A 254,867-nucleotide genomic window follows, 5' to 3' on the forward strand; every position below is an offset into this window, starting at 1 on the left:
TTCATGAACCTGCTCAACCGGAGCTCTTCCTCACTTTAATCCCGTCCTTCCTGGTCACACAATGAAAATCTCATTATCTTCAACTGTTCCAACTCCAGTTGCACCTCCTGTTTAATGATTTAAAAAACACTTGTGAGAATTTTCAATGCTGAAATTCACGGTAAATTAAAAAAGTGAGAACTAAGGTCACTATAGTTCATCCACAAGCGACCCAAAGCAGCATTTGTGGTAAAAAAAAATAAAATGGAACAACAGCGCCACCGTGTGCATGGAGTGACAATGCACTGGACAGTGACACAGCAGGAGGCGGAGGGAGAAGGAGAGGGAGGGGGCAGCGAGCCAGACCGGATCCTTCATGAGGGAAGAGGCCAGGGAGAGCCAGCCAGCCCCGGCTTCTCTTCTCTTCACTCATATTATTTTGCATTGCAAGGCGAAGGAGCCCGAGCAAGGGGCTGCGCTAGGATGTCCCGTCATGAAGGTAAGAAGGTGCTTTAGCACGGAGGTGGAAGCAGAGACGGGATTTGCGATTAAAAACGATGACAGCTCACCGCTAGCTAATGTTAGCTAGCCGAGAATTCCTTAGTTTGCAGCTCATCCTAGCTAACGTAGGCTAGTGTTAGCAGCGAGGTTGCAGTGAAATTTCGTGGGGGCACATTATGGCTGCCGGGAGAATTGGTGTCTAATCATAACGGACTCTTGGAGTTGGTCTTCTCTCTTCAGAACATATGCACTACTCTGTTTTAACTGACCAAAACAACGCTGACATATAAGCGGAAGGAGCTCCGTATCTTTAGCTAAGTGTGCTAGCTAGCCTGGGAGATGGGTAATGTAGGTTAACCTTAACGAGCCGGGGAGCGAGGGGAGTGTCGAGAATAGGAAACAGAAGCGTGGAACGCGACCCAGATGGCGTTATGGGTTTGAAACTTGTATGTCGTAAACGTTAGCTAGTTTCAGCCTCCTTCCTGGTCATTGCTGGCCTGCTGAATCAAGTTTCGCAAGCTAACATTTAGCAAACTAACATTCACGTCGTCCTTGTGGCCAACCTTGTTAGTTATTAGTGTTGAGTAGATGTCTTGCAGTGTTGTTAGAAGACGTTTCTGATCACAAACCGGCAAAAAATTGACTTGGGTAAAGTCTACCATTGATGACTTGCCTGTGAGCTAAGAGTTAAGTTGTTAAATTGTTAGCCGGTTGCGAAGGTTAGGCCGGGCGGCCTTTACATGCCATGCCTGTGTTGTTGTTGTTGTTTTTAACTTTGCTGTCAGTCAAGGTGTTTGTGCCTGAGTTATATCATGAAGGGGTTACCGTTATCACACTCGTTTATATACCTTTTTACAGCTTCATAGTTATGAATGGAGATATTAGGGGGGGTTACACAAACCAGTGTCATGCCATGCGTACACTGTGTCTGTACGACTGTCGTAGTCAATCAAAAAGTGCCCGGACTTGACCACAGTCCATCTCACATGGCGCATTACATGTATGTAGGTACTGAAATGAAGACAGTGGTAATTAGTAATTCACTGTTGTGAATGTAGTTTTTACTTAAACATTGATGGGACTTGGACTAAGTGTAACACAGTAACACTTTATTTATAAATTGTGCAATAAATAAACACTTGTAAGGAACATAGCCAAAAATCTACTCCAAGTCACCTATGCCCACCACAACACAAGCAAATATTGAACAAAACGCTTAGCCAACTACAACAAAACAAATGCACAAGAAAGTAATGCAATCCAGTATGTTACCACAAGAGTCGACTTCTCTCAAAGTCCCAGTTCAGACTAAACAGTGCTGTCTGTGCACTTAATATTTATTATAAATTATCTTAATGAACATTGAATTATCTCGATTGTGTTAGTTTTAATGTTGAGGCAGGAATTCTGCAGCGATCTGCGATATTCTGGCTCAGGACTGAAAAATCAACTGAATATCCATTACTTTAAAATCTTCCAACCAGACAATATGTAGTGGTAATGTTTCTGTAAATTTCCAATGTAGGTATGTTTTGAATATTATTCACTGCAGTTTAACTGAAGTGGACATACAAGGAAAAAAATATCAGTTGTAATCCAGTGAACCTAATGGTATCAGAGAAACTGTGATAAATTGTATCCAGTAATAAATCTGGCAATCCTCAAAAGATGAAGTTTTCAATTACTTGATTTTGAAAATTAATTAAAGTTGATTAACTGTCACATTTTCTAACTTTTCTCTCTTCTGTTCTCCTGTCTTCACTCAGGTGTGAGCTGTGATGCATGTTTAAAGGGTAACTTCAGAGGACGACGTTACAAATGTTTAATTTGCTACGACTATGATCTTTGCGCATCGTGCTACGAGAGCGGTGCAACTACAACCAGACACACGACAGAGCATCCCATGCAGTGTATATTAACCCGCGTTGACTTTGGTAAGTAAAGATGATATGCATGTCATCCATGTCAACAGACAGTCAGCTAAAAACCAGGAATGAGAATGGAGTGTAGTTGAATTTATGAACATTTCTCCATTAGTTGAAATACTGAGCCTCAAATTACAGACACAGTGCCTGTAAGCCAGTTCTCATAGAGGGTAATTGCCTGTTGTATTTCACTGTCGAGTCAACTGAGGGACTGTAAACTGTCAAGCAATCAAACATGAATTTATCAGCTGTTAAAGAGGGATGATGTGTGCTCATATGGTGTGTTGAGTGATAGTCCAGGTATGGGCCAGGTGTATGAGGGAAGGGGAGGGGGGGGGGGGGGGGGGGTGACAAAAGATGGAGAAATTATGAGCTGTTTTCAAACTTGGTGCAGTGGTATTTTTTTTTTCCTTTAAAATGTGACAAATGCTAAAGAACTGAATTGTCTTGGGATGGTCACGACTGCCAGTTAGGGCAGAGCGGTAATACTGGCAGTGTTTTTTTTTTTTTTTTTAAATTTTATAAACCTCCCTTCACTAGATTTTATAAGATTGCAAAAGTGCAATGTCGTATGTTATCTTTTCCTGGCACTGGCTTTTGTTTTCAGATGGGAAGGCTGCTCCCAAATGGCTTAACAGTGATGGATTTGACTCAGCCTGAGGAGTTTTTGGGAGTGTGTTGTTGGCCTTCTGGGTTTGATTTATCACTGCATAACTGGAATATTTTATATTGGCAGCAGTAAGGATTAAACTTCTCCAAATCTTTTAATATTCTTAATTCTTTAATTAAGCATTCGGGTAAGCGTGGTACAATCCAAATTTCTTTCGATTAAATGGGCCATTTGTCTTCCTTTTGGACGACTGCTTCTGTTATTACTTCTTGTCTTGATGTTGTGAAATATGTTACCGTTCAGCTTTTCACACATTGAAGATGCTCTTTTTCAGCCTGGTGAAAAAACAAATACAAACAGCAACTGTTGCTGAAAACACAACAGAAGGTGCAAGCTTAATAAGAGGTTTTCTTTTTTTTGGCAGTGATATTTTATTGACTTTTTGCAAGCATTTTCAGTGAGCCTGCTGGTTTTCCACCAACTGAGCTATGTCTAAAAAAAAATAATTGATGATTAGAATTCTTTTGATTATTTGGGGAAATGAGACCCCTGCCATGAGTTGTTGTCATACATGTAGCTAGTAATAGGTGATTTCTTTCTCTTTAAAAAAAAAAAGCGATGTGAAAGAAAAGGTGTGCTATAAATTGGTCTCTGTGAAATGACCCGTATCAGCAGCTTTTCTCAGCACCTCTATAGAACTATTCAGGGTATGTGAACATTAAAATTTTCTGGTATAGTTTTAGCGTTGTGCTCAGTTTCTTTTTCTTTTTTTCAGAGCTGAAACTTTCACACCAGGTCTAGAGTCAAATCAAGATGGTGTTTTGTTTTTTTTCCCCCACAGATGTTTGTAAAGACCAAATTTAAAAAAGGAAAAAAAAGCTTCCATAATCAAGAAAAAGCGATGACTTATTTGCATTCAAATAATAATTCAAATATTTGCATCATTGCCAGTCTAACACAGGGCTAACACAGAGACAGGCTACCACACGCACATTAACACCTTCAGCCAATTTGTTTAACGTGCTGCTGCCCAATTCAGCCCAGTGATGGTTTTTCTTCCACTCAGTTTTTGAGTTTACCTGCAAATCAAACTGCCTAAAGCAGCTCAGAAGTACCTTTTTTTTTTTTTATTTATTTTTATTATTTAACCTATGCTCACATTAAGGAAGAATTTGAAGTAGCAGTGGTGTTGCTGGACAACACAAGTGTTGATTTTTAAAAAGATGGTATTATGGACTGTAGAATGAATATAGATGAGCATGCATCTATAAATGCATGTTTTCATTGCTTTTCATTGATTATCCCTGAAGACTCGTGGCAAGGAACACATCTTTAAATTTTTTAATTCAATAAATATCGGATCTTTAAGTTTATGATTAGTTGTGTTAAACAGTTGACATTAACCAATATTAATCAAGGTTTATAGATTAATGAATATTAACTGTAATAAACACCATTTTGAGGGGGGAGGGGGTTTGTTATTTGCGAGTGTTAACTATGAAAGTAGGAAAAGTGAAATTTGCACTTATATTTAACTCAAACATAACCCCAAAGTTAATGCTAATGTTGTTGTATGTGTTTTTTCTGTTGTTGTTGGTGGGTTTTGTTGTTGTTTTGTTTTTTTAAACAACTAATGGAGTGCTGAGTAGATCTCTCATTAGGAGCTAAATGTTCTTCTTAAATGGACTGTTGTAGTTTGTAACTATGTCTGTAGATGGCCTACTTGCTGATGGTTTCATGTGCATGGGTTTATTTATGTTTCCTGGTATATGTAAAGGGTAAAAATACTGTAGTTAACAGAGTATCTTTAATTGTGTTTACATTTTATAGCATACTTGTAGCTTTAACTTAAACTCTTGCATTTAAATGTTGCTACATAACTGACACTACATGGAATGTGGGTGTTTATTCCCTCCCAGACTTGTACTATGGTGGTGAAGCCTTCTCGGTGGAGCAGCCCCAAGCCTTCACATGTCCCTACTGTGGCAGAATGGGCTACACAGAGATGTCCCTGCAGGAGCATGTGGCTGCAGAGCATACAGAGACCTCCACAGAAGTGGTAAGTTGGTGCTCCATGAAATTAAACTTGATGTTTGTGCAGATATTAACAGCTGCATTTCCTTCAATATTATCTTAACTAAGCAAACTGAATCAGTGTCTGAGTGGGCCTCACATTGCAGGATCTTGTTGGGTTTGTCAGCATGCATTTATGTCATATTTATTGTCTTGGTTCACAGTATTATTGTTGAAAGTCCTTGAGTCAGTTTCTGAGTCTGAAATAAGAATCAAATTGCAAGTCATGGCAGACTTTGCAGCTCTATTTATAGCTTATTCTTTTTGTACAGTCAACAAAAACACCACCACCACTGGCTTATACAGCTGAGACTGCACGTGAGCTTTCCAAGCTGTTGACTTAAAATGATTTTTCAGTTATGGCTTTATATTTGTTTTCTCATTCTAATAAGGGGAGAACTAGTTTTCTATGTGTGCAATTTGTGAGAAAGGCGCACGAGCAGACAGGGAGACTGAGAAAGTACCGGGGAGGCACAATCTGTCCAGGAACACCAGATGAAAGTTAGTATATTAATTGTTAAAAGTCATACAGTCCCCTTAGATACCATATAAGGCCAAGAACATATGTAGCTAAAGGCGTTCTCAATAAGTTTTTATTCGAAAATGAATGAAATTTAACAGTATGTCTTCCCCACAGGTGCAGACAGCCATTGTGTAAAAACACTGTTAATGTCTCCTTATGTTTGCAAGTGACACAAAATCCTTGTTCTTTGAATATATGAGGAATTGCCTACCTGCTCTGGTTAAATCAACACTGCAGCTTAGCTTGGATAATTTGAATTTTCTTCCTTTTTAAATGTACAAACAAAAATTTATCACATTGTGGAAATTTCTAATGTGATTACATTAGAAAAAATTGTGAAAAACATTTCCCTGGGGAAAAAATGACAGCATTGAATAAACAGATTTTTATAGATAAATTTTAAAGATAAATATCACTTAACAAGTGAGGAAGATGGAACTGTGAACGATTAGCTGCCATTCTTTCTGTCATGAAACTCTCCCATAGATATCTCTCATTATAAAGTCTCAGGTGTCAGTTCCTGTCAGATGACGACGTGAGAAAGCACAGCAGGTATCAGTCTGTCACTACTGCAGAAAATTGGCATTGAAATAGTAGTCAGAGTTTACAAGGTATTAAAATATTGATGTTTTTATTAATGTCATTGTTACAGCCAGTGCTGTGCAGCATTCTGATGTTTTGATGGCAGTCTGTGCCTTTTAAATTAATTTCTGTTGGATATATTCCTTTCACATGCAGGTTTCACTTTACTGATATTACATTTCTTCGTGTTTAAGCACAGTGTTTGTTTAAGAGGATTTAATACCTCGTGGTGAATGTTGAGTGTGAGGTGAAGTGTGTGTGTGTTGTGAAAACTAATGTGCACACTCTGTTTTTCTGTCATTTAGATCTGCCCCATATGTGCAGCACTTCCTGGTGGTGACCCAAATCATGTGACAGATGACTTTGCTGCTCATCTAACACTTGAACACAGAGCACCCAGAGACTTGATATCCTTTTCAAGTACTTTAAGTACCATCTCTGCAGATATGAAGTGACATTAGCTGCATTTTATGCTTTGTGAAAGAAATGCTGAGTTTCATGTCATTGAACTAGCCTTGTCTATTTAAAGATCATTGCAACAAGGAGGCATCTGTTCAGTGGAACTGACATTTGTTGATATTTTGCTTACAGTATTAAAGCCTACTCTGCATGACAAGCCATTTTAACATTAACATTGTATTTATGTTAATAAAATCTTTAGCAGTTTGCTGGTGATCTGGTGCATAGACAATGCACGACAGTGAAGGCACATGGACTAATTATCATGCCTCAAAAACAAAAATATGAACACATGATTAAGTGGTAAATTAATAGCATGAGGAAATGTGGCTAAAACAGATCAGTGGCACTTGTGTTTTCAGCTTTTTTCCCTTCTTTTTTGTTATTTGGCTGTTTCAGGTTGTCATAGGGGTTTCCACTGATTTTGATGCCTAGTGGCATTGTCATTGATATTTGCTCAGGATTTATCAATACAATCTGGATCCTTATTGATACTGATATTGTAAATACTGTACTGTTTTCCTCTACTGGTTACTTTTATTATTTCTCATTATATATAAATCCATGGAGCCAAAAGCTGCAGTTTTTTTCTACTCTTGGCTCTGTAAGATGCCAGAAAAGAGATGAAGAAAAAAGTGCTGATGGACAGAAACATTACAGTAGACTTGTTTTATGAAAGAGGAAAAAAATGTATAATGGAAACACTGATTTGCATTGTTTTATCACCTGATTTAGATTTTTGTTGATGATATAACTGCAGAAGGCAGTAACATGTTAGTGGTTCAGAAATCAGTGCAGGAAATAAGACCTGAGTATTTCATTCACTTAAGCATTATCTGGGAAATTTCTCTACTCAAAAAAAAAAAATTAAGTAGTCTTAGGAGTGCTCTTATCTGATCCGTTACTTGATTGCTATTAAACTTTGCATAAACCCAAGGCTCTGTCAAGGCGTTTTAACTAATTAGATTCCAGACATGCATGCTTATCTCCTTCATTCCTTTGAGGATAAAAATGCAGACACATTGTAACTTAAATGAGTAAATGACCACTTGTGCAAAGGTTAAAGAAGCTTCACCTTCTCCCAAAAAAGGGACATTCATTAAATTGAGCTAATTGTCTAAATGGCTAAAATGTGATTGTCTACTTAGCCTGTCAGAAATCAGCTGAAAAGCACACTCGTGAATAGACTCGGACTGACAACAGCAGTCTGGTTGCCTATTTATAGCGTACTTTGAATGGGTGCAGTGAAGAAAACCACAAATGCAAAAATATAGTTGAATGAAACGTAGCTCAAACAAGTCCTTTGACAGCTTCACTGACAGAGCCATAACTTTTGATTGCGAGTCAGCAAAGTTCTTTGTCTTCTGTGTTTATGTTGACATGAGAGCTTTATGCAGGTATTGATTGCAGATGGCTCATTAAAAGTCCTGGGAAGCATTTAGAGGCGTGGCAGCGATAGTTTTGAGCTACATCTCGCTTATTAACTGTTCGTTTTTTAAAAAGCAATTTTATAAGCAAGAAATATCTGTTATTCACAATCAGGCACATTTTGAGGTTTATGGATTATTTTTAATTGTACTTTTTTTTTATTATTCATTAATTTTTGACTTTTAGTTGTATCAATATTATGCTCTTGTTTTGTTCCTTGACGGCAAGCATCACGATGAGTCCAGTGGCGTGCGGCATGTGAGGAGGATGTTTCACCCCGGGCGCGGGTTAGGGGGCCCGCGAGCCCGCAGGTCTAACATGCATTTCACCAGCAGCACCACAGGGGGGCTTTCCACCAGTCAGAGTTCATCACAGAGCTCCAACTACAGCAGAGAGGCCATGGACCCCATAGCAGGTTAGTCACACATACACTCAAAAAAACTTTTTTTAAATTTTTTTTACTGGATTCAGGAAGTGCCTGATGATTTCTTCAGTATGAGTGTATGCAAGAACGGTTCAATAAAGTACCCAAGCCATTTCAGGGTAATTTTTAGTTCCTCTTCCATGATAGGTAATCTCCTATCATGGACAGCACGACAGTAAACGATGAGTGACGTATGTTGCGCTGACTTGAAATGTAAATGCCGCACCAGAAAGTGTTATTTAAAAAAAACAAAACAAAACAAAAAACGGGGAAAATATCCTGGTAGCTCTGTAAACGATGGGTTTTAACTTTACGAAAACCCTTGGAAATCCAGGCTTTATTGAGCTTAACTTTAGTACATTTGATGCAGTTTTTAAATAGTCTGAACCCACCAACCAGTAATGTCACCTCACCAAGGTTCAAATGCTGCTCCCCAGTGTGTAGTTTTCCCTTAGTCCCCAGTCCCAAAGCACCTGTTATTACAGGCTTCCTGTGGGGCACATAATTGTAGAGCAAGAAGCTGCAGAGCCAGGTGCAAGTCAGACAACAAATTATTACAGTAAGACACTAAAGGATTAATTTATCTTTATTGTTATATGCATTATCATATAGGTCTGACAGGGAAAGAAAAAGTGCGCTCAATACTAAATCAGGTGTAGCATGTTTATTAGGTTTTCTTTAGTATATTTTCCTCCTCACAAAAAAGGGTAAGCTAACTGCTGTAGCTTGGGTATTACAAACCATTGCTACTTGTGTCTGCATGTACTTAAGTGTTGTGTAGATGGTAAAGAAATGTGTGGGTAGAGTTGTTGCTGTAGCAATTCCTTGATTATCCTGTTCCCAATTTGAATCTGGTTCAGTGCTTGGCATTCGCCATGTCAGCTCCAGCTGTGCCATAATGAGGGACCCTGTTCAGTCTGCCTCACACACGGGTACCAGCCGCCTCTCTAATGACCCACTATACCTGCTGAGCCCTTGATCCAGCTCATCGAGTTTTAGCCCTGAAAATCACATTTGTCTTTTGATTTGGTGTGCTGGTGACAGTATAACTAATCAGTGCATATTTTGAGGGATAAAACGCTTGACCGACTTGATATATTATTTTGAAAATAATAAAATATTGCTATCTTTTAAAGAAATGTATTATTGAGCTATCATCTGTAGTTAGTATGATCAGCTTTAATGCTTTACACTGACCACTGTTGTTTTCTGTTCCTCCAGAGCTTCTGTCTCAGTTGTCGGGGGTACGGCGTTCAGCAGGAGGTCAGCTCAGCTCGGGCCCGTCTGCCTCCCAGCTCCAGCAGCTTCAGATGCAACTCCAGCTGGAACGCCAGCAGGCCCAGGCAGCACGTCAACAGCTGGAGACTGCCCGAAATGCCACCAGAGGTGGCGGCCGAGCCAATGCTATTCTAAATACCAATTCAGCCACTGCAAACCCCAACCCAAGCGCCAACCATAATACCAACCCAAGCCCTAACCCGGGCCCACCCGAGCCCAACACACAGCATACTGCACATAGCTCCCAGTTTCTACTCAGCAGGTGTGCCAGTTTTAAATGTTTTTATTTTCAAGTCTCTTTTGTTTTTCTTTTTTAAATGTATTTTACTTATTACCTGTGTTTAGAAATTCTTTCTGTGCAGAGAACGTGGAAATTGAGTGGAAAAATTAGCAACAACCACGTGCATGCTCGTTTGAGTATGTATGTGTGATCCACTCATTGGTTCACAGCTTAACATGTGATCAGAAACTCCTTTTAAATCTTAGTTTAAGGCAGTTATCTGCAAGCATTACGTTTGGCCCCTTTGTGGAAATTTAAAAACCTCTAAATCTTGTGTCCAGTAGTAGACGTTTTGGATTTTTCAGTGCGGAATAAGTAGTTACAGGATTTTTATGTTACAAATAAATTTCTTATTCTCATCACTCCTTCTGTCTCTCTCTGTGCAGGCTGAACGAACCACGGCTGTCTGAGGCAGAGCGCCAGGCGTGCGAGGCCCAGTGGGCCGACAGGAGCCTGTTCGTGACGGAGCTGCTGCTGTCCACACTGTTACCAGACGAGGACGCCTCAGCCTCCTCCTCCGAGGACGAGGATGACTGTCACGGTTCGTTGCGGAATTTCGCTGACTTCGAGGCCATGGGTTGTGTTGAGGTCATGACCTTAGACGTGGCGCTGGAGAACCTCAACCTGAAGGAGACGACCCCAGCTACCAAGACGACGAAGACGACAACTAAAACGGCACCAACGAAGAAAGAGCCTCCTCCGCCGCCTCTTTGATGACATGGCCCTTCCCTCCCCTCAAAACCACCATTGTAACTGGCTGACTGCGGCGTCAGTCCAACTGCCAATGGATGACAAAAAGACTGCAGTTCTTCTTGGCTTTTTTTTTTTTTTTTTCCTCTCAGTGATCATCTGTCAGTGATCATGTCATTTCAGCTCTGTTGCTCCCCACTCCACCCCATGTTTTATGTTGTCCATTGAATAAAAGTAGTGAGACGAGAGAATGTGAAAGCAAGAGTGGTGGCTGCGTGAGAGAAAGGAAAAATAACTATATAAATATATTATAGAAAAATCTATATGAAAGTTGATAATCAAATCCACATAACCCGTGTTTCCTTTAGCAGATGAGTAAAGCGTAGTTAGCCATTTTAAGAGAAACTTGTCACACACTCCACTCACCAAGGGAGAGGAGCAGACAGAAGCCTCTCTGGTAAAAACGCTGCTGTGTATTTATAGTTATAAATTAAAGAAGTGCTTGGATGGTTTACCACAACTTAAGCATGAGCTTAAATCACCATGTGCCCATTTTTAACTGCACAGTCACTAGACGGGGAGGTCTTTCTCTTTTTGTTCGTACACCTGAGTAACTGTACATTAATGGTGCTGAGTGCCGCATCGCCGGCACTTCACCGCACACACTAGACACACACACGAACACAGACTGATGACGGCGTTTGGTTACCTTCAAGTCCAATCTCACCCTCCTCCCTCCCCTTTGTGTGACATTACCTGTTTTGGGTCATGTGACCTTGCTTTCTATCAACTGTGGGCACTTTGGTTTTGAATTGCATATCCAGTGTCCATTTGTGTACACTACAGATGCTCTACATAAAAGCGATACACAACTTGGAGGCAACCAGAGATGAAACTATCTCAGCAGTGTGACCGTTTTCAGGCCTTTTCTAACATGGAAGAAACGCGACCCTGTTCTTCATGTGGTTGTTTTTTTTTTTTTTTTGTTTGTTTTTGTTTTTCATCTTCTCCCTCCTTTCTCTCTTAATGAAGATCAGATGCTACTTTCTCAAGCTTCCAGTGATCTGAGATTAATCTTCTCTCCATTACTCATGAATGCAAAGATTACTCATCATGTGACTTGAAGGAGAGAATCCTGTATTGCTCTTTCCATTAATTTCTCTCACTCAAAACGATCTTTGTATGCCTCCACTGCTACCTGAGGAAATGCAATGTATGTTTTTTGGCTTATCAAAGAAGCCAAATCACAGGGTAAACCTTTCAGTTTGGAGGACAATAAAAAATGTTTTTGGATGGAAATGAACTAACTCAATCCTGCTCTCTGGTTTGTTTGTTTGGTTTTTTTACTTTTTTTTTTTTTTCTCTCAGTTGCTAACTTCTTGGCGAGCATGTACAGAACATGGTTACAAGAAAAAGAATAAACGCCTATCTTACAGGTCAAGGCATTCTCAGTTGGTCTTCTCCTGTCCTCATTCACAGCAGCAGATTGACACACTGGACTAAACTGAGTGTGGGTTATTTTTTTAATAACAATAACAAAAAGATTTCACCTTGAGTTCTGACATTGTGTAACTCACAAAGAGTGAGGCACATCTGTCAGTGTGGAATGGCTTTTATTACTGAGCTCTCTCTGACAGAAATGAGAACAAGGGTATGAGTCTCTTCGGTTATCCTTGAGATTATAGTGGCGCTAATGAACTTTTGGTTTTATGCCCTGGTTTTTGACTTGCAGGCCAGCTCGGCTGTTCTTGTATTTTCACAGTTAAATTAAGTTTGGGAGAAATAAACAGCATGATAATCTCAAATTTACAAAAATCATCTTTGTAAAAGTTGATTTCCTTGACAACCACTGGACTAACTTGGGTCATTAAAATGTAGTGGAAACTTACCTGGGGAAAATTTCCACAGTTTTTCTGTGCACAGTTAGGAAAAACAACAACACATTAACTATTAAAGGCACAAATACTCCAGTGTTTTTTTTGCTCACATTATGGCAGCTGCACTTTCCTCCTCACATGAACACGCACAAATCCAGACGAATATCTGTTATGCTTCACTGTGAACTTATGCAAATCTGAACACACGAACGCCACATGAATACCAATATAGAACAAAAATAGCCGTATCTCCGGCCTGTCTGCCATGTGTCATGTGAGCAGACCATCTAGGGCCAAAGAATCTCAAACATCAATGGAACAGTGGACAATATGTCTGGAATAACACACAAAATAAACACGTCTTGGTTTTTAAAGCACATAGGTGTCATTCTTAACCTTTGTTTCTAAATATAATGACGTCACTGCTGCAGAATGGAACAGTGGACAATTTTAGCATCTACAAATTCCAATCGATGGCAATGGCAGGACTGGGACTTTTTAAGAATCATGTAGTTGAAAATTAAGGCTAATTTTTTACAGCTTTACTGAAAAGACTGCAAGGTCTTTTGTGAAATACTTTCATCATCGTCATCTGGAGACATACCGCGTTTCAAGAACAACTTGAAAACAAGGTCTTTATAGAAAATTGATTCACAGAAAGACACATCTGCAACATACTACAAACAAATTAGACTTGGTGTTTGAAGTTAAGCATGCAAACCGGTGGTTGCAGACAAAGGAGGAGGTCAGGGGCTTAAAATGAAGTGAACCTCCACCCTGAACCCTGATGAGATTTTTACTGCAGTGCAGGAGCCACATTTCATCACAGCTGAAGGGTTGTCTGTTGTCAATTAAGATGAGGACGAGAACCACACATAAGTGGACAAATACCATTCACAAAGCACGCAGGCTGTGTGTTACTGAAACACTGCAGAGAGGTTATGGTTTCCATTTCTTGTTGGTTACTGATTTAACCGATGTGAAATGGAAACCATTATCCCTCTGAACGCAAATGGTGTCACTTGCTGTGTGCCAGCATCAAACCAGCATTTTTCACCGTTACTGTAGAGATGTATTAAATGAAACCCAGCTCAGACAGCAATGCTGCTGAGAACTTAAAGTGCAATCTGAGCCAAGTCAGTGAATTATTATTTCAGCTCAAAACCCTAAATAAGAGCAGCCTGAAAAGATCTGGCAGATTCATTTGGTCTTTAAAGAGGTCGGTTGCTGCAGGAAACCAAATGCATGCAAAGTGGGGGGAAATGAGAAGAGACGCAGCATGAGCAGAAGTTCATATTAGATGCAGTGGAAACTACACACTGTATAAAGCAAGTTGCCGTTGTTGGGTTCATAATACCAGAGATTGGACTGGATTTAAAAAAAAAACAAAAAAAAACACTCGGACTGTATATCAAAAGTTGGTTTTTTTTGTCTCTTTATTGACTTAAATAAGCTAAATAAGGGGTGGGGTGTTATTGTTTTTACCTTGTGAGTTTTATACTGCAACAGGAACTGCCACGGAGGTGTTTTTTGAATACTTTATCAGGTGTTTCTGTCTCTGTGGTTACATTTTATCAGCATGCCTCAATAACGCTGGACCTAAAACCAGTCAAAACTTTACAATGTTAACTACATTCCTGTAATCACGATCGAGAGGTTGGGTGTGGTCCAACACTACTAAATGGAAGTAGGGGCCCAAAGGTCCTGTGGCTCCTTTCCACTGTTGGATTTTTAATACATGCATAACTCCTAACATGAGACATCTTTATCTTGTATAAAAGGAAACAAAATGGTGTGGTTCAAGAACTCGCTAGCATCAGCGATGGTCTGATCCCATTGCCAGATGTTCTCTAGCTTACCCATAATGCAAAAAAAATAAATAAACACTATGTGAAATAAACAATGTGGTAACTTGTCTTAAATATCTGTCTCTTGTGCCTACTATGCAATAAAGCCTCAGTGTTTAATTATACACTTTCCCAGCTTTCCTTATGCAGCATACAAACACATACCACACACCTTTACAAAAGTAAGACACAACTCAGTGGATTTTAGGTACTCTTTGTAATTTTAATTCCCATAATTTAGTTTAAATGCAGACATTTTCTCACTAAATCTTAAATAAAACATTACAGTACGATATATGCAAATCAGAAGAGCTTTAAGATTTTGTAGAAGCAGGCTACAGTTTCTTTAGATTTTTTTTATTTCTTTTTTAATTTATTCATTTGTATTCATATATATATGCATCTTATTTCTGAAGGACCGGACAGTTAAGTAGCAGTAAACAGTAAAGAGACATCACAGAGCTGTAAAACCTGCAGGCCAGCCAAGGAGCACATTCTATTACAAAACAGACCCGACAACTAGGAGACAGCACGCCACATCCAGATGAAAGTCTGAGCTGATGCTGCTCCGCCTTTGGGAGGCGGTGCTAGTCCCACACACACAGGAGAGGGCGCTATTACACCAGGGCAGGTGGAGCTACACACGACCACTAAAGTGACGGCAATGTAGTTGCACCTTCACGAGAAACGGCTTGTATTGCACATTCAGGGAGAAAGAAATGGCACATTCTGTTTTTTTTGTTTCGTTTTTTGTCTACAAAAAGGTTGATAAACAGTTGAAATGCGGCAGAAGCACAGCAGCTCCCTCAATGGCAATTCAACCAATCGTTGAAACAGTCCGTCTAAAATGCTGTCCCTCTCTACGGGGAGGGAACGTGTCAAACTGCGCCCTCTAGGGGCCGTGGTCATCCCTACGCCCAATCTTTTTTTGCGTTTGTGATCAAATTTTGAAAGTGTTCGGATTTTACAGGGAACCACGTTAGATGTATATATTTCCTGTTGCCGGCTCAGGATGTAGCCCTTTCTCTCAGATACTTAAAGCTGCCAGCAGAAGGCGATTTTCACTTTCCCTCCCCATCTTGAGCAGTGCATCCCTTTTGGCCTATCAGGACTGAGAATGCATGGAAAACAATATAGAAAATGACAGTGTGAGTTACAAAGGGGGGCTGCAGCAGAGGATGGTGACACTGCACAAATCAAACACGCGATGCATGCCGGCTGACCTCAGTCCATTCACAAACAAACCTCCTAATGCATGAAGGAAATAAAGTTTTTTCCGGCTCATTATATTGTTTAGTAAATCTTGCACCAGAGCAACAAACTTCCACAAGCCTCAGAGTAGAAAGCTGGCAAATGAAAGAGTCTTTCTTCAGCTTCTGACTTCATATTATGAATATAGATTTTTAAGGTTTAAACTGCTTTTATTTCAGCAGTTATAAATGCCATAGTATAAAATAGAATCCAAAGAAATAAAATAGCACAAAATGCTATCCTCACGACTGCATGAGAGATTTAAAAAATTTTGAGGCTACCGTCTGCTTTTACTAATTTTTGTCATTTTTGTGCCATTTGCTTGAGGCCAGAGCGCCTCAGCTGTTTAGCAATTAGAAGTTGGCCGTAACACTGGCTTGCTTTAAAGACAAAGGGGAAAAAAACATCCATGAAAGCTTCAGATCTCTGCTGCATATTTTCCTGGGTGGGGGGGGGGAGGCTAAATGTTTTGTGTCATCACAAAATTCCTTCTAAATATTCTTCCTCCGGGCATCAGAGAACAAACACAAGAGGATTTGAACACACCGGCTCTGTGCAGCCCCATTGAACAACACACAGCCTGTGGAAAAGTAGAAGGCCATGAGCTTCAACAGCGCTAACCTGCCAAAAAACAGGGAAACAAATTTCCTCACAATCAAGTTTCCAGATACCACTCATTGCATTCATCTTCATCAGGTCAGTCCTACACAATGGTTTTCTGGCACGGTGCTGTGCTGCTCTTGAAGCTCGTGGCCAAAGCAGTAGGGAAACAAAATTACAAAGTGTTTTCATCAAAAATTCAAAAATAAAAATGGTAATTTAAAAATCTGATCTACTGGCAACCGACACATCAGTCTATATGTTAGAGGAACCCACCGGGCTGAGAGGAAGTGTGGCACATGGCACCCTGAAATAAGACCATTTCTCAGTATTGCTGTGATTACAGTCTTACAACAACTAATCCCAATTGGCCAGATTTTACCATCAGCCCCACAGTGTCCTCCAAAGTGTCCGGAAGCTCATCCCGGTTAAAACTCAGATATGGTAGAAAAATATAGTTCTGATGAAATTTCTCTAGTTATCCTCTTTATTACTGAATTGCACCCATACATGTAGTGTTAATGCATTGTAGTAGCAGTGTAAGGTGACGGGGGTCAGGATCAGCACTACCGCTACAAGAAACAAAATGAAAAACGAGTCACTGCGCACACACTTGCTCTCGCTCTCTTTCTCTCTAGACACTTCTGGTTATTTTTTTAAAAAATTTTTTACTTGCACTTAAAAACTCACGGTTAATAGTTTGTCTTTCATTGGCATCATTAGGCAACAGTTGTTTTTTTGTGGGTTTTTTGTTTTTCAGATAACTCTACAATATGGTTACGATGTAAACACCACAGTACATAATTAGTTTACTTTTTCTGCACAAAGTAAAACACAAAGTTACAAGGCAAGTGGCTACGTAAGCATAGATTTGTTCATGAGAGAGAGAGAAAACAAACAAACAAACAAACAAAACAAGAAATGAGGAAACACACCACAAGAACAAAAACAACTTGCGACACCTGGCATCGAGTTTGTTCAAATTAAAAGAAAAAAAAAAAAAGACTTTGTTCATCTACAGGTCAGGTGACCGTTTTAAAAAGCTGGTGATGATCAGTTCTACCTCCGAATACAACCTTAAGTCCTAAGACAAAAGTCTTGTGATATTTTTGTGGCATGAGCAGCCTTGAAACCCTCACCGGGCTGTGATTCACACACCTCATGACATGGCGCTTAGACTGAATCAGATGTGATTGAGAGACTAAATGCTTCTCTGCTCCAAACAACACCTGCCCATTTTGAGGAGCTACTCGTGTGGCTTGGATTGAGTCCTCTTCCTTTCGACGTCTGCATAACGCTTTACAATTTAAGTATTCGATATGACAGATCACAAGGCCTTAGCTTTTTGCATGTCTCACTCTGTTAGATTTGAAACCTGGACTCGGATAATCTCGGATAACCGCGGTGCGAGATCTGAGATGATCTGAATATGAAAAAATGTAAAGGTTCATCAGTGGGCAGGGAGCCTTTGATATAAGGAAATGACTCCTGCTTTATCCAAAGTCAAAGGCATATGGATGATGATATGCAAACATTTTTACTAAACTTAATCAGTGCTTTATTTTTTGTACATCTGATCAGTTTTGGCATCTGCTGTACCTCATTTATCTGGCATACAGACATGGTGACAACAACTTACTTTGGCATGGTTCTGCTCTCTAAAGAGCAACCTCACTGTCCCTCGCTATCTGCGTATCTCCTCGAGGAGGGAGCCGTTAACAAAAGAACCTTCTGTCAATACTGTTCAATTCACCCAGGCAATAAAACAGTGAATGCAACGGCAACTCTCACTTCCTCTGCTGTGGATGGGTTTGGTAAAGCAAAACACTTTGTTCTAATCAATATTCTTCTGCCAACTTCAGAAAAACCTGCCAAGTGTTCATCGGTGGGAGTTTCCCATGAGCCGCGGGGGTTGAAACTAACCGTGAATTCTGACATCATTATGAGGTGAAGAGGGCCCCCCCCGCCCACCCACTTTTCTGAAACCATTCACACTCACACGCACGCACGCATCCCCAATCCCCCATCCCAGACCCCCACATCCAAACTCTTAAAGGACATTATTTACAGTACAAATTACAGTATAATACATCATTAAAAAATATGAGATCTCTAAAAACATACAGGAGCTCTTGACAAAAACAAAAAATCAACTCTTTAGTAAATTAGGTTCCTATGGTATCATGTGAAAAATAATAATAATAATAAAAAAACAAAAGCAGAGTGACAGTCTCACCGCTCCTCTCTGAGGCGTCCGTTCCGTTTGGCCCCAGTTGTACCGGCTAGCATGTTGAAAGTGAGATGACGGATGGGTTTGGTTGACCACGCGCACATCTTTTCTTTTGTTTGAAAGCAAGCCGCAATACAACGAATCACACTCGACCCAATATCACAATATGTACAGTTTTGTTTTGTTGTTGTTTTTTTCACCCCTGGCATTTTGGAACAATGATAACGATAATAAAAAGTAAGCACTTGACCGATTGTGCTGCCTAGAATTTCAGGCAGAAGGATATGGATTTACTGCAGGCGAGTCTGCTGGCTTATGTTAGCAGAATAAACTGCTTTTTGATCATTTTTATTTCTGTATTTTTTATATTTACGTGGTTTTGTTTTTTAAGGAGACTGTCACGTGTTTTGTTAGAAGTTACCAGTAAGTCCCCTGTTATTGTCTTATGTACAGCAGATTGAATGGTACACTAGTTACACTTTTGTTTTTTAATCAATCCCACCAAAAAGAAAGAGAATAAATAAAAACCGATTGGGAACTCAAATGAGTCAAAAAGATCTCTGGACTACGGAGCCAGGCAGCATGTGAACCAAACCTCCTCACATCTACAGTACAACCAAGTCCACCTGTAAACCATCCTCCCTTCTTCCTCGTCACCCTTGTGCATCGACTCTCTTCCTTCTCTTCTATCAGCAACCCACACATTCGAGATATGACATCTACCCAAGTTTCCCCCTCTCTCTCTCTCTCTCCCCGACTCTCTTTTTCCTCCTCTGCTCTCCCTCCCGGCGCTGCGCCCTCAGACGTAGGGCAGGATGCCGTAGACAAACAGGGCCATGACGGCGGCGCTGAACAGGCCGGCCACAGGCACCGTGACAAACCACGCCAGGAAGATGTTCCTGAAGAGGCGCCAGTCCACTGCTTTCTGGGAGCGGATCCAACCCACAGCCACAACTGAGCCCACCTGGAGGCCGCAGCAAGGAGGGAAGAAAGAAAAATAATCAGCAGCAGCACAGAACAAAACGTTCAACGCAGCAAAGCCAAAGTCAGTATAAAGAGCTACAGGTTGTCCACGCTTTTCTCTTGATGGAAGTTTCTCCAAGATTGTTTTGCAGTCAGATTACGTCAGCTATTCTTAAGGCATGTTTTGCAATGCTTAACTCTTCTCTTGTGCAGTAAGTGGTTAATTGTCTAATTAACCCTATTGGACAGAAAAGATAACAGCAACAGCTGATTAATTAAATTGCAGATGGTGATTGGTGGAAATTATGTGTTAGTCTCCTCTAACAGTATCAGTCAGCACTTGAAGAAGTCCTCAAATTCTTCTGCAACAACAATAATAATAAGTTTAATATTAAATATTCTATTTAAGGGCTCCTTTTATGGTTTTCCTAATTTGCTCCCACATAAAACACTGCATGCTTATTTAGAACACGAGCAAAGTTTCAAAAAATGAGGACAGCGTATGTAAAAGTAATCTCTATGAGCTAAAGCTCAGGCTTCAGACTACGTTTTTTTTCTACTCGCCCCGAGATGACATCACCTCGGCATGGATGTCCTTACATGGTCATTTTAAGCACAAACAGAAGCACTAGGTTGAAAACATGGGGCTAAAAAGAATCAAATTCCTGTTTGTGGAAGTCAGGCAAGAAGAAGCCAGTTAGTAGAGTGTGGTCAGCAACTTTTTAGACAGGGGGTGAGCTAACATGCTTCACAGAGGGACAGTATAAGAAAAATATGTACATACATACTCAAGTCCATTTTCGTACTATATGGACTCTTACAAAAAAATACTTTGATACTTTGAATTTAATGTAATTGATATTGAAACTGGTAGTAATTGGTATATTAACTGTATCTAAAACTTGTACTGAGCAAAAACAAAAAAAACTTCCACCAAAGAGTGCGGCCAGAAAGACACACGAACAAAAGGTGATAACATATCAACAGGTCAGCAGAAAGGCCACGTGCAACCTGCAGCTCTTCAAAATCAGATCAGTTTTCAGTGTCTGCGTTAGTGACTGCAAGCAGATTATAGAGGTTATCACAGCATAAATTAAATTTGGTATCCGTGGAAGCCTGAAATCAGCAGCTCCAGAGTAGCAACAGTCTATTATTTACTTAATATTAGGCTGTAAATATCAAAAAGCACTAAACTAGAGCTAGTTAGCTTTTACAAATCTGTCTGCAAATTTCAGACTTCCACTTCTTTCTTTTGATAGAAATAACTTCAGAATACAAAAGAGATTGTTTTCTAATCCATGTTCAAAGACTCAAAGCGACACACCTGAGTGTTGGAGTAACGTGCAGTGAGTGGTTTCAGCTCTTAGTGACGCTACAGGTGGGCGGGAGTTAAACCGCGTTTCCCTGCTCTTATATGGCCGCAGCAACATGAGACACCGTCTGTCACACGCTGACTAAATGTGGAAGGTCGGGTCAACAGAGTCCAGCCTGTTCTTTTGGTTTATTAGTCAGTCTTAATAAGACTAAGCTCTACTAGACTCACAAAAATATCTCCCAGAAAAGACATTCAGGTCATGTAGCCTCTCTACTTAAACGCAAGATACTTTAATGTAGCATTTCTTGGATTCTCCTCTTTCCAAAGCAGGGTGTGCATGTGTTGAACAATATTTAACTCAGTGGTCACATTGTTTGTTTGATGGTTTTAGTACCTGAAGCACGGAGCAACAAATTCTGAACTCGGTGTGACCTCAGTGTTCGTATTGCTTTTGAGTTTTTGAAACGAGTCACTGCACATTACCATACCACACCGACCCACACACCCATCCATTCGGTTTAACTTCCACACCCACACACACAAAAGACCTGAAAAGAAAAATTATCACTCATACACAACAGAACTTCACTGAAACCGAATGGATGCCAGTGACACAGATACAGACACACTCTCTCTCACACACGCACGCACGCACACACGCACACACACACTGAAGATGTTGAGAGATGTTGCTGGCTACTTTCTGAAAACCAAACAATTTAAAATGTCAAAGAGCTGCAAGTCTTGCTAGTGGTTTTTTTTTTAGTCCAGCATCATCTGTGGACCATCTCCACATTTAAAATAAACAAATAAATAAGAATCACTAAATCATTCAAATCACCACCACGATTATATACCTCTAACCATCAGTAGATTTAGCATTTTAGCAGAGCAGTTGATTATCCAAGGTTTTTAGGAAGGAAACGCGAAGGCATTTGGAGGTGAGAAATGAAGATAAGGTATGGATGGCGATGATATTGATGTTTAGACAAATAGATCACCAGTAACTTAAACCCAGTTTTGAGTCTTGTGCAGTTTCCCTTCAGTGGAGCTAACATTTTTGCATTCCTGTTTTCACTGATTATTGCACGTATGATCTTATATAAGCTAAAAACAAACATTTCGGGTGTTTCATCCAGCTTCAGCTTTACAAGTAGCTAAGAGGCTAACGGCAATAGCTTGATATTTAGTGATATCAATATTATCATCAAACTCTCTACTTGTGTATTTGTTTAGCAAATATTCCTAGTTTTTCATCTATTAAAAAAAACTTTTACTACTAATTTAATAAACAAAAAACAATAAATAAATAAAGATGATATCTATGTATTTGCTGTATGTCTAATAAACATGCACGTAACTGCCTGATAACATTCTTTAATCTTACAAAGCTACCTTTCAGTCAAACTTGGGGTTGTGTTGCTGAAGGAAAACTGCACGAGAAATCAAAACGTCAACTTCGGGAGTTGTGATTGGCTTTGGCGATTGACAGCTACAGGTGAAGCGATGAAGGCGAGCTCCCGGAGGGCTCTCTAGGATGACTTCACTACCAATACCTTGCAGTGGGTGGAGCTTATTGGGATGCCCACATTTGATGCAACAAGCACTGTTAGCGCACTCATTACTTCAATGCAAAATCCGCTGTGAAGATAGATGAGTAGAGAGACAGACAGAGAAAGATGGAGAGGTAAAAAAAAGTGGAAAACAAGTGTGACAGGTGGGTTTCGGGGGGGGGGGGTGATAGGTATTTGGGAGGTTGAGGTCTGCTTGCGGACAAGCACGGCAGGGTCGAAAACCCACACACCAAACCATGCCAGTGCTAAGAGGGCAAAATGGAAGAGACTTGGTGGAAATGAAACAGAGAATGAGACACCGTGTTGATGGGGGCGGGCAGGGGAGGACTGGGACTGGTGGGGTCCGTCTCGAATTCCAGCCTCGATCTGCTGTTCCTGAAAAGAACAGGGGAGAGGGGCTGCACACTGCTGCCTGGGGCTGGTTGTAGCGGGCTGGACATGGATTCGTTTTGATCTTCTCATGCACCTCAAAGATTGGTTAGGATTATCAGTTCCTGCGGAGGATAAGTCTCGTTTATGAGAAAATGAGTGGTATTTACATCGTTTTGACAACGATTTCTACTAACGATGCTGTTACTGTGATCACTGTGGGAAACACTTTACCAAACTGGAAATATTAGGGTTCATTTTTCATACTCATGAGGATGGAAATGATAGAAATGGCAAATCGGACCAAAAACAATTGAGCAGAGCTTCTTCTGCTATTTGAAAAGCCGCCTGGAGCGCCCTGTAATAATTAAAGGCAACTCAGACTTACGAGAATTTTTATCGCCTGGATTTCAGTAAATCAGCTAGAGGATAATGTTTAAAGAGATTTTAATGATAAAATTAAAATGTAACTGTAAAACTGGTATTAGGAAATTTAACCGAGTCAGGCTCCCTGCTGATTTCCACAGGAAAATACTTTCTTGCTTTTTTTTTCCCCCCCACAACACACCCGACAGTAGGGCCCGTGTTACTGACTTTGTTGGACTAATGATGTCGTGCTCACGGCTTTCGGCCTAGCTTGTACAAGTGATCACAACAGACAGAAAAGAAGGTCAAAACTAATAAATAAGACCCACGTTTTCATAAACTGCAATTATCCTTTTTTTTCTCTGCCACAATAATCTGAGCTTTGATTTCTGTGGAGAAATTTAACTAAGAAGCAGAGCACTTGTAGGGAGGTAGGCATAAAATTATAGTAAACTAAAACAGATTTTAGCTAATTATCTCACGACATGACTAAGCACTAATTATAGCTAAAGCGGTGTGTGTGCGCGATTCTAGCTCAGTCCAGCACGGCGGCCTGGGAGGCAGTGTGAGCTCCCTGTCCCCTGGAAATGCCTGAAAGGGAGTTGAGAGGCCAGCTGGAAGGCCACTCAGTCATACCTTGCAGTGTGTGGTACTGACAGGGATTCCGATATTGGAAGCGAACACGACTGTGACTGCAGAAGCCAGTTCAATAGTGAATCCACTGTGGAAGGAAGGGAAGGGAGAGGAAGGGAAGGGGGGAGGGAGCAAAGAGACATTCTTCATTGTGATGTCTTGGATGATGCTCATGATGGCACGATCTCACTGGCATCCACATATAAAACCATTGCAGAGCATTCAGCAGTTCTTTAAAGTATACCCAACACACATTTGAAAAACAGAAATAATATTAAATATCTGACACACACACACACACACACACACACACACACACACACACACACACACACACACACACACACACACACACACACACACACACACACACACAATAAACACAGCATTTCTACCAGGTATTACACACTAGTGTGTTATTCATAATGGACACAGTTTCAGTATGTGATATACAAACAGGCCTTTGTGTTGGTGTGTTTCTGTGCTGCCTTGTGCTTACTAGAAGACAGTTTCTCTAAAGCCACCAGCTGCTTTCAGGACACACACAGAGAAGACATTAGACATTAGAATAAACTTCCAAATCATAAAAGAGGGGAAAAAAATTAAACTAAATGCATGAAAATGCAACTTAAAAGGAGAAAAATGTGGCTTTTTTCTTACTAGATGGCAGCCAATAACATTCGTCAGAAACACTGAGCTAAGGTTCCAGATGAAGATACGACTGAAATTTAAATGTCACTGCAGGCGGAGTGTGGAGTGGTCGAGCAGCAGGAGCCAATCTCTAAGACAGCAGAGCACCAGCGATGTCACCTGATTAATTTTGAACCCATTTGTAAATGGCCACTTGGCCCCAACTCATGGCCTACAGAAATTGATAGCCATTAGGCAAATGTTAACTGTATTACTTAGACCTGTGCTTTCCCCCAGCTCATGTCAGAATGTAGGAGTAGAGGGTCTTGCAAGAAAGCTACAGAAAAAACTCACACCATTCGCTCCACCTCTCAACAGCAACAATAAACTATACACAACTGGACAAGTGTGCCATATCGACTCATCACAAAGAGATATGATTGTTTGTGTTTCTCTGAGTTCTGCTGGTTATGCTTTGCAGAGCCTGGTAGATCTGCAGCAATCTGTCCCTGTGGTGCTTCAACAGCAGAGCTGGGCAGAAGGATGAAAATCCATACTTCAAGTTTCAAAAGTCTTTTTACTGCTGTGATACATTGCACTTTTTAGGTGTTCGCTGCGGCTGCTAAAATATATTCCCGGGCACATAGACCGCAGACACACATATAAACACTTCTGTGTCCTTGCCCCAAACAAACTTCTTTTCAGAGTGATGCATGGAAACAGACACTGGAGGAAATCAAGTCTTTAGAACGGTGAACCAGTGCAAATTTGTCTTTGGGTCCTGGCAAAAAGTCTAAGCTGGTGATGGAAGGAGGGAGATTAAGAGAGAAAGGAGACAGACAAAAAAGAGAGAGCCCAAACAAAAAGAGGAGAAATGAGGGAAGGGAAAATAATGAGATGGCGTGGGCGTGAGCGTGAGAAAGAGACTTTAGGGAAAAGGGGAGAGACAGAGAGAAAGCTCTTTAGGTGAGACGTAAAAAAAAAAAAAAACAAGATGTAAAGGAATGAAGAAAAAGAAAAAAGCAGGGCGCTGAGAAGAAGAAGAGGGTTAACCACAAAAATAGTGATTTACAGGAGTGGGTAGGAAGGAGAAAGGAGGACGGGGGGGGGAAAGAAAAGTGCAAGAGTCAGACTGGCGTCCCTCCCTGCGGTTGGAGAAGAGAGGCTACGGTTCCCACTGTGGCCCTCCCTCACCCCTCCTGCTCTACTTCTCTTCACCCAGAATGCCAAACAGCTTCCTGCAACCCTGTGTGATGTTCCTGCCAGGCAACAAAACACAGCCACTCAAACACACACATGCACGCACGCACACACGCAAACCTCAAAACGCCTTGCTGGAACAATTAGACCCTAACGTGCATGCATGCTCGGACACATACAGTACATTCAATGCACAGTGACTTGCAGAGTTCGGTTTCCTCAGCACACAAACAACTCGGTGGTATGCACAGACACACGCGGGCACGCACGCACGCACGCACGCACGCGCACACACACACACACACACACGCGCAAACTCTTCATCTTATGCGTGGGAAGAGAAGAGAGAGAGGAAGGAGGAGACTGAAGTCAAGGACAGAGCAACAGCACGGGTTTGTGGATGTGAGACGTCTACTGCTCAGGTTATCAGACAGCCAGTGTCCTCAGGCTTTGTTTGTTGTGGTCCGAAAGTCTACTTGTTTATTCAGAATTTTTTATGTAATAGGTCAAAAAAATCTGAGAAAAAAAAAAGCGCTACTATTTCACTCCCTAGGCACCACTAAGATACTATTATTAAAGCAGATTTCTGTAAAAAAGTAGTAAGAATTATTTCTAGAAAAGTCTGGGATGATTCCCAAAATCATAAATAGTGTGCTTAATGCTGAGATCAAGATTTATTTATCACCAAATTTTTATTTATACGTTTATAGCAGGAAAAAGTAATAAAAAAAATCCATTCAGTCTTTGTATTTTACCTAATAAACTCAAATGTAATGGATTTGAACACACAGATCTTTTCACTTAAACGATCTGTCTGACCTCTGATGATAAACATGAGTGCACATCAACACTGTGTGTGCAGGTCACTCCCTGGCAGAGAGTGAGGGAAAATCAGAACATTCATTAGTTACACAACAGACAAACTGCTTTATGCATTTTGCTGTCTGCACATAGATTACTAAGTACCTTCTGATTGTTCATTTGCACTTTACTGCCCTTAAGACATTGTGCATAAGCATTCTAATACGGCTGTGGGAAAGTAAGTACTCACCATGGAGGCTGGGAGCCCTCTATGAACTTGTTTGTGTCAGCGTGTTGAGGCTCTATGGAGCGCGTAAAACCAAAGCATGGTGGATAGTTCACCTCTGCAGCACAACTCTCCTTCAAACGCACCCAACCGCATCCACAGACATGCACATGTGCACTCACTCTCCTGTGAGGCGACTTTCTCACCTTGAGGGGGTAATGGGAGTGAGGTCCTTCCCCATGGTCTGGATGACGCGGCGGCCCCATACCCACAGGCCGGCACAGATGCCTATACCACCGTAAAACAGCAGCCAGATAGGAGTGGCAGCATCCTGCATCACACCGCCCTGTTCATAGATCATCCACAGTGCCACCAAAGGCCCAATGGCATTACTACAAACAAGAAAGTAGATAAAAACCTTATTCAGGCATTATATACTCAAGTCCAAAGAGCAGCGTGAAGATGATTTTTTATATTTAGTTGACAGAGAAATGTACTCTGGACCATAAAGGTCGCTATCTGTCATGCAACACGTAGGGGGCAGCACCTGACATCGTTGCCTCCGTGGGCGAAAGAACCGAAGCAGGCGGTGAGGATCTGCAAGAAGTGGAAAAGCAGAAACACCTCAGGTTTGTCCTTCTCCTCCTGATCCTCCAAGTCGTCCGGCCCTGGAGGTGCAGCCCCTTCTTCCTCCACCCCTTCCAGGTCTGTGGCAAGCTTCATCTCCACTCCGCCCTCCTCGGCCTCGATCTCAGCCTCGGCCACGGCGTTACAGTACGATGAGTAGCTGTCGTAGCGTATCCGCTTTTTGGAGTAAGACACGCTGTTGCTCCTGCCGCCTCCCTCACCAACCAGCTTTTCACTGTCCTCGCGTGATTCGGAGCGCATCGGCTGGACGGGCATGCCGCATATTGCCGCTGTGTAGCAGGTGTAGCTGTTGTTGCGGCGCAGCAGGCGGTAATTGTTGTCAGACGGGCCGGCGTTGGAGCGCTCGTTGTCATCCATGCGGCCCAGGTGGATTTTGTGAAGCAGGTCTTTGTACAGACCCGAGTCTTTGTGCACCGTGTGGTACACCTGGCCATCGCTACGCATGTGGCCATCGAAGCTGAAGCTGCCGTTAGAGATGGGGGATTTGAGGCTGCCGTTCGTCATTGAGTGTGTCCGACCTGGAAGACAGACGATTAATGAAAAGTCTGCGTGGGAGCAGGATATTAATGATGATGACCGACGAGTTTGATCTCCATTAATGGCAAATTTATTTATGCTAATAAGTATTAACGCATAAATAAAGCTATAGTTACTCTCCTCTTATCAAATATTATTATAAATGTCCAGTTGTACCATACACCCTGCCGTTTGGCAGGATAGTGCCTCCATTCGCCAGGTTGGTGAGCTCGCTGCTGGATTCGCGGGTGCCCCGGTCACTGCTGCCGCCTGTGAGCGGCATCACAGCCTCATCTGTGCCCTTCGCCCCTGGTAACTCTTTGAAGACGGGGCTCTCCTCCTCCTCTTCAGGGATCTTATCCAGGCTCTCATCAGAAATCCTCGACAGAGCCTGCTCTTTCTTTAAACGACCTGGAGGAGATCAAGCAGCAGTTGAAAGAGCACCGAGTTAGGACATTTTTGCAGGTTGCTTTAAATCCATCATGAAAGGAAAGCCACAACTGTATTGTGGCAGCCTTTTATTATTAAAGGATTTCAAGGAAACCAATCTGGATGGCAGCCAGTTAAGAAAGCAAAACAATAGTTAGACAAAAAAAGGGAAAGAAAAAAAAAAGATTAGAATTTATTTGCAACTTTTCACGCTTAAAAAAAGCTGTTGCTTCTGCTTTCAGGTTCGGGAGACAAAACTTCTGACAAGAAACAGATTATCTAAATTATCCCAGTGCCTACCCGACTCTTTGAATACCCCAGTAGAGAAAAAAAAACCCAATCAGAGTTATGACCTGTTTTATTTAAGTGGATGCAGTAATATCCAGATTAGCACCAATAATTTTACCTGTAATCCTCGCAGGCATTAGGGGGTTCATGACACGGTCACACAAACCACGAGTCAATGGAAAAAAACATTCATTTTTTTGGCCTAAACATAGATATTATTTTTCATGGCCTATAAATACCACTCAGCTTCTTATTAAATTTTATTTATATTTCTTTATAGTGCAAAGCATTTCTGGCATTGATCAGATTTTTTGGATCAAGTGTTTGAGCTCTTACACAAAGAACCTTTTATTTATCCAGCACAAAGTTAAAATAAACAGAGCTGTGCCTTGTCTTTATCCACCACTGTCTACTTTTTCCAATGTTTTAATTTTCTGTGTCATGAGTTTTACAGCACTGCCTGCTTTGCTGTGGGCTGGTTTTCCCATTAGGGAAACAATTCCCAGCCCTGATCCTGAAAGCTTTCTACACTGCAGGCCACGATCTTAGCCTCTTTCATCTGACCAAGTAGCTCTACGCCCAAAAATCTAAGTGGAGCACTGGAGAGTTCACAGGGATTTTTCTGGTGGCTTTAGTGCCTCTGGCAGAGGCCAACAAGAAAGCACATGCCCTGGCTTCCGTTGTTTGGTGTCAGAGCGTTTTCACATGGCGTGAGAGAGACAGACTGGACACACACACACACACACACACTTGTATGGATATCCTTGTGAGGACATTCGTTTACATAAAACCAAATACCTAAACACAACACTTACCCTAACCCTAAACCAAATTTAACAGATACTTACTTGCAATCTTTCTCCTCATCCAGGGACAGACCAATATCCAGACCAGAGCTGCGCAGACCAGCGAGCCAGCTAAAGTGATGAGAAAGATGGCCCACACCGGTAGCATCTCCAACCCGAGCACTGCAGTTAATAAACACACATTAAAAAAAAAAAAAAATACAAAATCATGTACTGGCATCACACATTCAAGAGGAATTTTGAGCAAACTAACAAGCGCTTCCATCCCTGAGGTGATAATTTGATCATACACTGGTGTCAGGTTAAATAATCAGAGATATACTGGGAATAAGCACTTACATGGAGCTCCAGTATACATGATGGAGAATGTGTTGATACCAATGGTGGAGGCGTAGAAGAGGGGCAATGCTCGCAATCCGTTTGGAACAGAGTCATCCTGTGAAGTAAAAAAGGAAATGCAACAATAATGATAATAAATCATAAAACAAAACATGTACAACACAATAACATATTAGCGAAAATGAGAACATCTTCTGGCTAAAAGTTTAGCTCAGGTCAATTTAAAGGTGTGGAGTAATACAATTATTCCATCTTGCACAACCATGGCTTGCTTTTATCAGAAGGTTAATAATTAATATGACTAATGAGGCAGGTGAAATGTAAAATGACACTAAATGGGATGTGGATTTTACAGAAGTAACAAATCTCAACCCTGCAAACACAAAACAGAAAGATCGAATATTCTGATGCAAATAGCCCGCAGACGCAAAAATGAACTCATTCCTAATTTGACCCATCTATGCAGTAACACCGGCCCAAACGGCAAATCTTCCCGTGACTCACTCATATATAATCCTGCAGTCGTGACCCTCGGATGATCTGCAGCACTTCCTAGTCTGCCAGAGCTTTCCCATTACATAACAAATACGCGGGTGTTGCCATATCAAATGGGTTTTTATCTGTGCTCAAGTTCTTTCAGACAAGTTGGGCGTACACGTGCAAGTCTGTCTCCGATTTCTTATATTAAAATGACCAGATTGGCAGCTAAGTGTGAGTGCGGAGAGTGCAACGGCTGCAAATGCAAGGGCAGTGTCACAAAACTGAACACAGCATTAGTTGAAAGTGATGTGCGCCTACCTTGTTGAGGATGAAGTGTCTGATGAGCATAAAGAGAAGTCCAGACATGAGTCCAGAGAGCAAGGGGGAGATGAACCAAGACGCCACTGAAGAAGAATTGAAAAATGTTAATGAGGAAACGACAGGAGAGCCTTGCCAACTCTCTACAACTAGAAATTTTGTGTTTTAATAGTTTTTTGTGTTTTTAGCCATCAGTTCTCTTCCTAAAATGAATTCCAAGTCATTTCATTTATGCGTTATGTATTTAAGTATGAGAATAAATCCCAATAACCAGTTTTATGGTGACTAGGGCTGCCACGATTTGTCGACTAGTCACGATTACGTCGACTATCAAAATCGTCGACGACTGATTTAATAGTCGACGCGTCGTTTGAAGCTTTGTAAGATCCCAAAAGACGCAAGAATAAGTAGCAGGATTTAAGAGTGTAATAACGGACTGAAACAGAAGATGGCAGCACTGCATGTACAAGGATGCCAGCTGCCGTTAAACCCCGAAGAAGAAGAAGAAGAAGCAGCTGTGTCCCAGAATTCATAGCGCGGCCCAGCTCAGTTTCCAACAATGGCGGCAGCTAGTTAGTTTTAATATTACTCTTATTATTCTTTCTGGGTCACAAAATAAACGTTTAACATATTTTCAGCCGAGAATGTAGCTGTGTAAACCTCAAATATCGGCTCAGTTTATCAGGACACCGCATATTTTCAAAAGCGCTCCGACGTTTTCGGAGACGTCTGTTACCCACTAGCTCGATAGCTAGCCGGGGGCTAGGTCACTAGCGCGGTAAGAACACCGGACTCCCGGCAAATTGTTTTCAAACCCACCGCCTCTTTCGCTACTCAGGTTAAATATATATGAGTCACTTAGATAACTTAAAAATGTTGTTGGGCGGCTTTTTTTTTTTTTAGTATTTTATTTGTTCCTGAGTAAATCGGTTTGTCTGAGATTAAAGTTATAGTTTTTACACAGCTGAATAAACGTCAAGCAGACAGCTGATTATCAGAAGTGTGAGATGCTGGAGAATATACTCCGTTGTCCTGTTATAGATAGCAAGGAGTTTATTAAACTTCACCGAAACAATCTGCAAATTTCATTAAAATTGAATAAACTATCATCTTGTCTTTATTTTTAGTTAGCACCTTAAAAGCTTAAAGCTGTAAGCTAATGATAGTTATATAAGAGCAGATGCTGCTGGTGCAATAAGCTGTAGTTTTACGTCCAGTGGATGATGATCTGATTAGTCGACTAATCGCATAAATAATCGGTGACTAGTCGACTATCAAAATAATCGTTTGTGGCAGCCCTAATGGTGACGTGAGAGTTTATTCTTTAAAGTATGCATTATTATTGGATGCTGTATGATGTATGACAGAGGCTCTTAACAAGGAAGAAATAGGTTTATCTGTCTAAACTAAACTCAATAAAGTACTGGGTATAAAGTGAGTCATGTACTTGGAAACACAATCTGAAGATTGTTGTTTACTAAAAACCTAGAAACCTTTCTAAAAATCAAACTCCACTGGGCATATCTCAGAGTGGTTTCTATTCCATCAGGTTTCACTGGAAAATGGGGCAGTTATTATAGGCACACACACACACACACACACACACACACACACACACACACACTATGATACAATCTTCTGCCATTACCAATCTTGACAAGCTGCATCCACTGTACTCCCTTTGTGCCGATGGCTACCATAGAGAAGCCGATGGTGGCGCCAACGATGCAGTGAGTCCCAGAGATGGGGAGCTTGAGGAAGGAGGCGATTAGCTGCCAGACGGCTGACCCTGTGACCAAAACAGAGACAAAAATCTAACGTTTAGCTTGGTTTATTTATTTGTCCGCCTCCATGCACAAAAACAATCTCTTGGGAAAATTAGCAGTTAATTCCCATCTGCAGTTTGTGTGACATCATGTAACATCTTAAATGAGGGCCTGAGAGTGCCATTTGAAATTCCAAATGACTGCCTTAAGTTTGCAGTGTTTATAGAAGCTGAGACAAAAGTATAATCTGAAAACTACACTAGGCTTTGTTTATCCCTCCTTTAACAAAGACTGCTATTCAAAAATTGCTCAATGATGTGAGTAATTGCAGTGTTTTTGACATAGAAGATTATATATATTTAAAAAGAGGAATATTTTAAGATCCAGTCGTGAGAAAAAGTTTCGAAATAATCACTCAAATATGTCTTCTAAATCACTACATTCATTAGAGACAAATATTTTAACTAAACCAATAACACAGACAAAGTTCAACACAGAGAGTAGTTTCATGGCCCAAGCTGGAAAATTGAAAAGAACATCTGAGACTAAGACTTTAAAAAGCTCATTAAAATCAGGAAAAACTGGAAGTGTGGGTTTAGAGAGGTACCTCTCTCTATAAATAAAGTCATAAAATGTGTGTAGTGAAAGAGCACCCTGTCAAATCACTGAGGAAACAGTGAATTTGAAAATTACAAGATAACTTTAGGGGCAGCGGATCATGACCTGCAGCTCTGGAGATTTTGGGTGATGTAAGCAGACAATGACCCAAAGCGCACACAGTGAAACAATAACAACAGAGCTGCTGAAAAAAGAAAATTTGTTGCGGAGGCTAAGCCAGAGCCTTAACCTTAATCTAATTGAGATGCTGTGGCATGACCTGAAGGGGGCTGAGGACAGGAATTAAGAGGGGCCGAAACAGTTTTACAGCAGAGGTATTCTATGAGGGATGACACAACCTGCCTCCAAAGAGCCAATCAACAGCTGAACCAGGAAACTGCACTGACTCATGCACACAGCTGAGGTTCACAACAGTTTCAGCCGAGTGGCGCTAGGGAATGTGTATGTGTAGAAAAATGTGTACCATTTCTCTCGGCTTACATTTCCATAAATTGAGTTAGCATGGTGTCTGTTCAGTGCTCCGGTAAGTAGAGCTAGAAACACTCATCGAGTTAGCTGTTAAGTACTGTTTTGGGTGTACATAGTACACTTATAACCTGCAGGGGGGGGAGGCAACCTTTTAAAAGCTTATTTTGGCTGGAGATTTTATACATGCGGTTGTTTTCATTATCCTAGAGAAGCAGATAATAGGACAAATCATTGTCAGCCCTAAATTAGACTTTAAACTCCAGCAAAACACCAAAGCCTCCAGTACACAAGAAGCACTGGAGGAAGTTTTAACAATAGGTTAAAACTTCTTTAATTATGCATGAACAATATGCCAGTTAAAACGTTTCTCCAACAGTGACCTGTGGCAGCCAGCCACACCTGAATTTTCATCTCCTTGGGAATCCCCTGTGCATAATGCTGCCCTTTTTAAATCAACGTTTGCCAGCAGTCTGTCATCAAAATGGTATTGTCCTAATGGGAGACCCATTGTTTTCTGCTTTTACTGAAATGGTGGTGTGCGAGTCTCCAGTTGATACTCAACAATTCCTCTTTATGTTTCACTTCAGGAGTTTTGTTTTCCTGCGGCTCTTAGGAAATACTTACAATGCTGCAAGGTTAGCTAACATTTGCAAAGCCCCAATAAAGTTTGATCTGAAAATACATTAAAAAAAACAAAAAAAAAAAAACACTTCGTGCAGTGCCTTTCATGTACAGTAAGAAAGTGAGTGAGGTGCACTGCTTAATAACAGTAATTATGATACATACATGAGGATTGGTGCATGTCACAAGTACCAGCTGAGCCCAGGATAATATATATAACATTATTGTTAAATTCAAATTCATTTCTAAGCCTTTTATAAAGGTCTATGTCTGCATTAAGCTATGGATTTAGCAGATTTCGGGAGGATTAGCAGGGCCTAATTTGTGACATGGTAAATATTGAACAATACATATCAAAGTAGTTTATATGAGGTAATAAATAAGACATTGTTGAAGTTTTAAAAAATTGTCTTTTGGGCTGTTGGAAAGTAATTTTTTAATTTTTCTCTTATTTTACAACTTTACAGGTGATGGGGACAAAAAAAAAACTGAAGCATTTCCTCTTTAATATATACCATATATTACTGCAATGTGCAAATCTTTTAGGCATGTGAGAAAGATTTCTAATGTAAAGAGTTTTTATTTATTATTTTACTAGGAAAAAGCATGTGTTGTTGTAATCCTAGACGGACAGGATGATGTTGACATCAGGAAAACTGCTGTAGGAATACTTGATCGTGTGGCCGAATGGCTGAAAATAGATCTTTGGCTCTGTGTGACCCTTTGCTGGATAAGGATCGAAACTTGTAGTAGTAACACTGGAGTGATGGGGGGAGGGGGGCACCTTTGGTAACACATTTTTCATCTATGGAGTGGAAGTCGCAGGAGTTTCTCTTGGCTGCAACTAGCATCACAACTAATATTAGCAAATGAATCAACTTTTAAAGAGTCAAAAAATTTCAGGAAAAAAAAAATCGCCGAGGCAACAAAGTCAAATGTCTCTCTTCCATCGCGGCTCATTCAAAAGCCTTTTAACAGTCTTAGAAGACAGAAAAGAAAAATACACTTAAGCATCTCTAATAAAAAGCATTTACAGACTGTTTTCAGAGCTACTGACAACTATTATTCTTATTTCCAGTCTCATGGTTGTTTCCTGTTTGTTAACAGTTGTTTAGCAGCTATAACATCAAAAAGTCAAGCATGTTCTCCACTAATCGTGTTTGTTACAAGTTTTGATGAAGTCTGATGTGATTTGTAAAGGATAAAATAAAATAATGAATCCTAAATTTCATCGACATCCAAGTTTTTTTTGCACATTCAAGTTACTTCAAACTTCATTCAGACATGCGACAGGTTGCAAATTTAAAAAAAACAAAAACAAACAATCACTGGGTCTATTTAGTAGAAGTGCTGTTGTGGCTTTTACATCAAATTGACTCTGGTGCTTATTCCAGCATGGCCTAAAACTGTCCATCAGATAAACATAAGGATTTGCATGTCTAAAATGAGGCTTAAGACATTAGCGGCAACTGCGTCACTCAGTGGATGTAAGAGCAAATTCAACTTACCAACCATGGCGCTGACCTCGCCTGCCATGAGCACGGGCACCGTGTCATTGTAGAGGCTGACATCTATGATGCCCTTCCGAATCGTCTCTCCCACTTTGGCCCCGAGCAACATTGAACCCAGCGTCTCGAAGATGGATGCCAGGATGCAGGCCTGCTTCAGAGTGACCACGCCGGATCCCACTGCTGTGCCAAATGAATTGGCCACATCATTAGCTCCGACTGAAAATGCCAGGACGAAGGCAATGATGAAGCCAATAACCACCATCCACAGATACGACTCCAGATCCATCTTGATATGATTTCAGGTGAGAAAAATATGCAAAGAAACAAAAATCCTGCTTAAAATATCTACAAAAAAAGACGAAGAAGAAAAAAAAAGATGAAGTGCTCTGTGCGTTTTTAGCGGAGGACTTGGTAAGCCCACACCTTCTCTTCGTCCCCTGGTTATAAAGAGTCTGAGGGGAGAAGCACAGCCGCTAACTAAGCGTTTGGAGCTCAGTCCAAAGATTGGAGGTTAGTGATGGTGGGAGCAGAGAGCATTCCATAGCTTAGTGTGAGACAGTCGGTCTGCACGTTCTTTCACCTGCCGGAGAAAAGAGAGAGAGGAGAGACAGAAACAGATTAGTGTCATAAGCTATGATTACTCTTTTTCAACACCTCCTGACAACACCTCCCCGTGACTTCCTCAGAAAACCAAAAACAAAGAAGTCTGGGTGGGACTAGGAGAGAGGGGAGGGGAGACACACATAAATGAAAGATTCGGGATAGATGATGATGAAGCAGAACTGGCTTTGATGAAACAATGATAGCACTCCAGTGAGAAAAGCTGAGGACATCTCAGATATCTACAATAGGAAATCACAGTCTGCACTTCAAAGGAATCAAATCAGATCGTGCAGAGGGTTTGCTGTCAGCACTGACACTATAAAAAGATCACCGTTTCCAGAATGAGACATGAGCAATGCTCCGAACATTAGAAAGGCTAGTATCATTTTATCCCCGCGCACCAGGGCAGCTGACAACCTTTGCCACACATTCAGACAATCTCAGATAGGAGTTTATAATTTACTTAGTTTTAATGTTCAACCACACAAAAAAAGAAAAATCACACCATCTGTTATTATTTTAATCCGACCCAGTGATGCCAACAGTGATAACAGAGAATTTTTAAGTATTCTATGAAATGTTAAAACAGAAATGTTAGTCATAAAGTTGCTTCAGTGGCAGTCCCGTAGATGTTTTCTTGCCAGATTTACATTATAGCTGGTTTCCAATCTGTGCTCCTTTAGCCTCAGCGTCACTATAATTGTGCTTGCCGGGCGACACTGAAAGGTACACGAGTTTTGTAACCAGCTTTGGAGTACAAGTTCAAACAGAACCAAATGCTCTGGTGCAGTGCAAAAAAGAAAAACGTGGTGCGTTTAAGTTAAGACTGCAATGCAGCAACAGCATCTGCGCTGATGTTCTACTGCTGCTCGAGGTGGGATACATTTCTTGAGGGGACTTACAAGACTCTTCGTTTCTGATGTGAATAACTATAAAATAAAACTATTAAGGTAGCGCAATATTTTTTTTTGCATATGAAACCGGAGGAGTTGTACTTACATGTTATGCCATTAGCTTGTCCTAAGTCATGGTTTCCTTCCACATATAGCTTTGCAAAAATTGCATATAAAGCACTGGCAGCAACAAAAACATAATATATTCCACGCTTTGCCGATCCGATCAGCTGTTCATAACACTTCCTAGGTTGGAATAGACACCAGCGCGAACTACTGTATGTCCGCCATTACCTGCCCGAAACCGAAGTGACGTCATCTTCGTGGAAAAAGTAGTTTTTTACCTTCAGGGCCTTATAAGCCTTTGCTGGTGTTTTTAAAAGTCATGTTTGACTTTTCTGAATAGTTTCTGGGATGCTTAGGACTCAAATTGCACTGCTGGAAATAGTTTATTGTGATGCACATGCAGTTTTTTTTTGCAAATTTGCATTACAATATTTATTTTAGTTTTTCCTGCAGTATATAAAAATTGGTGTTTCTCAAAAATGAATTTTGTATTTACAGTTTTTAGGAATAAACCTCTTAAATTTCTCTAAATAGAGATATATATATAAAAAACAAAAACAAAAAACGATTTTCAATTTTTTTTTTGCAGTTTATTGCACTTTTTTGCAATTTATGTAGTTTCTATTGATTTAATGCATACATATTATTAAAATTTGGGCTATAATGGTTGTATTGATGTATAGCAACTTGAAATGCTCCCAAAAATGGCACTACAGCATGTAAAAATATAAAGATAAGCTCTGGCGGACTTGGTTCTATGGTAGGTCTTAAAGGGTTAAGAAAGCCTGCCTTGGAAAGTTCAGACAGTGTCAAGGGATAATGTTAGTCATACTTAATATTAACTTTCAAGGTTGATAGAATTGTAGAAACTCTGTTTTTGTCTTATTTATTGTATTTCTATGTATGTTTGGACATGTTTCAATAATTCACTGCACCTGTTTCCAATTTTCCTGGCAAAATATAGAGGAACGAAGGGGGACTAAAGACCTTTGCACAGAACTGTATGTTCCTATTTACACCTGGTATTAAAATACACCTTGAGATATCAGATTACAGTGGAAAGTGCTAAATAAGTGTAAATGACCACCCTGACTCATTTCAGCGCATGAAGTCCAAACACTTGCTGAAGTTGTCGCATATGACTACCTGGTGTATAAACTACAAATGCATCGTCAACATGGACATAAGAAGAAAAGATGTCCCGAGAAAGGACATGGTGGTCCTTCATCTTGTCCTCTACCCTTTTTGCAACCTGTGAATGACTTCAAAGAGAACCAAATGCTCTGGTGCAGTGCAAAAAAGAAAAACGTGGTGTGTTTAAGTTAAGACTGCAATGCAGCAACAGCATCTGCGCTGATGTTCTACTGCTGCTCGAGGTGGGATACATTTCTTGAGGGGACTTACAAGACTCTTCGTTTCTGATGTGAATAACTATAAAATAAAACTATTAAGCCCCTATTTCCTAATTTCTCTCTAAATTTAAAAAGTATTGTTCTTGGGGGGGGGGGGGTGTTTCACAGTTAACCTCAAACAGTCTGGAATGGTTTCATTTTTTCTCTCTTCTGTTTTTTTTTTTTTGCTGTATTTCAATAATTGGATTCGTTACACTACTAAAGTCATTTAAAAATAATTTTTGTTTGTGGATGATCAGGTGCTGAAGAAGGGGCGATCGTGGCTCAAGAGTTGGGAGTTCGCCTTGTAATCGGAAGGTTGGCGGTTCGAGCCCCGGCTTGCACAGTCTCGGTCATTGTGTCCTTGGGCAAGACACTTCACCCGTTGCCTACTGGTGGTGGTCAGAGGGCCCGGTGGCGCCAGTGTCCGGCAGCCTCGCCTCTGTCAGTGCGCCCCAGGGTGGCTGTGGCTACAATGTAGCTTGCCATCACCAGTGTGTGAATGGGTGGATGACAGGTTGTGTAAAGCGCTTTGGGGTCCTTAGGGACTAGAAAAGCGCTATACAAATACAGGCCATTTACCATGTTTACCTGTTTAAAAGCCGATCGCATCCACTAAAACCTCACCACTGTTCCCCAAGGCTTACACACAACACAACAACAACAGTGACATGCTTTAAAATCAGATGATGAGGCCACCTACTACGAAGCCTCCAGTGGTCTTTAAGAGGCCTCTATGCCGCAAATGACTTTGCTTGGGTTTTTAAGTTTGTATCTTCATGGGGACCAATGACAGCCTACTTCCTTCTATGGTTAAACCAGTGGGAAGGGGGGGGGGGGGGGGGTTCTTTTATGGGGAAGCATTAAATGTAAACAGCTCTTGGCATAAACCGACTGCATTCTCCTCGCGTGGGGGGCAAGCAGCTCCTTTCTAAATAGCCTGTGGCCAGTTATGGCTCCCTCCTCCCGACCGAGAACTCCATCTGGAACAGTCGGTGTCACGCACTCTTAGCCTTTATCCTTTGCAGAACCACAACAAACACATAAAAACATGATAATTTGTCTTTTGATCAAGACCTCCTGGAATAGGGATCCATTAGTGACACTAAAAATGATTACGTTGCTGCTGATTTGAAAAATAAGTGGACGCATTTCTTGGTTTTCTCACAGTAAAATCACAGAAGTGAAGGTGAGGAGAGCTCAGACGCTGCCAAATCTCAAACAGAATGAGTAAACAATGACTTGATGATGTACTGACCCCCGAGGTGAAATCCTCTCCAGTGAGAGAAACACATCTGAGCACAAGTTCAGTGCCTCTTGGCCAAATTTTTATGTATTATTGTAGGATCTACCTTACAATATAAAGTGCCTTGAAGTGACTGTTGTTGTGATTTGGCGCTGTATAAATAAAACTGAATTGAATGAATTAAAAAGTTAAAGAAACCAAGCTCGTGAACTTGTGTCCATCGCCATAACGAATGAAAATTAATGATGAACGATAAAAAAGACAATATAAGGCGGGGCATGATTTTATCTCTGATTACTTAATTGCTTCCCGACTCATATCTGCTGCTTGTAATTATGTCAATTCATAATAAAAGGCAGTTTAATAAAGGCCGCACCAATATGAAAAGCTACCCTAAACTGATTTCTCACCGAATCTTTATTGAATAAGTTAAAGAATCCATGTGTGGCGGCTTGTTTCATGCCATTGAGTAGCGCTCTCTAAAAATGTTTTCTGCAGTCAATGTATTGACTCTGGCAAAGTCTGAAGGACTAACAAGAGACTGTGTAAATGTTTATTCCGGGGAGCACTGCTGCCACAAGACGACCACATCACACACCACAGTCAAACACGAGCGTCCAGCAACACACAGAACCAGGCAATGCTCAGAAGAGATGTGCAGCCAAACACATCTGCAGCAAAAGCAGACTGAACGTCCTGTGCCTTAGGGTGACATGGAAGAAAGATAAGAAAGTGATTTGAGCGCGGGTGTGATCTCTAGGTCAGCTGGTCATAATTTTATTGAGTACGTCCTTGAACACAACTCAATAATCCTACCACGACCTGGAGTATGCACTGATTTGGATCCAGCCATTTAGCAAAGAGATTCAGTTTCATATTCATGTGTGTGATTCAAGCTAAATGGACTGTCTGGCTACATGACCTTCAGAATGAATCTTTACAGTTTTTGCCTGAAAGCAAAATAAGAACCGTTGCATGGTGTGTCATACAACCTATTATCTTTCCATTTTATTGCCATTTACCAAGAGCGGCCCTTCTGTAATTCACTTGTAACAATCAATGAATAATTCATGTAAAAGATGCGCTCAGTGTTAGCAGAATAAAATAGAAGCAAGGACGGAGCAGAACCACAATGCAAATTGATGCACTGCAAATGTAATTGCAATTGCTTTTTGCTACCTGGATAAGAATGAACTCCGTGATGTTTCTATTTTGCAGGTCGTTGGGATGCAGGGAAGTAATCAGGTGATGAAACAGTAGCATACAAAATTTAATTTGAAAATTGGCAGCAGAGAGAGGAAATCACGTAACTGTTCAAACAACTTAGAAGAAATGTTTGAGATAAGGTGCACACAGGAAGGAGTCTGACCCGCTTTGTTAAGGAAACTAATGCATAGGTGCCATTTCGGTAAAAACACTGAGTCAGTTAAAAAAAAACAAAAAAAACTTGGAAGTCCAGCTCATATTTATATGATGTGATTTTATCTGCCGAAATGAAGCATCCCGTTTCCAACACAGCTCAGGTGAATCATTTACAACCTTTAAAAACTGTGCCGCTGCCACTCTCCAAGGTGCTGATCCTGAGACCACCAGGGATGACTGAGGTGACTTTGATAGACTTTTTAAGAGCAAGAGCAATATTCAGGTCACGATTAATGTGCCTGAGAAATGCTGGAATTATAAGGGAAAATTCTGGATACAGTGGCCCTGAATAGTTTCAGATGAGTATGAAGAGTCGATTAACAGGCACCATTTCCACAAAGGATGTTGTATCATATTAGGGCTGTTCGATATAACGATATATATCGGATGACGATATAAAACAGTCTATCGTTTCATTTTACGCTATCGTTTGTTTCGTGGTGTCGCAAAATAAACTGTTTACGGCAATATTTTTTCATGGTTTTGATGGTCACTGTAGTGGCTATATTAATTTCTTAAAGTTCTCTCTTTCTCTTATATTTTATTTGACAAGCCCTGTTTTTATGGTTGTGATTAGCAACAACTACGGTAACAGCATCGCGTGTCTGCTTGTTTATGTTCCACATAAACCTTTCACAATAAAGCTCAAGATCCTGTTGAGACTTTTCAAAATAAACTGAATCACGTGAAAGAGCAGATTATTTAAGGATGAGAAGTAAAAAAGAGCCGCCAGGTGCTAAAAAAGAAACCTTAGACTCAAACGTTAGAACAGGCTTTTCCCCGCAGCACGCCGTGTAATAAATACGCAAAGAAAACGGCGGCCTTTACAACTTATGTCTAAAAGTGTATCGTTTCATGCATCGGTTAAAACACTCGACTGCAGCTACATGACGCGCAGCTGGAAACACTTCCCGCAAGTCGAGCTGCCCGAGATTCACAGAATTTACAGAAAATGTTACATTTTTGTGATTTATATCGTTATCGGACGATAGAATTCTTATATCGGGATATGAGATTTTGGTCATATCGCACAGCCCTATATCATATGTATAATACCTTCATTTTGTTTGTTTTGTCTGTTGAAATTTTATAATTTTTTGCATCAAAATGTTTCCAGTTGGTACATGGCCATACTTAAGCCTAGTTTATGGTCACCCACACTCACATTTACCTAAGGGCAATTTAGAATTACCAATTAACCTAACTCCACTAACTAAAGCCAGAGAACCCACACAAACACAGAAAAACTCCCCACACAAAGACCCTGCCCTGATGGTGGAAATGAACTGAACAGTTAGCTACAGTGCTAACCCCTGCAACACTTTCATACGCTTGAAGAATAAATGAAACTGAAATAACAAGGACATTGGTACATTTGGAGACACTGCCTTAATTTTCAAAAATACATCACAAACTAATAAGAGCTCAGATATTTTTCTGGATCCAGGGTCAGTCCAAGGAGATGAACCGGCAGTTCCTCCTGAACATGGAAAATTGGAAATTAATAGAATTTTTAAATATCAAGGTAAAATGTTCTTTAAAAAAATAAACCCCACACTCCACATCTTATTATAAACACCACCAGTTCTGCATTTCAATCGTCTGTTTAACCTTTATTTCCACAATCTGCTTGTAAATTGTGGGCCTTCCTTGTTTGTCCGCTAACAGTTTGAGGTTTTATCTTTGAGCGACTGTGTAATTGTTCCCAAAGAGCAAACCACGGCCTTGCACAGCAACGGTGCGCCAAGAGTACCTAAGAAAGCAACCCTAAATAAAAACACTGGAAAGTGACTCCGTAAAGCAACCTGCTCTTGAGGATTATTTCTGGCAGACTCATTTTCTTCCTGTGGATGTGGGTTGCCAAACAGTATCCATAATGAGAGCACTGACACAGACACACATGCACAAACTCAGAAATGACACAACATGGGCAAACAAGGCTAAAGTGGGTCTTCGTGTTGTCTGTGCAGAAGAAATTAAGCAAAGTAGAAACATTTAAACCTGAAAATGTTTTTTTCTGGAATGTTTTTTTTAAACCAGTCCAGCAATTACAGAGCAGCAGCATCATTCTTGGGGAGGCTAGATGCCAATTCACTCTCGCTTCGCTCCACTTCTTGGCCTCTATCAATTCTTGACACCTAATCTTACATTTGCAGGTGTACAGTGGGTTTCTATTCAATAGCTGCCATCTGTAGCCGAAACTGTACTCCTTCACACATCTGATACATTCTTATAAACATATGGATGATAGCTGTTTAATAAAATATTGATTTTTAGACTTTTTATTGACCCCAAAAAATGCAGAGACTGCCAGCTAACCTGTAACACTACTAGAGCGTTTCACCTGTTACAGCATCGGCCCCTAGCCGCACGTGTTGTGTGCCATGGACTGTAACACGAAGCCTCTGTGCAAACTACTTCCAGTGATTAGTTTAACTGTTTGTTATCACTGCTGAACAGTGATCATTAATCCGCCGGAGATGCCACTGCACCACAGCCACAGCTGGTGCAAAACACTGTGTCACGAGCTACAGTCTGCATTGACACGCGGCTCCTCTATCCTCACACTGATTCAGCCCCCTCCCCTTCCTCTCATCCTGTCTAGGCACATGCTGAAAGAAACAGAACTAGAACATACATCTAGTGTCAAGATGATGACTCACAGCAGCATCCTACTAGCCGGCTAATTGTTATACCTGAAGCATACGCAACTGCAGTGCCTTCAAGGACACCGGCTGCTCGCATCTACCAGATGGCTCAGTAAGTTAAGAGACGGAGAGAGATTATATTTAATAACACAAAACTATGAGAAACAGGAAGCCAAGTACAGAAAGATCAAATCCTTTAAAACAGCACCACTCACCTTCATGACACTTCACATCAAGAGGAGATGGGACAGTGGTGGAAATGAATAAACGTCAAAGACGAAATGTATTTTTTGAGGGGAGGTAGAGGGGGACAGAGGGAAATGGCAGTATGGAAAAGAAAACAGACTGGGAAATAGAGTGGCGAGTGATTGATCAGAAATAAAATTACGCAGAGAGACGGGAAGAAAACTGATGATGAACGAGGAGAGGGGAAGAGAAGGAGCAGAAGAGGTTTACTGAGGAATCGGCAGGTTGTGGTGGTGTTGCAGGAGAGAGGACGGCGCGAGCTAACCACCAAGAGCGAGGGAGATAAAGAGAGAGAGAGAGCGAGCAGCATAGCCAGCTGAGTCTAGACTGCCTCTTAAAGGAATTTATCTGCATTCACAGCACACATCAACCAATGACAAATGTCGTAGAAGAAGAGGTGTACCACTGACTGGTTATCTGAGTGCAGAGAGGATGGACAGACAGGGGGGAGGCGGCCAATGTCTGTGGAGGAGGACAGCCAGCAATGGGGGGGGAGAAGAAGAGGAGCTGAACCTGCGATGTGTTTTACAGCCAGGGAAAAGCATTCAGACAGATGAAGGGCATTCAGAGCACTTCCCTCTCCTTCATCACTCTGATCCCAACGCAAGTAGCAGACCGATTCATATAATAATAATAATAATAATATTATTATGCACACATACTAGAAAACGATGCACAGATGAACGCACACTGTCATCTCTAGCGGTTGTTATTGCAGAATAATCAGTATAATGAAATGAACTAAGACAGGACTACTTTTCTTTGTAATACAGAAGCCTATCACACAAGAGCGCACAGCATTTCAGCACCATTATTTGGCTGGAGCCCACCCATCACTTTCTCTGCCTTTCTCTCTCTGCCACAATTGTTCCTTTCAAAGACACGCCGAACAGTGCGTCTTTATGTCACTTGACTTGTGCGGGCAGAGATAGGGGCTCTCGTCGACACAATGAAGAGCCCAGGCCAGAGCTGATGTAGGCGACTAAATGCAAAGCCGCAGAGTTCGCATCTCTTCAGCAGTTCCTCAACACGTCACTGATAATTAAACAAGAAGAATGGCAAGAAAAATCCTATACTTGAGATGACTTTACAGGGAAACAAACTCTAATTGGCTACGACCAGCAAGGTTTTTGTTCTAAACTTATTGGAGATTTGGCTCGACAATAAACTACCTGCTTCCTAAAAAGTTTCTCTTTTAACCTTCACAAAATCTTTTGTGTGGATTTTTTTCTTTGTTTTTTTAAATCATTACTCACATGCGCCATTGAAGCCAAGAATAAGTCAGATGCCTCCACAGCACACTCTGGGTCCTGTTCCCTTCCTCCTCACATACTGTCCAAGGGCTAAAAACACGGTGACCTCATCTATCCAGTTCTGTTCAAAGGTCTGATGTTGTATTTGTTTGAGCTTTCTCTTCTATCGCCTCTCAGCTCATTCTCTCCCTTTCTGTCCCCCAAACTGGCCCTGCCTGCTAAAAGCCAATCTGCGTCAGCTGCACCTGCTGCCTCTGACTCTGTACTTCGCAGCAGGGAGGCGCTGTCTCTTAGAACCCAAACACGCACACATACACACACACATGCTACAGTCCTATGATCAGTCAGCGTCGATGGGCAGGAGGGGGGTCGCTTAAGAATGACAACAACAGCGCATGTCGCTCTCAGCACCATCTTCAAAAGGTTCACCAGACACACACACACACACACACTTTCATAAATCCTCTCACTAAGTCTATTTATTTTCTCCCCGCATTGCAGCACTAAGTCCGGTTGTTAAGAAGTGAATAACTCTTCAGATTGCTTCTGATGGAAACACACAGGCAATCTGTCAAAAATTTATGCGAGCACACAGCTAAATAAATAGTCTCCAGTAGGGCTGGGCGATATGACCCAAAATTCATATCTCGATATTTTTTAGCTGGATGGCGATATAAGATATATATCTCGATATTTTTTTTAAGCCATAAAGTAAGAACAAAAATAGTTCTTAGTCAAAGCTGTGTCCCAGATGTCACACAGGCACTTTTATTAACATACAGCACAGATGTACATGAAAAATTACTCAAAATTAAATTATGAGCATTCATTAAATAATAATGCTCCATAAATAAAAGAAAACAAGGTTGTTTTTGTGCTAAACAAAGAGCTCACAATTGTGCAGTCAAAATGTAAACTAAAAGACGCTGAGCGTAATAACAAAGACAGACAGATTTTACAGCTGCTCTGTTCCCAAGTTTTACTGTGTGACTGATAGCCTGGAGTTTGAAATCCGCTTCATAACCACCTCTCTTACAGGTGCCATTTATGGTCCTTATACACACACAATACGGTAATATTACGTTGATGCACAGTACGTATCACTCCGCGAAGCTCCTCGGTAGCCGTAATGCGCCGACAATCTATCAAGCGGTGCAGCTCCGTAGCTTACCAAAGTCGTACTCAAACATTTTTGACAGATTGCTGAACGCCGTGTACCACATAAAATCGGTTCGCGGCCACCAAGCACAACCAGAATTCATACATAAGGCGCGCTATCAACTTTTGAGAGAATGAAAGGATTTTAGGGTTAGCGCTGTTAGCTCGTTAGCGCGGTTAGCTCGTTAGCACGTTGACGCCGTCCAGCCCCACGCATGGGGCGATGCGCAGTAACTCATTAACGGAGATTTGCCGTGTCCGTCTTGTCGCTGCCTGCACGTGAAGCGATGGGGTAGGAGGGGGAGTTGTCTTCAGTGAAGGCGAGGCGGAGTAACGTTGCGTAGAGACAAAAGTGGACGAAAGAGAGGCAAACTTGCGGCTCCACAACTATAATTATAACGTAACATAGACTATATCGATATAAAGGATATTGTCACATCTTATATCTCGTATAAAAATATATCGATATGTTTTAAAAACTCGATATATCGCCCAGCTCTAGTCTCCAGTAGAGATTTTTGCTAGATTTACTTTTGTAGAGATTCTGCTATCTCTGCACAATGACTAAAGTCTCAAGATAGACTGCTTTGAAATAAAATCCCCTCTTAACTTTGTTTCTAAAAATATGTTCATTTTCTCTTTATTTCACTATTACATAAAACCTGACAGCATCGAGTTCCTATCATCGTTTCAAATATAAGTTAAAGATGCATTAATGCAGCTGCGTTGGTTAAAACTCGGTTACAGTAAAGTATTTTGTTGAAAGGGGGACTGCTTTTATGGGGCATTCAACACACAGCAAAGATGACTCATGAATGGATTTTGTGACATTAACACAGCATTGACACGAACAACAAAAAGTCAATAGTAATAAATCCCTCAGAGTTAACCTTTAACCTCAATTGAATGTGGATATCCGCTGCAAAATGTACCACAAAAAGATTACTCCAACGATTTAGCACATAGAGCCATTTTAAATGCTGATAAGCCTTTTTTTTAAAGTGCCAAAATTCTTACAGCAGAACCAAAGATTCTCCACACATTTCTTCAATGTCAAACTTTGGTATTTAGGTTTCCCGCAATGCAACCAGGAACATTTTCTGAACATTGGGCGGCCTATCCTCTAGCTAATGGCTGTAGTCTCAACCCACAACCATCGAGCAGAGATGAGGTGCATGCTAAAGAGGTCTGACAGACCTCTTTTTGCACTTGGTTTTAAAATATGTACGGGGTGACTGGATCACAAGTGGACAGCAGAGGCACATCGTCATTTAAACCTGTGCCACTTGTGTTTGGATCTCATTAATGTCAAAGGGTCCAGTGCACCATTGTTACATGCATCTGTCACCAGTGAAGAAACAGATTATATTTTAGCGAGTGCTAGCACAATGTTTCAAGGACCAATATACATGTATGAGGAGAATGACAGGGCAAAGTCATTCACAGGTTGCAAAAAGGGTAGAGGACAAGATGAAGGACCACCATGTCCTTTCTCGGGACATCTTTTCTTCTTATGTCCATGTTGACGATGCATTTGTAGTTTATACACCAGGTAGTCATATGCGACAACTTCAGCAAGTGTTTGGACTTCATGCGCTGAAATGAGTCAGGGTGGTCATTTACACTTATTTAGCACTTTCCACTGTAATCTGATATCTCAAGGTGTATTTTAATACCAGGTGTAAATAGGAACATACAGTTCTGTGCAAAGGTCTTTAGTCCCCCTTCGTTCCTCTATATTTTGCCAGGAAAATTGGAAACAGGTGCAGTGAATTATTGAAACATGTCCAAACATACATAGAAATACAATAAATAAGACAAAAACAGAGTTTCTACAATTCTATCAACCTTGAAAGTTAATATTAAGTATGACTAACATTATCCCTTGACACTGTCTGAACTTTCCAAGGCAGGCTTTCTTAACCCTTTAAGACCTACCATAGAACCAAGTCCGCAAGAGCTTATCTTTATATTTTTACATGCTGTAGTGCCATTTTTGGGAGCATTTCAAGTTGCTATACATCAATACAACCATTATAGCCCAAATTTTAATAATATGTATGCATTAAATCAATAGAAACTACATAAATTGCAAAAAAGTGCAATAAACTGCAAAAAAAAAAAAATTGAAAATCGTTTTTTTATATATATATATATATATATATATATATATATTTAGAGAAATTTAAGAGGTTTATTCCTAAAAACTGTAAATACAAAATTCATTTTTGAGAAACACCAATTTTTATATACTGCAGGAAAAACTAAAATAAATATTGTAATGCAAATTTGCAAAAAAAAACTGCATGTGCATCACAATAAACTATTTCCAGCAGTGCAATTTGAGTCCTAAGCATCCCAGAAACTATTCAGAAAAGTCAAACATGACTTTTAAAAACACCAGCAAAGGCTTATAAGGCCCTGAAGGTAAAAAACTACTTTTTCCACGAAGATGACGTCACTTCGGTTTCGGGCAGGTAATGGCGGACATACAGTAGTTCGCGCTGGTGTCTATTCCAACCTAGGAAGTGTTATGAACAGCTGATCGGATCGGCAAAGCGTGGAATATATTATGTTTTTGTTGCTGCCAGTGCTTTATATGCAATTTTTGCAAAGCTATATGTGGAAGGAAACCATGACTTAGGACAAGCTAATGGCATAACATGTAAGTACAACTCCTCCGGTTTCATATGCAAAAAAAAAATATTGCGCTACCTTAAGTGGTTCCAGTTCTACAGAGATTTAAAAATAGTTACGCAAAACGGAGCGTGCCCGCTCGGACCGGTTTTAAAGGGTTAAACTAGTCTTCATTAATAGTTCTCCAGTCTTCTTGAAGGACTTTAAAAGATCCCACAGTGCTTCAAAAATGTAGAGGTTCAAGCTCTGGTGAGGCCAGTCCATGGCTAAAAGTGCACCATTGTGTGTTTTTCTATCCAGGTGTGCTTTACTGCAAAGGAAGGGTGTTTGGGATCATTGTCATGCTGGAAAATAAAGCTGCTGTCAATCAGATGCTTTTCACATGCTATTGCATGTTGGATCGAAATCTGACGGTACTTTCATGTGTACATAACATAAATTTTGACAAGATCTCCAACAACATTGTTTGAGAATGTTGTTGGAGCCGCATTGGAAAGACCTGTCACCACTGATTTTCAGTCTTGTTCTTGCATAATTTGGGATACCTCAACCTTTTCTCTCCCTTCTTTAGGGATGCCTTCTTGATAGCGACCCTTCCACCAAGACCATTTTCTGAAGAGGCTTCAGTGAACACCAGATGGAGCAACTGAAGAGTCAGATACACCTGCCAGGTCCTGTGTCAAGTCTTTGCTATCTTTTGCATTTTTCATAGATTCGTCTAAAGAAATTGGAACAAATTTTGTGTTTTTGTGACTGACTGGTAGTAACAGAGTACCTAAAGATACAATTTGCGTTCTTTGCCAAGTTGTCTGCTATGTATGGACACAACAAAAGCCTGGACAACTATTACTCAGTGTGGTAGTACTGAGACTCTCAGACCAATTACCCCAAAAGTATCGAATACATTTCCTGGACTATCAGAGGAGAAAGAAACAAAATTTTCATCACAGTCTCTAATAAGGCCCCTGTTACCGTTGGATTTGCATCTGTGTTATGAAAGCTTTTGCCGCTTAATTACCTCTGGCTAACCCTCAGACAGCAATTATCTTCGAAACAGTTTTAAAATGACATTCTCATGCACCTAACAAATATCCAAGCCTTTATCAATGCTAAACCGAGCTCTGGTGCAAGAGCAAACAATTGAGCCCCCCTGTGGCTTTCAATGTTGTGTAAGGCTTAGGTTTAAATACTCTTAAGGTCAGCTCTCTCTGGTTTCAGTGGAGACTATGCATGGGTTTGACACCCTTACTGAGAAATGGCAAACCAAGTAAAGTGACTCATCCCTATTTAAGCGTCTGTATGACTGTTTTAAATAACAGCCAGACACACTGCACAGAACCTAACACTGCTCGCCCTTGTTGAGGTTTCTAAGGCATCCAAATAAGGAAATTAACTTAGATCAATAAAATCAGTGTATTTAAAGGAAATACTGACTGAATGCATAAAAAAAAACTAGAAAACGTCACAATAACTTCAATAATTATACTTTCTATACTTGAAGTTCATAAATTTGGGACTTTAAAGCCAAGGACACACACAATAACCCATGTACCCAATGCACAAAAACCACCAAGGCTAAAATAGCAGCTCACAAAGGATGGAGTGCTCAGAATAATGCTTTTAGGCAAGCAGAAACTATTAGTCACCTCTGAGAATAACCCATGCACACAAGTGGGATCTTAGTAGACCAATCAAACAGTGCCACAAAGAAGGAAAAAAAAGAGCCAACAATTTATTACTAACAATAAGAGGGCCAGTTATTCAGGCAAGCCCTCATATCATGTGACTGACACAATTAGGCTTGGTACCTACCAACTATTTGGGGCCTTTTTTGAGGCTGCAGTCTGGCTTTTTTCACTTTCTGCCATCTGTGTCCATGTTCCTCAGTGTAGGAGTCATCTTACCCCTGACCCTTTCTCCGTTTTCCCCTCCTTGCTCCCTCCCTTCCGTACTTAGTTTTGCCCGAACAGCTCCAGTTCTTTTCCACGAATCAGCATAGGTACCCAAAAGCAAAAAAACAAATCCCCTTCAGCCCTGTCCTTGCTTCCTTCTTCACTCCTGTGCCGACCCCCTGCCACCCTCTCCTCTTTTTAGATGTGGAAGCAGAACAATTTTGATCTGGCTCTGTACTCACATAGCACTGCCAGGACCTCCAGCCTACCTACTTTTTTCTTGACCGCTGAGACTGGTAATCTACTGCTGGCATGTTCTGTGGTATTAAACTGTGTTACTGGGACAAAGTGGGTGCCGGTATAAGTGAGTGCTGGAAATGTAGGGCAAAAATGGCGAAAGAGTCCAGTGAAAAATGAGACATACCAACATGATTAAATTATGTTTTGGTCCATGTTTACACCAGTGGGAATAAAGCATGTTGTCGCCTCAGTATTTTGTCTACACTAAAGCTGCCAAGTGACCCATGAAACTTCAAATGGTCTCCAAAGTGGAGATCTAAAACCTCTGGGATTGTTATGTAATGCGAAAAGACAAATATGAGGCCTTTTAAGCAAATGCTGACATAGGATTTCGTGGTCCTGAGTGCCACAGGATCCAGAACAATATTCACTATAAAGCTCTTTGCTTGGGAGGGGAGAATGATTTTTCCCTCCAATTTTGTTTACCGTTTATGTTTGAATTTCTCTTACTTTCTCTGTATCCTAATAAAAAGTATGAGAACATATGTGTAGAACACAAGCACAACAAAATGATTCACCTAACATGCTCCTATTTGTGATGTTTTTGGTAGTGCTAGCTGTTCGGGAACGTTCTATGTGGTGCTAGTGTCCCGCCAGTGGAACAGTGTGTGGTAGAAAGGTTAAAGGAGGACACTATTGGATACATAAACAGTACGTGTATGTGCAGATACTTTAAGCTGTGGGTACTTTTTTTTTTAGCAAAAGGATTATGAAAGCGCTTTGTTTTGTTTCACATTAAATCTATAGTATTTGTAGTATAACACACTTCAGTGACCTTGGATGGCTGCAGCCACCGCATGTGAGGTTAAACGTAAGTATAAGACAAAGCCAGAGAGAGAGAGACAGAGCAAAAAGAGAATGAAAGAGAATGGCTCCTCCTAAGCTGCATCTAGTGGCCGTGCCCTCTTGCTCTTAATCCTGGCTTCCAGCACATGACACAGCTAACACTATTACAGAAGTGCTTTGATTAGGCCTGCTGCTGCGCGCACGTAGTGACAGACGTAGCGGTGGCAGGGGTACGTGGGGTCCTGTACTTTGGCACCACTTTACAGGAATGCCAGGCCTCTGCATAGATGCATGTACAGCCACACAGTGTAATTAACTACATGTCGACCCAAGCGTACACGGCTTACACACAATCGAAGAAAAGGCACGAGGCCTGACAGATTACATCTGCAAGTCAGTGAATTGGTGTATTACCCCATTGCTGTTATTCTGAAAACTGAGAGTAATGCTCAACAATGTGTAGTTAGCATTAGCCATGGGTAATGTCTTTGTCCTAAGAATGAGTTGCAGTAATGGTACTTAGACTGTTTACAACAGGGAGGGGATTTTCACATGACAACTTCAGCAGCAGGCTTTAATCGCATCAAGGGGTTTAAAAAAACAAACAAAAAACTGTATTTTTATAAACTAAGAGGAAAAAAGCTAACTGAGGACGTAACTTAAGTTTGCAGACAGGAAAACAAATGCTAAATTAGAGAAAAAAGGTCAGTCCATCATCAGTCGTGAATTTGCAGTCAGATTTATCAAAATCAGCTTTCTTTATTTATGTCTGAATTTTTCGTTTTCTGTTTTTAAAATACATAAATTAAGTGTATCCTCACTAAAACCATGGCGATATATTAGTGACTGCACTGAATCTCAATTGTCTTAGTTAAGGGGAGCTGAGGACACAGCAGCTCCAGACTCAGACGTTTCTGAACTACAAATACTCTGTTTATCTCCTGGAATGATTGATGACAACAGAGACGGAACAGTCCACAGGCAGGCCGCTGCCAGTGAACAAATGCGTGCATAAACAAAATCACAATCACGAATCCAGGACTGTCAACTAGGGCTGAACGATTATGGAAAATAATCTAATTGCGATTTTTTGCCCCAATATTGCGATTGCGATGCGATATGCGATTATTTTTTAAGGTATTTGTCTTCTGTATTATTAAACAAAGACAAGCAATACATCATATAGTATGGCCAATACTATATTACATTAATTTTAAACTGTTCTTTCCTGGAAGACAGACCTCTGTTATGATGACATGAGGTGATGCATGAATTGATGACTGACATTTTTATTTAACTTCTTCAATCACAACAGTATATTTGAACATACACAATAGTTTATTTTTAGCTTACAAACATCTGAGCATAAAGTGCTGACAAGGAACCCTGGTGTAAACATTAAAATGAAAGTCAGTACAATGTGCAGATTGCAGAAATATACATAAAAAAAATCAGTGGCTTTACCACACTCAGTTTTTCGACATCTGTGAACTACTAGACAGTCATTCAATTAAAAAATAATATTAAATAAATAAAACTAATAAATAAAAAATACACACATCTTACTGATCTCTGCAGTCAGTAACATTACACATAAAGTGCAAACATAATAGCAATTGTATAAACACACACACAAACACGCCTTTAAAATTTAAAGGCGTGAAATTGGACGGTCTAGCCTTCTGATTAGCTAATCAGAAGGCTAGTTCTGATTAGCGTCACCGCTGTCTCGGTGGAGTTTAATAAACTCGGCCGTCTGCTTCTTGCTATCTAAAATATAACCAGACACTGGTGTAAATTCTCGACTGTCTCATACTTCTGTTTAATAAGTTTTCTGTTTGACGTTTAGTCAGCTGTGTGAAAACCAAGGAGGAACCCACCCGGGGGATTAATAAAGTTTTATTTTATCTAATCTAATAACTTTAATCTCAGCCAAACCGATTTACTCACGAACAAACAAAACACTGAAAAAAGCCCAACAATAACATTTTTAGGTTGTCTAAGTGACGTATATATTACGTTTAACCCGAGCAGCGAAACTCCGCGGTGATCTGAAAATGATGTGCCGGGAGTTGTGCCGTTCTCGGCCGCATCAGTAACCCTCGAGCTCCCGGCTAGCTGTCGAGCTGGTGGGTAGCAGACGCCTCTGAAAACGTCGAAGCACTTTTGCAAATATGCGATATCTTGATAAACCGAGCAGATATTTGATGTTTACACAACTACTTTCTCGCCTGAAAATATGTTAAAAGTTTATTTTGTGACCCAGAAAGATTAGTATGAGTAATTTTAAAACTTAGTAGCGGCCGCCATTGCTGGAAACTGGAGTTTGGCTGGGCCGCGCTATGAATTCTGGGATATGGTAGTAATTTGGACAGCCTTCGGCGCGTCGCTGTGACGTAATCGGTCTACAAATGCGGCCTCAGGAGGATGCAGCCCATGAATTGTATAATATAATCGCAGTATAATCGCAGCCTTTGCGGTTAGAAAATTGCACTTGATCATGTCGCGATATTATCGCAAATGCGATATATCGTTCAGCCCTACTGTCAACAGAGCACTGCATGGCAGGAGATGTTGGTCTACGTTGCTACGTCTGTGAAAGAACAAATGGCTTAATCTGAAAATTACACAGTAAACACAGTGTGGCCAGTGTTATCACATATTCAAGCTGCACCGCACATTCATGGCACATGGCGTCCACACACAGACACAATGCACTTTTCAACTTTAAGGAGGTGTGTTCAATTTTGCATTTGTGGGGCAAGCTAAGGTCACACCCAGGTGCTCAATACAAGTGTCCTAGCGTTCGGACTAAATGAAGAACCTGCAATCAAAACTGATAACAATTCTCTACACAAATGTGCAAATTATTTATCTGTCCTGATATGCGCAGCCTTGTCAGAATATTTCACACAATATTTTGATACAGCTGCCGTGCACACTCCTGGGAGTGATATTTTTGGGGGCAGCATCCTTGGAGGCTGTGTGTGACATGCGCTACTTTCTCTGTGTGTGAATGCTGTCACAGCATGCCTGGTGCTGAAGGAAAGCCGTTGTGACAAGTGGTCTGCTGGTGTTTCGGTGATGGAGGGTAGGATGGGGAGGAGGGCAGCTCTGCCTGGGTCACCTCTAATCTTGTTGGTATAACTCATTTCTTCAAGACTTTTCCATCCATGGCTCCAGATCAGAACATCATCTTGCCCAACCAGTAGGGGGTGCAATGAAGCTGAAATCCCCAACCCCCCCCCCATCCCCCCTCTACTCTCAGTTTTCTTGAGTAGGAGAATTTTAAATACTTTGAGTAAGTTTTTCAACTACTAGCTTCAATGGCAACTTACCATGCTTCTGAATCAGGGATTTCAGTTAAACAAAAGTCCTCTTGACTATACACTTGACTGAACAAATATAATTAGGTTATAAAATTGTCCAAGTAAGAACGCCAAAGTGCTGATAAGTCCCATTTCCCATTAACTGTTTAAGCAAACATCTCCCAAAAGCCAGCAGGACTCAAAAAGAGGGCTTTAACGGAGCTGATCTCACAGCCATGCTTTGATGTGTTTGCAAGTTTAACTCTGACATTCAGACATTTGTATCAGTGGTCTATTCCTTAAAAAGTTGCCTACCAGCTTTTAGGAAAAAAAATATAACCCTGTCTTTTATCAAAATCAAATATTCTTAAGCTCAAAATGTACTTTAAAACTCCTGAACTTAAGCTCAATAAGACACGATTCTATTGCGCAAGTTCAAATTATATTAGAGCTAAAGATGTGAAAACTCTCTGTTTTACAGGTTTTACAGATTATACACGGCCCTAGACACCTAGTAAACATTTTCTAATATCATATACAGTATTCTGAAAGATGCCGTGTTTATGTGTAAAGATTATGTAGACAGGTTTGTTGACTACAGTTCAGACTGGAGCTGGGTAAGCCTTCTAAGTATTAGTAGGCTGCTGGCCATAACGGTTACTTGCTGTATACCGAGGGCAGGGCTGGAATGTGATAAACATTATGAAGATGTCATCACCTGTTCAGTATAGGGAACCCTCCGAGTTGTTCAATCACATTTAATCCTAACCTCCTGTAGTTTACTGCAGCAGTCCCCAACCCCCGGGCCTCGGACCAGTACCGGTCCTTGAGTCGTTTGGTACCGGGCCGCGAGAGTTGAGGCTCGGGTGTGAAATGTATGGTTTTCACGGTTTTTATCGGTTTTCAGCGTTATTTTGTTATCGTTTATTGTTAACTCGGTTTCTTCTTTTTTCTTTTTTTCGGTACCGGTACTAGTTTTATTTTGTTGTATTTATCCGCGACACCTTAAAGGCCGGTCCGTGAAAATATTGTCGGGCATAAACCGGTCCGTGGCGCAAAAAAGGTTGGAGACCGCTGGTTTACTGGACTGATATCAGGTTTACTTCACAATAGGAGTGTATTCTGTGCCCACACTCTGTTCCAAAATTATCTCTTGTTTCTGTCACACATCTAAAGAAGACCCAATTATACAACTAACCATTATTAAAAATAACAGACTTGTATTAGACCAACAATCATATCCTCCACTCCGTTTGAATACTCTGATTAATTCGTCCGTAAAGTGTACAAAATGCCACCTAACATTGTAATAGGTAGTCTCAGCTTGTGAGAGCTTAATGGTATGATTCAGTGAAATTATATGTGATCACAACAGTACTCCCTCGGTACTATTTTAGACTTAAAAATTATGCATATGGCAGTAAATTGGTGCTTACCGTGGAACAAATCATTGAGTAAAATGACTGGATAAAAATATGATTAAAATTTGGGATTTGTTGATAATTTTTGTCAATACTAGAGTTGCAACATTCAGCTTGAGATTCCAGTTAACTCACACAAATTCTCATTGTTTTCTATACTGTACCAGTTCTTGGCATGAGCAAACACAGGAAATTTTGCATTTACCATCACGTGAATTAAATGCAAAACATAAACGGGAATCACAAGATGACAGCAAATCTTAATGGTACAATGTGCAAAATATCATTAATAGATGTCAGTTGACTGATCGGAATCAACTGAGTTCTATTTTCTAACATCTTACAATTCAAGTGCATAATTAGAATAAACAACTCTGGCCACCATTCATCTCAGTGTGACCGTCAGTCTGCTGTTTACCTCAGCTGTAAATATGCTAGGCGTACAGGTCTATTTATGCTGGAGGAGGCTGCAAAACCTTATGAAAGGAGCCCAATACGAGTCAATGAAGTTTACTTCTGTCCGATGACAATGATACCAAGGTGAACTGTGGAAGTTATCCTGAACTTTTGTGTCCATAAGAGCTGCCTTTTTTTGCCCCTTTAAGCTACTGTTAGCTATTGTTAGCTACTGTTAGCTATTGTTAGCTACTGTTAGCTGGCATTAGTGAAACTTTCTTTGAAGTTGATTCAACATCGTTTGATTTCATCTTCATTGGGAATCTAATCAAACTGTTTATCAGAGGGAAAGTGTGATTGTTAGGACACTTGACCCTAACCTTAGCTGGCATGATGTTAGTTTATAACCAGCTGTTTGTGTTTAGCTGGCTGTCAGCTATCGAGAGAGAGGAGGGTCACATCTTATCTGCTGACAATAAGTAATTACAAAAATATCGGGAATAAATAAGCATGTTTATGCATGTTTTCATGTATTAGAGCCTTGGCTTCAGTTCAGGAAATGAGGCTAGAGGTGAGAAAGAATAGAATGAAGTGGACATGAGGTAAAAGAGAGAGCAGTGGAGGAGGAGAATGACATAATGAGAAACACAAATCTTTTGTACAAATGTTACAGTCATATATAGTTTGAAAGATTGATTTTTGAGATTTAAATTTATAGTAACTCATAAGGTACTACTTATGTGGCCGGTCTCTAGCCACGTACATAAAGCCTCATTTGGCGCTTTACCATGGCTACTGTATTCAAGATAGCAACATGGTGGCTTCCAAACCAATGCCCCATGTATTGTTAATGGATTAGTTCTAAGCTTATGAGAATCCAGCTATTAAATGTAAATATTGAATCTAATATTGCTGTCTGTGAAAGACAGCAATGTTAGCACAGAAAGAAAGAAATGATGAAGCATCTATTAAGACATCACATTCAATACCACAACCTATCCAAGTGGCACTGAAGTTGAGAAATGACACTGAACAACAAACAGACTTAGATTCTGAAAGGTTTTTTAAGTAAGCAGCAGAACTGATCAATCACCTTATATCTTTACATCTTCCCAACAAGAACGTTGGATGTGTGTCAACCAACAATTCATGTGTTTATTTCCAGCGTGCCCAGTGACATGTGCAAACACTGTCTGACAAATTACAACTTTGTGGCAACAGTCTCAACCTGTTCCGACCACATACCTTTACTTCAGTCTTCTACTGAAGACATTCAATTGGCCATCAAGTCATGTCCTACCTAGCTTATCCCCATCCCACAAAGTGGCCTCTGGATAGATACCACTGGACTATGACGACTGCCCCCACCTTCTAACCTCACGGCTTCCTGAGGTGTCACGTATCCACCACTTGCTCTTGCACTTGCTGGAGGCAGCAGGGAGAAGGAATGATTTGGCTAGAAATAGCCGTGTCACATGAGCGTATGCAGTAACCAGTCTGCCAGCTGCTCAACCTTACATGGAGCCCTGCCTCATTCGTACAGTCAAATACAAATAAGTGGCAACATTATAGACACAACAGCAATAACCAGGACATGTACACGTTTCTCATTCATATCTGAGACCTCTTACACATTTCGCCACACAGCAGAGTAAAATGGAGAAAACTGCGATACGCTACCATAAGAGGTGACCTGTTTAAATCAAATACAATCTGCAATAAAATATAAATTATTTAAAATAAAATTGTGCAACCAACATAAATCTGCCAATTCTCAATAATTTTACCCAATTTGTCACAGACACATTACCCCAAAATAACAAAAATTGATTTCCCTAAGCGCTGTGCCAACAAACATTTTCCAAAATTTCAAACTGGCCTCTGGGCTTAGTGGCGAAATGATTTCACATTAATGTCAAGCAAGCCCCACTGTGCTCCTGAGAAACATACATGAGCGAAAAGAAGAGAAAAATGCATACTTTCCATAAATAGAACCGCAAGGCCTCACAGTTTAGCAGTAAGCCTGTCATGCTATGCCATTAGCATAGTTAACACAAGGCCAACATCCGAACAAGAGAAGCTCTGTGTGACGCCGCTTTGATACAGACCCTGCCGCTTACAGAAGGCCACCAGAAAGACTACAAAACCGCTCTTATGGGCAGAGTGGAGTGCACAAACAGGGCCAAAAAAGCACACAACAGGACTGAGAAAATAAGATAAGATAAGATAGAACTTTATTAATCCCTCGGGTGGGTTCCTCTGGGAAATTCGACCAGCTATCGATGATACAGCTATCGTAAAATACCAGAGTGTAATATATGGCTAATTGTTTTGTTGTTTGATGGAATGGCTTACATTTCTCATGGGAAGAATCTAAAGGTTCAGGAGGCAATAACTTCTTGTAAGCACCAGCCTTAACAATTTAAACGAGAGATTCCAGCTTTAAAGAAACCAAAACAGGAAAACTAACAGGAAACCTACGGCTGGCAGCACGATTAAAGAAGTGAGTCAGTAAATGCTGATATTTGTGAAGAAGACCGAGGAAACCTTCAAAAATACCACAATCGTCGTGTTACGAGTTCTCGGAAAAAAAATTTCAGCATTAAGAGCTATTAAGGTTAACTTATGGTTTCTAAGAATGAAGGTCTACATGACAGCAGTAAAGGCGGATAGATGAGCATTATGGCTCTAAACTTGGCAGGAGACAGAAGTTCCCTGAAACCAGCTGCATACATATACATGTGTACTAGCCACAAATATTTAAACGTATAATTGCAGCCTCAAGTATTTTGCGTCCTGATAGTTAAAATCTGGTTAAGTACTGAGGTAAAACCGAACTGATGGTTGTAAAATAGTCCAAGAGCTGAAATGGTTTGGGTTATTATCCCAAGCTTTAATGGCCCCCTGACCCTAAGGCACAGCTTAAATTAAACAATTAAAAAAAGGCAAATTTGAAGTTTGCTCGATCTGTTTTTGTCTTCTTTCTCTATCACTGATAGCTAGCAGATTCCCCTAAGTGTGTTTTGCTCTGTGTCCTCTTAAAACACTTGCATGCAAACCTTTCCGTCATCTTCTGTCCTATGCATGTTGTGACCTTAGCTAACAAAATAAGAAGACACGTGATTGATGATATGCTTAACCAGGTTTTCAGCAATAACATGGATTAAGCAATACTGGCATAAGCAGGCATGTAGCACACGCATACACACACACACACACACACACACACAGCATGAAGATTCTCGCTCTTTCAGTGGTATCATGTGATGTTGCCATGGCGAAGGAGGGTTCAGACATAACAGGGTGATTGTGCTCGGAGGGCGAGGTGGGCTGATCAGAAAGACAGACTGTTCTCTGACTGTGAAGCTGCCAGCCCCGGTGCCAACTGCCCTTCTGCCCACAGCGACGCAGACACACCCACTGGCAGAAGGGCCGGACTGCACGGTGGGCAGCCATAACTGAAAGGAGGCGAGCACCTTTTCCTATCATTGTCTTTTATTCCAGGTCATGTTGACAGACAAGGTCAAACTAATTTAGTCTTTTTATGTAAGAAAATCCAAATTAAATCTGAGATAATTCAGAATTCTGATAGCTGTGTGTAACTGCCATCAATGTATACAATATTAACACGGTACAGCTTTATTTTATTCTAGTAATAAGAAATTATAATTCCCAAAAATTGGGGTTAGATTATTTGTTTAAGAATTTTAATTTAAAGTTGTTTCCTTTGTCTTCTTTGACATCATCATAAAATAATAAAAACTGCTTGGTTTCAGGCTGCTATTAACAATGTGCCACTGGAGGCCCTGCAAAATTCTGATTCACTATCCTCTGCAATACATATGAGCAAAAACATTTCTTGGGAAAATAATCTGTAGATTAATTAATAATTCAAAAAAAATATTTTGCTTTAGTTGTACTCCAGCTGTAATATTGCTAATCATAGGGTGAGGTTCTTGGAAACACTCCTTATGACATTTTGTCAACCAGAGGACACTGACGAGTCTTAAAATGTCCCAGTTAAGACATTTATTGTTATTTAGTAGATGTTTTTCCACAAAGTAATTGTTAATGACATGTAAAATATGAGGATTTTGCTATTCTGAACACTTAAAAGTAACTGTTGGAGCTGAAACAAGCTGTCAGCACAACAGTGACAACTCTGCAGCAATTTGTATATTAACCAAGATCATTGTGCATCTGAAAAGCAGTCACTATTTCAACAAGATAAGACTTCACCTAAAAATTTTTAAAAACCCCACTTGATTCAAATTTAGTGCTTATCCCCTTCAACAATGCCTCCTTGTGCAGCCCTGCATAACTACCAGAGCTGCCACGACACTTAAATCATTCCCTGTAGGGTCACTGTTGACCTCAAATATGTACATAAAACAAAATCTCAAATGTTGTGTCACTCTGACCCAAATTTAATATAAAATGTCATCATTAGTGACAAGAATTGGGTCACCAGTTGGTGGCCAAACATTAGTAGAAGGATACTCAAAGTATCCAAGGTAAAAGAACACACAAGTCTTTTTCTACTGCGAATGTATCCACCAGGGTTGGACTGTCAGTACCGATTAACCTGTGACGCACTGAGGCATCGGACAGAGAACATTCAGTCCAAACAGCCTTAACTTTATCACATACCATTAGGCTTTTTTTGGCACAATTCCTCTGCTTTGGCTTCCTTTGACGGCACCTAGCTTCCCCAATGAAATGAAATGATTAGAAATGTTGTTTTGACACAGTTTACTCACATCCTGTGAATATCCCTGCAAGTGGGCAGAGTGGGACTTCAAGTGAGCGATCCTAACAAAACAGGAGCAATCTGAACGTGCATTTCTACGACATGGAAGGAACCTTGAAGGGAAAACCAGCCAAATTTAAATCAGGTTTGGTTTTTACTTTAAAAAACAAAACAAAAAACAATCTAACAAAAAAATCTCAGAGTTTTATCACACCTTCAATCAAAACACATGAAGGTCTCCTCCATGAAGAGAGACTATAATATGAAGTGCTGTAGCCTGCCTGCTGACAGAAAATATTTTTGTGTAATCGCGAGAGGCCTCAGGGGAAAATAACATTGAACCGGAACTAAAAGCAAAGTCGCAGAGGGCAAAAAGTTCTTAGAAACGACAAACTGTACTTTAAAAGTACAGCCACGAAAACCAGTCTGCTCACTCAGTGTACTGTTGAACATGAAAACATTACGCAATGTACACATACCTCTTCCATGCATAAAAACTCGGCTCACCCCCCGCCCTCCTCCACTGATGGCTAATTTCCACACAAAAGTTCTACTAAACAAGGTTTAGCTGCAAAGCTTAAATATGAGGTGCTCGGTGTCTGTCATGGAGCATTTGGTTAACCATTAGAAGAGAGACTATTGAGCATGTGGTCTAGGCTGTGGTTGCACCCTGTCGCCACGGAACTGGCAATTTAGTGTGAATCATTTTGGTTTGATTGTTTTTTTTTCTCTCAAAAAAGATTACACTCACAAAAGGCAGGTCAAAGTACAGTCAACCATAAACACAGTGGACCGTAATGTTTCCGTGAACGCACCTTAACTCGACTAGATAGTGGTGGAACTCTTTAATAAAAGCTTTGTCAAAAGAAGTCCAACCACACTAACATGTTTTCTTCTCTCCAAAGCTGTCAAGTAAATAAGTACAACAAAAAAAAGAAGCTGACGCTCAAACACAGAAGTTGAACTGAAATGTTCCCTGTGTCAGTAAATCAGACTGCTTTAAAGCAGCAGATTACCCACAGCCGAAGGTGTAAGGACTTTACGTTTTAAAATCCCTGCATAACTGCGTGAAAGCCAGTGAGTCCAGCTTAGGTAGACTGGCTACTGTTCATGTTATTAAAAAAGTTAATCCAAGACACAAAAATGGCCGGATGGTGTAAAGAGAAGCAAACAAATTCTACTACCATTTCATTATTACCACATGGGTGCAAACGCCCTGAACAGCAAGTACCAAGCCAAACCGTTACCTAACACCCTTCCCTGCTCTGTACCATATTTGTTAGCATTCTCCACCCTGTAGTTAAGAAAAACATATAAATAAATAAATAAATAAATAAATAAATAACTTTAGCTCACTCCAGGGACATTTAGGTTGGTTGTGCTTTTGTTTACAAACAGGATAAAAGTGTAGAAAGACAGGGAGGTCATTAATCTGCGTATCTTATCATTCTGCACTTCCATATCTGTCTTAATGCCGATAAAGCTAGAATAGACACAGCAATCAGAGCATTTTATTCTCCCAGGTTATAACCCCTGCTGTGCGAAGCACTGCTCTAATATTTTATTACCAAAACCATATAGGAGAAAAAGCAGAGAATGGAAAACACGTAAGGTAGTGACAGACCCTGATATTTTTGCCCCTTTCTCACCACTGCTTATCATAGCACGCAGACTAATGATTAACTAGAAAACTGCATCATGGGTCCATAAGTAATATGTGACTTCCACTTCCTATGCAAGCAGTAGCAACAGATATCATTAACGTAGTGAAATATTGTTAAAGAAGACAAGAGGACAACTGGATTTGCCTAGAATATGACAATCAGCACTTTTTATTAACTATGAAAATAGCTAAGTGCATACACTTTGGTGCCCAACTTAAGGTACTTGAAATTTACTTGTATTTGTTTTCACATACACTTAAAATAGTTCACGTAAAAAAAAAAAAAAAAACGAGCCTAGCCAAAATATATTACCAGGGACTTTTTATTTGGCACTCCTACCTCTGAGTATTTGCATAATGTTTGCTTACTATCTTACTTTCACTTGCGTGACATTTCAGTAATTTTGTGATGGCGTATTTTTACACTGTGATATTTTTGTTCTGAGTAAGCAGTCTGTAGCGTTTTGCCCAGTTCATTCTGTTGTTCTTCCCACAGCCCTGTGATATTTCTCTTTGGAAAATAGTCATCATGGTGACAATGAGGCTTGCCTTGAGCTACAGAGCTTGCCATCACAGATTCATTTCTGCTCGTGAATAACAGGATCTGCTTTATTTGCTTGTGCTGCCCGACTCACTCGCCTGAAGTTCCACTCAATAATCGTTCTGTCAACAAACCGGAGAAGCGACCCGATGCACTTTTGAGAGGTGCAGGACAGACTACTACTACTCTCAACTGATTAATATTATAGGTCAAAGGGGGCGGTAGTGCGCATGCCCAGTGGAGACCACCGTTGTCCTCAGCGTTTGGTCTGCTCACGAAAAGCCCTGGGAGAAATGCGCGCGTGTGATTAACAACTAAATGATTTATTAGGCACTGAAAGCAGCTCTCAAATTCAAGCCATGGCCGGCTACGGTGGTTCAGAGCGGACAGTGAATAAGAGCTGGTGACTCTCAGATGTGGAGTCACACACACGTGTAGCTTCATTCACTGGTTTTGTCGCGTGCGATCAGCAGCAACAACAGGAACGAGCGCACAGAAATAAAACAAAAATGTTGCCACTCACGGTAAAATGTGACGTTCACGGCGCTGTCCGTCAACGTAACAGGAGTACAATTCGGAATCACCGTAGCGTGCCCGTGAGCTGCTGCAGCCCATTTTAATGTACACACATGCCTCTTTGCCGCTATATTGCTACTTACCAGGCCTCTTCTTCCTTAAACGCAGCCCGCGGGGACGCAGACCACAACAAACGCGCAGGGAAAGTGGCGAAACGAGACACGAGTCCCGTGGAAGAGGAAAAGGCACATGTGCAGCGGTTTTTTTTAATGGGCAAAATGTACTTACCAACGAAATAGGACACCGCAAGAGGAGGGGGGAACGCGCCGCTCCTCTTCGCCTCCACGCCTCTGTCTCTGTCTGAATTTTTCCCACAGCGATCTTCGTGGGTTGCGTCGAAAATTTTCAGATTCCTGCACTCGCTGTCGTCCCCCACTGGACTGGTTGCCTTCCAGTCGGTCGACTCATGCGACTGTGTTGCCCTGAATGTCGCCTGCCGCTCTCATCCGGGCGTTTAGGGATTGAGCCGTCGACTCAGTACCGCTCAGGATGACAGCTTTTAGATGAAGGAGGGGGAATAACGTGAGACAGGGAAGGAAAGGGAGAGAGAGAGAGTGGTGGTCAGTCTAGTGGTGGTACCATATGAGGGGTGAGAGGGGGAATTACAACAATACGATTAATATGCGCATAATTTGCATCTCTAAATGTGGTTTAATTTTTTTTATTCAGAAGATATCCGAGTGATCATCCAATCGCATTCATTTTTTATTTTATTTTTTTAATTAACATTTTCAACGAGTGTATGAACTTTGCTTTAAATCAGTGTTTGCTCATTGCCCTCTTGAGATAAATGCCAGGAGGCCCATCGAATAATACCCGTTCAATGCATTTTTCCTGGTAAGGATGACACAACCAACAACCGGTCACGCTGAACTGAGTGTACCCTCAGATCGAGTTAAGAGCAAACACACTGTCCTGTTCAATCCCTGGATTCGTTTTTATGGTCGGGACTGAACGGATGAGTGCGAGCTCCTCGGTAGAAAATCGATTAATTGGCCACAGCGTTCATTGACCTCACTCTTATCCTGTGCCTTAGAGGTGAAATGCGGGCTGTTTGGTTTCAGGGGTGGATGGTAATGTTTAATCCGTCCACATATTGTCATTTATAATGACTGTAGCCACGTGCGCAAGGCATAAATGTGTTACATAACCGGCCGAGCCAGTCAACAACAGTGGGTGGAAGAGAGGGGGGGGTCGTTTGGAGGGTAATTAAACCTCAATTCAGGGATTTCTTAGACACATGGATATATTGAATATTTAGAAAATTGAAAAAAGAAACTCCTCCCAATTTGATCTCTTGCACCACACCTTCCCAGTTTATACCTTTGAAGAGTGCCTTCAAGGTTTTATAAAATCACACTCTGAATTTCCAAAATCCCTGTAGCCATGATGTCTGAGTAGCGGTGTGCATAATCTGAGAAATAATTTCTCTTTTCATTTATACAAATGCTGGCTCTTGCTGAAACATGCTTCTGCTTCATTCAACCTCTGTTGGGAAGGGACAACTGACTCTACCTTCTCTTCATTTTCACCCACACCTTGTTATGTCAGCGTTATTATTCCACCCATCTCATCTTAACCCCATATTAACTATGACAACCTACACAACACCACAGCCTGACAGACAAAACCAAAGCTTACTGGCCAGATCCTCCCATAGATACTCCTAAGGACACACAAAATGGGCTTTTCCTGTTTTCATCCTTTGAATTATATAAGGTCTCAGGGCAGCTTCACGGAAATGATAACACTTTTTTTTAATGCCTATTAAACATTAGCATACACCCATTTATTACTGCCAATATAGACTATAATACTCAACACAAGATAGAGATTAGATCAGATTAGACAGATTACAGTTGTCATAAATGAAACATTGTGGTCAATGTGATGAAAAGGTCATAGCACTGGATGGTGCTTTATAGGATAAAGCAAGTTATCTCATGTCTCACCAACATTTTACTGTAAAATTTTAAACATTTTTGTTATTATCCCTAGCATCCCTATTATATGGTGGTACTGTGGTTTGCAGTGTCACCTTACAGCAAAAAGCTCCTGTGTTTGACTCCAGACAGGGGCCTTTATGTATGGAGTCTGCATGCTCTCGTTGTGTCTGAGTGGGCTTCTTCTGGATACTCTAGCTACCTCCCACCATCCAAAGACACGTATGATTGGTTAGCTGACTATTCTAAATTGGTTGTAGGCATGAATGTCTGTCTCTCTCCATTACCCCTGCAACAGACTGGTGACCTGCTCAGGGTGTTCCCACCATGACCTTGAACAGAAGACAAAGAAATTAATGGATTAATTTATATATTATATTATATTATATTATATTATATTATATTATATTATATTATATTATATTATATATTTTTTTTCTTTTAACATTCTATGACATTCTAGTTAGATTTTTTAAACTTGTGGAACACCATCTTTTTTCTTCTTAATAAGCCACTTTCTTTTACCATATTTTATTTTAGTGAGTTATTCTATTTTATTTTATCTAATCACAGCAATTTCCCAGTTTAGGGGCAATTAAAATATATTTTATCTTTTAAAATGGAGTTCGTACTTCTTTTATGCATTGGATTAAGTTGTGTTTAACATGAGTCATCCCAGTGAATGATACCCATGTCTTGAGCCTTTGAACAAAGCAACTTTAATGTTGGGGTTATTTTCTTCATTTGGGTTCACGTCACAACTTGTCATCCTAATAAAAAGCAGTCATCCTCTTGTGCGTCAGCTGTGCTGTCTATTTTTTTTAACAGTCACATATCAAATATAATGTCTACATCAGAGTAATATGATAATTGAACCTTTTTGTTTAAGTTATATTTGGTTAACAACCAAACAGTCTCAGTTATTGCAGTAAAAAGAATATAATAGCAAACTTCAGGATTCGCAAACAGATCATGTACGTAAAAGCCAGCGATGAAACCACAGCTTAGCGTTTGTCACACTGGATATTGTGCACATTCTCACAAGTCTCATGTCCAGGCAGGCTTGGTTGGGTGTGGTGTTTACCACATTGTCTGAATTCATTCCCACCACTCGCATAAACCTTTGTGCTAAAAATGCGTCATGCGTTGTGTAATATTCATGTTTTCTCCAAATAAACAACCTGTTTTCGTAATATTAACAGTCATACTGATCAGTGTGACTCAAGACTGCACGTCATACATACAGCTATCTTTTGTTATAAGCCAGGACTTCCCAAAGTGTGGGGCCCGCCCCCTGGGGGGGCGCAGAACCATTGCGGGGGTGAAAAGGGAAAAAAAACAACGCTTGGACACTGCTAGCACGGGAAGGCCACACAAACGCAAAGCAGGAGATAAAGCATAGCTGAATATGTTTCCAAACCAACTTCATTCTAAGCCAAAGACTAGAAAATATGGTGAAGCATATCTTCCCTTTGGCTTCACCTGCACAAGTGCCAAGGTAGGTCTCCCCTGCATAATTGGTTTTCCCTTTGTTGGGAGCAGCGCTGGGCTCTTCAAGTCACGGACAAACAGTGTCCGACATTCTTGATTTTTAGTTCACAAACACTTGTTGTAATGACTAATTACTCCTGACATTTTGGAGATGTTAGCTCTTTATACAGTAAAGTTACAGTGGGATACAAATAATATCAGGCTCAGGGACGTGCAGAGGGGGGGGCTAGAGGGGCTTGAGTACCCGCCCCTTTCCTGATGAGTGTCCAAAGTGCCCTTTTGTTGAGGCAACTTTTAAATTTTTATTTATTTATTTATTTATTTATTTAATGTGTGTGTGCGTGCGGAGTCCTGTCTGTGCCCCTCAACAATAATATTTAACTATTAATCATAGTTTTGCTAAATAAAAGGATCTGGCTTGCATCAGTCACATGATCACATTTAACCAATGGTCGCCCTCGACGGCAGAACGCGCTGGTTACGAGCCGGGAACGAGCTCACAAAGAGCACGCGCATTTTTTGCGGTCCGGAGCTGTAGGAGAAACACAAGTTAACTCAGAGACACAGACTGATGCGACAAAACCAGTAAGTAGGTGTACAGCGCACACTGTAGTGTGTAGCACACAGGAGTATTAGCTTATTACGTACACGTTGGTAAGCTGTCTTGTTGCAACTGACGAACTGAAACAAACGAGCGTGCTGTGTGTGCAACAGCGCGACAAACATTACCTGTCCTTTTATTAACTGCACAAGTAGTGCTGGTCATAGCTGCTGGCTACCTGTGTAAGGCTGTCATGGGTCTGTAGCTCTGTCACCGTTTTAGGGAACATATTTAGTTTTAAAGTAAGTTTCTGGGCATTTCCTGCCTTTCTGGAGGGATTATATTTCACTAAAAAACGATCTAATATGCATGTCCACATAATAATTATTATAATTATAATATATTAAAAAACACACGCTGTATTTTAAAGAACATACATTAAGAAGCAGATTATATTAGATTTATATTTTAAATAAGACAAAAGTTGGATTTTACAGCAGTAAAATGATTGTATCTCTACAGTTTAAAAATGTAATAAGCTTTGCCCCTGCACAGAGTGGATAGTGAAACAAATGGAATCATCATAAATACATTATTTCATATTTATTACTTCCCCCTCCTCATTGCTTTATTATTCTAGCTCTAGTAATAAATAATAATGTAAGGATGCCCATAGTATATACAGTATTCTGAAGAAGGTCTAAAATGTCACTGTGTGTGCATGTGTGTGTTTTATTTAGCTGGATTTAAAAAAATATTACTCATGATATAACATTGTGCAGACATGGCTGGTAAGGACATGAGGAGGAAACAGTAGGAGCTGTGTGAGGCTACTAAAGGCAGTGCTATAACATTTTTCTGTCATCATTTTATTATAGATTAAGTGCAAGAGTTGTTAGGTGTGGATAATTAGATTATAGTTTATTGCAATAGCAAGTTGTGCCTTGTTCTCAGATAGACAGCAAGTGGAGAGTGATATATGAAATGATGGGAAGGAAGGAAGAAGAGAAGCAAAGAGTGATTCATAGGCAGAGCCGAGTTTATGTCACAGTTTTTCGTTGCCTTATGGTTCCAAGCGCTGTCACCAATCTTTGCATTTTGTTATTATCTCATGACACTTGTTTAATCAGCTACCATCTCTCCTGTGGACTTTTTAATGTCTACAGTCTCAGATCAACACAGCCCTGCCCTTCCCATATTAGATTCTTGATGAATGTGTGTTGTTGTTATTCAGCATGGTTCAATGTGCCCCTTTTTAACTTTGAGCACCCGCCCCTTTAAACCTCTCTGCACGTCCCTGATCAGGCTGATACTGCCACGATTTGTTCCCTCTGTCTAAATCACAGACAAACAGCATCCCACAGCTGTTTATGTTTTTAAACCCATTTTGCACAGAGAGGCATTTTTTGAATGAGCAATGTTGAATATTATTACACAGGGAAAAAAAACTACATGTAAAATAATCACACCGTGAGGCCTCTGCCTTTGTAAATAGAGGGACATTACAGTTTTTTCTGAATGCTTAAACCCTAACTGTGATTCCTGTAGCACAATCTCTAAAACTATTCAGACTTATAGCAAAACCACTCACTGAGTTTGCAAAACTAAAAGCACAAAAACTGCTTTGCACTCAGTTTGCAATTTTGTAACACACACTTTGCAAAACTGTAGGCACAATTCACTGCACAACACTCAATTACCAAATTTCCAACACAATCCTAGCAAAAGCATACACATGTATGGCTATCATTAACACTAATTTGCCAACTGTCTGGCACACTTTCACATGTGAAAACTTCTTTAGATAATTAGTTCACTTTGCAATCAGCCTAAGCACTATAATACAGGTAAACTGTGTGTGCGGAGTACAATGGAGGGAGCAGAAAGAGTGAGAAGTAGAGGAGGCCGAGGAAGAGGACGTGGAGGTGAAGAAGTAGGATGAAGAGGACGACAAGGACAAGGAGGAGCAAGAGGAAGACGAGGAGGGGGGAGAGGAAGATGAGGAGGGGGGAGAGGAAGGGTAGGAAGAGTAAGAAATAGAATTGCTGATGACATCAGAGCTACAATAGTGGACCATGTAATCAACCGTGGAATGACCCTGAGGGAAGCTGGCCAACGGGTCCAGCCTAACTCGAGCCGCTACACTGTAGCAAGTACCATAAGGACATCTTGAAATGAGAATCGGTTAGTACAGTCACTTCGCACAAAGATTTGTAGCACTGCCATATGCCAATGAGAAACACACCAATACCATTGATGTAAAAATACTGAAATTGTTACTTTACAGAATTGCTAGATGACCAGATGCTGGGGGCAGAGGAAGCATGTTCACTGCAGACCAAGTAACCCATATAGTCATTATGGTGATTGCAAATAATCCTATACTTGGAAATAAACACTTGTGTTTGTTTTGATGTGTTTGAATAAACACCAGTACTTGAAGTTTGGATCCCTCTATGCTTATGGATCTATGACAGAAGTATGAGCTCAAACTGACATAGCCTACCTTGTGCACAGAGAAAGCAAAGGCCAGATGTGTTTTGTATTCATACCATCAGTGTGCAGTTGGCGCATTGTGTGCTTAGTAGATGATGGCTTGTGTGTACTGTTTGATACGGAAACACCATTTTTACGAAGGTGTGAAGGGTTAATCTAGCTGTGTTTGCTTTTGCAAGAGAACTACAATGTTTTGATGATTGGGTGACAGGTTTTCTTATTTGTGTGAAGAGTTTTGCAAAATTAGCCAATAGTTACAAAAAATGTGCTTAAGCAATCAGAAAAAACTGTAACTGCGTGTGTATATGTAAGCATGTAAAACCTGAAGATAGTCAGATTAACAGTATTTTGTCTCTATCTGCCATTCTGCAATTCATCTCACGTAAACAATAACGTGGCGCACAGCTGACGTGAAAAAAGGCACATAAATTTGACTTTGCATGATTAACTCTGTATTCCTCGTCCACACATAAACCAAAAAAGGAGTTTTAAACAAATCTCCCTTTTCGGTGATTCGAAACGCCGTTTACGGGAGGACGAAACAGCTGCGTTTTCAAAAATACCCGTGTAGGTGTGGACATGGCGTAAAACAGTTATTTCTTACTACCTGTAATTTATTGCAGGTTACTTGTATTTGCGTAATTGTTTACTTAATGTTTGAGGTGTGAAATATACCGCAAAGTTTGGGAACCACTGTTATAAGCTATCTTTTGGTTACTTAAAAAAAATAATAAATGATAGTACCAACATGCTTGAATCCATTTGTAGTATGCGCACTAAAGTGAACTACATTTATTTGAATGGTTACCATAGTGTTGTCAGGTCACACACTGGAAAGATTATAATTTTTTTTTGTGTCTGAGTAACAACACAATAATAAAGTTACCTCTGACATGATACCAATATAAAGATGTTAAATAAGAGTAGCATCAAGACTATAGACTGGAAAATTGGTCACCTAATGTTGGTCTAAAGAGCACAGTTCTGAGTGAAAAATCACTGGAATATTATATGTTAAATATTTGCACACATCCATCATACATGTATGTAAATATTTATTCTTTGTGTTGTATTTTTGTATGCAGGAAGTTTTATGCATTTGTGGTCCTGGTAACGCTGAAGTGGTGTCTCAATCCTGCAGCAAGGAAGGTATATAATGTAGCTGCTCTTACTGTGGTGTGTTTGATGAGGATAACTGACATGAGACCACCACCATACTCCAATTTGGTCATTTAAGGTCAAAAGTTACACTGAATATATATTTTTATATGTAATTGTATTTGTAATTTTTTTTCCAGCAAGGCAAAATGTCATGGAAATTAGTACTGTCACATCACAGCAAGGAGGCCCTAGGTTTTAATCTGCCTCTCTTGTTTACATTGTCCCTGTATACTCCATCTTTCCCCCACATATGTAAATGGCCTGTATTTGTATAGCGCTTTACACATCCAGTCATCCACCCATTCACACACTGGTGATAGCAAGCTACGTTGTAGCCACAGCCACCCTGGGGCGCACTGACAGGCGTGGCTGCCGAACACTGGCGCCACCGGGCCCTCTGACACAACAGGTGAAGTGTCTTGCCCAAGGAAATGATGACCAAGACTGTCCAAGCCAGGGCTCGAACCGGCAACCTTCTGATTACAAGGCGAATTCCCAACTCTAACCCAACAGGTTACATGTTGGCTTAATTAAAATGTAAGTGGCTGTGCCGTCCAGGGTGTATTCCCCTCCCCCACATATGACAGCTGGACAGCTGGGATAGGCTCCAGCCCCACCATGACCCTGACTTGAATAAGCGCAAGAAAATGGATGGATGTGAAACGCTGACATATGCTAAACGTCCACTTCTCTGCTGTTTATGTTGCAAAACCAACATGTGCTTTAGGACAGCTGACAATTACGGTCTTGAATAAATACTGCAAAAAAGTAAACAGGAGCATAAAGCATGGGGGGGGGAAACCCTTAGTGCTGAAGTTATGTGCAAACACTGTACAATGAGCACCTTTATCTTAGCGTCCTCTCCAGGAAACATGTATGATTAAGAGCAGACAGTGAGGCTTTCTTCTTGACTACTATGGACTCTAGACACCTATCATCAGTTCTAGATGTTCATACTGTCAGGTACTGCACACAGATTGGACAATTTAATTCTTACATTTTTAGCTATTTTACAGTTTTTTCTGAATGCTTAAACCCTAACTGTGATTCCTGTAGCACAATCTCTAAAACTATTCAGACTTATAGCAAAACCACTCACTGAGTTTGCAAAACTAAAAGCACAAAAACTGCTTTGCCCTCAGTTTGCAATTTTGTAACACACACTTTGCAAAACTGTAGGCACAATTCACTGCACAACACTCAATTACCAAATTTCCAACACACTCCTAGCAAAAGTATACACATGACTCTTATAAGTACCTGGGTGTTCACCTCAACAAGAAACTGGACTGGACAACAAATACAGACGTCCTGTATAAGAAGGGCCAGAGTCGACTCCACCTGCTGAGGAGACTGAGGTCCTTCGGAGTCTGCAGGACTCTGCTAAGGACATTCTATGACACTGTGGTAGCATCTGCCCTTTTCTATGCAGTGGCCTGCTGGGGGAGTGGATGCACGGACAGGGACAGGAGCAGGATTGACAAACTGGTGCAGAGGTCTAGCTCCGTGCTGGGATGTCCCCTGGAGTCTGTGGAGGTGGTTGGTGAGGGGAGGATGTTAGTAAAGCTGACATCCATCATGAACAACCACATCACCCACTGCATGAGTATGTGAGTGGTCTGAGCAGCTCCTTTAGTCAGAGACTGAAACACCCTCGCTGCAGGAAGGAGCGCTTTCGCAGATCATTCATCCCAACAGCAGTTAGACTCTATAACTCCTCAATCACGATGTCATAAGTCACTGGACACTGTGAACATCCACGGTCACCACTTCATGCATAATGGACCTTCCATGACCTTCCAAGCTATATAGTTTATGTCTTCCATATTTCCAACCATATCCATAATCACATACTGTGTATGCTACCATTGTATATAGTGTATTATCTTACTTTTTTTCATTGATTGTACTTAATTGTATTTTTGTATTTCCTTCATATATCTGTACCTGAGCTGAGGTGACGCAAAAATTTCCCCGTTGTGGGATCAATAAAGTCTTATCTTATCTTATCTTATCTTATCTTATCTTATCTTATCTTATCTTATCTTATCTTATCTTATCTTATCTTATCTTATCTTATCTTATCTTATCTTATGTATGGCTATCATTAACACTAATTTTCCAACTGTCTGGCACACTTTCACATGTGAAAACTTTTTTAGATAATTAGTTCACTTTGCAATCAGCCTAAGCACTATAATACAGGTAAGCTGTGTGTGCGGAGTACAATGGAGGGAGCAGAAAGAGTGAGAAGTAGAGGAGGCCGAGGAAGAGGACGTGGAGGTGAAGAAGTAGGATGAAGAGGACGACAAGGAGGAGCAAGAGGAAGACGAGGAGGGGGGAGAGGAAGATGAGGAGGGGGGAGAGGAAGGGTAGGAAGAGTAAGAAATAGAATTGCTGATGACATCAGAGCTACAACCGTGGAATGACCCTGAGGGTAGCTGGCCAACGGGTCCAGCCTAACTCGAGCCGCTACACTGTAGCAAGTACCATAAGGACATCTTGAAATGAGAATCGGTTAGTACAGTCACTTCGCACAAAGATTTGTAGCACTGCCATATGCCAATGAGAAACACACCAATACCATTGATGTAAAAATACTGAAATTGTTACTTTACAGAATTGCTAGATGACCAGATGCTGGGGGCAGAGGAAGCATGTTCACTGCAGACCAAGTAACCCATATAGTCATTATGGCGATTGCAAATAATCCTATACTTGGAAATGAACACTTGTGTTTGTTTTGATGTGTTTGAATAAACACCAGTACTTGAAGTTTGGATCCCTCTATGCTTATGGATCTATGACAGAAGTATGAGCCCAAACTGACATAGCCATAATTTAACAAAGAGATAGATTAATATAGCAGATATTTGCTGCCATCTAGTGGAAAAACAGGACATATTTCACTGACGATGGCTATTACAAAAAGTTGATTCAGTTGGCTATGTTGTGTCCAAATAAACAGAATTAGCTTTTTGGGATTTCCTTCCCTGGGATGATTCAGCATGCATCAAGACTAACAATGGTTGCTTTTCTTTTTTGGTCATCATTTCCTTTATTGCACTATCTTCATAGCTGTATGTGTACAGTACCCGTGGAACCACACACCTTTCTTTTGACAAGGATGTACGAAATAGAGATTTGATCTATTCTGGGAATGTAGAGGCACTACAATGATTTTATAATTATGGTAAATGGACTGATTCTTAGATAGTGCTTTTCTACTCTTCTGAGCACTCAAAGCACTTTACACAACTTGTGCATTCACCCAAGCACATTTTCTTAGTGCTTTCTAACTAACATTCACACACACATTCATACTCCGATGGATGCATTGGAGAGCAATTTGGGGTTAGTATCTTACCCAAGGATATTTGGCATGCAGACTAGGGGAAGCCAGGAATCGAACCACCGATCAATAGATGACCTGCTCTGCCGCCTGAGCTATAGCCACCCACAATTAAATGATGCCTCACAGCAAGAAAGTCGTATGTTCGTATCCACTTGATGGCTGAGGTCTTTCTATGTGGAGTTTTCATGCTTTCTCTGTGCCTGTGCAGGTTCAGGACAGACAAAAGACCAGCTTTTCCATCATTTCCAGTCTTTGTGTTAAGTTAAGCTACTCAGGTGTTGATGGTAGCTTAATATTTACAATACAGACATGAACTTGGTATGGATCACTTCACCTAACAGCCAAGATGGGAAAAAAAAACCCAAAACAAAAAAAGGGTGTCCTTTTACTCATATTGTTTCATGCTTTGAATGTCCATGCAGAAAATCCTTTTATCCCTGTCCTACATGTTGAGACAATGTCCCACATTGTGATTCACTTTAACTGAACAATTGTGAACACCTGACTCTCTCTAGAAGCATGTGGTCGAAAACGAGATGTGCTGATTGATAGTGTGGAAGATGATTACCAGAGTTTGATCTGTCAAAGCTCTACATAAAGGGATCAGTGCTAACAGTGGTTAGCACTGTTGCTATCACTGCTGCCTCACAGGAACGAGGTCCTCGGTTCAAATCTGCCATGTGGAAGGGGCCTCTCTGTGTGGAGTTTACAAGTTCTCCCCCTAGCAGCATGGGTTCACTCCAGCCTCCTCCCACAGTCCAAAAACATTCAGTTAGTGGGGCTAAGTTAATTGCTGATTCTAAAACATCTGTCTGTGTGTTAAGCCTGTGGCAGACTGGGCTCCAGGACAGCTGGGATAGGCTTCAGGTCCCTGTGACCCTGAACTGTATAAGTGGAAGATAATGGATGGATGGAATATAGGAGTGTACAAAGACTTGAGACTATACATACTTTAGCTCATATGTGCTTATTGCAATCAGATAAATTACAGCATATTCGTTTTCCCTATACTTAAACTCTAACCTGTATAACTTTTGTGAGATTTTAGCCAAACATTTATCAAAATTTCAGACTACACACACCACTCCATTATGGCACAACCACACTCTTTGACCCTCATCTTGTTTATTGGGCTCTGGCCTCCCTGCTCACATATGGGCTGTGTTTGCCATTACAGTTGCAGCTCATTTCATGAATGCACTCCCAGGCAGTGCACACAACAAAGGAGGCCAGCTCTTCCTCATAAGCCAAAAGATGTGTAGTGTGTAATGCAGAGTATCATTCATCATCGTCTACACGCTTCCCTGCCCCCTCTCTCTCACACACACAAACACACACACACGCACACACACACACACAAACATGGCGGCCTCTGTTTCACCGCTACGCTCCTCCTTCAGGATTTGTAGCCCTTTAACGTTACACCATCACTGCTGCCGGGCCAAACTGCGGATGCACAGAAAATGCGAGAGTCAAAAGAGACATCTACACGAGTCGGCGACGAGGTAAAACGCAGCACGTCTAAAACAATGCTGGTTTTTCTTTTATTATACGGCATCACTTTGCGCAGGGCTGAACGACGCTTCAGGTCCGGCGAAGGCGTGCGCAGCGTCACGTGTCGGTGGGTGGTGATTGACAGCCTGTTTCGCCGTTCACGAAACCTGCGAGTGTAGATTACAGTACAAATTGCAACCATATTTAAAGGGACTATTTTTTCAAAAGACATGACAGAGTTACATAACCGGCTCACAGCCTCGCCGGCTGAACACAACGCGCTCTATGTAATGTGGACTGTAGCTGATGGAGAGGGCTGTCACCTATGGTTATACCATATTTAGTATATTTATAGCACATTTAAGAACACATAAAATTGTGGTCCCTAAATCAGACGCCTTAATAAAATCCTCACTGGACACTTGAGAACATCTTGCTATTAGTGAATATGAGCCATCTACTCTAATTCTTCCTGGCACAGATTCAAAAAAGTGTCAAAACAATAAGTAGAGATTTTGCTTCATATTGACCAGAGAGCATCACAGAGTTGCTGCACATCCATGATGCAACACTCCTCATCTCAAAGTTGCATTATTGGACTGAAAGCAGTGACTGTGGAGGCTATCTGGCTATCTGAGCACTGACTCGCTGTCATGTTCAAGAAACCAGTTTGAGATGATTAAAGGGTAGTTACGGATGTACATAGTCAGCAACAATGCTCTGGTTGGCTGTGGTGTTTAAAGAATATTCAGTTGGTGTTAAGAGGGCAAAGTTTGTCAAGGAAATATTCCTCACACCGTTACATCACCGGAAGCATTCTGAACTGTTGAGACGAGGCAGGATGGATGCATGCTTTAGTGTTGTTTATGCCAGGTTCTGACCCTACCATCGACTGTTTTCAGTCTACAGTTGTCCAATTTTGGTGAGCCTGTGTGAATTTCAGCCTCAGTTTCCTCATCTTAGCTACAGGAGAGAAACCGGCTGTGGTCTTATAAGCTTTGTTACTGGAAGTATTCACTCACTTAGCCAAATCACTGAATTCCGGTGTCCCTATCACTTTTGTGGCGACAAGGGTATAAAATGGCAGGTCATGGGTAATAGCTGTCAGTAATACAAATTTAAAACCAAGAATATCCAAAAGTAGATTCTGGTCATCTGGATGTAGCGTTTTCAGTGGGAGAAACATTTCGTCACTCATCCAAGTGAGTTCTTCAGTCTCAGCTGACTGCAGGTCAGCTTGAAAAGTGAATTTGTCACTGTTAAATTCATCTTTCATCTTTCCCGCAGTGTATTAGTGCATTAATTCATGTGTTTTCTCTTTATCTTTCCAGGCATGCCGCTGTGGTGATTTCCGGAACAGAGTTAGCTCGTCAGCTGCACAGAGAAATCCAGCGTGATGTGGAAGAGCTGGTAGCTCAGGGCAACATGAGACCACACCTAGGTGTGGTCTTAGTGGGTGACGACCCAGCCAGTCACACCTACGTTAAGAACAAGACCCGCGCAGCCAGCATCCTGGGTCAGATATGAGCAGCACATGCATTCTTAAACGTGTATTCATAAAGTATTTCATGCATATCTAAAAACAATAAAAATAACTAAAGTAGCACATATTTTATGCATACACAGATACATATGTTCAGACGCACTTGCTTAAGCAAAAGTAACATACATTTAAAATAATCAAAAATAAAACAATGTGTATTTAAAATAATCATGCAAAAGTACACAACTACATCTTCATGGTTTAGGTATATGTGTTTATGTGTTCTCCAGGTATTTCCAGTGATACAGTGGTGCGGCCCAGCACAGTGTCTCAGGAGGAGCTGCTGGAGCTGATTGACAAGATGAACCGTGACTGGAGGGTCAGTGGCTTATTGGTGCAGCTCCCACTTCCAGGTGAACAAAGGCACCACTGCTCCAGAGGTGTCCTCCATGACATCATGTTAACTGGTCTTTACAGTTGTGGTGATTCTGCTTCTATAGTCGATGGATATTGTGTGCATAAAATTTTATGCGTACAGAATATGTATTGGAGTGATTTCTGGTGACTGTGGGGCCCACATGACTGCAGTGAACTCATTATCATTTTTAAGAAACCAGTTTGAGATTATTTGAACTTTGTGATGTGACACGTAATCCTGCTTGGAAGCAGCAATCAGAAGAGGGGTTCACTGTAGTCATAAAGGGATGGTCAGACTACTCAGGTAGGCTATATAGTGTTTAAACAATGCTCTGCTGATACTAAGGGGCTCATGTCGAGTTCTGACCTTATCATCTGAATGCTGAACAGGCGTACCTAACAAAGTCACTTGTGAGTCTATTATGTTTCAGTTCTTTGTACAGTTCTTCACATGATATACAGTACCTGAGCTTATGTTCTGCTCCCTCTGATTTTAGAGCACATAAATGAGAGAGCAGTATGCAACGCCATCGCTCCAGAGAAGGATGTGGATGGCTTCCATATTGTGAACATCGGTAAGCTGTGCCTGGACCAGAGATCCATGGTGCCAGCCACTCCTGCAGCTGTCTGGGAGATCATCAAAAGAGCAGGTATGCCTCCCAGTATTCTCCAAAGCATTTACTCAACTTAATATCTATAAATGTTTGTCATGGCTATTTTTAGCCTTGCCATTCGCTCTGTTTTTTGAACCTACGATGGCATGATCCCTAAATTTGAACTGAATGTTCAGTTCCAAAGAATGTAAAGTTAACTCTAGAAGCAATAGCAGAAGTAGGTATTACATGTCCATTTCTATGCATCTCAGATCCACTAGGTGGCGCCTAATATCCTTTCTTCCATCTAAATCTAAATTTCATCTGTTCTTTGACTTTCATTAGTTTTAACATGAAATAAAAGTATAATGTTTCAGTTTTCTGAAAAAGTGTGAAAGTTATTTGAAGTAATGTGTGTAAAACTTTATATTTAACAGATGTTGTTATTAAAACATTATTTGAATAAAATAGTAGGACGTTAGTTCTTAAAATAAAACTATTCTTACTGTGATGTGAGAACAGTGTCTAGAATGGCAAGAAACCCCTTGGTTATCATACCAAAGGAGTGGAGGATTGAGGTGCGGCTAAGCCTTGGCTGCCTTTGAGGTTAGTTCAGTTGTCGTAGGAATGCTTAAGGGTTTTATATCATCATGAAATCAGCTTATCGGCTGTGACAGAACTTTTGGAATCCTCCATCCCACATAGTGCTGAAGCAGATATCTCTTTATAGATTACATTGAGAGCTGAAGGATGAAGGGTTTGGCGTAACTCACTTGTCTGTCTGAATGACTGGAATGTTTCAAACTCTAAGTTATGGAAATACACAATTCTGATGAACTTGAACACTATACACTATGTGTATATAATTATTTGAGCTTGGTTTTGGTTTCAAAGGTAAAAATGGTCCGAGAGAAGTGTGACTGAATTCTTTAAGCCTTGTAACAAACCTTTCTGCTGGCTCTATCGACCTAGCTAAGGCAATGCAAGTGAAAACAGATGCAAGTTTTTAATAATTACTGTATTCATAGAAGCTAAAATATTATCCAGTACCCCAAATCACCGGTTTAAAAAGTAATGGCTCCTGTTAAATAGTTATCCATAGAGTCATAAAAAAATAAGGTTTTCACAGGACTCTATGCTGTCATTAAATGTGGCATTGTGCATTTGCCATTATTCCAGAAATCTTGTGGTTTGTTGACAAGTAAGAGGCTTTCTCTTGATAAACATTCCAGACAAGCCAGGTATGTTCACTCTTTTGTTAACTGAAAGGTCATGAACTTTAACATTTAAATAAATGGTAAATGGCCTGCATTTGTATAGCGCTTTTCTAGTCCATAGGACCCCAAAGCGCTTTACACTACATTCAGTCATTCACCCATTCACACACACATTCACACACTGGCGATAGCAAGCTACATTGTAGCCACAGCTGCCCTGGGGCGCACTGACAGGGCAGCACAGTAACTAAAGTCTGTAGAGCCTGAAATGCAGGTCTTGAGTTTTTACAGTTTCTCTGAGCACTGCATGGTCTGACTATGGGGTGAATTTACTGGGATATCCACTCCTGTGAATAATGTGGTATTATACACCTCAATTCTGCTTTTATAGAGGTCATCACACTTGTTGATGAAGTGCATTTGATTAGGTACCTGTTTGCTATTTACCTTCTTAATTCCTATTAAACCAGTGGGGATGCATTTAGTTTATCACAGGACTGCATAGAGTCCTTCAGAAACAAGTCATACAATATCAGAGATGTAAAGCTTGAGTTTTTATATTCTTCTGAAAGGTTTTAGGGATTTCAAGATACATTATCGCAAAATTTGGAGAAGCCTTGAGGTTCCTCTGGAGTTAGTAGTGTTTTTACTTGCCAGCCTTCTGTGCACGTCATTTATGCCCAGTATCTGTTGGATTGTGGAGTTACCAAAAGAGATACTAGATGACACAAAGACCAAGGAAGGAAGGAAAAAATCCCATGAATCTTTTTCTTGTAACTTTTTTGACATCATAGGATGATTCATTGTTGTACTCTTTGGGATATTTTGAAACTCTGGAAGGATTTCAAACTTTATAGACTTATCTGGCTTAATATTCTTCTTCCTTATCACTTCTGAAATTTCTGGTCGTTACCACATATTGTGCTGCTGGTAATTCCTTTTAGGCAACTTCACACTTCTGAAAATTGCTTATATGCCATGGTTTCAGGCCTGGGTGTGTCCAGTCCAGCTGCAGCCGGTTATCAGCTTTTTTTTGGACTACAAGGGCAAAAATCTTTTTTTCTCACATATACTTTGTAATATTAAACACTCTTTCTGCTTCGATACTTAGATTTGTTATTTCAAACTATCACTACACAACAAGCATGCTCAGGTTGACTTTTTAAAAATTGGACAGAATTTGGTATGACATAAAAAACAAATAGAAAACAAGAAGGGTTTAGATCAGGTTTAGCAGCATAATTGGTATTTAATACAAATTTCATCAGCAAATTGTGATATTGGCCTAATTGATGACACCTATGTTAACGTCTTAATAGTTTTTGCTTGACAATTTAGCTTCAGGGAGAGTCAGTTTCTCTCTACTTGAGCAGTACAGTGAATCTAGCATATTTTATCATTTCTCTGTGCAGGTATTGAGACTGTGGGGAAGAATGTCCTTGTTGCTGGTCGCTCCAAAAATGTTGGAATGCCCATTGCAATGTTGCTGCATACTGATCGCCATCATGAGCGTCCTGGAGGTAAGAAAATGCATTTGGATGTCTGTGTGGCTTATCTGCAATCTGAGTCAGCATTGTAATAAGATTGGCGTGCTGCTCTTTGTAGGATTGGTGTTTCACCATTGTGGCTTTCCCTGAGGGATGTTTGATGTTTGAGCTTTTGCCAGGATGTGAGCAATAAATTAAAGCTTTATTGTTTCCTCACCTTTTTAATCAAACAAAAAACTGCTGATGAATGTCCTGCTGAGGAACAAAGAAAAAAATCTGGGAGTGTGAAGGAAAATCACAGGGTGAGACTTTTGGCACTGGAAGACAGATCAGCCCATCAGGGTGCAGGAAGAAGGGATTGGATTTGGAAAGGTATTGCATGTTCAGATGAAGCAACAAGATGTGCTTAACATTTCAAAGTAAAGTGTTATTGCAGGTCAGAACAACACAAATGGGAACATAACTCACTCAAAGCTGCATACCAAAGAAAAATTAGGAGATCAAAACACTGCAGTTGTCCCTAAAGTCATCGCTAAAAGGATAAAACGTTCTTTATTCATCCACATCAAATTAGGTCAGGGGACTGAAATATGCTATACAATTTCTGAAAGTAAATGATTGAGACCCAGTCCATGTTCTTCCAAACTATGTCGTGTGTACATATTGCAAATTGAGAACCATTTTTAAGTTTTTGAAATCAGTAAAAGAACACGCTATTTTGAAATTTGAGTCTTTTAAAAGCTCTTAATGGCTACTACTGACTTTGTAGCTGAAATTGGTTGCACTGTTAAAACATATGAGTTGTAATGAGTTGCTTGGAAACATCTATGCCAGGGTTTTAGTAATGCAGTATGCAAAAACAAACTTAAAGGCAGGTGTTATCTTTTGAAACTGTACATATTTGTTTAACTTTACCTTTTACCTTTAGAATCACTTGGAACTGCACCAATGCTATTTGTTTATTTAGTTAAACATAAGCATAATCCTAATTAATTTCAGGTATGTTGTGCCATCCTTATGTAAAAAATCTTTTAGTTTTACATTATATTATTATTGTAAAGCCCATAACAGAAAACTGTATTGTTTATTCTATTGGTAGCTGCGTCATCTATTACCAAGTTTTGTCAGTTTATTAATCATCAGTGATTCCTGGATGATGGATGGTATAAATAGTTAATGAGAACTTATAATCTATAAGAACTTGTTCTTACAGATACTTGGCAATCTTTAAGATTGAACTTATGAACTGGTGCAGCCAGTTCCAGGTCTTCTGAGCCTTACACCCAGATCAAGATTAACACATATTTGTGAGGCACGTGACATGGACAGAAGAAATAGAAAGTTCTTGGTCATAAGACGATATTAAGGAGAGGAGAGGAGAGCAAATATCAATGTATCAATAACTATTCATATGTCATAAACTCCAGCTTCCTCCCATGGTTCAAAGACAATTGGTCAGTGGGGTTTGGTTAACTGGTGAATCTAAATTGCTCGTAGGTGTGAATGTGAACGGTTGTCTGTCTCTATGAGTTACGCTTGTGTTTCTGTTTGTCAATCCGATCAATGAGTCTGGGTTTTGCGGTTGCGAGGAGAACGGTACTTGTCTGACTGCTTTGTGGTGTGGGATTGTTTTTCAGGAGTTGGGCTTGGCCACTTAGTTTCAGTGAAACGCTTTATCGTTTTGTGGGAACAGTTTCCGGATGGCTCTTTCCTGTTCCAGCATAACTGCGCACCAGTGCACAAATCAAGGCCCAGAAAGACATAGATGAGCGAGTTCGATGTGGAAGAACTTGAATGGCCTTCAGAAAGTCCAGACCTTAACCTGATAGAAGACCTTTGGGCTGAATTAGAGCAGAGACCCCAAAGTTGTCCTTCAAAATCAGTGTCTAGAAGCATAAATGTGCAAAAATGTACATGCACATACCTTCAGGTAACGTCAGGAATTTATAAATCATTTCAAAGAGTCAAAAAGAAGCGTGGAGAGGCTCAGAATCTAAGGTATTTGAGTTCCATTGGAACGTTTGCACAGTGTGGGATGACTTGAGTTTCCCTGTCTTACCTGAAACACAAAGAATCTTTTAAAGCATTGTCACAAGGAGGAAGAGACACATCCGGCGCAAAAAGAAACTGAAAGATACCACACGGATGCCTTAAGTTGTGGTAAAACACTCCCAACCAAATATTGAGTGCATAAATGTACAGATTTTTCAGAGGTTGGACATTTTTGTATTGAAAATGTTTTTTTAATGATCTTATTTTAATGTTCTAACTATTCTGATAATGCCAGATACTGGATTTTTGATGTTGAAGAGCTATAAGCCATAGTCAATAAAATTATAACAAAAACAGATTAATATATTTCACTTTCGAAGTAATGAATATCTGATAAATGAGAAAAAAAAATTTCTGAATCAAATTACAAGACTTCAAAAAGACTAAATCTGGTCAATGATCTACCAGAACTTTTTCTGTAACTTTAAAAATGTATTTCTTACAATTTAAGTCAGATTTCTTTCAGCAGCTTTTTGTTTACCATGTAGAAATACAGTTAAATATGTAATTTCTTTACACTGTCAGAAAGGGGAGTTTCACTGGCCTGAAACACTTAAGATCAAAGTCGGCTATATGTGGCCCACGATGTAAGATGAGTTTTACGCTCCTCTTGTACTTGTTATTTCAGGTGTATGGATTTTATCAGAACGTGACACTAAGGTGGACTACCTAGTTCTTGAAAACTAAGTTTGCAAAGAATGGCAACTGAATGTGTGCTTTGTAACTGGATATTAAACTGCAAATATACAATAAGGCTAAAAACAAACTTTCCTATTTTAAAAATCTTCAGTCCCCAGTAAGTGTTTTTTTTTTTATTCCAAAGGGAAGTTGAATAACGACATAGTTCATAGGTTTATTTCCCACAACACGAGTTGTACAGCTTCACACACATTTCTTCTGGTATGCGATATGCAGGTTTGCTGTGCTGTGACTTGCCTTTTCTTCCCTCTCGTTCTTATCTTCGCAGAATACCTCCGTGGATTACAGCAACAATACTGGTCCTAATACAGTTATGACTTTGCAAGTTGCTCTGACACACCTAAACGGAGATTAAAGTTACTATCACGCATGCTGCATTTCCTCATTGTGTAATGTCTGACTTAGGGTGTCCTTCCCCCACCACTGTCTCATTTTTTTTGTAAAGCTGTAAGAGAACAACAGGTCTCACAGTAATGAAGCAGAAAGAAGAGAATATTTACACTTTAAATGTATAAAAACACTGCTTAGCAGAATCAATATTCTTCATTCCCACAGGAGAACCTTAATTGAATTAATTAATTGAAGGTTAGGTTTTGGCCACATTAACTGTTTGCTGATTATTAACATTAGCACTAATACCCCCCAAAATGCACCACCTGTCAGTACCTGAAGAATGATAGACTGGGTAATAACTTGAAATATTCATATTGAGTAAAAGAAATCTTGCTTCTGGCACTTTGAGCATGTAGAGACACCAGCTTTAGAACAGTTTAAAGGAACGTCATTGACAGGATAACCTTCACTATCAGCATTTTTAGAAGTATTGAAAGATGTCCTTTCATGGTTAATTTGCCATGTTTTGGCTAAGTACAGTGGGGCAAAAAAGTATTTAGTCAGCCACCGATTGTGCAAGTTCCCCCACTTAAAATGATGACAGAGGTCAGTAATTTGCACCAGAGGTACACTTCAACTGTGAGAGACAGAATGTGAAAAAAAAATCCATGAATTCACATGGTAGGATTTGTAAAGAATTTATTCGTAAATTAGGGTGGAAAATAAGTATTTGGTCACCTCAAACAAGGAAAATCTCTGGCTCTCACAGACCTGTAACGTCTCCTGTAAGACGCTTTTCTGTCCCCCACTCGTTACCTGTATGAATGGCACCTGTTTGAACTCATCATCTGTATAAAAGACACCTGTCCACAGCCTCAAACAGTCAGACTCCAAACTCCGCCATGGCCAAGATCAAAGAGCTTTCGAAGGACACCAGGAAAAGTATTGTAGACCTTCACCAGACTGGGAAGAGTGAATCTACAATAGGCAAGCAGCTTGGTGTGAAAAAATCAACTGTGGGAGCAATCATCAGAAAATGGAAGACATACAAGACCACTGATAATCTCCCACGATCTGGGGCTCCACGCAAGAGCTCATCCCGTGGGGTCAAAATGACCATGAGAACGGTGAGCAAAGATCCCAGAACCACACGGGGGGACCTGGTGAATGACCTGCAGAGAGCTGGGACCAAAGTAACAAAGGTCACCATCAGTAACACACTACAACGGCAGGGAATCAAATCCCGCAGTGCCAGACGTGTCCCGCTGCTGAAGCCAGTGCATGTCCAGGCCCGTCTGAAGTTTGCCAGAGAGCACATGGATGATACAGCAGAGGATTGGGAGAATGTCATGTGGTCAGATGAAACCAAAGTAGAACGTTTTGGTATAAACTCAACTCGTCGTGTTTGGAGGACGAAGAATACTGAGTTGCATCCCAAGAACACCATACCTACTGTGAAGCATGGGGGTGGAAACATCATGCTATGGGGCTGTTTTTCTGCCAAGGGGACAGGACGACTGATCCGTGTTAAGGACAGAATGAATGGGGCCATGTATCGTGAGATTTTGAGCCAAAACCTCCTTCCATCAGTGAGAACTTTGAAGATGAAACGAGGCTGGGTCTTCCAACATGACAATGATCCAAAACACACCGCCCGGGCAACAAAGGAGTGGCTCCGTAAGAAGCATTTGAAAGTCCTGGAGTGGCCTAGCCAGTCTCCAGACCTCAACCCCATAGAAAATCTGTGGCGGGAGTTGAAAGTCCGTGTTGCTCGGCGACAGCCCCAAAACATCACTGCTCTCGAGAAGATCTGCATGGAGGAATGGGCCAAAATACCAGCTACTGTGTGTGCAAACCTGGTAAAGACCTATAGTAAACGTTTGACCTCTGTTATTGCCAACAAAGGTTATGTTACAAAGTACTGAGTTGTATTTTTGTTATTGACCAAATACTTATTTTCCACCCTGATTTACGAATAAATTCTTTACAAATCCTACCATGTGGATTCATGGATTTTTTTTTTCACATTCTGTCTCTCACAGTTGAAGTGTACCTCTGGTGCAAATTACTGACCTCTGTCATCATTTTAAGTGGGGGAACTTGCACAATCGGTGGCTAACTAAATACTTTTTTGCCCCACTGTAAGTTTTTATACATATTTTTAAAACCCTGATGTGGCATTTTATTCATATACATTGAATGTAGCAGGTGATGTAGGTGATAGATATCTCCGAGACCAAGAAGTGTAAACCAAGAAGTGGTGGATTAACCACAACATGTCCTTTTTCCTCTTAGGTGATGCCACAGTGACCATTACCCACAGATGTACTCCAAAGGAAAGGCTTAAAGAGCTAACCCGCCTGGCTGACATCATTATTGCAGCAGCAGGTAAACGTATCAGGACCACAGTAAAACATATCTGTCAGTTTTTTCCACAACTAAAGAACTACCGAAGTGACATATGTCATACCCAACAAAACGTCTTTCAAATGAATGGAGTGACACATGCAAACTAGTTCAGGCAGGCGGTTTGGGTTGTCCTGCATCTTGCATTCATGACAACCCTCACTTTCGTCACGTAATTCGTCGCCATTTACTTCATTCAATTTAAGCTGAAAAATTTCCAGTGTTACCCTGTGTTGTGTCCAGTGTTGGTCAAGTTACTTGAAAAAAGTAATCAGTAACTAATTACTGATTACTCCCCCCAAAAAGTAATCCCGTTACTTTACTGATTACTTATTTTCAAAAGTAATTAATTACTTAGTTACTTAGTTACTTACTTTTTAAAAACACGATTTACAACCTGAAGAGGTGATAAAGTGATAGATCTTTCAGCCCAATTCTACTTTTTCTGCATAATCATCATACAAAATGTAATCAAATGGAAAAGTCTCTTTTTTTAACTTGTTTTTATCAGTTTTAATCTTTTAACTTTATGCATCAAGCAAAACATTTAATTATATGCAACATTCTCTGACTTGAATAAATTAGTTTAACATTTAAACCTATTTTCTACACATTCCAGCACATAAAATAAAATATTTTTTGTGTTTTCACTCACTCTTTCAAACAGATGCAAGTAAAACACAGCAGAAAATAAATAAAGTCAAAGACTCAGCGGTCCTTTTGCTCTATTTTCACCTGTAAAGCAGGAGCAGGGTAGGCGGAGGGTTACCCTGGTGTAGGTGTGCTGCGGTCAGTTGAAGAATCCGCGCGAGTGTCTCTGTGAGTTTCCCATCACGTCGTAGCTACTCGGTGCTTGCTCGGAAGTTTAGGGGTTTTTTTCGCTGTAAAAAGAAGTTTTCTTCCCACGCACGATGGACGCTAATGTTTTTGTCACTTTTTATGGAATCAAACTCAAAGTAAGGTCAGTACTTCCACACTTTAAACGCTGCACGCTCATACTCTCTCCCGCACTCGATATATTATCCATTGTTGATCTGCACACAGCTGCTGTCACCAACGTCGCACTTGCTTACGTCACTGTCATGAGACATTCTCGCAAAAAAAATATCACGGTTTTAGTAACGCAGTAACGCAGCGTTCCTACGGGAAAGTAACGGTAATCTAATTACCGATTTTGCAATAGTAATCCCTTACTTTACTCGTTACTTGAAAAAAGTAATCAGATTACAGTAACGCGTTACAAGTAACGCGTTACTGCCCATCTCTGGTTGTGTCACTGACACTGCTGCCATGCATCACTGGCTGTTATTTCATCACCAGCGTCTAGCTGTAGGCTCCAATGTAATGTTTATGAGCTGCTGCTGTAATAAATCAACAGTTTCTGGTGTCAGTTGTCATACTAACTGTATTAAGTATTGCAAAACGATTCATAGGATTTAACATCACATCAACTGGCTGTACGGTTACAACCAACCATCACTGTCATAATTTGCTAATCTGCCAAGGCATTTCTCAGTCAGTGTTTTGGTTGAATAATGTCACTGTTTTTGAAAAATTGACATCAGTGATGTCATTTTTGTCCAAACAAGAGTCAAAACTAGGAACTTGGGATCACCTGATTTTCCTCAAACAATTAGTACATTTTCACTCATTATTCAAGTTGTGCTATTCGTTATTTTGCGACCGTGGCTCAGGGGTTGGGAAGCGTATCTGTAACCGGAAGGTCGCCGGTTCGATCCCGGGGCTCTCTGTCCTGGTCGTTGTGTCCTTGGGAAAGACACTTTACCCTACTTGCCTACTGGTGTTGGCCAGAGGGGCCGATGGCGCGATATGGCAGCCTCGCTTCGGTCAGTCTGCCCCAGGGCAGCTGTGGCTACAACCGTAGCTTGCCTCCACCAGTGTGTGAATGTGAGAGTGAATGAATAGTGGCATTGTAAAGCGCTTTGGGTGCCTTGAAAAGTGCTATATAAATCCAATCCATTATTATTATTATTATTAAAAAATGTTCAGCGTGTACTGCAAAGAAATGTATCTACAGTCATGTGAAAATTAAAGATTTATAGGATTTGCAATCCTGTGAGAAACTAAGTATGCCCATAGTGCTTCCACAGGAATTAGTACTAATCACTTGCTCATCATCAAGTGTGATCAGCTCTGTAAAAGCAGAATTGATGGGTGTAATAACAGTGCCGCAATCGTCACAGGAGTCCATGTCCCAGTAAATTCACCCCAAGTTCAGACCATGCACAAAAGAAACTGCAAAACACTACAGAGCTACACCTCAGACTCTGCAGGTCTCAGTTAGCATGTCAAATGTCATTGTTGTACAATTAGAAAAAGACTGAACAAGCATGGTTTGTTTGGAAGGGTTGCCAGTAGGAAGGCTCTTCTCCCTGAAATGAACATGGCTGCACAGCTTAGGTTTGCAAATCTGAATCTGAACAAACCAAAAGGTTTCTGGAACAATGTCCTTTGGACAGATGAGACTAAACTGGAGATGTTTGGACATAATCCACAGCAGAAAATTTAAAGAAAACCTAATTAGCACAACACCTCATATCAGGTAGAGGTCTGATGATTTTGGTTTGTTTTGCAGCAAAATGACCTGGGCACATTATAGTCCTTGAGATGACCGTGAACTTTCTATACCAAAGTATTCTAGGGTGTATGAAACCATCTGGCTGACCGCTAAAGCTTTGCCCAAACTGGGTATTACAATAAGACAGTGATCCCAAGCACAGCAGCATATCTACAACTGACTGAAAATGAAAATAATCAAGGTGTTGTGTGTGAATGGTAGTTAGAAAGCACTTCAAAGCATAGAAGACATTGCCTTTATGAATGGGTGAATGTGGCTTGTCGTAAAGAGTGCTTTGAGTAATCAGGGAGAATAGAAAAGTGCTATATAAGAATCAGTCCATTTATCAACTAAAGCAATGTTGTACATAAGAGTGGGACAAAATTCTGACACAACAATGTGAGAGACTGAGAGTCATTCAGAAATAATGACTTCAAGTTACTGCTACTGATTGTAGTTCTACGAGCTACTGAATCATGAGGTGTACTCACAGAACTGCAGAGAGTTCTATGAAAACTTTCCTTTTCACATACTGTACGTCGGCTTTTACTTACTTACCTAATCTGTAATAGGCTACTTGTTTGTATGCAGTCATTATTATACTGAACTAGGGTATCATTTGTTTTTGCTTTAGAGAAACTGGATTAACCCATTTTAAAAGAAGAGTTTAAAATATATTGAGAGCAAACATCCATATTTTGTGAATTTTCTTGTTAACCCTAGTTTTTTGGATAGAAAACCCTACATTAAGAAAAGCAGTGCCAGTTATATGGCATTACTAAAGAGGTTCTACCCTCCAGTGTGCATTCCTTTCCGTCAGTTTCAGATTACTTTTCCTGTGTTGGAACAGGTGTACGTAGATTTATGTTGGCTGATTATGCAAAAAGGAGGAGATGTTGTGAAAAGTGCTCACCAGCCCTTACTTGAAGCGAGCTTCTTGGAATCAAAATAATAAAAGGCGACATTTCCGCCTGTTACTCTACCCCATCTGTAGGCATTGATTAAAACTTTCTGGAAGAACAGTAGTGCTTTGTTTGTTTTTTGCGTGCTGGAACGTGCAGCCATTAATCAATACAGGGCTGTAATATTAGATGAAAGATTCTTTATTAACGCAATGCAGCGATGGGTGCCATGTCTTACTCTGTTTGTCATAAATGGGCTTTTTCCTGATGAGTCACACCTCAATTTCTTTTCATGCTGCAAATGCTTGGTTTTGATTTTGAAGTACTAACTGCATGTACATCATCTCTTTCAGCTGTCTTTGTGTCTTTTGGGAAACGGCACGTGTTTTGGTTGTGTTAAAAGCAAAACGTATGCTGAGGGATTAACTGGTTGTGTAATCTGTAGTAATTGCAGTTAATAGGCTTGGCATTTAGTTTTGTTATACCCTGTCTTGGAAGTTTTATGCTGGCTTTATATGAGCAGTTCTAGTTTAGCTAGACAAACCTGTTATTTAATTATTTAATTATCCAACTGAATTTGGGGCCCATTATTAATTAACAATAATAAATGTGTGAGGAGATCAAATTGATTGTTATCAAATATGATGTGATGATTATTTGAATATTTGTGTTTTAATTCAGTTTTAATGTCCATGGTCCACCCGACAAAAGAACAATCAACTGTGATTCCAAAGATTTTTTTTAGATTTCATGAATAATTGATCTGTTATTGAGTTCAGTACTTCCCCTAACACAAGAATAGGATTTAAAAAAACATTTTAAAGCATTTAAAGAAAACGTTTCAAAGTAGTTCTCGTTTGTCACCATAACCTTGGTTTCTTTACGTAGGTGTTCCTGAGCTGATCACAGCAGATATGGTGAAAGAAGGTGCAGCAGTCATTGATGTGGGTATAAATCGCATCAAGGATCCAAACACAGGAAAACTTCGGCTCATTGGTGATGTGGACTTTGAGGGTAAATGAAAAAGAAGTTAACTGTGTCACAGTTTCTTCTATACTGCTGACATTCTGAAAACAATGTATACCTGTCTGTCGACTTTATTTTTCTTGGGAAACTGTCTCCAAGTCAATTGTTGTGGCATGTTGTAGGAGTGAAGGAGAGAGCAGGTTTCATCACACCTGTCCCCGGAGGGGTGGGTCCAATGACGGTCGCCATGCTGATGAAGAACACTGTGACTGCTGCCAGAAACGCACTGATGCATTAAACACACACACACACACACCTACACCTAGACACACACACACGTGCACAAACAGTATAAAGATATTTATTTTAACAAGGGCAGACATCATGCAGACATGCAGATATAGATGCATACATTTATATAGGCACCCGCACAGGCAGACCTCCTGCCAAACATCTAACACAGTTTTATTTGAACATCTGTGAACTCAAGACTCAATACCTGCTGGGAAATCTACTTGATATGTATTGCGTTTATAATATTTATTTATTCATTTATTTATTAAGTTATTTATTTCAGCTTTCAATTTTTAAGAATTTATATTAATATTTTTTCTACTGATGTAAGTTTGGTTCATTTTGAGCATAATGAAATAAAAACATTTCAGTTCCAAAGTTTTTTTCTATTTAGTTTTTTCATGATTTCCAAAAGTATTTTGTTGTGTGTTTGTTCTGCTTTTGAGTGTAGTGAGACAGTAAAGCTCAACCATGATTAAGGGTTATGCATCTTAAACATTAGGCTGCTGATTCCTGATCTAACAGACAGCTTTTCATTTCCTTATCGCATCCTCTGCAATGCCTCAAATCCAAAAATAGGGAAGTTCTGAAAAATGAATGTAACCAGTGAAAAGATTCCCCAAAGACATTTCATCTTTTGATCATCATAATAATTAGATAATTAATCTATAGATTTCTGTATGGCTATCCATTTTCCTAATGATGGCACTGCTCCACTGTCTTAAGGCTAGAGGCAGGCCATCTTGGACTACTTGTCAGTTTTGCCCCTTCCTGATTTCTCAGTTTTTTTTCTCTCCATATTTGTCACACTTACATGTATCAGATGTTAACACGAATTTTAATAATAGTCAAAGATAACTCATGTAAATAAAAATTACATTTTAAAATGATAACTTCATTTATTAAATAAGAACAAAGCTATTTAAAGCTACCCGGCCCTGTGTAAACACATCTTCAGCTAATTCTGGACTCTATGGCGGATAATTTATATTTGAAAATGATATCTCATGCTCCCTGAGTCACTCTTATAATTTGAGCTAGATGAAGCAGCATTGCATCTAGAAATGTGCCTGTACTATAAAAGAAGAAAAGAAAATCTACTGATGGAAAAGCCTGGTGATTGAGTATGTTCAGGCAGCCGCCTGACCTCAATATTTGGGAACGTAATATAGGTAGCTGTGGGACAGTAAAATATAATGGTGGCTCCACACCAGTTTGCAATGCAATCCCCAAAGGATTTGTGTTTTCTCCCAAAAATGAAGCGGTTGTTCGGTTGTCAGGTGAAAGTGTAAACCATATCACTTTGGAGCCACCTCCTTAAGGTGATAGTGAAAAACAAAAAGCAAAAAAACAAACAAAAACAGTAAACACATAATTGAAGAGTTCATCTAGAAATGCTTGGCCCCCTATCAAATTTTTTGATAAAACTTTTAATTACATCTAATTCTAATGTGCTGTAACCTGTCTCTAACTAATTCTCTCTTCACGTGTTAAGAGGCCAAAGAAAAATAAAGCTTCCATTGTGATCACGCCAATGAAAAAAGAGAGGATTTCCCAACATCCGCTGTCAGTGAAGCAACTTTACTGGACTGTGAAACTGATTGAAAGTCACCCAGCCAGTGTTCTTCAGAAGCACTTGCCTCTGGGGATATCGTGCCTCCCCCATAGGCTTTGTCTCTGCATGCCTATGAAGTAAATGACTTGATTCAAGTCGAGTATCAAAAGGAAATACTTTTCATTTTTCAAAAGAAAAAAAGCCTTCAGTGTTTTGATTGGCTGTGCAAATCTGGATAAATAAGCTCAGCGCAGACCTGTTGGTCACACCTGTGCAGGCAGAAGGAGCTGAACACATCACATCACCAAAGGACAACATGGTCACACAAAGACAGACGTACCTGGAGAAACGTAAGTTTCCAGTTTGTTCTGTGATAGAGCCATGAAGCAAGAAAAAAAAAAAACCTTTTAAAATAAAACTTTCATAAAGCTTGACCTAGGTATTTTTTTAATGTATAAATGATAATAGTAAAGGAAGAAACTTGTTAGGAAAACTGAAAAATGCATAGAGTAAAAATAAATAATCTATATATTTAATATTTAATATATTTTCTACATTATTTTCTTTTTTTCTTTTACAGCGTTTCTGCCGGCAGTGACGGTGCTGGTGCTTTTGGCTGCAGCAGGACATTCTGCAGTGGTGAATGATAATCTCCAGACCAAAGCACCGCCTCTGTCAAACTCATCTCTGACCACTCAGTTTAGCAACAGTGAGTGTTTTAAGTTTGAGTTTTGTGACGGTGTAGAAACACATGGCATTACAGTGCTTTATCCCTGACATATATGAAATCTACAGAGCCCCAAATGTCCCCAGTGACGTCACGATATATGCTTGTTAAGTTGTGGGCACAAGGTTTAAGGTCTTATAAGCTTATCTGAAGACCGGTGTCAAATAATGCCGCCTGTTAATCAAGGAATTAATAATAAGAATGAATAATTAAAGTCATATATTTCTGTTAAATTTTTGTTTATGTTGATTGTTTTATTCTCCCTCTCTGCAGGTAGCATGGAGTTGCCTCAAGTCCTACCTTTACACAAGCCATGTAGAAGCGAACATGCTTCTTATTGTGTAAACGGTGGCAAGTGCATGTATCCGCAAGACAGTGACAAACCTTCTTGCATGTAAGTTCTGCAGTATCAGACAGTATCCACAGTAGATTTAGTTAATAATGATCTGTATGAAATTCTTCTACGTGTTTGTTCATGTTCACTTTTGGAATGCGCTCACATATTTTCTCTGATCTGCAGCTGCGAACCCTCGTACAGCGGGCCACGCTGCATGTTTGTGGAACCAATTCGTGGTGTTACTTTGCTTGATGTAGAGCAAGTCATTGGCATTATTTTCGGGGTGTTCATACTCATCATATTTTTGACGATCGCATTTTACTTCTTTGTCTACAAGAGGTGAGTATCCACAGGGTTTCGCGGTGTAATAAAGTATGCAGGAATAGTGGCAGTTCCATTTCTGATGTTGTTTTTGTGTTTCTGTTTTCAGGTGTACAGAATCGACGGTGCCAATAAAATATGCACCTGCTAAGACCTCGGTGTGAACTCTGCAGCTCACATTTGCTCATGCACCACCATCTTCAACATTTCCCCTTTCAAGAAAAGACAAACCACAGCATTTCATGAGAGTGAATCATTTGCAAGTCTACAAAACAAATAATATAATATATAAAAAGAAAAAAAAATCCCTTTGACAACATTTAAATGGAAACACTTGACTGTTACAAGAGGTTATTAACAAGGAAAGAGCAAGCTCTATCAAATCTAACGTTATTTTTTTAACGATTGTTTTATTTTCATGTAAAGAATAAGAATGAAAAATTGTATATATTTATTGCAAAATTATGTTAAGTAAATTATTATAAATTATTATTTTCTTGTATTTAAAGTTTATTTTTTAATTAATTACAAAAGATATTTGTGTTATTTGAATTTCACTTTTTGCTACAGCCTTTTTACAATAAATATATTTTTGCTTTGATAATTGTGCGTGCCAAATATTTGACAGGAGATACTCCATTACCATTTTGATAAGGTAAAGAAGAATTTTTAAAACTGCGTAATTCCTGTTTGAGTTTCACTTATTAAGCTTTTGAAACGATAATGCTCACTGATCCCCAGACAAACTGTAAATGAGCCATTTATTAAGCCTAAAAAGGCTGCCCAAAGTCTAATTAAACAACAGGTTAACTTGTAACACGATGCTGTGAAAGGCTAAACATGCTTGAACGGCATATTTAGCCATGAAATATGACGATAAACTGGTCCCATTCTTAAACGGAGTAAGTAAGCCCAAAGTACAGTAAAGGGTATAAGAAAAGTTCGGTAATTTTAATTAGCAGTGATTAAAGCTGAGATTAATATACGAGAACAGAAAAAAGAACATGAAGAATAAAACTATATTTGGACTGCATAGCTAATAAATGCTCAAACAGGCGACCTGGCCTGGACTTCTGCCAAATCAGTGTACCACCTAACTCCTTTACTCCAGATAATATATCTGCAATATATTTATAATGCAGCCTTCACATATGTATCCAGTTACCTATGCCATGTACGCTATATAATAGCCCTATCCCGGTCATGTTACAGAACAATTTTCCACTCACGCAAATAAGCTTTTATCAGTTTGGACGTTTCATAGGGTGTCTTACTACTTTTCAAATGATATGGGGTTTAAATGGTTTGCTGACAGCTTTTTGTTTAGTTTATATTTTACTGTGTCCACACTTTTGTCGATAATGGTACTTACAAACGCAGCAAGAGCCAGACTGCAGAAGAACAACATATTATAAGTGGGTTTTTTTTCTGCTTTGATTGGGGCTTTTTTTTTAAATTGTGCTGTTACTAGCTTTAGTCAGTTATCTGAAAATTTCTATTACAATCCGCCTTTTATTATCAACAATAAAAACTCCTGTTTTATGGAAACCGGTGAGGACAGACATTCTCGGGTCTGTCCTTTCATTGAAACCGCTGAGAGGTGAAATTATCTAAATTACATGAGTCTGACACCACACCCAAACCGCAGGAGTAAAAGCCCACTGGTTTCCTATTTTCAAAAGAAACGTCACCTGCACCTTTACCTGACAGTTATTACTCGTCCTGCTCGTCCTACCAGCGAACTATCGACTGAGATGGGGATCAGCAAACTGTCAGTGCTCCTGTCAATTATCGGTAAAGTGTGTGTGCTTTTCTTAATGTTGACGTCTTGAATATTATTTTTATTGTTTTATTATTATTATTATTTGAGTTTGACGCGTTGACAGTGAATGGCAGGTCTGTTCAGGTATGGATTGAATTTAAGTCATCTCAAGGAACCCGGAGCGATGATCCCCTTTAAATAGACGAAAAGCTCTTTCAAAGTTAAACTTAGCATCTACTGGAACGGAATGTTGAATTAAAAAAAATAACTAAATGCAGTTACTAATGGTTGTAGCCATGGGAACACTGTTTAACAGCGTCAGTGAGTGACTCCATACTGCAAGATTTCATTAAGGCTGATGTGAGCGTGTACCCATTTGCAGTCTGACTTTATCTGTATGTATTTTTAATTTGTAGTAGGCTACAAGTAGAGTACTTGCACTTTAGCTGATGTAGTTTGATATAGAGGGTAGCTAATTTAGTTAAATAAAAATGCAAGTTTGTAAGCTGGTCACCTGTTATGTGCAAATCATGAGTTCTGTTGTTTTTACTTTGAAATTAATTTTAATACATCTGTTAAGTACCATGTACCAGTACAATATGCTGCTATCCTTCTGGGTTTGACTGATTCTGATGGTGTTATAGATGTTAATAGCAGATAGCAGTTGAAAATTGAACAGAGTAAGGTCTATTAAAAGATAATAAGGTGATACGATGTTAAGTTATGTAAAATAACTTTCCATACTGATGATTACTTTCACTATTAAGACTTTAAGTACAAAGTCCACATACTATTTCTACTGCATCTTATTTATCATCTTAGATATGTCTTGGTGTAAGATGCAGTTAATATGAATGATTTCTTTATTCATACTCAAAGCTTGAAAGCATAATCACCGCAATATAACATTAAAATCTAGCATTTAAATAGTTTTAGTGTTGATCTTCAGATTTCCTTTGCTGCTAATATTTTGGCATTCTTACCAAACTGACTTTTAAACTGGTATTTGGCACTTGAGTCAAAAGCTGAGTTAACTCCAATTATAGTGTCTCTAAAACCCTTTTTTGGCACGCCCCAAATCAGCCAAAAATGTTTAAAAATTCAATAAAATTCACGTGATTTCCATTCCACTCAATTTTGGTCAGTTAATATCAGTAAAAAGGGATCCAGTGTGTATATGAAATCGTGGTAACTTAAATAATACGATCAAAACTCTTTTATTTCATTTGATTTACCTCAGTTTTTTTCCCCCTGCATGGCTATGCATGCCACACATGCAGTGGCTTTATGTCCCACTGGTGGGGCCCACAGTTCAAAAACCACTGGACTAAAAGTAATTACAGAAACCATCCAAAGTTTTTCAGACAAATGATACTCTGTGGCATCTGTAGAGCCTAAGGGAGGCTGAATTATTTTATGACAATTATTTTCACCTCAATTAATGTCTTGAGGTAGGCTGGTTGCTAGGAATGTGCAATTAGAGTGAGTCATTGGCTAATGATGTAAATGATCTGATTAATAGTGATTAATTAGTAATACGGGAAAGCTACTTCATCACTTCCACTGTACTTTACACCAGTCAACCATGTCAGAAACACCCAACAACCACCCTGAGCTCTCTAACTGAAAACAGAGAAAAATACCTCTGCAGCCATAACAACAGACAGGAACAGAAACCCAAAAAGGGAGCGATTTTATGGCGAGTATTACCAGATTCATAACCAGTCCTAACTAGACACATCTTGCATTCTGTTTGATGTGTTTTTGCATCCTGTCTGCTGGAATGTGGGCGGCTGCTAGTGCTGTCCATTATAAAGTTGTGCAGGCTAGTACAGGTATTTGATCCAAGTAACACAAGCTATACCTTCTTGTTATCACCTAAAACTGACAGGCATTCTCACAGTTTCTTTTATCCCCCTGCATATTTACAGTTTCTGAATTTTTCTTTAATGCTGGTGCTATGTAAATAAACTCATTCATCCCTTTTCTTAACCGTCTTCCTAAATCAGGTTTCAGGGCTGGAGCCTTTGCCAGCTTTCACTGTGTGAGAGGCTGGGTACACCCTGCAGAGAATGCTAAGCAAAACCAACAAAAACATGAATCATTTTGGGTTGTTGTGGAGTAATTAAAGGAACAGTCGTCCCTACATATAATTTAAAAAAAAATAAAATCATAAAACATATTGCTGACTGACTGTACATATCTTCTCTGCAAGTAAAAATAACATTTGCAGCTGTGAAAGTCTGTGTTTGCATGCAAAACTATATCATTCCCTGACAAACTGGATTAGGTTAAATATATAAGAACCTGGGCAGCACATTTTTAAAATGTCCATTTTCAAATGACTTTTTTGATTGTTTTACCTTCTCAAGGCCTCGCAAACGCTTAAATAAAAACACCTGAAAGTTGTTACCCTGTACAGGGGGTGGCATGTTCACCTTGAAGGTGCACAAAAAGTTTTTGACCAGCTATTCTTAAGGTTGTTAGAAATTAGAAAATGCTATTGGTCAGCATTCTTTAGGAAAAAACTCTTACAAAAGGGCTTGCGTAGCTCATTGTTCATATCAGACTTATATCCAGTGTGAATAACGAGGATTTGTTTTTATCTGACAGGTGTCATGATGATCTGGCCGTATGTACTCACCGAGAGTGCATCACCCAGAGTGCCGTCTGCAGATGGTGCTTCTTTGCCTGCAGGTATTCAGCTCTACAGCTGCTGTGAAGACATTTTATCAGCCTTTTTATAGCATAGTAAATCAGAAGATTTCAAAATTAAAATGAAACACTGAGCACCTGGAGTTGAAACAAAGTGGGGGCTATGAGGATGAGGTGTTATACAATTAGTCAGCTATTATTTTTTTTTTATTTTTAAATGTTTCCTTAAGTTACAATAAGGTGAATATATCTGCATCATTGACTGGTAGCACAATAAAACCACACAGATAAATGTTACTTTCTTTACACTTCATAGATAAAATGATTGATTAATGGCATTAACTGTCAATATTAACTGACAGATGCAGCCCCAAAATACTACTTATTTCATTTAATGTACAATTATTAATAGAAAGGATATAATGTTAGATATAATAACCTTCAGAAGCCCTTTACATTAAAAATAAGACAATGAAGTAAATTATTTAGATAAAACAAATGGAGGATATTTAAATCTAGTAAACAAATAAGCCACAGCTCAGGTAAAAAGTAACATCCACAGTACTTTTTACCTGAATGTACACCGATTCATGCAGGTCTTATTTTTAGGAAACGTTTCCAACGGCTTGTTGTTTGTTTCAGGCCAGGGAGAAAAGCAACAGCATGTGGTTAAGTGGTCGATGCAGAACTGTGAAAGCGCATATGACAACTACTGTTTGAACAACGGCCAGTGCATACTGCTCGTGGACATCAATGAACACCACTGCAAGTACGATCGTGTGTGTGTGTGTGTGTGTGTGTGTGTATGTGCAAGGGCCATGACAAATAATGGGAGGAATACCACTCAAACCAAAATTTACACACTAAAAAAAAGATAGTACTCCATGAGATGTGTCAATCATTGCTATCAGTCAGCATATCAGTAGTTGGATGGATGATTGAATGTTCAGGATGCATACTGTCATGTGGTGTAAAACCTAAAAGAACCAGGCCAAATCCAAACAAACAAATAACATAGTGCTGGATAAATGGAGCGATAAGAAAGAGAGCCCAAGCGCTGAGACAGCCAGTTCTTAAATGCTCCAGGTAGACTGACCAGGTGCTCTCAGTTACACGGATTAACCCCACCTACCAGGCACCTGCACACACACAGGGACAAACAGAAAAAGCAGCAGGCCATGGCAGAGGGCTGTCACATGTGGCTATGTGGGTGGGTAAGTGAATCTGTGCTACTTTGTCATCATGAGTAGTTATGCATGACTCGTCTGTTTGTGTTGCAGGTGTGAGACAGGCTTCATTGGTTCCAGGTGTGAGAAACTGGAACTTGTTTTGGGGCCAGAAGGTGAAAAGCAAATAATTATCATCATTTTCTTCATGATTCTGCTGATTATTGGATTGGCTGGAGCTCTGTACCTTTTCTGCAGATGGTAAGGCTTTGATATTGTCAAATGTTGCAGGGAAGGACTCAAGCGCAGACCGAAATGAGATATGAATAACAAAACAAGCCGTTTATTAAGGCAAGAAACGAGGGTACAAAATAATAGGGAATCGATGAAAACTAAACAATGACCTAAACTGGGTGAACTAAAACGAAACATACAAAACTCTAAACATAACGAACTGACAGGGATACCTGGAGCGGAGACATAGGAACAACGGAGCAGTACAACGGACAACCTGACAAAGAATGACTGAGAACACACAGACTAAATGGACACAGGAGGATAATGAGGGAAGTGGCAACACATGGGAACCCAGCTGACACATGAACATAATTACGTCACAGGGGGAGAGTAACTGAACATGATGAACACAGACACACCAGACCTCTTCACAATAAAACAGGAAACACAGTGAGATATAGACATGACAACCTGAACTGACAACATAAGCCACAGACATGAAATACATGAAAAGCAGGGGAGACTTAACATAGTGGGAACACGAGGGGTAAAATTAACTGGAAACAACTTGGCATGATAACGATGAACTTAGGAAACCTGAAGGCTACATAAACTAAACACAAAACGCTGGGTCAGCAGACCCAGGATCATGACAGATATGTGAATGTATGTGACTATACGTGTGGTTACTTAGTAGGCCTCAAACTAAAGCAATGAGATTTCTTACAAAAACTGAACGCTGAGAACAAAGAGGAGCCCAGAGCAGAAAAGAAACAGACTTTTGGCTCATGTGGATTATTTTAACATAAGCTGACCTCATTTGAAGCCATGTTGAATATGAGTTTTGACTGTTGCAGCAGTACATATGAAAAAGAAAATAATAACATTTTGTCTCCATGGAATATGTCAAAAGTAGGCTGCACATTAAGCTGCTAAAAGTCTACCACTAAAACTCTGAGGGTATTCGTGACACTACAGCTAAACCTACAGATCTACATTTTACTTTAAATATTGAAGTTCATGAAATAAAATCTTGCCCTCAGCATCCTGCTCCATGCACACGCACCAAACCACAAAGAACGGCTATGACCGAAATCCCATTTCAAGTTCCTCAACCTTCATTGTTGGTTATATTAAAGCATGAAATGGTGAAATGCTACATCACCGAGACAGGATTTGTGTATTTTGAAATAAAATCAATATGTGTTATTTTTGTAGGTATGAGAAGAATAATTTTCGACGTCAGCTGAAGCTGCAGGGTTACAAAGGAGACGAGATGGCTTAGAGCATTTCACGCTCTCTTGCAACATCCACTGCTGGAAAAGACAAATCAAGATTTCTCCCAGTTTTCTAAATGAAAATTTCAACATATCAAGAACATCCTGGCAGTTCAGTGGCTAGCTTAGTAAATTATTCCTGCCTCCTTTACACTGTACGTCACGTGGCTTTATCAAGCAGGCAGATCACCACAAAGAGGTTATAATGGTCAGCTTTGTGTGCGGTGGGATTGTTTTCCAGCTGCACTGGTTCTAAAGTTGCGGCACCTGTTACACTCAGTTTGAAAAGATGAATAGTTAGGCACACAAAAACAGTTTCTGTGGGTGACTCCGCCCACACGATACTGAAAAATTAATGGAAAATAAACAATTGTGAAGCGGTAACTATAGTAACTTGTAATGCAACAAAAAAAAAAAAATGTTGCTCCGAATTTGCTGATAACTAGCAGAATTGATCATAATCAATATAATAATGTAGTTTCCTCACTTTGGGATTTCTGTTTTTTGCTAGAATGCAAGTCTAATTTTAGAATATCAAAGGCTTTTCTGTGGTTCAGTGAGGCTGCGTTATCTTTTGAATCAACCCACTCTCAGATCCTAAAATAGAACTGGTTAAAGATGTTTTGTTTGTCTTCCAGTCCTGTCTACTCTGACTTAACATCCTAAAAAACAGATTAGGACTGTTTACACTGTGGTTTGAACTTTGCCTTTAATTTATGCTTGTGCCTAGCTTTTAGCTTTTATTAGATATCATTTTTTTGTCTTGCACAAAATCAAAATGGCCACTATTACTATTATGATGATGTCACTTTAAATTGGCCAATGAGTGTAAAGTTTTGAGCTTTAACGCTTGAAACTTTGTGTAGTGTGGAGGTTTCCTCATTCTTATAAGTTCAGTTGGCAATGTTTATATACTCTACAACCTCTGTCTGTGTTTGAAGCTACAAAGTATTTATTTTTTTTACTTTTACTTGTTTTTTTTTTATTCTTGTATCTTTCAATGTCTTCACTCATTCTTCAGGTGATAAGGCTGCAGCGGTGAGGCTTCAAATTCTTCTCAAGCCTTCCTGCAGTCTTCACATTTTTCTTACATGTCATCAATATCTCTCTTTAATATATATATATTGATATGTATTGTTTTTTTTAATTTATTTAACTTTTTTTCCCCAATTTTTTTGTCCTTTACATTTTATACACATGTAAGAATACTTCTTGCTGTACAGTTTGCAAAATAATCTTTCTTGGGCAGTGTTATCTGGACTTGTACCAGGGGAAACATTGCTGTGCTGATGGTGATGCTGGCTTTTGCACTGCTGCTTCCTTCTGCGGGTTTGCCACAGAAATGCTTTGCAAATGGAAACCAGGTGGTAAGAGCCTTGGTTCTTCTGATAAAACTCTGAGAACGCCATCTCCAAAAAGCTTTCCTTTGAATTGTTCTTCATTTGAGTCTAATAAAAGACTGACAAATGACTACAAGTTACGTGTACTGTGTGCATCCAAACCATCCCTATTAAACCCAAATAAATATGCATGTCTGTGGTCATCATCTGACCTACCGAGTGCAGTGTCAGATGTCAAGTTAATCAGTAGCTTCATTTTACACTCAACCTGAGCCAATGATCCATTTTAACACCTCGCCTGGATCCGCTTTACATGTTCTGTATACCAATGAACAGCGACGATGACACGTAAACATTAACTCACCTGCAGCTGCTGCTCTGTTAAGACATACTTAAAAACACATTAGCATGCGCTTACACACGCGATGACCCACAAACACACCCACTCTGTGGTGGCCATTTTGTTCTAAACATAAAACCCGTGGATAAAGATATTCGAAATTCAGGAACTGCTGCTCTAATCCCTGCACTGTGCTATTACTTATTATTGCATAAGTAATAGTAGGCTACTCATGCAGTGAGTAATACAGTGGGGGAAGCCCCACTAAGCTGCATCTTCGTGTGTTCTTTAACAAACAAGTCTCATGTCTATCACGTATGCGTTTGTTTTGCTTCTCAAGTCAGGTTTGTGTTTTAGTTTCTGTTATATTTGTATTATTCGCTGTCATTTATTCTCAAAGAGTCGCTTTCTAGATGGAAATACAGACTATTAAGGCTCCAGATTGAAAGTCCACATACATCATTTAAGGGCACTCAGCGGAGAGACATAATTAAGGTGAAATTGATAGTTTTCAGGAAGATGCTGGAGTTGCTTTTCTGCCATTAATACTAGTTGGTAAAGTTGCAAGAATTCATCTTCAAGGCAATAAATTTAAGAAGCCGATCTAAATAAACTGAGAACTGAATCAGCTACAAAAGGCACCATGTAGACAACAGTGTACATATACATTAAAAAACTTTAAGCTAATACTTCACATGGGAAATTATGCTTTTAACGGAAAAGTAGAGATTCAATATCGGCAGCTAGTAACATTGTAACAGTGTTGTGAAGATGCACAAAGACATCTAATTGTATTTTTGTGTTCAAGTTTTCATCCTGCGTGCCTTTAGCTTGACAGCAGTGTGTTTACTGTGGGTGGCTGTTATGAGGTGCTTCTCTCCTGGCTTGTGTCAGACTTTCCACACATCCATATCTCATATCCTCAATGTCATTACACATATCCAAACAATTCCATTGCATGTTTATCCTCAACAAAACGTGCCAGGAGCTCCAAGTCATTGTTACGGAATGAGATGGAGTAGTTCCCTGCATTCCTAGCAGGTTTGTGTTTGATTCCACTAGTGTATGACTGATGGGACAACCTGTATCTGCAGACACAACAACATAAACAACACACCCTTGTGTGCAGCTTCCCCACCCAAGCCTTAAGGTCTCCTCTTAGTTACAGTGTACAGAAATAGTAACACTGAGTATAATTTGATAAAACACACACATAATAATTCAGACAGAACCACAACCCGCCGAACAAAACGAAACAACAATAAAACAGAGAACGCTCATTGTCATAGGCAAATAAATAAAAACAGGTAACAAGTAATACACACTTAAAAAGATTATATTAAAAAAGTATCTTATATCTCAGAAAATAAGACACATTCAGAGGTGTATTTTCTAGAAGCCAGCCACAATTCCCATTTCATGACCCATTTGCCCATATATGTTTATGAAACCACTTACCGAAACAAACACTCATAGATACTCTTTTTATGACCCCTTATTGCTCTCACTGTAATGTAGCATTTTTTTATGTTATTTTTTATCTTTGTACCTTGACTAAAGTGTAGCTATGACTCGATTACAGAAAAAGGTGTGTATAGTTGCTGTCAATTAAGAACCCAGTAACTTTACTTTTGTGGTTTGCTTATGATTTTGTCTATCTAAGATTAGTCAACACTTTGGCCATTCAATAAATGACACATGATGGCCTAGAAAGTTGTTTTCAAGTTAATGTTGAAAAGCTTTATAATATCCTGGTATGTGTCTCTATCACTACAGAAGGTATAACTAAGGCCATATAAAGGCAGCCCTGCGGAAGTAATAAAAGTTACCAAACAGGTGATAAAAAGCCAAGAGCTTGGTGACCCAGTGTCGCCCACAATTATTATTCCCACCAGAACGTGAGGTGCAAAATGTATTGCCTGGGGCAGATGAATTAGTAGACACACATGAATAAGCCACACACACACAAGCACAATGCGTTTTTTACTCTCTCTCCTGTGCTCTCTCTTTGCTCTCTCTTTGCCTCATGCACACACACTCACAAGTGCACACACACACCCATCTGTTTCCTTCAAGTTGAGAAGCAGGCGTTGGTCTATAAAAGCTGCACCCAGTGGAGGTGAAGAAAGCAAAGCACACTCTTGATCAGCGGGGGACAAAGACACACTTCGACACCTACTTACACACACGTTAGTGCAGGACTATCATACACAAAACACTTGCTTCCTGGGATATGAACCCTCTCATCCTCACCTGTTTCCTGTGCTTCGGTAAGTCTGAACTTGTACTTAAAAGTGTCTGTGTGTTTGTGTGTGCGGAGATAGTTTAAATGACTGAAATGAAAAGAGAAATGCAAGTGGCATGACAGAAAGGCATGGGTCAGGGGAGAAAACTTGTATCCACAGGCGAGGACTTGTCAGAGAGGAGAGAGGTATTTGAGTTTTTTTTTGTTTTTTTTTGTCAGAGACGCTTCTAGAGACCAAACTATTACCAGACATTGTGCAGGAGACACACCAGACACACAGAAAGGTCATCATATTTTGAATACTTCATTATCCTTTCACTGAATCCTATTCATCACTGGTGCAATACAGTCCTCAATGTGGACTGGTTGTACTGGTTTAAGATTGTTCCCAGCAGAGGAAGGTGAAATAATGAGTCAGAGGTAAAGCTATATGAGCACAATTTCTAAAGAAAGTAACTCACACAAAGTTCATGGTAAGAAAAAAAAAGGAAAGAATGAAAAAAAATGACTGCCAAGACTGATTTCTAAAATAGTTTATCAGCAGATCGGCAACTATTCACGTCTTTTTTCTATTTATAGCTCTGAAAGAGTGTTTTTCACAATCCAAGATGTTGATCTGGATCAAAAGAAGTAAACTTTGATTTAATTGTGTATTTCTATGTAGATTTAATGTCTTATTCATTTTTGTTGGCTTTTTTTTGTAGTCTGCAGTGCTCTAAGTGCTCAGGGATCTACAACCACACAGTCAGGTGACCAAGTTGGAGTGACTGTCGACCTGGCCTCAGGGGAAGGCCTCCAGAATTTGCACAGCGATGATGATGAGTTGGAAGAGGACGGGATTTCAGGAGGAGATGATGAAAATGTCAGCTTCCTTGGTACAAGGGAATCTTTTATCTGAGTATATAACTGTGTGATTTGTATATGTTTCTTTTAAGAAAGATGAGTATATAAAATTGTATGAAAGTGAAGTTCTCTTGACTTTAACAGCTTCAATTGATTAAAAAAAATGTTTTCAGCCTTTAAGTCTAGGGAGTTAAAATGGCACCCTAAACAACTGCGGATGCTTCCTTTCCTCCTACAGACTTGCATCCCACCAGAGATGAGAAGAAGAAAAGGAAGGTCAAAGGCAAGAGGAGGAACAAACACAAGGGCAAAAGCACAACTCCTTTCAACCCCGAGCACATGGTCTTCACTAGTGGACACACATCCACTCTCAGGACCAATGAGGATCCCTGCAACACCTCCCACCTGGGCTACTGCATTCATGGATACTGCAAGCACATAGACGGCCTGCATGAACCAGTTTGTATGTAAGTACAATCCTGGCCCCATTGTATTTTTGCATGAGAAAATATGAGCTCTATGGTTGATACAAGCATGTGGCCTTCACTGAATCAGAACTAAATCATGTTTGGGATCATTTGCAATCATCAAAATGAATGATGTAGACACAAAACCCCCAAAACAATTATACTGTTAAAACCACTGCCTCACCTGAATGTGACTAATAGGCAGGTTCAGACAGATTCAAGTTATTGGAACAACTTGAAAAAATCATTCAAACACTCATCAATATCTGATATAAAAGCCTCTTCATTGAGTCATCACACTGATTTCTTAACTCTTTTTTTCTGCAGATGTATGAAGGGTTATGATGGAGAGCGCTGTGGGATCCAGACTCTGGGGACAGTGAAAAATGAGCCCACCGAGACCAACAATGCTGAGCTGGTGCAGACGGTCTTAGTGGTCATCGCCGTGGTTCTTTCAGTCATCAGTTGTACCGCCATACTGCTTATGACCTGTGCTTAGTGAGTTTGAAACTGTCACACAGCCAAACACACAAAAAGAAACACAACAAGACACACTATCTGGTGGTAAGGCTGTAGCAACCAAAGCATTCGTTTCTGGCTGAAGGATTTTAAAGTAAATGGATAAAATTCCAAACATGAAAAAATTAGTGGTAACATAATACATATATCAGAATATGCCAGTTGTTACATATGTTATATATAACAACATTTTAAAAGAAAAGAAAAGCCTCTAATTTGGCCTTAATTAATGATGCCAAAATTTAAAATTTAGCCCTCATTTAACTTTTGTCTTTTCCTAGATATAGATAGGTCTGGGTTAACCGAGTATTGTATTGTATTAGTATGAGTAACCCATCTTCAATTCACTGATGAACTCTTAATAGTAAACTTAAATCTTTCTTTTGTTCCCAGTTGTAAAAGCAGTCAAAATACAACTTTACAACTTGAAAGAAAATCCTCATAGTGGGATTTTTTTTACAGCAATAAACCCACCATTGTTCACTGAGGAGAATGAGGCGCAGAAAAAACAAAATGTAATGTCCCCACAAACTCATCACTATCAGACCCCAATATACCTGCTATCAGTGTGACCAGCTTCACCAAAGCTGGAACAACATTAAGACAAAGCCTGATTGTGGTGATTTTGTGAAAAAGTAATCTTCTTCTTTTTTACATTTAAAGTATTGTAGAGAATATTATCCAATAAACCATCCACACCCCATGAATCCCAACAGAACAAAGGTTACGCTTCCAAGATCCAGGCCAGAAACACTTCCTGGCATATGACCACACTGACACATCAAAAAGTACATTAACACACCCGAACACACCCAGACTTTAGAGTTATTGCTCACCACTTTGCCAAGATCAACTCAAATGACTTCTACAGCTCTAATGGTCATTCCTGTTCCTACAGCACCATCAACGGCGTCACCTCACTGTTGTTTTATCAGAAAGACTGTAAGGTCTTTTGTATTACTCGTACTTTTTTTGAATCTTGAATTCCTATGACAAGCAATTTATTACATAATCACAGTTTCTTATCAATATGTAATGAAATCAAAGGTATTATTTGAATTGTGGACAGAGTCAATAGTCCATGATGGTGCAAATAAAACAAGCAGACATGCAATTAAAGCTTTACAGCCACGGTTAGTTATAACTACTCAGTTGGAGAAAACGAGAGAAAGTAGGACTTATTTCTGTGAGTCTGAAACTTAAATAGTCATATGCTTTTTATGTGCACAGCCAATAGAAATGACAGTGAAAATGTCACCATAAAATGTATTTATCTCTATCAGACCATTACCATGTAGCTGGCACTGCAGTCCTGGTTTTCAAAATAGCTGATTCTTTCACTTATCTGAGCTGTTTGGGCTTTTGATACTAATGTTAATGTCTTGTGTAGTTACAGGTCACATAAAAACTTCCTGGCTTCCTACCTTGGAACCGTGTCAGAGCAGGAGAAGCTTCAGAAACACCCTGGTGACGTTGTCGTTTGAGGGCGTTAAGTTACAATGAGGTAGGTGCTCCTGAGGTTTTGACCTCCTTATGTGCAAACCAACACGTACTCACTGTACTTATTTTTTATACAACTCAGTGTTTATTGCACAATATAAAGCATCAAATTATCAGAAAAAGCAGTGCTACTTCCAAGTACTGCACTGTGTTCAGACCAGCAAGATCATGGAAACGTTTTATTTCAGACGGAGTTTGTAAACATATCGTTTAGTCATCACCTTACATGAGTGTTTTGAGTCACCCAACCCTGACCTCGAATAACCCATAAAAAATAAGAATAAAGATATAAAACAATACATACCATGAAAATGACAACTACGACCTTTACCAAGCTGGATAATGTGTCAGTGCTGTTGCAGTAATGCCATCAGTGCAGCAACATTGATATAATCTTCTCGTATTTCTGGCGCTGTATGGTTTCGTGATGTATTTTTCACCTATGGTCTTGCTTAACTCCTTAGAGGAGTGTGTCTAGCCACTGATCACATGAGTCTAAGCCAAACAGGAAGGAGTGGGCTCACTGAATGACAGGAGCGCACGTACGACTGTTGTTGTTGTTGAATACATGCATCATGCAGATCAAGAGAGATCCCTACTAGAGGTATTAGTCGGGATTAGTGAGGGGTGTCTCCACTTGTTCCATCAATGAAGTGAATAGCAGCGTAAAGAGAAACCACACGTTCATTTGTACACATTCATCTTTGTGTCCTGAACAATAAGAGTATTGACATACTGACTTTGCACGTGATGACCTATAAAGAGATAATTACTCATTAAATCTTACTGAGCAGCACATGCAAACATGCATGATGACTTTACATGTTTGGAAACAAAACACTTTAGTTTCAAGATATACACAGTGTGGACATGCCGTATTCTCTTCATAAGCTTTTTATTGTGGCAATTTAGGAATTGCTGAAATACGGGATTTCTGTTACACTGCCACAATGAAGCATGAATGAATGATGACAAAAATGAGTGACTAGAATGAGGGAAAGTAATTAAAAGGGACAGTAATCTGTCCAGATTATTTAACCCTGTTTATTTGCGGTTAAAAAAATATTTTTATTACTCTTTATTTGTCTTTAAAACCCCAAATGACATAAAAATCTACAGAAATTAAAATAAAACATATCTGCATCGTTATATTACTCAGTCATAGCAAAATCACCACAAAGTGCAATATCAGAATTGTAGAGTTTTGCTTTACATAGCTAAAAAAGGATTGTATGTAAGTTTCAAAATGAAACTATTGCATAGATTTCTACTAAAACATTAATTTATGTATTTTTTGACCTTGCATTTTTGTCTTTCCACAGCAATGCTAAACAGTTCAAAGAACTTGGCTCTGACCACCCGAGAGATGAGTGAATAGATGGCTTCAATAGATGCTGTGTAAAAACACTGTCCAGAATTTATTAGAATGTAATTTATTTAGTATGATTATTTATTGTTAACAACTATATACGTATCTGTATGTTGGACTACTATTATAATATCTTTTATCTGTGAATGCTGAGGATGCAGCCTTTTGATGTTCTCTAGTTTTGGTTTTATTTATTGTACTGCTTTTGTTATAGGTCAGAAAACACTCTTCATTTCACTCTGGAAAAGGGATGGAATATGATCACCAATAAAATGTCTCAGTGTTATGTGAAAATGATATTTGTTCGCTCATTTCTGCCTTAGATTTATATTTACATTCCTACCTCTGCAAGCATCCAGAGTCTCAGCAGCTTGTTTACATGAACAAGGGAGTCTTGTGGACAAAGTAGATAAGAATAAGCATGAAAGTACTTTTCCAAAAACTGACATCATCAAGGTAATCAGACACACATGAGGGCAATACAAAAGTAGGAGAGACTGGAGAGTTGCCTTTGGTATGTGTTTGTGCTACAAGCTCAGATTTACCATTTCAGTGGTAAATCTTGTAAGACCAACATATTTTTAATATATAAAACGAAACATATCAAATATAACCTTATTTCACTACACCTACAAGCATATGAAGCATTTCCTTTGCAAAATTTACAACTGTGAGAGAACTTTTGAATGAATGTTGAACGTGCTCGTGCACTGTCTAACTGATAAAAAGAAACAGGGGTGCGTCTAGTCTGAGCTATTTTTAGAGTGCTTGGGTAATTTAAAAGTCTCTCACAACACAAATGTAGGGAAAAAAAAACAAAAAAAAAAACATAATTATATGGTTCAGGACAAAGAAGACTAAAGCACATTGCGTAAAGAAAGACCAACTGTTTCACAGGCAGATTTGGCTGCAGTCACAATGCATTCATGTCAAAAGGACAAATGTTACACAAACTTATCTGGATAAGCAGAAAGTCGCTGGAGTTCATGCTTTATACTCAGCTTTAAAAAAAAAGAGAGAGTGTTAGTAATGATGACATTTTCAATTCAATCTCATCACTATAGTGACACCAGGTTACAGTGGTTACATATCATTTTTCCAGAAGCAAGCGAGTCTGATCACTCGCTCACTCGCCATCTAAATTAGACAATGAAATCTCAGGCAAAGGTTCAATGTCGTGAGAGTTTTTATTTAAACCTGAACCAAACAAAAAAAGTTACAAATTATAGTAAGACGAAGTACAAAAGAGAAAAATATTAGACACATTAGTATGTGACAAGTTGCTGTGAGAGTGTGTTGAGTTTGAACGTATGAATCTTGCGTCACTTGATTTGTTAGACAAAAACTATTTGTGGCATTGCTTTTTGAGATCACAATATCTGCAGCCCCATTAGGTTTTCCCCTATCTTAAAACATAGACTTCGTTTAGATTAAAACTACATACCTGTAAAGTTTTAGAACTAGATTTTGTAGTTTTTGTGGAACTTTGTTGACAAAATCTGCCCACAGACTGACAGAACTGATGTAATCACAGACCTAGCCCTGGGTGGCTGTCAGGGTTGAGACAGTGCAGGGTAAAGACTGTGCATTGAGTGGAAGATTTATGTTGTCACATTCAGCTCTGTTGGGTAATGTCTAAAAATGTTCTTGGCCATACAGCATGTATGAAAATGATTATACATTATACAACCTCAGTATGCAAAGCCCTTTTTGTGGGAGTTACCACTACAGTAGGTGTCTCCTGCAGGATGGCATTTTTCTGTGATGACATAAATACACACAAAGGCCGACAAAATGAAAAAGATAACAGGGCCATCATGGCAGGTAAATACTGCTCAAAAACATTAAAGGAATTCCAACTGGGCTCCACCTTGAGTGTCAGTGGCTACAGGGTGTTAGGTGACGGCTGTGTGCAAACAGGAATAGGACCCAAGATGCAGACTCCGGAGACAAACTTAAACCAAAACAGCTTTAATGCTGAACGCAAACATAACATAACTGGGAAAAACTGAAAATAAACTAACACCGGTGGACTGGAAAAACACACAGCAAAATAAACGGTAGATCACGACACAGACACAGAGAAACACAGGGCTTAAATACACAGAGGGAGCAATCAGGGAATGAGTAACAGGAGGGAAACACAGCTGGGACAAATCAGAACTGACGAGACCAAAGAAGCGTAAACTGAACACACTGAGATAAGACAGAGACCTTCAAAGTAAAACAGGAAACACATAACACAGACTCACATGCAGGCACTACAGAGGGAACAGAGACGTGGGACCAGGGCAGACACAAACACTGACTGGATGTGGGGATACAGCAGACAGGGAAGACAGCAACTATGGAACACAGACAGAAAACCAGAACACTAAAACTCTAACCAACCCCACCCAGAGAACCTAAACTAAGAATGATCCTAAAACCCATAAAGCAAAGCTAGAATATAATGAAATAACAAAATCAAAGAACCAAAAACACAAAACACTGGGTCAACGACCCAGGGACCCTAACACAGGGCCCTGTAGAAGACATTAGCCACCTTCATGAAGTCTGTTTTCTGGTTATTTGGTCAGAGAAATTCTTAACAGTGGCCATTGGCATGTATTAATATGCCATCCTGGAGGAGCTGGACTACCTGTGCAACATCTGTAGGGTCCAGGTATTGCCTCATTCTACCAGTAGTGACACTGATCGTAGCCAAAAACAGTGAGAAAAGAGGAAGAGGGAAAAATGTCAGTGGCCTCCACCTGTAAAACTACTCCTGTCTTGGCATTGTCTCATTGTTGCCCCTCTAGCTCACCTGTTGTTAACTGATCACATCAATATCCCAGAAGTTTGAATGACTTAATACTATACTTTGATCAAAAAGCGCTATTTTTTTAAGCTGCATATAACTTATTTATGCACCAGATAATAAACCTTGATGAAGGGAGTCATAAAAATATCACAACTTAAACTGAATGAGGAACTGGTGTGTACAGAGGCCAGTGTCCTATTGGCTGACCTACTCTGGTAATCCTTGTTGGTCAGACCACATCCATCTTTGGAACTTTGCCATTTGAGCTCAATTTTCCATCTGCAAAATTCTTACTGCGCTTGTGTGAAATTAATGATCAGTAAGCAAATATCATATAGACCAGTGGTTCCCAAACTTTGTTTTACAAGAAAAATCTTTGCGCCCCACCACCACCACCTAACACCCCCCACACAAACACAAACACATCCTCCAACCACAGACACCCATATTTTGTTTTAAAACTCCATTGCGGTTAATTTCACACCTCAAACATTCAGTAAACACAAATAAAAGTAAACTGCAATAAATTACAGGTAGTAATAAAATACACGACTAACTCTTTTACACTATGTCCACACCTACACAGGTATTTTTGAAGATATGCTTCACCATATTTTCTAGTCTTTGGCTTGGAAGGAAGTTGGTTTGGAAACATATTTGGCGATGCTTCATCTCCTGCTTTGCGTTTGTGTGGGAGCCCCGTCAAAACCTGTCCATTATGCTAGCAGTGTCCAAGCATTCTTTTTTTTTTCTTTTTTCTCATACCGCGCCCCCACTGCAATGGCTCTGCGCCCCCCTTGGGGGTGGGCCCCACACTTTGGGAACCTCTGATATAGACTATAATATAGACAGTGAGTTTAGTATGTCTGACGTTTGCATTCTAATGTGTTGCTTTCTCATTATAATTCGTTTTACAGATGGAAACTGTCAAGGAATCAGAGGAAGGAAAAAACAGAAAGTCCATGTGGCGGGGTGTCAGTTGCAAACACACAAGAACATGCGATTATAACAAAGTTAGTTTACATTTTGTGTTAGAACATTTTTTCTTTGTCAAAATTTGTAGCTTTTTTATGCCATATTATAGACGGACTTTAAATAACTTTTTACTGTTACTTAATTCTGGTACTTGTCAGCAGCTTCAGTGTTACATTGTGTTACACTTATATACAGGTGGCAAAAGTACAGGTATTCTGTACCTAAGTAGAACTACAGATTTGTGTTAAAATACTCTGGTAAAAGATAAAATACCGATTCAACTTATTTACTCATGTAAGAGTGAAAAAGTAAAGCCTCTGAAAATGTACTTAAAGCAAGAAAGTGAAACGTAGCTTTTTTGAGGATGTTTCTATCAGCTATTTTTGGCAAAGTGAACTGAAAAACATGCTATATTAAAATAATAACATCATATAAATAATTTTGAAGTTATGTTTGAGTAATTTTTAATTCTAGTTTATTTACCCTGTTATGTAGATTATGAGTTGATACAAATACAGAGAATCAAGAACACCAAAGCCACTGTGCACCACTACATTACTGGTAAATTTACCAAAATATGGAAAAATAACCTGTTTATACTGCACTAAATTTCATGCAACCTTTATATAACGCAAAGTTAGTACGCTTCAGTTTGTTTTGCAATATGTTTCACGATCTGAAAAATCAAACCTTCACATCACGTACAGATCCAATGTCTGATTTAAGAAAAAAATCAAACAAAGCAACAGAACATCCTTTACATCTTTGTAGGAGGGCACAGGTTTTAAAACGGACTTTAGTCATCTTATCTTTGGGCCATTGCGTCAAAGCACATTTGTTTGCACTTTAACTCAGAGATAAAGATGCTGAATCACCTCCTGAGATATACGAGCTTCCAGTTTCAGTTATAAAACAAGGCTTCACTCTATGCCTGCAGTGTTGCGTCACAAGTGAGAAAAGGCAAGGCAAGGCTCCTCCAACTTGGACATGTACCCAACTCTAGGTAAACATTTACTCTGATTTTATGTGTGTGGATGTGTGTGTATGAGACAGAGAGAGACAGTGATAGGGAGGGCTATTTAAAGGGGCAGGGATAGCTCAGTAGGTAAAGTGGTCGCCCCATGATCGGAAGGTCGGCGGTTCGAATCCACTTAACGGCTACCCTGAGGTACCCCTGAGCAAGGTACCGTCCCTACACACTGCTCCCCGGGCGCCTGCTTAGTGGGCTGCCCACTGCTTCACTGAGTGAATGGGTCAAATGCAGAGAAAAACAAGTAATTTCCCCATGGGGATCAATAAAGTATCCATTATTATTATTATTATAAACATGACAAAGACTTGCGTAAACACTGACAAGATAAGTTTGTATGGGTGTGGCAAACTTTGATAGTTTCACCCACATCGAGGTGGGCCTGTGAGCTTTTGTGGGTGCCCATGGAAACAGAGTAAACACAAAAGCAGGTGTCTGGTCAGTTTAATTCACCAAGAGCTCAAATAAAAGACATGATGGAATTTGATAGGTGTGGTATGTTTTCCCCCTTCACCTGTAAAGAAACAGGACTGATGCCAAGGTAAGTAGATTTTATCTCTTGTTTTTAATTTCTTACACAGACTTGCGTTTCAGGTAACGTTTTAGTCAACTGAAAAAAACAAAAAACCAAACGGATCAAATGAAATAATAATGACTGTGTTTTAACACAATACAGAGATTATATTTTGAACCTTAGTTTTGTGAATGTGTCCACATTCTTTAGCACACCCAGCACAAATAAAAATTGTTGAATGTGTACTGATAAGATATTGTAAACTAACTTAAGCCTAATAAACTAGATAACATGAAATAAAGTAAATAAAAATAATAATTAAAAAATGTGGCCATAGTACTAATCCTTTCCTCTTGGAAAGATTATGCTTAAAATTTGCAGGTAGTTTTAAAATCTATCTATAAGTAATTCCCTGCAAATTTTATGATGCTGCCAAGGGTGTAGATTTGGTTTTGGCATTGGTGGGGACGGATGATTCAACCGCCGAACCCTGCCCTGTTTCTTTTTTTTTTCCTTTTTGTCTTTGCTTCTTGATAAAAAAAAGGAGAAATTTACTTGCCTACATATGCTATTCTACATGCTTTTAAACCATTTAAAATTACAATTCATAGTTTTAAATGTGAATTATATAATGTTAAATTACTATTAAACAAATGACTGACTAAAGTATTTTAGGCTTTAGTTTACTTCAGCCATATTCCATATAAATCAGGTTTCATACAAAAATAAAAATAGCTTCAAATACAGTTATGACAATAAAAGAATATGACTTTAAGGACTTAACAACATTTAGTAATAATTACATAATGTTTTTAATACTTTCTTATATCCAGGTTCTTCCTTTTTGCTGCCATCCTCCTCTCCTCCTTGCAGGTCCTTGCAGCGCAGGCTTGCCGCTGCTAAAAGTAAACAGAGCTCCCTGAAAGGCACAGCCAATCACATTGGCCATATTTGTCGCATGACGTAGGACTCCAGTAGAGAACGTAATTTAACTCTTTCTGCACCGCTGGGTGAATGAGTTGACAGATCATTTTTCTTTCTGCCAAATCAAGTAAAGAGAACCACCCACTGAAAGTAGCTTTTATCTCTACTCGTGATCCCAGAATACACTCCACTTAGGAGCAAAATACAAGCCACCACAAAGGCGTGCAAAAGTGTCCTTGCGGGTATGAGACAAGGTTTGAACTAAGTTGGCTAAGTGCACACATCAAATGTTTTCTTCTGTGTACATCACTGTGTTGGCAATGTTACTGTTGACAAACATGTCCAGGCCTAGCCTTGGATGACAAAGGAAATTAGAAGTGACACAACTTTCAGACCTGGCAACCAAACCTTTTATAGCACAACTAGAGCCACCCCAAAAATAGCCATCAGAAAGGTATAGTGATCTTTAAAAAGAAGATCAAGGGGCTTTACTTGCCTTGGCAAATATTCAGTTTTATTTCTATAGCACTAAATCACAACAGTAGTTGCCTCAAGGTGCTTTACCTGTTGATGTAAAGACCCTACAGTAATAAAAAGAAAACTTCAACAATCAAAAAAACCTCTTTGAGAAGGCACTTGGCAACAGTGAGAAGGAAAAACTCCCTTTTAACAGGAAGAAGCCTCTGGCAGAACCAGGCTCAGAAAGGCCATCTGCTACGTCTGGTTGTGAGTGAGGGGAGGAAGATGGGATAAGTCTGGCAGGGCAGGCAAAACATCACAAGACCAACAAGTGTTCAGCTGGTGGTGTGCTCACCTATTTGGTAAAGGTGAGAGAGTTAAAGGGCTTCACAGAAAGGAGCTAGCATCCTTGTGATAACTACAGCCACACCTTCACAGTGCTAGAGCATAATGTAAGGTGTGCGGTTAGAGCTGTCACCCTCCTGCATGGAGTGAGAGGATGGGTACTGAAAGAATGTGAAAATCAGCTTACTGAGGCCTTCAAAAAGACATGAAAATCAGAAACTCCTTGGCTGTGCACTGCTGTTTTTGGAGGAACTTTTCAGTTTTTCCTGTCCCAGCAGAGCTGCCAATATCATGAAAGAACGTGCAAACCCAGACACGACCTGTCAAAGCTGCTGCTCTCTGGAAGACAATTCATGCTCATGAACAGATTCAAGAACAGATTCTAACCCCAGCCCATTTTCACTCCTGAGGCATAATATACTGATGATTTGTCACATCCCGCTGCGTCCCTGAGGAACAACAAAGTGTGACCTTCTGCATTCTTATGCTACATGCCAGGTTATGGATAAACCCAGTAGAATGACACTCCCAGAGTAATAGACATTCCAGCCATGTATTCCAGCCCTAACCCTAACCTTTTCCCTAACGTTAACCACGACTTTAATGATGTTAGATAGTGTTTTCCAAAGCGATTTAAGTAAAATGAACGTACATGTGTCGATTCATTCCAAATGGTTGTCATGTGTCCTTATTTTTCTGATCTCCTAATATAGGGACGTGTTGGGTGCCCAGAAGCGTAATATACCACCGATTTGTCACCTAGAATAAAATGTTTCGCTTTGGGAATGAGAACGTGTTGCTCACCCAGAGCCTTGCGAAAACTGAACAATTCCAAAAGTTTAGTTTGATGGGGTGAGGATGGTCTAAAACTTTTGACCGGTAGTGTAAATGTTCCATATTGTATATGTACAATATATCCAAATGCAGTAACTCAGCTGCTTCATTATACTGTATAGTATTATATTTCATTTTACTTGAATAAAATGCTTAGAAAAGTGTTCCACAGCTCTGAGGTCCCCCTCATTTTATTTGTGATGTTTTTCATACGGTGTTTGTACTACTACATTGAAAAATTCTTGTGGACTGGCATATTTGTTTAAATAGTTATGCAATTGGTTTATGTTTGTATTGAGGCCAGTGTGTATTTGTGATACGTGTTAACAGCCACTGCACTTTTTTTCTTGGTCTTCATGCAAAAACTATTCTGCAGTTTGAAGTGTGTTGTAAGGTGGTTGAAAGATTTATGCCTAATTTATGTTTCCATTTGTAGAGGGATTTGCCTATGGACAGCATACAGAGAGGGGTATTCAACTAATGCAAACATGCCCCTGTGCAGTCCTACAAAATCCGAACATTGCGTTGCTTGTTGTGAATGATCCTGTGCATTGATTGAATGCGGTCTGGATGACTAGTGGCATGCATTAGGGAAGGGCTGGATAGCTGAGCTTACCAGGAATGGGAGAAGAGGGAATCAAACACCATAGATCAAAAAATACATAATGAAAAGTACAAACAGTGACTACCAAGGAAACGTTTTGTTGTTTTTAACACTTGGTTTCACTTCAGCTGTTATAACTTTTCTCTTCTATTCAGCTAGCTGATTGACCAAAAGTAGTCTACAGACCAGTTGTACCACATATTTTTGGCACAGCCCCATCGGAAAACAGACACTCTCTGCAGGTAGAAGTCCATAGCTACCCACCAACTGCCAATATACTGCCAGTGTGCGATTCATATTTTGAACATTAGTTGTGTTGTTTTGCAGTGCATACACAACTCTACATCACTATTTTCATATGAATTCTTCTTAGTCACTTGCACTAAAGCCAGAGTGTATCCAAACAATGCTGATCATCTGTTGCTTTTGTTTGCTTGGCTTTTTGTTGTACATCTGTTTTTTTTTTTTACAGACTGTTTTCCTTTTCAGGAAACTGCAGCATACAGGAAACAACTGTGACTGGTGGCTGCAGGCACATGGTAAGGTGCTGATTGAAGGAGCACTTGATTTGCTTTTACTTTGCCCTTTAAGTAGTAGTATTGATCAAATCTTGCTAATTGTGGAAAATCCCAAATACTGACTAAATTTGATTTATTGTGCACTGCAGAAAAAGGTATTAATGTTGCCACAATAGTCAGTGTTGATCAAAAATAGCATTAATCAGTTTAACCACTTGTTCATATGTTTTTAAATGATTAGTTTTCTAGTTTCGTTTGCTAGGCTGAAGGCACACACTGCTCAAACCATATGGCAGAGAACACCATCTAGTGGTGTAGTATGGAAACTGAGAGCCAGTGTCACAGTGAGTGCAAGTTACCTGCATGTTTCATGTTATGAATCACTGTGATTAAACAGGCCACAAAAATTCAGAGCCCACGTGGTGTGACTGTCTCTGATCAAATTCCACCGCCCTCACTCTCTCCTGCGCTCGCTCTCTCAGTTCAGTTCAGTTCAGTTCAGTTCATTTTTATTTCAAACATGTGCCTTCACAATCATTACAAAATATCATTCCATTATTTGTTTGAAAAGGAGTAGGCAGAAGTATTTACTTATTTGTCCCTACCCCCTCTCGACTACGCAACTGGGTTAACTGGGAACCCACCTGCATATTGATTGCAGTGTGGCGTCAGTCCGTATAAAGTTAAGCCGGTGTTCTGAGAAACCATCCTACCTACTCTGACAAATCGTCCTACCCGTATTATAATTTGACGGTGACTTGTGACTAAACCTACCCCTACCCCTAACCCTAACCATAACCTTAAGAAGTATTCCGGATGGGTGAGCGAAAAAGAAGTTAATTCGGCATTGGTGTTGTGCGCATGCGCCGCGTCTGCGCAGAAACATTGGGTAGGATGTTTTTTGAGGTAGGATGGATTCCCAGAACACCGGCTTGTGATCAAGGTCTGGACAGTTGCCACCAGGACGAGTCAAAGTTTGACTTGTGGGGTGTAAGCCTTCCAGTTTGGTGTGTGTGTGTGCGTGCGTGCATTTGTGATTTCTTTTATTAAAGCTAATACAGATTGAAGTTTTAGTTTTTATGATATGTAGCAAGCCTAACGCTCAGTGTCATTTTATTCTTTTAATGTGTAGTTCTGTGTTTTATTTCAGTGAACGGAAGACGTGCCAGTGGCCCTGGGACCTCAGGTGGTGGGTCGTTTTCACACTTTCCTTTGTACACCACCGGGTGGACTCTAGTGATTTTCTTTTTGTGTGATTTTCTTTTGGGTCCACGGCTGCTGGTAAGTCCAAGTTCCATGATTGTTTTATTTTAACTTTAGGACACTGTCAACAATGACGCTACATTTTGTTTTCTAATATTTTATTTATTTTAACTAAATAAAACTGTATTAATATTGGAGCCAACCTGCCTCGGTGTGCATCCTTGAATCTGCGGCCTCTTTTATCTATTTTTCTTACATATATATTTCCTGGGGGTGAAATTCCATTAGGTGGTGTTGTCGTGTTTATTAGTTGTTTTTTTTTTTATCCAACCCTGCCGACCACTTGGTCACATTAGTTTCACCCTTGTTCCACCTTGCCTTGTCTTTTTTGTTTTTGAACGTCAGCCTGTGTCTGCTGTATATCCCGTGTCTGCTTTTGGGCCCACTGAATAAACACCCCAGCGTTCCCCACCGCGACAGGCTGTGCACATTTATCATTCACGCTGTTTTCATATATTAAATTATTATTCACGGTTTTTACACCTGATTAATAAATGTGGTCAGCCTATACATATGTGGCCAACAAATGCATCTAAAGGAACCTTTTTATTGACCATTGGGCTTTGATCAGTGGTTGTTGATCAAGGGTCATGAGAATTTGCATAATTATGATGAAGGAACTGACCTCTGTTATGGAATAAATATATATTCTTGGTGCTTATTTTCTGATTATATTGTTTTATGTAGTTTAATAATAAAGGCCTCTATAAAGCAAGGCCAGCTGTGAGAGAGAACTAGGTCAGAGGGTGATAGGTCGTCTTAGCAACAGAAGCTTACGTTAGTGGAAGTTTAAAAAACAGGAAGTTTAGTGCAGAGCTGCAGAGGCATATTAATAAAATACAGGAAACCAGACAGAAAGAGCGAAACTAGTAACTCAGAAGAAGTTGTTTTTATCAAAACTATGTGTGACGTGGAAAGGACCAAATTAACACCTATATGATACACATTTTGATTTCTAATGCTAGAGATTTTGCAACTGGCTTTTTGGGCTGTGCAGGTCTCTCTCTTCCGGAAGATGATTAAATAAAATTATAAATATTTTGACTGACTGAGTCGTGTTCTCTCTATTCAGTAAAAGAATGACAAGAACCAAATTTAATAGTTGGTGCTGAAAACCCGGGATTCTTTTACGGCTGAGAAGACAAATTCAGCTTAAGGTGAAATCGTAAAATGAAGCGAACGGAGAGCCGGCTTGATAATACAAAGGTAAGCACAGCCTGTTAAATCAAAATGTGCAGATTGGATGAATTCTAAATTATCTGTTCGCTGAGTTGATGATCTTCACTGTTAAATTGGCTCAGTGGTGTTGAAACATTATAACAAGAGATTTTTGCTAAGAACTGCAGGTTGATGTTTAAGTCTGCTGCAAAGTTATTTTAAGTGTCTGTGAAAAGTCGTTTTCACGTGTTGCCGTGGAAGTATAATAAATTTTACAATAGGTCAGCAGACGTTGGACGCCACAGTTACGGTCTTAAAGTTACCAATTTGATCCTAGTAAGAGAGCGCGAAGGTCAACTTTGGCAAGCCACCCATTCCTGGACGTGGGAGTGGACCCGGTTAGACTGGTTGCCCGGTAGGTATCCCGCGGGATTCGGCCCCCGTTAATTACAAGTGGTCTATTGTTTGGCATGCAAAATTGCATGCTTTTTCTTTTCTTTTCTTTTCTTTTCTTTTCTTTTCTTTTCTTTTAATTTAACACTTGTGGTCAAATGTATCATAATGAGTAAAAACTACGTGTGTTATTCAGGTAAAAAGAGGACCAGTTGAATCAAAATGAAACAGGATTTCTGGAGGTAAGAAATGATAATTGAAAGAGTGTTGGGGCATATACTGAGATTATGAACATAGTGCTGGCATGTCCTCTGAAAATGTGCACACTGAGTAAGTCATAGTCTAAGTCTCTATATAGAGACTTAGCATTTGTCTGTTGTGGTCTGCTCTGAGTGAGAGCTTAATCACATTTTTTTCTTTCTATGTTTTGCAAGTTAATATTCTCTGTGTTGACATTACATTAATTGTCTTATTTGTCTTTTCTTAGTCATTATAGTTATTTAATTTGAACACTAAAACCAAAGGACTGAAATATCAAGCTTTGATGGTAGAAGGTGTCAGAGTAAAAACAAAATGACACTTGGAAAGAGTTACAAACAATGAAAGATTTATTATATAGTAGAATGTTTATAAAAAATATCCTATGAGGGGTTTTAAGCAGGGATAGATGGAATGAAAAATCAACAAAAAAGAGCATGCTCAAAAAAATTCATCAAGCTAACAGAAACTGAAATATCAGAAAATAATGTGAATATGAAATGATAAAATGGCTAATGGTCATGTAAGCAGTCTACATTAAAGGCATGGACATTTATTATCAAAGAAAAGATTTGCTTCTTGCTCAGCTTGTATGGATTGACACCTGTGGGTTCATAAGATTTCTAAAGATTGCATTGTTTTTTTGATCCACTTGAGTTGTTTCTCTGAGAGAAACGAGTAGACTCCAGGTTTTTTAATGATACCACAACCTTCTCCGAAAGAAGTGACTCCAACCAGCACTCCATTGCACACGAGTGGTCCTCCTGAATCCCCCTGGCAAAAGAACAAATATATTAGTCTTTCTTTGACTAACTTACAGGTGTCACAATGTCAAAAGGGTGTTGAGTTGGATGGATATTTACTTCCTTACATACTTTCTATATACTTACTTGACAGGTATCAGCCTGTTTTTCACTATTTGAACCAGCACATATCATGTCACTGGTGATAACTGGGTTGTGGTTGTAATAATCACGAGAGTTGCATGTCCGTCTACCAACCACAGTCACATTGACAGACAGGAGAACATCTGATGTTTTCTTGTTTTCAGTTTCTCCCCATCCAGCAACCAGACACTTGCTTCCAGCTGGAGGGTCCTTGACAGTTTTGGCTAACTTTAGACATTTTACTGTCTTGGTTTGCTTTACTGGTTTCTTCAACTGAAACAAAATTAAAAAGAAAGATATTGATAATGACTATATTAACTTTAGAGAGCTGGCCTTAAATTTTGTATATATACAGCACTGTGCTACAGTCTTGAAACACCACTCATTTATTTTGTCATGGTCGGCCCCGCAAGGCTACATGTGTTTTGGTTTTGCTCTCTCACTGCTCTGCCTGGGTGGAGCTCACTCCAAGCTTCTGCTTTTGGACCACGCACCTGCTCCTAATCTCGGGCCACTTCTTAAGGCAGTGGCTCTGAGCTCCTCATCGCTGGACTATTGAGTTTGATACGTTAGTGTAAATCCAGCTCGGTGAATTCTAGTGTGCTTGTGTATGAACCTATTTGTGACTTTCGTCTCTCTGTGCTTAGACTTCCTGAACCGTGGAAACTTAAACGTGGATATTGGCAGTTTGGAGTGGCGTGCATGTGGAAGTCTCAAACAGAGCGAACGAGTGAGAAGGATCTGATTCTCTCCCCTAAACCTACCCGGTAGACCACTGGAACCCCTGGCTTTCCTTCCATCTGTATATATATTCTGCACCTGGTGTTTTGTGTAAATAAAAGAACTGCTAACTTGTGATTCCAGTCTGAGCCTGAGTCGGATCCATTTGCCGTGACATATTTGTACATTTTGCTTGGAAAATGTATAAATAGGCACAGTGATTTATTGATTTATCCATACACACACACAGAAATACATCATATAAGATTAAAAACAAACGTATTCACATAAATGCATCTTTTTTAAACTTGGTTTCAGACAATGAATTATCACTTTACCTTGAGCAACATGAGGTCATTCTCCCTGGATCCCTGGTAATAGTCAGGATGAGGAAAACGTTTATCAACCTTTTGGGCCTGCTTAGAAGCTTTTTCTTTTTTCTTCATCGAGTGTGCTCCCAGCGTCACTTTACTCATACTGTAGAAGAAAAAAAAATGTATTAGTGAAAGTTCACTTATAAAAAAGATTAATAGCTCAGATTAACCCTTTTAAATAAAACAATTATAACATTATCATAGCTGCACAGTTATTTCATTATATGTGTATTATTGTATATAGTTGGGTTATGGTTATTTTAGAGACATAGATAAAGCTGCATGGTGTCTTCCTCCAGGTGAATAAAGAATTTCAACGATATAACATTTTGCAGTTATGAAATTTCTGAGTGCAGTCTCTAAACAGTGATTACCACACTGTTTAGATAAACATTTAATCTTTTTTTTCTCATTTGGATTATGGCCAACATCAATATTTATGTGCAATGCAGACAAATCTACTTGTGTTTTACAGGCTTTTCTATAAAAACAACAGACAATATGTTTGATGCCAATTTGATTTGTATCTATGATAAGGAAATGAAGAAATTCTAAAAAATGTAAAAAAAAAAAAAAAATGACAATGACTAGTGCAAAATTCTCTGTGAAGATATTAATTACTACAAGAATATGGACAATCTATAAATAAAAAAATAACAAAAATTTTTACATTAATAATTATAATAAAGACTTTTTCCTTCTGATCTCTTGTGAAATCTCTTTATGTATTATCTTTCACACCGTCAGTTAAACATAAATATTACAATATTGTGAAGCATTCCTACTCTTTGCAGTGGGCAGCAGTCAGGACCCATTGTGGATGGATTAACGTCCCTCCACAGAAAGATTTTTTGCTTTCCACATAGGCCATGAAAGGCAACGAGTGTGGCTCGACTTCTTTCCCTCCAATAATCTCAGACCCACCACCTAAAACAAAAAGAAAATATCCATCACATAACAAATTCAGCAGATGATGCAGTCAAAAACAGATGAGTGAAACAAATACCCTTCACCAACTGCTTTTGTAATGCCGAGTATGCATTCTGCTTATTTAAATGAATGAGAAAATTGTCTACAGGTAAATTAAAGTACCACATAAAATATTAATCACCTGGCTGGATGATCACGAGGAGCATGCATGAAACGAAAACACTGAAATAACTCTGGCAGAACATTTTGCCCTTTGTCTCTCATAGATGTTGAATGCACTGAAACCGTGACGCTCAGCTTTATACAGAGAGCTGAAAGGATGTGGTCTGACAACTGAAATTAACAAGTCAGCAAAGTGGGCTCCTAAACGATTCTAAGGTTGTGATCAAATATATCATTACCAACCTTACCCCATTCACCATCAGCACCAATAACAACAACAACAACAAGAACACACACATATACTTACCCACTTTTTGACCGTGAGAAATTTGACTTGGTGTATTTCCCATGGATGAATACTTCATTGTCCTTGGCTTGACTGTTAAACTAAACTTAGATTGTTGTAATTTTCATTCTGTGCTTTAAAAACTTCCATATTTCATGACATAGTATCTGTGGTGAGGCATGGTTAGTGGTGCCGTGCGGACCCACCTGCACGGCATCCGCAATCACGCCTGCCGTGTTAAAAACACGGGGAAGCAGGGGTTGTTGTGAGTTGTGGTGTGATGAATGTGCGGCTGACAGCTGAGAGGTGCAGCCGAGTGTGCAATAACGATGGCTTTGCCTAACACTCTCTGGACCTGCCGTGTCTCTATCACACACCACTCATTCAAACTTATGGGACAATTGAGAGAAATGTGTAGGCTGAGACTTAATTTTTTAAAGTTACTATTCAAAAACCATGTTTGGACAATGTGTAAAGCAAACTAAAAAATAATTTGTTTATGTTTGTACTGTTTACTAATAATTGATCAACACTGTATTGCCAGCAGTATTTGTTTGTCTACCTTCACACACATATGAACTTGAGTGACAGTAAAACAGTAAAAATATGATGTCATTCAGTGGTGCATTTGGGTAATCTCAGTCTCTCACTGAATGTGCTCCTGTGATTAGCTAGCACGTTATGGAGTGGGTGCAAGGTATTGTCCAGCGTTGTCCTTATGTTGGAAAGCGTCTGCCTCTCTGACACCACAGTAAGAAAGTCCAGCTCCATCCCCATATCATTTCTGGCTTTGCCAATCAGTTTATTGAGTCTGTTGAACACAATAAATATGTCACAGTGGGGTACGCCGGTGTGTTTTGAATATAGACCCAAATGCAGACACTGAGCGAGGAAACAAAAGCGAGCCTTCATTAGGGCTGACGACGAAAAGTGCAAACAACATGAACAGTGACGAGAACTAAACTAACACCTAAACTGGAAAGAACTAATACTAACTATGAAAACAGTGAAAACTATGAAACCACAATGAAGACTATGAATACTAAGATGAGACGTGGATGGTAAACAGACAACCTGACAATCAGCAAAGGAAGACAGGGGACTTACATACACACAGGAGGTGATCAGAAGAAGTGGAAACACAGGGGAAACAGCTGACTAGAACGAACATAATGACGCCACAGAGGAAGTGAAACAAAAAACAATGACAAAGACACACAAAACTCTTTCAAAATAAACCAGGAAACACTGTGAAAATAACAATAATCAAAGAATAAAACGAAAACACACAAAACACTGGATCGCAAACCCAGTTCCGTGACAAAATAGACCGAGTGGGTCCGGGGTTCCTCCAGGTGAACCACAATGCCAGGCCTCATGTAGCAAGAGATCCAAGAGGATGAAGAAACTGATACTGGCCCCCAACGCCCGACTGACCTAAATTCAAAAGAACAGCTATGGGAAATTTTGTTTAGGTACATCTGACACCACCAGGTTACGCTGCAGACTGTCCATGAAACCAGTTATGCCCTGGTCACCTCTTGTAGGAGACCCCCCCAGGACACCCTCTGTCATCTCATTGGGAGCGTGCCCTAGCATACATAAAAGCACATGAGAGCAGGGCTCTAGACTAACTTTTTGTCACGGTTGCACTGGTGTGCCTAAAAGTTAGGCGCCCAAATTTTTCAAGCGCATCGCTTGACACCGCAGTTGTCAAGCAGGCCCTCTGACCACTGGTGGCGGTCAGAGGGCCCAGTGGCGCCAGTGTCCGGCAGCCTCGCCTCTGTCAGTGCGCCCCAGGGCAGCTGTGGCTACAATGTAGCTTGCCATCGCCAGTGTGTGAATGTGTGTGTGAATGGGTGAATGACTGAATGTAGTGTGAAGCGCTTTGGAGTCCTTAGGGACTAGAAAAGCGCTATACAAATGCAGGCCATTTACCATTTACATTTTACATGTGCACTTTTTGGGCCGTCCATACAGACAATATTGTCTGTAAATGATTAAATAACAATCTTGTCAACAAGTTACTGAAAAAGTGCTTGTGTTTAAAGTGCTTTGGGACTCTTTGGTAATATTGCAGACAATGTTAAACTTAATCATCACATCGACCTCCTCTGATGACCCGTTTGCGATGGGAAACTGTTCTTAAAGTACACTGCGAGAGAGAGAGCTGTGCATGAAGTATGATTTTAACGTGGTGGAAGCAAAACAGCAAAAGTAAGAGAGAATTAATGACGACATTTATCAAATGTGAAGCGTAGTTTGAATCTTCTTTTGCTGCTGGTTCAGGGAATTTTTGTTAAAGAGAGGCAAGACCTAGCGCAAAAAGGATGTAAACACAAAGCGCGCATCCGCGCTCTGTGTTTACGTTGCTGAAATCGTTTTGTGGGCTTTAATCTGAGATTCTGGCATTTCTGGCAAAATACATTTATATTTAAAAGTCGATTCAGGATTTAATGAATTGATTTCTCTTTATTCAAGCTACTCACCTCTATCTATCTGCCTGCACTTTCAAACGTACACACAAAGGACTACAGGAATATCTGGACTGCGGCTAATTAGAGAGGTCCCACCCCTGACTATCTCTGACTGGTTTAGACCATGATAGGGGCATAATATATGTCAGTTGTTGACCAGTGTTGGTCAAGTTACTTGAAAAAAGTAATCAGTAACTAATTACTGATTACTTCCCCAAAAAAGTAATCCCATTACTTTACTGATTACTTATTTTCTAAAGTAATTAGTTACTTAGTTACTTTTTAAAAACATGATTTACAACCTGAATAGGTGATAAAGCGATAGATCTTTCAGCCCAATTCTACTTTTTCTACATAATCCATCATACAAAATGTAATCAAATGGAAAAGTCTTTTTTTAAAAACTTGTTTTATCAGTTTTAATCTTTTAACTTTATGCATCAAGCAAAAATTCAATTATATGCAACATTCTCTGACTTGAATAAATTAGTTTAACATTTAAAGCTATTTTCTACACATTCCAGCACATAAAATAAAATATTTTTTGTGTTTACACTCACTCTTTCAAATAGATGCAAGTAAAACACAGCAGAAAATAAATAAAGTCAAAGACTCAGCGGTCCTGTTGCTCTATTTTCACCTGTAAAGCAGGACTGGGGTAGGCGGAGGTTTACCCTGGTGCAGGTGTGCCGCGGTGAGTTGAAGAATCCGCGAGTTTCTCTGTGAGTTTCCCATTACGTCGTTGCGCACTCGGTGCTTGCTTGGAAGTTTAGGGGTTTTTTTCGCTGTAAAAAGAAGTTTTCTTCCCACGCACGATGGACGCTAATGTTTTTGTCACTTTTTATGGAATCAAACTCAGAGTAAGGTCAGTACTTCCACGCTTCAAACGCTGCACGCTCATACTCTCTCCCACAATCGATATGTGATCCACTGTTGATCTGCACACAGCTGTTGTCACTAACGGCGCACTCGCTTACGTCACTGTCGTGAGACATTCTTGCAAAAAATCACGGTTTTAGTAACGCAGTAACGCAGCGTTCCTACGGGAAAGTAACAGTAATCTAATTACCGTTTTTGCAATAGTAATCCCTTACTTTACTCGTTACTTGAAAAAAGTAATCAGATTACAGTAACGCATTACAAGTAACGCGTTACTGCCCATCTCTGTTGTTGACCACATGGAGACTTTCAGAGTTGCAGCGGCTTTTCTTTCTTTTTTCGACACTGCAAAGAACTCTAACTAATGGTATAGTAAGAAACTGAGCGTCAGTGTCACATGAAGCTCATGGTCTTACAAGTAAAGATATTATTTATAATATTTTCGGACTGTTCATGTTACAGTAATGCTGAGATGTATTTAGAGGGCTAAGTAGATTGGTTACTTTCCCTTTAGGATCAATAAAGTTATTCTTATTCTTTAACTATTCTCAACTCGCAGTGCCGCTAATGGGTTGTCATCAGCAGACAGCAATGAAAGAACAGCATCATTTAAGGTAAAACGTCTAACTAACAAATTGAGACTGCCCCTTGTCATGGATGACACTTGTGGTATGTCGTGACATTTTGCACTCTTCCTGTGCAGGGTCTTAGCATTATTTTTTGTGGTTTGCTCTTAGTCAGAGGCTCATTATGCTTGTTCTTCTAGAAGTGAATGTCTCTTGTGTTGACATTACTACAGCTCTCTTTTGCAGGAAAGATTATTACAACCTAACCTACCTCAGGGGGGGAAAGAAGAAAGAAGAAAATAAATTACAAGATATCATCTTTACTGTGTAAGTGATTTAATTCCACAGCCATTCACTGGTATCTGGTTACAGTGACTCCAGAAATGCTTGCAAAAGTACGGGACAAGTTTGCCAATCATATGGACATATGTCACATGTCTGGAGAGAGACATATTAAGTTCAAGTACTGTATTTATAACTTTTATTAACTATGTATCTTAAAATGTAAGGTGGGCTCTATGTCCATTACTTTGAAGAATGTAGCATTCTAAAATCAGATACGTTTTTTATATGACATATAATGTGTTTGAGAAATTGGAAATTTGAAAGAGCTATAGTAAAAACAATGAAATAAACAGTGATTCCTTTTAAAATTTTGCTTTATTAGAAAGTAGAAAAAGAAGAAAGTGTAGTCAAAAAGCAATACAGAAAGTAAAGTAGAAACAATGCAGATTTAAGGCACTTTTACATTTGCTTATCTTTTCAGGTGTGAAAGCTATGTACCCATGTTTATGTATGGTGTGCAATGACAATTGCTAAAATACTGGACAGTCAATCTTTTCCTACACAATACTAAAAAGACTGGTTATAGATATCTCACCCAAGTTCCTGCAAGGGAAAGGGTGATGAACCCACTTCCAGTTATATGATGTTTAAACAAACGCCTGTTCATGTAATAGATGTGCTGATGCTTTTAATAGTCTGTAAAGATTATAGCAAGCAAGGAACCTACTCTATAAAAGATGAAACAGAAGCCATTAAATGAAAAATAATAGATCAAGTGGACCCAGCAGTGGCATGTTTAACAGCATCAAAGATTCATATTTGGCTGTTAGGTCATATCTGCATTGATGTCGGTATCACATTTCAGGGGCACCCATTGTGTTCTTGATCCACTTGACTTGTTTTTCTGAGAGAAAAGAATAGACTCCAGGTTTTTTTATGTTACCACACTCTTTAGGTCCAAAAGAAGTGACTCCAACTAGCACTCCATTGCACAACAGTGGCCCTCCTGAATCCCCCTGCAGAAAGAGCAATCGCTTTTGAATTATTTACAACTTTCAAGGTGGCAGCGGGTCTTCAAGCACAAAAAATATGCATGATCCTTACCTTACAGGTATCAGTCTTTTTTTTACCCTTTGAACCAGCACATATCATGTCACTGGTGATAACAGGGTTGCGGTTGTAATAGTCACGAGAGTTGCACGTTACTCTATCGATCACAGTCACATTAACAGACATAAGGACATCTGATGGTTTGTTTTTTTTAGTTAGTCCCCATCCAGCCACCAGACAGTTGCTGTCAGCTGCAGGGTCTTTGACATGTTTATGTAGCTGGAGACAATTCACCGTTTTGGTTTCCTGCACTGGTTCATTAAGCTGAAATAAGATTAAAAAGAAACATAACATAGGATATAAATTGTGTATACGTATCTTTACAAAGATTTTTCTTAATAAAAGAACTATATGCAGTAATTCAAAAACCGAAGCCTCCTTTCTCTACAATTTGCTTCAAGGAGTCAACGTGATCTTTTAAGCTTTATCAAAAAGGAAATCTTTAAGACTAACCTTAAAAGTAAAGAGGGGGTGTTGGATTGTGTGTCCACAGGTGTTTGTACTTTGCGCCGTAATAAAATGACGGTAAAAGGCTCCGCCCACTTCCCATCCAGGTTCTACCATGCAACGACTCTGTGAATGCACTGGAGAAGTGTAGTGGTAGAGTCCTCCGTCAGGAATGAGATATGTGTGTCGACTTTTTATTCTCCCTTAAGATTATCGTGCCATAACGCTGCCCAGAGCAGCTCTGCTAACAGGTTATGGGCCCAGAGCAGCAGGAAAGAGATCCTAGAGATCCTGTAACTGCCAAAGGAAGGGCAGCGTTTCCTGGAAAGCCGCAGGTTACCGGCAGGTGTTAAAAGTTTGGCACGATTGAGTGAGTAAGCGTTTTTGTGCATCATGAGCAGACGCACGGCAGAGTCGGGCAGTCGATATTCCCGTTTGCAGTTTGATGGAGATGAAAGGAAATATGAGATATGGGAAACGAAGTTCCTTGGTCATCTCAGACTACAAGGTTTGAAAGATGTCATCTTAAAGGCTGAGAGTGATGAAGAAGCCGATGGTGAAGATGATGACAAAAATGCAGAAGCATATGCAGAGTTGATACAATTTCTGGATGACAAAAGTTTATCGTTAGTTATGAGAGATGCAGTTGATGACGGACGGAAAGCCCTAAAAATTTTGAGAGGTCATTATGCAGGAGTGGGCAAGCCAAGGATCATAAGTCTGTACACCGAACTTACTTCTCTCACAAATGAAAAGAATGAAAGTGTGACGGACTATATTATCCGAGCAGAAGCAATTATCACAGCGTTAAAAAATGCGGGTGAGTCATTAACTGATGGACTTCTGATCGCAATGATAATGAGAGGTCTACCAGAGAGGTTTAAACCCCTGATTGTGCACGTTACACAGAGCGAAGCAAAAATCACATTCTCAGAGTTTAAAGTAAAACTCAGAAGTTATGAAGAAACCGAGAGAATGCGTGCGGCTGTAACTGATGACAACGTAATGAGGACAAAAGTGCAATTAGACCAGGATTCTACTTCATGGCGAGCAGATGACCGAAGATCAAAGAATAATGAGATTGTGTGTTTTAAATGTGGACTAAAGAGACACACTGCAAGAACGTGCCGATCCAGAGTATGGTGCAGTTTTTGCCGGAGTAGTACACACAAAGATGCGACCTGTAGAAGGAAGCTAAGACGGGATGAAGCGAGAGGGGTTGTGGAGAAGGACTACGCGTTCAGGACGGGCTCCGAACCCCAGAGGGTCCCGGACGGCGGCCAAGAGATGCTGAATAACCAGCTACTGGTGGATACGGGAGCGACGTCACATATCTTTACGAAGATCGAGAGTTTTAAGACTTTTGATGACACATTTCGACCCGAGGCTCATTGTGTAGAGTTGGCTGACGGAAGGCGGAGCAGAGGAGCTGCAAAGCGGCGAGGAGATGCTGAGATAAGTATGATTGACAGTAAAGGACGCAGTCACAAGGTAACATTGAAACAAGCACTCTACATTCCATCGTTTCCACAGGACATTTTGTCAGTAAAAGCAGCTACTAGTAACGGAGCCACTGTGGTTTTCAAACACGGGGACAGTTTTCTTAAACATGTTGATGGAACAAAATTCCCTATATATGAACACGAGAGACTGTTCTTTATAAACACTGTGCAAGAGTTTGAAGAGAAATGTAATGGATGTTTTGATATGCAAACGTGGCATGAAATTCTAGGACACTGTAATTATGAGGATGTTCAAAATCTGCAAAATGTCGTTGATGGAATGGAAATTAAGGGTAAAATCAACAAAGACATGCAATGTGAAGCCTGTATACAAGGGAAGTTTACTCAAACTAGGAACCGAGAACCAGATGAAAAGGCCAGGGCAGCATTAGAGTTGGTACATACGGATTTAGCTGGTCCGATTACGCCGAACTCGAAAGAAGGGTTTAAGTATGTTTTGTCGTTTGTTGATGATTATTCAGGTGCAACATTTGTATATAATCTGAAAAGCAAAAGTGATACAACTCAAGCAACTGAAAGATTTATTGCAGAGGTGGCGTCATATGGGAAAATCAAGTGCATTCGTTCTGATAATGGAACTGAATTTACAAGCAGACAGTTCAGAGATTTATTAAGTAGACACGGCATTAGGCAGGAAACTTCGGCGCCATATTCGCCTCATCAAAACGGAACAGCAGAGAGGAACTGGCGTACACTTTTTGACATGGCGAGATGCATGTTAGTTGAGAGCGAATTGCCAAAGTCTTTATGGCCATATGCAGTACAAACCGCGGGAGTGATTCGGAACCAATGTTTTAACAAACGCACAGGTCAGACAGCGTATAAGATGTTAACTGGAAAAAGACCTGATCTTTCTAGAATGAAAAAATTCGGATCATTGTGCTATGCTTATAAACAAAATAGGGGAAAGCTGGATCCAAGATGCGACAAAGGTGTTTTCTTGGGATATGACAAAAATAGTCCAGCATATTTGATCTATTTCCCAAAAACCGGGAAAGTTGAAAAGCACAGATTGATAAAAATACTAAATCCCGCGACAATGGATCAACAAACACAGAGTGATCAGATGTATGAAGATGAGGTTTATGAATCCAGAAAAGATGGTGAACCCAAACAGACGAAGGATGAGGATATTCCAGATGGTAGTGAAAGCAGTCAAACTGAGTCCGAGGTTAAAACCGATGATAAAGTAGATGCTGGAGCTACACGTTATCCATCCAGAATCAGAAAGAGACCTGATTATTTGAGTGATTATATCACGGATGTGAAAGAGTGTGAAAATGAACAGATGCAAACCAGTGTTGATTATTGCTACAGATTGTTGTGTGAAATACCCACATCATTTAGCGAAGCTATTGTGTCAAGTGAGTCAAAAGAATGGGAAAGAGCGATGAATGAAGAAATTCAATCCCTTAAGGAGAATGACACATTTACTTTAACCACTTTACCAGAGGGTAAGAAAGCAGTGGGGGGTAAATGGGTTTATGCCGTTAAAAAGAACTCAGACGGATCAGACAGATATAAAGCTCGATTTGTGGCTAAAGGTTTTAGTCAAACAAAAGGAGTTGATTATGAGGAGACTTTTTCACCGACTGCTAACTTATCGAGTGTGAGAGTTTTGATGCAGAAAGTGGTTCAGGATGATATGTTGGTTCACCAGATGGATGTAAAAACCGCCTATCTACACGCACCAATAAATGAAGAAATATATATACAACAACCAGAAGGTTTTGAGACAGAATCAAGTGAGACTAATAAACTGGTGTACAGACTAAAGAAATCACTTTATGGGCTGAAGCAATCGGGTCGTAACTGGAACCAAACCTTACATGACTATTTAAGCAGTTGTGGATTTAGACAAAATATTGCTGATCATTGTGTGTATTCAAAAGAAACTGAAAGTGAAAAAGTAATCATCATAGTGTGGGTGGATGATTTACTCATTGCAGCTAACAATGAAAATGTGCTTTCAGGCGTGAAAGAAATGCTCTCTTCTAAATTCCAAATGAAAGATCTGGGGAAACTTAACCATTTTCTAGGAATAGATTTTATTCAAGAAAAAGAATGTGTCAAAATGTCACAGAAAATATATATTGAGAACATTTTAAAGAGATTTAACATGCAAAACTGTAAGCCAAGGTTAACACCCTGTGAACAGAAATGGACTCATTCTGATAAATTCGAGACATTACCAGATGTGAGGAGATATCGTGAAGCGGTAGGATGTCTTATTTATCTGAGCTATTGTACGCGACCTGATTTAAGCTATGTTGTCAGCAAACTGTCACAACATTTCAATGCGCCAACTGTTGATGATTGGACAGCAGTGAAACATGTTCTGAGGTATCTAAAAGGTAGTCGAGGAAAAGAACTGTGCTTTAGGAAATGTTCAAGTGGAAAACTAGGTCTACAAGCATACAGTGATGCAGATTGGGCATCCGATGTTTCTGATAGACGCAGTATGACAGGTTATTGTGTAAGCCTAAATGAAAATGGTCCTTTGATATCATGGAAAACCAAAAAGCAGTCAACTACAGCACTATCAACTTGTGAAGCCGAATACATGGCATTAGCAGCAACAGTTCAGGAATGTATGTATTTGACTTATTTGATTCAAGATCTTGATGAGTTTGAGTATGAAATACCTATGATATTGGAGGACAATCAGGGAACAATCGCTTTGTCAAAAAATCCAGTGAACAGACAAAGATGTAAACACATTGATGTGAAATATCATTTTATAAGGTCAGCTGTACATGAAAGGAAAGTGCTCATTGATTACTGTCCAACTGAGTCAATGGTAGCAGATATGATGACGAAACCAGTTTCAAAGTCTAAGTTAGACAAATTCTCTGTATTTGTGTTTGGAATGTAAGATGTTTTTTCCGGAGGATTGTTTTTCCCCAACCTGTGTACAAGTGGGGGTGTTGGATTGTGTGTCCACAGGTGTTTGTACTTTGCGCCGTAATAAAATGACGGTAAAAGGCTCCGCCCACTTCCCATCCAGGTCTTACCATGCAACGACTCTGTGAATGCACTGGAGAAGTGTAGTGGTAGAGTCCTCCGTCAGGAATGAGATATGTGTGTCGACTTTTTATTCTCCCTTAAGATTATCGTGCCATAACGCTGCCCAGAGCAGCTCTGCTAACAGGGGGTTAATTGTGAATTTAGTGACATGAATTTAACCAGCCAGAGTCAGTGAAAAATGTTAAGTGTTTCCATTTTTTGACCTTAAGGGGCTTGAGTATGACTGGATGCTTTCAGGTAACCACTTGAAAAGCATGCAGTCTATGCAATGGCCAGATTAAGAATTCAATACCCTGTTTACTTTTCTGAGTAGCATCAAAGTGTCTACAATAGCATGAGGGCTTTGAAGGTTGAAGATCAACAAAACTGCTATTTTTTAGTCACAGCAGAAAGGAAGGATGTTTGAATGAATATGGGCTTTTTATAAAATTTGTCTGATACTCAGAATCAGTCACAGAACAGATTAGAATAAATTACAGTGTTTGCAATGAACCTTAATTACAGCTACTAAAAGTGTTGATATTGTTAAAACAACATAGGGACATGCGAGAGCCTTGGAAGAGTATAACAGGCACACAAAGTGTTTGATTAACAGCATTTTGAATAAACAGCAACTGAAAATAGAAGAAAAGAGACTTTGATTTTGTTTGATTTAGACCATTTCTTATCTGAAGCTTCAGATATGTTATTTTAGATTCCTTTTTAATTCACATTGCTGAATCTTTGCTCTGCTCACTGTTGGACATTCAATTATCACCTTACCTTCAGCAACATGAGGTCATTGACTTTTTTTTCTTCAGAATAGCTGGGATGACGAACACATTTCTGAACCTTTCGGACCTGCCTTAAACGTGTCTCTTTCTTTTTCTTTTTCTCGATGGAATGCACTCCCAGGATCACCGTACTTATACTGGAAGAGAAAAAAAACATCAACAACACTTTGTGGTGATGATAGTTTGTTTATAGAACAGGTTAATAAAAATTTATAGATCATTGTTTGGTTGTTAGTGCTTTATAAATAAAATTCCTTACAGCATCTCTGTGAAAGATCTATCTTTGTAAAATGTGTAAAATGAGATTGTTTAATACTATGCTGTTGATAAAAATAAACATCAACGTATGCACATTAGCTCTACAGTTTCTATATCTTTCATCTATAATACTGTAGACACACTGGTCACATAAGCCAAACAGAGTAAATATGATGTCATCAGAAAATCTGTCATAATTCTGTAACTCAGTGTGTGTCTACATGTGTATGTGTATGTGCATGTGTGTCTTTTTAAAAAGGTCTGATAGTTCAGTAAGAGATCAACTGTTTATTTAAAAGGTAGATATACTGAATGTGTGTGTGTGTTTCCATAATGAAAGCCAGATGCGGCAAAAATTGTATCTTTTGTAAATAAAGTCCATAAGCATCAGAATAATAAATATACTGTTGACTGGCATATACACAAAACAATTGTATTAAATTGCATTTTAACATTTTAAAGCTTGAAAATTGTAATAAAAGTACGATTTAATTTCCTACTTCGGACAGTGAGCAGCAGTCAGGACCCATGTTGGATCAATTAATATTCCTCCACACATTGTTCCATCACCCTTCAGCAGAGCCATAAAAGGCAGCGAGTGTGGCTTGACTTCTTTCCCTCCAATGATCTCAGAACCATGACCTAAAACAAAATAAAAATGTCCAGTCACTGGATGTTGAAGTCAAGAACAGATGAGCAAAAGAAAGAAGCACACTGCATCTCAACAAACTGCTTTGTAAGACTGAAAGACCTCAGTAATGTGAGTTTGCATTGTGCATGTTTACATAATGGAGCAAAAAGCAAATTCAAGAGAAAACACTGCTCACCAGACTGGATGATGAAGAGAATCACACATGTGATGAAAAGACTGAAATCTCTCGGGCAGAACATTTCTGCTTACCTCTCCTTATCAGATGCTGAATGCACTGAAACCTTGATCATAGCTGTAATGCACAACTTATGTTGAGCTGAAAGGATGTGGTCTGGCTGCAAAAGGTTCAAGCTTACATCATTTCAAGAACTCTGGTTGAATTTACCACGAATAATGACCATTTTGTTTATTTACTGTGCGATGGTGGGTTTCTTTACGTGATTCCGAGAACGTTGTCACTGGGTGCAGATATGTCAGTAAGTCACTGACACTTTCACATTTGCTTTCTAAAATGTCATCTTATTAACCAGAAGAAAAAATGATTTGCAGAATAAACAATGAAAAAAGACACACTGTTCACAGACATGTTGAAATCATAAAACCATGAATGGACTTAAACATAGTGAATAATTGCAAACAATGCTCTGGAACTGTGTAAAACAAAAACTCAGTAAAACATTTGAGGTTGTCTTTTTGTGAAGTTTACGTTAAGTCTTTTAAAAAATTCATTATCACAGAAAAAATAATCATATCACTGGTAATATTTGTATTTTAATATTATTTTACAAAAACAAGACAAGGACAGAATAGGATAGAACATAATGGATGTATTCAACTCTCTTCTGTGGTAAAGCTGGTATTTAAAAAAGAGGGAGAACAGGAGGAGAAAATAAATAAATAATTATTGTCACAGTCGGGGAAGTGGGGAATGAGAACCCAAGTGCCGGCCTCCTTATGCTGAACAGTGCGTTTATTTATAGTGCAGTAAATAATCCACAGAATAAATCCCCATGCACTCCCCTGACTCCCGTGTCGTGTCTTCTCCCAAAACATCCATGTTCTGTGCTCTCCACTCCCGTGTCTCTGCATTCCCCATGCCTGCTGCTATCTGACGTTCCACGCTCCTCCTGAGACACAATAGAAACAGCCATCAAGACACCACATAACTAGTCTTCAACACTGACTTGAAGACTGACTTGGAGTCTCACGCAATAATCCCACGCCAGAGGGAGCTCCATCATACTCTTAAATAGCTCCCCCTACGAGCCTCATCATCAGCAGGTGCATGGCATGGTCTTCAGGTGTGGTCAGCCCCCTACCAGGGCCACACCCACCAGGCCTGCAGGTGCCTGTCACCCAGCCTACAGGAAACAGTGCCAACCGCAGACAAACAAACATCCCAACACACACCTGCCTATTCCTACAACTTGGGACACAGCCGGCAGCTCAGTGCAGCTAAAACACACAATAATAATAATAATAATGATAATGAGTCCACACTGCTCAAGAACCCTGGATCCATCAAACCCAGATCCCTGACAATTATAAAGAGTGCATATACACATACAAGCAATTGTAGTAAAGAGCCTTCAATATCAATATCAGTATCTTGTGGATTTTGTGGGGTCCAGAAGAGAGATTTTGGATGCCTCCGTCTGCATTTTGGACCCTTCCATGGTCAGAGAATACCACCACAGCTACCCAAACAAGCCCGGGAGGCTCACCGAAGGACTCACCTTCACTAGAGTCCTTCGGGTGCTTTAGACCATCGAACTATCAAAAAAGACCACATCTGGTCTAATGAAACAAAGACTGGGCTGAAACTGGGCTGAATGCCAAGCATCAGGGTTGGAAGAAAACAGGTACTGCTCATCACCTGGCCAATACCATTCCTACAGCAAAGCACGGCAGTGTCAGCACCATGCAGTGGGGATATTTTTCTGTAAAAGGAAAAAAAGTGGGAGACTAGTTAGGATCAAGGCAAAGATAAAATCAGCAATATAGAAAGACATCCTTGATGATAACCTGCTCCATAGCACTGTACTTTGGACTTTGGGGAGAGTTCATATTCCAACAGGACAACGAACCAAAGCACACAGCCAGGATAACAGAGGATTGGCTTAGGGACCACTCTGTGAATGTCTTTAGTGGCCCAGCCAGAGCCCAGACTTGAGCCTGATTTAATATCTCTGAAGAAAACAGAAAATGGCTGTGGACCAACACTCCCCATCCAGCCTGATGGAGTCTGACAGGTTCTGCATACAAAAATGTGAGAAACTGCCCAATAACAAGTATGCCAAGCTTGCAGCATCTTACTCAAAATTACTTCAGGATATATTTCCTGCCAAAGGTGCTTCAACAAAGTATCGAGCAACGGCTCTGAATACTTAAATGCATGATATATTTTTGTTTTTTATTTTAATACATTTGCAAGAATTTCAAGCAAAGTTTGTCCCCTTTTTCATGATGGAGTACTGTGTGTAGAATTCTGGGAAAAAATGAATTTGATCCATTTTGGAATAAGGCTCTAACATGACAAAGGCTACGTTCACACTGCAGGCGAAAGAGCATCAAATCTGACTTTTTTGGTATGACAGTTTGAACAGCACAAATCCGATATTTTCAAATCCGACCTAGGTCACTTCGGTACGTGGTACTGAATCCGATAAATATCTGATGTTTTAGAACGCGACTGCTGTTTGAATGGTCATATCACATTAAATCGGTCTTTTACGTCACTGACACAAGACAGACGCCAATTATCAGCACTGGAGAAGACAAACAAGAAAGCATGGCGGCCATTGTTAAAGCACGGGCTCTCTTTTTTCTCAGTGTCCTTCTTTCTCTAATTAATTTGTCAAAATTCTGTCGGTTACGACTGTGCAGAAATTGATAGACTGCTGCAACAACACCTACTAGCTCTGTAGCCGCCATTTTTACTTTCGTAAACAGAGCGTGTTGTGTGTGACGTCTTCTTTTGTGCATGCGGGCCGCTTTGAGGGCCGTGAACGTTCACACTAGAGTGCGTTTGCTGTCACATTTTATTTGTAGTGTGAACAACCAGACAAAAAGATCGGATTTGATCAAAAAATCGGAATTGAGCATTAAGACCTGCAGTGTGAACGTAGCCAAAATGTGGAACAAGTGAAGCACTGTGAATGCTTTTCGGATACACTGTAGCTGGTTACTATTGTTTTGTGGAGCATGATGTACCAAGTCCTTCTTCTTCTACATGACGTTATCACACACACTGTCCAGCAAATTATCCCTGTGGATGAATTACAATATGGTAAATGGTCTGTATTTGTATAGCGCTTTACTAGTCCCTAAGGACCCCAAAACGCTTTTACGCACACATTCACACACTGGTGACGGCAAGCTACATTGTAGCCACAGCTGCCCTGGGGCGCACTGACAGAGGCGAGGCTGCCGGACACTGGCTCCACGGGCCCTCTGAGGCAACCAGTAGGCAACGGGTGAAGAGCACCAAGCCGAGGCTCGAACCGGCAACCTTCCGATTACAAGACGAACTCCCAACTCTTGAGCCACGATCGCCCCTCAATACAATAGAGCTCAAATAAAAGGCATGGAATTTCATAGATATGGTTGCCTTTTCCCTTCAACATTACAAGGTCCATCCATCCATCCATCCATCCATTCTCTTCCACTTATCGGTGTCAGGGTTGCGGGGTGGCTGGAGCCTATCCCAGCTACTTTACAAGGTTACTCAATTTTTTAGTTTTGTTTTAGCTTATCAAGCAGTTTTATATAACCATATAACCACAGCTCTGTAACAGGAGGAGTGGCCCAGGACTGAATTATCTAAAAGTAAAATAAAAAAAGTAATGTGCGGAAAAAGATTGGTCAGTGGTTTCTGAGCACAAGTAATCAGAATGAAAAATGAACAAATAAGAAAGCATGCTCAGTAATTTATCTACATCAAAACAAAATCAGTTCACAAGCCTCAGTTTCAGTTTCAGTATATAAAACAGGAGCTGGTGAATCTTTCTCACTGGCAGGCTGAATAATTTCACTTTGTTGCTTTACTTTCATGAGTTTTGTATGTACATTAAAAAAACAAAACAAAAAAAAAACATTTGTATGCTTTTATTGCAGAGGTAGCCTTCAAATGCAGCAAACAGGAGTACTCATATTCTTGGGGTTACTTGGGGATTGAAAAACAAAGAAAAGGAAAAGTTTGTGCAATGATAAGGACTAACAATAATAAGGATCTGTCATATATGTGCAGAGATCAAAAATAAAAATGTAAAAGAATGAAATGATAATATTAATAATGCTCAAGTCAGTGGTCTATAGGAACAGCAGTAACAGATTTAACAAGAAAGATTACAAAGATGCTCGTGTTCATTAAATTATGTGGACTGATTCCTGTGGATTCCTTAAAATTCAGATGACTTCGTTGTTTTTTTGATCCACTTGAGTTGTTTTTTGGAGAGAAATGAGAAGACTGCAGGCTCATTTATCTCGCCACACACTACAGGTCCAAAAGAAGTGACTCCAACCAGCTCTTTATTGCACAGCAGTGGCCCTCCTGAATCCCCCTGCAGCAAGAACAAATGTTTGACATTTTTGGGGGGTGTTTTAACTATTCTGGAGATTTAAAAAAGCCAAAAAGGTCTTGCGCTTTATTGCAATTTACAATTTCATATTACAAAGCAACTTACTAATATATACTTACATTACATGTACTAGCCTTAGCGTTTCCATTTGAACCAGCACATATCATGTCACTAGTAATAACAGGGTTGCGGTTGTAATAACCACGAGAGTTGCACTTCTTTCTGTCAATCACAGTCACATTGACAGACAACAAGACATCCGACCTATTCTTCTTTTCAGTTTTTCCCCATCCAGCCACCAGACAGTTGCTGCCAGCTGCAGGGTCTTTGAGAGTTTTGCCCAGCTTGAGAAATGTCACTGTTTTGGTTTCCATCACTGGATTGTTAAGCTGAAAAAAAGAAGCTTTACATATTGATAATGATTATCTATGTATTATGTTTATATAGTTATAAAGTAAGTAAATAAGACAGAACATAACAGCAGGGTGCATACATGGAACGCCCATGGAACTAAGCCGCTGGCTTAATATACAGGAATATTTGTGCTGAGTATGGCCTGGATGTCCCAAGGTCAAAATGGAATACACCCTCTAGGGTGGTTAAGAATGACCAAGCTAAGATCCTGTGGAACTAAGTAAAGAAAGAAGGCTGTAGTAATACATGTAGCTATATCAAGTGATAGCAACATCAGGAAGAAGAAACATGGGAAGCTTGGGAAATACCAAGGGCCGAGAGAGGAACTACAGAAGATGTGGAGGTTGATTCAAAAGTTGTCCATGAGGTAATTGGAGCACTTGGAGCAGCTCACCCCCAAACTAGGTTAAGCTTCCTACAAGTGTCATTATTACTAAAACTAGTAGTGTGGCACACTAAGCAGGAAAGTGCCAGAGGAACAGGGGATAAAGCATGATGCTATAGCAACATGGCTGAGAGCTAAGATAGAAAATCCCTAAAGATAAAATTAATCAATACTTTAAATATAATTAGCTGGTAATTTCAACAGTGAGTGTAGTGTCGTGATACTGGACTGCAGCGAGCCAACACCAAATGAGAGTCAGTTAATAAACAGATTGCTAATTTTTAACAGTCAGTTATTACTCATTGGTCAGTACTAGCTTACAATGTTTTGACTTTAAAAACATGTTTCAACTATGTAAGAAGAGTAAGTAAAGAAAAGAAGAAAAGTAAATGTTAGGTCCTGAGCTGCCTAACATTTCATATTATTCATATTGTTACATATTTCAATTGTCTTTTCACAAATAGAAATGTTTTATGTAACATAAAAAACATGTAATACTAAATCAAATCTCATGTGATTAAAAGCTCTAAAAAAATTGTGCACTTTAATTTACTGCCCCATTTTAAACAAATTCCTCTAAGTGGGTTTTCTTGAAAAAGCGTTTAAATTACAGGGTTGCGTCTTTGCTTCATTTAGTATTGTGAATTGTACAGTGAATATTGACCTTACCTTGAGCAACATGAGGTCATTGCCCTTTAATATATTACAAAAGTCAGGATGAGGAAATTGTTTCTTAACCTCTCGGAATTGTTTCGAATCTTTTTCCTCTTTCTTGATGGAGTGTGCTCCCAGGATCACCTCACTAATACTGTAAAAGAAAAAAATACAGAGTAAAGTTAACATATATAAAAGCTTCATAGGGGAGGACTACGATAAGATAAATTAACTCTATATTTTGTTATATGCATATTATTAGAGGTGGTTGCGTTATGGGTTTTACTGAAAAATTACTTTCATGGGTGTAGGGTGATGAGGGTTAGAATATGAACAGATTTTGTCTATTGTCATTTTTTGGAACGTTATCAACCTCTATTTTCATTAATGTGCAAAGCAGTCAAACATACTCGTGTCTTACAGGCTTTTTTCCTGAGAGCTGAGGCTTGTCCTTAAAAACGGCAGAAAAATCTGAGGGATTTTTAAAAGCAATGCTGTAGTGGGGCGAGGTGGACGCACCTGAGCGTCATCAGCGATCACGCTGCGCCTGCTTTAAAAGGGTGAACTAGGTCCTTTCTTAGTTGTTGTAGGGGAAGTGAGCAACTGCGAGGGGAAAAACTGAAGCAGGGTGTGAAAAGTGACAGCAACCGAGAGTAATAAAAGCAACACTGAAATGTGGTCGCTTCCGCCATGAGTTTATTCAAATACATTTTTAAGGAGATGCTGATTTGATTGTGCCTACTATTAACATGATAAGTAATTATGTAAATTATTTACACTGAAGATGTGAAGTTTTAGCATATTTGTACTCACAGTATCAGTGAAAGGATTACTGACAGTATTTTATATGTAGACATATGTTATATGTATATATTATTTTATATTATTATGTATATATTATAAAAATGTATTAAAAAAACACACAATGTGTTATTTTTCACAGTCTGTTAAAAATATTAAGATATTTTGATTTGATGTCAGAAGAGTAAGTCTGTACTTAGTGCAGTGGGCAGCAGTCAGGACCCATTGTGGATGGATTAATATCCCCCCACAGAAAGACTTTTTACTTTTCAAGTAAGCCATGAAACTCAGGGAGTGTGGCCTGACTTCCTTCCCTCCAATAATCTCAGAACCATGACCTAAAATTAAAAGAAAATATTCACTTAAATATCTAAATCACAAGATAATCAAGTCAAGAACTTAAAAATGAAAGAAGGAACAGATGAGTAAAACACAAGAAATGCCAGCGGCTTTGTAATACTGAAAGTAATGCCCTTGCATTCTGTGTACTGAATGAATGTGCAATAGAAAATATTACTCACTTGACTGGATGATGAAGAAAATCAAACATGAGATTAAAAGACTGAAATTCTTCAGGCAGAACATTTTGTCTTACCCCTCTTTGATTAGATGCCGAATGCCATGAAATTTACTTTGATGCATAGCTTTATACGCTGAGTTCGAAGGATGTGGTTTGATCATGGAAAATAATGAGTCAGCAAAACTGACACATGCCAGCTGATGAACTGGTGATATTGTTTCAAAGCAAGTGGTCAGATTTATCACAAATAATAACAATTTTCTGTAGTTTCTATATGAGAGAGGGGATTAAATTGAACTTCCATTGTAGTTTTAAGGTTTTTATTAAAAGTCAAGAATGGATTAACTGAATTCAATTTAATTTTATTTATATAGCTCCAAGTTAAAAAGGCACTTATATTGGTGCCAAAGTATAATTCAGTTTAATGCAGTAACCTGAATTGTCAATCAAAGCGACCAATCACATTAGGACCCCATTTTGTTTATGCTCTACCCCCCAAACAGTCAATAGTCAGTTGATTTCAGTTTCAAGGAAATCTTCTGCAGCGCTTCCAAAGCACACACTCTGGTGTGCGCAATGGCTTCTTTGTGGCCGTGGCTGCTGAACTCTTCACATATGGATTTTTGAATTTCTGCACAAGGAATTGTGTAAAGTATCAATGAATACTAGTGTTTGTAAAAACTAAATAATTTGCTTGTTATTTTGATTTTTTTCATACAGAACTTTTAACATAAATATAATTCCAAATCTTTACCTCCAGAAAAAGTGAGCACCGACAAACACTTGCTCCTGCGTCTTCACTCCAGTCACTTGACTGCTTTGGATGTCACTCACCTGCTCTCTGCTGTTCCACAGACTTTGCCTGCCTGCCTACAGTAACCTCTCCTCGTGCTCATTCCAACAGCATGACAAGAAGTCCCACTTTCACTCCATTCAGTACTTGTTGCCTTCTTATAACATTTACTCTTCAATGGAGTCTTACATGGTGAGCGTGTACATAGGTCATGGCGGTTGAGTGCATTACTTTTTGTTTTTCTTTCAAACAATTCTAACTACAGATTCCAGGTCTTTCTGTAGCTGTCCACAATTGGTTCTTGGCTCTTGGCTCAGTCCTATGTCTGAACTCTTGTGGGGAGCATCTGGTCGTGGTTGATGTGAAATTATGTTGTTTCATTTCCACTTCCAGATTATGGCCCCAGCAGTGCTCACTGAAACCTTCAGTAGTTCAGACGTTCTACTGTAACCAGTGTCATCAGTATGTTTTGCAACAATAAGTTTGCAAAGGCCACTGATTTTATCCATCATGACATGTTTCTTCTGTGACACCTTGCTAATGAGCCTCCTTTTGTACAGGCCATCAGTTGGGACTTACCCAGCTGAATTTGCCCTTTCTTTACATGCTCAATACTTTTTTTACCCTGTAATAATAAAATAATGGATTGCATTTATATAGCGCTTTTCGGGGGCCTCAAAGCGCTTTACAATGCCACTATTCATTCACTCTCACATTCACACACTGGTGGAGGCAAGCTACAGTTGTAGCCACAGCTTCCCTGGGGCAGACTGACATTCTGTGTCCTGTGTCCATTCTCATTATTACATAAAACATATGGACTTCTATGGTTTGATTTATTTGCATGTGTGGACTGGATGGATTTTTACTGATATCTGGCAAGAATTTCATATTCATATGCGCCTTTTTTTAGGAAATTGGGGAGATATTCAGTACTTATTTTACTCACTGTATATTCGTACATTTGACAGTTGAAATGAGCACTAAATCTGTTCACAATGCACAGGTTTATTAAAATTTACTGTTGAAATGCTACATCTCTTCAATCCATGCACATTCTGCACTTGGTAATCTGTTTACATTAACCCTATAAAGCCCTTTGTATCATATTTGATACCTGAGTTTCTGAGACTTCTATCTCATCAATATGATCAATACTTGTCATAATTTCAAAATGTTATGGACAAAATATTAACATTGTTGTTAACAAAACGTTGAAAAAAAAAAGCCCAATGTATCAAATGCGACACAAAAAAAAAATATTATAAATATATAATAAAAATATGTCATGAACAACATGATATAGCAAAAAAAAAAAAGTGTATTTTGTTATAAGGGTTAATAAACATCTAAGTTCCCCCCAAAAATGGGTTGGGGTTGAATGGGATGAGTCTTACAGGGTTAATGGTCAACACAAAACTTTCATCTTCCTGGTGAAACTGAACAAATGCTAATTTTGGATCGTGTTATCAGAATTACTCAAGTAATACAACGAATTATAGTAAAGAGAGGTACTTGGTAAGGGCCACAAATTTAACAAATATTTGTGTCTATCATAAACTCAACGGGTGCAATGACACAAAATGAACCCTCTATGGTGGATCCAGTGGTCAAGGTTTTTCAGGCAGCAGTGTTTTAATTGTTTACTAAAGTTTAATTTTATATGTTAATATATACCAAGACTGACAATCATATTTGACACATCACTTGCAAATTTGGCAACAATATGACAAATATGGCCGGTCACCGGTCATATACATGCTGGACTTATGCACAGTTCGTTTATTCTTGTTTTCTAAACAGGCAAGTGCACATAGACTATTTGAATTTGTGTTTGATGGTCTAGAAAAAAAAATTAACTCCAGTTACACTTGCTCGCCTAGATGGCTAAATGGTGAAGAGGACGAGACTGTAATTCTATTGACACTTTCCAAGATGACAGTGAATAAAGTGCGGGACCATGTGGTGACATATCACCATTCATATAAATGCGTGCAAACGTCACTTTTTTGAAGCTGAGGTGCGGTCACAGCACAAACCGTCATGGTGGGTGATCCTGACCACTATCATTAGACCCCCATTTATTGGACAGGCACTCGAGGATAGAAAGAGGAAATCTTTCATATCACATGACATACCTTTGTCTTCAAAACATGCACATCTAGCAAAGAATCATGCACTTCTCATTTTCAGCAGCTTTATTTGAGTTCATTTCAATCCCATTTCTTTCTTTTACTATTTTTTAAAAACGTTTAGACCACTAGTTTTTGGCAGATATTCAAAAAATGCTGAATTTTATAGCAAAAATACAGCTTTCCAGTCATACTGATTCAACTTAATTTCACCCGATATTTTCCCGTTGTGCCCCATCAGTGGGGCCTGCTCCACTGTTTGAGAACACTCATGTCCAGTAAGACTCTTAGAGAAATCTTATCTGCTTTAACAAAATCCTTTAAACCTCAAAATATAGACTCATATAAATGCAGACCATTGGTGACAAAAATTTGTATTTAAATTTATGCAACAAAAACAAATGTTTAACAGATAGTAAAGGTTTAAGAAGGAAAAAGACTCAGAGAGAGATCTAATTTTGAGTCATAGTTTTTTTGATCCACTGGAGTTGTTTATCTGAGAGAAAAGCATACACTCCAGGGTGTGTTTTGTTACCACACTCCTTAGGTCCAAAGGAAGTGATTCCTGTCAACACACCACTGCACAACAGCGGTCCTCCTGAATCTCCCTGTAGAGAAAATTATAATATGATGGTCACTGAGTGTTTCTTCATTCACTGTGTGTTTATACATCACTCTGCATTTAATTATAAAATATTAATAATCTCTGCCCATAATAATCTCGTCAACAGCATGTCTTTTTCCTGTCCTCCTCCCTCTACCTCCCATTGGTCGAGGCAAATGGCTGCCCCTCCTGAACCTGGCTGTGCTGGAGGTTTCTTCCTGTTAAAAGGCAGCTTTTCCTTCCCACTGTCTCCAAAGTACTTGTTCAAAGGGGGTCTTCTGATTGTTGGTGTTTTCTCTGTATTATTGTACAGTCTTTACCTTACAATGCTTTAAGACAACTGTTGTTGTGATATAAATAGAATGAAATAGACTTGAATTTATTTAGTAGTTTATTTTTTCTGATCATTAACAGTTAAAGTGGTAAAAATGACTATCAAGCATACATACCTGACAGGTATCTGCTGTCTCTGATCCAGCACATATCATGCTGCTGGTGATAACAGGGTCGAGGTTGTAATAGGCACGTGAGTTGCACTTCACTCTGTTAATCACTGTCACATTGACAGACCTCAGGACATCTGACATTTGCTCGGCTTTGCTTTTAGTTGCTCCCCATCCAGCCACCACACAGATGCTTCCAGCTGCAGGATCTTTGACAGCGTTGCCCAACTTGAGCCAATTAACCGTCTCGGTTTTCTTCACTTTTTTGTTAAGCTAAAATTTAAGATATAATTACTTAAGCATAATGAATTCATCATTGCCTTAATAGAATTTTTACAATAAATAAATAAGATAAAATAAAAACAATTAAAAAAAAACACATTTATTTTAAATGAAACTACTTAAGCCGACTCAACATGAAGTCAGTCTTTAATCACAATCAAAATTGAGAGACTAAAGTCGTAATTCTATTTTGAACAAAAAATTCAAAATACCAGAAGTTTTCAGGATTGTGCAGCTTACACTTACTGTTATATCCTATACAAAATCCACTCTTCCAAGAGGGCATGACAAATGTGGCAATGTGTCTTGACACAACAACTGTAATCTCCACTTTCCCACTCTTTTCTTGAAAAACAGTTTCAAGATTTAAAGATTATCTTGAAGTTTCCACTTTATTCTCAAAATGATTAGTAATACTTTTGTTCTTAATGCGGCCCTGATGCTCTGTCGTACAAACATTAAATGAAAAAAGAAAAATTATCTAAATTTTGCAGAAAAGCATCTTTCTCTTTCTGGTCTCAGGTGGAATTTGAGCTGTTGAATTTTGAACAGATGGGAAGATGAGAAAGACCTTATTTTACATCTGAAGTTAAATAATCATAAGTGACAGCCTGGCTTTGCAGTTGTGTTTATCTTGAATAAACATTTGCTTTTCTTGCTTAACATGTATTATGTAATGTCAGCAAACATAACTTTTATAGAAATCGCTAAGGATCGTTTTTCCATTCTGTTATAGTCACCTTACCTTGAGTAACATGAGGTCATTGACCCTGTCTTTTGCATCAAAACAGGGATGAGGAAAACTTTTTTTCACCTTTTGGATCTGCTTTTTTTTATCTCTCCTGATGGAGTGCACTCCCAGCAACACGTTCTTAATTCTAAAAGAGCCAAAACAATGCAGTGTTAAATTAAAGTTCAATTATGGCATAGGTTTACTGGCCAAGAAAGTGTCAAATAGAGAAGAAATGAAGATTTGCTTTCTCTCTGATTACTGAGTGGTTACATGATAAAAAAATTTTTACTAAGGTCACGATGTGGCATGTAGCTGATTGGAGTATCATGAAGCTTAAACATGTTGACTTGTATGATATTTTCAATACCCATGATGACATGGATTTTTTTGTGATCCAGTAAAAACATAAACAAATGCTTCAGATTCCTACTTATCACAGTGAGCAGCAGTCAGGACCCATGCTTCATCAATTAGTATCCCTCCACAATTGCCCTTGTTACCCTCAAGCAGAGCCATGAAAGGCAGTGAGTGTGGCTTGACTTCATTGCCTCCAATAATCTCAGAACCATCACCTAAAATGACAAATATTCAAAGAGATCACTAAGACAAATGAGTCGACAAGCGCTTAAACCAAAGACAGAAAACTCTCTGCACAACTTACTTTGTAAGCCTATAAGACATCTATGTGACACAGATCACAGAATCTATACACAAAATACCTGAAGCACATCCAAATACAAATTCTAACATTTATGAAACCTTTAAAATCCATGTAGGAGTGATCAGGAAAAGTGAAATTACACTCCAACTAAGAAACCATAACAAATTTGCTGAAAAACATTACTATGACTTAGACATATGTACATTAATTAACCACTAAATAAATCAAAAGCAGAAGAAATGACTCACTTGACTGAACAATGAGAAGAACGACACATGAGATCAAGACACTGAAAAATCCGAAGCAGTACATTTCTTCTTATTTGGCTTTGACTAAAACACACACTGGTGCGCACTCGTCTTTATGTATCAAGCCTAAAGGAAGTGGTCTGAAAATTCAGCATAATGGGCTCAAGCAAGGCGTGGGAATGCATTTGTTTCAAAGACAGTGGTAGCATTTACAAGTATTCATTCAGTAACCATGTCTTTTTTCTATGTCGTTGCTGAGGTTTGTTCTGTCTGGTGTACAATGAGTCATCCTTGAGTGTACGTGTCCATAAATCTACTTGTATGAAAAAAGCTAGAAGAGTGTATTGATGTTAAAAGAAAAAGCACTTTATAATAACTTTACAATTGGTGTAGAGATTATTTCCTTATCAGACATGTAGCTTTGAAGCAGCTTCACCTGTCAACTAGTGCCAGTAAGAGACAATGAGGCATGTCTGTCAGCAGACAGTCCACAGATACATCCTGAAGGAAACATCTCAAAGGTAGTGCCCAAAAGAAGAAGGAACTGATTATTTTCAAATTATTAATAATTAATTACTTAATTGAATGTATAGTCATAAAGTGGATGTTTTCTATGTTGACATTACTGTAATTAATACTACTCAGAATGAGAAGACAGTATGTGCAAGAAAAAGTTGTTCACAGCCTTCTCTTTTTTAAGGCTTGTAATACGGAAAGTGGTGAATCTTTCTGGCTGACAGGTTGAATAATCTCACTTTGTTGTTTTACTTTCATGGGGTTTGTGTGTCCACAAAAAATGTGTTTTATCTCATGTGTTTCCAGCAAATGTGATTGACCGAAGCAAACAGGAGCACTTATATTTCTCTTGGCATTTTATGTAATTTGCAAAAAGAGAAAATATTTTTTTTTAAATTAACAAACATCTTTGTTCACAAAAAAGAAAAAATGAGGGGAAAAGGAGTAAATATGTCATTTTCCACTGCAGGAACTAGGTGATTGTTTGTTTGTTTTTTCCAAAGGAGTAATTCTCTGTTGGCCAATAGAAAGAATATAGGTCTGGCTTTTCATGTCTCAAAGCTAACATGTCAACCTATATGTGCAATCTGCAGTGACAGCATCTAAAATATTAAATTGTAATCCATCACCTATCACAGTGGCTGTGTCCATTTTTGGTAAACAGAACGGCCACAAAGGCAAATATTTGACTCATCTGACTTCAATTCCTGCAGTGGAAATGGCTAGCCACAGCAGAACTACGATCACATGTGTGTACAAGAAGGAACGCGAGAAGCTTGAGAAGTATCAAGGGCTCAGAGGAGAGCTGCAGAAGATGTGGAGGGAGAGAGTAACAGTGGTCCCAGTATTAATCAGAGCACTAGGTGCGGTGACTCTTAAGCTAGGCGAGTGGCTACAGCAGATCCCAGGAACAACATTGGAGATCTCTGTCCAGAAGAGCGCAGTCCTAGGAACAGCTTTGATACAGCATAGGACCCTCAAGCTCCCAGGCCTCTGATAGAGGACCCGACAGAGACCGCAATGACAACAAGACGTCAAAGATTTCCATCTTGTTTATCATGTTGATGCCTCTGGAGTCATGAAATTTCAGTTTGCTTAATTTATTCATGATTCAGTTGAGTTGTTTTTCTGACAAAAAAGAGTAGACACTAACTAAAGTGGTTGTTCTGTGTCTTCTTAAATTAATATATATATATTTAACCACTGACAGACAAGAAGTATAATAAAAAAAAGTTAACATATATTTACTGTTAACTTTTTCAATTCGTGATTGTGGAATATTCATCATTTTCAGCTTCATTTCAACTTTTGATTTAGTGGTTTGTTTGTTTTTTACTGTGTATTAAGTTGTAGTAGCTCAAAATAGCTGCAAACTTAGGTCAGGTCACTAAACAAATTATAATGCATCATGGATAATCCTAACCACCATCATTCAATTCAATTCAATTTATTTATATAGCACTCTTCACAGGGTAAAAACCACATAGTGCTTCACAGTAATATAAAAACAGAAATACATTTAACCATAAAGTACATAAACAGGACATAACTTTGTCTTTGCAAGACATTTATCTAGACACTCTTATCTCAATATGGCATCTGATTCTTGGTGTGCTTGCTTTTTCTACATTTAGTAACCCAAACCATTGGTTACTAATGCAAAACAAAAGTACATTACAGAAAAGTACACTTCTATCAGTCAACTGAATTTCACACCATATTTCTACAGGTTGACAACCACTGATTTACAACAAACGTTCAGTAACACTCTGCTTTAACATCATCCCTAAAATCATAAATATAGACAGATATAAATGTAGACTCGTGGTGGCAAAATAACACAACTGAACTTAGTATCCCTCTTTAATTTAAAGATGGAAGCAGGAATGATTCAGAGAACTCATTCTATTTTAGATCCCTTCATTGTATTTTTGATCCACTTGAGTTGTTTTTCTGACAGAAAAGAGTAAACTCCGGGTTTTTTAATGAGACCGCACATCCGTCCAAAGGAAGTGATTCCAGCTAGCACACCATTGCACATGAGAGGTCCTCCTGAATCCCCCTGCAAAGAGAGCAATAATATGAGGTTCATTTTTTCATTTATTTTTCGACTCGTTTACGGTTCAAGTAGCGAAGTGGACGGTGAGGCGTACATACCTGACAGGTATCAGCTGTGTTTCTACCATTCGAACCAGCACATATCATGCTGCTGGTGATAACAGGATTGAGGCTGTAATAATCAGCTGAGTTGCACGTCACTCTGTCAATCACTGTAACATTGACAGACCTCAGGACATCTGACATTCGATTGACATTGTTTTTAGTAGTTCCCCATCCAGCCACCACACAGACGCTGCCAGCTTTCGGCTCCTTACTGGTTTTGGGCAGCGTGAGCCAGTTTACAGCTTTGGTTTTTTTCACTTTCTTGTCCAGCTGAAATTTAAATAATACTTATTTAACCATAATGGGTTCATCATTGCTTTTAGTAAAAACAAACAACAAAACACACACATTTATCATATTTGAGAGAGTGCATGTATATATTTGAGCTTATATGTATAATTTTGACTTTGAGAAAATTCAACAAAAACAAATTTTCTATAAATTCCTCTAAATATAATTATCAGCAATCTTGGATCACTTTTCCATTCTTTTGTAGTCACATTACCTTGAGTAACATGAGGTCATTGACCTTGTCCGTGCCATCATAGCAGGGATGAGGCAAACTTTTTTTCACCTTTCGGACCTGTCGGAAATCTTTTTCATCTGCTTTGATGGAGTGCACCCCCAGCAACACCTTCTTAATGCTGTAAGAGCAAAAACGGTGCAGTGTTAAATTACAGTTCAGTTATGGAATAGGTTTATTGATTAAGAAAGTGACAAATATGGTAACAGTGATGCAGAGCAGCACTTGTTCCTTGTAAAGAAGTGTTCAAACCCCTGAGCTCTTGTGGTTTCTTTAGTCACTATCTGCCAGATTATAGCTGCTATAATGAATGCTGAGTGGAGCATCATAAAGAGGAAATGTTACTGACTAGCATGGCATTTTGAATAATCATAGTGCAACATCTTTGCAAGAGCCAACAAGAATTAAGATTGCAATTTTCAAATGTTAATGGGAAAGATTCCTACCTAGGACAGTGTGCAGCAGTCAGGACCCATGCTTGATCAATTAGTACCCCTCCACATATCGGTTTGTCACTCTCCAGCAGAGCCATGTAAGGCAGCGAGTGTGGCTGCACTTCATTACCTCCAATGATCTCAGAACCACGACCTAAAGTGACAAATATTCAAAGAGGTCATTGAGATGAACAGATAAATTCTCTTCACACCTTCCTTTGTAAAACTAAAAGACATTTAGATCACACAATCTACATGCACAACACTAAACAAAGCATAAGAAACAAGCAGAAACATTACCATGATTTAGGCATATTTACATCAATTAATTCATTAGTATTAAATAAACAAATGCACAACAGATGAAATAACTCACTTGACTGAACAATGAGAAGGACAACACATGAGAGGAAAACACTGAAACCCCTGAGGCAGAGCATTTCTTCTTGTTTCGCTTTGATCTAAATAGACTGAAACACACTATGGTGCACAAAGTCGCCTTTATGTGAGCTCAGAGGAAGTGGTCTGACAAATGGAAATTCATGTGTCATGAAAAGCGGTCGCAAGCATGAGGTGAGGATGCATTCATTTCAAAGCCAGTGATCCGATTTACAAGTAAATCTCATGATCTGTGTGGCACAGTGCAAGTCATCAGTGGGTGCAGGTGTCAATACATGGACTAGTGTGAAACAGTTGGAGGAAGACATTATTCATGTTGAAAGAATAAGTCCTTTACAAGAACTACACTACCAGTCAAAAGTTTGGACACACCGTCTCATTTAATGATTTTTCTTTCTTTTCATAGCTATTTACATTGTAGACTCATATGGCATTCTGTAGTAAACAAATAACTCAAAACATATTTATATTTTAGATTCTTCAAAATAGCTACTCTTTTATTTGATTACTGCTTTGTACACTCTTGGCATTCTCTCGATGAGCAGTTTTGTAGGAGTTCCCAGAGATGCCGAATATTTGTTGGCCCTTTTGCCTTCACTCTGTGGTTCATCAGATCCCAAACCATCTCGATTGGGTTTAGGTCAGGTAACTGTGGAGGCCAAGTCATCTGGTGCAGATCTCCATCACTCTCCTTCTTGGTCAAATACCCCTTAGACAGCCCGGAGGTGTGTTTGGGGTCATTGCCTGTTGAAAAATAAATGACGGTCGAACTGAAGGCAAACCAGATGGGATGTCGTGTCGCTGCAGGATGCTGTGGTAGCCATGCTGGTTCAGTGTGCCTTCAATTTTTAATAAATCCCCAACAGTGTCACCATCAAAGCACCCCATCACACCTCCTCCTCCATGCTTCATGGTGGGAATCATGCATGTTTCTGCGTCGTACAAAAACACGGTGGCTGGAACCACAGATTTCAAATTTAGACTAATCAGACCAAAGCACAGATTTTCTCCACTCTAACGTCCAATCCTCATGTTTCTTGTCCCAAACAAATCTATTCTGCTTGTTGCTTTTCCTTAGTAGCGGCTTCCTAGTATCTATTTGAGCAAATCCACAAAGGAACCCTGACAAAGCCCATCTGTCATGGTCCGTGTGAGCAGCTGGGTGTGGCTGGTGTGGATCCCGGCTTCCTGTAACACTAGCGTTCCCCCTCCTCGACTCAGAGATGGTCTTTCCCTTTTTCCTTTACAGAGGTTACATCTTTCACCATCTTACAATGCTGTGATTGCAGCCATTTACCAACTCTCTGTGAATGGTACTCATGGTCTTTGATCAGTGGGCTTTGGTCAGTGGTTGTTGATCAATGGTCATGAGAATTAGAATTATTAAGATTAAGGAACTGACCTCCCAGCCTATTGTTTATAAGGTTGGGGAAACCTGCAGTCAGCTGAGACTGAAGAAGTCACTTGGATGAGTGATGAAACGTTTCTCCCACAAAACGCTACATCCAGATGAACAGAATCAACTTTTGGAGATTTACTTACCTGGATTATTGAGCATGCATCAAGATATTTAGTTACATATATGTGCTTCATAATTCCATATATTTTTATTCATATATTTGATGGCTTCAGTGAGAATCTGCAATGCAAATTGTCTTGAAAATAAAGAAAACCATCAAATAAGAAGGTGCGTCCAAACCTTTGACTGGTAGTGGTCACTATGGTCACTTTTTTTTCTCTGTAAAGGTTCTTTTCTGTTTTTCTTATCAGACATGTGACTTTGGAGCAGCTTCATCTGGCAGCTAGTGTCACTGAGAGTCAGTGAAGCATGTATGTTAGCTGGGACTCCACAGATATACCCCGAAGGAATCTTCTCTAAAAATAAGTATGGAGCTTAGTATTTAGTCTGTAGGCTTTTCAGTTATTTGGAGTCTGAAGTTAGAGTGAACAAGGTTGGAAACATCGTCCTCTAGCCAGGTATCCTTTGTGATGTGGCAAAATACCATTCATGTTTAGAGTACCCAAATGGTTAGTGTGGGATAGCAACTAGCTATACAAGTAATTTATAGCATTGACTAGCTAGCGTAGTCAATGCTATAAAGAGAGCACCTTCTTTCTGTATTTGCATCTGTTGCTCCAGCCCCAGACACATCTGACCAATAAGCAGACTAAATGTTCTCATGTGGTTTGTAGTGACATGTTTTGGTTCACTTTGAGTTTTTTTTCTGTGTGAATTGAGACAAAACCACAGGAAAACCTACCCGCCACCCCCCCCCCCCCCTCCCCCTCTCCCCTCAGTCTAGCCCAGTCATAGACTGGAAGTTGAGCAAAATTAATGACTGAGTCGGTAAGTTGGTGGAACATAGTCATAGCACTGCGTAGCATTTATTCCACTGAACACTATGCAGTGGTTTCAAAAAGTAAGTATAGGTCTTGATTTAACACCTTGTGGAACCACCTTGGGCAGCAATAAGTTAAAGCTCTCATATTCTGTATTACTTTAACACTTTTTGTGGCAGAATGTTGGTCAACTGTTCTTCTCTAAACTTTGACTAGATGACCGTAGCAGCTTGATTCCTTTTTTTTTTTCAGCCATTCTGCTGTTGTTGGTATGCCTGACATCTTTCTCTTGTTGCAGGGCCCAGTTTCAGCCAAGCTTCAGCTGTCAGACAGATGGCCTCACATTAACTTTGCATTAACTTTGTATATAGATGAGTTCATTGTCAAATCAATGACTGCAAGGTCCCCAGATCCTGTGACTGCAAAACAAACTCAGGTCAACAAAGCTCCACTACTATTTAATGTTTGACAGTCGGTATGAGGTGTTTGTGCTGATATACTGAGTTTGGTTTTCTCCAAATGTGGCACTGTGCGTTAGAGAACACTGTTCCAGAAATCTGGCTCACATTCTACTTTCATAATCGTACAATTATGAACTTTAACATTTAATATGCTAACTGAGGCCTGTAGAGTCTGAGATGTAGCTCTGGGGTTTTTGCAATGTCTCTTAGCACTTCATGGTTTGACCTTAGGGTGAATTTGCTTTGACATACACTCCAGGGGAGAGTATGCCTTTCTATAACACTGACACCTGAGTGCTCCAGACCAGCAAACTGCCAAAACCTGTGCTTTTATATAGGTGGTCACACATGCTGATGATCAGTTAATCAAGTGCATTAGCAGCACATGGCTGCTACATACCTTTTTACTTTCCTGTAGAAACAGGAATAGAAAAGAACAGAATGGAATAGAATAGTCCTTTATTGTCATTGTACATGTACAACGAAATTACAGGTGCTCCATACCAACAAATATAAATAGTAGACAACAGGATTAAAAAACAAACAAGATTAATATAAAAAATTATAGAAATTATAGAAAGAACAAGTTGGTACAATCCCAAAGTCTTTTTTCTTTGTTTTTCATTAAATGTGTGCAAATAATCAATAAACCAACAACTTTATTGAATATTTGTATCTATGCCACTCTTTGTAAATAAGCTTGTCAGCAGAGTATAGTAAGTAATCAACTGTTTATACTGCTATTCAGTTACTGTTAACTTGTTTCCTGATACGCTACATAAATCCTAAAGGCAGCTTAAAAAATACACCTAAAGGCCTGAGAACCATGAGATCAGCAAGGTCTTTATGTAAAACACATTGCTTGTTTGTGTAATCACTACTTTTTTGACCTATGTTTGATTCAAGAAAAATATCTCACTCTCAATCAAGAATACTGGTAATGTTATTTTCCATCTTTGAAATGCTAATGTTTCATTTGGGTCATGACATTCAATTAAATGCACTGCCACTATCTGAAACTATTGAGAAGACCCTAAAAGTTATGTTTGTCTAATTCTAATTTAAAGCAACAAGTACATTTTGAAAGAAGCTTTATAATATTTCGTCCAATATCAATGGGCCCTGTAATAAAAAAAATATTGTAATAAACAAACAAATGAACAAAAAACACTAAAAAATATAAAAGAAAAAAGAAATCCTAAAAGTGAAGAATAACAACAATAAACATTTTTTAAATTTTACAGTTTAAATTTTTCTTTTTGTTCCTCTTAATAGTTTATATTTTTATGACTTATAACTTCTAGCAGCACTGGATGAAATATATTGTTCTTCGCTCATTTTTCACATTTACTGACTTTCTTGCTTTTTTAAATAAACTAAAGGTGAGTACATCAAGAAAAAGTGGAAAAACAAAACAACATAATACATAATATGTGATTTCTTCCTACTGCTCATTAAAATCAAATGACGGTTTCATCTTGAGGTAAAAAGTGATACTACAGTGGTCCATCTGACACTTCACTGCATTGACTTGTGCTAATACTTCATAACTCAGACTGTGATGAGTTACAGCATGACACATTTTGTGGGAAATGACTAACAGGTAGTTTTAGTTAAAAAAAAAAAAAAAAAAGAAGCATAAAATGCTTTTAACAAATACTCCAGGGACTACTTTTTTTAAATTTTGAGGGTCACATATTTTCACATGTGCTCACTAATCTGAATGACCAATGGTACAACCATACAATACAAAACAACAGTGTAGATGTCTGTTTATAAAGATGAAGCCAATGTGAAAGTGCCTTAAACCTGCATCCTATGTGAAGGGCCGCTACAATGCAATATCTGTGGCTGCGTAAAGGCTTTCGGTACTATGAGTCTGTGGGTAAACGGCAACGGAAAACACAATCCTGTTGAGTTCGTGGTCTTAGTCACTCATTTAGGATCAAATTTAATAAAAATCGAAAGGTATTTTAGAAAAGTTGGTCATACCATGTTTCAAAAAAGAAGGTTTAACTGTAGTATTTTCTACACACTGGTTAACGATTCATTTGTAAATGAGAAGCAGTTTTTTTTAAAAAATGAATCTGTCTCCATGTATTCTATATTCATTGTGTTGGCATTTTTCATTTGAAGAGATTTTTCTACAAATGTCTAGACTATGTTTTTTCCGTGTCTTAACCAATGCCTGGAGTTTTCTGAGGGACCAGATCAACAATTGTGTCTTCAGTTGAGAGCAACACTGGAGAGATGTAATGATTTGATTCTTCAAAACGACCTGCTGTTTAAAAAATAAAAATAAAAATTATGTTATATGTTATGGAGATTTTTTTTAAATATATAGATTTTTTACTGGAGAAAGAAGACCTACCTTTTTTAAGGATATGATAAAGAATCCACAGTGGAGGAGCAAGCAACATCAGTTTAATGACCATCAAAACAGCAAAGATGATATCGTGATCTACCGAAGTAGAGAGGATACAGAGACACAGATACAAAAGAGGGAGGCAAGCACCAGTTTACAATGATGAGTAAATGGGCTGAATATAATAGAATATTTTAATTTAAGTTGTTGTCAGTTATTGTACACAGTATCTAGGAAGCAAGCCATGACACAAAAATAAACAAGAACTTCCTCACCTGTTTTAACGTCTACTGTTGTAGGGTTACTCTGCAGGATGATGTTTCCACCAGTAACACTGTCAGGCCGAACAACAAAGGCAGAGATATGTAGGAAATACTTTGTGCCTGATGTTAAGTTGGAGATGCTGATGCTCATCGCTGCAGAACCATTGGTGCAGGAGTAAAAGACTGTCTCACATCTGCTGTCACATATGGTCACATTGTAACTGTGTGGTGTCGTCTGCATAAAGGCAGAGATATTCCAACTAAGATTCACATGTTCCGCACCCACTGAGTCCACTGTCACCGACTGAGGGGAATGTGGACCTGTGGGAAGAAAAACAGTCAGAGTCAAGTAAGAGCTCAGGTATGGATCATAAAAAATAACATGTTATCAGATAGGTTTGATGAAAAATGATGGAGAAAACAGAGATTTAAATACCAGGTGATGGGTTATTATATGAGGAGAGCTAGATAGGTCAGTGAGGGGGCCAGCAGCAGAAGCAGTATCTGCTCTTTTGTGGGGAGGAACAGGAGAATCCTGGTAAAATACTAAAAAATGAACTCCAGCATGAACTACGGTGGACTAGTTCATCTATCTAAATTGGTTGGAGGTACTGTCTCATGTTACTGTGCTTTTGAGCAGGGATCTCCAACTTCAGAGAGCTGCGGGCCACTGCTGGCACTGTCATCTCATTGTATTATTTCAAATATTGTATAAATATTGTATAACAACAATTTTTTTTTCTCACTCTTAACTAACTGAAGCTTTTCATTGAACTACCAAATAAATAAATTGGTACACTCTTTCTGGCCAGACACATTGCAGCACTTTTGCAATCATTATGTTCATATTTAACAAAATAAAAATGCAGACATAAGTGTACACATTCATTTTTTACGGCCAGTGAAAAATGTTTTCTTTACAAATAACTTTCTCACTGAACTAACGCAGCCAACATGTTTGTACTGTCTGCTCATATTGCCTTCATATTAAATATTTTTTTGCTTTTTAATGAACTTTTTAAGGAACAACAGGAAAGAAATCCTCCCTAACAAAAAGAGTAATTTCAAGGGCCAAATTGCATTATATTTCTTCACCTCAACATATGGGCCGCAAGTAGGGGTGACACGGGCTGCAAGTGTCCCCAGGCTGTGAGTTTTAGAGCCCTGCTTTAGAGGTTTAAACCAGCAAAACTATTTTAATAATGATTTTTTTCAACTGCTACCTAACTAATCTGTTATAAATAATAACAGGCAGGTGGATGCAGGATATAAACAAAGCACCATAACATAACCAGTAGAGTATGGGATCATTTTCTTGTGGCAACACACTCACCTTAGACAGGTAGAACAGGTTTTTAGTCACTGCATCGTGTTTCAGTGAATCTGACTGTTTGCATTTTTTAGTTGTGTGCCTCATCTTTATTGAGTATCATATTTAGACTTTGTAGTTACTATATTTGTCAGTTTCTAACTCCAAAAAGAGCAAAAAATGCATTACTTACCCTGACAGACAACCATGTGTGGTTCCTTACAGTAGCGAGCCAACAGGTTCTTGTCTTTTTCCAGCATGGCCTCTAAACTTGCACAGCAGCCTTCATTGTTTCTCCTGTACCAGTGTTCATAGCCCAGTTGTTCCCCATTCACCCACTGCCAGTCACTGGAGACACTCTGGCGTTTCAGACCAAGCCAAAAGCTGACTTTTGTGGCAGGAGTAGCATTCAGGACACTGAAGTACTGCTCCTCTGTGGTCAGGACAGCAAGGTCCACATAGTACTTCTGACAGAACTCCTGGGCTTTGACCCATGGCATAGGTCTTTGGACTAGGAAGTAATAAGAAGAGATCTGACCCACTGCTAAGCCATGACATACCACTGCATAAGGAAAAAAAACATAGATGAAGGCAGAGTAGTTAACAATAGCTATGTTTGGTTGTTTGATTGTGTTATAATCTATTAGACATGTTTTCATTATATACATTTAAATAGTGTGTTGCAGTATTTAGTAGAATAACTGTGTACAAGTGTTAAATAAATACTGAAGTATAGCCACCATTTTTCAATCTACAGAAATGCCCAAGTTGTAAAGACAGACATTAACCTTAAAGACGAAAATGCAACTGAGAGATTTGAGACTACATTTGTATGTCATTGTAGAAGAGCATGGAACAGGGGGCCAAGGGTCTTCTCCCTCTAATAATCTGTCCTCGTGAGCAGCTAAGTCACATTTTAGCTAACATTAACAGCAGCTAGAGTATGTCTGTGAAGGTTCTCAGTCATCCAGGTCATCGTAGTCAAAGGAGCTTGCAAAGAAAAGCGTCTGGACTTCTTTAAGTTACTTGAAGACGTTTCACCTCTCATCCAAGAAGCTTCTTCAGTTCTAAGGTCAAATGGTGGAGAGTCCCAGATATAAACCTAGTGGGAGTATCCCCCCACAGAGGGACAAAAGGACCCCCTGATGATCCTCTAATCCCCTGAGCCAAGGTGTGAAACTGGGTGTGGGTCCCACTCAAAACGTGCGGCTATCCTAAAAGGGCGTTCTTAAAGTCAGCAAAGAGACACAGAAAAGAAGATCAGACACCAGCGAGGGAGGATAAGAAAGACAGACGCAACAACATTGTCATCCCCTATGTAGCCGGTGTATCAGAAAAACTCAGGAGAGTTTTCTCCAAGCACGATATCCCAGTGTATTTCAGACCCAGCAACACGCTCAGACAAAAACTGGTTCACCCGAAAGACAAAACGCCAAAACACAAACTTAACAATGTGGTGTATGCTGTACAGTGCAGTGAGGAATGCCCAGACCTCTACATTGGAGAGACCAAACAGCCACTTCACAAGCGCATGGCACAACACAGAAGAGCCACCTCCACAGGACAAGACTCAGCAGTCCATCTGCATCTTAAGGATAAAGGACACTCTTTCGAGGATGCCAATGTTCACATTTTGGACAGAGAGGACAGATGGTTTGAAAGAGGAGTGAAAGAAGCCATCTATGTCCACTGTGAGCGACCATCTTTGAACAGAGGCGGTGGTTTACGACACCAACTCTCTGCCATCTATAATCCAGTTTTGAGATCCCTTCCCAGACGCCTTAACGCCCACTCACATCCTGGGCCATCTGATCTCAGGAATTCGCATGATAAGGTGGGGCCAGGTTTCACAATGAACTCACCCGAAACTCTGGCTGATTGGGACCCACACCCAGTTTCACACCTTGGCTCAGGGGATTAGAGGATCATCAGGGGGTCCTTTTGTTCCTCTGTGGGGGGAAACTCCCACTAGGTTTATATCTGGGACTCTCCACCATTTGACCTTAGAACTGAAGAAGCTTCTCGGATGAGAGGTGAAACGTCTTCAAGTAACTTAAAGAAGTCCAGACGCTTTTCTTTGCAAGCTCCTTTGACCAGCTAGAGTATGCAGTCAGAACATAAGTACTAATAAAAAGCTTATTGCATCAGATGCTAGACTCATTTTGACATTTACGGACAATGAAACATGGAATGATAACATGCTTGACTCATGTTAAAGAAGTTTTGCAAAATGTTACCTAAAATCGCCAGCTGATGCAGAATTGCCGTCTCATTGCCAGACATAAAGTAGAATCCGTGTAGTTTTCTGGGAGGTGATATATATGTTTTTATTTCATTCCCATCAGACAGCTGACCATGAGCTGTCTGGTGTTTCTCAAGTGCTCCCTATAGTCATCCCATACTCTCTCCTTCTCATTTGCCCAGGACTCTGTTCGTGTGTAAATTTATAAAGCCAGCTAAAGCCTCAGGGTGATGCAAGAGGTGAAAAAATGGGAGTGTCTAAAGCTCAGTGCTTACCTGTATGAGGACGTTTTCAGGAATTAGTTACACAAGATATTAAAATCTAAATGCATTTGCTTTACATTGTTTGTTTTCCTAAACCTTTCCAGTATCAAATATCCTAAACATTACAATCTGCTTACTAACTGCTATTTGAATTTTTTTTATCTCTACTGGAAAACAGAAGATTGTGCTTGTTGGCAGACAAAAGCGCCTGGAAAAGCTCAACAATGCCACTGTAACTGAAGACTGGGAGAAAGCTGCCTAGCTTTTATAAGGGGGTTAAAAATACGGCGTAACTAGCTCCACCCTGCAGTCTATTTTTAGAACAGCCTGGTTGATAATTTGTTAGTTAGTGTACTTTTTGACTTTCAAATATGAGCCCGATTAAATATTTGCAGAACAGCAAACAACATTATTCAGGTTTCAGACTCTCTTGTCTGTCAGGTCTCTGTATTACCCATATGGAAAATTATGCAAAAAATTAAGAATGACGTAAGGTTGAAGTATACATTCACTACTGTAGTCAATGGGAATTTGTTAAAAAAAATGTTTTCTATTTTTCCCCCCATATGTTTGCACTTCATCACAGACATAGTAGTTTTTGTAACATAAAGCAAACACTAGAATTGTAAACAGTCCCCCTAAGTCACATCTAGATTCACACACTTGCCGAGTGGTGGATACTGTAGTGAGTATCCTGAGCTATAGATACAGTGGCTTGCAAAAGTATTCGGCCCCCTTGAAGTTTTCCACATTTTGTCACATTACAGCCACAAACATGAATCAATTTTACTGGAATTCCACATGAAAGACCAATACAAAGTGGTGCACACGTGAGAAGTGGAACGAAAATCATACATGATTCCAAACGTTTTTTTACAAATAAATAACTGAAAAGTGGGGTGTGCGTAATTATTCAGCCCCCTTAGTCAATACTTTGTAGAACCACCTTTTGCTGCAATTAAAGCTGCCAGTCTTTTTTTAGGGTATGTCTCTACCAGCTTTGCACATCTAGAGACTGAAATCTTTGCCCATTCTTCTTTGCAAAACAGCTCCAGCTCAGTCAGATTAGATGGACAGCGTTTGTGAACAGCAGTTTTCAGATCTTGCCACAGATTCTCGATTGGATTTAGATCTGGACGTTGACTGGGCCATTCTAACACATGGATATGTTTTGTTTTAACCCACTCCATCGTTGCCCGGGCTTTATGTTTAGGGTCGTTGTCCTGCTGGAAGGTGAACCTCCGCCCCAGTCTCAAGTCTTTTGCAGACTCCAAGAGGTTTTCTTCCAAGATTGCCCTGTATTTGGCTCCATCCATCTTCCCATCAACTCTGACCAGCTTCCCTGTCCCTGCTGAAGAGAAGCACCCCCAGAGCCTGATGCTGCCACCACCATATTTGACAGTGGGGATGGTGTGTTCAGAGTGATGTGCAGTGTTAGTTTTCCACCACACATAGCGTTTTGCATTTTGGCCAAAAAGTTCCATTTTGGTCTCAACTGACCAGAGCACCTTCTTCCACATGTTTGCTGTGTCCCCCACGTGGCTTGTGGCAAACTGCAAACGGGACTTATGGTTTTCTGTTAACAATGGCTTTCTTCTTGCCACTCTTCCATAAAGGCCAACTTTGTGCAGTGCACAACTAATAGTTGTCCTATGGACCCCCTGACATCATCAGGGGGTCCTTTTGTCCCTCTGTGGGGGGTCACTCCCACTAGGCTTATATCTGGGACTCTCCACCATTTGACCTTAGAACTGAGGAAGCTTCTCGGATGAGAGGTGAAACGTCTTCAAGCAACTTAAAAAAGTCCAGACGCTTTTCTTTGCAAGCTCCTTTGACTACGATGACCTGGATGACTGAGAACCTTCACAGACATATGTCCTATGGACAGATTCCCCCACCTGAACTGTAGATCTCTGCAGCTCGTGCAAAGTCACCATGGGCCTCTTGGCTGCATTTCTGATCAGCGCTCTCCTTGTTCGGCCTGTGAGTTTAGGTGGACGGCCTTGTCTTGGTAGGTTTACAGTTGTGCCATACTCCTTCCATTTCTGAATGATCGCTTGAACAGTGCTCCGTGGGATGTTCAAGGCTTGGGAAATCTTCTTGTAGCCTAAGCCTGCTTAAAATTTCTCAGTAACTTTATCCCTGACCTGTCTGGTGTTTTCTTTGGACTTCATGGTGTTGTTGCTCCCAATATTCTCTCACACAACCTCTGAGGCCGTCACAGAGCAGCTGTATTTGTACTGACATTAGATTACACACAGGTGCACTCTCTTTAGTCATTAGCACTCATCAGGCAATGTCTATGGGCAACTGACTGCACTCAGACCAAAGGGGGCTGAATAATTACGCACACCCCACTTTTCAGTTATTTATGTGTAAAAAATGTTTGGAATCATGTATGATTTTCGTTCCACTTCTCACGTGTACACCACTTTGTGTTGGTCTTTCATGTGGAATTCCAATAAAATTGATTCATGTTTGTGGCTGTAATGTGACAAAATGTGGAAAAGTTCAAGGGGGCCGAATACTTTTGCAAGCCACTGTATGTCAATTAGGAATTACTTCCTTTCAGTGTACAACATTTTACATAAGGGACGCAGAATATGTTGACCCTTTTTGTGCCGCCAGTTTCAGCTGAGTGGAGCCATCATGACTTTGACCTTGCATTAAAGGCCAGCATATTTGTAAAGCAGTAAGCTCACAGAGAAACACAACTTATGCAGATTTCTTCTCAGTTCTTTTTTTAAAATTTCAGTTTCTTTGCTGACTGGGCTTCATTTCAGACTGCACTTGAGGCATGTTGCTGCTTTCAGTTGAGTGTTGACATTATTCATCTTGACCCTTATCTTAGTCAAAAGTGGAACAGCGTAGGCTAGACTTTGCAGACATCTGAGGTTACAGGGACTATATAAACCAACCTCAGTCATTGCACGTTTGCTCCGACATCTCAGTGTGACTGTGAACATATAACCTATAAGAAATAACTCATGTAGAGGGGGGGGGGTCTTGCTCTGTTTTTATAAAGGAAGTCTTCACCACAGTGCTTTTGCACAAACTGTTCTCTTAAATCTTCTCTGGTCACACTCTTGCAAGTCAAATTTTGCAGCGCATATGCTCACACACAAAGTCTTTTCTAGCAGAAATCTATTCTGCTTCATTTTACATTTAACTTAAGTCTAAGTGATTTAACTACTAAACACATAACTTTTAAAACAAACCACAAAGCTTTCACTCTATTTCTAGGTAAAATAGGTAGTAGGGATGTTTCATATCATTGGGGCAAGAATAAAAGCTACCTTAGGCTACAGAGTGTATTCTACTATTAGGTTCCTAAATTTGATTTCATTGTGCAAAATATAATTAAAAAAAATTTCAGGAAGTCAAAATTTACAATGAAGACATATCAAAATGTAATATAAATAAAAACACAACAAACTCAAAGTGAACTCACATACAGAACAAATAAATGCTGATGAGCCTTAAGTCAGCAGCAGCAGATTTCAACTGTTGGTGCTGAGCTATTTCATATATGTGTACACTAAAACATGTCCCATGTCTGTCTTTTGTTACCTTTCATATGATAGTAGTCAGTATGGCATATCTGTCATATCATAACTATACAAAAGATTCATGTCGTCTAGCCATTAAAACAGGAAACCTGTGCTACCGGCATGCACGATGCATGACAAAAGGTGTGAGCTGGTGGTAAACTGGCTTCGAATTGTGGTTGACATCATGGGAGGGAAATGTGTGGTCTCTATGACACAATTGCCAAGAAAGCAGCAATGTGCACTTATGTGGTAATCAATTGTATACCTATTTCTAACCAGATGCTAAAGAACTTTATTATCAATATGAATGTCACGGTTCCATGACGCTGGTTACTACAAATCCCAGATGTGAAAGCGCTGGTCCGCACCGGTGGAGAAAATCTGAGAATTGTCAGGGTTTAAGGCCAAGTGAAGGACTCGATCAGAGTGACCTGGTTAAAAAAAGAAAAAGAAAAAAAATTATTATTTAAAAGAACTGAAAATCAGTTCTTGTTGTTGCTATAAGTAGTAAGAAAATGCCACATTAACAGGGAATTAATATTGAATTGTACTACCTTGATTATAATGCCTTTTTACATTTTTATGTTTTTTGATGGAATCACACATCAAAAACCAGGATTAGAAAGAAAAGTTGACAGACATCTTGGATTCAGGAGATAATGAAATAAAAGCAACGTGAAGTTAAATGGAAAAAATAGATAATACCAAAAACTAAACAATATAAGCACTCTGTTCCAAACCTCACTTCGCACATATTTGTCTGTGATTCAAACAAGCATCTCATTCAGTAACAACTTCTCCTTGTTTGCCAGTACAACTGAGTCAATCAGAGCCTTATTGGCAAAAATGAGAAGGGGGACTTTATGACTGTGGTTAACCAAGAAAATGGTGACTAAAAATCTGCCTACAGAATAACGGCCTGCATTGGTGCAACTCAATGGGAGCTACACTATTTTGTTTTTGTTTGTTTTTTTCCATTATGAAAACAAGTCAATTTCCCTATCTTATCATAACCAGTATTCCTATGGGAATAGGACTTTACCACAAGGGTTGATATCAGTAATTACACTTCTGAAAAATAGCGCAGAATGACCGTCAAGTTTTCATTTAAAATATAAAAGTACAAAAAAACTTAAATTAAAAAAAGTAAATTTTGAAAATTACTTGATCATTTTTTTTATTAAGTAAAATTATTCAATATTACATATTAGTGGGTTTTCAGTAAAAGTGTCTTTTGCATTCAATGCTTGGTTTGAGCCCTCCTGACCAGAAAAAACAGGAATTTAGCATTTCTGTTAGCGGTTTATTTCTCATTTTTTCCCCCCTTAAGCCGTAAGTATTGGTTTTCTAACACCAGCTCACAATACTACAGGACAGTGAGACAGCTCATATTAAAACTAGCAACCTTAGTTTCATATTCACTAGAGGGAAGCCCAGAACACGAATCACTCAGCACACGATGGCCATTAAAGACATTAGTGGTAGGTGACAGAGCTGCTGCACTGACAACAACTGCTTCTGTGAGAATATTACTCACTGTGTTATTGACGCAACAACATTTGTTCCTATGAGTGTGTTGTCAATGTGTTGAGACTAAGTTGAGATAGTATCAGACAGCAGTGCTGATACAATTTAACGTTGCATTAAACAGAATTATTTACTTTATTAATAAAAAGGTTATAGTAATGTAGAACAGCCTTGTGTGTTTTTTGGTTTTCTAACCTGTGAACTGGTAAATGGGGCTGAGAGAGTGAAACTCCCACACCCAAGATGTGACTTTGTGATGAGGTAGGCCATGACCTGTAACCAGATATCTCTTCTTTTCAGCCCATTGTAGAGAACAGATCTGCAAATGAGGGTAAATAGTAATAGTTTATCCAGCATTTTTAAATACAGCAAAACAAAAATATCCACAATACTGTAATTCTCAAGCACCTGTGAATTTGTTTGCACAGAAGTAACACAAGATGCTGATTGTGTGTCCCAGATTCTCAGCTCACCATCTTTCCATCCCCCTCCTGTAGCAATAATGTTTCCCTGCCATGGGCACCACCCCATTGCCTAACAAAATAACACACACAAAGGTGGATACATTAACAGCATTTTTAAATCTCTGTTTACTAACCCAAAATCCTTACACATTAAAACCATTAGCCTCTTATTCACATTTAACTGCTTTGACGTCTGCTCAAACTCTGTAACTCTGGCTGTGTCAGCCTTTAAAAATGCCAAACAGTTTACTTTTAGCCTCCAAATCCAAGTACACAGACCTTCACAGCACTGGGCTGCTTCACTGTCATTATTGGCTGACTTGACATTTTTTTTCCCATGATGTCATCATCCCAGATATGGAGAAGGCCTTCTGTGGAGCCGCTGGCCAGCCATTTGCCTCCTGGTGACCACTGCAGACTGCAGACCCCCTCCCTCTGGGTGGTTGCACCTACCAGAGGTGTGAAAGCCCGTGGGTCAAGGTGACAGATATGTCCAAGAACAGATCCACTGTCAGAAAAAACACTGCTTTTATGGACACTTTTATTGATTAAGTGTCTCCTACCCTGTCCGTGACTAATTCATCTACATTTCTTCTATTAAAGAGATAAAGCTGTATGCCTTTAGCTCTTATCCTAAGCCTATCTATCCTATTTATTGATTCATTTATTTAGCATAATTTCCAAATTGGTCAATCTTTTCCATTTCATTATTAAGCAGCACCTTCTTTAAATACCAGAACAAACCAAATGGGTACCTGCTAAGTAACTGCTGTTTCCAAGAAAGCGCTCTCACCACAGCCAGGTGTGACAGCAGAAACCTCATGTTCTGCTTGTGTTCGACATCCCACAACTAAAGAGTCAAAGAGAGACAAAGACACCACAAACAGTCATCCTGCTGATTCAGTAAATATGACACTTCCCTTCTCACAGAGCCCCCCATACCACATTTGGTTTGAATAAGTTTCCAACCTCTATGAGCTCATTTACCTGTATCTCCCCTCGTCTAGTCGCGATACTGAGGGCTCTTCCATCTGTGCTCCAGCACAGAGACGAGACCGACTGACGATATCGGCATCCTGATTGTGGACTCAGGTCCAGATGTCCAACCAGACCACGAGTTTCTGAATTCCAAATGTAAACTGAAGAGCCGAGTCCTAATGCAACCATGCCACTACAGCTGCAGTCGAGAAGGTTAGTGTCTGAAATGACAAAGTTGCAAAAACAAAGGACTACAGAGGACTATATCGTAGGCATAAATTATTGATGAACAGGATGAGCCTTAATTATAAACATTTTTTTTTCTTTGTTAAATCTGTTATATCCACCAAAGTGTTTTCAGTAAGTATTTTTCAGAAAAAAAAACAAGTAGCAGATGTTCCAGGTTGTATTTTTGTTGCCCATGTGGCTATGCTATTTAAAATAATGAAATTTCACCAGCACACCCCAACACAACCACCATCATTCGTCAAACATGATGGAAATGTTATAGCACGTAGATGTACAACTTCTTAATGGCCCAATACTGATAGAAGAAGACGTGTCACCTGATCCTAATCCAGAACAGCATGCTTATCAGTTTTAAATGCAAATAAGCCCACAAATAAGCACCAACCAACAGTGGTGAAGTAAAGGCCCAGCAGAGCATCTCAAGGGAGGAAGCACCACCTTTAATCATGTCCATGCATTCTAGACTTCAGGCAGAATTAATGCAATGCAAAGGATTATTAGTTTGTTCAATTACTTCTGACCCTTTAAAAATTAGATTATTTATAACAGTGACTATAATTCCTAAACAGCTAATGCAAAGCATTATTAACCCCAATGAATTTAAGCTGAAAACTACATTTCAGCCACATTTGGATTGTTTTACAGTCTACTGTGGTGTCTGTGAAGGTTCTCAGTCACCCAGGTCATTGTAGTCTAAGGAGCTTGGAAAGAAACATCTACTGTGGTGGTGTACAGAAGCAAAAAAACAGTATTTGTAAAAGTCATTTAGGGCTTCATTTTCTCTTACAGTAATCATTCAGCAGTGATGGTGCACCCAACTTAACCACTGACTTCCCGTGCAGGCTCAGAGTGGCTTTGTTCAGAGTGGCAAATGGCTGAAGATCATATTTTCTTTCATCATAACCTTCAATGATAAAAATATAATTTAAAAGATATTGTTACAAAACATACATTGTACATCTGCTGTTAATCCATTAATTTTCAAACACTTTCTTTGTTGTGTCGTGTTTTTGACATGAATCAATAGTTGCAGCAAGCATCCACATTGATGTGCATTAAGCACTCGTTGCATTAAACTAGAACGTGTTGAAACTAGTGATGACTGCTAAAGTGCCTAAATGTGAATAAAGTGTCAAGAGAATTTAACACGTGATTTCTTTCAAACTTTTCTTCCTTATTGCTATTCCAGATGTTATCTTTGTTGTCTTTGTACGCTACCAAATTTCTCCAGACTTCAAAAACTGGTGTGCAGTCTGATAAAGTAAACCTATAATTACATCATCCAGCATTCAAAAAACAAAGCGGAAAAAAAACTGCAGCGTGATCAAAGTATGTATTTGGGTTCCCCAGTATGACATCATGTAGTATCAGTCCAGAGATCATTCACACAATCATTCATACACAGCAAAATCTCCAGTGTTAAATTAACACTGGAGATTTTGCTGTGTAGAAACATGATCTACCTGAGCGATTGAGATTTTCAGGTTCTTGAACTGCAGGTCTCCATACCCATCGCTGTAAAACAAAACCAAAAAAGGGAAAAGAATTATTACTATTCAGGTTTCAAAAATATCTAAAATTAGCATATCATTGAAAGTTAGCATTAGCAATATATGCAGATTTACTTTTTTATATGCTTTATACATCGATCTGTTGCAGGGCCATAACACAAGACAAGAAAAAGTATTCACAGTTAAAATCAATTCAGAATAACCAATCACCCACTGCATGTCTTTGGACTTCACAGAGAAAGGCCCCAGACTCTACATAAACCCAGGACCTTCATCCTGTGAGGCAGATGAGCTAGCCACCACACCACCATCTCTGATAGGATAATAACATTTTATTATTCTTATATCAAACTGATTGTGTTCTTTTATTTTATTTCACTTCGAGCAACTTTTGGAAACCACACACATACAAAACTCTCTGACTTTTTTCACTTTTAAATGAAAACTTCTATGTTCGTGTATGAGACGATGACTTGCAGAAGTCAGTTTAGCATCCCCCTCAAACTACTGCATCACAACCACACACAGACACAAACGAGGAAGTGCAGCTTCCTTAAACAAACCTCTTGTGGGGCATTTTCTGCAGCAGGCCGTGTCTTTGCAGCGATCGTGCACTCTGTGTTCACCAACTTAACAGACTCAGAGTGAGACGAGCCTCCCACCAGTGCTGCCTCTGGTGAAATCAAATGACATCATAGAAAACGTCCAACAGCTCTCAGGTAAAAATGTACTGTGTCAGTATGATGATACACCTGGTGAAGATTAAAAAGAATGAATGTTGTTTCTAGATATGGGCCTAGGGGAGTGCATGCCCGTGCATTTTAAAATCAGCAGTGTCATATAAGAACAGTGTTACCCAGCTGAATCATAAATATGCTGTTCAAGTGCAACACCAACAGCTTGGGTACAGTCCCCAGTGGTGACTAGGGTCTTCATGTGGCAGGATAAAGTTGGTTGGAGTTTTTTAAACCAAAATATTTATCCAAATTACACAAACATTGTTGCATTTTTATGACATACACATTATGCTTTAAATCCTGAATCAGTCGTTTTTCCCCTCTTCTAAAAATCAGTCGTTTAAAACCTGACTTCGGGTAATTTTTGAGTTTAATCACACTTTTAATGACCTAACTTATGTGAATATGCCTGGCATCAGTATTGCATTATTATTATTACTGAACTTCTGTGTGTTGTTTAATACCTTGGATTTTTCCTGGTAGGACTCCCTGTCCCGGTTCATGCTTTCTCGGTGGAGAATCGAGCTCCAGCCTCTGACAGATGGTATCAAACTCGAAGCTTGGCTCACACTGCCGCCCAGGGGCCAGTGGGGTACTTGCAACAGGGCTTTCTCTGCAGCGCCTCTGGATGATCCGCCTCCTGAAGCATTTGTATGTGACTTCATGGGCCTCGTATTGTCCCTGAGCAGACAAATAACAATTGTTTTTTTTAATACCATCTCAAAATAAGGTTATTTAAAATGTACTAAACAGTAACTTTATATCATTAGAAACTAATCTATTAAGAGCCTAACTTCCTCTTAATTTTTTGAAACCTTTCATAGCAGATGAAGATTCTGTAGTTATTTAAATGCTTTACAGTGATTACTGAGGAAACCACTGGAAAGTTTGGTTAAGTGTTTGCTGAGGTTCCTCTAGTGCTAATAATCTGCACTGAGCATTCAGGCATGTTTATTATTGTTATGATTATGATGATGATGATGATGATATTATTATTATTATTATTATTATTATTATTATTATTATTATTATTATTATTATTATTATTATTAATAATAATAATAATAAGTTCCCGATTTCTGTTTTTAATGTTTTCCAACATTAAAAACAAGTGATATAGACATCAGTCTCAATATTAATTCCGTCTTATGCTTTTTATATTGAACACACCTAACAAAACTAAAACATAAGGCATTGTTTGTTTTGTTTTGTTTTGTTTTTAAAAAAAATATTTTCAGCTGACCCTGTAGTCGGCCTATATAGGATTCTGTAGTGTAGCTGAAAGTCGAGTATTTACATGTAAAGTTCACTTATTATTAGTTTTATTTTGCTGCTGAGTTTCCGGTATAGTCGCTTTCACCGTTTCTCCGTCCAGCTTAACGCGACTATTTCCTCTGATCCGCCCCAGAACTTCTGGAAGGAGAGCCCCAGTTCAAGCTACGGTTTGCTCTTTCCCCTCCAAGATGGAGGCTTTGGGAGGTTATCCTACCAGGTCCTCCAACCCAAAAGCGAAAAAGTTAACTGTGCTGTTGAGCATGACGGTGGGTGTGGGGTGTTTATTTCTTCTGCAGACCCAGCTGGTGAAACCCAGAAAACCGAAGGATTTTTATTCTTTCGAGGTGAAGGACGCGAAGGGCAGGACGATTTCTCTGGAGAAGTACCGAGGAAAAGTATGTCCACATCATCAGCCGTCGTTTCAGACTGAGAATAAACCCGTTTAACTGTTTAACTTTCCCCGTGTCAGTTTAGACTTGATTTATTTGCAGAGTGCGTATTTTTAAGAGCTTTTTAAAATAACTGTGCACTGCTCCTAATCCCCTCTTTTGCAGGCGTCCTTAGTTGTAAACGTGGCGAGTTACTGCCAGCAGACGGAGGCGAACTACAAGTCTCTACAGGAGCTCCACCGGGAGCTGGGCACCTCTCACTTCAACGTCCTGGCCTTTCCCTGCGGACAGTTCGGGGATACGGAGACCGGAACCAGCCGGGACATCGAGGCTTTCGCCAAGTCAGCCTACGGTGTTACCTTTCCTTTCTTCAGCAAGATCAAAATAATGGGATCAGAGGCTGACCCTGCTTTCAAATTCCTCACAGGTTGGGAGAAAGACTTTTAACGAATATCATGACTGTGGGATCACTGAGTGAGATCACAGAAACGCTGATTACATATTTATACCTGCTCCAAGTGCAGGATGTATTTAATGATGGAAGGAAGTCAAATTTGGAGCTGTCGCCAAACCTCAAATACTTAACAATTGGTCTCACCTGTATTCCAGGTACAAGTGTTGATAGTCTAAAACCAAACAAGATTAGGCAAAGCCTACTTTTACTTCATCTGAGAGGAAAATAATCTGTTACTGTTGTAAAATGTGGAGCTGAACGTAAAGTTTTGTATTTTTCAATCACCCCAGGGTAATTTAATGAGTTTTTATGAACATGATGCACCTGAAAGAAGACCTGCAGAACAAGTCTATGAACTCCAGAGGTAACTGGAATATAAAGTATGGTTCTGATCTATTCTGTGATTACAAGACTTGATGGTATAAAATTTAATCAATTCAGTGTCATATCTGCTAAGTAGCAACTTCATTTATGTTTGTAAAGCAGCAGAACTGACATTCTGCTCCATGCATTAGAATCTGGTTTTATTAATTAGCTGTATTTTTACAGTTACAGTTAATATTATTAATATACAGTAACACAACAGTCGTGGTGAGCTATAATGATTAGCAGTAGCCAAGGGGAATTTATCATTTGAATTAATGCTATTACAGCATATGAACATAAGTATGCACATTTGAGTTTTTTAGTATTAGGTTTTCACTTGATTTTCAGTTACAACACATACATTTTTCACTGCACTATCAAATTATATAATATTGAAATGATACTATAGGCTTGTGTAGGTATTTTCTTTTATTCTTATTTTATTTATTTAATATAATTTTTTTTATGCATGTATTATTTTGATTTGATAGTGTCCACTTCTGTTAGGAAGTAACTTTTTCTGTCGTCGTGGTACTCTGCTATTAAGTTATTAAATTAAGGCATTTGGTATTTTAGCATCCTGTAATCTACCTAACTGTCAGTGTTTTTAAGCATATTTTAGACCCTGATGTGTCTGTCTCTGTTTTATCCTGGTTTTACCTTTGAGGAACATTTTTTTGTCTTCAGTGTGTAATAGTTTGTTTCACTATATGGAAACTGAATTACTTGTTGCTGCCCATCTTGGGCAAACAACTTTAAAGATTGCTTAAAAATAAGATAAATTAAAAAGAAAGAAATGTAGCATTAACGACTGTTCTGCGACATCTTGTTTGTTTTTCAGATTCTGTGAAGAAAATTCCAAAGTGGAACTTCTGGAAGTTTCTGGTGAACCCAGAAGGGAAGGTGGTTCGATTCTGGCGAACAGACGAGCCCATGGAAAGCATCAGAGAAGAGGTCACAGCGATGGTGCGGGAAATCATCCTAAAGAAACGAGTGGAGCTATGATGGCCCCTAGTGATCGGTACTGGACATAGCACTGCTTTATGTCTGTGTTTCCTGAGCTGTGGCAGCCAGGAAGGACTGAACTGTTGACAGCGAGTGTTGCTTGGAGAGGGTTGTCATTCCAGAAAGATGCAAGATGAAAATATCAGGCAATCACCGTGATGCAATGCAAGTCAGAGTGTGTGTGCGTGTGTGTAAATGAGTGTATGTGGGGGTGTTTATCCTGTGGTCAGTGATGAGCATTTCTTAAAATGACCACTGCTGCAGCTGCAGTGGTTATTTAGCTTTTCAGTTGTTGGCATTTTGAAATGTTCAGCTTTCCTTCTTTTCATCTCTCCAGTGTTTACATTAAAATCTTTTTTAAGAGGAAGCAAATTAATTGAGCCTGATTTGACTGATTTGAGCCCAGCAAACTGTGCAGCATCTATCAAACAATAAAAAGCTCTCATAAGTATTTGTTTTAACTAATGACTTTAAGATTTTTCATTTAGATGTCCTGTGTTGTGGGTATTAAGCGTCTTTCTTAACTGAATAATTAAATCACATTACAAATTACCTGCTAATGTTAATGCATTGATATTAAGGCCATCTCCTTAAATATGGTGCTGTAGTTGATTTTTCTGAATATTTATGGCTATGAGAAAATAATATAAAATAGACAATAGAATCAATGAATCGCATCTTAGTACTGATTGCAGTGAAGGGTGACTACAGACATCACTGTTGGTGTGGATTAAATGGACAGTTGGAGGGCAGCAGCAGGTGAGCTGGCACAGGAAGAAACTACCAGCTAACAAGACACTGCCTTCCAGCCACCCACAATTCAACTTCACCTTCTGTCCTTATAATAAAAAAAATGATATTTTCTTTGCAGAGTTTGCAAACATTTAAAAGTCATATTGAATGGCTTTTGAGCCATTAGTGTGACCCACAGTGAAATGTAACTGTTAAAGTAGCAGAGCAGTGTGAGCTGGCTGAAGAAACGTCAGCTAACATTACACTGCCACCCAACCAGTCACAACACATCTGTCCATGTAAATGCAAATGCGTGGATTTGACTGCTGTACCGACGTCCAGCTGCTCATTTATCAGTATGCAAAATGTAGAATTGTCTCCCAGCTTTACTCTCGGCTGACTTCTTATTATATACTATAATATAATAAGAAGCGGGTTACGTGGCAGTGTCGGCAAACATGTTTCAGGTGAGTTGACAGTAGCAGTGAGGAGTGCAGCTGACAGCTGTCAGTCAAATAGCACAGCCAGCAGCAGTACACTGCCGCACTGACACTGCAAGATCAGCAGAAAGAGGAAGGAGGCACCCAACAAATGAAGCGGGAACATTTCTGATTATTTTAATGCCAGTTTCACTTTAGTTCCCCCTCTTACCTTGAAGGGAAAGTGCCGCTTTCCTGTAAAATCTCGCAACATCCTCCTCCTGATCATAAAAACAAAAACACCACAAGCTCAGCTCATCATCACGTGAAACTAGTTTCGAACATCTTAGTCTGTGCTTTCAAAGAGTTATTCACCAAGGTGAGGACTATTTCAAGTATGCTGCAATTAATATAAGTGACTGTGTGTTTTGGGTTTTTGTTTGTTTTTTCTACACCACTATACGTAGCACATGCTGTGGTTAGAAGAACCCAAATAGGAAGAGTCCCTGTGTTTAGTGTTTGAGTTGCCTGGTAGCAGCAACAGCAACCGATCCTAAGTAACATATAACATGTCTTGACTGCTCTACTGAGGCTATTTTAATTGCCCGCAACTATGTTATAACTTACTTACCCATCTGCGTGAATCTTCACTCCAGCGTTTCAGGCGCATCTTCCATTTCCTTCATTTAAGCATGCCCCAGTCCCCACTATCTCAGTCCTCCCTATCTCAGCCCAAGTGAGGACACTGACCGGTCATGCCTGGTGCACCTGTTGTCTCCTCTCCTATATACTCTCACTGGGCGGACGCCGGAGCGGGAAGCAAAGTCCTCTGCTGTGCTATTGGCAGTTAGGTCCATTTCCCCCCTGTTTTTAATTAAGCGGCCTATAGACTCGCTCCTATTCAGGGATTCCCTTCGCGTCCTGGTTTCTAATGGAAACAAACAGACAAAGAAAGAAAAAGAAAAGAACAACGCGGTAATGTTATAAAGGTGGAGGTGGCTGCGTGTTATCAGTTGATGTCCTAACTTAGACAAGGACAAACTACTTCACCTTTATTTCTTTAGGGTGGTGTCAGTTTGCACACTTAATCACATGGTTTACAGATGCAGGCTTATATTCAGCTTGTTATGTCGCTGAAGAAAGCATAATTTTAAATATAAAGGCTAATGATGATTATCGGCTAGTTACATTAGGAAAGAGGTAGGATCGTGCAGATTGGCACCTTTAAAGCACACGAAAATTTATTGTAAGTAAATCATAAATTACAAATCCTGAAAACATGCCAAAACGAGAACTGAGACCGAATAGCCTTAAATATTTAGCATGTTAAGAAATACAATTATTATTATTTATATATTTATTTATTGCTAAATTGTAGGCCTAATAAGTTGTTTTAGATGTTTGGAAGTGAATTCAAACATCAGCAAATTTTGACAACACATACTAATAAACACTCCGCAAACTGCAGATTTTACTGATTGGATTTAATGCGTTGTCATAAACCTGTAACAGCTCCTCTGGTGGGCAATCAGTGGCCGTGTTTTGGGGGTAAAGGCCCTGTATCCGCGGGCCACACCGTTTAATGAGGAGCTGCTCTGGCGCTAAGTGGGCCGAACGGCGCGAGAGCACGCACGTTCTTGCCACCTGCCACTTCCATATGCGCTCGCACCTCGAGTGCGAGCCCGGGACAGTGCGCCAGGTGCTCCATCGGGCTGTCATAGAGTCCAAATGATAGACATAAAAGGTTAAGCTCTCAAGATAACCCACAGTAACCTTTAATTTATCATCACGCCCAACAGAAACAACAACAACAACAACAACAACAACAACAAACGGCTCAGTGTTTGTTATTTTTACTTTTAACCTGGAAAATTCACAAATCTGTGGCAGAGCAAACAAAATTACCACATAGCACTATAATCTAAATCCATCCAGTTCTCATTCATAAAATAAAAATGGTTAAACTAGTTTGGTTTTGTTTTTTTCATCAGTATAAAATGTATCAAATTTAAACAGCCGGCATTTTCATGTAATATTTTATTTAGCCAGTTCATTTAAGTTTTTTAAATGAGTTAAATGTGAATTAGCTTTCATTTGCCCAGAACCTTACACGTCTGTATCCCACCACAGGAACAATACGTATTTTTCCCGCTGGACTCCGTCGGGCTTGCAGCCTCTCTCCAGGTTTGAGTTTAGTCACCTTAGAAACGCATTGTGTCTGTATTTTCCTTTCTCCTCCCGCATTGTTCCCCGCAGTTTGGCGGTAGCTTAACAGGTCAAAAGTGTCACAGCCAGCTTATACAATGCTTTGCCCTGTGCCATGCTCTCACCAGCGGTGCTGATCAGATACAAAAGCATTTGTTTGCTGTAAAAGTGGCTCAAGGCCCGGCTGGATGTCGAGCTCAGCACACGTGCAGATGTTTTCTATAATAAAGTGGCTGAAATTTGACATTAAGCATCAGATTGTGGCCAAGGTTGGCCAGAATGTAACAAGGGAAGTAGGATGGTTTAACTAGATAATTATTATTGGGCTATCTGCATCTATTTAGAAGCAGCTGGACAGGTCAGATGTAAGAATCTGCCACACCTCACTCTCCTCATCATTAAGTTTCTTCTTGAAAGTTAAACACCACATTTCTTTTGCAATGACTAAATTGATTTAAAAAGTTTCTCTGTAATGCAAAGCCAGTATAAAGCTGGATTTAAAAAAAACATCAGTCAAGTGGTCTTTAAGTATAAATTTGCTATGAGTTATTTATCGGTTAAATGCACCTCAACTTCCCTTGGTGGTGTAACTTTCCATGGTCTTTAAATAAATAGTCAGGCCTGTGTTAATCAGTTCTCCATCTCGCTATCAGGTTTTTCTTATCTGCACTCGCTGTGTTAAATGCGGTGTTCATGACAGCAGGAGTGTCAGTACTGTAAACTGTCCCCAGTCAAGGGTCTGCACTGTTGCCTTCACTGCTGTAAAACAAACAGGCCCTGGTTGTGGAAGTTTAGACAGGTGCCTGACCTGAGATTGTCCAAATGTCTTGTGTACCAGCCAGGTTCTTACAGCTAAAGATTTCAACAGTGAGGTGGAAGAAAGATTTTCAAAGGTAACATCCTCTTTAGATAAGTTAATCTCTTCTTCTTGGTTTAATTTCCTTTTTGTTTTGTTTTTGCCTGGTTTATGGTGGTTTGGGTTTGTTTTTTGTGTGTTAAATCCGATTTTCTGTTTGTTTGCTTTTTTAGATAGATGACACAGCTAAAGTCTTTCCCTCAGGGTATACTGTTTATACAACTATTGTGTTAGCAGTCAGGTTCATAAGAGTGATAAGTCAGGAAATACAGCCCCCAAAAAAGAGAGAATCTGTTTACATTTCCAAAAAGGATATAAACAAGGATGTTGGCTGCACTACATCAATGCTCTGTCCACTCTTTCAGGCCACACAGTCACTCAGACAGAGACAAAGCCCCTGCTTCTTAAAGCAGGTCATAGGGTTACATTTGTTTCACTGCTCAAACAAGGAAAGTTCACAGTTTATTTCCATTTGCCTAATTATCACCTAAGCTCCCTTATCATCTTAAAAAAAAAAAAAAACTTGAGTCAGCTACATGAAAATGTACACATTGTTTTACAGTTTTAAAAACATTTTTATTTCCAAATATGTAAAATCACTGGCATTTTCCAGGACAACAAATATATAGCGAGATGCAAACATAAACAAATATTAAACTATGTAAACCAAAACGCAATGTAAACAACAGCTTGGGCAGTTTAATTTCCTTTGTTAAGCACCTCTTCTCTGAATGATTAGCTTTCAAGCTACCTGAGGAAGACATCACTGAATCACTTACAGATATCACTATAGATTATAAGTTAAGCATTAACAGTTGCAGCCCACACATACACTTCTGTCCACCCAACAGAATTAGGGCATCTGCATATGACTAATCAGAGCCACATAACAACTCCAGCTTTATTTGCTGATCTCTCATTTCAGCTTTGTTTGGGAACCCAGCGAAAGCGGTATCCTCCTTGCTGAGTCCTTGAGGTAAAGGCATGTCCGTGAGGAAAGACCTGAGTTCTTATAGTGCTGTGTTCTCTGACAGAGGTCCTAAAAGATGAGACACTCTCTCCAGCTTCTGCTGCATCCACAGTCATGTTGCTGTCTTTAGCTATGGATGTCTGCAGGCCTGAGAATGCACCATACATGGATATTGTCTTTGATTCCTGTTGCAGCCTTGTTTCTGTAGAGCTGCTGTGAAGTACAGCATTGCAGCGTGTGCTAATATCCCTCAACATGTCCTCCACTGAGTCAGAGGATTCAGTTTCATATCCTTCATCCAGTCGCTGGCGCTTACAAGGACTCAGTGAGGTTTTGTCACCACCATAAGGCATTACTGGTTCTTTTACATTTGAGTCTCTGACTGTCATCAATTTCTGAAAGAAAATGATCCAAATTAAAGACTAAAAAGTTTAAAGATTAAAAAGTTTGAAACACAATTTATGACAATACAACCAAGAGGTTACATCATATACATGATAAATACTGATTTGACTTCTCACAGTTCTGAACTTACTTCAAGCACAGAGGCTAGGTGCTTTGCTCGATTAGCCAGCTGCCTGAGGTGAACGTTTCTTTCTTCAAGAGAATCAATCTCATCTTGTTGACTTTGGAGGGACTCATGGAGCTGCAAGCACACAAAGCAAAATATTTTCTGTGATGTGTTCATCTTTAATAATTATTTTATTTTTTAATGTTGGCATAACTAAGTTTGTGTTTAGATGTGGACAAACAGTTATTTCAAATGCACGTGTAATTTACCTATACGTGTAGGTTTTCCACAAAATCTCCATTGTATACCTTTTAAACCAAACGGGGTTCTGATCAGGATAAGGTCTTGGATGTTATAGCAGGTAAATAGGTTTATATAACTAAATAATTAATATAATTATAATTTTTAACAATTATAATTTCACAATTTAGATCCATTATAGTCCAAATTACATCAAACTTCGTATCACCATTTACGGTACATCATTTACATTGTGCAGTAATGCTCCATAAGACCTTACCTGTTTGTTGACTGCTATGCTATGTCCCAGTGCCTTTCCATGACACTCTGCTATCCCTTTCCAGGAATCTCCATCCTGGGCAGGTGGGTTGCCTGTTTCTGCAGATGAGTTAACCAGACTGTCTTCTGGTGAAAGGTTGTGCTGAGGGGTGAGGGGAGGTATAACATATCCTTGATAAGGTACCAGCTCAGCTGAAGACAAACTGCTCTCCAGGGTTGTAGGCGAAGCTGACAGAGAAGACAAGAACCCAAGGACTTAGCCAACGTGATTTTGGAGGTGCACGATTTTAACTGTATTCATGTCAATATAAAAGTAACAATAGCGATGAGCAGCACCCCAGCGGTGTGGAAGGTTTAGTTTTCTCACCTGCCATGAAATCCAGCCCATATTCTCCAAAATCCTGGTCATTTGCATCCAATTCCTGTGTGGAAATAAAAATGACGATCAGCATTTATCAGTATTTCATATAAACAATTCGATTTAAAATAACGAAAAAGAAAAACGAAAAGGTGCATAGCAGTTTTACCTGGAAATCCCACCAGGAAAAATCAGGGCAATACGATGTTAAAGCAGAAAATGTATTAGTTGACATTTCAGTCAATATGTTTTCGTGTTGTCGCGTTATGAGCTTACGCTTGTCTGTGTCAGCTCGTGGAAAAAGACTGGACCATTTTCTAGCGTGTGTGTCATGAGTTAAGTACAATGACATTCGTGTAGGATTCCAGCACATCGTGTCAAACATTAACAGAGTGATCCAGACCTGCAGCTCTGCTCACCATCCTACATCTCCATCCGTCGGAAAGGGGTTGATTTACATGGCTACGTTTAAGATATGCCATTTACGTGGAGATGTGACAAAAACTGATGTCCATTTTTTAAAAGAACATTGGTCTTCGGTGTTTTTTTCTCACCTGACAGCCGAAGGAGTCTCTCTCCTGTCTCATAGAGGGCACACCCTCTTCCAAATCATCCCATGCAATTGTTGAGAAAGCTGCGACAGAAGAAAACAGTGGGACCCCTGAATGCATTTATGAGCTCAAAGTGACTTAAAGGCACTAATCCTGAAATTCACCCATTGTGTCAGGTTGAGCTTACCTTGTTCGATGATACATGGAAACTCAACATACACAGTGACGGGACTGCTGCTTCTTGGCACAAACACTTTATCCTGTGGGTAGAAAACACTATAAAAGTCTTTCCCACTGCACAAAGAAGCTCTGTGTTTTGTGAAAAGACAAATATTTCAAACCGTTTTGTTTGTGACAGCGTTCGTCCATTTTTGCCTCACTTGGTTGGGACAAATACCATCAAACGTTTTTCCGTCTCTTTGCATCTCGATGAGCTAAGCTCCGTCTGCAGAACTAGGAGGGCATGATTTGATTTAGAGCTGATATACTCGACGTTCTCCCGGTCTGCGTTTCTTCATGCCGCGGTTTCACACTTTCGACCCAATCAAATGCACCTATTTGGTCTCCAGGGAGTAACAGCGTCCTCGGAGATTAAACGGGTGCAGACTAACGGTTTTCTGAAGTGTAACAGTGGTGCCGCGCGTAACGGCGCCATTAGGCTACAGCAGGTGTTCCTTGCCTCAGACCTGCTTTCCTTGAGCATTCAGCTAGTCCCTGTGCCAGATGCTGGCTATGGTTTCTTTTGGACATACTGAAATGTTTAGAAAAATGCCTTAGGCTCATGTATTGTATGGCGTACATAAACAACAGATGTTGTGCAAGCTGAGCGTCACAAAATAAAGTCGCCAAAATATCTTATTTTATAATTATATATCGTAATAATTATTACATATTTTATGTATTTATTAATAAATCCTCATCAATTTATTTAATAGCATGTTTGCGACCATAACAGTCAGTGCGTAATTTCCATCTTACTGTGCGTAAAATATCTAATTAGCTTAGGTACAATCCTTCTGCTACAGTTAAAGAGCAGGGGAAAAGGAAAAGGGCAATTACAGCCGACAGCTCAGTAAACAGTCGTGACAAATGCCTCTATTAGTAAACAAACAAGAGTACCCTTAACGCTGAATACACCTGTGTGGTCGACACTGTGTCAGCAGGTCGAGCTGCCACGCGTAATGGATTATCAGATAAAGCCCCTCGATTGACCAAACTGGGATGGCACAATTTGGTTTCACATAATATAGCCAAGGGTAAACAAAAAACGAGGGTAAACGGACTTCCAGACAAACAAGCACAATAGCCCGTGTTGGAGAGCCACAAGAGTCAGTACATTGAAGAAAGTAATGTTACACACAAGGTCTTATCCTCACATTTACAGCACTTTCATGGTCGTGTGTGTTTCTGTGTGTGTGTGTGTGTGTGTGTGTGTGTGTGTGTGTGTGTGTGTGTGTGTGTGTGTGTGTGTGTGTGTGTGTGTGTAGGGTGGGGGGTATTGGATTTATACTTGTAAAAAACGTGCTTTCTGGGGTGACATTTTGTCATCAGTCATTTAATACTGCAGTGCTGTGAAAACTGAGACTCCACTTCCACGTCTATTAAAATACAAAGAATTTGCAAACAGACATTCAACTGCTTTTTCTCAGGTGTCATGATTACCTATGCATGTAATCAAGGCAGATTTTTATGTTTTTGACTCACATGTATTCTTTAAGTTGTCATTTTAATTAATTTTATTCTGTTTCATATGATAGTCAAAATTATTTTAGCTGCATTCTTTGTGGTAGCTCACACTTCGTGTGGCACATCTTGCTTATAGCTGATTTATTTCAACAGTAAACATAAGTTGCAATGAATCACAATAAGTTTAGAAACCGGGACAAATGCGTTTGAAGATGATTTTAATTAACTGTAGCAATCAATTCATTACAACACATTTTTCTTCATTAAAGATGTTCCAAAACTAACAAAACTCATAAACCCACAACAAATAAACTGGCATACAGAGGATTCTGACTTTTTGTTAAAAATAATGAAAAATAAAAATTATATTTCAATATACTTCATAATTATATAGTAAATTATCTTAAATAAATAAAAAGCAATGCTAAATCATAAGCATCCTGTAGCTGTAAACGGTTGACTGTCTATGAGGTATGTATAAGTAAAAGTAGGTCTGCATAAACACAAGAATTCTGAGCACCAAAACCCCCCCAAATAGATATCTTATCCTCACTTCTTTGTTTAAGATATAACACTATAACCCACAATTAAAGGGGAATTTAAATTGCTGTTATCAAAATAGTCACACTCATGTAGTCACATAGTAGACATCACATCCAATGTCTCCAGGTTTAATGACACCAGCAGCTTCAGGTTGTCTTTGCATTCCTGCACTAGACTCTGTTTGTAGCTGTCATCTTTCACTGCTAGTGAGTCTCCCTCATAATGCTGAGAATTGCCTGTTGGCTGAAAAGAAACTGACTGTGTGCATAGTTCATCCACAAAACTGTCCCACTGAACTTCGTGTGAATGGATGGTTTCATGCTCAGGAAGACCTTGTTTACTTTTCAGTAACTCACTAGCTACTCTCAGTGCACAGCTGGCAGTCAGTGATGGAGGGTATTTGTTGAAAGCATAGTCTGCAAGAGTCAGCTCACAAACATTTTGTGCAAGGTTGCTGCACTGCCTGGGCATTTTTGGGTCAGGATTCATCCTTGAAATCCTGTCATCACCTTTGTTCCTAGTCACTAGCTGTGAAGCCTCGATGCAGTTGGTGTAATAGTCTAGAAAAAAGGCCAGGGTGGGTGCAGAGAGGCGGAAGTTAAGACGAAGCAGGATGAGACACTCCAGGTTGCAGAGCTGCTCTTTGGTGAACACATCACAGCACAATGACAAGAGATGGCTGATTCGTGGTGAGCAGACCTCCACCTGCAGAGGACAAAGAAAAGGATAGTAGAATGATATCCAAAAACACAAACCGTCTGCTCCACGAGCATACCACACAAACCTGTTTACTGGCTAGGAGAAGTGCGGTGACACCAATGAGCTGGAAGCAGTCAGCAGCAACAGGTGTGGAGGCCAGGAACCTGTCCATGATGTTCACAGCCAAGCAGCAACACTCGAAAGACAGACGGAAATGTTTGTGCACAGGGATGAGCCAGCTGACCAGCTTACAGCGGGCCTCTGCGGTCAACTGTATGTAAAACACACACTCATCAAAATAAAAACTTTTAGTGACCTTGGTTCTTAAATGTGATGTGCTCTTAATGTACAACAAGGTATATATTTTCTGGCATTTCACAGTACAGTACCCTACATATTATCAGTAAATGGTCCTAAAATCGTCATGTATTCTGCATCTCAGGTGTTTCTTTAGTTGAACAATAGAACTAATTAATATCTGGAAGTCACTCTCACTGGAACATTTAACTATCTGCCTTTAAACAAAAGGAGTGAATTACCAGTTCAATTTATATGACAACAAATATATTTTAATTTTTTTAAGTAGTCAAAAAAGTATAAATATACGTCTAACACGGTTCATTTAGTTACAAGCTGTAAGTGTCTTACTTGCGGTTGGCGTGCCAGGCTTTTGCAGGGATGAAACTGCGCCTCTTTCTCCCTTTGGATCATAAACCCGATGTCTCCGTACTGAAGGTACCAGCTGCAGAGTTGCCCTGCAACAGGTTTTTGTGACATGAGCAGGGAAATCTCATTCTTAGCTGGGGATGAAATCGGGGAGCATGCCAAATCTTCTTCAAAACCAGAGTCTCTTAATTTGGACACGAGTTTCTGTTTTCTATTCCGAGCAGTTTGGCGCTGTTGAGCCAGCGTGAGAGTTTCTGGAGAAGGAGAGGCGACGTTCATTCGGCTCCTTTTGAAAACACTGTCGAAACCACCTTCACAGTTCTCAAAAGACACCATCTCCAGTGTCTGACTAGAGCCGGTTTGCACACACGCTGTTAGGCCAGCGACTGCGTATTTAGGCTACTGAGAGCAGTGAGTCCACAGCAGCAGTCTCCTGGATGCTGGTTTCTGGATTTAGTGGGGAGTTCTCTCTGATGACGTCAGTTTTCGCGGGGTCTTCCCCGCTCAGGCAGCTCACGGCTCTCCTGTGACCCCGGGCAACCAAAGCTAAACAATCACTGGCACCATCTATGTTATACTCTTAAGTCACGAGAGAGAGAGAGATTAAAAGACAATAGATGCCTTGCCCTTTAACTTTTTGCAGAAAAAACATCAAATTACTTGGGCTTATTATTTTATAGAAAGCCTACATATGAAATGTTCACATGTGAAATGTATATGAAATAGTTTAGATTTGATACATGTATTTTTCTTCTTGTTGTTCTTCCTATAATCATGCTAACATCAGAAAATTATTAACAACAATAACAACATTATAATTTCAAGTATACTACAAAAATGTGAGCAGTGTATAAAGTTCTTAATATTCACGATGTTTTTATAAGTATTAAAAATTTAATTTCTGTGCAATATATCAGTTTCTTTTTCTTTTTTGCGGTGGGCGGAACACGGCCGCTGACGACTAGAAAATAAACGGCTCCTATGTCACCTTTCAAACTCTAGTGCAAGACAAGAGAGCGTGCCAAGTCAGAACTGAACAAGGCTTCAACTATGTCCTCTGTGCACTAGCGGGAGGTATTTTGATTTATTTAATAATACACGTGTATAGTACAAGCTAGCGTGTAATTAATGGCTGCCTTTATCTCAGCTGTAGGCTGGGCAGCTCGACAAAAAATTGCAAGAAACAGGGACGAAAGCCGCTGCTAGCTGTTACCCTTAAGTGCCTGTGCTAGCAAGCTAAGTATGTGTAGCTAGCGTTAGCATTGCTGTAACTGTGTTGCAGCAGGAGCTAACAAGTGCGGTTACTAGCACTTATTTGTTGACGAGTTGTAAGGCACTGAGGTGGCAAAGTTATAAACCACCAGCTCGAGGAAGTAGAAGAAGTAACAGTAGAGTCAAATAATAACGCTGCTGAAGCTAGGTAAGCTAGCTAACGTCTTCACCATGTCATAATCTCACAATCCTGTAGTTTGGGTTAGGCTTTACGTGTGTGCAAACTATTTCAGCTAACTAAGCGGCTGTGTTATACTAAAAATAGTGACGTAAAAATGTTGACATTTAAAACAAGCTTTTGTTTTTTAATTTTTATTTTAGGAATGTCAGCGTTCATGTCCATTGAAAAAGGGTTAACTGTTAACCCGAGTTTGCAGAAGTCAGCCAGTGTTTTAGAGAGGTTAATATTACCGTTTTTATCACCCGCTACCTATTGGCTCAGCATTTTCGAGTAGGTGCTGAGCTGAAAAATAAAAATGCGGCATCGCCTATATAAATTGTGCAACAGTCTGGTATGGATTACATGGCAAGTTGTGAAAATTGTGAGCAGTTACAACCAATATACGTTTTTCTACATGCCAAAATAAAATGAACTGAAATGGGACACTGCTTCTTCAAACAAGGGACTTCTGCCAAACGCAGACGTTTGGCAGGTCTCTTGTAACACAGTTTGTGTTAGTGCTGTTTTGATTACATAAGGACTATTACCACATTAACTGGACATTTTATCTTGCAGTTTTATCACAGCAGTGTATCATGGAAAACTCTGGCAGGCCTTACCGGGCTAAGCAAGGCGGCAGGGAGAGGGGGGCGGCAGCAGCAGCGGCAGAGAAGGGAGAAAGCTGGTGGATGCAGGACCAGGTGCGAGGACAGAACTTCAGATCAGATGGAGGCCAGCAGGCCAAGAAAAATCAAGGTGGGCCTTACAGGGCCAGCCCTAAGAAGGGAGGACTGGGGCCCCTAAGCCACTCTCCTGGTGGATTAAGAGGAGGCCACAGCCCCTCACAGAGAGATGATGTCCGGTGGTTCTCAGGTCCTCAGGAAGATAACTGGAGAGAGCGCCCACAGCAGAGCTGGAGGAGGGGTATGCAAGGAGAAAGTCCAAAGGAGGACAGGGAACAGGGAAGGAGAGAAGCCACGGATGATGGTTTTCAAAAATCAGGTAAATGTCTGGAAGTCAGTCTCTGCAGAAGGAATGAAACACTTTCAGCTTTATCACAAAGTCTATGTTGAAAACAAACTAGAAATTCATACTTCCCCCTGCATTTCTCATTTTCAAAGGCAAAAGACGGCGTAACAGAAACAAGAAGAAAGCTTTTGCTGAAGAGAACAGGGGCTTTGTGATTGAAGAGTCCACACTCTCAAACAAAGAGCTGCGCAACCTACGGCAAGCAGAGAGGCGGCTTAACAGGGACGAGATCTACAGCCTAAAGAAGGTACAGACCCTAAAAGCCGTAAGAGGTGATGTAATGTTTGAGTTGGTTGGTGTAGGTGATTTACAGATATTTCTAACGGTGTAATTTTTTTTTTTTTTTTTTTTTTTTTTGTGTGTGTTGTACAATTGTTTTAGAGGTCCCACAGCAACCCTGCTGCTCTTTACAACTGTGCCCTGTGTGATGTTCTCCTAGAGTCTGTGTCTGAAGCTTACAAGCATATTCGGGACAAACGGCACAAGAGAAGGGCCAAGGTTATTTTACATTTACCGTATATAGATTGTATTACTGTGTTGCTATTGTGGAGTAGTAGTTTTTATGTATTAAAGGCTGTGATCAAGACCCCTTTCCTGTATTTGCATGTTGACTTATAGGAGCGACAAGAGCAGCTGATGCTGACTGAGATCCTGCCTCCTAGTCCAGAGCAGATCAGTGCTATAAGTGCAGTACTAGATGCTGTTGTCCAGGAACATGGTCTGAACGACCTGGACGTTGAGAAGAGACGGTGTGTTGTCTCCACCATGCAAGATCTCCTCCTGTCTGTTCTGCCTGGTAAGACACATAAAGAGGAAAGTTCACAATATACAACAACTGTGCTCTTTCAGTGTTATTAAAATCGTAGCAATATTTACCTGCTTTCTCTCATCTATAGAGGTCCGACTCAGGCTTTATGGATCATCTTGCACTAAATTTGGATTCAAGGATTCTGATGTCAACATTGACATTCAGTATCCAACTCACGTGAGTAACACAGTGTGAGTTCATGATGTGTGATACAATTTTATTGTATTTTATGTTAATTTTATAATGATATTAATGTTAAAAATTAAAACTGGAGGCCTGTTAGGAGAATAATAGCTAGGGGAAGAAGTCTTTCATCTGCATGTATATGTTACAAGTTACGTGGGTTTAGGGTGACATTATTTAAGGGAACAAATACAAGAGATGACAGCAAAAATATTAGTATATGGCAAAGGTAAGATGTGGTGGTGTGGGTGGCGGGAAAAATATAATTTCACTTGATTTTAGATTTCACAAGTTGTGTTGCGTATGCTGTGCTTGTAGCATGCACCATAATTATGTTCTTTTTAATATTATATTTATGCTGTATAAAGGCTTTGAAATGGAATGTATTCACAGATGCATCAGCCAGATGTCTTGATGTTGGTTAAGGAGTGCCTCTCTGTGAGCTGTGAGTTTTGTTTTCATTTTAGACTCAAGAGTCTTGAAGAAATCTTTCAGACATGGTAAACTCAGTCATGTGCTTGAGTGTCATGGAAAGTTTAAATTGTTTGTGTTGTGCTATTCTCAGCTCTGTTTGTTGAGATGGAGGCGGACTTTCATGCCAGGGTGCCTGTGGTCATCTGTAAAGAGAGAAGTAGGTCTGTATCATTTGCAGTTACATGGGTTTTTCTTGCATGTGACAAGAGAATATTAACAGTGCTCATACCACAAGAGCATAAAACTCCAAATTAAAATTAACTTATTTTTTTGTTCCCCCTTCCTCCTCAACAGTGGTCTAATCTGCAAAGTTAGTGCAGGGAATGAAAACGCGTTCCAAACCACCACATATCTTTCTGCCCTGGCGACTCAGGAGCCTCTCCTCATGCCACTGGTTTTGGGCTTCAGACGCTGGGCCCGGGTATGTTTCTAGTAGACAAAGACTTGTTCCTCACATTAGCAAAGGCATCAAAACTATTCACTCATTTCTTTTTTTCAAAGTTGCATTTGTTCTTAACATCATTTTTGGCTTTCTGTTAAGATCTGTGAAATTGATCGCGCAGAAGAGGGGAGTCTACCACCATATGTCTTTGCCCTTTTGGTTATCTTCTACTTACAGAAGCGCAAAGAACCTCTCTTGCCTACCTATTTCAACCAAGATGTAAGTCTTTATTTTCATTTCCATCCTTAAAAAAAACAAAAAAAAACCATATTAGTTTTGCTTTTCATTATTGACTCTTTTTAGGATTATTTTGGAATAAACTGATGCAAACATCTGCCCATCTTTAGATCAAAGTGTTTTCTCTCAGCCGGCTGTCAGACTTCAACCTTACTCATACAGAGGATGGGTATTTACACTGGGCCTACACCCCTTCCTCCAAGGAGTCATCTCAACCAGCAGAAGGCAACTCCATAAAGGGGAAGGTAATCATGAAGATGGACACACATAAATAAACTGAAAGACTTCCAAAGAACAGAAAATATAATTTTGACTTGTATTTGGAGACAGGTTTTGTTTTGTTTTGTGTTTTTTTTTTCTTTTTTTTTTTTTTTTTAAAAGGCTGTTAAATAAATTGAAAACTTGAGTGATAATTTTTCAGACTCTTAGTAATATCAGGCTGTCTTGCAGGTTCCGCTGGTGTTTCAAAGTCCTCATCCACCAGTGGAAGTTGGACTTCTCTGGGTCGAAATGCTTCGCTTCTATTCCCTGGAGTTCATCATGGCTGACAATATAATCAGTGTGCGGACTGGTGCTGTCCTCTCCAGAGAGATGAAAGACTGGCCTAAAAAGCGGATCGCTGTAGAGGGTCAGAAGCTTTGTTATGTTTGAATCATTTTCATGTCTTGATACTTCTGTAAGGAGAAGTGGTCACACAGAATCTGTTTTAATGTTGCTTATTTCTCTGTTGATTCTGTCCAAACCTAGATTTTTATTTCTGTTTGATTCATGGATTAAAGCAGTGGTTCTCATACTTTTTCTTGCATACCCCGTTTCAGACGTTGGAAAAGTTAACAACCCACAGTTTTGTTTTTTTTATCAGTCATTAACTATTAATTGTAGTTTTACTTGTAATACTTTATTTTAAAGTGTAATTTTGCTTAAAGCTCAGTGCAAAATAATCAACAAACTATTGTATACCCCTTATACCACCCTTTTCGAAGTTATTAATTCAATTTAACCCCCCACCTCCCCCTCCCCAAACCTGGTTGTTTGTGTCCAGTTGCAGTGGCTAAGGTGCGTTTATGAACCACTGTGATGAAGAGACTTCTTTTATGTGTTCTAATGTTTACAAATGGTTCTGTTTCAGACCCGTTTGCCGTGAAGAGAAATGTGGCCCGCACAGTGAACAGCCAGCAAATGTACGAGTACATCCTCCACTGCCTCAAAACCACATACAAGTACTTTGCACAGTCACTCAATACACCAGCTGCTAATCACAAAAGAGGACTGAAGGGAGGATATGTTCAAGGGGCCAATGCTAAGGCTTTGAATGACGAGAGTGTGTGCTTGTCAGATTTCAGTAATCTCAGCATTCATTCAAAATATACGAGCCAATCTAAATCTGTAGAAAATGGCCCTGAGGACTCTGATTGCATTATTGAGGAAGAGGAGGAAATTGAAGAATTCAGTGACTCAGATGAAGAGCGGGAAAAAGAAAAATTGGACTTGGGCAAAAGCAGCCTTTCGGAGGATGAGGATGATGAAGACGAGCAGGATGATGACATAAATATTGATGTCGACATGCATAACAGAGACCACCTGGACAGCTTCACCATAGAGGATGAAGAGATTTTCCTAGTGGACGAGATCTCAGGGGAGGAGCTTTTGTCCGATGAGGAGGGTCCAGATTTGGACACACCTGGTTCAATGGATGAGGAAGAGGAGGAGGAAGTGGATTTGGCACCTGTCAGTGTTTCTCAAATTAAAGATGAAACACCAGAAAATAAAAATGAAAAACAAAGCAGACCATCTTATGAGTTCACCAAGCAAGCTTTCACCAGAGGAAAGGTAAGTTTGCCTTCACTTGTCATCAGTTACTGGCAGCATTTGCAATTGTGTAATTTGATTAAACAAAGAACACATAAAATTTTAAAGTTGTATGGTAAAGATTTAGGTTGTAAGTGAGGAAAACTATATGTGTAACTCCTTTCAATATCACATAGTCCCACATGGTCGTGTGCAGCTTGTGCAAACGTGATGGACATTTGAAGAAAGATTGTCCAGAAGATTTCAAGAAAGTGCAGCTTGACCCCTTGCCCCCAGTAACACCAGAGTTTCTCAGTGTCCTCAACAAAGTCTGTGAGCAGTGTTACAGTGAGTATTATGGGACATGTAACCCTTACCTGCATTGTGATGTCATATTTCTACTCTTGCAAATTTTAGTAATACATACAATGACAAAAATATACAAATGTATTTCAAATGGTTGAGAAATAAATTGTTTTTGTCGATGGTATGAACAAGTATTAAAAATGAGGCTCATGCAAACATTTTCATACTGTTGGACTCAACAAACTCTTAATTATTGCAAGTTCCTCATTTCAACTTAATGAAGTCCACCTGTTCATGTTTTTTTGAGTTCTAATCATTAGCACTTAAGCAAAATTTTATGTAAGATTTAAAAAGTGCTTTGGAAGAAAACACAGCTGTATCCGTGGTTTTAGGCTTATCTGGTAAAATTTGTGTGAGTTTATGGTTTAACATGTGGGATGAGAATATGTTAAACTTTAAAGTGTTAAAATGTACACAACTCTAAAAAGAGCTTAATGCAGGTGCATGAAAAGTGTAGTATACCATCCACTGGACCTCAGCTTATGTGACTGTTTCACAAAATTTTGTATAAATAAATAATTTTATTTATATAGCACCTTTCTAGACAGTCAAAGTGCTGCACATAAGATAACAAATGATAAAAAGGTAAAACGGACAATATAAAACAGGCAAAAATGAGCCAAAAACAGTTTTGAGTTTGTTTGTTTTTTTAAAGTTGTTTCAAGTTGTTGTTTTGATATTAATCAACAACTTGATTGTTAATTGTAGTTAGTTATCATAATATGTCTAATTGGCATGTTCATATAACGTTATTTCCTGAGTCCTGTTGTAAAGCCAGTTATTTAAGACCACTTTTGGTGGAATAGTGCTTGTGTCCAGTAAATTACTTGGTCACTAAATATCATTCATTCATTTTTAAGGTGATTTTGCCCCAGATGAACTGGAAGTGGGTGTAAGAGAGCACATCCTTCAAGACCTTGAGATTTTTGTGAGAAGACAGTTTCCTGGTGAAGTTGATCTTTTAACTTTTTTTTTTTTTTTTTTTAAATTGAATTGGCGTGATGATGCATCTGAATGATTTGGTTAACAAATCATGTGTTGATTATTTATTTTAAATCACAGGTGCTCAGTTACAACTGTTTGGCTCATCCAAAAATGGCTTTGGATTTAGACAGAGTGACCTGGACATCTGCATGGTGTTGGAAGGACAAGAAACCATAGATGTGAGTTATCAATAATTCTTTACCATGTAGTTTTGGTTCTGTTCATCAGGGAACCAGCTGCAGTTGATCTTTAATTTACACCAACTTGATTTATCAAGCTTCTAATGACGACTTGAAGTTGATGCGTATTTGATCTGCCAATATGCTTGAAGAATACATTGGTAATATTATTTTACTTGGAGGCAAGTTGCCCTTGTTCCTTTTCATTGTTATGGTTGAATTACTTATTATCTAGCAGGAGCTTATATTAAATCATTTTTGCCTTCATTCCATCATAGGATATTAACTGCATCAACATCATTGAAAGCTTGGCAAGATCGCTAAAGAAACACCCAGGTAAGACATAGTAGCTGTGGTACGAAACTGACATTCATGCACTTTATTTTGTCTGCAACCAGCAACTGTCAGTTTTGATCAAATGACAAACTGTTCTGGTTTTAAGAGATTCTAAAGTTCTAATATAATCTTTAAAATAATTCACCTTAAACAAAATGTTACCTACCCATTTACATTAATGAGAAATGCATTAAGCTGAAATAAATTATGATTGAATAAAGTTCTTAATCTTCCCCATAAGTGCCTGTAATGTCATTATGTATCCACATCAGGTCTGAGGAACATCCTTCCCATCACTACAGCAAAAGTACCCATTGTGAAGTTCTACCATGTTCGCACTGGCTTGGAGGGAGATATAAGCCTCTACAACACACTGGTGGGGCTCTTTTTGTCTTTGTATGTATTTGAAAATAAGAAAATGTGCACCTTTTGAAATTTGCAGTTTCTGTTTGTTTTTTTTCTCAGGCCTTGCACAACACTCACCTACTAGCTACGTATGCTGCAATTGACAGAAGAGTGAAGATCCTCTGTTACGTCATGAAGGTTTTTGCCAAGGTGAACATGCTTTACAGACTTGTGACTAAGACATCTTTAAGTGTTCTTGCTATTGTATTGTTCAACGTTAAAATGTTGTTTCCACTTCCATTACAGATGTGTGACATTGGAGATGCTTCACGTGGTAGCCTCTCGTCATATGCCTACACCCTCATGGTGCTGTTCTTCCTTCAGCAGAGAGACCCACCAGTTATCCCTGTGCTGCAAGAGGTACAGATGTCTGTTTGAAAGAAGAGCCAATTGTATTCTCTTTACAAGTTGCACATAGATGTGTTGATTTGTCTATGTGAGTGTTGTCTCAAATACATTTATCCCCTTAAATTAAACAACAAACTTATACCTCCATTTGGATGAATTTGTCAACAAGTCTCTTTGTAGTAGTTATTTAAAGTATTTCACAATATCGTGTGTCAAGCTTGACTGCTTGGTTTCTTGCAGATCCATGATGGGAAGAAGCCTGAAGTACTAGTAGATGGTTGGAATGTGTACTTCTTTGATGATTTTAAAGCACTAGTAAGTGTTTTGTATTTGATTTGTGCCTAAACAATATGGTTAATATAAATGTAAGACTGTGTCTTAGTAGCTCATCAATATCGTCTTTTTCCACCTTCAGCCCAGTCACTGGCCACACTATGGGAAGAACACCGAGACTGTGGGGGAGCTGTGGCTCGGCCTACTCCGCTTTTACACTGAGGACTTTGACTTCAGAGAGCATGTTGTCTGTATCCGACAGCATGCCCGCCTCACCACCTTCAACAAGCAGTGGACATCCAAATACATAGTCATTGAAGGTAGCCTTGTGTGAGACTATTGCTGCAGTGTATTGTAACTAATTTATCCACAATCAAATGTGTAATTTTTATTTGCTGAATCAAAGTAATTGTATATGTCTGCTTTTGAAGATTTTTCAAGTTCATTTTCTTTGTCACAGATCCATTTGATCTCAATCATAATTTGGGTGCTGGTCTCTCGAGGAAAAGTAAGATGGATATAGATTTTTATTTTTATTTTTTTTTCCCCATTTCTAACATCTCAATGATTTTTCTTGCACTTTTCACTACTTAAAATGTGCATGTTTTTATTTTGGTCATCAAAACAGTGACAAATTTCATCATGAAGGCTTTTATCAATGGCAGAAGAGTGTTTGGCACACCCATCAGATACTTTCCTCCTGTGTATCCCAGTCAGATGGTCTGTATTTGTTGTCTGAACATTACTTTTTTTTTTTTTTATTGTGGTGATATTATCCAATCAGCACTAAAACTGTGTTTTACCTGCATCTTTCCCAGGAGTATTTCTTTGATCCTGAAGTACTTACTGAAGGAGAAGTGGCTCCCAATGATCGCTGCTGTCGCATCTGTGGAAAGATTGGCCACTTCATGAAAGACTGCCCCCTGCGTAAGAAGTGGGTGCAATCTCAAGTATTTTGTCATAATATTTACTTAAGTCTGTTAGCACCTTGTGTGCCTGCCTTAATGTTGATGTTACATCGTCAATGATTTTGGACCAGGTCTAAACATAGAAGGGACTCGGAGAGAAGGCCAGAGTACCCACAAGACAAAATGGATACAGCAGAGGAATCGAAGGATCAGGTCAGACACAAAAGTGAACACTGGCGGAAAAGGGATGGAGTGGATATTCGTTGCTGCTACCTATGTGGATCAACTGCCCACATCAAGAAGGACTGCCAGCTGTACAGAAGCCCTGCTGGTAAGTACCTGCAAGGTCACTTTACATTCTTTGAAGTATGAAAAAAGTCACTTACTTTCAATATTCACTTGTCATTTGGCAGGTAATGTGAAAATGGAGAATTATTCTTCTTCACCCCACTTTAGGAATTTGCGAGAAACAGAGAAACAGGTATGTTGTATGTTTTCAGTCAACCTAAATTATAATTAATTCTGCTTTGTACAGTTGTAGAAGTGTACATCTTTTGAGCTGTCTTTTATTTTAGGGCATACCTATACAAGAAGATAAGAAGAAGAAGAGAAAGCAGCAAAATGTGATATTAAGTCCACAAGCAGGTAATTTAATTTCCCATACTTTTTATGCATGGAATCAGATGTCTCAAACCTATACTATTAGCACTATGTAGCTAATTTTAACATTTATTTGATTTATTTTGTTTGTAAATTGAAAGTAATTTAAACTATTTGGGCCCAACTAGTCCAAAATAATCATAGCAACTACAGATAAGCATACGGCTATTTATTATGTTAAGTCTTCATTAAGTTTAGTTACACTGCATTTGTACTTAATTGTGGATTGTTAGCCAGCATAGTCATGTATAGTAACACTATAGTGAGCCTTTGATTAGATGTACAATTAGCACCCAATTTAAAAGTGATGCTTTCCCAACATGTGGGATGGCTGTAGCTCAGGTGGCAGAGCAGGTCAGCCACTAATCAGAAGGTCGGTGGTTCGATCCCAGGCTGCCTCCTGGCTGCATGCCAAATATCCTTGGGCAAGATACTAACCCCGTGTTTGCCTACTGGTGGTGGTCAGAGGGCCCGGTGGCGCCAGTGTCCGGCAGCCTCGCCTCTGTCAGTGCGCCCCAGGGCAGCTGTGGCTACAATGTAGCTTGCTATCGCCAGTGTGTGAATGGGTGAATGACTGAATGTAGTGTAAAGCACTTTGGGGTCCTATGGACTAGAAAAGCGCTATACAAATGCAGGCCATTTACCATGTATTTCCATCCCTAAAGCACACATTTTGCCAACTTTATTTTTTTTAAACGAGAATTATCTGTAATTTATGGAGACAAAGTGCAATTTCAATTTTCAGAGAAATTAGACTTGGTTGACAGTGTATTTTTGCATTGGGTCAATTGTCTAGGGCTCATAAAGAGAGACGACATGATTTCTATGCAGCAGGCTCAGATTCATCCATCTTTTTCTGGACTCTGGAGCAAACACTTTCTGATCTTTTTCCTCAAATGTAGCATTCTGGTCCTTATTTTATCTGTTGTTTTCCATGTGGTCTTAGAACACATTCTCTGAGTTATTGTACCTGGTATTGTTGCCTGAATGCGTTTTTGTTTTTTCTTGGTCAATAAAGCAATGTTCAGTTTGTGTGGATCAAGCAGTCTGCTTAGTTTTGTCACCTTCTTAATATTGGGGGGGTGTTAATGCTGCTGTTGAGTTAGAAAATTGTGTTTGTAATAAATGTTGATGACTGCTTTCTGGTTTGTTTCAGGTAGTTTAACCTGCCGAAATTCGGGTCGCTCTGGTCAGAGGAAGAGCCCAGTGGAATGAGAAGTGAATAAAAAGAAAAAAAAAAAAAAAGAAAAAAAACTACCAGATTCTACTTTTGTCCAGGCAGACAGCAACCCAAAGTCCAGAAACCCTTAAATCTGAATGGTACTGTTGGGCCAATAGTAGCCCGTTCAAAGCCAAAGCCAGGACATCTTGACTTGAAGCCAAATAGGGCCTTTTTATTGTTGTGGGTTTTGTTTTTGGGTTGTTTTTTTTTTTCTCCCCCCAAAACGCTCCTCCTGAGAGGGTTTTTTTTTTTTTTTTTTTTTAAAGCTTTCATTTAAAGAAAATAAGCAAGTAAGCATGCATGTGATGCATGTGATGTCTTAAAATACTTTGCCAGTCAAGAGGTTTTCCCTTGTTTTGTTTTTTTTGTTTGGTTTTTTGTATATATAAAATTTTTACATTTAAAGCAATATTACTGCAAATTTGGTGTAAAATCTCTTAAAATTGGAATGTAAATAACTGTCTCCTAGACGACTAATAGCTTAGATCCCAGTAGGGTATCTTTTGACATCATACTGTATCTTTAATGCTAAATTTTATTTTTAATTGTTTTGGTGGACACTTGAAGGTTCAACCGTCCTTTAATTTGGTAGACCAGCGTTTATAAACACTGTTACAGCTGTGAGTCAGATTGAAATGATAAACTGATTATGATATTAGTCTGCTACTCAACATCAAAACGTCAAGGCTATTTCACATTAAACCAAAAAGGTTTCAATTCATATGCGTTCTTTTTTTCTTTTTTTTCTTTTTTTTTTTTTTTTTTTTTTTTTTTTCTTTTCCCTTAAGTGTTGTTTTAGAGATTTGGGGAAAAGATGTTTCTTAATGGCAGTATACCTTTTTAATGGCCTGGATCTGTATTTTTTATTTTATTTTTAATTATAAAATCATGTGTTTGTCCTCTGCACTGATGACCATCTGTCCATGTCTCTGGTGTTCTTGAAGACAGAACTACCTGCAAGGTGTCTCCATGTTTGTGTGCCTTTTTGTTAGAGAAACCACCATGTAGATATGTTTCTCAGGATCACAGTTTTATTCCTAGACTGCTGGTCCACTCAAGCTTCATGGATACATACTGCTCTAAAACTGCCTGCAGATGTTAGTAGAGGGAAGGTAAAAGCTCATTACCTCTCAATTTTCTATATGTCTTCACACTGCTAGGATGTGTTGTAACGATGGTAGAGGATCACATGCTTGAGGGAAGTTGGGTAAAAAAAAACTTCCTGTGCAGACTCTTAAAATTGATATTTTAAAAAGGAAGAAGGGGAAAAAAATGAAAAGCTGTTCTGGCTGGCTGCACACACTGCGCTCCAACTAGAGGTAATCTCAGTTAGTTCATTGGAGAGCGAAATGTATTTATTTGCCACAAAGGCTTCATTTCATTGTAATGTTGCCACAGATTGGTAGCTGCACTGTGGGGTGGGTGGGTGTCCAGGCCCTTGGATTATGTTGCTGCTAATGTCTCAAAGGCCTGCTTATAATTCAACTTATGTAGGGTGTCTGGCTTTATTATATCTTACTCTTACTGATTTTTATAATAAAAATAAATGTTGGTATTGTAATCATATTTCTTATTTTAAAGGATGTGTGCTTTAATTGCTTTAATACCAGCTGTATTTTTATTTTTACTAGGATTAAATGGAGGATTTAATTTGGTGTCAGGGACCCCTGATTGTGTTAGGAAAGGTTTGCTCATTGTCCAGTTTGTCTCAAAGAATTAAACTGAAGTCAAATTCCAGTGTGCTTTTTTTAAAATGTATTTTTTTTTATTTATCCCCCCTCCCCTTTCCTCCTCAAAATATTTAAAGTATATGAAGCAGTAATGCCAGGAGTCTTCAAAATGTGTTAGATCATATACTGCAAATCCTGCAGGTGTCACCAAAGCTGAAATAGTTTAAAACGATGAAAGAATTTCACTTTTTTCCCTTTTTGTGTAGTACCACCCCACAACTTAAGTTCTAGAAAATCTAGTAAGCCTGGAAAACCAAGCTGTTTGACGGTACAAATAACTATTTAATAACAATGGGTGTAAATAATAAGGTGAAAATTGTCCACGCATGAGCATCGCCGCAGAAGTACGTATTACCTATGGATTTTACACAAGGCTCGTGTCTGTAAGAGAAGGTTGCATAACAGTGACATCCTGTCATTTTAACCCCTAAGCCTGTTTGCAGCCACAACTGTCCGTCGCAATAGTAGCCAATCAGATGGACGGATATTTCTTTGGGGGCGTTTGCTAAGTTTTTATACGCTTGCGCAATCCTATGTTGTGATTTCTACAGTTGCGAGCAACATGTCTGCATCCGTGGTGCGAGCGACCGTTCGAGCGGTCAGCAAAAGAAAGATACTGGCCACAAAAGCGGCGTTGACACTGGTATGTTAATAATTTTTTGGTTATACATGCATGTGAAGCACTTTATGTGCTGTGAGTACATAGTGCTCGAATAAGGCTGGGGTTAACGGCTGCGTCCGGTATGATGTTAGTTGTGTAAGTTGGCTAAGCTAGCTAATCATCTGTTACACGCAGATCAACTTAATATCAACTTTTCTTGACCCTTATTGTAACGCTGCACTTTTTCATGTTGCGTTGACATTCACAATATTTAGAGTAAACACTGTGGCGGTTCTGCAAGCACGACGTTGGGCTCAGCTAGATGCTAACGCTGATAAGTGGCTAGTCAAGACGCCTTTTGTTAGTGTGCTGCTGAAGTTTCTGTACCTTGACAGCAAACCGGACGTTCGTAATATCAAGCAGAGTCACCATTTCAAGTCATACGGTATAAAGTTAAGCTTCTTTTGGGATTTAGAAAAAAAAGTGTCTGGCCTTATTATGTTATGGATTATGGAGTAAAAGTTGTAACAGGTTTGATTGCAGCCTCAGGTTTGATTATTGAGGCTCGCAAAGAGTTGGCAGCATCGCCAGTGAATAAAAACCACCCCGAATCATATCCCGTATCAGTCCTAAAGAACAGTGGACACATTTCCCATAAGCCAAATGGTAACACTGGTTCGTTTGCTGTGTAAACTCTACATGCTCAGAAAATAGATGGGTCGAGTCTGGTTTCACTGTTTTTGGCCAATAAACTTTAAGTAGCTAACAAATTTTATATTACTTGTAAAATTATTATTTTGAAGTAGTTTTCAAAATAATTGCAATTTTATAGCTATTTAGCTCATGTTCTGGTTTTTGCTTGCATTATATACTGTAACCAAAATCCCCCCAAAGCGGAGGGTGGGTTCCCAGACTAGGTAATTGTACATAAATGTATGACAAATTTAAAGTACCTAGTGTGATATTTAATGTTAATGTAAATAAAATTCTGAGAGTGCACTTGGCGTGTAGTAAGCTCTCAGTACAGGCCAGAGTCATTACTTGTTTTCGTGGGTGGGATGAATATGCTCAGCTATTGGTGTTTCAGCTGATGAGCTCTAGTAACAGTGCTGTTGCAAGATAATGTACTTGCATGGTGGTTTCTGCTGATAACATTAGTGTACTGAAGTGTACTTAAAATAGTGGGACATCCTTCAGTAATGCAATTGCAAATGGTGCCTTACATAAGGGGACTGCCGTTACCCACAAAACCCACTGATAAAGACTGACAAGGAAGTCTGATGTAAGGGAACCTTTGAGATGTGGGCATCCTTGAGTTACTACCACTGCTCTTTACTGTATACATTACTATGGCACGATGAGTTATTTTTAACCTTGTGCTGGTGTGGTAATAAATACACCAGCACAATAAATACACCTATAAGTACATAACTTTGTATTTTAAAAGAACTCTGGGTTGTGACACAGCAACACATGCAGATGATCACAATTTAATGGCGTACAGAAATTGGTATTTTGTGTCACAAATGCCTCCACATTAGAACTCACACACTGGCATTGATACTTTCAGCAACTACTGCTACAGCTGAGGTTGCAGAAGTTCTGGTTATTTTATGACACTGCTGTCCTTTTGGGGGGGGGGTAAAGAGTGGATTTTATTTCAACAGCAGCTAAACATTATTTTTCTCTGTTGTTTTTAGAAACAATCCTTTGCCAAATGAATTGTTTGCATCTGAATGCAGTGTAAATTGTAGCTGATGCCAGTAACATTTTAACCTTCTATTGCCTCCTTTTAGACTCCAGCAGCAGTGAGCAAGATCAGATTGTTGTTGCAGGACAGACCAGAATATGTAAGTAATGAATATGGCCAATAAAACATCATCCAATTAAGAAGACAAAGCTTCTTTATACATTGATTAAAAGTGTTCCTTTATTATAGCACCAAATAAAATAAAATTCTGTCATATTGATCTAGTCAGTTAGGTAGCGGACAGGGTTGTTAATCAGTTTCAGCTGCTTTGGTGTTAATGAAATTAACAGCAGGTGCACTAGAAGAGCAACAATGAGGCGACTTCCAAATCAGGAATAGTTTTATAGGTGAAGTCCACTGACATTTTTTTCCCCCTCCCGTGTTTTCTGACAATTTTTCACTACTTTTGCATTTGACTAGGGTTAGTGTCACTAGTGGGGAGGTGATGAGGATATACCTGGACCCTCCAGAGGTTGCACAGGTAGTTAAACTCCTCCAGGATGGCACATTAATGTATGCCATTGCAGTGTCTCCCAGCACAGTCTCAAGAGGATTGATAAGATTCTAGGAGAGCTGGACGGGGCCTTAAAAAGTTCTTAACTCATTAGCAATGTGGGTATCTGCTCCTTTGTGCAAGGAGGAACAGATTGAGCATGACCACAACCCTACAAAATGAGGCCACTGATGTCAATGTCTCTGATCAAACCATCAGAAACAGACTTCATGAGGGTGGACCCAACATCGTCTGTTGGGCGCTGTGCACACTGATTGGCATTTGCAACAGAATAGGAATGCATACCCAATTCCACCTGTGCTTTTCAGTATGTTCATTGAACATATGTACTGATGTAAAAGGGTTTGAGGAAACCATGGAGAGCATTATGCTGCTTTTTTAGCATGTCCGGTTTGGCAGTCAGTTAGTGATTGTCTGGGGAGGCACATCCATCCTAGACTGTCCAGGAGCTCAGTGATGCCCTGTCCAGATCTGGGATAAGATCCCCGGGAGCCTGGCGCGACGTTGTCAAGCATGCATACAAGCTTGCGGGGGCAATACAAACTACTGAGCAGCATTTTGAGTTGCTGCAATGAAATTTCAGCCAAATGGGCTACCCTGCCGCATAACTTTTACACTTTGATATTCAGGGTGTCTTTGAATTCAGTCTTCTGTAGGTTGCTAATTTTCATATCCATCATGTTGTGTGAAATTCTTTTCTTCCTAACACCGCACACAATCCATATCAGTATAGATACACCCCCATCACTAAATGAGCTTTGTCTGTATGGATTAAACAGCAACATGTTCACCTTATTTTTTCATTTGCTAAAGTTTCCTTCTTTTTTTTATGAATCATTTGACTTGAAATTAAATTTAAAAATGTTATAAGGAATATCTGTGGGGAGTAGACTGCTAATGTCAGCAAATTGGTTTTTGAATTACAGCTCAAACTGTCAGTTATTTAATTAAAACAGGGACATTCAAGCATTCAGAGTGAGCTTTGCCTCTGTAGAAAGTATTATTGCTACCATTAAATTCACAGGAACAAAAGAAGCATTTTGAGATATGAGTAGTGTCAAGACGGTTTACTAATTAAACTGCAACATTTTACTGAGAAGTATAATAATGTTTAAAAATAAAACTATGAAGATGTATTTTTTTTCTTGTATCATTCATCCTTCCTTTAGTGCATATATTACAAAAAAATAGGGGGGGGAAGTCTGTTAACATATATCTGGTTCTCCATCAGATTGGTTTGAAGGTTGGGGTGAGAACACGTGGGTGTAATGGGCTGACTTACACACTGGACTACACCAAGGAGAAAGAAAAGTCTGACGAGGAAGTAGTACAGGATGGTAAGCTTTGTTTTATAATGAATCCAAGCTGAGAAAGGACTTTGTTGTAAGACTGATTGTGTTTGCCACACTAGGTTCTTGGGTAAGGTAATTGATTGAAAAAGTTTAAGGTTTTTGTGTGTTTCCAGGTTCAGCAAGTGCAATTTTTAAAATGTTCCAGGATTAAAAATAAGATTAAAAAAAAAAACCAAAACTAAATTTAGATGATCTCACATTGAGCTCCCATTTATCTTCTTGGACCCCTCTCGACTCCTTTCAGCATAGTTTGGTTTGTAAGTCTCTCAATGAAAGTCCCATTTTGACCACTTGTACTGTGCACACTCCAATTTCACCACGTACAACTTCTGTTTCAAACCAATCCAAATTTGGTGTGAATAATCATCACACAGACTGTGGTGCATGGCAGCAACTCAGTCATTTACAAAGGATTTATTTTTTCTTTTAGCCATATTAACCTGGGTTAATCTGGTTAACATCAACTCCACAGCTTTCCTTCTTGAGATGCAGGGAAATCTACATTAGGTTAAGTTGAGCATTTTCAGAAGACCATTTCTGTAACATTATCACAGATTGTACTATTTGTGTTTCACTGCCTGTAAACAATCCAACCCTAAACTTCTTAGATAGGGGCCGACCATAAGGCTGTAACCTGATAGTAGTGATGACATTGTTCTGACCTTTTTTCAGGTGTAAGAGTGTTTATAGCGAAGAAGGCCCAGCTGACCCTTCTGGGAACTGAGATGGACTTTGTGGAGTCAAAGCTGTCTAGTGAATTTGTCTTCAACAACCCTAACATCAAAGGCACATGTGGTTGTGGAGAAAGCTTCAACATATGAGCACTATGGAGCCTCAGTCCCCCTTCCCTGCTCCAGACCCTGTCTCACTGATAAAGACTGACAAGGAAGTCTGATGTAAGGGAACCTTTGAGATGTGGGCATCCTTGAGTTACTACCACTGCTCTCCTGCAAACCACTCGTGCATATGTAGTCATGAAATCCATGTATGCATATTGATGCTTAGAAGATTGTAATGCAATTGATGTAGTCAGAACCATCTTGACAAAAACGATTTTTAGGTTCAGATACCTCTGATGTAGACAACTGTTTATACTCGGCTCTGCAACTTTAAAAAAAAAAATCTCTTAGGACCTCAAAAGAAATGACTTTTTAGGTTAAAGCTATGTTATTTCATAAATTCAGTCAGGTCCTGCCATGGCTTGTGTGAGGAGAAAATGATACATGTCCTGAGAACATGTTCACTAAAGCTGAGATCAGATGGGATTTACACTGTTAAACAAAAGGATGAAGCATGATGTTTCAACGTTTGAATCTGTCCTCCAAAACTTGCAGAAAGCCAACAATCAGCTGTTTGACAAACACGCCTTTAAGGTGTGCTATTATCCAGGGTCATGTACCAGTAGTATGCAGAAGTGGAAGAGCTTGAGTGTCTTGAAACTGTTTTATCAGTTTGTAAAAGCTTTTTGAAAAGTATGTATTTATCTCTGTGTGTAAATAACTAAGATTTTAAATCCCTTGAACAACAACAATATACGCACAAAAAAACCCGCACAAAATATGCATCCCTCAAGTGAAACATGAGGTTTCTGTTTTTTCTTTTTGCTTGATGAAAGCCAGGATTTTGTTTGTATAGATGCTCTTAAGATTTGTAACCTGTGCAATATGTCAGTGTATATATGAAAGAAGATTAAATGGATCACACCGCAGCCTGTGCTTCATGTTCTGTTTGCATGTAGGACTCTGACCACCTGTTACTGTCAGAATCATCACAGTTGTCATGGAGATGTGATTCTGTGTCACTGCTGTGCCACAGAGTCCAGTTACTTGAGCCTGCTGCCCACCTGCCTTTGGCCTTTTTTTGCCTACATTTTGTAGCCAGGCTGGAGACAGAGAGGGAGGTACTGTCATTGTGAAAGATTCAACTCTATTTTAGAGCTTTAACAGTGAAATGATGCAATTTCAGTTCACTTTATTGTTGCTTATATTGTAGGTGTTCTACAGTCATGGACAGTCAAAACAAGGATGGCAGCAGAGAGTCTTATGAGCTCAAGGTATTAAAAATCAGTATGTGTAGAAAGATTGCCTTTTTATCTAGTTCTAGTTTCCCCTGATTTCTCTGAGGTGTTTCCCAAACACCAGCATCAGTCCATGATTTTTCATTAACCATTGCCAAATCTAAATGGTCCTAGTCTTAAGTGTTACTTAAAATAACATGAACACTGAAAGAATTTCTGAAACTCATCAGGAAACAACTGCTCTTTGTCAGAAAGACTCAAGAACAGCTCCCAGTAAAGTTCTACATCACAAATGAATTGGAACAGTAGCTGGGCTAGGCTCTAGCTATGGGTCATGAATGATGGCTGAAATATATGATTGCCTTGTGCATTTTTTTTTGTGAAACCCCTCATGTACCAGTGTCTTTTGTGTGTCTTAGATTTCAGAGTTATTAAAGGGTTTAGCTGAGAGGAAAACATCACCCAATGAGAGCATTCATGCTAACATCAGCCTCTCCATCACAGAGCCAGGAACTTCTTACAACCATGGGAACTTCAGATCTAGAGCTGTCCTCCCTAAAAAACTCTGTCAGCTGTCCACGTGTCAGTATGACAGGCAAGATCATCTGAGAGAAAGCTTCAGTGCTCCAGTACTCGTTCTTGCCTGCATCCCTGCATCTCAGGCGGGACAAAAGCAACCCACGTTATCATTCCCAGATCCAGTCCTCTTTGCACACCTGGTGGAAAAATCAGAGATCTTTGCCTCTGACTCAGAACAGCTTGAAAAGCAAGAGATATATCCGTACATCCTAGGAGTGCAGGCTTGGAGGAAACGGGAGCAACGTGAACCACAATGTCTGCTGCCTAAACAGTTTCCCCAAACTGGTCAGTAAACAGTTGTAGCTGCAACTGTCACATGTAGGTTAGGGTGAACTAGGCTGAACAAGTTCACTGCTCTTAACTGCTCTAAGGTTGAATAGTAGCCATGGCTATTATGCAGTTACAGCTTAGTTAAGTGTGTTATATATCAGTATTAGTTGGGTGGACATCTAGATTTTGAGTATTCCATTTTTTAATGAAAAACTGCAGGAGAGCAGTTTTTATAACTTTCCATACACTGACATACATTTGGTTAGCCACAAACCTAGGCAAAGATGCATACTTTATTGAAACTGACAAAAGAATATCTAAGATCTGAAAACTAGTTTCTCATGGATTTTTCATGAGCAAATATTTGTTGAAAATCATAATAAATAATAATAAATGTGAGATGTTAAAATGTTTGTAAATTCCCAGAGATTAAGAATGGGAGATGATTCACATGATGGAACTCCAGACTTATCAAAAAATTGGAAAAATTTTTAATAAAAATTGGAAATATTTTGATACATATAATTACTAGATCAGCGATAGATCCTTCACTGACTGTTGCTTCATCCTGGTTCAGGGACAACCAACAAATGGTTCTTCAAGGATTTACTGGACCTCCAGAGGAAGCTGTTTTTGGGTGCCTCAAAGAAATCTGGAGCCCTGAGGAAATCTCAGACACCTTGGAAAACTTCACACCACCAGTCAGAATGTTCTTCTTTAATGCTTAGGAAAGTTCAAGACTGACAGAAGAAATAAACTGCAAATGAAACTAGCACTAACACTCAGTGGCAGAGTGGTCATTGAGGCAAGAAATGTATAATTACGTGTCAGAATGGTACCATGTTCCATAAAGCATTCTGAGACTTGAAAAGCATAGTCCTAATAATATGAAATATCCACTAAAATCATTATTAGATATGCAGGGAATAAAGTTAGATATTTTTTTCACCCAAAAAGTAAAAATAAAATATGCAGATTTATAAAGACATCTCAGCACAAACATGTTTCTTATTGTTTCATGCAAAAATAATTTTTAAGTGTTTAGTGGCCAGGTTAATATGTCAAACAACAAAAACAGACATGGATTATATACTCAAATGCATCTTTTTCTGTGTATGACATTGTGAAACTGGCAAGGTTTACTTGTTACTTTTCAGCCAAGGCTTCAAAGGTTCTAATGAGAGCTCCAATAACAGTTAATTGTACCGGAGGTGGCGAGAGATCAAGCTGTGCAGATCTTGTGTAAAGTGGCGTACCTCAGCATTGTCTCCCTGTTTACCTTCCTCAAGAGTGGCTTCTTAATACTCACCTGTCACCTGAGAACGTTTCTGGGTCTTGTTGTTTTTTTGTTGTTGTTTTTTTAGCCCTGCTTCTTTTTGTCCTCCATTTGTCCGTTATTTTAAGCACAGTACACACCACACCAATATATGCCACATTTTTAGCTAATAGTTCTTCAGGAATCAACTTTTTGGTGAATAAGTAATATTACACTGACTATCAATCTGTATTATCGTTTATGTTTTTGCAGATTTAACTAATGAATTGGAAACAAGTTATGTACTTTTACAGTAGGCTGCTAATAACAAAGAACCTAAAGATACAATTTAAAACTGTACTTATCTATTGTATGTAGAAGCAAATTACTTTTTTCATCCATTTTTATATATTTGAATGATTCATAGGTCAGTGTTTAGTGGTTTGAAAACATTAGTAATAAAAAGAAAACTGAAAATGGTCAGATTTATCAGCTTGACTGAAAATGTGTGGCAATATCTAAATAACATTTCTGAAAGACTTTCAGAAAGTTTGATAATGATAGATCCATTCTCTTCCACTTATCTGGACTCAACAGACTTGCTCATAAGACACAAATTTTGAGCATAGTGACTCTTTTCACTTGGCACAGAGGCAACAGCTTATTAACATTAACCTGACGAGGAAATAGAAACAATTTTAGCTTTTACAAGGTCACCCAGTCCTGGTTAATTACAGGTAATGATATTGAGTCTCTCTCACTCTTACACACACACACACACACACACACACACACACACATAAATGACGCAAAGCAAAACAAATCGCCCATCATTTCCTACATGCCAACCCACCAGGTCTAGTGGTGTATAACAGTCTTTTCATGTCAGACCTGCAGAGAATCCATCGACAGCAGTGCTGCACCTTGGTTTAGAACGCAAAGAGAGGAGCACTGCCGAAGCAAATAAGCACATCACAGGTAAGAGAAGCTTATTGTTAAAAAAAAAATCACTAAATTTGCTTATATATTAGTTTATCTTTACTTGATGCCATACAGTCCTGTCCAATTATTTTCAGTTTTCTAAAAATAAATACAAATGTATAAAAGTATCTCAAATGTCAAAACATGTCATCTAATACTTTTGTTAAACCACCTAAATTGAAGCTGATAGTTTTCATTCACGTCTTGGTTATTTGATTTAAAATCTCTGTTGTCTTTGTTCTTTTGCGTTTCTTGCACTCTGCTTTTATATTGAGAATTATACACTGATATGTTTATATTTATTGCAGAAATATCATTGGCTTTGATGCGTGAAGATGATGGTGGAATCAGACTCTGATCACGGTCCAGAGTGTTTGTCTGTATGCAACAAGTCTGCAACTCTGACAGGCCAAGGGCCACCGGTGCTGGTTAATGCCTGGCTGGTCCCCACTTTCTTTGGCTTCATCATGCTGGTCGGTCTAGTTGGGAACTCTTTAGTGATCCATGTTATCACCAGAAGATGAAGACTGTTGCCAATTTCTTTATAGGTAAATATCTCTGAAACACTGCAGTTTTTAGAAAGAAGCTCTCATATGTTTGCTTGTTTTAACTGTTCCATGAAATGTTTTATTTTTTCAAATGTAAATAAAACAAAAATTTGTTTAACATATGATTGAATAAAAAAAAAAAACAGTAACTCTGCTGTTCTGTCCCTTTGATTCCTTTAATTTAAATATTTACCATGAAAAGCCATTAACAATGAAATAAAAATAAATGCTAAGACATGTAAAAGACTTCTTCAGCAAGTGAGATACACTACACAGAAACTATGACAGGCTGGAAAAATGAGAGTGGCAACAGAATTGAAACAGAATATCAGTCACCATTAACTGTTCAACATTAATGATGTTAATGACTTCAACAGATGTTAATTCAAACACCATGTAAGTGTTCTGCAATAATAATATAATTGAAAAGTCCAGTGAGACATTAGCTCATTATACAAAGTACATCAGATAACTAATGTGCAGCTTCCAAATAATGCAAAAAAAAAAAGAGAAAGAAAAATACTGAAAAAAAAATACTTTTTTGAATTTACACTTGTAAAAATAAAAAAAAATTTGCACTTTGATAGCTAGTACACAATATCAGTTTAATAATTGGCTAAAATTAAAATACTGCTAATAAAAAAGCACTGCCATAACATCCAGGTTAACATCAAATTAATAAAAATAATAAATAAGGCTGTCAAAGTTACATTAAAAATTCCTGGTTTATGTCCTTTGTGTTGCTCATGCAGTTGAAATTTCTGTGAAAGATAAGTCTTCCTTGACAGATTTTTCAAGTTTAAAAGTTCTTTACTTACACAAGCTGATGAGGAGCACAGCTTCATGCCTGTTAGTTCAACTTCCTTCTGTCTTTGAAAAATGCCCAGAATCACCACTGAATGAATACCCATAACTATCAGTTATGTAGCATAGCCATCCAGTCTCTTTGGCAATGGCATTACTATCTGTAGACATCCCCAACTTTCTAAGACACATCAGATGATTACACATGAGGCATCTGATTAAACTACATAAGTAAATCATAGCTGTAAATAAGGTTATACCGCTTGAACCACTTGTTAAGAAACATCCTACCATATAACCCCCATTTGTGCAGCATAGCACGGCTCAATCAGCTTGTGGCACTGCTGTGTTTTTTTTAAAGCCTGGGTTGCTTTGATGGCAGCATTCGGCTCCTTTTTTGGGGTTGTATATTTTTCCCGTTCTTCCTGACAATACCCCATAGATCCTGTGAGGCCAGTTAGGCCAGGTCAGGTCAGTTATCTATCAAATCAAGCAGTAATAACATGGTCAGCATGTTATGTTATTAGATGTTTAGTACTGTGGGCAGGTGCTGCTCGAAAAGGAAAACTGGATCTCCATAATGCTTGTTAGCAGATCAAAGAATGAAATGTTCTTCTGGCTGAGACCAGCTACAACATCAGAAGACGACATAGCATGCTGAACACCTTGGTTTCTGGGCCTCTCTACTCTTCCTCCAGACTCTAGGACCTTGATTTCCAAATAAAATGCCAAATTTACCTTCATCTGAAAAGAAGACTGTCACATTGAGCAAAGGTCTATTTAGTGCCCAGATAAGCTCCTCGATATTACAGGGAGTGCAGAATTATTAGGCAAGTTGTATTTTTGAGGAATAATTTTATTATTGAACAACAACCATGTTCTCAATGAACCCAAAAAACTCATTAATATCAAAGCTGAATGCTTTTGAAAGTAGTTTGTAGTTTGTTTTTAGTTTTAGCTATTTTAGGGGGATATCTGTGTGTGCAGGTGACTATTACTGTGCATAATTATTAGGCAACTTAACAAAAAACAAATATATACCCATTTCAATTATTTATTTTTACCAGTGACACCAATATAACATCTCCACATTCACAAATATACATTTCTGACATTCAAAAACAAATCAGCGACTAATATAGCCACCTTTCTTTGCAAGGACACTCAAAAGCCTGCCATCCATGGATTCTGTCTGTGTTTTGATCTGTTCACCATCAACATTGCGTGCAGCAGCAACCACAGCAACCAACAGTACACCTCTCTGTTCAGAGAGGTGTACTGTTTTCCCTCCTTGTAAATCTCACATTTGATGATGGACCACAGGTTCTCAATGGGGTTCAGATCAGGTGAACAAGGAGGCCATGTCATTAGTTTTTCTTCTTTTATACCCTTTCTTGCCAGCCACGCTGTGGAGTACTTGGACGCGTGTGATGGAGCATTGTCCTGCATGAAAATCATGTTTTTCTTGAAGGATGCAGACTTCTTCCTGTACCACCTTCTTCAAGGTGTCTTCCAGAAACTGGCAGTAGGACTGGGAGTTGAGCTTGACTCCATCCTCAACCCGAAAAGGCCCCACAAGCTCATCTTTGATGATACCAGCCCAAACCAGTACTCCACCTCCACCTTGCTGGCGTCTGAGTCGGACTGGAGCTCTCTGCCCTTTACCAATCCAGCCACGGGCCCATCCATCTGGCCCATCAAGACTCACTCTCATTTCATCAGTCCATAAAACCTTAGAAAAATCAGTCTTGACGTTTCAGCTTGTGTGTCTTGTTCAGTGGTGGTCGTCTTTCAGCCTTTCTTACCTTGGCCATGTCTCTGAGTATTGCACACCTTGTGCTTTTGGGCACTCCAGTGATGTTGCAGCTCTGAAATATGGCCAAACTGGTGGCAAGTGGCATCTTGGCAGCTGCACGCTTGACTTTTCTCAGTTCATGGGCAGTTATTTTGCGCCTTGGTTTTTCCACACGCTTCTTGCGACCCTGTTGACTATTTTGAATGAAACGCTTGATTGTTCGATGATCACGCTTCAGAAGCTTTGCAAGTTTGAGACTGCTGCATCCCTCTGCAAGATATCTCACTATTTTTGACTTTTCTGAGCCTGTCAAGTCCTTCTTTTGACCCATTTTGCCAAAGGAAAGGACGTTGCCTAATAATTATGCACACCTGATATAGGCTGTTGATGTCATTAGACCACACCCCTTCTCATTACAGAGATGCACATCACCTAATATGCTTAATTGGTAGTAGGCTTTCGAGCCTATACAGCTTGGAGTAAGACAACATGCATGAAGAGGATGATGTGGACAAAATACTCATTTGCCTAATAATTCTGCACTCCCTGTATGAACACAAATACTCAAAATTCCCAACACATTAATTGCATATATTTCTCGTAGTTTCACTTTCTACAAGATATAACACAATAAAATACACCAGACACCACAGATTTAAAAATGTTTTGTTGCACAGTGATAGTAACACCAAATCCACACTTTTAAGCTTAAACTTCAAAACTTACATTTTAACTACTGATTTTATCTGTTGTTCTGATTTTATCTGTTTTGATTTTTTTTTTACATACTGTTTTGTTTGTTTGTTATTTAGTTAGTTTGTTTGTTTGCTTGTTTTAATCAATTTTAAATCATGCTTTTTATTTGTTTTTGTTTCTAATGTCTCTGTAAAGCACTTTGAACCACCTTGTTGTTGAATTGTGCTATACAAATAAACTTGCCTTGCCTTGCCTAGTAACAGACATACCTTGTGTTCCTGGTTTTCAGGTGACTGCACAGGCGACATGTGTCACTCTGTCAGCAATGAGTGTCGACTGCTGCTACGTGACTTTGTACCCTCTGCAATCTCTGAGACATCGGACGCCTCGGAGGGCTCTGGCCATCTCCCTGTCTATCTGAATAGGTATCATACAAACATACCATGCACACATGTGCACCCACATCACAAATAGGACTCTAGTTATTTAATCCATGAATTTAATGGACAATTAATTATCCAATAATTGATGTGTGCTTGTTTTTCTGTCTATAAACACCATTCTCAAAAAGTTTTTAATTAATTCTGATAAAACTTTGTCAAAAAGTTTTATAATTTAGGACCCCAAAACATCTTATAGGATAGAAAAGAATGAAAATATACTACGGGAAAGAGATGACCTATTATCCATTATCTTCTCCTATATAAGGTTTGTGTAATCAAAACAAACATCTGCTACACTTATAGGATTTTACTTGGATTACAAACATCTTAAAGTACATTTCAAAGAACAAATACAACAAAATGAATATACACAAAATGCAGTACTGTTCCCTCAAAGGTAAATCCTGTCCAGAGAGTGAGCTGCCTTCGCGAAGGTTTGCACTTCTCTGAGTGCTTCTTGTTATTTTTTATTTGCCACAGTATAAGAAGGAAAACTACATGCCATGTCCCCTCTTCTGTCCATCCCTGTCGCTGGAGGTGGGATACTGCTGGTTCGGTCCTCAGACATACTGCAATGATGTTTTTCCCTCTGCCCATCTCCAGAGAGCTTTCACCATCTACAGCTTTCTAGCTGTCTACCTCTTACCCCTGCTTACCATCACTGTGTGTTATGCCATCATGCTCAAGCGGATGCGCCAGCCCAGCATGAATCCCATTGGCAGTGGCTACCAAAGAGGAAATTATTTATTTTTCACATATTAAATCCACAGAGAATTTCAAATATTCCTTTTAATTACAAAGACTTGGCAATGCCTCCTTTATTCCAGTTAAATCGTGCAGTAGCAGTATGGGCGCGAGTCTCTCGCATGGTGGTGGTGATGGTGTCTCTATTCCTCGTCTGTTGGGGGCCGATCCAGGTTTGCATCCTCCTGCAAGCTTTTGGCCTCCAGAGTTACATCCTATATAAGGTGATCTCTTTTATTACTGATTAGATGGTCATCGTTTCATTTTTGTTTTATATGTAACACCAGCTCAATACAATAAATGCAAAATCAATATCCTACAGTATTAAAAAGAAAACCCAAACAACCAGCTGTCAAGCAGGGTGATGGGGAGGAAGAGCTCCCTTTTAACAGGAAGACCGCAATTTTTTTTATTGTTGTCAAGGTTTTGGGAAAACTACAACTACAAAACTATTACTCAGATGTTTGGTTATCCCATTGAAGTTTGTTGTTGTGAAAATATCTAGCAAGAAATGACAAGAAGATCCAGATGTAGGGAAGTTTGCAAAACCCCTAACAGGTGTCATCGCTGGTGCAGCTAACCCTTGGCTCCTCGCTAGAACCTCAGAACAAAGTCAAATACACCCAGAATTTACTTTTTTTTTCTCAGGATCTATGTCTATCAAATGCCAGGGGTGGGGAGTGCTAGGGAGTGTCATTTTCAGGGTGTCACTAGGTGAGTATACAGTCTTAGTGTAGCTCTTAAAGGTGTGACAGTGAACAAAAGTACTGTGATGACAGAAACCGATGCTGTTGCTTTAAAAACAGCGACAGCGTTCGATTATTTTCATCTGCCACAGGTTTCTTCCTGTTAAGACGGAGTTTTTCCTTCCAATAGTCCAACATTATTGTAGGTTCTTTACAATATTAAGCACCTTGAGCTGACTGGTGTTGTGATTTGAATTGAAAAACTTGAAAATCGAGTGCGCCTTAATTTTGCATTCACAGCTGAAGATTTGGGGTCACTGCATGTCTTGCTCCAACTCCTCTGTAAACCCGTTTGTGTATGCTTTCACGGGCAACAACTTTAGAAAGGCTTTCAAGCATGCCTTCCCTGCCATTTTGCTGTGGCGCTCAAGAGGGAGAGTCAGAGTGGGAAACACAGACGCAGAGGAAGGAGTAGAGACGGATCATCAGGCACCCAAAGGAGAAGCAGAGATGCACTTTCTTTCATCTGGCCCCTAAAGGCCATGCTGAGCATTTGGACACGGTGCACTCATTGTTTATTTATACTTTCTCCTGAGATGAGAGCAGTCTGATCACTGTAGTGTATGTTTGCTTGGACATGCACACACCCACACACACACACTGAAACATTGTATAATTCCATGTGATCTCTAAAAAGGGACAAATCGGTCAAGCGAGTCTCGTGTGTTTCACGAGCTGCTGAAATACAATTATCTCTGTCACGCTTTTCTAAGTTACGGTTAAATTAATGCTGTCAGCCTGACTGCTAGAGCTTCTGGTTTTACCTTTGTTACAACTTCGTAGAAAAAAACCCCAAACTGTGCCAACAGCAACTGCAATGGACTATTTCCATTTGATAGAAAATTGTCTTGCTGAATCTTTGGTAACACAACACTCTGTGCAATACTGTGCAGTAAACACTCAAACTGACTCAATTTAGTCTGTTGTGCTTACATTTTCAAACGTTTGTTTACTTTCATCTCATCTTTTTTAAAAATGCTCATGTTCACACTTCCACCTTTGACTGTGGGAAATGTTGTTATTTTGAGGACAAATATATAACAAATACATATCAGTCTGCGTTTGAGTTTGGTTAGGATTAAGAAGAGATCAAAGTTTAGATTATTTTAACTATTTTCGGTTGCAGATGATAAAGGATTCAGAAAGTGCGGATTCATGCGGGCCCATATGACAGAGAATGTGCATCTTCTTTTTGTTTTCATATTTTAATTTATATTTAATTGCGTTGTGGTTTGCAGTGTTTTGTGTTGTTTTCACTTTAAATTTGTAAAAGGAAACAGCTGAAAATTTAAATAGTTAAAAGTTGAAATGTGAATAGTTGATTTTTGTATTATATGATTTATTTATTACATTTTATGTGGCGTGAATAAATAAAAGTATATTTACAGTGGTCCCTAGAGACAAAGCACATACAAACTTCAAATCACGTACGAACTCTGAAGCATGTACAAACTCCAAAACACGTAAAAACACGTACAAACTCCAAAACACGAAAAAACTCCAAAACACGTACAAACTCCGAAGCACGTAAAAACTCAGAAGCACATAAAAACTCAAAACACGTACAAAAGACAACAGAAGTGCTCCAGGATGCTGGGCGCAGTGTTGAGCTTTTGTTATCTTGTGGCTACACAAGCCAGCAAGTACCAACGACCGGATTTGGTGTGTGATAGTAACAGGTAGATGAACTTTTTTTTAAATTATTTGAATATATTTGAGTGCCTGTGTATAAATACACAAACAATACACACATGCTTTCAATTGTGTAATTTAAGTGATCTAGTAGCTCTGCTTTGGAAGTTCAGTTCATGCTAGAAATGTGTTTTGGAGTTTGTACGTGTTTTGTCTCTAGGGGCCACCGCATATATTTATATATAAACATATATAAATAAAACCACTTTTTTTACGTTAGTAATTCCTTTTGTGCATAATTTTATATTATTGTGAATAATAAATTAATTAAAGCAACAACACAACCTGAAGAGCCGGTTCGGAGCCGAAAGAGCCGGCTCATTTTAGTGAGTCGAACCGAAAGAGCCGGCTCTCTAAAAAGAGCCGGAAATCCCATCACTAGTGCACTCAGCCAGTCACGTGACAACGGGTCCTAGTTTGGGTCCTGGTGGTGCCTTCAAGTGCTGCCAAGTAAGTAAGTAACTTCGTTGGCGTGAACTGGTCAAAAAAAAAAAAGGCAAGTGTAAGATCAATGTATAGTTTATTATATATGTGAAATAATTGAAATGAGGAAAAAAATAATTTGATCTCAGTTAAGAAGTTTCTGCATGATCTAATTTAATAAATAATTTAAGTTAAATATTTTACAATGTTGTAAATCTTTTAAAATCAAGTTGTTACGGTACTTAAGATCAAAGGGAAAACAGTCTGGGAAAATTTCACAGTAGTTATTTCACAATAGTTTAAATATAATAACACTAACCCAGAGTACTCTTACTCTAATATTGACTTAGGGGAACATTTGAGTACAAGGTGCTTTGAGAACAATGTTTAATTATGCTTTCAATTTAAAACAGGAGCCACAGAGGTTTTTTTTATATATAAAATAATTGTTTAATATTTGAATTGGAGCTTATCCACTCGGACAGCCTAAAAGGTTAATCCGCCTGTTTGAACGATTGACAATAACTACTAAAAAATAATTATAATCAGTAATTACTGGAGTTAACGTTTTCCAAAAACGCTGCGTCCATATGATCAGAATCAACTTTTTGAGGATTTGAGGATGCATCATGCATTAATACTCCCTTACTTGGTCAACTATGCATTGTAACCTAGATCGCATGACTCTATTTTGTCAATTGAGGCTACAAATTTACGTGGCGTTCCCAAACGCAACATGCTATATACATAACTGGCATCCAAGCCAACCAGTGCTCGAGGAGGAGAGCAAAGACACGGCCGAAGCTGAGGCTTTCACAGCGCTGAATCTGGTAGAGACAGCAGGCAGGGACAGCATCCACCAGCCGGAGTTTCGAGCTCGCTTTACACCATGGAACACAAACAAACCATCAACTTTGGAGCCGGACCTGCAAAACTTCCCCCCTCTGTAAGTTGGTATCCCTCTCTTGCTTGTGTAACGTTAATAATGTGCAGAAAAAAAGCGAGCTAATTGCAAACTGCTTTAAAGCAAATTGCCACTTTATAATTTGTTTAACCGCAGGCGGGTCGCGGACGCGATGGCCTAATTTTCCTTTCATTTTCGTAAAGAGAGACACTGTATGATGAAAAGGACTTTGGTTTAATGCCATTGTCAGCTTGGCATTTGTCAACAGTGTGTTGAGTTGCATCAGCCTCATTCATTCATGTGGAAACCTGCTCCTTTGTGGTTCACTGGCAGCGGCAGAGAGAACCTCTAGATGGCAGAAGAAACACGCTTAGATGAGAACAAATCACAGCTCCCAGATAACACTGACGCCTCCCGCGAGGTCTTTTTGGTTGACTGCAGACTTAATGTACTCTGAGTGGTTTGTACTGCTGCCTGCGGGGTTTTGTAGAGCCCAATAAACCCAATGAACTGTAAGGATTTAGTCATGAGGCGTTTAAATGGTCAAAACAAAATAAAAAATTGTGAAACGGAAAGAGACTGACAAGTAAACTCACCGGTGTACAGTCGCAATGCTGATTATCGACTGTTTTAGTGCTTAGGCAAGTTTGTTTTTTGCTATTTTGCAGCCCACCAAGATTTTGGCTTTCCAACATTTTTTCAAAATGTGGTTTAATTTACTCATGCTTAAAAACACTGGAGTTTATCAAATGGCCAGAAACAGCATATATACAAAACACATGTACAAACTTCTCTTAGCAGTGACTCTGCATTAGTCATTTACTAAAAGCCCTTTTTCTAGACTAGAAAAACCTTAATGTGATAGCAAAGTTTACGTTTAGGAGCATCAGTTGGTCATTGTATGATTTTTATTTTTTAGGTCAAATAAGATTTGTGGAGCTAAAATGTGTATTCATTAGTTATTAATAGCAGTCCTATTTATAAGATAGTGATCAGAGGTGCAACACATTTTTAATTTTAATTTACAAACCAACATGTTGGTTAGTAACAAAGACCAAAAACATCTATGTGGTTTCATTAACAGCTGTTTTCTTGTTGCAGTCCAAACTTTATTTTTAGTGCAATGAAAAAAAAAAACGTGTTCAGCTACCATCATAGTTTCTGAAGAGATATCCAAAAGTTGATTCTGTTCATTTGGACGTAGCGTTTTGTGGGAGAAACGTTTCGTCACTCATCCAAGCGACTTCTTCAGTCTTAGCTGACTGCAGGTTTCCCCAAATCTTATAAAGATTATGCTTTATAAGATTTATACTAAGATCTTACTAAGATCTTACTAAGATTATACTAAGATTAAGGAACTGACCTCCCAGCCCATTGTTCCTCAGTGGGCTGGTTTCAGTCATTATGCAAATGTACTGTTTGGGGAAGTTTGGGGAGAATGAAGAAGTCATTTGGATGAGTGACGAAACGTTTCTCCCACAAAACGCTACGTCCAGATGAACAGTATCAACTTTTGGAGATCTACTTTCCTGGATGATTGAGAATGCATCAAGACGTTTTGAAGAGATACTTACACGATGTGTTGCAGGTGCTGCTTCAAGCTCAGAATGAGCTCCTAAACTACAGCGGCACTGGCATCAGTGTCCTCGGTGAGTAGAAAAACAGATCAGTACACAAACATGTTAATGTATTGTCTCTAGATTTTTCAGTAAAGGATGACTCTGTTGAGATGGATCCTTTGTGACCTCTTGTTAATTGTGGCCTGTAGCTGACATTTCATACAGAGTGTGTGTTTACTGTACTGTGTCCAGATTAATAAACCTTGAGAGATTTCCATACGTCCAGATATTTCATAGCTGATCACTGCTTCCTCAGTCTCTGGAATCTGTGAAATATTAAACATCACAAATATCACATTTTCATCAAAGGTGTGTGTACGTCATATACAGTGAAATAAAATCCCCCAAAATGTTCTTTTTGTACTAGAGATGAGTCACCGATCATCAGACTTCAATAAAATTATCAACAAAACAGAGATCCTCCTGCGAGAGCTGTTGTAAGTAACTTTTGTTGCTCTGTTGTGTTTCTTCAGATATGCTGCACTATAATCACGTCTCCTAACAAAGGTGTTCATTTTTTTTCTTGTAGTTTCAGCTGACAGTACATAACGTGTTGTAATCATAGTCAGACTTCTTTTAATGCATAAACACTCGTACCCTTTTTTCCTCTTTTGTACAACAGCGCTAATGACAGGCAAACCGGTCAAACGAGATGGTTGTGCACCTTTTCTTCGAAGTTATTCTTAGACAGTCACATTGCTGTCAATCCGATGGAGGCAGAGATGTACAAGAGATAGCTGCATATTTTACCTATCACATTTAAACCACACTAGTGTCTCAGCTGAGTAAAGAGATGCTTTTTGCTTTCAAACTGTACCTTTGCTTGGTTTAAGAATCAGACTTCCTGTAAGTTTACATCTGCACGTGATTATGTCTGGATTGCCTTTAACACACACTGGTATTTTTTTTTCTCAGAAATATTCCAGACAACTACAAGGTGCTGTTCCTGCAGGGTGGTGGGTCTGGACAGTTCAGCAGTGTTCCTCTCAACCTGATTGGTCTTAAGGAGGATAGGTGTGCCGATTACCTGGTGACGGGCACGTGGTCGGCCAAAGCAGCAAAGGAAGCGGAAAAATATGGCAAAGTGAATGTTGTTCACCCAAAACTGGATAGTTACACGAGTAAGTGTGCAGACTGGCAAGTTTTTTCTTTTATTTATTTTTTCCTGCCATGACATTAAAACAGGAAAAAAAGGAAAAACTAGTATAAGCTGAAATAGTCAGTAATTGTTATTCTGACTGCATCAGGACAGTGAGTCTACAAAATCTGGCTGTGTACCCGGGCGGTTGCATAATAAACAATAGAGCCAAGCACCAGTGAAAGACTCTGGTATGCAAGTGGTCATTTCCACATGGTTGGGCGTAATATTTAGAATCAACGCTACGGTGCTTTGAATTACAGTACTGTGCAAAAGTCTTAAGCCACCCTTCATTTCTTTATATTTTGTGCCAGGAAAACAGACTTTCTTCTAATTTTTTGCAGCGGTTTTGAGAAGTAGTTTTTCAGGCTTTCTGAAGGTCTTTCAAAGGTTTTTTTTTTTAAATTGGCGACTTTTTCACTTATTTTCAATTCAGTTACTCCACCTGACCATTTTTAGAGGCGTTAATCATTCAAACTTTAAAAAAGCCATGTAACTCCAGGGATTAACCAGTGTTGCGTCTACACAAAGTAGTAAAAGCTGACAAAGAACAATTTTAATTGAATTATATTTAGACTCTATCTGCATATTGCAAACATACATTTTCTCCCGTTTCTTTAATTGAATCTATGGGAAAAAACAAAGATAACATGACCTTCTTGGGGACACTCCCATATGGCTTAAAATCTGGGACTCTCCACCAATTGCTGTCAGAGCTGAAGAAGCTTCTCCGATGAGAGGTGAAACATCTTCAAGGAAACTTAAATAAGTCCAGAAGCTTTTCTTTCCGAACTCCTTAGACTACGATGACCTGGATGAGTGAGAATCTTCACAGACAAAGATAACACTGTTTGACAGATGTAAAATTGTATTTTTGCACCAGTAAGCTGATTCCCAAAGTGCTATTATATTGTTATGTCTCGCTACCAATATAGATATTGGCATATCTCGGTATGGTGTGCAGTGTGTCCTTTAAAAAATTTGAGGAAACTGGAAAAATCTAGGAAAAGAAGTAAGAGGCCTAAAAATTATCTACAGCAGCAAAATAGTATCTGAAAGTCATGACCTCAATAAATGGCAGAAAATCAAACAAAAACCTGAAACGAGGTTCAAGAGATACATCTGGCCCTTCAGCTGATCACTGTTCACCAAAGCATCATCAGAAATGGATACAGTGGAAAGGTAGTTTTCATTTTTCAGCATGGCAGTATTCCCAAACACACATTATTGAAGCAGTGTGGAATCACCTTGAAAGTGAGCAAAATAAAAGGCAGCCAACATCCAAAAAAGAGTTTTGGATGTCCTTCAGGAAACCTGGAGAACTATACCTGAAGACTACTTGAAAAAATTACAAGAAAGCTTGCCTAAGAGCCTTCTTACCTGATACGACTTTCTTCACATTATGCTATCGCCATGAAGTTTTATTTTAAGTTTTTGATTGCTCTCACTGTGCTGCTAGCATGGCTATAGATGCTTTGTTAAGTCTTGTTTTGATTTTATTATGCTGGGTTTTGTGTGTGTAGAAATCCCTGACCCCAGCAGCTGGACCCTGAACCCCTCAGCCTCCTACGTGTACTACTGCTCCAATGAGACAGTCCATGGTGTTGAATATAACTTTACCCCAGAAACAAATGGGGTGGTCTTGGTGAGCGACATGTCCTCCAACTTCCTGTCCCGACCTGTGGACGTCTCTAAGGTGAGCTGGAAAAATGCGACTGAAAAATGTATATATTTAACTCTTGTGCCTCTGGGACCCTGTTCTTAAATATGTATTTAAGTTCTGTATTGCCATATTGGCTACCGGGGAATTTTGAGTGGGGAACATGTCCAAAAGTTCTTAGCTTCTTTTTGAACTTATAAGTTCCCTCTCGCCAAATCAAAGGCATTTTTTTTGTCTCAAAGTAGACCCGTAGTTGTAGGCAAGGCTGTATTTATTGTGCTCTCCTGCAATCTGCAGTTTGGGCTCATTTTCGCTGGGGCTCAGAAGAATGTGGGCTGTGCCGGTGTAACCGTGGTCATTGTGCGGGAGGACTTGTTAGGTCACGCTCTGAAAGAGTGTCCCATTGTCCTGGACTACAAGGTCCAGGCTGAGATGAACTCCCTGTACAACACACCCCCATGTTTCAGGTAAAAGCTCACTAGTGTAAGAAGTTAATCTTTATCCTCCAGACTGAAGATGATCAATATGTCAATTTGTCACAAACTTTAATCTTTTTCGTCACTGGGTTCAGCATCTACATCATGAGCCTGGTTCTGGAGTGGATAAAGAACAATGGCGGCAGTGCTGCCATGGAGATGCTCAACAAGCAGAAGTCCTCCATGATTTATGACATCATCAATGCTTCTAATGGTTTCTATGTGTAAGTATCACATCGGCATTTAAATACGAGAATTCAGAGGAAAAAGCAAAATGATAATGAACAAATGGGTCAGGAAGTAAAACTCTACCAAACCTACATATTAGGAGTGCAATAAGGAGTTCAACCCAGAGCTGTGTGCTGTGTTGTTACGCCCCGAGTCTAGGCATGTAGAGACGCACATAAGATTTGAGGAGAGAGAAGCAAGTACCCACCCTGGGTCCCAAACCTAACATCCGAAACCGGCTATGAGTAAAAAAAAGGTGATTTTCTTTAATGTCAGGAAGCATAGCTCCAGGGTCAACCCAGGCCAAAATAATAAACAAAACCAACTAAGTCCTGCCAGAGGAAACTAACTAAACCCTAAGAACGAAACAAAACAAACAAATGACAATACTATCCCTCGCTTCCTAGTCCAGAAACAGGAGAAAACTGTTCAAAAGAAAAGGCGGCTCACCCCTTCAGCTTCAGCCTATGCACGCATAAGCACTGAGTTTACCCACAAGCATGCTTACACAGATACAAAGTAACCCAAAAAGTTGGAAACCAGGGCCAGGTCCATGTCTGCAGTCAAAAACTGCTCGCTCGCTTCTCTCTCTCCCGGCAGCTGTCAGAGCGGCTTTTTGAACGCAGTCACGTGCTCCATGGTCCAATCAGCAGCTCACTACTCTTCATTAGGGGAAGGATCTGCAGAGAGTCTTAAGACACAGTAAAGAGACAGAAACACAGCAGCTCACACAGACTTCTTATGGCCACGAGCTGTAACATGTGTCCACCTGCTCAGGTGTCCTGTAGACACAGCCTGTCGGAGCCGGATGAATGTACCATTTCGTGTGGGGAAGAAAGAGGGAGATGAAGCCTTGGAAAAGGAGTTTCTGGATGGTGCTTCCAAACGTGGAATGATCTCACTGAAAGGACACAGGTTCGTTTGACAAACATTTTGTGTGTATAGTGTTGCTCAATTAAATCTGATTTTTAGATGTAGATTTTGCAACCTAGTAGAATTAATTTCCCTTTTAAGGTTATAGAAACAGGGTGGCACATTGGTTAGTGCTGGTGCTTGGGACCTGGACTAACTGACAATTCAAAATTGGTGGTTGGTGTGAATATGATTTGAATGGTTCTCTGTATTGGCCCTGTAATAGACTGGTGATCTGTCCACGGTAAAGCCTGACTCTTACCTCATAACTACTAGGATGGATCAAGCAGACCCCATGGATGGAAGTGGAAACAATAACTTTAGCCAGGAGCACAGATGTTGGATTTGCTTTGTAATTTTGTAAAGACAGAGAAGGCAGAGTACGAAACACACTTTTTTTTTTTTTTTCTCACCCTGCAGGTCAGTTGGAGGAATTCGCGCATCACTTTACAACGCTGTAACACTGGAGGACACTAAAGCACTCGCTGACTACATGAAGGAGTTCCTCAAAGATCACCAATGAAGCCTCTCCTACTGAATGCTGCCTGATCCCAGAGGGGCAGTTTCATTATGTTAATACAGTTTTTCAAAGAGGGAAAAAAACAACAACTTGTAACTCTTCTTTTAATCTCGTTGAGATCCACGTTGGAAAGTTGCACCTTTTTACATGCCTTTTATAACAACCTGGCATTGTTCCTAATAAGCTACTGCCTTTGCTAGTTATATATGTATGTAACATAGCCAGTAAACGAATTAAAAATAGTAATTCTAACAGGACTTATATGTGTAAATGTTCTAGGTGAATCTTGTTATTTGTAAAACCTGTACTTACATTCCAGTAAAAATTAACTTGACATTACTTTCATTTTGCAGTTGTTGTTTATTTTTTTTAAGCTACTTTTTTTTAAACTGCTTTGCATTGCTGATGTTTTTTCTGTTTGATGAATGTTCAGGGGAGAAAGCAGAAACAGAAAATTTGGGTACATAAAGCAAATTAACCTTTTGCATATCTAAAAAGTTTTAACCAGGGGCAGCCTATATCTTTTTACACTTCATCAGTGAGAGATTAAGGACAAAAAATGATATCATAAACACACATAAGCTATATTAGCCAGGAAAGAATCAGCTGTGAATCACCCCTGCAGTGAAATGAGGTGTGCTCTGGTGCAACAGACTTAACATTTTCAGTCAAACAGTGCAGTAAAAGTTTAACCTTGCAACAATTTACTCTTAAGTAACAATGTGCAGTGCAGCCATAAGCAGAGTTACTCTTTTGCCTGTGAGGTTAAACAGTCACGTACTACTAACTAACTGGCTGCTGAAAGCCAGAGCAGCTCTGTATGTAGGAGTTAACAGGTCTGTATAAGGACTGTGTCAGCATCAGAGAGACTGTGCTCCATGTGGGTGTCCAGAGGCCTGTTCATTGGTAAATGGCCTGCATTTGTATAGCGCTTTTCTAGTCCGTAAGGACCCCAAAGCGCTTCACACTACATTCAGTCATTCACCCATTCACACACACATTCACACACTGGCGATGGCAAGCTACATTGTAGCCACAGCTGCCCTGGGGCGCACTGACAGAGGCGAGGCTGCCGGACACTGGTGCCACCGGGCCCTCTGACCACCACCAGTAGGCAAACACGGGGTTAGTATCTTGCCCAAGGATATTTGCCATGCAGCCAGGATGCAGCCTGGGATCGAACCACCGACCTTCTGATTAGTGGATGACCTGCTCTGCCACCTGAGCTACAGCCACACCATTGCCGCCTTTGCCCTGCTAACGTCTATCGGGACGGCGCTGCAGTGCATTTCACCCTGACCTTTGACCTATGGGGAAAATGAGAATTATATTACAGCAATAGATTGTATCATGTATCCTTAGGCCAACTAAAAATACATTTAAATGTAGTCTTGGTTTACAGTCTTGATTTTTAGTTGAACATGAATTGTGTAAACAGTGCAAAGCTAGAATGTACTATGACTGATTTTTTTAACCCATCCATAAAATCTGCAAACAGCAACTGTGACCTAATAAGCCCTGTGAAAGCTCACCAAACAAGAGAGGAAAAACAAAACACATTAAGAAAAATTATTTGCAGTATAAGAATAAAAACAAAACTGATTTAAACAGATTCAGCATTAAGACAAACAGATTCTAGTATTTTTCAGTGGCCAAGTTTAAAGCAGACAGTTGGACCTTCTTTCCACTGGTACTATTAACTCTTACAAAAGGGTAGGGGATAAAGATTTCAGGAGTAGTTCTCGTAGATGCTCCCTGGATATCGTAGCCATCAAACTCTATAACACTAAAAAAAGAAGAAGAAAAATCTCAAATAGGAAGGAAGAAGAGATTTTTAAATAACTGTGTTTTTTCCTTAATATGTTCTCTCACCCATGTGTACTGCTCCCTATAAGCGTCAACAAAATAAAACTAGATGTTTTAGCACCAATTATCCTCTAGGTGGAAGTGTTCATCAAGAAACTTATTTTGCATAACCCAGGCATGATTGAATGGAGTCTTTCAAGCTTTGCCCATCCCATTTAATTATTAGTCTTTAGTGATATGTTATCTTGTAATCACACAGCCAAGATTGGCATATTACACAACAAAAATTATAGTGTTAGTATGATATTGTGGCACAAAAGAATAGAGACAACTGAAACAAGTAATCTCCTCAGAAAAAGAATTTGGATTATAGTCTTGTTCTCCTGTCTAGACACAAACACATGCATACATAAATGCATGTTCATGGTATTGTTTACTCTCATAGGGTCAACTGAGCATCATAGGTGAAGCATTCTCAGCTGAAGAAAGAAAGCATACATCTCTACTTCAGAATCAGAATCAGAAAGGGGTTTATTGCCAAATGTTGAGCAGGTTTACAACATTAGGAAATTGCTGCGGTGCTTCAGTGCAAACATAGTGTCATAAATAGCACTTAAATAGACATGAAAAAATAAAAGTAGGGATACGAATTAAAAGTGCTACGTAGAAAGATATGTGCATGAGCTATACATGAGATATATACATGAGAATAAGAATTAGAATTAAGAGTGCTACGTAGAAAGATATATACATGAGTGCTTGGAACCCTGAAAGTAATTCAATTCAAATCAGTTTTATTTATATAGCGCCAAATCACAACAACTGTTGCCTCAAGATGTTTTATATTGTAAGGTGCACCCTACAATAATACATACAGAGAAAAACCCAACAATCATATGATCCCCTATGAGCAAGCACTGTGGCGACAGTGGGAAGGAAAAACTCCCTTTTAACAGGAAGAAACCTCTGGCAGAACCAGGCTCAGGGAGGGGCGGGGCCATCTGCTACGACCGGTTGGGGAGAGAGAAGGAAGACAGGATAAAAAAAAGTAATAAGTTCTCCGGGCTTCCTGAAGAAAAAGTACATCAGTATTAGACACAATAAATGTGTATCACAGTTTACAGTTATTGCTGTAAGATGCATAAGATAATTCATATTCCAGGAGGTCGGATAACTCTCTCTCCTTTTATTCTAAATTACATTTATTACATAATGTACTCTTATCTTTGTACTTCAAAAGACAGCCTGCTTATGATGTGCACAATACTGCAAACTCCTTTTTGTAAAATTAAGATCATTTAGATATTTTATGTATTATATATATACCGCACCTTGCAAATTTTTTAAGAACAAACAATAATTTTTTCTTAAGTCTAAATCTATTTCTTATTTGTATTTTTAATGCAGAGTCAATTTCAAAAACCAAAAAAATATATTTTTATAACATCATTTTTTTTTTAAAAACATCCTTACTTTAGTTTTAGTGCCTAGAACCTTTGCACAGAACCGTATCTGAAAGCTATGGAGGATGAAGTGTAAGAGCTGAAGCTGTGTTTCAGAGTCCACCTGGTGACCACTGAAAAAAAAATCAACTTGCCATTTTCTTACTTTCATTTTGAAATGTAATGAAACACAAGGCAAAGTTGATCCAGGAGTTATTATTTTATATAACATCCCAGGTGATTCTTTCCAAAAAGTAATTTTGGCTGTTAGCAAATATCAATACCAAAAGCAGGGGAGAAAGTCTGAATGCTGCTGTTGACTGTGGCTCTCCGGGGTGGGAGATGTTGGACCTGCTGCTAAGGTTTGTGTGCTGAGAGGTAAAAATTATCTACCTGAGTGAGGTATTGCTTTAAGTCAGCCCTGTCAGTATAATAGGAAACTGCCTTAAATCATTCTTTACATTTCCACCTGCAGCTTAAGACGATGTAAGTCTTTCAGCTTTTTATAATTTACAGTTATTTTCAATTTTTGCTTTGAAGATCACAGTAATGATGTCATTAGCTACAGGTATCATCCTGGTTTTTCTCTAGAGATCAATTGACTTTTGCTAATTGCAGAGGCCATCTAAGCTCTGACACTTGGTGGATGAGGATTAGTGTTTAATTAGGCTACTTTTGTTTTCAGCATATTTATTGTGTGATTATATTTCTATTTTACTTAGGTAATGGCTGTAAAAGGAAACTTAGAGGCACACATTTGAATGAAACATCAAGATATGTAGTAATTTTGATGGCAAGCTATCACATAGCTGCCTGTATATCAAGTTTATGCTATATTAAGAAAAAATGAGCACAGAATGCAGGACACAGGAGGCCACACTGCAAAAACAAAAGTGAGCTTTAACGTAAAGCTGATTTAGTGGAGGTGAAAAAAGTTCAAGAAAACACAAAAATAAGAACAAGCACAAGGAAGAACACTGGTAAAGAACATGGGTAAGCATACACACTATGATGAGAAGGGCAGGGCTATAAATAGGCAATGCAGAAAACTAATTGACTCAACACGGGGGGAAACTAATGCGGGCAGGGCAGACAAACACAAAAGGCTGGAAAGAAATGACGACAAAGTGTAAAAGACTCAGACAAGCAAGGTAAGAGAGAAAACAAAAAATAACCAAAGTTCAACAAAAAAACAGACACAGTAACATTATAATTATCAAACAGATGCTGAAAAGAGGTTGAAATACAAAATATTACTGATTTGCTTGGAAATTGATATTAATTTGCTTAGAAAGGAAAGGAAATATGAATATCTATAATAATGCAAGCGTTTGGTGAAATATTTGAAAGTCCATGTGATTGGGTTTTAAATTTCTGTTTGGGCTCAAGTACAATAATATCAACCGTTGCCTGAAGCAAGAAAGGTAGTGTAAATAATGCAAAGGGATCAGTGAGAGACATTTCCTTTCTGTATTTGTGTGTCTACAACATGAGTTATGTTTCCGAAATGAAAAACTGAACAGGTCTCTTATTGCAAATCCAAGAGACCTTTAAACCTTGCAAAGCACTTGGGACTAAAGCTTTAGGGAAAAAAAATGAAACAAATCCCGAGATGTAAATTCAAAAAGGGATGAGAAGGATTTCCCCTTGAAATCCCCTGTAAACGCAGTCAGTGATGGACATACACTCACAAGACAGGTTTTTAGGTACCCATCCAGACACCCTTTGGCCTTCTGAACTGAGGTAATTTTTTAGATTCAACAAGGTGCAGGAAACAGTCCTCATTTGACTACTGAGTGTCATCTTGAAGAAACCAGTTTGAGATGATCTTTATGAGCTTTGCGACATGGTGAGTAATATATTGATGCAAAGCAGGATGGATCCATGCTTCCATGTTGTTTATGCCAATTTTTTTACTGTTCTGTCAGAGTGATACAATAAAAGTTGAGATATTTTTAGTATCAGAGTTTTCCCAGTTGCCTCAATCGGAATTCACATAGGCTCATTTTCTTAGCTGACAGAAACTGCACCTTGTGTGGTCTTCTGCTTGTAGACCAACTACTTACAAGTTTGACATGTTGTGCTATTACACTTCTGTATACTTTGATTGCAATGAGAGTTACTGTTGCCCTCCTAAAAGCTCAAAGCAGTGTAGTCATTTTCCTCTGACCTCTGACATCATCAGGACATCTCGGTTCATGGGATATTTTGGCTTTTTCAGTTCACTCTGTAAATCCTATATATGGTTGTTTGGGAAAATTCCAGTAGATCAACAGCTTCTGAAATATTTAGACCAGCCCACCTGACACAAACAACAATCAGTATAATGTAATATAATTTATGTCTGTGAAGGCTTTCAGTCATCCAGGTCATCGTAGTCTAAGGAATTTGGAAAAAAAGTGTCTGGACAGCTTTAAGTAATATAATGTAAATCACCTTTATGCCAAATTCTGATAAAGGCCTTGAACTTTAGCAGGCCAATATTACTATGTTTACTCAGCTAAGTGCACTGAGTTGCTGTCAAATTACTGGCAAATTAGGCATTAATGAGCAGTTATATGGATGTAGCCTAATAAAGTTGCCAGTGAGTGTATCCCCAGTTGTCTGAAAACTGATGCTATCTATCTATCTCAGCTCAGGATCACTAGTTTAAAAAGCTGAGCCATACAACATATTCTGTGTAGGACTCTAGGATTGCAAGTGTAGAGTGTTTAAAATGAGCTATGTTAATTTGATTTTCTTTCCACAGGAATACATAAATATATACTACTACTATAACACTACTTCAGTCATACTTTACGAAAACCAGAATGTATTACATGTTGCTAAATTAAGCTCATTTCTATATCTCTGTAAAACTATATCTGAAAAGAGATGTTTGAGCTAGAACATAGCATTATACAATATCGTCTTTCCAGTGAAGATTCTGCTCTTTTGTCTTTATCAGGTGACAGTTCTTTATACTCTGCCTTCTGCCAAGATGCCACAAAGATTCTGACAAAATACCAAACCTCTCAGTAATTTTCCTAAAAATATTGTCCATGACCCTGCTGCAGATCCACCTGAAAGCTGAAAAAAGCAAGTGAGAGATAAGAAGAGGTAGAGGGGCTTTGAAATGCCAGTAGGGTTATAGCAGAGATGGGAGGTTGTGACAGGATTGTGTGGTGATTCTCGTCCTGTCAAGCCCACTAATGTCGAGGTAATGCCGCCGGCAGGCTGCAGTAAGACGGTGATAATGAAAAACACCAGGGAAGACAATATCAAATGGCTCTTCTACATCCTACAGTGCAGATTAGTCGACACAAAAGTAGGGTGGTAGCAGCAGAGGAGGCAGAGGCAGGCTTTAGTGCTGCTGATTGAGTCTCATGTCAAGAGCTCCATGCTTCTAGCATGAACAGTTACTGTGACTGACATTCTTTATACAGTCAGACCCACACATACACACTCAGAATCTGTTTTCTATAGATACTGTATATGCTGCCTGCCTTAAGAGGAACATCGCTGAATTTCGAATGTATACTTGAAGTTTATTCCTTTTCCTTGGATCTGCTCAGTGTGCAGTGCAGAACCTTTAGTACAATTTTAAAGATTGCGTTTCTCCCCAGAATTTATGTTGCCACAACACTGCACACAGAAGAAAAAGTCTGCTCAGGTAGCTGATAGCTGGAAGAGAACAGAATAGAGATTTTATGTATGTATTTATGCTTTTGATTATTTGTTGTTGTTGTTTTTTTGGCAGGGTGATAAGTTCAAGAAACAACACTGATATATAAAGGTTAAATGAAATATTTCAAACACTGGCCATACTGTTTTCTTGTTTCCTTTCCGATTCTCACGTACACCAGTGCAATTCACAGGAAAGACAATTGTCTGCATATTTAAAATGAAGGAGTTTGTGCAAAATTGCTCCTGCAAGGTTGATAACAACACAAAACACGCTTGTGTTTTAATGATAAAGTTCAGAGTTTGAGACCAACATTCAGAAAGCAGCTGTAATGTTGAATTGGGCAAAGGTTTTTGATGATAATGGGACATCTGCCACCACTCAGATGCCACAGAAAGAAAGGATTTTCATTTCAAATTTATTTTAATGCTGCACAACAAACCTGGACCTCAAACCTGTACAAACTAAATAAATTAGCAGGAGGAAATAGTATTTTCTCTTTTAATTTCAGTTACTTTAAAGGCATAGCAATGTGTGGCTTAATGAACTACGACAACAAAAACTATTGTACTTACAGCTTTAGAATGACTCCCATTATCCCTTTTGTTTTTGGATGAAATGTCTCAAGAACTTCTAGGCCTTGCACACGTGTTTACATTTTTAGCTAGTTAGCTAGTTAACTAGCTAGCACGATTGTTGATAGCGATCCTCCACCTACTGGCTGCATGGTAGCATTTTGAACTGCACATTTTGGGTGGTTATGAGGACACCATTCTGGTAGGTGCGCTGTACACCGCATCTAGCCTACTGGAAATGTAACGGGACTGGTGGTGATACAGGCAGCAGAGCTAGAATTTTTTGGCTTAAAACTTAGCCAACATAGCCTGGTTTAAATGATTTCAGGCTACTCTTTAAAACAGCTTTTAGACACCAAGTACCAGCATTCCTTGTGCTAATTGCAGTAATTACACTTTTTTATGGTATGATTCCTGCACTGCTAGCAATCATATGACCCATTTTTATGTTAGACTGCACACAGCCTGAAGTGATAAGTCCGCCTAAATGGAGAGAGCTAATAAACACTGTTGTGATTATCTTTGACTGGCGTTTAGGTTTTGTTCAGCCAGCTAAGGCAAATAATGCCCAACCAGGTTGAACTTTATTTCTGAGAAACCCCACAGGAATTCAGAATTTAACCTACAAAACACAACAATCCAAACCTCAAAGACAGAAACGATTAGGGGGGTAATGAGCTGGTCCTGATGTTTGGTCCAGAAGTTGAAGCTATATTAAGGATGCGTTCATACATACTTCAGGATGTCAATGCGACATTTTGAACTCTTGTTGGCAGAGCTGGGACGACATCCAAGGAGGTGAGAAATCGTTTTTGTGAGCAGATAGCAGATGTGTAGCTATTTGTCTGAGGTAAAATAGTACTATTTTAATATTTTTATAAATCAGTATTTGTGTGCGTTTTAAGCCACAGGGTAATGGTTACCAAGTGCAGTGGTCTGGTTGGTCAGATCTGTTTATTTGGAGCAGAACAGCAGAAAAATCAAGGCTTTAGACCATGAACCTTTGTACTTTTGTAGTAAAGAAATCCCTTGAAGCCTGTCATTCTACTGTATAACAACATCCATGTGACTCACTGGCAGATTGAGTTCCATTTGCCAATTGTTTTACCTATAAAAAAAGCTATCTGATGAATACATGCAGGACGACTTTTTTTTACATCTTGTATTTATTTATTACTTCTATAAGCTTGCTCTTACAGCCTCAACCATGCCTGATAATTAAACATGACCAGAACTGCACGTCTCTTCCCTGCCTGTTATTATTTAGTGAGCCCATAAAGCTGAATGTCCTTTATGCAACAGTTAATTTAAAGGCCACGCTGGTAATGAAAAGGAAAATGAAGGAAACTAAAAAAGAAAAAAAAAAACTTGAAACTGAAGGACACCATTTTTACCAGCTGTGACAGCGTGGCTGTTATTATTTTCAGCTTGTGAATTTGTGTGTCTGTTACTTTAACAAAACGAGGTCTTGGAGACACCAACTGTACCAGGAACTACACAAATATGATTTTAAACGCTTTGATGAATGTTTATACGTTTTTCTGTAAATGGATTTAGCGATATTGCCGGAACCACGCAACATGCTGTCATGAAACGCTTCAGGTAGCTGCCGTTAAAATGAAGGCCTACCTCAACATCTCATGTCTCTCATCTTGAGTGATCATCATAGAACCTCTACCTCCCTTTCTTTCTCTTTAACTATTGTGTCTTCAGTCCATTTAGTTTCTTTTTCTTTTAGTCCATTCTTTATTTAGAATCCTTTGTTGTTTTTCATGTCTCTGCCTTCCTACTCTTGCCTAATCGTAGTCTTATTTCTCTTCACTTTCTTTTCAGATCCTCATATCCACACCATCTCTTCTTCCCTCCAACACCATCTAATATATTTCTGTCTCAGCTGAATCTCCTTCCCAGCGTTCATTTTCTTTGCCTGTGTATGTGTGTGTGTATGTCTGTCTCCCTCGTAAACTCATTGCTCCACAAGGCTAATCTTGTTAGCACCAAATGCGCCATGTTCCGCTAGCTCCTCTTAATTGCTGTTGTGTTATTAATGAGTGGGGAGCGGGGAAATCACTCTTAATTAGCTTGTCTCATTCGGCAGGCATCTCCAGTGAAGCAGTGGCGACGGCGCTCAGGCACAAACACACTGGGGATAATTAAAGCACTTCACTTGTCGGAGTATTTATCTAAACCAAAGAGCAACAAGCCGTTCCTGCAATTAGCCTTGTCATTCATTACCAGCAGAGTGCCATTCATTTGAGTGTTACATTGTCATTTTGCCATTCATCCAATCTGAACCACCTAGGTGCAAGTGCTTAACTCATTCAAAATCATGGCATGGCCTCAATGCACATTTGGCTTGTGCTGAGTCACTCGCTATATGTGGAAGCCACATTACTGTGATAAATTAAGTTATAGTAATGCATGAAATCAGGTTATGAATGTATTAAATTCTGATTATTCTAAATTAATACATTTTTCCTATTCCTTTACTGTAATCCAAACCTTTCTGCTGAAACAACAAAAACCAGTTTACATGAACAAATAGCTGTTTGAGGATAGATGGTGATCTCTCCAAGCTGTACCTCACCTCTTGCCCTTTGACTGCACACCTAAGGTAATCGGGTTTCCATAAATTCTTTAACCATAAGTTAACTCAAAGTGATAACATTGTGCAAATAGAGACCAATGAAAACCAAACCCCTGAACATATTGTGTCATTATAAAATATGTAAAGGTAGCTCATATGGTGAATTACAAATACATTACAAATTAAAAGAATGGGCCCACTGGTCCACTTTCTCCAATACTCAATAGGTCAGACTATACCCATTTTTAAGCTAGACTTTCATTTTAAGTTAATCTGTACAGCTGCTTTGTGTCCATCTAATAAAGGTTAAATAAAAACCCCAAAACAAAACAAAAAAATACACAAATTTAAAATGTAAAGAAGCTTGAAAGAGACTTCCTCTCTGGAAGTCTGGCTCTGACTACGACCTCATGTCCATCTGTGATCTTACCGCATTTATCTGCAGAAAGCAAACATTAACTTCAGTGTCCGGCGGTTCCCAGACACTGAGGACTCTTTAGTGAAAGAGTCCTCAGTGTTACATCTCGTGTCCTCAGAGGAGTTTTTTTGGCCTCACTAGCACCTGATGCTCTAATAAGATTTAGTTTCCTGTGACTTTAACCTTTTTGCTAAAATGTCATCCTCATTAAATAGTTACCATTTGATACAGTGGATGAGTTCCAAGTGAAAAACACTTCTCTGCAAACGCTTGGCAAGCACTAGTGAAACTGTGAAAAGTGCAATGCAAACTGAAAACGCATACATTTAGCCCTTTTTAAAGCATGTTAGTTGCAGTGGTGAGGCACATAGCTTACTTTGAAGGTGAGTATTCTCTATTTCAAGTTTGCATTGGATGTTTTCAAGTTTCGCTAGCTGTGTTATCTGTGTTACCAGCAGTCTAGGTATTCTACAGCAATTTTCTGCAGAATACGTCTCTGCTCTGGCCTGGTGTCACGTTTTCAGATGTTTTGTTTGCCACAAATGTGTCTTCAAACATCCACTCCAATGGACACTTTTCATTATTCCACACGTCTCATGGCTTGAAAGCTTGTTCCCTTGTTGAGTCTGGCCAATGAGAACCAGTGAAGCATGAAAGGTCCTGTAAGCAGGTTTTGCTGGAAAATGGGGCTGATCGTGTCGGCTGTGACTCAGGACTTTGAGCTGGTTGTCTGCTAAAAGGCAAGTCAGTGGTTTGTTTCTCAGCTCCTCTATTCTGCTGGTTTCCATTCATGGTAGGAAAGGAGCTGGCAGTACTTTATGGCACAGGTTAGTCTGTTTTTCATATTTTGCTATTTTAGCATTAGGTTTCTTACACCCACTTGACCTGTAAAACCAGCTATTTGAAGCCTTCTCTACAAATTCGAAATACTTGATACTTGCTTATTTCACCCAATGTTAAACTGTGCTTGAATCTGTTGCCCTGTAAGCTACACATCATCCAACTTGCTGACTGAAACCTCCTTTCTTTTGTGGCTTTAGATTTGCCTGACCTCTTCCTGTCAGTTTTCCACTCTTTCCAGAAAATATTGTGTTTAGGACAGAGAATAGGTTTTCTTTAGCATTCATCTAAAGGAAAGGACATTTACACGGGCAACGTGTTAGTATACAGTTATGCTAGCAATAGATACGACTCTATCCAGACATGTAGTGCCCATAATTGGTTCAGAGACTATGACACAAATTTTTTACAGTCTGGGATTTTTAAAGCTATCAGCAAACACTGGTGCACTTCAAATAATTGTGTGGATTAACTTTAAAGGCTTAATGTGCTACCACTGCTGCAAAAAAAGCTCCAAGCTGGCTAACTGAATACAATTTTGGGGGGTATGTGTAACCGATCAAAATTCCGGAGCTATTTTCCTCGATTCTACAGCTTACAGCAGGAAAAAACAATCTGTAACTGTGCCTGTGAGTGTAAATGAAAGCACCTATCTTTGTCTCCGTGTGACCCTGACATGTTCTCGTATGATGAAAGACCAGTGACAGTGCATTAAGACAAATTTAATTTGCACCTACAGCTGAGTGAGATGAGGGAGGGAACTCTTATTGGGCACGACTAATTGCTGCCTGGGGATCTGTGTTCGTGTGTACCTGTGTGTGTATACTGTGTGTCCCCGGCTGCGTCTCTGCCAATATAAACAGTTTAGTGAATATTTAATGCATGTGTTTGTCTGTGTGTGCCTGTCAGTGTGTGATAACAGAATGTCAGCAAAGACAGAAGAGTTAATGAGGCCTTTTTTTGCCATGAGGAGTGGATTGGACAAGGTGCACAAAGCTCTGTGAGCACTATTTCTGTGTATAATCATGACTGCTGTGGGTAATCTGTGCAACCACGGTGTAGAGTAAAAGAATGGATACTCAAATTAATCATCAACATGATAAACTATTAGTCTGTTCAACACATATAGTGTGGTATGTATTCTGAAAATTAACCTAATCTTCATATTTACATGATTATTATTATTACTGGTGACAACACATGAACTGGAGACCATACGGCAGTCTAACGAAGGTGCATTGGTTCTATGTTTTACTGACACTGAGCAGGCACCGGTCTCCGAGGGTAGTATTGTCAATTTCAACTTTAACTATAAAGTGCTGAGGAAAAACATTTAGGTGCAAATGACCTGAACTGTGGCCTGTACCATTATGTGCAAGCACATTATCATTCATCACCTGCAATATTTGCTAGATTTGGCTCCCCATGTCCTTTTCCTCAAAATGAAATTCCATCTAAATATCACCTGTAATAAATCAACTTAAGTGATGTGTACTTGGCTGTGACTAAAGTTGTGGTCAGATAATGTGATCACCCTACGGCACCAGGTGGTTTCGTCATCAGTGAACTTCGTTTTAAACTCTGCACTCGATGTAACCGTAATACTTCCAGACAGTAGTAGTGTTGTCTCTTGATGTGTGTTTCTTCAACAATAAAAAAATGAACACAAATAAATCTCAGTTATATGTGCAATATTATGTACCACACTGCAGTCCTACTTATTTAATTCTGTTCTCAAGGAAATTGGCATCGACAAACACCATTAGCAATATAAACAGAATAAACTGCAATCCCACCTAATAAAACACAGTGCTAACACAGAAAACCCATTATATTAAAATATCTAACTATAATGCACAAAATCTTTGTTTGTGAACTCCTCTTTCAGGATCAGAAGTTGGGCAACTAAAACTGGTCTTAAGCTCCTGAAGGTTCCTACCTATATCAGATCTTATTATGTCATCACGTTACCTAGCAACCAGCTACCTAGGGAAATGACCCAAGTAGCATTTCTGCACCTACAGCAACTTATAAAAGCATAGTATGAATTTAATTTCAAGATATTAACATGTAATTAAACCCAGAGAACTTTCATGTATTATGATCATTGTGTTACCTAGAAAACTTACTAAGGATTAAAATTACACACAAAACATATGCCTTAAAATCTTAAATTATATCAGAGCATGGCTGTGTGGGAATGGCGCCATCATGATTTGTGCTACACCTGCCTATTTGCTACGTACGCAATAAACAACATCTTTGAGCAGTGCCTTGATAGGAGCTCCTTCTATATGACAAGAGATGACAAATACAAAATACAACATTTCTAGATGTACATGAAACAGTTTATGATACACCTGCATTAACTATATTTAATAAATGTGGAGCTATACTGGGTAATTACTATATAAATTATGTCTCCCACATGCAACAAAATGGATATTTTTCTTTAAAGAAAATGGAAACTTTCTTCTCTGAGGACAAGCTGTCACTATCCCTGCTAGGCAGTACTGACCTGTCACCTGATGCTCTCTGGAACAACTTAAAAGATAAGGTAATGTCTGCTACAGTTAACAATAACTGAAAGGCTAATTTTAACCTGTTACCGTGGACTTAAAAAATAATTGTAAACCATGGACTTTAGTTTCCTATTAATGAAAACTAAGGAAAAAAATGTTATGAAAGCATACTAAATCTTACATTGCTATTTTAACACAGTGGAGATGTAGTACACTGCCAGAATAGTGTTTCCAGGGAGCAATCCATATGTAGCAAGGTTTGCAGTGAAGCTTCAAACTTAAAAGGAATGGAGATCAAATTTTACCTTTTCAAGAGACGGTTGTGAATCTTTTTTGATTGAACCAGCATATATAATATGTACATAAATAAAATACATAAATAATCATTATCCAATAATTCACTTCAAGGTGCACTGTGAATTTTCAAGATTTTCAAAATTTAGGGAGCAGTTGCCACGCAACTTTAAGAAAATAAGACCAATCATGTATTTAATTTAAACATGTTTGCTGTCTAATTGGATGCAAATTTGAAGCGAATGAGTGACGTCAACTATTAACATCAATCAACATTTGCCTCCCTGCATACTAACATTTGATGTAGTAGATCCAGGATTATGTGCTTATACTTTCTTAATATTATGTAGAGTAATTACAGCAGTTTGCAACCTGTTTTACAAAAAAAATCTGCAAACATTTTCTATGTAAAGATTTTTTTTTAACTTTAAATAGTATTGCTAAAGCACTCTAACAGATAACGCATTAACAACCACTTTTCTGTTTTTTAATATACTTGAATGAAATGCTTTTTTTATTAGAGCTTCACTTTGCATATTTTTTATAAATGTGTAATGGTAGGGCTGTATTTTAGTTGAGAGCTGATCCTTCACTTATTGTAAGAACAGTCTAGCATTGTGTGTTGTGTTTACATTTCTGAATAAAGCGAGAGGAAAAAGTAGGCTACTGTCAGGGGTAAAACTTTTTGTTCCGTGTAATCTCATCTGTCGTAGTGCTGCAGTGTTTCCTCTGTCTCTGCACGCTCATGTCCTCAGCAGGCAGGCTCATAAATTGGGCAGCTAAGCCTTTCATAAAGTTTAATAAAGCGCTGTTTCGTGGCTCAGGGGAGCTGGTATTAGTGACGAGAGCCACTGCTGCCATTCCAGCAAATCACATCATCATAATGAGGCTGTACTATGGGAGTAAGACACCTTCCTCACCGCCTACACATCTACCCACCCCCCTCGACCATCTTTGTTTTCTTTATCATTCCTCTGACACAATATGATGTCTTCACTTCACAGCCTTTTCCAATGGGAATTTGGGGATAGCGTTGTTTAAACGTCGTGGCCAGCTTGGACAGGCTAGGGTTATTTCTCATTTAGTAAAGATCACAGACGCTGTAAATGCTCCGGCGGCATGCCGTGAATGCCAACACCGGCGTGATTGGCAGCTTGACGGCAGCAGCAGCATTTGCATGGCATTTAGCTGGGCGGGCGATGGCCACCCCTAACACCAAGGTGGGTAAATAAGATGACTTCTCTGTTCACACAATGTACACACGCACAAACACACACACACGCTTATGCACTCACGCATGCAATCTCGCTCCTCAACAGCCCCCAACTATCTTGGCCTGCCAAACCTGGAGTCACTCATAATTGTGTGGCATTTAGGCAGAGGGAAGGGACATCTAGTCGTGTGGGCGAGTGGTCCACTGAAAAGTCTGAGCCGCCCACCGCTTAGTTCTACATTTGAGGGGGTTATTTTAGAGTGATTAGGGACAGCCGCAAATTACCCAAGCGAAAAAAAAGGTGCTTTATAAGTGTTGCAACCCTGAATAGAGCTCATATTTTTTAAGATTACTACAACCCCCCACCTCCATCTTCTTCTTAAAAAAATAAATAAAAGCACTACTGTAGCACCATATAATATACATAGAGTGATGCAGCTTGTCGTCTTACTTAATTGAAGTATCTTATTTATTTTAACTGGATGACTATTGATTAGCCGTGACGTTAATAAAATAAAACCCTATTAAGTACTGCAAAAAACGTGATAATCTTTTTGGTCAAATCAATCAATTCTAGTTGGGATTTTAACCTTTTTTGTGTTATCAGGCTCTGATAATAAGCTCTCTGATCCAATCATCCAAGTGTTGTTTAGACAGTTGCTTTCCCTGGACAGGATGAGCAAAACAAACAGCTGGTTGCATAAGCACGAAGCAGGCTGGGGGCAGATACACGGGGCCTCCTGTACTCAGCGGTAGCAAAAGTATGAAGAGAAAAAAGCTCCCAGGTCTAAAATGAGGTATCAGTGAAAGGTGTCCACTGACGGAAATTAAGTGCAAACCCTGCAGTGCAGATATGGATGAACTAACACTATAAACTAGTAGGAAAAGGCCAGTAGTTGCTATTTCCGTAACTACCTTCTTTTGCAGTATTTTATTCATTCTCAACTTCTGAAGGGAAATGGCTGCCTCTTTGTAGCAGCTTTGCCCATCTGATACTGAGGATGCAGAGTGAAGTAGCTTTGAGGAGCTGTTTTCTCAAACAGGAAAACATCTACCTTCACAAGAATAACAGGAGTAAGAAAATAAGTTCATTAGAGTCCAGCTGGGATTGGCACTCATACTCATGCACATTTGTTGACTGCTGTATTGATATGTTGACAGTATTTCAGGGTTTATTTAGAAAAAAAGGAAGATGATGCAATCATTGTTTATTGGCTTTCCTGTAGCACATTTTTGTACAGCATGCATAATGATAAATGTTGGGTTTGTAAAGGTCTGCCCTTTGTTTTGTAGTAGTTTTGTAGTGTTCTTTGGTTTGGTCTTGGTAGCCGGGGATCGGTCCGCCAGGACCTCAACTCCTGGCCGCCGCCCGGCTCACATTGCACCCGACCCCTACGGTACCTCTTGCGAGTGGTGGGCCTGCAGGAAGGTGGGCCCATGTCCCTTTTTCAGGCTGTACCCGGCCGGGCCCCATGGACTAAGGGCCGAAAGGAGCCAGTTGAGGTGGTTTGGGTATCTGACGAGGATGCCTCCTGGGTGAGGTTTTCCGGGCATGTCCCACTGGGAGGAGGCCCCAGGGCAGACCCAGGACACGCTGGAGAGATTATATCTCTTGGCTGGCCTGGGAACGCCTTGGTGTTCCCCCAGACAAGCTGGAGGAGGTGGCTGGGGAGAGGGAGGTCTGGGCTTCTCTGCTTGGGCTGCTGCCCCCGCGACCCGGCCCCGGATAAGTGGAAGAAAAAGGATGGATGGATGGATCTTTGGTTTGGTAGCCTTGTGTGGTTGTAATTAATGAGAAAGGACATCTGGACAAAAACTATTTTAATCAGTAACATTTATACAAGCAGTGGAATCATATAGGATTCCTAATTAAATCCCTTTTGTGGAAGTATCCACACAAGATTCTTACTTCCACACACTAGCCATACAAATCTTGCCATCTACGTCTCACCCAAAAGAAATTTTCCGGTGAAGCAATTTATTTTTATTTTTTCTATTCAAGTAATTTTATGGTGTGATTTGATATTCTTCTCAGTCGCACCGTGTGTATTGGTGTCAGCAGACGTGGCAGCAGTGAAGAATCAAAACTCAAGACTTGTTGTTTCCAAGTTCAATTTATCATTTATCTTCTACTGTTTTAAATCCCCATAAATTAAAACCCTTGCATATGTTCACATACCTCTTTTTATTCCCAGAGTAGGAGATTTATTTGTCAGAAGTCATATTAACCTCTCCAAGTCATCTTATTTTCTAATAATTTATCCTGGTGCAGACGCTCACATTTACACACAGTCCCTCAACTTTTATTCACCTGCAATGATTCTGAAATGACATTACCAGTGACAGCCAGGCAATAACAAAAGTACAAAAACTTCTTTGAAAAACAATAAATCAATAAGCCTTGCCAACAATTCCTGTTACATTCGCGACTCCTTGACACCTGAAGCTCATTAAACACAGCCTAATGTCAACTTAGAAGAAGGAGAGTACACAGAGGCTCGCCTTTTCACAACCTATCACAATAAGAGCTGCTGAGCAGCCTTGATATATTGTATATACTAGAAATAAATATGATTGTCCTTTAATCTGATTTTATTATACTGGGGACTCCCGCTGGCAAATCTACTGAGGGCTGATAGCCTGTAATCTTATTGCAGGGAGCGCGGTGTATTTCATATCCCCTTCCTGATAGTTTTTTATCATGTCAAGACTATTATTGTTCCTATTGGTATATGTATTTCTCCATTTATATGCACTCGTGTATATAACCTAATAAATCGCGTTATTGCACATTCTTGAGCATCTGTCTCTGTTTGCATATGTATGTGTGCATGTTTGCGTGCATCCAGAAGTCTCTCCAGCTCGCATGTGGGTGCTAATTTTGCCCCTCAGCATGCCGTGCTGCATTGAGGGTTCTGCTCTGTTTATGAACCAGGCATATTGACCCAATTTAAGGCCTTGGCGCTTTCTCTCTCATCTCTTTCTCCCTCTGTCTCTCTCTTTGTCCACCTGCCGGCACATATTGGGAGCCTGCACGGTTGGCGAGACGGGCTCGCTCGGTCTGAACTAAACGGCACCCGCATCATTGAGCAGCATTACCAGCCTCTCCCGACTCATCACTCCCACTAAATGCTGCAGGTCTGTGCGTGTGTGTGTGCTGATGTCTGTACAAGATGTGTTCGTGTAGAGGGCCCGTTAACTAGAAGGTCTAATAAATCAACCTGTCTGTCCACAGCCTCCGCCCATTCTTTGCTCTTATCTGTTCCCCCTATTACTCCTCCCTCCTCCTTCCTCACAGTCCTCTTTTTGCTCCCCGCTTTCTCTCTTTCTTCCTTCTCTGCTCTCTCCATCGCTCCCTCCTTTATGTCCTGTAATTCTTCTTTTAAAGCTCAGAGGGTGGTGTTGGAGGCATTATGCGCCTCCTAATAGATCACTGTCTGCGAGCAGAGCAGAGCAGAACAGTGAAAAGTAACATGGCCATCGGCAGATCAACTTACTGTTGCATATGTGCATGTGGATATTCTGACAATGCACAGTATTGTCCCAAGTATTTTACCATTGCGCCCTTGTGTGCATGATCGCGTACACGCGTCTCAGGTACTCCTGATTGTATATTATGTGCAGCTTCTGTGTCCAGGCATACACTACAACTGAATGCAGCGTGTGGCAAGGAATGATCTCCCTGTCCTACTGAATGGTGGCTGATTGAGACACATGGACTGCCGTTGTGCCCTGATCTAGTTGCCATTGATTACCTATCAGGGTTTTTGATTGCATCCTGGAAGTAATTCTTTTAAATAGGCCCTAATGGCCTCCAATCTGGGCTGATGACGACCTCAGAGAGTCCAATCGCAGATCCATTTAGACTCTTTCAGACCCCTCCATGTACACTCTGAAACTCTCACTCATAGCTCACCCCTCTACCCTCCCCACACACCCTCCACCATCACTACTGCTACTATTTCTTTGCCTCGTGTGGTGTCAGCGCCAGATTTTTGCCCTCTGTTACTCACACGCAAAGAAACGTACTAACCCTCAGAAATAGAGATCGTTCACGTCCTTCGTTTAAGATTAGCGGAGCTGATGATTTCGGGAGAGGAAGAAAAGTAACTGAGAAGGAGAGTAGGAAAGATAGAGCAAGGTGCAGAGATACACAAATTGCAGGCAACAGTGCTTTTAACTGAAAAGGACAAAGTAAGAAGAGAGACATGCAAGTTTAGAAGAATTAGAAAGGGATGATAGATCTGGTAGGGATAAAGGAAGGAATGTGTGTGGGTGTTTGTGGGTGTGTTGTGGGTGTGTTGGGGGGGCATCGCTATGTTAGACTGTGTTATTATAGTCTGAGGGTTGGATGGAGGCACAAGAAGAAAGAAGAGTGGAGGAAGAGGAGGAGGAGGAGATGAGAGAGGCAGTGGTGGTGAGGGGGATACAGCAGACAGGAAGAGAGCTCGCCGTCTAATCCTCCAATTTTCTTACATTACTGCTCACCCTCCTTCTCTCCACCTCCATCCTTCTCTCCACCAGTTCCCCCCTCACTCTTACTCCCTCCCTTCCTCCGTGCTGCCAGGCCTGTCGACAAATGAAACTAGAGACAGCAGCAGCTTCACATAGATTGACTTGAAGGAGTAAAACACACACAGAGAGAAAAGAGAGAGCGAGACAGAGACCTCCTGCATCTCTAACAACATAAATGTACCCAGAAAACCCCAGCGGCTTGGTCATCTATTGTTCTATGCTGGACAAGAAAAAAAAAAGACAAAGAAACAACACCATATAGGTGCACATATTTTCTTCAGTTGCAGCCAAATAATAAAGAACTAAGCAAGCATAGAAATGTAAATACACCTGATGATAAGAAAAATATATAATGGAAAAATGCAGATGTATTGTTGTGAGACCAGCCTTGAGCACGATCAATAACTTCCTGCTGATAAGGAGAAAAACCTGATGACAGAATATTAAATTTAAGAGATTGTTTTACGCCAGGAATGTATTAACAGCTCACTTAGGAGAATTACGAAGCAATGATGACAAACAAGGTTCCTCTGCCAGGCAGTGCTGATTGCTAATATGCTGAGCCTTGTTTATTTATTGGTAGATCCACCCCACCCCCAATGGATTTTATTTGATTCAGAGAGATTCTGTGCCTGGTTGACTGGGCAGTGATTTGATGAATAGTTGATGCTGATTAAATATGGGCTTTAGAAAGAGTGTAAAACTGAGCTTTTAAGGGAATTAAACTTGCAAATTCAGAGTAATGTTTATATAATTTACAGTTGATTTCTTCAGGCTAACAAGAATCACATGCCAAAGAGCAGTGCATCATCCATCCCGTGGAAGGAGACCCGCATTGGCCAAAAATGCCCCTCACGATCTACCGTTGCAAAGAACAAACTTCCCAAATTGGCTCAATTTCGACCTTTTCCACTTTTCTGTCTAATTTCCTGTAAACAAGACGGGTTGAATTTTTTATCCTCTCCAAAATAAACATTGACACTACATTCTCATCCTCTGCTCTTCACCACATTTTGTGATTTCCATTTGCCCGCCCTCTTGATTGATTTGCATTCCAATCACTTCTCATTGGGTGAGGCAGAACCCTGACTGAGTGGGACTAATTTGCCATGCTAATGAGATGGCTCCGACAAACAGAGCCAGCTGGAGACCAGAGTAAATGATCCTGTCATCAGTCAAGAACACAAACATGGCTAACAGCTAATTAGCTCACGGCAGTTTGTAGAGGTGACATTCTATCTGATCTGTGCCTCGGTGGAAGAGAGGAAGAAAAAAAGAGGCGGTACAATAATGAAGCGAGGAAAGTGGGGATGGGGAGGTTTGGCTTGCTTGTGAGTTTAGCTTTTTGTGTTCCCAAAAACAACTGTGGGGCATGCAGTGCATAACATACACAAGCACATGCTCAACACCATCTATAACCTCCCTGATTCCTTTGCGATGCACTGTGCAATGAGGATAAGAGCTGGTATATGCCATCAGAATGAAGGGAGAAAATATGCTAAGCAGACAATCAGAGGTGTACCCCCTGGTGCTAAACAGCCAATCATGGCTGTCCCAGTGTGTGTCACCAGCCAGCAGGAGGCAGAATTAGTCCTGGTTAGCAGCCAGAGCCCTGCCGAGTGGCTGATTAGTCTTTTAGACTGAAGAGGAGACAGAATGTTAAACGTCCAACTGCCTATCTGAGACTCCCCTGCACAGCAGACAAAGGCAAGGACTTTTTTTATTGAAAAGAAAAGTTACCAGCTGCCCTGTTGTTTTATGAATGTGATACATCAAACTGGACAATTAGCGCTTTTTAACGTGTATTTAGAGAATTGATTCATTATAATGGAGCAAACATGGATGAAGGAGGTGAACTAATTTCTTACAGATAAAATATCCATAAAAGTATCATCTTTTTCATTGAGTTCACTGTATGTTCAAATATATTAATTCACTGTGGTATAAAGCATTGAGAAGAAGTTCCTGAAAATTAAACAAATGGCCTTTAATATTTTATAGTTTTTGCTAGATTGCTAATGTAATTTCATCTATGGTAATTGGAGGCTGGTGTTTAAAAGTAGATTTTGTATTAGACTAAAACATTGAAATAAAACATCCCCTCAAATGGATTGAAGTTCTTGACAAGCAGGGATCTTTGATACGCCTTTTAAATGTCCTTATAGCTTATATATATATATATATATATATATATATATATATATATATATATATATATATATATATATATATATATATATATATATATATATATATATATACATACACCCACACACTTGTTTACAGTTACTATGCTGCATGTAAATACTAAATGGTTATCCACTCCTACAATGTCTGCCACAATCTACTGTTATGCACGTTTTGGGATGCTGTAGCTCTGATGAGCCCTGTGCATTGTCTGGACCCTCAGGATTTCTGTTTCAGATGTTCTCGATGTCACCACTTCCCAGTAATTAATTATTCTTCATCTACGTCTGCCTCTTTTTTTTTCCTGCTTTCACTGTCTTGGTCTGTTTGTCATCTGGTCGCTCCGTGCCATTTCAGTTTTTATCAGCACAAACACTTGCATCCATCCATTTGTAATCTAATAAAGAAATGGCAGCAATCTGTATGTTCCTTTCGGGGGACTGGATGACTTTGAGCACCAGATGCTGATGTTCCCCCAGAGTCGTTACCGAGATGGAGCCGATCTTTAACTGTCTCCAATAAAGACACGCACACACACATACAGACACACTCACACACACTGCCTCCAGTCACTCACTCAGCGTGGAGGCAGGATTAACCTGCTGGTAGCAGAGTAAATCCAGCTCCGCGTTGCCTCTGCCTTGTTCTCTCTCTGTCTGAGGAGGCCTGGTTATCCCTCCCTGTTCAAAGGGGCGGCCGCCGGGGATTAATGACGTGTTAAAGGGGCAACCATGGGGGATTTAGACACGGCTTGTTGTAAGGACAGGAGATTTGAGAACACGGACCAGTGGTTAGTGCTTATTGAAGTATGATTAGTTAGACTCTGGAACCCCAACATACACATACACCAATGAGAAGCGAGATACCATATTAACCTTCTATGGACCTAGAGGATGCCATTGTGGTGGCGAGACAATGTGCTTGTCTAATAGTAAATATACCTAGATAGCCCCGATGACCTGTGGGATAAGAGCAGGTTATTGTTAGAGGCATGGCCACAATTAAAAGTCAGCCGTGAATGTATAAGATTAATTTTTTAGTTTTATGATTAGATAAAAATTATTACCATGCTATTTATTACCAGGTGAAGAGCTTTTAATTCCCTTGTCATGAGCTTTATAAACATCTTCCCTTGTTGTCTGTCTGTGAAATCAATTCCTTGGATATTTGAAGTGTTTCAAACTTTAACTGGCACGTCATGATGTAAGCGACATTACCGCCTGCCTGGACTCACTTCTTCACCTCTCTTCTGCACTGTCTGTTGCTTTGGATGGTTGTAATGTTGACCCCTGGTATTTATTTAAATTCATCCACCTCTATCTCTGCTCTTTGGATCTTCACGAGTAAACTTGCCGTCCTCTCATTCACATACATTCACACGCTGTCTTTCTTCTGCTGATTTTCATTCCTCTTCTCTCCATCAGATTCCTCCACCTGCCATTGCTCCCATCTTCCATCTGCTCCCTACTCTCACTACAGATCACAATGTCAGCTGCCAACATCATACTCCACAGACCCCTGCCTGACCTTTATCAGCCAATTTGTCCATCATCACAGCCAACAAGAAGTGGCTCAGAGCAGATCCCTGATGTAATCCCACCCCCATCTTGAATACATCTGTCACTTCTATCACACACATCACCACTGTCTGGCTGTCCTGATACATGTACTGCACCAGCCTCACATACTTTTCTGCTCTCTTGACATCCTCATGCAGTACCACAGTTCTTCTCTTGGCACTCTATCATGTGCGCGCTCTCGATCCACAGAGAGACAGAGCAACTCCTTCTGACCTTCTCTGTACTTCTCCATCAACACTCTCCAAGCAGACATCGTTTCTGTAGTTCTTTTTATCACCTCTCTTCTCAGCCTAACTTCAACAACTCTTTACCATATATTCATGTCATGGCTCATCAGCTTTATCCCTCTGTAGTTACTGATGAGTGATAAAGCTTGTTTTTGAAAATTGGTACCAGTACTCTTCCTCCTCAGACATCCTGTCACTCTCCAAGATTGCATTAAACAATCTGGTCAAAAACTCCTCTCTCCTAGACATCTCCATATCTCCACAGGTATGTCATCTTGACCAACTTCCTTTCTACTCTTTAGCCTCTTCACAACTGCCTTCACTTACTCCTTACAAATATTCTGCTCTTCCTGATTCATTTTCTATTTGCATATCCACAATGTTAACCAAACAAGTTAGGAATAAAAGTATAACTAAAAGCGAACAAATTCAGCTGACCATTGAACACACCCGGAGGCTTTGTGACAGCTATTTCAGTTTAAAAAACAAATAAAATTGCAAAAAAAAAGTAACAAACAGGACATCAGAATCAGAATCAGAATACTTTATTGATCCCTGGGGGAAATTATTTTTTGTTACAGTGCTCCATTTTAAACCAACATTAAGACAAGACAGACAATACGCTAACTAAGAATAGTACAATATATACATATATATACATACATACATACATACATACATAAGTCACTTATAAATAAATAGTTGGAATGAGAATAAAAAACAAAATACAAATATAATAGAAAGACATGAAGATAAATCAAAACTGGAACAGCTCCATACATCTTTGTTCTTCTTGGGGGAACATTTAGAGACCAAAATTACAAGTTCTTGCAAATCTAGAACTAATGAACAAACCAGATAAATAGTTAGGAGATAGTCCATTAGGCTTTTGTATATGAGCACTAAAATAAGCCCACATTTCCTTAGCACCAATGACGAGTATACATCGTTTTCTTCTCTGCTGAGCTACAAAATATTTTGTGACTTTTACTTGTTAATTTCATTGATGCAACAAAACACTATTAGTCGTATATAACATTAAATCATTAGCTCGGGTATGAAAATCTGTGTTGTTTGTGTTTTAATTTGCAGTTGCACAAAACTTTGGTGTCCAGAGAAACACACTGAAGCAGCTATCATAATAAGCCCATGCTGGTGCTGCCATGTTATGTGGAGTTTACAGCAATCGATGTAGCCTGACTGATAATTAGTTTTTAATGCGCTTGCTGAGGAGTCTCGCCTAAACGACACCTTCTGCACCATTTAAAGTTGATGTGGCACACATTATTAAACGTAAATAGCAGTAAAGTGAAAACCAATTTCTGTCCCTATGGGAAGATTTTCCTGTTTCTTTAAGTTAAATTAAAAGCATTCAATAAATTCTTACATTTGCCATTCTGTATCTTTCTTGTATCTTGTATTGAGCTTTGTTCTATTTGTGCCTGTTTAGTTTTCTCTGGCTTCCTCACACAGGCAACCACCTTAATTAGCGATTATTTGTCTACAATAACTTCATGGACAACCGTGTCAGGGTTATTGATGGATCAGCCCGAGGACGTATAAAATTAAAGATGCACCCTTTTTAAACGTTCCGTTTTTGTACCCTGATATAAAAGATTGGTTTCCTTAAGGTACAAACTACAAGCTTACAATGGCAGTACTTTAAAGGGTAAAGCTATGGTGATCAGCTGGTATATTCCCAAATGTAGTGGAAGATACTTTATTTTCTGAGTGTACACAAAGATCTCATCTAGTCTTTATATGCTGCATGGAAAGCTAAACAAGGATATGCTATCCTCGGCCAGTGGTCTGTGTTTGTAAGAGCACGATGTTGAAAAGTAATAGTGAGGGAGTATAATATTAAAGATAAGCAGAAGCAGTAGGCAGTGATGTGTGTGCATCTGCGTGTGTGCAACAGTGAGAAGGAGGGAGGGACATATGTACAGGTACTGATAGTTGGGATCAGTGCACTGAGCAAGATGTTAAGGTCGGGTTTCCTCGCCACCCACTCCCCACCACAGACCATGTCAAGCCTCCCCCTTAATCCCCCCTCCCTGTTTAAGCCACTCTCCATACACACACAGACATCCAGCATCCAGCTTGCTACCCATCTACGCTCAAAATCCGTTCCTGTGCAATCTCCTGTGAATCAGCTGCCAAATGAAGTTCCTCTTTAGAAAAAAAAAAAGAGAGAGCCTTGGCTGTCGAATCGTCTGAGGCATCGTGCCTGGCGGCATAGGCAGCCCTTGTGTTGAAGCCAATAATCCGGCGTCAGAGCTTCAGGTGCGCAGAGGGTCGTGATTGACAGGACTCGATATGAGGCCCTCGCCTCACTTGACATTTGGGTTTCATAAGGTCTGGAACAAAAGGCAGGGGCAAAATAATCAGAGAGGGGCACAGGCAAATAAATCTGTTTATTCCTCCTCACCCGCTCCCCTCCCTCACCTCTGCATCTCCTCTGCTCGTCCACATCATGGCTCAACCCTTGGAGGAGAAAAGAGGGAGGGCATGATATTACCTTTTCACAGCCTTGGTGGATTCACGCACCGCGACAGCAGGTCACTTTAGGCTCTGTGCTTACCTGAGATATTAGTTTGTATGTGTGGTAGATAGAGATGTGTATTTGAATGGCTGAGGCGATGTGTGTGTGTCTCTGTGCGCACAATCCCATGTATGTTTGAGGGAGGGGCAGAGACAACAGACAAGACAGAAGCAGACAGACTGACAAGGAAAGTGGATTGATGTGGTGTCACATTGTGGATAGTAATTCATACACCTGTTAGTATGTTTGAGCAAATATTATTATTATTAATCATAGAAGTAACATTACAACATATACTACTGAAGCACTGAAATGTATTTTATTGTGTCGTGTGAAGCAGACACACAGATTATAACAAACGTGATCCTAAATAGCTTTAATGGGTAATGATAAATTCAGAGAAAGGGACATGAAATATAAAGTGTAATGCAGCACAAAATGATTAAGATTTCTGGACACAGTCAGTTAGTTCTGCTAAATGACCGAAGGCAGCAGTGAAGAGAGCTGCTGACCCAGCAACAGTGTGTTTCATCTACCCACACTGAACATCTTCTCACAGCCACAAATGCAGGCTGACAGACTATATGCACTTGTTCGCTCAAAATGAATGGTGTCAACTCTGTGTGTGTGTGTGTGTGTGTGTGTGTGTGTGTGTGTGTGTGTGTGTGTGTGTGTGTGTGTGTGTGTGTGTGTGTGTGTGTGTGTGTGTGTGTGTGTGTGAGAGAAAGAGAGTCTTAGTCATAATATTTCAATTTACTTAGCAAGAGGTGTTCCATTTGGGTTGTACTACGTAAAGGGCAGAGAAATTAGGCAAATGATTCAAGCTCTTTTAGGCGGCATTTATCTGAGCAGTGCACACGTATGGAATACATAAAATGCATTCACCCTGCTTGTACTTATAAAAAAAGGATAATGTCACATGTGTGCTGTATGTTAGAGTGTATGCTGAAATATGAACAGCAGGATTAGCATTTAGGATTAGGAATTTGTCTGAGACATGAGATCACAAAAAAGAGACTGAGAAAACGAAAGAATGGTGGGAGCCTAAATGTGTATTAGCAGCATTTTCCAGCCATAATCAGAAGCCAAAGACAACTTAAGTACATAAAGTACTGACATCATAATTTCACTTCACCAGATTTCGTTTGCCTGCGGTATATTTTAGCTGGCAGTCACAGATGCTACTCACTTTTCAAGTTGAGATCTGAGGGATTTCTAAAATTTGTTAAATGTTTAAATGCAGAAGAAGTTAAAAACAGCCCGACCATAACCAACCAGATTGTTATTATGTCGTTAAAAACTTAATTTAAAAGAAAAAAAACATAAAATTAGAAATTTGTGTAAATGTTTTTCCAACTAGACATGAATAAATAGAACTGGCTGAATCGCTAATTGACATCCAGCCTGATATTGATGCCACCTTTGTGGCTCTAACATAATCAGTTTTTTATTTGTCCACCCTCTGTATGATTTACATAATGTGAAGTGAGAGATGAGGGGGCTGCATGAGAATTTAATTGCAGGGTTATAGGTGCAATCTGCGGACATGATAGCAGACTGTTTAATAGGTGATTCAATTAGGAAACAGGAGAAAA

The 254,867-nt window shown here is 39.5% G+C and overlaps 20 protein-coding genes across 26 annotated transcripts; 11 read left to right on the forward strand and 9 right to left on the reverse strand.

Moving 5' to 3' along the window:
* The first annotated feature begins 228 nt into the window (after positions 1-228).
* LOC308404582 (E3 ubiquitin-protein ligase KCMF1-like) lies at positions 229-12,256 on the forward strand. Its single transcript, XM_080894715.1, has 7 exons — positions 229-478; positions 2,247-2,414; positions 4,935-5,074; positions 6,499-6,600; positions 8,315-8,495; positions 9,726-10,044; positions 10,449-12,256. The coding sequence occupies exons 1-7, from the start codon at positions 244-246 to the stop codon at positions 10,774-10,776; spliced, it is 1,473 nt and encodes a 490-aa protein (XP_080750841.1). The 5' UTR covers positions 229-243; the 3' UTR covers positions 10,777-12,256.
* A 6,954-nt stretch (positions 12,257-19,210) lies between these two features.
* On the reverse strand, positions 19,211-65,153 carry slc20a2 (solute carrier family 20 member 2). 4 transcript variants are annotated; one of them, XM_080893763.1, is made up of 11 exons: positions 64,867-65,153; positions 35,440-36,022; positions 32,107-32,247; positions 30,459-30,544; positions 29,661-29,757; positions 29,364-29,483; positions 27,976-28,209; positions 27,182-27,800; positions 26,841-27,026; positions 22,392-22,476; positions 19,211-19,521 (listed from the first exon to the last, which is right to left on the reverse strand). In XM_080893763.1, the coding sequence occupies exons 2-11, from the start codon at positions 35,726-35,728 to the stop codon at positions 19,357-19,359; spliced, it is 2,022 nt and encodes a 673-aa protein (XP_080749889.1). In that variant the 5' UTR covers positions 35,729-36,022; positions 64,867-65,153; the 3' UTR covers positions 19,211-19,356. The 4 variants fall into 4 exon arrangements, with proteins under 4 accessions (XP_080749889.1, XP_080749886.1, XP_080749887.1 ...); XM_080893760.1 differs by lacking the exon at positions 22,392-22,476 and adding an exon at positions 23,781-23,865 and having other exon boundaries at positions 64,867-65,151; XM_080893761.1 differs by lacking the exons at positions 22,392-22,476; positions 64,867-65,153 and adding exons at positions 23,781-23,865; positions 64,722-64,856.
* An 11,831-nt stretch (positions 65,154-76,984) lies between these two features.
* mthfd2l (methylenetetrahydrofolate dehydrogenase (NADP+ dependent) 2 like) lies at positions 76,985-92,892 on the forward strand. Its single transcript, XM_080893680.1, has 8 exons — positions 76,985-77,130; positions 78,451-78,635; positions 78,893-79,015; positions 79,517-79,669; positions 82,242-82,349; positions 87,696-87,788; positions 92,175-92,300; positions 92,435-92,892. The coding sequence occupies exons 1-8, from the start codon at positions 76,988-76,990 to the stop codon at positions 92,548-92,550; spliced, it is 1,047 nt and encodes a 348-aa protein (XP_080749806.1). The 5' UTR covers positions 76,985-76,987; the 3' UTR covers positions 92,551-92,892.
* A 1,383-nt stretch (positions 92,893-94,275) lies between these two features.
* epgn (epithelial mitogen homolog (mouse)) lies at positions 94,276-95,978 on the forward strand. Its single transcript, XM_080893907.1, has 5 exons — positions 94,276-94,451; positions 94,682-94,810; positions 95,102-95,222; positions 95,349-95,504; positions 95,596-95,978. Exons 1-5 carry the CDS (start codon positions 94,418-94,420, stop codon positions 95,648-95,650), a joined length of 495 nt encoding a protein of 164 aa, XP_080750033.1. The 5' UTR covers positions 94,276-94,417; the 3' UTR covers positions 95,651-95,978.
* A 1,153-nt stretch (positions 95,979-97,131) lies between these two features.
* Positions 97,132-104,101, forward strand: LOC308404951 (proepiregulin-like). The gene is made up of 5 exons (XM_080895276.1): positions 97,132-97,280; positions 99,862-99,945; positions 100,546-100,672; positions 101,184-101,330; positions 102,525-104,101. The coding sequence occupies exons 1-5, from the start codon at positions 97,241-97,243 to the stop codon at positions 102,589-102,591; spliced, it is 465 nt and encodes a 154-aa protein (XP_080751402.1). The 5' UTR covers positions 97,132-97,240; the 3' UTR covers positions 102,592-104,101.
* A 2,034-nt stretch (positions 104,102-106,135) lies between these two features.
* On the forward strand, positions 106,136-111,483 carry areg (amphiregulin). Its single transcript, XM_080895275.1, has 6 exons — positions 106,136-106,533; positions 107,213-107,383; positions 107,590-107,818; positions 108,146-108,316; positions 109,728-109,841; positions 111,160-111,483. The coding sequence occupies exons 1-5, from the start codon at positions 106,497-106,499 to the stop codon at positions 109,819-109,821; spliced, it is 702 nt and encodes a 233-aa protein (XP_080751401.1). The 5' UTR covers positions 106,136-106,496; the 3' UTR covers positions 109,822-109,841; positions 111,160-111,483.
* Positions 111,484-123,815: 12,332 nt separating this feature from the next.
* Positions 123,816-126,440, reverse strand: LOC308403729 (granzyme K-like; the record flags this gene model as incomplete). Its single annotated transcript, XM_080893410.1, has 5 exons — positions 123,816-124,058; positions 124,175-124,444; positions 125,230-125,368; positions 126,051-126,192; positions 126,377-126,440. 5 exons carry the CDS (start codon positions 126,438-126,440, stop codon positions 123,897-123,899), a joined length of 777 nt encoding a protein of 258 aa, XP_080749536.1. The 3' UTR covers positions 123,816-123,896.
* A 5,264-nt stretch (positions 126,441-131,704) lies between these two features.
* On the reverse strand, positions 131,705-138,879 carry LOC308404361 (granzyme A-like; the record flags this gene model as incomplete). The annotated part of the gene is made up of 5 exons (XM_080894388.1): positions 131,705-131,866; positions 131,955-132,224; positions 137,720-137,867; positions 138,489-138,630; positions 138,816-138,879. The coding sequence occupies 5 exons, from the start codon at positions 138,877-138,879 to the stop codon at positions 131,705-131,707; spliced, it is 786 nt and encodes a 261-aa protein (XP_080750514.1).
* Positions 138,880-142,778: 3,899 nt separating this feature from the next.
* LOC308404362 (granzyme K-like) lies at positions 142,779-151,954 on the reverse strand (the record flags this gene model as incomplete). The annotated part of the gene is made up of 9 exons (XM_080894389.1): positions 142,779-143,202; positions 143,340-143,609; positions 144,689-144,827; positions 145,671-145,812; positions 149,455-149,527; positions 149,973-150,239; positions 150,994-151,126; positions 151,412-151,553; positions 151,891-151,954. The coding sequence occupies 9 exons, from the start codon at positions 151,952-151,954 to the stop codon at positions 143,041-143,043; spliced, it is 1,392 nt and encodes a 463-aa protein (XP_080750515.1). The 3' UTR covers positions 142,779-143,040.
* A 2,352-nt stretch (positions 151,955-154,306) lies between these two features.
* LOC308403730 (granzyme A-like) lies at positions 154,307-155,966 on the reverse strand (the record flags this gene model as incomplete). Its single annotated transcript, XM_080893411.1, has 5 exons — positions 154,307-154,468; positions 154,564-154,839; positions 155,075-155,213; positions 155,539-155,680; positions 155,903-155,966. 5 exons carry the CDS (start codon positions 155,964-155,966, stop codon positions 154,307-154,309), a joined length of 783 nt encoding a protein of 260 aa, XP_080749537.1.
* A 4,451-nt stretch (positions 155,967-160,417) lies between these two features.
* Positions 160,418-165,009, reverse strand: LOC308404906 (uncharacterized protein). Its single transcript, XM_080895183.1, has 5 exons — positions 164,901-165,009; positions 162,857-163,225; positions 161,367-161,675; positions 161,098-161,187; positions 160,418-161,007 (listed from the first exon to the last, which is right to left on the reverse strand). The coding sequence occupies exons 1-5, from the start codon at positions 164,944-164,946 to the stop codon at positions 160,904-160,906; spliced, it is 918 nt and encodes a 305-aa protein (XP_080751309.1). The 5' UTR covers positions 164,947-165,009; the 3' UTR covers positions 160,418-160,903.
* A 1,042-nt stretch (positions 165,010-166,051) lies between these two features.
* LOC308403586 (cell division cycle protein 20 homolog B-like) lies at positions 166,052-179,701 on the reverse strand. 3 transcript variants are annotated; one of them, XR_013972939.1, is made up of 12 exons: positions 179,457-179,701; positions 179,058-179,106; positions 174,650-174,866; positions 174,012-174,119; positions 173,401-173,452; positions 172,725-172,841; positions 171,698-171,909; positions 171,466-171,560; positions 170,990-171,218; positions 170,720-170,780; positions 170,442-170,565; positions 166,052-169,150 (listed from the first exon to the last, which is right to left on the reverse strand). XR_013972939.1 is itself a non-coding variant. In XM_080893136.1 (12 exons), the coding sequence occupies exons 2-12, from the start codon at positions 179,097-179,099 to the stop codon at positions 169,053-169,055; spliced, it is 1,422 nt and encodes a 473-aa protein (XP_080749262.1). In that variant the 5' UTR covers positions 179,100-179,106; positions 179,457-179,688; the 3' UTR covers positions 166,054-169,052. The 3 variants fall into 3 exon arrangements, 2 of the variants coding, with proteins under 2 accessions (XP_080749261.1, XP_080749262.1); XM_080893136.1 differs by having other exon boundaries at positions 166,054-169,150; positions 170,655-170,780; positions 174,012-174,121; positions 179,457-179,688; XM_080893135.1 differs by having other exon boundaries at positions 170,442-170,780.
* gpx8 (glutathione peroxidase 8 (putative)) lies at positions 175,583-178,129 on the forward strand. The gene is made up of 3 exons (XM_080893898.1): positions 175,583-175,855; positions 176,015-176,276; positions 177,511-178,129. The coding sequence occupies exons 1-3, from the start codon at positions 175,649-175,651 to the stop codon at positions 177,672-177,674; spliced, it is 633 nt and encodes a 210-aa protein (XP_080750024.1). The 5' UTR covers positions 175,583-175,648; the 3' UTR covers positions 177,675-178,129.
* A 2,369-nt stretch (positions 179,702-182,070) lies between the features above and the next one.
* Positions 182,071-186,132, reverse strand: mcidas (multiciliate differentiation and DNA synthesis associated cell cycle protein). The gene is made up of 7 exons (XM_080894757.1): positions 185,137-186,132; positions 184,983-185,055; positions 184,799-184,878; positions 184,254-184,308; positions 183,888-184,114; positions 183,392-183,502; positions 182,071-183,251 (listed from the first exon to the last, which is right to left on the reverse strand). The coding sequence occupies exons 1-7, from the start codon at positions 185,218-185,220 to the stop codon at positions 182,808-182,810; spliced, it is 1,074 nt and encodes a 357-aa protein (XP_080750883.1). The 5' UTR covers positions 185,221-186,132; the 3' UTR covers positions 182,071-182,807.
* A 283-nt stretch (positions 186,133-186,415) lies between these two features.
* ccno (cyclin O) lies at positions 186,416-190,567 on the reverse strand. Its single transcript, XM_080895136.1, has 4 exons — positions 190,442-190,567; positions 188,372-188,968; positions 187,809-187,994; positions 186,416-187,729 (listed from the first exon to the last, which is right to left on the reverse strand). The coding sequence occupies exons 2-4, from the start codon at positions 188,723-188,725 to the stop codon at positions 187,118-187,120; spliced, it is 1,152 nt and encodes a 383-aa protein (XP_080751262.1). The 5' UTR covers positions 188,726-188,968; positions 190,442-190,567; the 3' UTR covers positions 186,416-187,117.
* tut7 (terminal uridylyl transferase 7) lies at positions 189,313-200,495 on the forward strand. 2 transcript variants are annotated; one of them, XM_080895134.1, is made up of 29 exons: positions 189,313-189,463; positions 190,398-190,823; positions 190,943-191,097; positions 191,232-191,348; positions 191,469-191,646; positions 191,747-191,835; positions 192,235-192,286; positions 192,407-192,476; positions 192,610-192,736; positions 192,857-192,976; positions 193,105-193,239; positions 193,445-193,622; positions 194,124-194,824; positions 194,980-195,130; positions 196,009-196,095; positions 196,211-196,311; positions 196,590-196,647; positions 196,920-197,023; positions 197,113-197,202; positions 197,299-197,412; positions 197,641-197,715; positions 197,816-197,993; positions 198,134-198,181; positions 198,302-198,393; positions 198,492-198,607; positions 198,713-198,912; positions 198,995-199,062; positions 199,157-199,226; positions 200,398-200,495. In XM_080895134.1, the coding sequence occupies exons 2-29, from the start codon at positions 190,418-190,420 to the stop codon at positions 200,454-200,456; spliced, it is 3,939 nt and encodes a 1,312-aa protein (XP_080751260.1). In that variant the 5' UTR covers positions 189,313-189,463; positions 190,398-190,417; the 3' UTR covers positions 200,457-200,495. The 2 variants fall into 2 exon arrangements, with proteins under 2 accessions (XP_080751260.1, XP_080751261.1); XM_080895135.1 differs by lacking the exon at positions 189,313-189,463 and adding an exon at positions 189,623-189,809.
* Positions 200,496-202,703: 2,208 nt separating this feature from the next.
* On the forward strand, positions 202,704-208,093 carry isca1 (iron-sulfur cluster assembly 1). The gene is made up of 4 exons (XM_080895292.1): positions 202,704-202,836; positions 204,591-204,644; positions 206,290-206,395; positions 207,083-208,093. The coding sequence occupies exons 1-4, from the start codon at positions 202,756-202,758 to the stop codon at positions 207,229-207,231; spliced, it is 390 nt and encodes a 129-aa protein (XP_080751418.1). The 5' UTR covers positions 202,704-202,755; the 3' UTR covers positions 207,232-208,093.
* A 148-nt stretch (positions 208,094-208,241) lies between these two features.
* Positions 208,242-211,215, forward strand: LOC308404961 (uncharacterized protein). Its single transcript, XM_080895291.1, has 4 exons — positions 208,242-208,310; positions 208,403-208,463; positions 208,847-209,291; positions 209,854-211,215. The coding sequence occupies exons 2-4, from the start codon at positions 208,416-208,418 to the stop codon at positions 210,018-210,020; spliced, it is 660 nt and encodes a 219-aa protein (XP_080751417.1). The 5' UTR covers positions 208,242-208,310; positions 208,403-208,415; the 3' UTR covers positions 210,021-211,215.
* A 157-nt stretch (positions 211,216-211,372) lies between these two features.
* On the forward strand, positions 211,373-217,765 carry kiss1rb (KISS1 receptor b; the record flags this gene model as incomplete). The annotated part of the gene is made up of 6 exons (XM_080894390.1): positions 211,373-211,387; positions 211,465-211,509; positions 215,645-215,770; positions 216,279-216,530; positions 216,626-216,766; positions 217,529-217,765. The coding sequence occupies 6 exons, from the start codon at positions 211,373-211,375 to the stop codon at positions 217,763-217,765; spliced, it is 816 nt and encodes a 271-aa protein (XP_080750516.1).
* A 2,402-nt stretch (positions 217,766-220,167) lies between these two features.
* Positions 220,168-227,199, forward strand: psat1 (phosphoserine aminotransferase 1). The gene is made up of 9 exons (XM_080893302.1): positions 220,168-220,349; positions 221,896-221,956; positions 222,294-222,363; positions 222,842-223,047; positions 224,588-224,760; positions 225,022-225,191; positions 225,296-225,424; positions 226,206-226,343; positions 226,761-227,199. The coding sequence occupies exons 1-9, from the start codon at positions 220,293-220,295 to the stop codon at positions 226,861-226,863; spliced, it is 1,107 nt and encodes a 368-aa protein (XP_080749428.1). The 5' UTR covers positions 220,168-220,292; the 3' UTR covers positions 226,864-227,199.
* The last annotated feature ends 27,668 nt before the right edge of the window (positions 227,200-254,867 follow it).

Source organism: Rhamphochromis sp. 'chilingali', assembly GCF_963969265.1.
Source record: "Rhamphochromis sp. 'chilingali' genome assembly, chromosome: 10".
Lineage (NCBI taxonomy): Eukaryota > Metazoa > Chordata > Actinopteri > Cichliformes > Cichlidae > Rhamphochromis > Rhamphochromis sp. 'chilingali'.

Excerpts from the sequence above, each read along its gene's own strand:
- isca1 (XM_080895292.1), top strand. The coding sequence starts at position 202,756 with ATGTCTGCATCCGTGGTGCGAGCGACCGTTCGAGCGGTCAGCAAAAGA. Across the intron at positions 202,837-204,590 it reads CAAAAGCGGCGTTGACACTG|ACTCCAGCAGCAGTGAGCAA; the intron begins GTATGTTAATAA and ends GCCTCCTTTTAG. Across the intron at positions 204,645-206,289 it reads TGCAGGACAGACCAGAATAT|ATTGGTTTGAAGGTTGGGGT; the intron begins GTAAGTAATGAA and ends GTTCTCCATCAG.
- areg (XM_080895275.1), top strand. The coding sequence starts at position 106,497 with ATGAACCCTCTCATCCTCACCTGTTTCCTGTGCTTCG. Across the intron at positions 106,534-107,212 it reads CACCTGTTTCCTGTGCTTCG|TCTGCAGTGCTCTAAGTGCT; the intron begins GTAAGTCTGAAC and ends TTTTTTTTGTAG. Across the intron at positions 108,317-109,727 it reads CTGCTTATGACCTGTGCTTA|TTACAGGTCACATAAAAACT; the intron begins GTGAGTTTGAAA and ends TGTCTTGTGTAG.
- gpx8 (XM_080893898.1), top strand. The coding sequence starts at position 175,649 with ATGGAGGCTTTGGGAGGTTATCCTACCAGGTCCTCCAACCCAAAAGCG. Across the intron at positions 175,856-176,014 it reads TGGAGAAGTACCGAGGAAAA|GCGTCCTTAGTTGTAAACGT; the intron begins GTATGTCCACAT and ends CCTCTTTTGCAG. Across the intron at positions 176,277-177,510 it reads TGCTTTCAAATTCCTCACAG|ATTCTGTGAAGAAAATTCCA; the intron begins GTTGGGAGAAAG and ends TTTGTTTTTCAG.
- LOC308403586 (XM_080893135.1), bottom strand. Across the intron at positions 172,842-173,400 it reads TGAAAATCTCAATCGCTCAG|GTTATGATGAAAGAAAATAT; the intron begins GTAGATCATGTT and ends TTATCATTGAAG. Across the intron at positions 171,910-172,724 it reads ATCACTGCTGAATGATTACT|ACACTAACCTTCTCGACTGC; the intron begins GTAAGAGAAAAT and ends TTGTCATTTCAG.
- LOC308404906 (XM_080895183.1), bottom strand. The coding sequence starts at position 164,946 with ATGTCTGGCAATGAGACGGCAATTCTGCATCAGCTGGCGATTTTAG. Across the intron at positions 161,676-162,856 it reads ACACATGGTTGTCTGTCAGG|GTCCACATTCCCCTCAGTCG; the intron begins GTAAGTAATGCA and ends TTCTTCCCACAG. Across the intron at positions 161,008-161,097 it reads TTATCATATCCTTAAAAAAG|CAGGTCGTTTTGAAGAATCA; the intron begins GTAGGTCTTCTT and ends TTTTTTAAACAG.
- ccno (XM_080895136.1), bottom strand. The coding sequence starts at position 188,725 with ATGGTGTCTTTTGAGAACTGTGAAGGTGGTTTCGACAGTGTTTTCAAA. Across the intron at positions 187,995-188,371 it reads GCCTGGCACGCCAACCGCAA|TTGACCGCAGAGGCCCGCTG; the intron begins GTAAGACACTTA and ends TTTTACATACAG. Across the intron at positions 187,730-187,808 it reads TTCTCCTAGCCAGTAAACAG|GTGGAGGTCTGCTCACCACG; the intron begins GTTTGTGTGGTA and ends TGTCCTCTGCAG.
- mcidas (XM_080894757.1), bottom strand. The coding sequence starts at position 185,220 with ATGCAAAGAGACGGAAAAACGTTTGATGGTATTTGTCCCAACCAAGTG. Across the intron at positions 184,115-184,253 it reads TGGGCTGGATTTCATGGCAG|CTTCGCCTACAACCCTGGAG; the intron begins GTGAGAAAACTA and ends CTTCTCTGTCAG. Across the intron at positions 183,503-183,887 it reads GCATAGCAGTCAACAAACAG|CTCCATGAGTCCCTCCAAAG; the intron begins GTAAGGTCTTAT and ends GTGTGCTTGCAG.
- tut7 (XM_080895134.1), top strand. The coding sequence starts at position 190,418 with ATGGAAAACTCTGGCAGGCCTTACCGGGCTAAGCAAGGCGGCAGGGAG. Across the intron at positions 190,824-190,942 it reads TGATGGTTTTCAAAAATCAG|GCAAAAGACGGCGTAACAGA; the intron begins GTAAATGTCTGG and ends TCATTTTCAAAG. Across the intron at positions 191,836-192,234 it reads ACATTCAGTATCCAACTCAC|ATGCATCAGCCAGATGTCTT; the intron begins GTGAGTAACACA and ends ATGTATTCACAG.
- LOC308404961 (XM_080895291.1), top strand. The coding sequence starts at position 208,416 with ATGGACAGTCAAAACAAGGATGGCAGCAGAGAGTCTTATGAGCTCAAG. Across the intron at positions 208,464-208,846 it reads GAGAGTCTTATGAGCTCAAG|ATTTCAGAGTTATTAAAGGG; the intron begins GTATTAAAAATC and ends TGTGTGTCTTAG. Across the intron at positions 209,292-209,853 it reads TAAACAGTTTCCCCAAACTG|GGACAACCAACAAATGGTTC; the intron begins GTCAGTAAACAG and ends ATCCTGGTTCAG.
- mthfd2l (XM_080893680.1), top strand. The coding sequence starts at position 76,988 with ATGGCGGCCTCTGTTTCACCGCTACGCTCCTCCTTCAGGATTTGTAGC. Across the intron at positions 79,670-82,241 it reads GGAGATCATCAAAAGAGCAG|GTATTGAGACTGTGGGGAAG; the intron begins GTATGCCTCCCA and ends TTCTCTGTGCAG. Across the intron at positions 87,789-92,174 it reads CATCATTATTGCAGCAGCAG|GTGTTCCTGAGCTGATCACA; the intron begins GTAAACGTATCA and ends TTCTTTACGTAG.
- LOC308404582 (XM_080894715.1), top strand. The coding sequence starts at position 244 with ATGGAACAACAGCGCCACCGTGTGCATGGAGTGACAATGCACTGGACA. Across the intron at positions 8,496-9,725 it reads GGCCATGGACCCCATAGCAG|AGCTTCTGTCTCAGTTGTCG; the intron begins GTTAGTCACACA and ends CTGTTCCTCCAG. Across the intron at positions 10,045-10,448 it reads TCCCAGTTTCTACTCAGCAG|GCTGAACGAACCACGGCTGT; the intron begins GTGTGCCAGTTT and ends CTCTCTGTGCAG.
- psat1 (XM_080893302.1), top strand. The coding sequence starts at position 220,293 with ATGGAACACAAACAAACCATCAACTTTGGAGCCGGACCTGCAAAACTT. Across the intron at positions 220,350-221,895 it reads CTGCAAAACTTCCCCCCTCT|GTGCTGCTTCAAGCTCAGAA; the intron begins GTAAGTTGGTAT and ends GATGTGTTGCAG. Across the intron at positions 225,425-226,205 it reads GCTTCTAATGGTTTCTATGT|GTGTCCTGTAGACACAGCCT; the intron begins GTAAGTATCACA and ends CCACCTGCTCAG.
- slc20a2 (XM_080893763.1), bottom strand. The coding sequence starts at position 35,728 with ATGGATCTGGAGTCGTATCTGTGGATGGTGGTTATTGGCTTCATCATT. Across the intron at positions 29,484-29,660 it reads CATGTATACTGGAGCTCCAT|TGCTCGGGTTGGAGATGCTA; the intron begins GTAAGTGCTTAT and ends TATTAACTGCAG. Across the intron at positions 28,210-29,363 it reads GATGAGGAGAAAGATTGCAA|GTCGTTTAAAGAAAGAGCAG; the intron begins GTAAGTATCTGT and ends GATCTCCTCCAG.
- LOC308404951 (XM_080895276.1), top strand. The coding sequence starts at position 97,241 with ATGGGGATCAGCAAACTGTCAGTGCTCCTGTCAATTATCG. Across the intron at positions 100,673-101,183 it reads ATCAATGAACACCACTGCAA|GTGTGAGACAGGCTTCATTG; the intron begins GTACGATCGTGT and ends TTTGTGTTGCAG. Across the intron at positions 101,331-102,524 it reads CTGTACCTTTTCTGCAGATG|GTATGAGAAGAATAATTTTC; the intron begins GTAAGGCTTTGA and ends TTATTTTTGTAG.
- epgn (XM_080893907.1), top strand. The coding sequence starts at position 94,418 with ATGGTCACACAAAGACAGACGTACCTGGAGAAAC. Across the intron at positions 95,223-95,348 it reads AGTGACAAACCTTCTTGCAT|CTGCGAACCCTCGTACAGCG; the intron begins GTAAGTTCTGCA and ends TCTGATCTGCAG. Across the intron at positions 95,505-95,595 it reads TACTTCTTTGTCTACAAGAG|GTGTACAGAATCGACGGTGC; the intron begins GTGAGTATCCAC and ends TTCTGTTTTCAG.